We start from the raw sequence: 257441 nt of genomic DNA on the forward strand, positions 1-257441 counted from the left end.
GTTATTGTCATTCCTCCATTATATTAATCAGATATAAATATCATACGTGTTTTGTAGAAATGACAATAAAAGATACAAAAAGATATAACGTCATATTAACGTTCGAATCTCAATCGTTTCTTACTTTCTTGAAGAATTTTCTTGCGTCATAAATGAACATGTATCCTTAAACGATTTCGTAGACAGTTCTTTTTTATCAATATATCAGACAATTCTCTGTTTTTTACACTAGTATTTTATTCTCACTTATATGTAGGAACATATTTATCATTCTATGGTTCGATAGAATTTTGAAATATACTTTGAGAAAAGAGTAGCAAGACAAGCTAGTCTTAAGTTAGACGGTATGTTACTGACGTTAATAATACCGGACGCAAGACAGCATAGCCATGATTAGTCGTGATTCAGTCGACCTTGGTATGTCGATAGATCGAAATTACCGGAGAAGGAATAACAAAGAACACATAAAAATCAAATAAAATATATAAGTAACGTAAAATTAAAGGAAAAACTAGAAAGAAATGGATAACAAAGTTATTTACATTCTATTCGATAAAGAATCAAAATTTGTTAATTCGCTGATTTCTTCTGCAGCAAGAAAAGATAGAATTTTCATTGATAATACGTTATATTATTCTTAAATAACAAAGTTAAATATTTTAACAAATGTAAAAATCGATTCTAACTTTCGTAAGATTGTTATCTTTAGACATATTATCATGCACACGAAAGAATGCAATTAATAGGTATTACTCATCGAAAGAACATTCTACATCGAATGAATTTTTACAACAAAACAATTGTCGTTTCATCAAATATATTATTTTCTTATGGATTCATTTTTTACATAAATCATATCTTTAAATTAAAAAAAAAAAGTAAAGAAAAGAGGAATTATGTTTGAAGATGATTTTTACGCTGGTAATTCGCCATGATGAATTTCTAGCGTTCCAAGCTCATAGTAAGAATTATGAGATCACTCGGCCATTCAGATCGCTCGAATGGATTAGAACGAAAAACTGTTGTGTCGCGGCTGCGGATTCTAACGACACCGTGAAAAATGTGAAGAATGTTGAATGAATCTTTCACGAAGGAAGGTCCGGTGTGCGCGGAATAAATGAATAAAAGCGTTCCTCGACCCGTAGAATCTATCGGTTATACGATTTAACCGATTGATTTTTGTTAGTGCCAGAATCATTCTTAGCCTTCTCTTGTCTCTCCGTTTTCCTTATTCTATTACTTAAATTATTTACCGTTAGTGACACTTAACAATTCTCGTATCATCGTGAAATATATATATATCAAAAGAGAACGAACATTTAATCAAGAGACAACATTTTCCTTGAAAAATAGAAAACTCATTGTTAACGATCGATTATGAATTAATTTTAATTTAAAAACGATAAAATGTGACAAATGATTCATTTTTTGAAGACTATCACATTCGAGGAAAGTTATTAACGAGTTCCAAAGCTGTTTTTAGAAAGGCTCAATGGCTTCTTTTTTTAATTTTTTAGATACTTTAATTAGCCGTTTATCTTGGCTTGTTTTACACACGGAAAACTTTTATCTTTCGTGGCGAGAATTCTTTCGTCGGTACGAAAGCTTTTTTATCAGACATTAAGAAGGAGAAAAAAAATAGAAAAAGAGAAAGACAGAGAGAAAGGGAGAGAGAGAGAGAGAGAGAGAGAGAGAGAGAGAGAGAGAGAGAGAGAGAAACAGGGAAAGAGGAGAGAGAAAGAAAGCTACTCGCTTAATTAGGAGTTATGGTAATCGTTGGGCTTTACCCAACCTCGCGTATACGGATTAATGTGCCATGAGAGTCATAATGTCGTTGCAATTAGACACTCGATAAAACGATAATGGACAAATTAATTTTCGGAGATGGTTAACACGATGATGGGTCGATATCATGTCTTGTATTAAATTATGTACTATTTTTGGTAAAGAAAAAGAATGTTCATAAGGATAAATTTCGTGATTCGTCCTAATATTTTTATGACCTCGAATTCAAGAGTCGATTGATTCCTCATTTCCTTTTCCTCACAGCCTTGCTCCTTTCTATCTTTCATGCAATAATTACAGTGTTTATTGCAAAATTCTAATGCGGTGAAAACGCAAAAGGTATTCTTCGGCATCGAAAAAAGATATCTTGAAATATATTAAACAAATATACGTCATTTACGCATCTTTAAGGTTACGAATTCATTCCTAACACTTGTTTTCAAACATGATGTACGTGTATTTTGAATCTCTTCGGGAAGTCTTTTCTTTTCTTTTTTTTTTCAATCGTGATCAGCATCTCGATAAATAGCGGTAAACCGATCGATCGTAAAACATGATATCTCATGCGAGAGCGAAGACAAGTTACATTTTTGCCACCGTATAAATCTCCTGTCATCCTGTCTTATTTTAACCAAAAGATTCTGTTTCTTTCTTTCTCTTTCTTTTTCTTTTCATCCTGACGACGGACACTGATTACACGTCCTTATACCTGAAGATGTTTAGAGAACGTACGATACCAAAATTTACATATCGTCAAGCATCGTTAGAATGGCAAATTAGCGGCCGGAAAAGGCAGTCCTTTTTTGTTGGACTAAACTTTACTTTAAATCGTTCGACATCTGTTCTCGTATTTTACCTTGATTCAAGAAAAGAATTTTTTCAGAATCGTTTCTTCGCATTGTTGTGAGTAATGAGATCGAAAAAGTTGATGAACAAAAATTGAAAAAAATTATCGGAGTGTAAAAATAATAAAATATTCGAAAAGGAGAAGAAAGTCTTGACGTATAATTTGCGAGAACGAAAGAATTTCAAGAAACATCGCTAATAACATGGTCTTTATCTTCTCAGCTTCTTTGCGTAAAACCCAGGAACGGTGAAACGGAGTAAACGACGAGATTCTTAGAAAAGAGTAACGTTAAAGCAACCCCAAGAGTAACTCGGTAATAAACAAAGGCCATTAAACTTACTCAGGCATAGTTGTATATCTGTAAGTGCGGGAGGTAAATTGTACAGGTGCAGGAAAGTTAAATTTTTGTTTAAACTTGGTAAGGTAGAAGGTTTATTTTTGTCACCCGCTTCGTTAATTACATTTGGTGTAGGTACATTCGCAACGTACGTGCGAGGGAACCTGAATCACAGGAGTCTCGGAATGGCAAAAATCTGAGTTGAGATGAGAGAGAAAGAAAGAGAGAAAGAAAAAGAGAGAAAAGGGAAGAGAATGAGAGAGGAAGGTGGTAAACGTTCGTACGAATGGATGGGAAAAGAAAGGAGAGAGAAAAAATGCAAAGAGATGCAAAGAGGTAGTCCGGCTTATTTACAAGTTCTGCTTGCTTTCAAGAGCTCCCGCCAAAGAAAAATACCGCTTCGAGTTTCTCGATACGAGGTGAATGAGAGAGATAAAGAAAGAATGCGTGCGTTATCAGTTTTCATTTCCATTCGTTACTCATCGGATTCATCATCGGATATGTACTCTCATTGATTGTATAATTATATCGCAAACATTTTGCATTAGACAAAACAAAGTCCGAGAAACTTTTTTATCATTATAATATTTTATAAAGTCGCGAAAGTTGATGCTATCCAGTTCTTGTTTTAGTAGGTAACAAGGAGCACGAAGGTTTGAGGAGTACTAAATAATCTACAGAAAAAGAGGGAAACGAAGAGAGAAAAGAAGAAAAAGAGAAGAAGGTTGATTCTTCCGCATCGAGAGAAAAATCGTAAGGACGTCTGAATCGGTTGTCCCTTGAGAGAAGGAATAATTCATGGATACTTCTCGTGCATTCTTTCGTTTGTTCGAGCATTTCCCTTCGGATAGGACCGAAGGACGTACTTCCGCGCTTTATTCCGCAGCTCGTTAATTCAATCTTCCTTCCTTCCTTCCTTCGTTGCCTCCCCACAAGAATCCACAAGACAGGACAGGGGATTGCCATAATCGTCACTGAACAACAAGGGGGTAAAACGTGCCGTCAGAATTTTTCACCGTCGACATTTATGGTAAGCGCATCTTGAGATACGGTCCATTGTACGATCCTCTTCTACTTTCCTGTCCCTCTCTCACTCTCCCTATGTGTTTATTTTGCGTATATGAAACAAGATCGTAACTAAAGTTAAAAAACTAAAGTAACTAAAACTTAAATGAGTTATCATAACGCTTAAAGCGAGAATAATTAATATTAATTGTGATAATCATAATATAATACTTACCGAGTATAGATGTATAATGTACAAACTCTAGATTCAATTTTATTGCTTAAACATTTTCTATTCTAATTTCGAGATTTCGTTCCACCCGAGAAAGAATTTTTTTGATAAATGTTTCCTCTTTGATACTTATAAGAAATACGTACTCTATAACGATTCTATCCTTCGAGATCGTCGACGATAAAATCACATGAATCCACTTTCTTCCGGTAATTCTCTAGGATTTTCAAACTTCTTCTTTCTTAATATGAGAAGCTTTAGACGTTAAATTGAAGAGTTTACTTTTGATATCGAAATATAATATCATAAACGCCCACCACGTTCAAACTCTCGAGTAAAATCACCTACGTGACGGAAAACGAAGATATTATGTGGAAATCAAAAAATTATAAACTTCGATAAGAATTAATATTGTATTCTCAACGTGAACAAATAAGTTAATGACCGATCGTAATAATAAATATTTAATATAAGAATGAACGACGAAAAAAAATTCTTTATTGGAGTAAATCACCCTTGAAAAAAATAACCTCCGTGAAAATAATACGACCCTGAGGCACACGTAGGAGCAAAAGGAAGTATCGGTATCTAGTAAATAAAATGCTTCCGTTGCACTTCCCTTCGCCTCGTAGCATTTAACCTTAACGCGAACGTGCTGGATATAAAAGGGATAAAAGAAAAGGGAAGAAAGAAGAATAATAAGAATAAAACGAAATAAAAGGATAAAAAATAAAAGTGCAGATACAAAATTCCCACGAGGCGCCTCGTTATATACATCGTGCGAGCGCCGGTTCTTACCGTCGATGATCGTTGATAATGATAATGATAATCATCGTGGTTTCTTTTGCAGTAAAACCAACCCGACGAAAGAAAGCAACGGTTTGATCGTGATCTCTTGTTCGCACGTGACCGCCCACAAGACGATCTCGCGAACTCCTTCATCTATCTATCTTTTTTCCTATCCTTCTTCCACCAACTCAGTTCTTCTTCCTTTTCCTCTTGTTCTCCTCTTCCATGCGTTTCCTCCGCGAAGTTGAACGAACTGTTGTCGCATCGGCCACTGACCGTCGTCCTTTTCGCCGTCCTCCATGAGTCAAACATGGACTTTGGTAATTTGGTTAAAGGAGTTCTCTTCCTGTGATCAATTTGAGACGATTCTTTCAGATTTTCAAAACAGGCTTTTACTTACGTGAAAATTATTCTTGAAATTTACCTGCTTTTAAACGTGATTTTTGCAAAGAAAATAACGTTTTTCAAAAATCGAACATGATTATCTCGTATAAAAAACTTTTATCTTTCGAATGAGCCTTCGATCATTAATATTGAGAAAAAATTGTGACCAGGAGAACTTAAAAAATAACTCCTTTCAACACGTCACATGAATTTCATGCAGGTATGTTTGTATCGTTAACTCAGTTCTTCAATTTACGTACTCCGACAGCACCTGAGGGGTATAACGTACCTATACTAGCATATACACCGATACGATAAATCGAGAAAAGAAATAGAGTTCTTCTAATGTGCTGTTAGTTCATTTTTTCCTGCATTCGTTGATATTAAAATCACGCACATCTTGAACGATATTAAATGAACAACCTTAACGATCATCCGACCTTAACTGTAAAGAAAGAAAAAAAAAAGAAATGCATTGTGTTGAAAAAAAAAGGAGAATGACTTATACGGGGTGTTACTAGTTCATTATAACTTTGTCCTCTCGTCAAGTCTTTAGTTTCCCTTTTCTTTTTCTTCTTTTTATCTCATTAGAGTTGTTTCGTTTTGAAATATTTGGAAATGTATTACAATATCTTGTGACATTTTTCTATTTCATAATGTTAATAATATTTAATAGGGGATACCTTTGAAAGATACCTATAGATTTTCATATGAAAATACGTATCTTGACTGATAAGATAAAAAATCACTTTCAGTTATCTTCCATTTTCTTATTTTGAAATTCATCTTTTTTCTAACTTTATGTGAAATAAAAAATATGAAAAAGACGATGTAAGAGCATTGATGCGGAAAAATAAACAATGCGATAAAAAGAAGGCGATTCGTATTATCGATGAAACTAATGTTAATATCAAGGACACGAATCAAGGAAAAATCCTATCAGTATATGTTACTAACATCCTTTCTCTTTTTTTATAAAAATAAATCCCTTTTTTATAACGGTAATTGCACGCATATAGTTCGCATTCATATAATATGCGTCAAAACCAACGGAAGCATCCAATTAAAAAGGTACTTATTACGAGCTTGGTGAATGTCAATTAATTGATTTTCTTTCTTAAACAAATATACTCAGACTACACATAACTGGTCTAAATATGAAAATAATTGATGGTCTCCATAGTTCTTAAGGGACATAAAATCTTGAAGATCTTACATCATGTTTCTTATTCAATATTTCTTAATTAGATATATCAGTGAGACGTTAATGAGTCCACTTTGTCTTGCCTACTTATTTGTGTTTTATCCTTCCAATCTTTCTAACTATCTCGACGAAGAGAACTTGAAAAGCGACCTTCGATATCTTCGTCGAAACTAACGTATACCTATATTATCGATATCTAAACAATTTTAAGAAATATGAAATAACAAAAAACATTAAATTTATCAGAACTCCGAGAATACATTTTTCTAAATTCTGTATTTCAATATTAATGTATATTTAATAATGTTGAATATAATTACTGTTACCATTCATTTGCACTGCATTATTATTGCATTTAATTGCACTGCATTTATTATTGCATTTAATATTTTTTTTTCTCCTGCATATTTGTAAATACCTATCTTGCAAAGAAACAGAAAGATAACAGAGAACTCTAGTAAATAAGTCCACCGATTTTAACTTATCTAATGTACAAGATTTACCGTTACCCCATAGAGGTCTTTAAAAGAAACGCCAAAGAACGTTGTAAAGATACATAGGTATGCGAAGGCGTTTATTCTAACGTGACAGATAAGGAAGTACATCGAAACGAAGATGGTTCGAAGGTCATCAAATAATATCGACATCTCTTGTAAATGAGCCTCCGAATGGTTCTGGGTAGAATGTTGCACGAAGGAATTAATGAACACCGCTACAAGATATGAATTTCATAATTTCAATTTTATTCATTCTTCAACCACGCGTACGAACCTACTTTTTTCAATCATATGCATTATTAAAACAATGCATGAATTTTAATATCAAACTTTAACTTCTTGTTGAAGTAACTGTTTCATCAGATCATTCTATGATTCATTAATCGGTAGGATAAAGAAAAGAAAAATGTTAATTTAATGTCGAGATAAGATATTAAATTAAATATCGATTAAAAATATCAGTTTTCTATTACCGAAGAAAATTAATCTTACATTCTTGATTATCTTCATCTAGCAAAAAAAAAGTCAAAATAACATCCCTCGGAGAAAAAGGATGCTGTGATCATCAGCAAGGGTGAATTTTATTGAAGTGATGATAACACGACGAAAGAAAGGAAGGAAGAAACAAGTACGAGAAGGAAGGAAGAAAGGAAAGAACCTTCCTTGGATATGATCATGCCAGTGTAATATGTAACAAGCATCGAGCGTGTAACGATCGAGACACGGCTTGTGCCCCCTTCCACCTGAAAGAGGAAGACCAAGCCATGATTCTTCCTCGCGTACGCACACGCACGCGAACGAATGATCGAGTAAACGAGTAAGTTAGCGTCCTCTTCGTCTTCGCCCTCTCTCCATCTTTCTTTCTCTCTCTCCCGTATCCGTGTATACGCTTAACGCACACGGCTAAGCCAATTGGAGAGCCAAGACTTGGCCAAGTCTTTATAAGTAGGAGCCATCCGCGTCCTCAGGACTTACTCCCTCTCGAGGAACGCACCACGATCGGCGACCGATTTTGCAGAATAGTTTCTCAAAAGACGCTGTTGGTATAAGAGTAGTCCTCGACTGTTCCAACAAAGAGAGAGAGGAAAAAAGAAAGAGGGTGGAAGGGAAAGAGTGTTCTTGTCGTTCGTTACTCCTGTTGTTTCTTCTTGGAAACGAAGAAGGAAATTTATTCCGAAGATCGAATAATCTAAAGGAAACCGATAGAGATTACGGAAGATGCGGAAGAAGTTTACGATAGATCGTCGTTGAAGGAGTTAGGATCTATATTCTTTAAGAGTATCTTCCCTTTCAATAAGGTGAGTACTTTCAGTGATTTATCGATCAATTTAGTTGGTTTTCCCAAACGACTTTCCCGGACACCGTGTTGAAGGATTATAGTAAGGGTTGGAGTTAATCGATCGTTAAAATTAATTTATGAATCGTTTACTACACAAACAATCTCATTTTGCACGGAGTAATCGATGAGTTAGTATCATAAATTCAACTATGTTCTCTTTGTTGTTTTCTATCAGTTTTGTTTTGTGTTACGCGAGTCATAAATCTTTCTTCCTCGATCACACGCAGCGCGTTTTATGTGTTTCGATTTTAACGAGAACGTTTCGCAACGGTATCGAATCTTTGATAAATCTATCGAAAGAATTCGAGAACGTCTATCATAAATCTTTTATTAATATTTTTTTTCTTTTACGGCTCTTTCTAGGCCTCGTGAATTTTTTTTTCTTTTTTATTATTTTCTTGAGGATGTTGGATTCTTAAGTTCGACACGAATGCAAATTGCTTTCCCGTAGAGTATTGGAATTCGTTAGTGATTGCATCGACTATCGAACGTTTCGTGACCATTTCCGGCGTAGATTTCCTCTAACGACTTGGCATTTTGAAAACTCTTAAATAACGCGATCGCATAACGCCTGCGAAGCAAGAGGAACATCCATTCTCTGCGGAAGATCGTAACTTGCTCAATGGGAGTTGCATCAATCTTAAATGCACATCCCGTTTTCTCTGTTGGTGAACGTTATGCGTGAATGATTCAAACCGATATGCACGCAACAATCCGTGGAAGCGAGTCTTTGACAATTTTAGATCCAGCATATGAAAGAAAATAAGAAACAAAAAGAAATTTAGTTATCTTCGATGTGTCACTCTTGGTGTCCATTTTGAAACACTCCGAAGTTGAGAAGCAAGATTTCTTTCGTCAAATATATAAGGATGCAAAATTAACATAATTTCGAACGTCCGGGAGCAGTCAATGGATTTAGGAAAACCCACCAACGTATATTGCTGACCGTCTGATTATGATGCAACCAATAATCGAAGTTCGAGGACTCGACATCTATAATTGAATTGGACGATGTTTCATCGATCCTTGCTTTTCATTCATCTCTCGCGTCAATTACGCAATTATGACGTCGGTCCACATTGACGAGGATCCACACGGGTTCGTTTTGGTTTTTTTTTTATCCGTTTCGAATCAATTGTGACTCCTGAACCATGATCGTCATGATCTCTTTTACATGGGAAATTAAAAAAATAGAGGAACGGACGAGTAATGTCAATGACCTATCGATCAGAAAAAAGGGAAAAAAGATTAAAAAGAGGAATGAAACTTAGTCGTCGTTGACCCATTGAGAATTGTTTCCGCAATGATCGCGAAACATAGATCGATGTCATTCGACAAGCTAAAGGATGATCACGTAACCGTTTCACCTCGTTACAAGGCGGGATTACGAATTTGACAAGGTGTCCGTGACTCAAACGTGCCATGCCGAAAAATTCACAGTCCCATCTGTGATTCCTGTCACACTCGTACGGCCGAAAACTGAACGTTATCGAGTCTGTATTTGGATCGAATGCGATTCGAATGCTTTGCTCGAAACCAACCGATCGATCGATCTTGGCATTGAACTACACGAGAGAAACGCCGATTCCACCTATACATATATACATTTATGCCCGTCCTCGACATTGTCTCGTCACGATCATTCTGAGAGCACTTTGTGATCCATAAATGGCAGCGTCCTTAAACCCAGTGGCGTCAACCATATTGTCTTATTTTTCACTTATAATTGAAATTTTGCTAATTTTTAATTTCTACGTGAGATTCGAATTTTTTCAATTTGTGAAACATTTAAATATTTTTTACTTTCGAATAGGCCAATCTTGCATCATTGCGATTATTTCCCCCTTAATATCTTTGTAATAATATTTATTAATAGATAAATCTTAGAAAAGATAATTTGCTAGTAATAAAATTAAGTAAATAATTCTTAGAAGAAATTATTTCTAAGTATTAGACATATGTTCGAAGGACTATCATAACTTCGACGCCACTGTTCAAGTCTTTGCTAAGAAACGAAACAACCAGCAAAACAATGTCATGAGGCGCTGAGATACATTATGTACGAGGACTGGACGCACGTGAAACTTTTTCGGCCCTTTTTAGTCAGCACCTCGTGAGTACTAAGAACAGAACGAACATACCATGAAAAATGTTTACAAACGCGATTCAAAATACTTTTTACGTGCATCTCACGATACTACAATCAGCATGAATTATCTTGTGGTTGACCATGAAGAAGTAATACTTTTCATTTAATCGTGGATTATTATATTTCCTATCTTGGTCATCATTGAAGAAATCATTGTTAAAGGTTCAAAAAATTGAAGAAAAATTGATGCACGAACGCAGGTACAGATATGGTACATACATGAAAACGATCCTTCCGAACGTCCTTCCAACGATAATCGATTCTCGCAAGTATTCGTTTAAAATATGGCCGAATATGGCGCAAACTTTGAAACATCGGTTGGCACGTGCCCAATCTTCGTATTACTAACATTTATCCACCATTCTTGGCTTTCTCATTTTCCACTGAAAATTGTCGACGAGGTCAACGATGAAGGACGAAGAAGAAGAAGGAACAGAGAGATCCTTGAACCCTCACCGGTTGGCGCGGTAAGACCTGTACGGAGACGCGTATGATGAATCTATGGTTAATGCGGCGTAGCATGATTGTAGTGGAAGAGAACCTGAAAACAAAAAGGAAAAAAGGACTTGGAAAAAGGAAAACATCGATTCGTCTGTTGCTGGTGGTTGCGAAGATGGTGGTGAGAGAGTAGAAAGAGAGCTCACGAGGGCAAGCAATTTGCAAGTATCCCTTTAATTGCGATCCGCAAAGAACGTAAATATGCTTGGATGGAACATTGACTCTTCTCCTAAAAAAATGTATGAGCTATAGATAGGATATTCTTCGCAGTGATGCCGAAATAATAATTTTAAAAGTACTAAGACGATAAAATTGTTTCGAACGATCAAAAATTAATCTAATTTATAAAATATTCTCACGAAACTATGTTTTTATAATACTTATCTACTGTGTTACATATTTGACGTTATATTGAGTTAATATTTATTACCCATCAAAATCATCGGATTCAGAATATTTTTAATATCACTTTTCACGAACTTCATTCTTTTAATACCATGACCTAATTTTATCAAATTTAGTCAGATCAAATTTGTCAAATCAAGTCAAATATCGTTTCGAGATTACTTGAATCTTGAAGTCGTTGAACTCTAATTGAGGATATTTCTGGATATTGAATAAAAACAAGAAAAAGAGAATAAGTTTGATCATAAATACGTATATCAGATTCTTTCGACAAGTTAGCTCCAATCTGACGCCTTTGTCAATAAGAGCAAGAGGATTACGTTGAAAAGAGTGGTGGATGAAAACGATGGAGAGGGAGAAGAAACGACCTTGCTACTTTCAACGGCAAGGCTGCGCTTATGGCAGCATACATGCCATCATAACAATCTTAGGTTCACTGCACCGAGTTGCATCGTGTGCGATACGATACCAACCTCATGGATTCGCATCGTCATGTAGCATCAGGTAGTCTTGATAGATCTCAATTAGATTATAAACGCAAACGCAAGTTCGATCCTACATACTTCGCATCCTCGCATACTTTCGCATCCCTATCTTTGATCTATTGCAATTTCGATCAGGCATTCTGTATATATATATATATATATATATATATATATATATATATATATATTGACCTAAAAAAATCGATTTGATTGATCAATTTTTATTTCTTTTTTAACTCTTACACGTTTCACTGCGGCTAACCTCGATCTACGATCCAAGTAAATTTGATCATGTCGATTCAAAGATTTATTATCGAGGATCTACTATCTAACATCAAACTGATCGATACCTTCAAATAGTTATTAACTCAATTTGGATACTAATTTTATAAGATTTTAACGAAATTAAAAAAATTTAATGAAAGATTTTTTTTCAATGCTGACCAATGTAAAAAACAAATTTTTTAAACCGCACTGTTTTAATCGTATGCAATTTTTTTCTTGCGGAATCCTATTGAGAAACTATATAAATAATGCGAATAACGGTGATTTCGAATAATATTTCCATACGATCGTAACGCCGAAACCGGTTTTGGTTGTTTTCGTGATACACAGTTGTCCAAATTCGTAGAATATTTCAACTTTTCACGAAGGCTTTCCCATTTTCTTTCGTGCGGAATATTTTTAAAGCTACAGATCGATGCAATTGTTTATAAATGGAAATTTCCTGAAACATACTCAATCAATCCTTGTATAGATCTTTACCATCGGTACGTGGAGGATTCCAATAATTGCTTGTAATTCGAGGTCGAACCTATCGAACATTAAGACTTTTTTTCTTTCTCTTTTTCTCCTCATCCAAAGTTTGTCACGTTATTTTCTATTTTTTCTTCTAGCTCTAACTAATATCAAAGCTTTCGATGACTGAAATATACGTCTTCTCACCTGCGATTATTGTGAAATCAAAGCGACTCGTATATGGAACTTTCCTTTACAAAAATAATGATTATAAAAATGATCGCACCGTCCTTGACGTTTCGATTTAAAAAATATCTATCTATATATACCGAAAAAGGCATTTAAATTTGTCTCCATTGATGGTGGGTGACATTGGTGGCTTAGAAAACTAAAAAAATTCTGTATCCTGTGAGTAATCGCTTGTAACGATCTTTATCAACGAATTAGAATCTTCGCTTGGTGGAATGAGAATGGACTAAAAGTTAGGACTGCTCCGAAGTGCACGGGGATATCATAATCGTTTCGAATGATGGTAATACCACTTCTTTTTTGCGAGTCAATGACTTGGCTCATAAGAAAGATGATGAAGGATTGTATGACGTTAATTAAATCATTCGAATAATCATGGTCCAGTACATGCCGAATTTCTTTCTCTCCTTCCAGAAGAACGAACTCCTTTTTGGTAGGTTCACGAAAGTAGAAAATCATGGGTTGCGAGCAACCAAGAAGCATGCAATTATTGATAATAATTGTGAGGTAAAACGATGCTTCGAGCACTGTTGCAAATAATGTACGTAGTACCATTTTCGTCCCTTTTGAGAGGAGAAAAAACCAGAAATAAGAATATTACTTCCTAGAGGAGTGCATTTAAAAAAAATTCGAAGCTAAGGTCGTTTGAAATCTTTGCCAGCATTTCTTCCGCATTTATCCTTTATGACTTTCTTTCTTTTCTTAATTCATTCGTATGAGTGAAAATTATACTCAATCGATACGATAATAAACATTAATAAAACAGGAACTAAATAATTAGGTAACAATCATTATTACTTAAAAAAAGGAAATTTTTTCATTTATCTTTCGTATCAGGTATTCTACATGGAATCTTTCCAAAGTGTTCAGAAAAGCGAAGGTTTCTTTGGAAAATCGAAGAATAAGGAACAAAAATAAAGACTCTTTGGTCGGTCGAGTAAATTACATGAGAAGAGTTGAGATGCGAGAAGCATGTCGTCCTTGAGACGTTTCCAGACCACTTCGGGTTCTTTCGATCGCAACGGCAGGTGGTAGACCTGTCTGAATCGGTTTATAAATAAGTCGTGTAATGCTTTCATGACTTGTCATTACTCGTTCACATGATCATGGTCTACAATCCTCATCTCATACTTTGCGTATCCAATTACACCATACTCATAAATTTCGTATGGTCTTATACTTATTATCATTCTGTGTTCACTTAACATAGTATTTAAAAAAAAAAGTACATCAAAAAATTGTTTTGTTTAGCATTGAAATATTAAAGATATCACAAGATACCGTCATGAAATCATGTTATCGAGTAAGCAAATTAGTAACCGTTTCATCGAAATATCGACCCACATTACGAGGAGCCGTGCGATTTGGGTGAAGTATCATCCCACTCTTGAATGAAACATTCTGCGTCGCGAAGACCGCAGACCCGTTGATACACTCTCCGTCTCTTGAATACAAATCGAGATAATCCCAGGCGAATTATGCTCCCGATTCACGGACACGATCTCGTAAATAACCTCAGAGAATTTTCCTACTATGCGGTAACATGCATTGTTCCTTGCAAAGAGAATGCACAATGTCGAAACTAATCTTTTGTTTTGTTTAAATTCAAAAATTCGAAACACATAGTTTTATAAAATAATAATTAAGTAGAGTAATAACGATCTTTGTGATTATAAATGCAACGAAAACGTAGGAATACGAAGGATCTTAAAATAAGATAGCTGTATAGCCGTCGGATCCCTTTTGCGTTCGATCCAGTAGTCACGAATGGTAATTTGCAATCGTCGTTGCAGCTCGTGTCATTGACTCAGAACTAGACAACTTGCTAAACCTGTATTCTTGATCGGTTCCTTTTATGTCAGGAAGACTAAGCATTCCAACAAAAAAAAAGAAAACTAAAAGAATTCTGAATAAAATCATCAATGAAAATGATATAATGACATTGAATACTTCAACGATCATGTTATCAAACCTCGTCTCCTTTCACTAGAGTAATACTTCAAGAAAATGCAATAAATCCGCATTCTTCAGTTATGCTTTTATTCGTTACAATTTTTTTCGATCTTATTTCATAACTTTTCGCTTTGAAGTCACGTGTTATTTTCTTGCATAACATGTTTGCGAAAAGAAAAAGAATTCGCGTTTGAAGTATGTAGAGAGGATTACATAAAAGAAAAAGGAGAAATTCCAATGTTTTCTTTTCGACTCACCTCGAATAGAATCGTCAAACGAAGTAAAAGTAGTCGAGAATTAGCATTGACATTGAACCTCCAAGACGACGGCAATGTCGTTGGAACCTTCGGGTCCTCTCTCTTACTCAAGTATGTTACAGGAAACACCGTTGAATTTGCATTCTCGGATTACATCAGCATGCTCCCACGATCTCTGAGTTCGTTCCTTCATCCCAATCTTAAGATAGAATCACAAGAGAATGAGGTTGCATAGCCTTCTTCCTTTCGAGTCCTTTTAACCGGCTTCTCTTTCACTCTCTTTCTCGTATTGCACGGTCTATCACTCTCGTTCCTCATAGTCTCGATTGATAAATTGATCTTTCTCACGAACGTTTTAGTTAACAATAACATCGATCCAAGTATAAACTTTCTTGAAGTTTCCGACTGATTTTATTTCATTTTATTTTATTTTGTTTTCTTTTGATAACTTAGAAAATCTGAAATTATTTTTTATATAGATAGAATTGTATAATAAAAACATATTAAACATTTTGTTTTTATCGAGCAGTTAAAATATTGTTAGATAGAACGAACATTTCGATAAAAAGAAAAAGGTTAAAGCGAGCGGTTAGATACTCATTTATTCGAAACGTGGTTTACAGATATAGATGCAATTGCTTTCCTGCATACCATAAACGGGAAACAATAATCTCTAAATATTCCATTTATACAGTAGCACCTCGTTCTTCTATTACGTAAGAAAGTATAGTTAAAAAAAGACAAAAAAAAGACATTATAGGAATATTAGAATCCACATATGTACATATAGAATTTAAAACCGGTTTACGAAGTATGATTACCACTTTCCCAATGTCACGGTTACATTGAAACTGAATTCTGTGCCAAATAACAAAGGCAATTTTATGAAAGACTTTTCTCAAGAAACGTTCGTGAAAGTGAAAAAGAATGCAAACGTCAGTGTGAAATTAAAACCGGTTTTAACTCTACGATTACGTTATGTCCGACTTCTATAAAAAATAATTTTTTTTTTATCTAACAATGAAATCTTAATTAAATTAACTGAAGCTTTTAAACTTAAAAAAAAATTGTTATAATATACGGCAATAAGCGTCCTCAGTTAGGTCTTTAATGATTTTCTTCTATACGCAACATTTTTATATTTTCTTTTTTAATATCTGATTTGAAGATAAAACATAAACTTGATACTCGTTTATTATAAAACTAATGTATTATTTTCACTTAAAGGATCACGTCAATTCATATTACACAAGCAATATCGTAGATCATGATGGTTGCAATTCGTTAAAAGAGATGCTGCCAGAACTTCTCTCATCCCTTCTTTGGTATAGTGGACCGTATTTATGGCAGTAGATCGAGTACACTTGGTTGCATCTCCCGCGGCAACTAGCCCCATTGGCGGCGACCTAGGGAGACGGAGAACAAATTGCATCCTACGGATTCGGAACCGCAAACCGATATGTCGTAGTTAATTTCACTTGGATCAAGAATCGACTTAGTGGAAGAAAGAAAAATTACAGGGATTCTCTCTGATCGTTATATTTTTGTTCGGGACACACGAAATTTTATAGCTTTAATTTTGGATCTGTTCAAATAAAAAAGCTCATTTCTATAAAAAAATAATAATCGATTATCAGCCCTTATGAAAATCAAATCATTTAGTTTTATATATGATCAAAGAATATTAAAGACGAAGTTATTTTCATGAGTGGTGATTCAAGAGTTTAGATCGCCGCCAATGACGTTACCCGCCAATGTGGCATGCTACTCCTTTCTCCCGTTGTACCGATGCAGATCGTGGATCAAGAAGGAAATACGGGGGTGGTGGCGAACCATTCCTGTGACTTCCATCTCGATAAACAACAGGAATTGCGGACTCGGAGTCCACGTGCACGATATCGCTGTTGATACTCGCATCAGGATAAAGTTCGTGCTTGCTAAAGGTACTCCTGCCGATCGCAGCAGGAATTTCGGAGAAACGTTCATTAACGATATCGAGAGATCGTTAAGAGCGTGATCGAATCTTGTCGAGATTTGCCTCGAGGCAAAATAATAAAAAGTTTTCTTGTTAACGAATTTGAATTGATGATATTTTGATCAGGCGAAGAACATCTTGCCTGCTAGGTAGATGGTAAGACGAAACTTGATCTTTAGAAGATCATCGAACAATGTCTTTACATTATTCAAACTGGATATCCCCACACGACGTTCGTTTATCTTAAAATTTATGATTTTTATTAAGTGGGAGCGTCCAGAAATCATCACGAAAACGCCCAATAGGTATATGTATATATAACTGTACACGCAGATAATGCCAATGATTTATTCAAATGGTTATTTGACGATCGCGCACGCGGGCCATCGCAGACACTTCAAAATACAAGGCACGAAATCATTCACTGAGATTACCACTTCGAAACTGAATCGTGATTCAGCCGATCAGCACGGTCGATGATATGCGAAAGAATTATTCCGGCAACTTGCAAGGTCACGCGAACCAACAGTTAGAATCCCTCCACTGGTAATGTCTTTCAGCGCAAGAGAGAAGCTTCTTTTTCCTGGAGTTGTGCCAATCGGAACGTAGGAGTAACTGTACATATGCTTATCGTTAGCGTTCTTTATGCGAAATTCTTATTTAAGGAAATCCTTACCTTGTGTTCTAGAAAAAGAGTTGACCAAACGAATGACTCGCATGTCACGTTCGAACCTTTCAGTTTAACAGTACATCGACTGCACAATAACATTTTTCGCATGGTTTTCCATTCGAAAAAAGTAATCAGTTTCTTATTTTTTTTTTTTGTTTTAGATTCGATCTTATTGGAATAATGTGGACGAAACGACAAATTCTGCATATTTTGATAGCCCTGATCTTGACAACATTTGCAAAAGCAGGTGAGATATTAGCCATATCGTTAATATCAATCTTTTTTGAATAGACTTCGATTTTATCTCAAGAAACAATTTATGAATCACCCTACACACATAAATCAATCTTTTAGCATCATTATACCATTATCTTCCTAACATATTATCTCATAGATTTAACGCCCTGTAAAGGAAAAAACACCGGGACCTCTTCTTCATGCATGCAAATTATTTTAAACGAGGCGTTAAAATATTCTCCGAACTTCGATGAATTTAAATTGTAATACGTTTTCGGCTTGAACCTTTAATCAGTGGATCCATATTAAGGGCTTTTATTTTGCTATTATGAAGAAGAAGGCTCGTTCGTTGAGTACCTATGTCCAATTACGGCCCTGGATGGGTTACACGTGAGATGGGTACTGAACGCAAGCGAGCTTGCCTACTATTTTTGCCTTTACTCGTCTCGATCGCCACTGTTGTTGTTGTTACTCTTGCCGTCAAACTGGTTCCATCCGAGATGCACAACCTTGGGTATATAGCGAAGACGCGAAAAATACACTTCGTATCCCGCATGCCTCAGCTACTGGATACAAGAAAGGTGCCAATTTGCCGTGTCGATTCTATGTGATCTATTTCCGCAGAACATAGATTCTGAATTCTTAATAAAACTTCCAAGATAATCATAGTTCTGACTTTTTATTAAATTTGTAATATCAAAAAATGATGATTTTATGTACATATATATAACATGTATTATCTGAAAATTAAAAATGTTATCTAAGTAGCTTTGGATTTCTATAAATAATGGAACTTAGAATAAAAAATTGTTTATATAATTATATATTAAAGATCTCTGAAAAATTAAATTAAATTAGATATAATAGTATAATATATTTTGTTTCAGAACATCATGAGATTTATGAAAATCAATACAGAAAAAGTGATACTCCCTTCACCTGTTCCGAAGAAGGCTATCATCCTGATCCACACGACTGTAGAGTTTTCTATAGATGTGTTGATCAGGGCAATGGTGGTCTTTTAACAACCTTTACGTTCGAATGTGGAATTGGTACAGTATTCTCCAAAGAAAAAGGAAATATATGCATTCATCCATATGATAGTGGACGACCAGAATGTGGTGGATTTGAGAACGAAGTAGATTCTGATATTCAAAATCTCAGTATGGATTCATATCCATCTTATTCTACATCCACAACAACTATAAAAACGATGGTTAGTACAGATATATCTACAACAACCACTACAATGAAGCCTACAACCACAACACAAGATTGGACGACTACGAGAAGACCTGAAAATAGTACTGAATTTTCAACAATTACTCAACCATCAACAACATCTGAATTGAATCAAAATGAGATGATTGGTCTGGGAGGAGTACAATGTACTACTGAAGGATTTTTATCCGATTCACAAGATTGTAGAAAATTTTATAGATGTGTAGACGAAGGTACTGGAATATTACGAAAATATGAGTTTACTTGTGGAGTAGGAACAGTTTGGGATCCAAAAATCGAAGCATGCAATCATGCTTGGGCAGTTACTAGAGATGACTGTCGACAAGGTGAAGAAACTAGCAATACAGACAGCGGACAATGGAATGGCGATATAGGAGATAATGGAGGACAATGGAATGGAGATGTAGGAGATAACGGAGGACAATGGAATGGTGATATAGGAAGCAATGGAGGAAGTTGGAATGGTGGCGGAGGTACATCAGGTACTGCTGGTGCACCTGGTATTCCGGGAAATCCTGGAACATCAGGCACTTCTGGAACACCCGGAACATCAGGTAGTCCTGGAACACCCGGTACATCAGGAACTCCTGGCACAGATGGAACTTCTGGCACCCCTGGTACAGCTGGAACGCCTGGCACTCCTGGAAAACCTGGAACACCCGGAACACCAGGTACTCCTGGAACATCGGGAACATCAAGTATTCCTGGCACAGCAGGAATACCTGACACAGCTGGAACACCTGGCACTTCTGGAATACCTGGAACACCCGGAACATCAGGTACTCCTGGCATAGCTGGAACTCCTGGCACTCCTGGCACTCCTGGAACACCTGGAACAGCCGGAACATCAGGTACTCCTGGCACAGCAGGAATACCGGGCACCCCTGGTATATCTGGAACACCTGGCACTCCTGGAATACCTGGAACACCCGGAACATCAGGTACTCCTGGAACACCGGGAACATCAGGTATTCCTGGTACAGCTGGAACTCCTGGCACTCCTGGAACACCTGGAACACCCGGAACATCGGGTACTCCTGGCACAGCAGGAATACCGGGCACCCCTGGTACATCTGGAACACCTGGCAATCCTGGAATACCTGGAACACCCGGAACATCAGGTACTCCTGGAACACCGGGAACATCAGGTATTCCTGGTACAGCTGGAACTCCTGGCACTCCTGGAACACCTGGAACACCCGGAACATCGGGTACTCCTGGCACAGCAGGAATACCGGGCACCCCTGGTACATCTGGAACACCTGGCAATCCTGGAATACCTGGAACACCCGGAACATCAGGTACTCCCGGCACAGCAGGAATACCGGGTACGCCTGGCACAGTTGGAATACCTGGCTATCCTGGATCACCTGGAACACCCGGAACACCTGGCACTCCTGGAATACCTGGAACACCCGGAACATCAGGTACTCCCAGCACAGCAGGAATACCGGGCATGCCTGGCACAGTTGGAATACCTGGCTATCCTGGATCACCTGGAACACCCGGAACACCTGGCACTCCTGGAATACCTGGAACACCCGGAACATCAGGTACTCCTGGCACAGCAGGAATACCGGGCACCCCTGGTACATCTGGAACACCCGGCACTCCTGGAATACCTGGAACACCCGGAACACCTGGCACTCCTGGAATACCTGGAACACCCGGAACATCAGGTACTCCTGGCACAGCAGGAATACCGGGGACCCCTGGTACATCTGGAACTCCCGGCACTCCTGGAATACCTGGAACACCCGGAACATCAGGTACTCCTGGAACACCCGGAACATCAGGTACTCCTGGTACAGCAGGAATACCGGGCACGCCTGATACAGTTGGAATACCTGGCTATCCTGGATCACCTGGAATGCCGGGAACATCAGGAACTCCTGGAATTCCCGGAATTCCAGGCACTTCTGGAATACCTGCTTCTTCTGGTATACCTAATACTGGTGAAACATCAGATACTTCTGGAATTACTGATATTGCTAGTACTTCAGGGACTACGGATAGCCCTGATTCGCCAAATGTCCCTGTTATATCGGGTACTCCAGGTATATGTAATGCAGAAGGATTCTTCGCCGATCCACAGAATTGTCGTAAATTTTATCGGTGTGTAAGAGATGGCAATAAATTCATAAAATATGACTTTGAATGTGGTGTTGGAACTGCTTGGGATTCCACTATACAAAGTTGTAATCATGAGTACAACATACCAAATTGTACGAGTAATGCTGAAGGGGATTTGACAACGCCTGATTCTTCAATCAATGAAATTGATTCTTCTAGCCCTTCGAATTCAAGTGAACAGTCACAAATAAGCACATCCAGACCTACTCAAGGCACAACACTATTTAGTACTTCTGTGTCATATCTGCCGCCGGAAACAACTACAGCAGGCACGACAATAACATCTTCTAAACCCGAAGAATCGGTAACATCAATAATACCTGATAGACCTAGTACTTCTGAGATATTAGGTCCAACCGGCCCAAACTCTTCCGGAATACCTGAAACATCAGGCACTTCTGGCACTCCTACTAAACCTGGCATAGCAGGAATACCTGGCACTCCTGGAACGCCTGGTACTCCTGGAAGCCCAGGCTCACCTGGAAAACCTGGCACATCAGGCACTCCTAGCACAGCAGAAATAACGGGGACCCCTGGCACAACTGGAACATCTGGCTCTCCTGGAATACCTGGTAAACCTGGAACACCAGGTACTCCTGGTACAGCAGGAATACCTGGCTATCCTGGTTCTCCTGGAATACCGGGCTATCCTGGATCACCTGGTATACCCGGAACATCAGGAACTCCTGGAACATCTGAAATACCTGTTTCTTCTGGTATACCTGGCACTGATGGAACAGGTACTTCTGGAATTAATGATATTGCTAGTACTTCAGGGACTACGGACGGTTCTGATACGCCAAATGTCCCTGTTATATCGGGTACTCCAGGTATATGTAATGCAGAAGGATTCTTCGCCGATCCACAGAACTGTCGTAAATTTTATCGATGTGTAAGAGATAGCAATGAATTCATAAAATATGATTTTGAATGTGGTGTTGGAACTGCTTGGGATTCCACCATACAAAGTTGTAATCATGAGTACAATGTACCAAATTGTAGGAGTAATGTTGAAGGGGATTTGACAACGCCTAATTCTTCAATCAATGAAATTGATTCTTCTAGCCCTTCAATTTCAAGTGAACAGTCACAAATAAGCACATCCAGACCTACTCAAGGCACAACACTATTTAGTACTTCTGTATCATATCTGCCGCCGGAAACAAGTACAGCAGGCACGACAACAACATCTACTAAACCCGAAGAATCGGTAACATCAATAATACCTAGTAGACCCAGTACTTCTGAGATACTAGGTCCAACCGGCCCAAACTCTTCCGGAATACCTGAAACATCAGGCACTCCTGGCACAACTGGAATACCTGGAAGACCAGGCACACCTGGAATACCTGGAAGACCTGGCACACCTGGAATACCTGGAAGACCAAGCACACCTGGAACACCTGGTACTTCTGGAATCTCTGCCACTCCTGGAACGCCTGGTACTCCTGGAACATCTGGTATTTCTGGAACGTCTGGTATTCCTGGAACATCTGGTACTCCTGGAACGCCTGGTACTCCTGGAACGCCTGGTACTCCTGGGACGTCCGGTACTCCCGGAACGCCTGCTACTCCTGGAACACCTGGAACATCTGGTATTCCTGGAACATCTGGTACTCCTGCAACGCCTGGTACTCCTGGAAGGCCTGGTACTCCTGGAACACCTGGTACTCCTGGAACGCCTGGTACTCCTGGAACGCCTGGTACTCCTGGAACGCCTGGTACTCCTGGAACGCCTGGTACTCCTGGAACGCCTGATACTCCTGGAACGCCTGGTACTTCTGGAACGTCTGGTACTCCTGGAACACCTGGAACATCTGGTACTTCTGGAACGCCTGGTACTCTTGGAAGCCCAGGCTCACCTGGAACACCTGGTACTTCTGGAATCGCTGGCATTCCTGGAACGCCTGGTTCTCCTGGTACTCCTGGAACATCTGGTACTTCTGGAACGCCTGGTACTCCTGGAAGCCCAGGCTCACCTGGAACACCTGGTACTTCTGGAATCGCTGGCATTCCTGGAACGTCTGGTTCTCCTGGTACTTCTGGGACATCTGGTACTTCTGGAACGCCTGGTACTCCTGGAAGCCCAGGCTCACCTGGAACAATTGGTACTCCTGGAATCGCTGGCATTCCTGGAACGTCTGGTTCTCCTGGTACTCCAGACACTCCTGGTACACCTGGAATTTCTGGAATACCTAGTTCTCCTGAAACGCCTGGTTCTCCTAGTAGTCCAGAAACATCTAACACTTCTGATACTTCGGGAACTCCTAGTACCTCGGAGACGTCAGATGCGTCTGTTATACCTGGTACTCCAGGTGTATGTTACAAAGAAGGATTCTTCCCTGATCCTCAGAATTGTCATAAATTTTATCGATGTGTAAGAGAAAGCAATGAGTTCATAAAATATGATTTTGAATGTGGTGTAGGAACTGTTTGGGATTCCACTATACAAAGTTGTAATCATGAATACAACGTACCAAATTGTAAGAATAGTGTTATAGATGATTTAACAACCCCTGATTCTTCTATCAATGAAATAAACTCTTCTACTTCTCCAAGTACAATTGGACAGTCACAAATTAGCACAAGTAGGCCAGTTCAAGATACAACACTAATTAGTACTTCTGTGTCATATCTACCCCCGGATATAACTACAGTAAGTACGACTACGACGTCATTAACTACTAGACCGGAAGAATCGGTAACATCAATATCTGTCAGACCTGATGCTTCCGAAACACCACGTCCTACTGGACCAAACTCTCCTGGAATACCTGAAATACCAGGTACTCCTGGCATAGCTGGAATACCTGACACTTCTGGTACAACTGGTATTCCTGGGACAACTGGTACTCCTGCAACGCCTGGTACTCCTGGAAGCCCAGGCTCACCTGGAACACCTGGTACTCCTGGAATCGCTGGCTTTCCTGGAACATCTGGTTCTCCTGGTACTCCTGGCACTCCTGGTACACCTGGAATTTCTGGAATACCTAACTCTCCTGAAACGCCTGGTACTCCTAGTAGTCCAGGTACATCTAATACTTCTGCTATTGCGGGAACCCCTGATATTCCGAACACAACAAATGTTCCTGTTATATCGGCTACTCCAGGTATATGTAGCGAAGAAGGATTTTTCCCTGATCCTCAGAATTGTCATAAATTTTATCGATGTGTAAAAGAAAGTAATGAGTTTATAAAATATGACTTTGAATGTGGTGTAGGAACTGTTTGGGATTCCACAGTACAAAGTTGTAATCATGAGTACAACGTACCAAATTGTAATAGTAGTGTTGAAAGTGATTTAACAACTCCTGATTCTTCTATCAATGAAATAAACACTTCTATTCTTCCAAATTCAAGTGAACAGACACAAGTAAGCACAAGCAGACCTATTCAAGATACAACACTAAGTATATCTGCTTCGTATTTACCACCGAAAACAACTATAACAAGTATGACTACGATGTCGATATCTAGTCGACCAGAAGCAACAGAGACAGCAATAGTACCTGAAACTTCTGGAATGACAGATTCTCCCGAAACTCCTGGAACTTCTGGCACTCTTGGAACATCTGGAACTTCTGAAACAAATACTCCTGGTACCCCTGATACGCCTAGTACTCCTAGTACAACTGGAACTCCTGGCAATCCAAGCTCATCTGGTACTCTTGGTACTTCAGACACTCCTGGCAGCTCTGCTACTTCAGATTCCCCGGTTATATCAGGTGTATGTAATAAAGAAGGATTCTTCTCTGATCCTGATAGTTGTCAGAAATTCTATCGATGTGTAAAAGATGGCAATACATTCATGAAATATGAATTTGAATGTGGCGTTGGTACTGTTTGGGATTCCAGCATTCAAAGTTGTAATCATGGGTACAACGTACCAAATTGTAGAAGTAACGCTGGTATCGATATGACAACACCTGATTCTTCTGTCAATGAAATAGATTTTATTAGTAGTCCGAGTACAAATGGACAGTCTCAAATAAGTTCTAGTAAACCTATGCAAGATACAACATCATCAATCTTTAGTTCTACTACAATATCAACTACTACTAATAATGAGGCACAATCTATGATCCCGACAACAGTTATATCTACATCTTATTTACCACCATCAATTTCTGAAGTTATTACTAGTACACAAATGACTTCGAGTACTAAATCTCCCGAAGTTTCATCACAAGTAACATCAGCCTCATACTTACCTCCTATTAGTACTATGCAATCAAATGACGTTGATCAATCTACAACAGTATCACAACAAATAAATACTACTCCGTCGAGCACTGGACAAGTAGGAATGTCGAATTGTACTACAGAAGGTTTCTTCTCAAACCCTAATGATTGCAAGAAATTTTATCGATGTGTCAGTCATCAATCCGGATATGTAAAATATGAATTCCAATGTGGTCCTGGTACTGCTTGGGACCAAAGTATACAAACATGCAATTATATTGAAGAAGTGAGTTCCTGCATGATAAATAATAACGAAATAGTAGGGGAAGGTTCGACCTCAACTACCAGTTCTAGTGAAATACCTGCAATTATTAATGAGAAACCTGGACAGATTACAATGAAACCCTCTTCAACTTATATACCAACAACTTCTGTCACCAATGAGGGTCAATCTACACCTACTAAATCTGAAAATATGCAGATGCTTGCAGAATCAACTACCGAAAGTTCATCGCCTTCTAAACCGCCATATCCAATTTCATCTTCCCCGTCTGGATCAATAATTACATCTTCTGAATCAAACACAGAATCATCTAATATGGACAAACCGCCCTGCACGACATCTAAAATTAATAATACAATAGTTTGTAATGAAGAAGGATTTTATCCACATCCAATCTATTGTGAAAAATTCTATCGTTGTGTTAACAATGGAAAGGGATTTAATGTCTATCATTTTAATTGCCCACCAAGTACTATATTTGATCCCAGTATAAACGCATGTAATTATCCGGAATCAGTTTATCCAGCGAGAGATTGTACTACATCAACAACAGAGCCAAGTCCATCTAGTAATGATATTACAGCACAACCTACAACAATATCGGAAGCAACGGAAGAATCTTTGTCGACTGAGAGTTCAACAACGCAAATTACTACCGAAATATCTACAGGAACTACAACATCCGTAGTAGAATCTACAACTTCAGGAACCTCAACAGAAATGACATCGATGACATCGGAACAAACAACTTCTGAGGAAATTACATCTATGTCCAGTACTGAATCATTCTCTTCGACAGTGACTGAAGGATTAACAGAATCAACATCAAGTTCCACTGAACAAACCACAGAATTCACAACGAGTTCCACTGAGCAAACCACAGAATTGACAACGAGTTCCACTGAGCAAACGACAGAATCGACAATGAGTTCCACTGAGCAAACGACAGAATCGACAACAAGTTCCACTGAACAAACGACAGAATCGACAACGAGTTCCACTAAACAAACGACAGAATCGACAACGAGTTCCACTGAACAAACGACAGAATCGACAACGAGTTCCACTGAACAAACGACAGAATCGACAACGAGTTCCACTGAACAAACGACAGAATCGACAACGAGTTCCACTGAGCAAACGACAGAATCGACAGAAGAATCGTCTATGAGTTCTATGCAATCGGAAGCATCTCCTAGTGAATCAACAACGGAACAATTTACAACAGAATCTCAACAACAGTCAACAACTGAATCTCAAGAACAATCAACGACTGATATTTCAGAACAATCGACTGCAGTATCTCAACAACAATCTACAACAGAATCTCAACAACAATCTACCACGGAATCTCAAGAATCATCTACTACAGAATCTCAAGAACAATCGACTACAGAATCTCAAGAATCGACTACACAGAAACAAGAGAAATCTACTACCGAATCAAATGAATTGACTTCTACAACCAAAGAACCTTCGATGATGACACCTTGTCCTATTGGAAATTTAACTGATGAACAGATAACTCTTATTTGTCCCACAGGATTCCGCAAACATCCGCGATATTGTAATTTGTTCTACCAATGTACTAATGAAGGTAATATGGAAATCAAGGTTCTCGTTTTAAGTTGTCCCGAAAATACTATTTTTGACGAGCAAAAAATTCAATGTCTTCCTGAAAATGAAACCAGCCAAGGTTGTACGGGTCTTCGTGCCAATGCTAGATTCTACAGAAAGTTGGAAGAAAATTCTATAACACCAGTACGTATTAAGATCACAAGATGAAATAAATTGATTATTTCGTTAATAAATTATTAATATAAAATATTTTTATTTTAGGTAAAAGTCTCGTCGCAGCCTTTATGTCCTGACGTTGGACATTATCCATATCGGCAGGGCTGTAGCAACACATTTTATAAATGCAAACGGGACAGCAGAGATAATCTGCAAGGATATTTCTATAAATGTCCTGCGAATTTCATTTATTGGTCGGTTTCTAGAAGATGTGAACGTGCTACTCGTCTACCTATGTGCACACATTTAGCGTACAGGAAGAATAATTTTTGGGACAGTCGATGGCAATTACCAGTCGAAGACATCAATCTTTCCGCGAGAGCATTGCGTCTCTTCTGAGTCATTAGCTAATGATATACTTCTTTTGTAAATTTTCAAGAACAGTATAAATCCCTCAGGTTACATGCAAAGCTTGTCATCAGGAAATATTATACAAGTCTTGCACGTAGAAGTGAATGAGACGATTAATCGGTTTTTCTCAACATGGCTGCCAAAGATCGTGATATAGACATTCAATAGATCTTCGATAGCCATCTTGAAACGATTTACGTTCATTCCAATTTCTACAACGAAACTGATAATATTTTTTAATTATAATCGGTTTCATTTAGAGTAGTTAGATAAAACAATTACTAATTATCATCGATCATAATTCACATTATCGTGCTGTACAATTTTTGTTGACGACAGTGTCGAATGTTTTTGACGAGAGATCATAAGCGATAATTGGGGTTTTGGTTGCGGGACTTGTATGCAATACATGACTGTATTTAATAGTAGTAAATCATACGTATATTTATTAAGCTAATTATTAGTTTAAATAGTATTGACAGAAGTTCACGGAAAGATTCTCAGGAAATGTCTTCGTTTGAAGAAGAGTGATCCGTACTCTTGAAACGAGAATAACATTTTTGAAGCGACTGAATTTATATATTTGAAATGTAAAAAGAGAGAAAGAGAGAGAACTTCATGAGAAACAAAATCGAACATTTCAATCAATTTTTATATTTACTTTGTACATATCTATTTTCGTATTTCTAACTCAATATATCATTATAACATAGACGCATAGTATATAAATACTTTAGTAAATATTTTAATAAATATGTATACATGATTTTCGCGTGTTTATAAACGATCTCTGCGTGAACGATTATAAATAAAAAAATGAGTTTTTCAATGTAATGTGTATCTTATTTTTCTGAGATATAGTCTCAAGTTTAAGAAAAAAATTTACTACATACAGATATTACAATTTCTTGATTCAAATAAGAAATATCATCTACAATTTTAATTACAGACCTACACCGCTAGATGGTGCAATCACTACACACACATAAAGAAATCACACTTATGTATCACTGCGCCTCCTGACTTTCTAGGTACAAAATTAAAGTCGTAGGCAATCTTTTACATTAAGCTTTGGGATCCTCATATACTGGAGAAACTGTGAAAAAGTGTTCGAAAGCGAAGTTATTATCAGAATTGATTGTAGCTATTGTGCAGTTGGTGACAAAGTTTATATCGAAAAAAAGTAACATCAAAGTTAATTTAGGCAAAGAAAATTAATCTTTGAAAAGTGCACCATGTTTCGTACTACAAATTTCGACAGACTATTGGGTAAATTCCACTTCTTTTGTTCCATTAATACTCACAAAATGTCGGACATCGTTCATTTATAATTATTTTTTTATTATTTAACTATAGATAAAGCCACAAGTCACTTACAACTAGAACCTGACTGGCCTACAATTTTACAAATATCTGATCTTATACGACAAAATGATGTTCAGTGAGTAAATTTTACATATTTAGTATTTTTATAACTTAGAGTTAACCTGTAGGAACTTTAATAATATTTAGTAAATATGTATGTGTATATGCATATGTATCATACATAACATATATATACACATATATAATATATATATTCATCATACATATATAAGAAACCTGGATTAGTCATACATCTAATGATAAGCCAATTGTCTTCTTCTATAGTTTGCTATTAATACAGCCATATTGCATTTGCTTGAAATATCATTATTAAATTAAAAGTATTTAGTATTCTGTTTTATTTACAGACCAAAGCAAGCACTTGCTGCTATAAAAAAGAAATTAACCAATCCTAATCCACATGTAGCTTCATATGCTCTGCTAGTAAGTAAAATTCTTTGAAATATATTTATTGTATCATTTATTGCCTCTTATAAGTTTCTATTAATGTTGTATCATATATTATTGGATAGGTATTAGAATCTTGCGTTAAAAATTGTGGATCACGTATCCAAGATGAAATTGCCACAAAACAATATATGGAACAACTTAAAGAATTAGTAAAATCATCAACTCATGAGCACGTTAGACAGAAAATATTCGAATTAATACAAGCTTGGGCATATGCATTTCGAAATATTCCTAAGTATAGGGCAGTGCAGGTAAGATTTTATTTTATATAGAAATGTTCATGGTATATTGATTGAAAATATCATTTTTATAATGTTTCCAGGATACATTAAATATTATGAAAAGTGAAGGTCATATATTTCCTACTTTACAAGAAAGCGACGCAATGTTCATGGCTGATACTGCTCCTGAGTGGACAAATGGTGATGTTTGTCATCGTTGTCGTATAACATTTACCTTTCTTCAACGAAAACATCATTGCAGAGCCTGTGGTCAAGTATTTTGTGCTCATTGCTCGAGTAAAGTATCTACATTACCTAAAATTGGATTTGAAAAAGAAGTTAGAGTATGTGAAGCATGTTTTGAACAAGTTAATAAGTTAGTACAATTCTTTCTGAATATATAATTTTTGTTATTATATTATTTTTATAATATAATTTATATCTTTAGACCTTCTACTACCCAATCAAAAGAAACTGATTTACCAGCTGAATATTTGAGCAGTTCTTTGGCTCAACAACAACAGGTAAGAAAAAACGAAGAGTATATTACTTACAATTTTAAGTTTAAACTAATACAGATATTCTTTTAGGTTCCTCCTAGAAAAACAGAGGACGAAATTCGTGAAGAAGAAGATCTGCAATTAGCTATAGCTTTAAGTCAAAGTGAAGCAGAGCAAAAAGAGAGAGAAAAGAAACGAGCAACAAATGCTCTGAAATCTAATGCTGTTTCTGTATCTAAAACAACATATTCACCTCCCCCATCTCCTGTAAGTTATCACTGTTATTAACCATCATATTATATTTCATATACATATAAATGTACCATATGTCTATTTTATTGATAATTTTATTTGATATATTCATTTTATAGGGACCAAGTCTGTCGCGAATTCAAGATGAGGAGGAAATTGATCCTGAACTTGCAAAATATTTAAATCGCAGGTATTGGGAGCAGAGACAAACAGCAATAGAAGAGCACAGTGCAAGAACAGATGTAACCAGTCCTTCTGCACCTAATATAAGCAGTCCTATGCCTCAGAAAATTGTCATTGCAAAACAGCAGAATGGAGAAGTTGATATAGAAATGGAAGAGTTTGTCAATGCTTTAAGATCTCAAGTTGAAATATTTGTAAATAGAATGAAAAGCAATTCTTCTAGAGGAAGACCTATTACTTCTGACAGCTCTGTACAAAATTTATTTCTAAATATTACACGCATGCACTCAAGGTACTCTATATAAAAGATATGAATTTTTAAACTTAAAAAATTTACTTTTTCTTATTCATAATTAATGTATAATTTTGTTCGGTAGATTATTAACATATATTCAAGAACAAGATGATAGTAGAGTATATTATGAAGGTCTACAGGATAAATTAACACAAATTAAAGATGCCAGAGCTGCTTTAGATGCTTTACGAGATGAGCATAGAGAGAAATTGCGCAGACAAGCGGAGGAAGCAGAAAGACAACGACAGATGTTAATGGCACAAAAATTAGCAATTATGCGAAAAAAGAAACAGGATTATTTACAGTATCAACGACAATTAGCTTTACAGAAGATTCAAGAACAAGAAAGAGAAATGCAAATGAGACAAGAGCAACAAAAACAACAATATATAATGAGTAAATAGTTTGCTTTATAAAAATTAAAATTATTTGATTGATGTTTTTAATTATATCCTTCAATATATTTTATATTAACTTTATTTTCTTTTATTTAGGTGGTTATCAAAGTATGCCAGGATATATGGGTCATTCACAAGGATCTCCAGTTCGTCAGATGCAGTATCAAGGACCTGGATCAAATTATAATCCTATGTCCCCAACAGATCAGGGTGTTTATATGTATGGACAGCATTCAATGGGGCAATATCCTATACAAGGCTACAATATGCCACCAATGAGTTCTCTACCCCCACATATCATAGGTACAATGACTAATCAAGAATCAACTGCAACTGATTCAGCAGTTCAATCACGGGAAAATGTAGGTAGAGTTGTAATTGCAAATACTGGAATGGTAAGTATATGAACAATAATTTTATGTTCCCAAAATAAATGACAAAGAATTATATAACTTAAAATCTTTTTATTATATTTTTTATTATAGATGCCTCAAGTAACGAATCCTATAACACAACTTCAACAACCGACTGCTCATCAGATAGGTCCTGCTCAACAAGGTACTGCTACTCATATTCCAGTGACACAAGTACCACCAAGCCACATGCCACAAGGACCTCACACTTCACAAATATCGGCTTTACCAAATCAGATAGGTATAGCTCAATCAGTACCATCTACTAATATAGCACCCCCACCACCAAGGCAAATAGTTCCAGCGACACACGGTCCACCTGGACAAGTTGTACTTCCACCACAAATTGGACCACAACCTATTGGTATACCTATTCCACAAGGGGCTCCAGTACAACAGCATGTTTCTGCTATTATTCCATCTCAAAGAACAACTGCTATACAAGTTTCTGCTGCAGGTGGTACTGGGATGGTTCCATCAAGTCAGTCTCTACAAGGTCCTACAGGACCTAACTTAAATATGCAAGGAATGACACAAATTTCTGCTACCCAAGGCCAACCATTTACATTTCCACAAAATTCAGCTCCACCAGCAGCAGAAAATACTCAAGCAAAGGAGGAACCAAAGCCTGAAACAGCAGAATTAATTTCTTTTGACTAAAATAGTCCAGATGGACATGAGGTTATACCATTATTACAGATGCATTTAAGAGAATTTACAGTTTCTTAAAGCTTATTCTAAAATTAGAACATTATTCTAATATCGTTCTTAAATATGTTTATTTACAATATTCAATTTTTGTTTTTAATACCAAATTTAATATAATTTATAAAAAAGTGGTACTATACACGTTGGAAATAGATGTAATACCTGTAGAAAAAGAAAAATTAAATTATGATAATAATGTTAGCAAGTACTAAAATTTCCCACATTATTTTAAAAGTAAATAATATACTATTGCATTTTAAAATAAATATCTAAGAAAGGAAATATATATTGAATAAACAATTTGTCTGTTGTGCAAAAAATAACCTTTCAAGTATTGAAGGGTCTTACAAATATTGAATGCAAAGCATGTTTAACACACAGATAATATTTTATATAGATAATTTAAATTACTTTTATTCTAGATTAAAAAACATATATACATTAAATCATTATAAGAAACATTACTCAATAATTTATATACTAATGAAATAGTGTCCACATTTAAAAACAATAAACATAATATTTGTATAAAGAATAAAACGTATCTACAAAACATGTAATTACGTAACAGAAATATTTATCACGATGTGTTCATTTATTAAAATTTAACGCGGATGTTCTATTTTTTATACAAGTTTCATTTCGTAACTGCAAATGACAAAGTATGTAATTACACAAGAGGCAGTAGTAATTACCTGTAATATCAGTTACCAAATACTGTGAAAAAACATAGAGTTTTAAAAACTTCAAACGACATACAAATAGTTACAGATTAAATTGATTGAGAATTTTGTTTCTATTTCAAAAATGTATATACATTTTTCTTCTTTCATCAGCTTCCTAACAAAAATTTTCCTTTCTCCAAGTTTTAAAAATAATTCTATTCTTATATAATCATACAGTCTCCACTTGACCCTTTCTACGTGGTTTAACTTCTTGATTTTGAGGAGAAGTAAACGATGTTTCTTCGGAACGTTTTCTAATTATAGATGAAGATTCACTATTAGTTGAACTACCAGAATTGCAATTATCTTTCTTCTCTAAACATATGTGAGATGCGCTTGCTCCATTAGACGTCAAAGATGTTTTACGATTACGCATATCCTCAAGAGGTATTTCCTCGCTACGCGGACGTGGCATTTTTGGAGAACTATCTCTAGATCGTAAACCATTTTCATGAATCTTCTCATTAGAGTTATTATCAACACGCTTACAACTAGTTGATGGAAGACCAAGAACAGGTCTAAGGACATGTTCCCTGCGCATTTGTGCAGCGAATCCTGGAACTTTATTTACCGTAAACATTGGTCTTGATTGATCCTTCTGCCTTTGTCCACGTCCAAGAAAACCTAAGATTATTAATATTAAAAATATATATTATATATTCCTAATAAAATTTAATGATCGTATAATGATTTGCTTACGGTCATGTCGCATATTACGTAAAGCATAGTTTGGGGGAGTAGACGAATGGGGTATACTTGTTGGTATATCCAATAATCGAGCGATTTGATTTATCTTTCTTTGCCGTACTTTTATTTTACCTTTGGTTAGCCTATATCATAAAAGAATTTTGTAATACGTTTTGTATCTAGACGCTAAAATGCTAACTATTTTATATATTACCTTTGTTTTGCAGCCATGCACCTAATATGATCATTAAAGATAAATTTAGTTGATAGTAACGGAACTCTGTTGCCTGTGCTATTACTCAGAGGCTTGTATATAGTTAAATTCAAACATCTGGAATCGTCCTTGTCACCTGCTACTTCAATATCCTGTAAAAAGGCTACTACTTTTGCTACACCCCACCCAAGCTTGGCGTCAGGTTCAACTAGAATTAATTGTGTATCATCAACGACCAAAAACCAATGGATTTTTTGTCCATCTTTCCATACAACTGTACATGCTATTATGTCACTGTTATCTGTAACAGTTATCAGAATTAAAACATGTTTTATGAATTACAAAAATATATTTTAACTCTTTACCAATATTAATGCCATATAGATATTTCTCTTTTTTTTTTTTTGTAATTATTACATTAAGCAATCATTTAGTTTATTTTCAGATACTATTATTAAAGATACTAATTTGTTCAGAGAAAGTAAATAACTTTTACTTAGATCAAGTACGTTGGTAACTTGAACACAATTATCTGGACTTGTTAAGGGTAGCTGTGTTTCTTCTTCCATATTAATAGTGAAAGACAATTCCCGAATTAAGAAAAATACTCTAATCGCACGACGTGCTCTTTCCTCCTATATAAATATAATTATTATACAATATAGACATTGAAATTTTTTTTTCTAAATTTCCAATTTAATAGAATACTTACTTCACCACATGGTAATCGTTTACTAAATTCAATACCAGTCATTGGGGTACCCGTAGGAGGTAATAAAATATTACTGTCCATCATCAACCATTCAACATTTAAAGGTCTTTTTTGAATTTCATTATATTCGTCCTCAAACATATCCAAGAATATCTCTTCATTCTAATAAATTTCATAAAAATAATTTCAGTAATTTCATAACTGTAGTAAATCCATGTTTGATCACACACCTTATAAAAGTTCCTCAAAAGTGCTGTGCTTTGTTCTTTTGCTGCTTCAATTGCTGCTAAATGCGAATCTTTTAGAAGACTTTGTCCTTCTGATAAAACTAACTGTGTCAACAATTTGATTGTTAATTCCAGTGTAACAAGCCTTACTTTAGCATCTAAGAATAAAAGAATTTTTATTCAAATACCATAGAATATAGATATCATAGAAATATCATAGAAATATAGATACTTATTTTATTTGATGATTGTATTTGATTGTATAACTTACTTGTTTGACAGCTTAGAGTGATTATATGAATTAGTCTATCTATTAATATATCATTGTACCAATTCTTTGTTTCTGCATTCTGTGAAGGAGATAAAACTAAATCCAATGTTTCACGATTTATACCCTTATAAATAAAATTACTAAATTACTATATGATTTATGATTATTATTCAAAACTTCTATATTTATTTACTCATTACCTGGTTATTGGCTAATGCATAAAGTAAGCACAATCCAAATAATGCAGCATAATCATTTTCTGTACAAAATAAGGAATTCAATATAGTTTCTAAAAATGGTTTATTTGATAATAATTCAAGAGCATTATGTTGTATTTGACTCTGTGTTAATGGACTTTCTAGTGCCAAACGTTCTTTCTCTTCATCAGTTACATTCAAATGCTTTATGTCTTCTAGTTCTTCAGTCGAAATATTCATATCTAATTCCTCAGAGCTCTTAATAGATGTATCACAGGGCAACATATGAGCACGTGATGTGCTAGGTTTACTTAAATCTTGTACTTTTTCACCTATAGTTTCTCCAGTCTCACTTGTAAATTCTACATTATTATCATCTTCATTGAGACTTTCTGATATGGTTAATGATTCACATAAATTTTCTAAGGACTTTTCTAATGTTTCTTTTGGCTGTGAAAATTCGATTAATTTATTTGATGATATATCGCTAAATGTTTCAATCACTTTTCTTACTCCTATTTGAATCATATTCAAATCAGATTTTAGTATCACAGCTGCTAAAGTATATACAAGAGGTCCATGAGAAACAATCAAAAAAACTTGAGAAAGTAAAAATAATGCCACAACCACACTGACATATTTTCTTTCATCCTAACAATTAAAAAATTATTAATATTAAAGATCTATTAATGTTATTGTAAGATATTACAAATGATATAATTTACCTGATTTTGACAAAGATCTTTTTGTTTCATTAAAGAATATACATATAGTGGAACTAGTAATTTATGCAACAGATGTTCTGAGAGTACTTTGTTAAGATCGGGTATATTTAAACAAAGTATATCATTTAAATAATGCAAATGATCCAAGTGTTCTGCCACTAAATCTGATAATCTATTTTGACTTTGATGACTATAACATAATAATATATATATATAATTTTTTTTTATTTTATTTAGTTTATTTATTCGCTGTAGTAATATGAAAATATGAAATGTAATAAAACTTACTCTGCATCATTTCGGACACATGTATCCAATTCTATAATATGATTACCAATAAACCATACAAGATTACTAAAATAAGGTGCTGCTGTGCGATCTCTTATAAATGCCAACATAGACACATCTTCCACACGATATACATTTAAAGTCAAAGTTCTTACTGCTATGCGAACCATACCCTCTGAATGATTGAAAAACTTAATGGCTTCCGTATATAGAGGAAAGTCATTGGTATGCTGATAAAAATATTAAATTACAAAGTATTCTCATATATAAAGCATTATGTTTGTGTAATAAATGTAGTTCAAATTGTGCAAAATAACAAAAGTAAAGTATATACTTCATACACATAAGCATTTGTTTCAAATTTTAACTTATTAAAATGAATTCTTTAAAATAATAATATAAAAATTAGGTACATATGATATTAGATGAGAAATGAAATAAGAAACATAGAGGCTTATTACGTGTACCTCGTTTACCTCATTATAGAAGAAATGGATGGTATGAGTATTTAACTTCAAGCTCAAGGTTTTTAAGAAACTGATGTAATATGCCATTACCTCCTCATCACTGAAGTCAAATTTGTGCACAATAATACTATTTACATGGTTATTACTTAATAGGTAGTCTACAAATATTTTTCAAATATAAGACATGTTATAAAAATAAAATAAACAATTAAAAAAACATAGTTTACATAAAATATGACTTACACAAAGATGTTTCATTACGTATATTTTCAAATAAAATATTGAGCGTCTGAAGTAATTGAACACATACATAGCTTCCACATTTCTGCTTCATAATACGCAAGAAGAATGAAAGCATGTTCTTTTCCAAAAAGAAGCTGTAAACAATGTTTAAAAATTATTATTCATCATATTTTGGTTAAATTCACAAAATATTAGATTAAATAATAAATAATATCACTTACTCAAAGACGCTACTATCGTTTTGGTCACCCCATATTAAAATTTCAGCTATTGAACGAAGAGTTTCTACTAATAAACCTCTATTATTTTCAGAAACTGTTTGATTTTTCGACAGAACATTGTACAGGTACCTAAGCATAACATAATATTTACCATCATAATCAAAAATTGAAATAGACATACATACTTAAGGTGCTCTAAAGAATGTGGATTTTTTGGCTTCCAAAGGCCTCCTCCAAACCAACTACGACTTCGAAACATTTTCATATGTTATGAACTTAATTGGGTATGATTCACAATGTATTCATATTTGATTTTAGTTTAATTTAATTTCTTGTAAGTATTACTTCATGTCGTTTAGATAGGTTAGGTGAGATGTAATGATTTATATGTGTAAAATACGTCTAAATATATGGATTATTTTAAAGAAATGTCACAATACATATTACATTGTTTTAAAGTAAAGGTTATTATCTGTCGAAGAATTTCTTTTTCGCAATATATTTTGATCTAATTACTGATCTCACTTGAAATATCGTCACTTTTCATTATATATTTCAACTCTACACATTGTACAAATTACAACGAAGTGTATTATATACGATAAATTTGTAATATTCTACGCAACACAACACGCAACGCAGTTCTCCATTAAACTACGAACTATGAACTGGCGTGCTGTACGTATGTACATCTTAAGTCAGGTTATCTCCTTAAAGCAATTTATCTCCTTTCGCTCGAAGCGTGTGTGACTTCAGCGACAGGTACGGACAAAATATGAACTACAAATGCGAGTGGAGCACTCTCACCGTCACGACTGTCGTAAGTTTAAATAGTTTATATTCCTCTCACTTAACATAAAGATCAGGTTAATTTGGGTTAGAATAGATAATATTATACTAGTGGACTCACGCTTTTCATTCTCTCACATTTATATCTTTCTTTAATAATGATCGATACGAAAATTACTAAATACTTATATATCATATATTATTTTATATAATACAATATATTTTTTGATATGATACAGTATTTTTTTTCTACTTCTTTTTCTTTTCACTATTTTCATTATTATATTATTATATTATATATCAGTAGTATAATAATAGTAATAACATAATATAAAGAGAATTAATCTTACAGGAGAAATTACTAAAAAAAATAGTGCTGGGAGTTCTCATATATTTTATATACAGAATGGAAACGAATTAATATTTTGATTTTTATAAAAATAATATATAATATATAAGTACATTTTCACTAATTTTTACTTTAGACTAAATAACCAACAAAATCTACATAGAATTCTACTATATCCAATCTATTTATTTGTAGAAGTATTAAAGTGTTAGTACTTAAATGTTTTATTAGAATTAGATTAAAGGGAATTTGAAAATATATTAAAATATGCAGCCACTCGCTCGGAGTTCGATAAATAGTAAGTAATACGATTTTTTTATATTCACTCATTATTATTATTTATATTCATTTCTCTAAATAACATGTCTTGTAATTCGTGTATAATTACGAATCTCTTTTGTAATAATATACTTATATTTGAAAAGTATATGATCATGGCGGGTAAATAGGCAACCAATCAAACCATAGCTTTCTTTGTTGCGCTTTTCACTATGAGGTTATGTACATTTAAATCAATTCGTGTATTATTTATACTATAACGAATGTGTATTTTTAAGTGTATATAATATTTTTTCTTTAAAAGAAAATATTTTTTTGAATCATTTATAATGCGAATATTGGAACTATACAGCGGTATTGGCGGAATGCATTATGCCTTTCGAGGTACATTTAATTTAAATCTTAAATATATATATTAATCCCACCAAAAAGACATTAAAAAATTTTTATTTAAATTTATTATTTGTTAAAAGTCTTCATTATCATGTTATTTTCTAGAAAGTGGAGTGGTTGGAAATATTATTGGTGCAGTGGATATAAATCCTGTTGCCAATAATGTATATAAACATAATTTTCCAGAAGTCTTGCTCATGAACCGCAACATTGAATCTATAAGCGAAGAGGAAATTATAAATCTAAATATAAATATGATACTTATGAGTCCTCCTTGTCAACCATTTACTAGAGTAGGATTGCAAAAGGACAAATTAGATAACAGATCGTGTTCACTGTTTCACCTTTTACAAATTATACCACAAATTTCATCTTTGAAATATATATTATTGGAGAATGTGAAGGGATTCGAAAATTCAGAAACAAGAATAGAATTACTAAAGTGCCTTAAAAATAGCAATTTTAATTATAAAGAATTAATTTTAAGTCCAAATCAATTTGGCATTCCAAATACAAGGCATAGATATTATTTGCTTGCTAAAAAAAAAGGTTTAAAATTTTGTTTCAATGATTCTGTATTAGACCATAGCCTTTCTCAAAGATTAATAACACTTCTTCCACAAAGTAAACATCAGCTACTCATAGAAAAAGATCATGTAGATAATATAGAATGTGGTATTATCTGTTATAAATTAAAACATATTTTAGAAAATTGTGAAGAATCATTATACTTAATTCCTAGAAATATTCTACAGAAACGAGCTACATTGTTAGATATAAGAACAGCAGACAATTGTGGATCTTGTTGTTTTACAAAAGCTTATGGACATTATATTGAAGGTACAGGTTCTGTGTATTGTCCATTTTCAGAAGAAATAGTACAAAAAAAACTTATTGAATCTACCAAATATGAAAAATATTCAGAAGATCAATTACAACTTTTTTTATCTTTGAAGTTGAGATATTTCACACCAAAAGAAGTATCTAGATTAATGTGTTTTCCAGAAGATTTTACATTTCCAAATAGTACAACAACTAAACAAAAATACAGATTATTAGGTAATTCAATTAATGTTGATGTAGTTAGCAAATTAATATTTTTATTATGTACTAAAGAGAATGAGAATATATGAAGTATTTATTTAACTAAAAGTATTTGTGCGTTACAAATTATATAGATTTTACAACATTATTATAATAACTTTATATTCAAAGTTAATAAAAGCATTATAGAATTGTTGATATACATAATGTACCATGAAAAGTACATACATAAGAAATATAAAATTATGTACCATATAAATAATATAAATATTAAGAACTACTTGTAATATTTTTAAAAATTTGATAGACAATTAATTTGATAAATCATTTATTATAACACACAAATTATTTCAATACAGATAGTAAACTAAAGTTTTCTCTATAATAAAAACTTGTGTTTCAATTATTTATTGGTGATCATGATGAATATGATTTTCTATTAATTATTCATTGTACTTAAAAGATAATATATATTTACAAAAACTAATTATGTATACTTATATATATAACTTATATATATTGTTTAATATTGTTTATATGATTTCTAATTCAGATGGAATATGAATTTTCTTTTCTGCAGCAAATTTTTTGAGTGCCTGATATTTGGAATGCCAAGATTCTATTTCTTCTCTCATACGATTATTGTCCTCCTGCATTGCTTCCATATCACGGTATTCCTGAGTTTTTTCTGATTCTAGTTCATCTTTTTGTTCTATGCGTTTTATACGACAACTGGCTGCATAACCTCTGTTTTTTAAAGTTCTTCTTCTCTGTTTCATTCGTACTATCTCTTCTCTAGATAATCCACGCAATTTCAATTGTCTGTTTAAATCTCTGACAGATATTGTAACAAGTTCATCATCACTGATGTCCAAACATGGACCTGGTGAGAGGGGATCCTATGCAAGAAAAGAAAATATAATAAACAAGATAAATAAGTAAGTCAGCTAATAGAGATTACACTAATAAAATAAATTCAATACAAAATAATATAGTAAATTTTACATTCACTTTTTACCTATTTTAGAAAAAATAATATTTTATTAATTTTTATTGTAATTTGTAGATGATATCGCTACAAAATATTATCGCAGACGTGTTTGTTATTCATAATGTTATACTAAGGTACATTTACCAAAATAAACACGATCGGTAATAATGAAAGACATTTGCTCACGTGTGATAGTTGCCGACGTACCATCTTTATAGATCGCTTTCCGTCCATAGCCATTTTTTACGTGAAAATATTCACGTTCCAACGTAAAGCGAACAAAAAATAGAACGTTTTCTCCAACCTTCTGTGGTTTCTCGATCAATTTGCCTAGTCATTCTAGAACGCGAAACGACGACGGTAGCTGCCATGGTAGACATTATCATATATATCATTCTGAAAACATCGAATTTTCTTATGTGATATAATTTATAATATAATTTTATGTACAGCATTAAAATATGCATCATTTTATAGAACGATTTCGTTAAGCATCGTAAAAATACATTCAAAATTGCTTTTTTTACATATTTATATCGGTACAATAATAACATACATTTGATTCATTTGGACACAGCAACGCCATCTGTTAAGATAAAAGTGTACTCGTTAGATAATATCTATGAACTTCGCATTAGTATTTACCACGCATCCCACTGTAATGGTTATTATTTTAGTAAGATGATATTTTTGATCAATTCTTTTTTCTCGCAGAAAGAATTCATAGCAGATATTGGTATTAATATAAATAAGTAATATAAAACTTGTTGCTTAAATAGTTCTTATAGTAAAAATTATCTGGATAAATATATTTCTAAATAGAATAATATTACAAATAAAGAAAGCATACAAGTCATCTTTCTTTTTAAATGTATAAATATATATATATATATATACGCATATACATACATTTAAAATATTAATCGTAAACTCGCGATAAGAGGTTAGGATAAAAGTAGATTAAAGTGGATAAGATTCTAGAAAACACATTTTGCGTTAATAGAGATGTTATCTATACTGCTTCTTTTTCTTTTTTCTTTTTTCTATACATTATATTATTATTATTATCATTTTACTCGACTTAGTTATATTTTAATTAACTTACGAATATTTGGACATCCAAGCTAGATGGCTTCTATCCTAGGGTTTTTTATCTCGTGTAGCAATAAAAAAATAAAAGTATCGGTGTCACAATAATATTGACTAACTTTTTTTCTCCTTTTTAGATCCTCGATAGCAGCCATTATCTTCCCGTAGTAACTCAATAGCCGAGAAAATGGCAAGAAGAGAAGAAAGATGTTATATGGCGAAGATGAGAAGAAAGAGGAAAAGGAGGAGAAGAAGACGATGCTTGAAAGAACGAAGAAAAAGAGAAAGAAGGTAGTATGGTCATAGTCGTTCTTATACTAGTTAACTTCTATTTCCAATCTTATCGTAAGATATATTATCGAGAGAAACAAACTGTTAATACGTTGTTTTATGCGTCTCATTATTCGACGAAATAACTTTAAAATAAGTTCGAAAATATGGAAAGAAAAGAAAAGAAACGAAACGAGAAGCATTTAATCGGACGATATATTCTGAATTTGATTTTTCGCCTGTTTATTTTATTTCTTGAATGTTAACGAATTTGCGTAGAAAAATGTTGTGTCCTTTCGTCCTCTATATAACTTGGAAACAAAATTATTCGTTTTACCTTTTACGTTATTAATATTATATTTTCTGGTAGTCGTTCAGTATATGAGGTTCAAAGGTAGAAATATTCTTTTATCGTGTTTTCTGAAGGAGTTATCGTCGTAGCCCGTAATAACTATTATATTTAGCAAGAAAAAGTAGTCTCGTCGAGGAAGCCAAGAAACGACGACGACGACGATGACGAAGTTCTTAAAACGAGTTATCCGTTCGTCGTTCTTACGACAAGTTGGTTCTTGGATGTGATTAGCCGAAAATGATGTTCTTCTTGGAACGAAATGATCGATAAAGGTAGAGAGAAAGAGAGAGAGAGAGGGAGAGAGAGAGAGAGAGAGAGAGAGAGGGAGAGAGAGAGAGAGAGAGATAAAATCAAGATTATCGTTTTTCTCTTTTCACGGTCGGTTAATATCGAAGAATTCGTTCGAAAATAATTTTTCTTTCTATCAAATAAGTGTATTAATATCGTGCCGTTATCAATTTATGGAAAAACACGTTTCATCGAGCCAAGGAATGTGATATCCGACGTATGATATATGCGTAATTACACATTAGGATACTAAAGGCTATCATTAGAAATATATGAAGCGTATAGCTTGTGAAATTATTCGTAATACGTTATATTATATCGATAGATACTATCAAGCGTCTCGACATAAACACGTCCGTGCTTCGTTAACGAACGAGTCTGTGTATGTACGTATGTAATAGATTTATATATACAATTGAATTATTCGTTTTTAGCATTCAAACTGTTGGCATTTTAACGAGTATATATATTCATACGACCTTCCCGGTTCATCGTTCGAAAATTCGATATAACGAAATTTCATTTTGCAAACTCGTTCGCGTTAACCATTTGGAAATATGAAAGAGGTGTCCGACTTGACACACAACTAGCTTACTCGTTATCCACTGGGAGACATTTCTCACGCATCAGCTATAATTAAACGGAGACTCGTAGGATGTACAGAGTAAATGCCAAAGGTACAATGCATAGAGTTAACTCGTTCGCAATGAACTATCGTATAAACTCGTGGTACATTCTGATTACTTCGTTGAGACGTAGTATGCATCAACGTACATTATATCATCTGTTGAGAGAAAGAGAAAAAGCAAAAAAGTATACCGACTTTGAATGAATTTTTCAGGAAGTTGTATATTTCTTTTCTTTTCTTTTCTTCATCCTTTCGTTCCTTTGCTTCCGTCTTCTACATTTTTATCTATCCTAATTTTTTTAACAAACATTACCATTTTTATTTTAGTCCTTATAATCTTCAAATATTAGTTCGTACAAATAACTTAATAACGTAACGTAATACAATGTATTGTTTTATAAAAGTATTTATCCTTGTTTATTTTTTTTAACATACATATGTATATTGTGCTTACATGGAAAACGTTAGCTTCAGCTACTACGTCTGATCTCTTCTTTTCACTCGTTTCCTTTAATACAACGCTTGCTGCGTTATAAGCATTCCATTCATTCGCTCTCATGTATATTAATGCATTTCTGCCCGTTCGTTTTAGAGGGACTACGTTATAAAGTCGAGGCGTTAATAATAGACACGTCTTGCTCTCCTACTTTTCTCGTTTGTCTTTCATCTTCCTATTCGTGTTTTCCTCCTTTCTTCTTTCCATTTTTTTTCTTATTTTTCCTTCTTTCCGCACACTTCCTATCTTCCCTTTCGCGAAAAAGTCATTTATCATACTACTTTTCTTTACTCGTAGCATGACGATTTAGTTTCTCTAGAATGTACACACACACACACACATACACACAATATCAAGCATTATAGTTATCTATCGAATTTGAGGTCGGTGGCATCGTTCAACGACCAGTCCATTTTCGTCGCATTGCGGAAAGTCTAATGTCCAGGTATTTCTATTGTCACATAATATCATCGTTCTTCAATTTTATTTAACAATTTTACGAATATTATCTTTTGTCTTATGTATATTTTGTTTACTTTTCAAACAATGAATTTTTCATAAAAATGTTTTATTAACGTTACAACGATTAAGTAACAAGGTTTTACGAAACAATTAAATACAGATTTTTTCTCTTTCATGTTTGTTGTACATGAAAAGTCACATAACGTCTTTCTTTTTTTTTCTTCTCTTTACATTATCTTTTCTTTATTTTACTATAATTTTATTTTCCTTATTCGTAAAGATTCAACGATAATATTTTTTTTATTATTTATGACTTTTTATATCTTATTACGTTCGTAAGTTTTATTATCTCGTTAGCGTGGTACGACGAATATAAATCCGTTTCACTTGGCGCACGATCGACATGTCTTTACTACTTCCTACCGACTTGAGTTTTCTCTCAAACGTACCAACGGACTTCATTAATTTCGCTTTGCCAACGAATAGAGTCGTGTATAGAGAATATTTGCTGTATTTATCACGACATTTGACGTCCATCATAACGACCTTGAAGTTTAACATCAAAGACAAAGTAATCGAGTCGCAGAAACTAAACGTTTATTAGTGTCCAAGACAAGAGACGAACGAAGTATCGAACGAAGTTGAATTTTCAAGCGAATTTCTCGTAGAATCTTTCATAATTGTTTACGTCTGAGTATAATTTCACACTTTATCCAATCGGAGTTGTTTTAGATATGTGATCCTTCATAAAATTTTTTATTCGATCAGGCTAAAGTTTCTAAATATAGTTATGTTTTTAAAAGATCCAAGTTCGAAAGATAGATCATAAAGATACGAACAGTCGAATAAAACATGTAAATCGTTTGGCTCAATCATGAGAATGATTTATAGATCAATAAATTTGACGAAAATCAAAAAGTTTTCGTTGTTATCACTTGAATTGATACTTCAACTAATATATTCGTATTTAGATTTATTTTGACGGACATATTGTATTCATAAATTTTGTAGTTAGAGAAATATGAAAGAAAGAAATATGGATGATCGATCGGAAGAGGATCGGACAGCTGTAAGATGGGTGTGGTAAAAGAGGCCGATTGAACCGGCTTATTTCCTGCTGGCTTCTTTCCTAAGCGATCGAACGTGAGTATTATCGCGTTGCAAAAGCCACGCCCTACGATTCATCGAGACCGTTCGTTCGTTTTTTCCAAGGATTCTTCATTTAAACGAGTTAATTGTCAATAGCGCGTTTTGCATATGACAGCTCGCTGCTCGTATTCGAAGGATCCAAACATATGTCGACATCCTCTTTTGAAATCCGCTAGTACTATTTCCAGAGATGCAAGAACTCGTAGAAACGAAAGGTGACTTTCTAAGAAAATCATTTTGAAGGAAATCAGGTCAAGTGACAAAAAAATTAATAATAACTTATCTAACATCAGTTTATTTACGTAATAGATAGATCATACAGATAGATTGTATAATAAAGAATGTAATAATATTTTTTATATTAATTTTCACAAGATTATTATCACCGACAATGAGTTATATCATACTTTCGTCAAGTCAAAAGGTCCAATTCGGAGTAAACAAAAATATCATTTCTAAGATATATGTGTGCATAGATACGTACGTATAGTATTTCCGCTTTTGATAATATAACATTTTGCCCTTGAAAGTTCGGTTCCATGATGAAATCTATTTCCGTTGCAAAGCTGACTTGGATGAATCAGTCAGGCTGTAAAGAGTAGGTATAGATAAGTATATATAGTTTATAGCCTAAGGGTTAAAGAGCGATACTGCAAGATAAAGAGAAGAAGAAGAAGAAGAAGAAGAAGAAGAAGAAGAAGTAGAAGAAGAAGAGAAGAAAGAGGAAAAAGAAGAGCGGTCATCTCTGAGCGATATGACGAGGGGTTGCTTTCGCTTTGAGGGTTGTTTGCGCGGGGTGCGGCGCATTGCTTTCGTCGGTCGTCCTCGGACGTCTTCGGGCGTCGCTCCGACATTACGACGCGTTGCAGCGAACAGTCGGTGGCCGAACGTCGCGACGCGCGTTTCACATGCGAACAACGACGACAAGGACAACGACAACGAAGAGAAGAAAGGACGATAAGAACATTTTCTTTCTTTTTCTTCTTAATTCACCGACTCGACTTCATCTTATTTTTTCCTTTTTTTTTTTTGAAAATTTAGAGCACATCTTGCTTATTCCCTTTTGTGATAATTTGTCTATTTCTTGAAGAAAAGAAAATAAAAGAAATTAAAAAAAGAAGTGATAGAAGAAAGGAAAAAAACATCGGAGTGGTCAACGATCATATTTCTTTGAAGTCCTATTGGAAGATGCAAGACGATCACCGTTATCGATCATTCGGACGATACTGATGGTCTGTATTTCATGTGTTTTTCTCCTCTTCATTTTTTTCCTTTTTTGTATTTCTTTTTTATTTTTTATACTTTTGCTACGAAAGATGAAAAAAAAAAGAAAGGATCCGAGAGAGGACGACGCTAGGCAAAGAAAAAGAGCTCGACGCTAGGCAAGCGAGGATATGCTTCAAAACGAACTTATCCGAGGATCATCGATTGAGGTCTATGTGGATCGATACTCGTCTGACACATAAACCCGAGGCAATACTCCTTTGAGAATTTCGTGGATTTTTCTCGCGATTATCGGTTTTTGTCACCGAGACGGTAGGCGGTGTCTGCTAAATTATCTCTCTCACGATATTTCTAGAAGGTTGACGCTTAAACTATGAAATCTCATGGCTCGTTCGTTAAATTATTTTTCTATTTTTTAATACAAAGTGATTGACATCGTACAACATTCTCATTTCTCTCATTTCTACATAGATGTTTTTGGTGATATAATCGTCCTTCCGTTCGTATATGCTTCAAAAACAGGCTGGCATAGCTTGTAATTCCGAATTTACGGGATTCGAAGAACAAAGCTATAGAAATGTGTAATTGAACGATCTTGCCGTGCGCTTCAGGGATCGTCATTAATTACTGCAGTACTACTACGACCAATAACGGAAGGATTCGTTTTCTCTCTTCGTCTCTATCTCTCTCTCTCCCTCTCTATTTCACTCTCTTTCTTGCTCTCTCTTCCCCCAAAGGACCAGTGTTAAGAATGAAATTCATTTTCTGAATAGGCGTATTATAACCAATTTCATTAATTGAAATATTGAAAGTATTGAAACTTTATACATGTAATATTCCAGAAAAGTTGCCAAGAAAAGAATATCTTTCATAGGATTGTGAAATCGAAAAGAAAGCTTCCCTTCTTTTGTGTAACAAATGTTATATTATTTTTTATAGGGTAATAGACAAAAGTATTTTTCTCGTTTTTCATTCTGACCCTGTCAATACATCGATTTTTTCGATAATTAGTTGATATTTCGATGGTGTGTAGATAAATCGATTCGGCGTGCTTGCTAATTGTCATTTACTATGACCGATTACCGGAAAATATACGAAAGGTAACAATTAGAATCGATAAAAAGACGTTCGATAAAATACAAATAGTCCAACATTTTATCTTCTTCATCATATAATTAGAATAAACGTTTTTTAATTCACGTTAGACTTTTATCGATTACTCGTAATGCGATTCAATTTTCTTTTTTCTTTTTAAATAAAATGTTTTAAAGAACATTAACGCAATATCACTAGATATTATATCTTATGATAGCAAAAGAAAACTTCACCATCAAGAAAATATACGAAATTTCCCGTCGGACCGAAGGACATGAAAAGAAGTAAAGATAAAATGTGAAAAATGAATTCTCCAATTCAAAAGAAGATTCTATATCACGAAGATGGTTTTCCAACAGAAATCATCTCTATTTGTTTCGAGAAAGAAAATTAAGAAGAAGAAAAAGACTTGTTTACCCGTCGCAGTGCTCGAATGTTTTCGATGTTACTTTTTCGCGTCGCCATTTTTGCTGGTTTTCCTGCTGCAGGATGAAAAATTATCAACAAAATTTTTCACGCTATTTATCGGACAATCGTTTATTTCTCGTGCTTTTATTGAATGAAACTCGAAGTTTACCGAAAGATATTTACGTGTGTCCATCTTGTGTACGTGTGTGCAAAATCTCATATCGTAGAAAAGAAAAATGTAAAAATATGGGAAAGGAAAACGATGGTGACGTTGATTCGCGGAAAGAATATCTCATAAAGCTGAACCGACGTGCTTCATCTGCGGTTTATATATAGAAATTTTTGTTGAGTGTTAGTGTGCGTTTATGTACATAGGCATTATCGTATATCGGTAGTGACTTAGCAAACGCTCGAAGACGGCTTGAAAGCATTTTTAGTCTGCTCGGTAATAAATGGACTCAGCGAATCTTACCGATGACGGCTGGAGTACGCACCAATTACATATTCCTCTTAAGAGTGTATTTCAGGAAATTTCTTATCATCGGTTATAAATAATTTTACCAATTTTCGATCACGACAACTGCTTCGAACAAATTCATATAATATTAATATACTCTTCTGAATCATATAATCTTTTTTTTGTTTGATTAGTTTATTATCCATTTTGTGATATTTATAAAAAATATAATAGAGAAATTATATACACACACGTAAACATACAAATAATCATAGAGTATCATATTAATTATTTTACATATTTGTCGTTAGTTAGATATTTGAAATATTTTATATACATTTTCAACGTGATCGTGATTTGATTATATTTATTTCCAATTCTATCGTTGAAATTTGATTCTATCTACAATAATTTTTTTGGTCTCGGTCAAATCGAATTTTGGTCTTTTGTCGCTTGATAATACGAATACGATCTTTGTATTTCTTTTTCTTCTCGTAGAATTCAACAAAGGAAAGGAATCAATATATTCTTTTTTTAAAGACGTTTCCTATCAGAGATCCGATAATGAGGTTGGAGATATTCGTGATCTGGACTCGTGAGTTCGTTCTTTATGATTAAACGCATGCTATGATGTTCGGTTTCCCTTGTGAGGGTTCTTTTCATCCATCTCTCTTCACTTCTTACAAAAAAAGAATGTTAAAAGGGAGAGATCGTATGAATTATGTAAAAGTGATGTAGTGTATACTTGTCATTTGTCTTCAGATAAAAAACATAAGAGAACGGAAATATCTCTTTCTACCCTCATTGCTATTACCCAAAAAGCGTGAATCATAATCAAGACTGAACAAAGACTTTCAAGCTTTCTCTATTTTAAAGAAAAAAGAGAAAAAGCGATGTATTTGGTTTGTCAGTATTTTATAGTTCCCTATAAATCTTCTTCATTTTCTTTTTCTTTTCGAAAGAGAGAATTCAAAGTATTTCCCGAACATATTTCGTTAATGTGCTTTCTAACGAAAGAATGGCCTCTGGAGGTAAACCTTCGGACAATGCTTTATAGTCGGCATCCAACTCGTTTTATCTCGTGATGATTTATAAGAGGATGATTTTTTGTATAACAAAAACGATGAATAGAGTGTCAGAAGACGGTAAGTCATTTGAGAAATTCATTTTAATTTTGTGGTTCATTTGATAAACCACAGAATGAAACTATCATCAGGTAGTTTCTTTGTTTTTCACTTATTGTTGTAGGATTGAATTCGTGATTATATTTTAGTTCCGCTATTTTCTCAGTAATTGTTTCTATTTAACGTTTAGAGTATTTTTAATCTTTCTAAATATTGTACATTAGAAATTATTATATTATTTATAATTTGCAAACTGTCTCTCAAAATTACAATACATTTTATGATATTTCAGTTGATTGAAATTTTAATTATTCGTAATCATTTGAACTCTTTAACATTTTGTCATTGTTTTATTTCTTTTTGAATTTTTTTGTCAGATTAAGATGCGTCGTCCAAATTTTCTTCATTTCTTTTTGAATCTTCTCCTATAATCATCTTCTTCTCTTTTCGAGAAGATTTCAAATGGAGGTCTTCGACTTCTAAATGCATCCATCATTATCGATTATAGTTACCTTAGTCTCGAAATTCGTCGATTTGTTATGGAACGTTTCTCTTCCACTCTAATCGGCTCTCGGTCGCTTCTTGTCGATAATCTGCGAAGAGTCGATTTTATTGGTACGATATCGATCGAATTCGAAGTCGAGACGCGCTAATGGAGTTTCTCAAGATTGCTCTCCATCGGGTTTCTTGTCTACTCTTCTCGATAAGCCAAGGATTCTTCGAATCTTTGAGAATTTTTTGCTTCTTCATCCAAATTTTATATGCCTTGTGAAGGAACCTTTGCTTTTTCAACATAAAAAAACAAAATATAAAGACGAAAATATCAATTCTTACGTTATATTTTTTTTTTCACTTTTATATCGTGCAACATTTTCCTAGAAAATTTTTAAAACTTTGAAGAAATAGTAACGATATTTCAAAGACCCCACGACTCAATCTATTTCAAATTGTGCGTTATCCACGATTCGATCGGAATTTGATTTGGAAACACGAATTTCGAAACCGTGACAAACATCAAGGGAACGATATTCTGTTTGGATCGAAGTCGTGTACCAAACGAGGTTTGTTTGCGGATCGTAGGAATGGCGCGAGAGTTGTTCGTGTCCTTTGCAAACGAGAGAACGATCAGAGAGACAGAAGAGAAGAAAGAAAGAGTGCAATTCTCTGTGATTGCAAGCTTTAACGAATATAAAAGAATGCTCAATTAAATACAATGATTTGTAATACGATTAATACAACGATTAATTAAAATAACCGCAATTATTGAGAGTAGGAGAGAGTAAGAGAAATGAAGTGCATTAAATTGATCTTGTCCCTTTACGCTAACGAATATGAACTCAATTGGACATTCTATAATTAAAATAATTACAATATTTTGAAAATCGAATATCAACATGTATTTTAGGTGCCTCTTTTCTGTTTTGTGTTTTGGTTTCGTGTGTTTATCTCTTTGTTCTTTTTCAAAGAAAATACGAACGAACTTATTAAAGAGCCTGATATTCGAAATATGACAAAAAGGTCGTGCTAGTTAGTATATATCGATACGTTACCTCTCTCGCACATTTTATCTGGTGCTTTCCTATTTTTCATCACTTCCTTCTTCGGTATTCTTTTTCAATGTGGACCATTACCGTGAATTTTCGATACCACAGTTGGAATGTGTCAGCGGAAAAAGCTCCCTGTCGAACAAAGGTATGCGTCTATCCTCCTATCTGGCATTATGCCAGCACTCCGTTTCAAGATTTCGTTTTGTCTTTTCTATGTCTATCTCTTCTTTCTTTCTTTCTCTTCTCCTTTTTCTCTTTCTTTTTTTCTTCTATTGGTAAAACATTGAGCACTCTAAACGACAGATGAAAAAGAAGTGACTCAATTCGATGATTCCATCGTTTTTTAAGATTTTCGTCGATCTCTTTGGTTTTTTTAAATGTTTCATAAATAAAATAAATTCGTTGATTAAGCGTTATAAGGAATGTGATATTCGTCACTCTTACCGAATTATTTTCTCTAAATGGATTTATCGTTATTCTTTCTCTTTCTTTTTTACTCTCAATTTAATTTTAGTGAACGTACGATCGATTATGTTCAATTTTTTTTCTTCGAACCTTCTTGGAAAGGAAGGCACGTCGTTCTTCGTTTCGCTTCATGGCTAGGAAACAAAGTTCATTTTCAATCTGGCTAACGTGTAACGATATAGATAGTATAAATAGGATGTAAGAATTTTAGTAAAGCTCTTCTCGCGGATAAACTTCAACGATGTAATATTATCATTCATAACTCACTTCCTCGACTCGATTTCATTCTTACATACTTTCAAAAATTTCTTTTTCTGTTACGAAAAAATTGTTTCAAATTTATTAAAAACAAGTATAAAGAATCGTTGAATATTCTATTAATTCATCGTTTCGTTTCAAAGAAACACATTGGTAAAATCCCATGGAGTACACTTAAAAATAATTATTTCAATATGACCAACGTAATAAAATGAACACAGAAATCTTCACTTCGAAATAAGGATTTATATCGAATAACACTTCGAAATGAAAAGGGATAAGACCTTATTTTTTTATTTCTCCAAAGACCCATTTTCTTCTTTTTGCTTTTCTCGTATTCAAGACTACACCGTACTAGTTATCCTTATTTTCATTGAAGTAGTAAAAACCCACGTTAAATTTCCATCTTAGATTAATAGTTTTGCAACAAGACTGCGAACGGATACCTATATTGTATCCTCTTAAAAGGGAGGAAAAAGAGAAGATAAAATATTCGATGCTTGAGAGGAGCATCCACTTCAGCACTTTTATGAATTTACTGTAGCTGCTTACATTTTTTAAATCTGTCGTGAATGATTTGTATCGAGGTTAATTTTACAATTAAACAATTAATAATATCTCCGTTTTGTCGTGTTTTAATCATCCTTTTGCGATAGAAGTAAATGAAATGAAATCCTTCTCTTCCATGTTAACAGGAAGGATATCTTGTGCATAAATATTTATTTAGTAAAATAATGCATCCGTTTTAATTAATAAATATAATTAATATACATTCCGTTATAATTTCATTTGTGTAATTTTAAACCTTTCTCAGTAGTCACGAGATATGACTTTACATTTATTAAAACATAGAAAGATAACTTAGTATAACGAACAAAAAGCCGGGCTCAGATATTATTAGTTTGAAGAAACCACCGGGTGTCTCGATGCATATTAACAAGCTCTTGGCCAAGTTTTCTAAGCGAAGGACGCAATATATCATTGTATTTGTCGAATATCTCTTGCTTTGACGTGCGTGCATGCGTGTGTGTACGTATACGAGGAAATAACAGTACGAATGTCGAAGCTCGAATCATTTATCAAGGGACGAATGTCGTCTGTTTATTAGCAGAGTTATGGAACACACTTTTCATTGACAACGTCATGACGCCATAAACTTGTCTGGTCATTCGTCACGTTTATGTCTTCTACGGCTTCGTGTGCGTGCATATTGCGTGCAAATGACGATCTTGTCGTCCTGACGATTCTAAGATTATACCCATTAGATTTCTCTCGGGACTTTCAATAGTACGGACAGTAGTACAAGCATATAATTGCGCCGGCAATAGATAGTCATTCCGTTAATCGTTTATTTTATTTTTATTTGTTTTGCTTTCCTCTTTTTTATTCGCACGAAACGAACTAGAAATCATATTCAAGCGTAGAATACACGATAGAAGCGTATTTTTGTAAAAGATATGTTATTAAATATTTGAAAGGGAAGTAGCTTTAATTGGCCTACGAAGTTAACTAAATTTGATAATAGGCGATAAATAGATGAATTTTCATTTTCTTTTTATTTATCGTTGGATACATAATATATTCTTAAAAAGTTTCGCGCGATGTTATTGGTAGTTTGGATTTAACTTTTCGTAGAATGAAAGCCTTTTGGTGTAAGTTTCAATGGTATGAGCATATTATTTCACCGACCTGGTTCGTTCCACTCCTTTAATTTCATAGATCATTTCAAACCGATCAACAAATATTTTTCAACAGGATCGTTCTTCGTTTACTTTGTATTTTATGCGGACGATGATAGCTTGAATGCCAAAAATTCAATTTCCGCCGCGTCTTCCAAAACTTATATTTTCACTGTCATTTAAGTTCCTCTTTTTACTTTTGAAAATATTTAAGAAAGGAACAAGGTCAGATTTAATACAGACCGATCGATAATTGTGCAAAATTTTAAGCTGAGAGTACATTGGGATCGATTGAATTTCGATAAACGGATATTTTTCGACGATGAGAATAATGACGACGATGATGACGATGATAATACTGTTTATTAAATTATATTAATGGATATAAATTTATGTTGAGAGAGGAGGGAGGAGATAAATTGATCTCGAGATGTTTTTTTTTTATTTGTAACAAGTAGGACCGTGAACTTGTAGTTTATAATTTTATGGAATGTTTACGACATTAACCGTATAAATGTGAATGTAGATTTTATTTATTTAGTACATTTTATTTAAGTACATGTAAATATAATAAGAACGGTAAAAGGCGGTTACGAAGCGATGGATAGAAAACTTAAATTGAAAAATATAAGAAGATCAAGAAAAAGAAATAAAGGAAGAAAAGAAGAGAAAGAGAGGATAAAAGTGGACGATGGGAGAAACTAAGCGGAAAGAGGAAACGAGATACTCGATAGATCTCTATTTTTACAATGGAAAATCGATTTCTTAATGTCCGGTGCAATAAATGCGAAGAACTTTTCGAAAAGGAACTTGGAAATTGAAATTTGAAAATGCGCAGATTGAGTTGCGTTTATACTTAAATGAATGAAATAATAGATATATCATGAAGTGAATTAGATGTATTTATTATTTATAATTTTATAGTAAAAATATCGATTTCATGGTTCAAATTTTCAGGTATGGGGGATGAAATAGAAGGAAAAAAATTTTTAATTCGAAATTCGTGCTAGAAATATTGGAATTTTATTTCGTAGATGATAGAGGGGCGGCAGAATTATTTTTAGATCATATTTATAAATCATACCTACGAGTTTCGTCGATGACGCATTCGATTCATACCCACACGAATGTCATATTATTTCTACCAACATCACTACGTCAGAAAAGTTTTCGATAGACTTTGTCCGTTTCGATAGTTTAGTCGTAAAAAGGTACTTTTAAATAAAATGAAATTTTTTATCGAAAATTTTCGAAGTTTCTTCTATCTAAGGAATAATTTAATCTAATCTTTTGTTGAAATTATCAGATAATTAAATACCGTTAAATTTCTTTTGCAGTACGCTCATTTATGTACCTAAGAATAAATCGATGAACTCTCGTGCAAATCTGATTAGAACTATTATAACACAGATATTGCATGGGAAAATAGATCAACATAGAGAAATAGAGATGACGATATCAAAATGCAGAAGACGCTCTGCATTATCGATTCACGATCCTTTACTATGAACGTTCTCTCACGCTGCGGATTCCGTCAATTTCCACGGTGTCTCGATATGACGATCGATGAAACAGTTGTCCTGAATAGTTTCTATCAGAGTGGTCGGGGGCACAATATGATACCCTACCAAGTACGCGGCATTCCTTGCATGATCATGATCATATGAAATGAATTTAATTATGAAACATAATATTCATATAATACCAAATATTAATTAGAATATAATATTTTAATAAATCTTTTATTTTGATTTCAAATTATTATTATTTCCTATTCGTCCATATAGATTTTTTCTCTATAATTATTACTTTTCCTCTATAATAATGTAATTTCTATATAAGTGCAATTAAGCATCAGGAAATACAAAGACACTGTAATTTCTATAAATCAAGAAAATTTCGTAATATGAAACAGAAATGGTATATGTCAGAACACGCACGATACATATAATATACATATATACATATACATGGATAAGTGCATGCATAGGAACATATGTCGCTTCTATTATGTAAAGACTAAACTTCTGAGTAGATACAGATCATATTAATGTGAATTACATCGCTGAATGTAGTTCACAGAATTGTATGACAGTATTGCGCAACGAATATTTCTGGGTATTTACAATGAAATTAGATCGAAATCTCGAAATTTCACTCCTCGTAATTTCAAGATTTCCATCTAATATCACACATTTTCCTTCAATATCGTGCACGATTTACGTTGACAAAATTTCAGTTGGAATTCTTCGTCCGGAAATTTTTCATTGTCTTTTTTGATGTATAACAGCAAATAGCGGACGAAGAAAATATATTGAATAAAAATCAAATATAAGATTATGCAAAGAATTTTCGATACGCGTATCTATTTCACTTTTCATCGAATATTTATTCTTCGAAAAGAGTTTTTTGTGAGCTTTTGCGCTATCTTATTTTCAATTCTCGATTTTCGAATTGTTTTTGGAGGGCAAGAAGATTAGAAATGTTTATTTTGTCAATTTGACATCCACATGACATTGTTCCAAATAGAATCCACACTTTTATATCGAATTTTAAGAGAAGTTTCATGTTGCGATCTTCTTCGTAATTTAATAAACCGTCCGAGTACAAAAGTACTTCGTGTATAGACGACGCAAATCGCCTACGTACTTTTTTCCTCTCTTCTTGTTCGTAATTTTTCAATTTTGTTTCGGCTGGAAATTCGTTCAATTTAAATTCGAACGGGTCCTTGGAGGATCCTTTAAAAAGATAGGGAATGTTTTTGCGTCCGAATTTGAAAAGGGAACGTTTATTCGGTGAGATATTCCATCAGTCTGTATTAAAAACACACATACGCACGCATATATAAAGAGAGAAAGGAACAATTTTTCTCTTTCGAAAATTCTATTACTTATTTTATTAATAAATACAACTTTTGTTATCGTTGATGTATTCCTTCTTCTCGCGACACTTCACGTTTCCTAGTTTACACTTCATTGCGGTTTTTCATACTAATCGTACTTGTTTGTCCGTGAAATGAATTTTACGAGGACACGAGGTTCGCACATCGAATTTTCCAGAAGGCTGAGCCACGCAAATCCCCGTAAATCAGGCTCTGTTTACATCAGTCGTTCGCTCGCCCTTAATCCTCATCCTCTTCGACCTTCTTTTTTTACCCTCATCTTCCTGTTGCCGGAAAGCGAGGACGAGAGAAAGAGAAGCCGTCAATGTCGACGAATGTTTACCGAACTTCTTCGAGACAATCTCTCTTCATTTCAGTATGTCATGAGGCCTTCATAGTATCTCTTGCATCCCTGTCCTTTTTGGAGTCGTAATTAAGTCAGCAAGGTATAACCATTTTCTATTCCTTTTTCTCATGATAATGGTAATGGCCGCGTGTGTCTGTGTGTATGTTTGTGTGTTCTGACAAGCAAGGAGTGTGTGTGTGTGTGTGTGTGTGTGTGAGAGAGAGAGAGAGAGAGAGAGAGAGAGAGAGAGAAAATATATTTCGAAGAAAGAAAACAACCTTCTTTTTACTGTGGACTTTTATCCTCTGTCTTTTCTTTCACCTAAGTAAAGAAACTTTTTCGCTGATTCTCTTAATGTTTTATTTTTTTTATTATTCCTTTTTATTTTTCTCAGTATAAATATGCTACCTCCATTTCTGGCTCCTTAAATTAAGTTTCCGTCTCGTTTATGTATTTGCACGCTTACTTATATATTTAGTGATCGTGTCCTCGTATTTTTTCTCTCTCTCTCTTTTTCTATGTCTTTTTTTTATCGTATAAATTCCTTGCGACGCGGTTTAAAACGGCACAAACTCTACATTTGGTTTACGATGCACGCGATATTTCTAACACATATCCAAAACGCGATTCGAAGTCCATAAACCTGTTGAGTTGAACATAAATCGAAAATTTATTAACACGTTCCATATGAAAAGTTTTTCTATATCCGAGATACGTCTTTTGAAATTGATTTTGTGGAGGGTTCTGTAATATTTTTATTTTTTGTTTTATGATTGCTCTTTATTAAATCGTAATTAGGATAAGTAGATAACGTAATTTTTCATAAAATATAACATTTGCGAGTTGAGTAATATAACATTTGCGAATTGAAAAATATAACATTTGCGAATTTATTGCAAATTCCTTACAATGTCAAATTAATTGAGATAGATATAATGATGAAAAAACATAATTGAGAAACTTAACTTTGAAGTATTAGAATTTGTCTCAAAGTACATGTTTTAATTTCATTCTGTCTACATTTTTTCATTATCTCGTCCATTATATTTTCGCTTGAAAGAAAATTTTTATTTTAACCGAATTATAATCTAAATAAATGTTTTCAAATCTAATTTTATTTCAAAATATATTTGAAAAATCTTATGTAATATCATCAACGAATTAAACAGAATTTCGAATCTCATCAATTTCGAAAAAATATTAATTAAAATATTCTAATTATACTTTATACATAACTACCTGATTATCCAGAATCAAATTAATTTATGAACAAATTTTCATGAACCAACTTCATTTACTTTCTATCTGTCGATATTTATAAAAGTTGAGTGTCGTTAGAGACATGGTTATCATGTAACTCGTTAAAAATATTTCACAAAAAATATGAATGTGTTCTCATAAATTGTAAAAAGCAGGCATTATAAAAAATCTCTTTTAGGTGATACATGTTCTCTGAAAAGAACGTAATTCCAAGAGCTCAAAGAGTGTCAAGAGTATTTTTTCGTTACGGAGCATAACAAAAGAATTACGCGATAGAATGATTTCTTTGTTGACTTTTTTTTTTTAATTTTTATTTTTTTAATATTTGAATAACAATGGATACATATGTATTTCATAACGGATCGTAACATGCGGTAAGCTCTTTTCTCATCTTCGCAGTTTCTAGATCGTCCCTGATATTTAATATTTTTAATTGATCTACACATACACACACACACTAATGTAATATTGATTTCGAATCAATTGTCGATATAATATCGAAATATGATATTGCAACTTTTCTATTGAATATCTTACATTCTTTTAATAATTTACATAATGTCTTTATGATAACTTAACTTAATTTAATAATACCGCAGTGTTTATTCTTTTTTTTTTTATTATTATTCAGTCGTCACAGAGGGAATATCTTGAAGAAAGTAAAATTTATCTTCAAATGTTGAAAATTAGTCATCTATAAACTTCACGATGCTTCTTACAAATTCATTGTGAAACTTTCTGAAATACAGAGACTGCTTGCTGCTACTTGCTGTATGATTTAAAAGAGTTCTGCAAAAGGATGCAAATTTTTGAATTTTTTGTCGTGAAGGAAGTTAGATGTTCGATCATACATACTACTTTTAATATATACTTCTTTCTTTGTATTTTTATTTTTATTTTAAATATGAATAAAAAATCATTGATATGTACGGTATTCTTTAATAATAAAATAATGTTGATAGTAGTTTTATTATTAATACAATTGTAAATAGAGGTAATTAAAATACCGTTTAGATCATTTGCATGATTATTGAAATTGATCGGTATGTAACTTAAGCGAACATTAAGGAATTTCAAATGTTTTCTGAGTTTGTCACATCGTAACATAAAGGTTTCTTCATCGATAAAAATTCTTGACATTTTTTACAAGCATCTTTCTACAGACTTGTCGAGAACGTTATAAAATAATCGAATTAGAGCGAATAAGTACAAAAAAAATAGCAATATCGGTAAAAGGTAGGAAAAAGATAAATGGGAGCAACCACTAGTGCGGAAACGTATCAAGAAGGAACATTAGGAGATAATTCAATGAAAAATTGTTCACGGAAAGTAAAATAAATGACGAAATTTTTTATTTCTTTTATCGGTTCAGATAATTTCAATTACATCGATGTTATAATGTGCAAATATTTTCTTATGTAATTAAAAATTAAAAACATCGCGAGAATGAAAATACTGACATTGTTAACAGCAAAATTAATGCATTTTTGGAGAATTGATTAATTGAATACACAAATATCTATCGATAGAAAATTAAGTATTTGTACTGCTATTGAGTTAATGTAACGCTTCGTCAAATAGTTGTATGTACATATTCATTGAATGAAAATGCGAAAGTAAGATAGATAGAGAAAAAGAGAGAGGCTAATATGGTCGAACGATTATGCAATAGTGATAATTGTGATAAATGAATTATATTTTACCAGAATATTCGCGGATGATTATGCTTAAGTTTATATATTTTATCTCACGTTGAAAAACTCTGAAAAACTATCTCTGAAAAAGAAAAAAGAAAAATAATAAAAGGATATATATATATAGACAATAAATGAAATTGAAGTAATACGTTTAGGTGAAACGAAAAAGAAATTATTGGACGAATAAAATATTGAAATAACAATATTTTCGGATATCGTTTGCACGATATTTGTAAAATATTAAATATTCTGGTATTGATGGATCTATAGAAAGGAAAAAATTTGGTAGTATGGTAAAAGTTATAATAAATAAAACAATTTATATATATATATATATATATATATATATATATATATATACAGATTGAAAAACAAATATGATATTTACTTTAAATACAAACGCTCTCGGAAAATGCAATAAAAGATAACATTCAAATAATATCCTTTTGAATAAATAAATATATTTATTCATTTATTTATTAATATACTGCTTTTATTTTAACATAAAACATATTTATTACATTTAATATACGTTAACTTTTCATGATGTTCGTTTACACAAGCTAAGCATGTATAACAAAATGAATATTTTTCTATTATTAAAACGTTATTTCTCATCGTATAAATATCATTATAGATGGAGTCCTATTGTGATAAACAAGGTATATAATGGGACATACCTCGAAAGAAAAATTATCTAGGAACGATAATGAGGTATGTCCTTACTTGCTGCATTTGTAGATGCAGGGATGAGCTAAAAAGGATAGATATTATGCGAATAGAGAGAAAGGAAAATAGTAAAAGAGGGTGAAACTTCCGAAACGATTGCAATTCGTTTTCTTCTCTTTTTCCAAACTTCCGTCTCGTACTTGTATTACTGCAAGTGAATAAGAGTGAGATAGTGAAAGGCAGAAAGAGGGATAGAAGGCATATGGAACTTTGCCGCAATTTGTCAGAGTTTCAATGAAGTTTCAATCAGTTGAAGGTAATTTTAGTGTGCCGTTGAATGCTGGATAACGAGAGGGAGAGAGAGAGAGAAAGAGAGAAAGGGAAAGAGAGGGGGAAGAACAGACAGGTATAGAGAGAAAGAGAGGCCACCCATTGCTACTGTGTTTCTGTTTATTGCTCTCTACTACACATAAACACATAGAACATAGAAATGTACGAATATATGAGTGTACGCGGCTTAAAACGTAACGACCGCAGTTTTATCGATCCGGGTTGCTACACGCCACACGGGAAAGAAATATTATTTTCAAGCGATGTATGTACGATAACTCTCACGATACGCCCCCACCGATCGATCGATCTTCTTGTCTGATATTCGATTATCTTTTAGAAAGATTATTGTTTATAATCGTTTATAATAATTTATTTTATTATTGATATTGTAGGAAATAGCGTGGACATATTTTTATAACTGTTTTCTTTTTCTTTTTTATAATTGTTATAACGCGTTAGTTTGAATTAGATTCGAGTTAGGTTCGGTTGAATATATTTTAAATAAAAGAGAAGTAATAATTTTTTTCTTGGTTTCTTTTTATAAAACGACATATTTTCCACAGTCTCTATCAACGAACGTGACGTCCGTTTTCATCGATATGCTACCGTCGAAACGAGATTTCCCTGGCCAATTTTATTTTCGCTTCACGTTCGTTCGCGTTCCTGAAGCGAGTTTTCTAGACAGATTTATGATCTCTTATTCGATCTTGAATCTCGAAAATTAACAGCTCAGTTTCAAGATATCATTATCATTTAATTTGATTAAATTTGACAGGAGATATTTTTTGATTGACACAGTGTATTCGAATTTTCGAAAAAGGAATTGGAGGCACGATGAACGATTGTTTTTTTCGTTCGAAATCAATCGAACGAGTTGTCTACTTGTCCCGTAGAAAGGTTTGATTCGAAGTAAAAAGGGTCACGGCATCGATCATCGTCGACGGCTGGTGGCCAATAGCATTGATCTCGATAATGCATTGTGATTTATTCACGTTCTTTCTCTGTCTCTGCTGTTTTGGAGAAAAAAACAAGTAAATAGAAAAAAATGCAAACATACCGAAAACATCAATATAAAGATGAGCACTATTTTATAAATTTTTCATCAATATTTTCAAAATAAACAAACATTTGTACTGGTAAAAAAGTGAAGAAACTTTTTATTGATATTCTTCTGACAAAATCACTTTGATGTCAATTTTAACAGATATAATCCTTTTATGTATATTTTTCACGAAGATAAGCTTTGCGTGAGATATTTATTTATGTGTGTATATTCAGGAATACACGTGTGTACATATCTTCGTATGTGTTGAGTCATGAGTTCACGATACAATACATAGCATAGTTACTTACAGTCAGACGCTCGGTGACTTGTATTGTTCTGTCATCTTTAGCGACTGTTTATCTTTCTCCAGTACACAATCGTTCGTCATACATCTCGGCGACATGGAGCGACACGAACGTAAGTTACAGAGGTTCTACTTTCCACTCGGTATTTATTAACTTTCTGTTTTCTCTTATCGTTTATCATTACATTTACATTAATTGTATTATAATTTTCCTTAACAATAGGTTTTCTTTATCGACCTTTTTACTTAGGAAAATTGTATTATTCCTAAGAATAATAAACTGTTTTATTTAAAATATTCGCATTTATATGTGTATGGATTTAATTTATCGATGTTATTTTCTTTCGAAAAATGTCTAATATTTCGATCGAATTTCTCTTGATATTGGCTTAGAGCATCAGTCACATACCTATCGGAAGTATGTGCTATCGGCTATGATATTGAATCGAATCTTTCGATCTTTCATTCGTTCACATTGAAACACATTAGCATTTGCAAATGGGTAGATCGTCAATATCGACTGTAAGGTTCCATTTACCTGGATCAATGCGCGTAAACTCGAAATTCCTCGCACGACCTGTTTACACGATGTTAGCTTTATGGTTTGCAGTTAATTGTATATATCTACATATATGTATACTCATGTACACATATAAGAAAGAAGAAAAGAAAGACTAGAGCGGGAAGTTTATAAAGTATTTCGAAAAAGAATTTTTAGAACGGAAAAGATGATGTTTTTTGTTAATAATACCGAAAGCCGGAAACAGAGAACATATAATTTGTTGAAGTGTGTAAAACACCATTGTGTCATTATCGTCAATGAGTATGTGGGTGTGACAGAAAAACAAACGAAACGGGAATTACTCGTACAAGTTTGTCTCTCTCTCTCTCTCTCTCTCTCTCTCTCTCTCTCTCTCTCTCTCTCTCTCTCTCTTTCTTCCTGTCGTAAACAGAGGCTATAATTAAGTAAACAAATATTTGTCTCGATGGTTATGAAAGATTATTAATAAAACTTTCATATAAATATGTTGTGAACGTTGCTATATTTTGTGTGTGCGTATATGTGTGTATTATAACAAATATTATTTTGCGTCAAATTATTTAATTTGTATTTATTTTTTAATACGCATTAAAAAGAATATTTTACCTAAATATAATGATATACGTTATATATATTTGTATAAATACGTAAGATTGTAATACGAGCGTATATATTTACATATAGCTATAGTTTACGATAGATCAGATAATACAAAGTGAACGAACCTACGTGTTCTACTCGATTTACATAATCATTCAAGTGCGGATTATAATTTAATAGAAATTATAGATGTTCAACGAATTTGAAACTGTCCTCTCGAGCAATAATTTACATGTTTAGAAACGCGAACAATGCAACGAATATTTCTATCTCATTATCAGAACCTACTATGTCGTGTATTTGACGTTAACGTTTGAATGCAATATAAATGCACATTGACACATTTTAATCAGATATAATTTTGTCTCTGTCGTCTGTCGGTAGATTTTTAAATGAAAAAAACTTTTTAATGCCTTTTTAGTATAATGAAACATTAACAAGTATAACTGTATCGAATCTACTCAGAGTTTTAACTTTTTATTCTTTATTTTTCACAGCAAATGATATGAAAAGTTTTGGCTTAACGAGAAAAAATTATTTGTTGGCACAGGTGTTGGGAGGATTAGGACGCAGGATGTCGAGCGGCGACAAGGTTCAAACGGGCCTGACCATCGATCGCGCCGCTTTTCTACTTCTAAGAGTTAAAAAGGCTTTCAAGAAGAAGAAGCAACAGCGAAAAGAAAAGAGGTAGATAATCTCCATTGAAATTTCTACGTTCATACTTAAAAGTGTTTTTTCTTCTCTTTTTTTTTTATAAATGATTTCATCTATCATTGATAGTTTCATATAGAAAAGTTAGAAAGAAAAGTTGAAATGAATTTTGAATTTATTTTTGTTTGTCGATCAAGAATTTGAGAAAATATATTCGTGAATGAATTAATCTAAGCAAATAAGTTTTGTAACAAAATAATATAGGATTGCAGGAGATCTTGAAAACTCGTATATTTTCTCTCATTTTCAGTCCGATATATTAATAATTTCTAACTCTTGCTTCGAATATTCATTTAACTTACGAATATATTAGAAATATGCGCGTGCACTCACATATATGTATCCTGCTCTCAAAGAAAATCGACCGGTGGTTCTCTTCTAATTTAAGGGTCATTCGCGACAAGCTTCGTTTAATTAAATAACTTCCTTTCTATAAGCCTTCTATATAGTCGGTTTTGTTATTCCGTTTATTTTTAAAAGTGGAGCAAGTAAAACAGAAAATCTCGGAAAATCGGTTATTTTTGTAAACTTCATTAAAGTGTTTCCTATATTACAATCGATATTTGATTAATGATTTGAAATGGAGTCGAATAAAATTATATCATTAAGTTTATCGATATGAAATAATATATTTTGTGTACTGTTTAGGAAAGTCCTTTGTTCCTTTTTCTTTTCTTTTTGTTTTAAAGAATATAAAGAATAAATATCGTTAATTTAGTTACGGATCGATGATAATTATCCAACGTGGAATGAAAAAGAATTTCTAAGAGAAAAAAAGTTGAAAAGACTGTAGGAAACGGAAGGCGATTTAATTATATCTAACATGGAGACGACGCAAAAATGTGGAATAAGAAGGTCAGACTATTTCATCCTTTTCAACGAAGTTAGTCGGTGCAAATAGAGAAAGCAAAAGATGGAGAAAAAGAAGAAGTAGAAGAAGAATTAGAATTAGAATAGATTGGATGAGCTAATTCGATAGGCCGAATCGCGGCATTAGTTTCGAATCGAATTAACGTTGTCAGCCGCAAAATAATTTTCGATTATAGCCGTTGAGGTTTCCTGTTGCGAAAATTCGATAGTTGGCTTCGCTCGCCCCTGGCGAAATGCCTGAGATGAATCTCGATAACGATAATCCTGGAGAGTTCGTACGTGTGTCGTCCATTTTGAATTCAACTTCGCAAATTGTGCATTGACGAATAGGTCACGTAGCCTTTAACAACTTCAACTTCACTACAAATAATTCTGGTTCGAACATTTTTCTCCTCTTATCTTTTTTCTATTTTACTTTTTTCTCTTATCCCTCGTTTAGTTTTCCCTTCCATTTTTCTTCCTATCCCATTCTTTTTTCTTCTTCTCCTTCTTCTCACCAGACGTAACCTAAATTCGTTTGGATAGCTTCGATCGGAGCAGCCCGTACATTTCATTTTCTTTGAAATCGTCTAATCGGACTCTCTGCGAACTATTACTGCTCGGCAAATATTTATCAGGATCGAACGAATCGTTGAGAATGAACGAATATTTGTGGAAAGATCAAATGATTAAAAATAGCGTTAGAATAACTATTTATTTAGACGGTAAATTTCAAAAATTCAAGCAGCCACTTGTATATTTTTGCCTTACATTCTCCGAAAGTTCTTCAATATTTAATAATATACGTATCAACCTATATTCATTATAATTAATTAATATCTCGGTGCACATATCAGCGTCATCATTAAACCGAAAAAGTTGATAATGTCGAGTACCAGCTTGACTAGTTTTTTTCCTGGGTAATATAATTCATTATACGATATTAAATTTGGAACACTTGTTCTTGTTTAATCCTACTTCTTCGGTTTTCCTGCATGTACAAGTTTACTTATTTATGAAAAACTCGGACCACTTCACCTGTTTTTCACAATTTCTAACTTATCTCATCGGATATAAGTAGTTATACAGATCCAAAAATAATGTTTCGTTAATATTTTTTTTCGGATTTGCGGTACAACAATAGGAAGATATTAATTCTCCTTAGTCCATCAGATTTATATATTTACGATTGTGCGATTCTAACAGATAAAAATGTAACAGAATATTTCGAATTTAATTCCGCGAAATTCAAAATTAGATCTTGATTTTGTAACATAAACTTAATTAAAAAATGATAAACCGCAGTATCACACGATAAAATATATAAAAATATTTTTATATTATTCTATTTTTTAATAAATCATTCGATTCTGAGAATAAATTTATCCGGTCGTAAAACGGTAATAAATTTTTTTATAGGCGACACAATTTTACATAAAAATCTGGAAAGAAAACAATATATCTAATTCAATTTTATTTAAATGAATGTATCTAATGTTTTTGTCTTCCATCTCTATTAGTATAAGAAAGATCATCGTTGTTCTCGTTAATTTTGACAAATAGCCCTACAAATTCATTCTTGAACGAGAAGTTCGTTTCTTTTTTAGAGGAGAATCTAGCATCTTACTTTCTCGTACATGTCCTGTCGCAAAGTTTCTTTCTTCTACTTTGTCCTCGGTCTATACCCTCGTCACGTGAACAGTGACAGAGTATCCTTGCGAGAAATTGCGAAAATGATCGTCTCCTAAGATTACTTTGCTACTTTTTTCTTGTATCGCTGACGTTTAACAGAAAAGTGAAAGAAAGAAAAAAAAAGTAAAAGAAAAATTCTTGCAATGAAGTGACTGAAATACGATCACGTTTTTAAGACGAAACTGATTTTTTTTTCGTTTCTATTTTTTTAGTTATATTCCAAATACTTCCTTTCTTTTTATTTTCTGGAAAAAAAATACGTAACTTCTTGTTCGTAGAAAGGAAGGATATCTTTAGACAAAGATATGGAGTTGGATCGTAATAGAGATGACGAAGCGAGAGAAAGAATGATCTCATATGAAAACGTTTCGTTTCCTATCAAAATTTTGCTTTTAGAAATGTATCCTTTTAGCGGAGAGAGATACAAAAAGAAAAGAAAAGGAGAGAGAGAGAGAGAGAGAGAGAGAGAGAGGAAGAGGGGGAAAAATCCAAGTACCATGGAATGCGCGATAAATTTAATGCGGTATGTCTCGTTTCTGATGGAGCAATACTCGTTACGCTCGTAACAGTTTATTAACGTAAATGACCTACTATAAACTTGAATTCCGTATCGAGTTTCTTCTCTATTCCATTCGTTCTTTTCGAATCAGTAATTTCACTCTCTCTCTCTCTCCTCTCTCTTTCTCTTTCTCTCTCTCTCTTTCTCTCTTTTCCTTTGTCTATCCATCTCTCTCTCTTCATTTCTGTTTCTCCATCGATGTGATTTTTCAAAGAACTTTATTTATCTTTCATTTTATCTTTTCTTTGTTTATAGAATAAACTAGCAATACAATGAAAACCAATAACAAAATATCGTAATTTTTTATTTCTTTTTATCTCTTTTTTTTTATAGGCATATTTTCTTTCAAAAAAGAAATTTGTACGCCAGTAAAATATTTTTTGTTCAACGTTATATTCGATTAATTTTCGATATCGATTCATATTCAAGTAATTTTTTCAGAATTGTATGCATTTTTTTTCTTTTATTTAAATTAAAGGAAAATCGAATACATTTGATGTTATCAAAATAAACGTATTATTTGCTTCTCGGTATTATTGCTTTCTCTTGGAAATTAACCCGAGTAATTATCATTAAATTATCCAGAAACTGTAGTAATCTATAGATACAGTTACAGAAGCATCATAGATGTCGAACAATCGATTCTCTGGAGAATATGTTCTCGTGCCTTCCTCTCTCTCTCTCTCTCTCTCTCTCTCTCTCTCTCTCTCTCTCTCTCTCTCTCTCTCTCTCTATTTCTCCCTACTCGAGTTCTCCCTACTGGAGTTCTTTTAGCTCTGTTAACCCAAATTGTTACGAATTTGCAGATAACTTTGACTAAACTTACTAGTTTCGATTACATGTGGTGAGACACACTTAATTATGAGGCAAGGGGTAAGTTTCTACGGTAAATTTACCGGCGTAACTAGCTACCAGCATACGTTGCAAATTGATCAACTATGTGCCGAAGAAATCAGTAATTATTCCTTCTTTCTTTATATATGTATGTATATGTATGAATATGAATACATACATATTGATACAGAACTTGGTCGTGCATAACAATTTTCAATGAAATAAACGGAGCATTTAATTGTCGAGAAAATAATTCCGAGTCGAGATAAATCGCGAGGACTTCATTGAAAGTTTAATGAATGTCGTTGTCGAGTTTTGGAATATATTGCTTGTTTAATTTCACAAGACAAGAATGACACATATACAGAGTTACATCAGGAAAATTTGTATATAAATAAAAAAACATTTTTTATTGTAATTGGACATATGGAGAAAAGTTTAAAGTATTGTATCATCCTTGCTTTTATAATTGGATCATCGTTAAATGAACTCTAACGTTTTCAACGACATTCCATCAAATTTTATCGTATATTTCTATTTTTCTTCAGATTGTACACATCTACGTTTAATATTCTTTGTGTTTTTTTTTTATCTATCTTAAATCGCGAATGTGTATGTTAGAAACTTCAAAGAAACAAACAATTCAGAGATGAAATGGGCGGATCATACACAGCCGTTTGTTTTTGGATCTTTTGTTATTATTCTTTCTCAAAGATATTTTCGATGCGAGCGAGTATAACCTTGTCAAATGTAAATATAAATAACATTTGTAGAAAAAGTTTCACTATCACCTTATATGTCTTTCGTATCACACATTATACTAGATAAATACAATTTTAGTAGTATAAATTTTTGCGGCTTATTCGTTGCCTCATTTGATTTTTATAATTAAAAATAATTATTCTGCAGATTTTTAAATAAGAAATATTCATAATTTTTTGAGATACTTATAATTCTTTTTTATAAAAAGAAAATTTGTATTACGTTTAATCTAACGATCTTGCTATTATAGGCTTTCCTATTATTAGAGTTTGTCTATTTTCTCGATTATTTTTTCGTAATTTCTATCTTAATTACGTAAATGAGCATTTTCTTTTATAATAGATAGAATAATTTCGTGAAAGATATTCTTATTCTTCGAGGAAAAACTAATCGTTTTAAAATTTGTAAACATTGTAGTATATGTACCAACGTGTTAAGGGTGTTGTGAAGTCAACGAATTTCTCGGAGAAAATGATAGGCAATTAAATGCATAAATACTTAAATAATCCATGGTAAACAATTTTCCGGTCCTTTGATAACGTGACAAGAGATGGATCGAGGACTTTCGAAATATGTGTGTGTGTGTGTGTGTGTGTGTGTGTGTGTGTGTGAGAGAGAGAGAGAGAGAGAGAGAGAGAGAGAGAGAATATGTGTCGGAAGGCATAAATAAAGTGAAAGAAGATATAACTCGCGCGTGGATATAACGTTTTCGATGAATATTCATCGTTGACTTCGTTCCTTTTACAGACTAATAACTTATCTCTCTCTCTCTCTATCTCTCTCTCTCCCCCTACGTTGAATTATATAGCGAAGGTATGTCTCTAAAATCATGAAAATCAAGAGAAGAGAGAGAAAGGGAGGAAGAGAGAGAAAGATTTTCTTAATCGATTCCAGCAGATCTCAGAAGATACGACATTATTTTTATCGAAAATCTGACTATCTGGTTATAAATCGAAAATCAGAATGATTTTTATTTTTTTATTTTTTTTGTAAAACTTTATATGTGTGATCAAATATTTGGATGGTAAAATACTATGCGAAATTAGGTAATGAAATTAAAAATACCGAATAGTATAATATAGCTTTCGTATTATACAGTTAGTTATCATTATTTATTAAGTAATAAATTATATTATTTAATGAGAAATATAGTTTTCTATTTTTATTTCATTTTTATCGAGGAGAATTATTGAAAGGCAATAGGATTAACATTAAATCGAACTAAATTAAGATTAGTGCTTACGTAGCAAGCAAATAATTAATAAAATTGTTTTGATCATTTTCTCTTTTTGTAATTTAACAATCTTAAATTAAGGTACTCACGGACGACAACAATAAACTGGTAGAGAGAAGAAAATCTTGAAGATGATTTGAAATTCTTGAAAATTAAGTGTCTGCGCTTGAATTTAAAATCGCTGACAATGGGTGTGCCTTTTAGTACTTCCTATTCGATCGATTAGCAATTTCACAAGGAAAGAAAGTAATAAAAAAGTAATACGAAATAAACAGAGTGATTGAAAAAATTAAAATAAAAAAATGAGAAAAAAAGAGAAATGTTTGCTTGATTACATGTGTTTTATTTGTAGATGGATTAATTTGATAGTGGAATGAAATGAATAAATAACAAAAAGTAGATTTAAATAGAAATATATTCTTGGATTCCTAGAAATAAAAATGCATTACATCAATGTACTATGCATGCTTGATTTATATTCGTACGTGGAAGTTATTTTTACGAAAGGAACGATATACGGGTTGTTACACTTCCTTGCAAGTAAACCAAGCTTTACGAGTAAGATTGCGCATGCGTTATATCTGCATAAGAGAATGTACGTATACATGTGCTTACACACTATGTAAGCGTACATATTGTATATACGTGTCGAAGAGTGTAGACGGTGAAGCTGGCAGGTACATACATACATATATATATATATACATACACATGTATAAGCTTTCTGCATCTCTGTCACGCTTCGTTGAATACTGTGGATACATCATTCTGGTTAGTACACATATGGTATTCGATGTGTCCACAGGAGCACCTACGTTCCACCCAGAATTTCTGCAATTAACCGGGATTCGTACGCTTAGAGAAAACTAAAGAATAAATAAGGGAGGAAATTCATTTTTATCAAGAACGAAAGATGAAACTTAATTAATTTACAAGACTGAAGTCATATTTGTACAAAATTTCCTACAATAGAATGAACATGGTAATTATCACGAATGTAATTAAAGCCAAGATTATGAAAACTTCAAAAGATTGGTAATTAAGTGAAATAATTATTTCTTTTTTGTATCACTCTAATAAATCAATTCGAATTTTCATGTAAGTGCTTTACAAATAGTCGATAAACGATAATTTAGAATGATAATTATCAGTATATAATTTTAACAAATATACAAAAATCGAACGGATAGGAAAGTTGATTAATTGATTGATATAAAATACGTACGAAAGAATAATATATCTATTTTTACTTCGTTACAGTAGTTCTAATAACAAATCATTATCACATTGGGGTTAGAATACCATTTGGAGACTAAGAAAACTAAAGGTACGGAAAACATACATAAATATTCATCATTGAAACCGAGCAACCTTTCGTTACATTCCACATCGCAGACGTCCGAACTATTTTCTGAAACCATCCCATTCTTATTCTCTCTCTTTCGTACTTCTTTTAAGACCAGCAAGGAAACAAATTTCCATTTAACTTCGAAGACGTGAGTAATGGAATAGTACACGATTACACACGGCAATAAGAACGAAAGAGTCTTCGATATATTATTTTCTATCGATGTTCGATGGAGAAAAGAAAATGGAAAAAAATAAATAACAACTTCAATTAGCGAAATAGGAAGGAGGAAACATTATTTCTTTTTTGTTTTTTCTCGATTAATAATTCAGTATTCGAATATTAATTCCAATAAATCCCTCTATGTTAAATTATTTATTTAAAATTTTATCTTTCGACTTGACTTAACACACACACACATACACACATATATATATGTGCACTTTATTTTTATCAAAAATTGCAGAAGTTCGCAGATAATAAGAAAAGATCCTTCTCGAATACTCAAAATTATTATACATCTGTATATAATGTTAAAGAGTATACAAATACAATATATCGTCTTTTATTATAGTTTGTACTCTTGTATTTTTGTCTCGTATAATCCAATGATATAGGAGATAGCTTTATTTCCTCTTTCTTTTTATGTCTCTAGATATGAGAAAAGTTATTGGTCAGATAAGATCCATGGGATCAAAAACGATATGTGTTGGTGATAATTTATTATATCATGGTATAGATAGCATCGTTACGTTAAACGTTTTACGTTCGACATAATGCTTCCTTGAATATTGCGTTTGTCATCTACGCAGCATCTGCGTTGATTTTACATCTTCGACCGAGATATCGATTTTCCTATTATATAAGCAACCTTACACCATATTCGCTCTCCCGGTAGCAACGACGACTACATTGGATCATTTAGAAATTAATCGAACAAATCCGTCTTTATCTTTAATCATGAAGCGAAGAAAGAATTTATTTATCGTTGGATTACTTTTATAATCATCATGAAATTAAGGTAATGACATGAACAAATGGAAAGAAGAGTCAAGATTTACCAAGCTTGTCTCTTAACGAGCTGAGAAACTTATCGGATATCTTATTAGCGGAAGTTATTCGCTGGTTTATTCGTTCCATAGTCGCAATTAACGAACAAAATGATATTTTCGTAATGTCAAATTTTAATTATTTTTTCTTTTATTTTTTACATCGTGTTCCACGAGAATCAATCATTTTCTAGTTCTTTCTTTCTTTTTTCTTTTTACCATAAAAATGAGGACTTCGCGAATGTTCTCAAGCGTAACGTGTAATTTTCCGGAAAACGTTTCAACAAAAAGTCATATCTTATCGACTTTCGCTTTAAAATTTTTGACACTCAGCGGAAACACCGATAATATCCGTCACAGAACAAGTGAAGACTGACTATAGTATAGTTGGTTACTAATGGCTATAGCTGGATATGCTCCATGTTCTGGTTTTCACGCGATAAGCAATAACTGTCGCTTATGTCATTGTCGACTTTCCCAATATTAACATAGCAAACTATAATTTAACAAACATTTATAATTCAACGAACATCTCCATCTAACCCTGAAACAACTTACAACTCTATACATTTTGAGAAATCACAGTTTACGAGATAGAATAATTTGTTAACGAACTAGCAGAAAGACAACGAACATTCCATCATCGGCTTCTTAACGTAACGTGTTTCGAATTTTAGATTATATTACATTTAAATTGCAATAAATAAATTTATAAATCAATGTTTAACTCTATTTAGATTCTCAATCATTATATAAAATTTGTGATCGATAAATAAATGCAGTAGGAAATTTCGAAAAAGTGATGTAAACGTTATCCTAGATAATGGACAACTTACTCAATTTATTATTCATTTTATATATTGTTTATTTATTTATTTATTTATTTATTTAACAACTCAGATGAGATTTTCGTTCGATTAAAATATTTTTCATATGATATATCTTCTTCCATGGATCCTAGATATAAAATTATGATATCGTATTAAAAATGAATATTTTATATGACATGATACATAACATGGCCATATGATTATATGGCATATAAATACATTAAAGTAGATAAGGAAATAAAAGAAAGAAAGTGACAAAGACGTTGCAAAGAAGTAAAAAAAGAAAAGGGAATATAAAAGAAAAGGATATTCTTTGAAGCGAGTATATTGCTTTCAAAAGATGTCGTAAAAAATATAGCGGAGAGTGGTAGCCTCCACTTGGTGCGAAAATGATTCATAGCACGAGTCTGTAATCCTAGTGAATCACTTTTTTTCAACGTTTTTTACCAAATGCATAGTCACGATCGATCAATACAACGTAACACTGAGTTGAAAAATCGTAGGCGGAAATCATGAGTTACGATAAGATGTATCGCGTAGAGTGAGCTTTTATCTTACTCTTTTTCTTTCATGTTGCTCTTCCTTTTTCCGAAGTTGCATGGAATATAGGCGAGGTCGACATCGACAAATGGTATTGGATGTAGATATATCATACATCGGATGTGTTATACTTTCGCACCAGCCGTGTTGTTCCTATCTCTGTCTACTTCATCAACGTCGTTAAATCGGAGAATTTTGGCTGGTTTAGATCAACGTGTTAATAAATATCGATCATATCGATCGAAAGTAATACATAGATTAACATGATCAAAGGATATTCATTTCGAATTAAATCGGTACGTTTGTAGGATATTAACAAAGTATATAAGGATACTTTTTACGATATTTTTGTATAACTTTTAACAATATTATTGTTAAAAGTATTGCAGAGACATTTATTCGTGAGTGAGATTGTAGAGTAATGCATATCCCCGTAAAATCGAATGATGGTCGAACCTCCAATGGATAGTACTCGGAATCCAAGCGTATTAGACTATGTATTATATGTATATACATACGTACATATATATACATATATATATATATGTATATGTATATGTGTGTGTGTATGTATGAATATGTATATATATATACACGTATATACATACATACATACATACATACATACATACATATACGTATATACGTCGATCGATTGGACGTTTCACGTAGCGAGTTTACGGAGGAACAATTTACGGAATCGTAGCTCTCCTAGATATGTACTTTGCTATGGTGACTTCTCTATTCGCAAGAGTGTCGTTTTATACGATCACGTGATACCATAAAAAAGTACAAAAATTAAAGAAAGAGACGTCTCTATTTGAATTGACCGTCGAGCTTAGACGAAAAAAATGTAATTAGAATGGAAGATTCCTTGAATTATATATCCCATTCTTTTTTCTGACAAAGCATCGTACGCAAATATTAATTAAATTTCATACTGGCTCTCTCAGGACATTTTAATTAAATTCTCCGATCGAACTAGTTATAATACGAATCGATAATGATTTTAATACGAGTATCGCTTGTACGATTCGACGATCTTTCGAGTTTTATGTATCTACGGAGAAATGAACACACGCTTAATGAAGTGGATGCGTGATAAGAGAAAATGAATAGACCTACGGTGCTTGAACGAGCGCGATTTGATTGTCAGCCTAGTGATTTGGTTTCTTTCTTTCTTTCTTGTTATTTATTTTAATCATTCTCCGTGCTTGTACATAGAATTATGTGAGATTTGTAAGAAAACAGAAACTAATTTTAAAAATAATTTCCTTTGAAGAATTCGAAATCTCGATTGACATTGAGATAAGACATTTATATTCATTCATCACTTTTGTTAGTTTTCAACCAATCCTATTACATTATTTATATCCTTTTTGATCGTTTATAAGTAGTTATATAATCTATTTTCAGATATATAATTACTAATTAGAGTTACATAAGCTCGTCTATGAAGAAGACACGTGTAGATACATTACGTGTAGATATTAATTGATGTTCTAAAGTCTTTACTCGACAGAGCATACATGTTAATGGAGTTCTACTTACGACACTATTTTTAATGGCCATATAGTCGTGGGTAGAACTCCATTAACCCTTTGCAATCCAGGACAACTAACTTTGCAGCGTTCTTTGTGATCTTACGAATAAAATAAATTCAAATGCTATCGAATCTATCTCATACATTATATCGTGATCATAAAATCACTTTCGAAAATTTTTGATCGATCAAATTTAATGGATATTTAAGTATAACATTCGTATAATTGAAATATATATTCAAATTGTTAACAGTATTGTGGACGATTTTTTATTATTTATTTTCTTTGAAAACGTAAAAAGTCGTATACTTTTCATGCTTACGTCATATCAAATAATTTTCCAAGTTGACTATTATGGTTCATACTTATGTCATAAGCAGGTGCCGTTGGTGGATTTAAAGAAGTCTTAGCCATAAGTACGTATAACCATGAAATAACGTGTAGCACGCGTGGGCTTTCTATCCTTTGACGTTTTGAAGCTCTTGTAAAGCGAACCTTCGACCGTCGTAAACAGACTGGTAACGGTGAGAATATACAGTGTGGGTGCTTTGATCTGGGGATCATTGTCGTGAGAATAACGTAGCAATGATAATACAGGTGATAAAACATACCTTATGTTAGGAAAAATCGTTCATTCATTTATCTATTTATATATCGTTATTCGGAACATTACTAATGTGATTAAAATTTCTCGAAACATATATATAATACATATTTTTCTTTAGTTTCTCATCTTTCTTCTTATAAGATTAGGATATTAAATGTATGACATATAATTTGATTAGATCAAAATTTAATTGGTTTACTTACACAAGTTGAATTATATAACGTGATTGTTTTGAAATTAGAAAATGAGATAAATTAAATAGAAATGTATACTAAACAGAATGAAAGGAAATTTTCAGAGCAATAAATAAAAACAAAAGAAAAATAATAAAAAGTTTTCAACAAGTAATTTCGGAACTAATCGCGATTCATCTTCCTCTTTCTATTTAAACATTACACTGGAAAATAAGTTGACGCCTACGATAAGATAAAAAAGTATGAAATTTTTGTTCTTAACATGCAATGCCTTGATAATGGTAGGTCGAGAAATCCCCTCTTATTCAACGCTTGTAAACGGTCATTTAAAAATCTTACTTTGAAGTTTTTATCAAAGGAACCTATTCTCTCGTGTCGTTATATTACCGACAAAGAGAATTTTTGTTTCATACTCGGTTTTGAATTTAATGAAAAAGAATTCACTCGACAGTTTATGATTGAACCGGGATTTTAAATATGTGAATTTTTTAAAGAACTTTTCAATCGTCGAAAAGATTTTAATTCCCAGGGAAAGTAAGAGATTTTAACACACACATGCTTTCGGAAAATTATTTTTAAATAAAAATTATTAACTTGTTGTGCTTATTAGTTTAGAACATTTTTCTTTAGACATTTTATTAATAAATATATATATATAATGTTTATTATTAAATATCAATAGGGAGCTCTTTCCCAAAAATAAAATGAACAAAAATAAACATTTTTTATATTAATCTTATTAAGAGACGAAGTCTCATTTTGTTTTATCGTTAAAAAAGATTACTCGCTCAGTTATGCATTATTATTTTATTAAACTTTTTTCTATTGTAATACGTTACAATAGATTTTCTATTTAATTTTTTCAACGTACTGACTACGAATATTGATCATGAAGCGAACAAATAATCTCGATATTTTAACTTTGTTATTATGTTCCTCCCTTATTGTACTAATTTGTTTTACAATCATATTGTGTAGGAACGTATTATATAAATGTTGGACTCAAAAAGAAATGTTTTACATATTGCAATTATTACGAATTAAAATTGAAAATTACCGATGCGGATTTTTTTCTGAATAATCTTGTTTATTCCGAACAAAATTTCATTATATTATATTCGACAAAAATAAAATCTTATAACTCGTATTAAATTGATTCCGTTTCTTTTTTTCTCTTTTTTACAGAATTGATGATTGAATTTTTCAGTGGATTTTATGTGATTCGTTCACTATATATAATTGAATTTGTAAATTATATCGTAGGAACATTTAGAAATTGTATTCTGTTACTTCCTTGTATTTCACCGATAACAACTTTCGAAGACCATTACGATTGGCAGTACCATTTGCCAAAAACTCCTTCCAAATCTCTTGGCCTTTATTTTCACCCTTCGTAGTTATTTTTTTTCTTCTTCTTTTTTTATTAGGGGTTGAAGTAGAGAGTATAGAGTCTCTGAAGGGAGGGAAAAAAATCGTATAGAGGGGTTAACGCAATAAATTGTCTTCGAGACGAAAACTGTGATGGTAGTAGTACGTTGCCACTGGCCAAATAACTTTTCTAACTAGGAATGAAAACTTTTAATTCAAATTCGAAAAATTTATACTCACGTCTCGACGAAATTTATCTTTCGAATTATCAAAGTCGCATACATGAAATCCGTGATAATCACACATATGCTGACTCTCACGTATCTTGATAATAATTAAAATGCGGTGAATGTTTCTTATAATTAACAAATATCTCCGAATTGCATACGAATGATTTTCCTTCGATTTTATATTTCATCAAAATATAATATAATACTGTTTAAAATTTCAACCTATACACATGTATACAGGCAGAATTAATTTTAAACTTTTATGTTGTAGTACTAATTACAAAGGAATAGCTGTTAATATGCAGAGATTCTTGCCGAGTTATTTACGAACATATTACAAGTCAAAGTTTTATCGGTTATTATTATAATGATCATTGTCTTTATACGAAAACTTTTTCAAATAATTGCAATGCGTTTTAATTCGATAAGTTTTCGCAAATTACTCAGTACAAATTTCTGAATGAATTCTTAAAATCTTTCAAAGTTTTCAGACGATCTTGCTTGATAATTAAGATAGATAAAACTTGAATATTATTTTCGACTAATCATGTTTCAAGACAATCCTCCAAGGAAAATATTCAAGTACTCAAATCTCAAAAAATGTATATCTTAGTAATAATGATTCTCATTATCGATTGAGAATCCATTTAAAAACCGAACTTTCCTGCTAATATTCCTTCAGAAAACTTAACGAATTTTGATACTAAGGAAAAAAATAGATATAGTCTTTGTCGAAAGAAATCGAGTGTAACATTTTCGATTAATTTCGTAGGTAGGTTCACAAAAATTAATGGGGTGAACTTCAATCGGCTCGCTTTATTTTTCTTTTTTTTTAATTAATATTCATCAAACAATTTTACAGTAGAGAAAATCTTGATCGTACAGTTTTTTGCTCGCGTGAATTCGCACGTTTGACCTTGACATAGAGAATAACGAAAAAAAAAGAAATGAAGTCAAACAAATCGAAACGCGGAACGTATATATGTACATTCATACATTTACACATACATACATATAAGCATATAACAAGAGTTGAGTTAAAGTCTACCTACGTACGTATGTACGTATACATCTAACGGGTGACCTACTTTTCCGACGTATCGCGTCGCACTTTTACACTGCTTTATTCGCACGAGGGCTCTTCGTCACGTAGGCTTAATGAAACGGTACGGGGCCGGACCACTACCGAACTTTCAATCTATTCGACGAGTCGGATATCTCGCGAACCTCTCGTACTTTCCAATTCCAACTCAAAATTCCTTCTATAGAAATATCAGCCTCTCGCGAAACGTTACGTAACAACGATAAACGAGTTTCTCAAATAAAATCATAACTACGATGTATTTTATTCGACATGTATTTTCTAATCTTGATAATGAGAGAACAAGATTTCCTTTTTTTTTCTTTTTCGTCTAATTTTGTAGTGTATGAAGACTACAAAAATTATTTTAATGCAATGATTTAATTATGTGTTATTATCTTGATGTGAATTCCGGATACGTGAAAGATCATATAAGATTGCACTAGATAATGTTTAATTTCAAATTTAATGGAGTCAACTTTTTTATTTTTCAATATTATTTTTATTTTCTTTTTTAAGTGTAGATATCTATATATGTAGATTGGAGTATTATTAAATATCAATAGTTTGATGAAACAATTTTAAAGATCTTACGAAATATTTGGAAGGAATGGAGATCTTAGGTACGATGAAAAACGAGAAGTTCGATTGATGGCTCCAATTTTCTCAATTCTAATCCAATCGTGTCGAGCATCAAGTGGATAGGAAAATTGCGAAAATTCCTTCTGGCGACGTACGTCTATTTCTTGCGCGTTAGGAGAACGATCAAGACGCAATGGTGCCGAGTATCGTTTCGTCTGGATTGCGTCATTTTTTTTTAAATCTTCCTTCCGTATTGATTATCTTTTATTTCATTGAAATGAAGTGTTAAAAACAAAATTAAATGTAGCGGAAGAGAGAAGTAAAAAAAAAAGAAGAAACAGAAGAAAACTGAACATGGGATGAAGAGGAACTAAATGTCGAGAAACTTCCTCCTTCTTGCATTTCCGGCGAAGAAAATTTTCGATCCTTTTAGCTCCTTTGGATTATCCTGTCACGCGCAAAATATCGTCGATGTGTTAGCTTCGCCATCTTTTCTTGTTGTAGCTTAGTAAATTTCTCACTTTCATACAGTTTCTGCGCAAGCGAGGCATGAAATAGGAAGAAACGTAAAGATTCTTTTACGCCAGATTACAAATGAGTAGGTACTTATCATCATCGTACGTCTACTTATTTTACTATTTTTCATCTAATACTTCTTTCATTAAAACGAAAACAAAAATGCCGTAATTTTTTTCTTTTTTTTTTCTAAAGACACTCGTCTCTTTTCGGCGAATATAGAACGTAACTCGTAAAATGTTTGTCCTTCTTTTTTCTTTCTTTTTTTATTAATATCACAATCATACCTATATATTTTTCTAACAAGTCCTAACAGTCCAGTAGCAATACGAGTACGTGTAATCATTGTTTATTTGAGTTTTTTGGCCTTTCGAAAATCCAAGTTCTTTCATTATCCATCCAATAAAATCGAACGGCTTCGGAATCGTTTTTATTAGGGACTCTTATTGCTGGATTTCCTCGGTCGAGTCGGCAAAGTTTCTCGTCTACAAATGCGCACGAGAGAACACATACGCATATATTCATGTGAGTGAACTCATGCGAGCGAACGTGTTTGCGTTTTCGAGAGACCATTCATTTTCTCAAGCTACTTCCTATCGCCTTCTCTTCCTCCCTTTCTCTACCCTTCCCTTTCAAAAGATTTCAGACTAGAAGGGTCTTTCGATACTAAGCTAGTGAATAAGGTAGGACGATCTTTCTCCCTCTTCGTCTTCTTAAAAGTTTTTCTCACCGTGTTAGGTCAATAAACTCAAGAACGTGCCAACCTTTTTCAATTTTTCCAAGTTTATAGATTAGAAAAGTATAAACGTGTGATTGTTTAAGTCCCATAACAATTCTTTTGTTTAATAAGGAAACTCGAATATAGTGATCGCTAATTGCTTCCACAATGGTTTATTTTTTCAAACGAAATGCTTCTTCATAAATTGTTAGTACTTTATTAATTTTTAGTACTAACTTTGTTTTTATAAATTTTTAGAATCTCTTATCTATGATATTGAAAAGACTTCTGTTTTTTAAATGGATATAAAAACGAGACGATAATTACTCTGATCAATTTGCGATACTTTCGAGTTCCGATCGTAATAATTTCTATAGTTTGTAGTAGTTTAATTTGTATCTTGAAATTGTTGCTTCACTTAATCTTGTTTCATTTTTATTTACGTATATATATATATATATATATATATATATATATATATATATATATATATATATATATGGAAACGTTGGTCGATTGAGATAAAAGAGTAATATTTTGAAAAGGAAAAGGGCAAACGCGAGACATGACGTTACCCATATATATTTTGCATTTCGAACACAAGAATGGAAACGGAAAGAGAGAGAGGAATGAAAAGAGAGGAAGTAAGAAGAACTCTTATCATTTCTGGAATGTCACCAGTATCGTAACATGATGATTGGTTTGATGTGCTGGAAAGCAGTACGTTGAGAGCTGAGTGACCTTTATAATCGATTGCAACTTATCGAAACTTTATGAAGTTCTCTTTGTCTCTCTCTCTCTCTTTCTCTCTCTCTCTCTCCTTTTTATCTTTGTCGTAGAACCTTTTATTCTTCAGAGAAAAGAGTAAAAAAATAAGACGAGAAACATTTGAGATATAGAAGCTTAACTCTCTCACTCTTAATTTTATCTTCTTGTTTTAATAATGTAATTCAAATAATTTCTCTCGTTTGCATCGCGTTCTTTATCGTTAGTGGAACCATGATATTAAGGAATTCCGATCTCTTGATTGTACGAAAGGAATTATTATTCCATCGACCTACATATTTCAGGCTAAAATCACTATACTTTATTTCAAAGAAACGTTTAAAAACGTTAAAAATTGGAGTGACGTTTAATCTGGAGTGAAAGTTCATCAAGAAAAATAATTTGGTCTAATTTAATTTAAAATGATAAGAAATATCGGGTAATCATTTCATTAAAAGATAATTGTATTTACCCAAAAATAACGAAAACAATTTCTCATTGTTTGATCGCTATCAACTTATAATTAAAGAGATCTTTGTCTATGTATAATTGTATTTTATTGTTCTCTAGTTACATCTATCTTTCTCGTGGATGATGGTTTCAATAGATCTATCGAATTAAAACCAAGCACGCTTTCCTCCGGAAAAGTTTCTTTTCTCTCTGTTTCACATACTAACGTTATTGAACTTGTCAATGTGCGATGTGACACGAATAATAATTTGACCTATTGATCATCGTTTCAACTACTATCGTCGAACGAAAACTTTACAGTCTACAACGTATTCACTCCTTGCTTCTTATGTCGTCGAATTTGTACGAAGATGAATTAAATATTTGATGCTTTATTTTTTCTGTTCTTTTCTTTTTGCTAAACGTTCTAAGAAAAGATAATTAGTTTTTTTTTCTTATTTTTATCTCACTTCACTGATTTCTTCGTCGGCGTAAAAGATAATATTCATTGTTTTATTTTAGCATCGTTATGATAACAAACTACTCGAGAATACTCTACTTTAAATCAAAGCTTTTCACCAAAAATGAATCCCTGAACGGCAATCCTTTTTCTCACCGTATGTTTTCGATAGAACCTACGAGAAATTTTCTAAGATCTTGAAAGTGGAAGAAAACAAGGATTGAGGGAGTATCGTCTGTCGGGAGACATTTTATTGTACTACTTTTCTTCGATACAAGAAAAGTGTAAAAGACAGGAAGATAAAGAGAGAGAAAGACAGAGTGAGAGACAAGTATGAAGTTGAGAAAGTGGTGGTAGTGTTAGAAAAAGAGAAGAGGGCTTAAATTCCAACTCGAGGATCGAAAGTTTGACCGCCTTTTAACTCTCTCTGGAAAAGAATCCCTTAACGATGAGTTCGTGAGATAGAGACAAAGAAGGAAATAAAGAGAAGAACAAAAGAAAAAAAAAGGAAAGAAAAATTCTTTCATTTATATTTATATTTTTATTAGAAAATTTATTTATATAACGTTCTCTTATATATCTTTATAATATATCATCCGAAAACGAGAATATAATTTAATGAGATATGTAAATAGTACGAATTGAAGTTATTTCTTGAAATTATTCTTACGAAAAATTCAGAAGAACAGATGATTATTAATTAGCAGACCTGTGAAAAGCCAATGAAACGAATCCATTTTAAATTGTGAAGAGTCTAATTGATCATAATTGGAATTAGCTGTTCACAGAAAGTGCGAACGATAGGAAACAACAGGAAAAGATTGCAACATGCCTTCTATTTCTGTCTGACCTTAATTAACGTAATACATATATTCATGTCAACATTCTACTACCATTGCCACTTTACTACCAGTCGATACTTTGGGCTAATGAGTACGTGGTTTTCAGCATTGATACAAAGTGCCATCTCCTCTGATACAATCCACCTTTCTTCTCTCCTCTCTCTCTCTCTCCCTCCCTCTTTCTCTCTGTCTCTCTCTCTCTCTCTCTCTCTCTCTCTCTCGCTCTCTCTCTCTCATCTATGTACCTTGGATAAAGATTATATCGCATTTATTGTGTCTTTTCGTCATTTTTTTAAGTATATACTTGTTTATCCTTTATCGAGAGCTTATTGCCGAATAAACAAATATGAATGTATTGATTTGTAATTTAAGAGGAAACTATGTCAGCGAATTAGGTTGATATTTCTCGAGAAAATTGCGAAATTTTAATAAAAGAAAAACAAGATAGATAAGAAAGATGAAAGGCGCATAAACAGAATATGGAGGATTATTGATCGAGCTGTGAGAACGAGAGAGAAAGAGAAAAAGAAAGAGAAAGAGATAGAGAGAGATAGAGAGAGAGAGAGAGAGAGAGAGAGAGAGAGAGAGAGAGCTTGCTTGGCGATCTTTCGTTTATCTCTTGATCTCCTCTTTCTTCGATCGCTAAGCCGAAGTCCTCAGGCGCTTATCGGTGGCATTTAGACGAAGGGTCGACGAAGGGTCGACTGATGCCTCTCGTTTTCTCTTTTCTTCTCGCGAACAATTAGCCACGCATGCTTTTTTGTCCTTTTTATCTCAAAGAAAATATAGCCGATAGCGTGACTTCGACAAAAAAATTAATTGATAGAGGTAAATGACAAGAAAAAAGATTTTTACACAGAACAAATTATCGTAACAAAATTTGTTAATTGAATTTAATATGATGCTATCCGTTATTGCAAACAACAATTATTTGGTAAACGTTAATTTTTCGATCATTTCTTTGTTTAAATTAGAAATTTTTCACTTTTTACGAATGAACATATTTTTAAAATAATGTCAAAATCATTTACTGTAAGAAATCGTTATCTTTGTAATATTTTAAGAAAGTTCTTCAGATATAACGGGTTAGTTAGAAATAAAAGTCGTTAACTGCTTTTCGTTCTACGGTAGAATTCGTCGCTTCGCAAGCATGAACAAGATGGAATGGATGTGAGATGTGGGTGAATTGGAGCGGCATCGTTAGTTACAATCGGTAACAAAGCGATTGTTCATAAACGCGATGGCGAAAGCAGTAGTTGGGCGCTCGGTGGAGCTTTCGTGATCACAACGAGAAAAATTAAGGTCGATTAACACAATTTTTAAATGAGTACTGTTCGCATTGAGAGAACGTTTTTAAGAACGAAATCAAAAATAAAAATTCATTTAAAATATGTCTTTTCAGAATAACTATGTATATGTCTTTGCAATTAACTCTTTGACAATTATCAAATTAAAATTACAACTTGATGCTTCTTCTTAAACTTAACATATTTTCATAGAGTTCTTGAAAAATTAAAAAGAAACTGTACATAAGAAAGTTGGTGGTAAGTTAATTAACGAGTTTTTCTTAGAGAAATTTCATAGCTTTACGACATTTTAACTCGTCTTAATTAATGAACGTTTTGTCACTTAGCTTCTCTAATTGCTCCTTGACGTCGAAATGCATTCTCCTGATAGTATGTTCCAATTATTTTTCTTTCTTCTTTTTTATCTTTTTTTCTTTTTTCTTTTTGCGAGAAATAAATTATTATTATATATTTAATTATCCAATCTTAATTATTCATCATTCCTTGAATTTAATAGGGGGAAAGAATGAATGAAAAAAAATGAAAAGAATGAAAAAGAATGAATGAAAAAAATGGGTGGATGACAGATGAAATGAATTATATTTAGTGAGCGAAGGTGAAATGAAAATATATCAAACGTTCTACGCCAATCGCATGTATAATATTCTGGATTAGTTATTATTTGGATTAGTTAATCAATGTTGTAACTGTTTTTATTACTGATTTTTCATAATTGATATTATTATGCATTTCAGCTCTCACGTTACTCTATGATATTTTGTATCGTAAATTTTCGATGACCTTTAAGAAAATAAATAATTCAAATAAGTCCACCTATTAATTTTATTGCAATCAGGATAACAAGTTTAGTTAATATAATTTACGAAGAATTTCATGTCAACTTCCACGAGTCCGTAAATTTGAGGCGTGAGATACAAATCGATAATGTGCAATTTTAATGAGTTTTAACGGTTTAAAAATATATTAAAAAAGAGTTGGTGTCATAATTCTCGATAATAATTATCATCCTTTCGTTATCGCAACAAAATATGTTTTCTATCTTGCGATTATGGACAGATGAATAAGGATTAATTTTTGATCGATCGAACAGAGATACTCACGAGATTATTAAATTAACAAATCATTCATAAAGTGATACCCTTAAAAAAAGTTTCCTAATCTGACATAATCCAAATAAACGTACCATTCGATTAATCGTAAACTCACAAATTAATCGTTTATTTATTTCTTCAAGAATTAATTCTTTTACTTACGAATTAATCATGAATTTTTGACACAACAGTTGGAATATATACGAGGAATAGAAAAACAATTCGATCGATTTTCATAGACGCTTTTAAAAGGCGTAATGTCGTCTGCAAACTTCGAAGACAATACACTCGCATATCCTTTGATTCATTTAGCATAAATAGGAGATACTGCATGACTGCGTGACATACGATCGATTCCTTTCACTCATCTTCCTTTCATTCTTTCTCACTCATTTACTTTCTTTCTCTTTCATTCTCTCTTTCTCCTTTTCCTCTCTTTTTCTTCCTCTCTCTCTCTCTCTCTCTCTCTCTCTCTCTCTCTCTCTCTCTCTCTCTCTCTCTCTCTCTCTCTCTCTCTCTCTCTCTCTCTCTCTCTCTCTCTCTCTCTCTCTCTCTCCCGATATACCTTGGAACCTTTTAATGGAGCTAAAAGCGAGCGGTGAATGTCAAGCGTATGTACACTCGCATAGCGAATCATTCTTCTTCCGTAAGAGGATTGTCCAGACAGGCCGTAGGATTTGTCCGATAAAGAGCGAAAAAGCAGATAAAGGGTTCTGAAATTGGAACAATCTCTATCTTTTTTCTCTTTCTCTCTTTCTTTTTCTCTCTTTCTCTCTCTCTTTCTGTATCTTTCTTTTTCTCTTTCTCTTCTCACCCTCTCTCTCTATTTCTCTCTCTCTCTCTTTCTATTCTTCTCTGTCATTTTTCTCTCCTTTTTGTCTTTCGATCTCGTACTTGACCCTAAAATCATCCCCCGTCCGACCAACCAATCGTTCGAACCGTTTCATCGACTTTATTCGACGCTCGGTATTCAATGCAAGAAGCGTTTAATGAAAGTAGATTGTACCCTTTAAGGAACAATACACCCATTCTTTCCTTTTCCATCTTAGTCGTCTACAATTAATCGTGGTTCATCTTTTGGTGTTGAATTCAAATACGATAAAAAATAACAGGACGCATAATATACATATCTTTCTTTTATTCATTTTACTCATTGTGTGTTATATGTTTTGCATAAATAATATAGATTTGCAGTATAGGTCTAGACTTATTACAAGGTAATAGATAAAATTGTAGATACAATAAAAATTGACGACAATAAGATTAAGAGGTATTTACGAAATATTATGTTAATTGATATACATATATTCAAAATCACATACGAATCTAATCAGTTTCTTTTTGTTTTTCTAATCATAATATAATCATAAGAATAAGCTCGATATTTCTTCATTGTAATCAAATACGTTTAAATTTTTTAAATATTCATCCTAAAACAAATGAATTCAGTGACCCACAATAAGGTGTCATGTCGAGGACACGACTTATTACCTCTTGAACGGTGCATGTCCCGTGCAGCTGCACTCAACGTGATAAATTAGTACGTCGTACTCATCACCTTAACGTACGGTTTGATTTCTAACGAGCGAAACTTCGATACGAAACGTCGGTACTATTAATATCTAGCTATGTATATTAGCTATCGTCGAATATGCGTACCTATATATATGATATAATATTTCTACCTGTTTATATATTGAAAACTTTATCATTTTCATCGATCATTATCAAGAATTGTTATTTATCGTAAGTTATGCTACAAATTTTCAAGAGAAAATGAGTTATAAATTTGAAGATGAAATTTATCTCATTCCATCTAAGAAAATTCATTCTAGTTTTCTATAGGATATAAAGAATTACAAATGTTGATTTTATGTTACGAAAGATAGAATAAATTTCATAGATACATCGGTTAAACTTCTCGCTTTACGCTATATACCGAATTATACATTTTTATCATCGCCCTATGTATTATTTCCTTCATAATTTCGAAAAATATTTCTTCGCGTATCGTTTGTTCATTTAATTGGCATGAAAATAACATAGTTACAAGATGTTTGTTATAATTAACACAAAATTATAGGTAACGGTAAGTAGCCTTAACGATTTTCGTCCTGCCGAAACGAATAAGCTAACAATTTACGCGATACACGATCTAACATTTTGTTACAATATTCTGTCTCCAATCTCGGTTTTCTAACGACTTTTAGACGTTAAGGTTACGCCTGCACAGGCTTCCTACACCCTTAATAAGCTCTAGCCAACCCTTTATGAGGAATCTAACCTCGGATAGGTTGGTTAGGTATGCGTCTTTCGTCTGACAATTAGTAATTTACCTACACGTTATATGTACACGTTATATGTATCTCGAGAATTAAATTCTCTTTCTACATGTAATTTGTGCGTTTCCAATTTTCTCGATAAAAAATTCAATTCTATCTACTTTCTACTTTTCTAGTTTCTTTTTTCTCTCTTTTTTTTCCCGTTTACTTTTTTCTTTTTTAATTGTCAAGTATGCACATTCGTACGATAAAAAGAAAGAATGGGTTACGCGGTAACATTTTCTTGACGAATTGCTTCCATATTTTTTTCAGGAACACGAAATTCTTTTAAACTTTATTTAATTTTCGTTGTACTGGCATTCTCTATTTTTCTCTTCTTTCTTTTCTTTATTCAACATAATGAGAACATCAAGATATTTAAATGTTGCATGCTTTTAATATTTCCAGTAAAACACTCTCTTCGATTAAAGAGACGCTTTACAATAAGCACACAGAGAGAATCGGACAACTCTGGATCGAACGGGAAATTGACTCTCGATTAATTAAATTTTTCGATGAACGTGATTTTATGCTGATGAAAACGTACATACGTATTTTTCTTTCTTTTTTTCTCTTAATGTATAGATCCATCAGTCGTAAATCCTTTAATAACGACTTGAAATACTTAATTAATAATTAATTTTAAACCGATGTAATTTCAAGAAAACTACAGCGCTTTTAATCTTCGTCGAATCATATCTTAATGATGATAATAAAATACTATTGTTCGTGGTTCACAGTTAACACAATATGTCTACGTAGGGTTAATGTTTCTTACCAACTTAAGAGATAAAGAAAACGTAGAAGCTATTTATTTCGTCCAAAGTTTCTTTCGAAATCTTTCCCTTACTTTCGAGTCCCTTCGCCTTTGCCCTTGGTAGAAACGTAACAATATAAGTGACCGAAGAAACAACTCGTGTGGCTAGCTCTTGTGAAATATAGAGGTATCGTGGGTCCTATTCTACCTCGAATTACTTGTTCGAGAATTTAAATTTTCCCCTGGACGATGATACCTTGAAAACTCCTGAAAAAGGAAATTCACGTTTCGTCGCATTTGTCAAAGTTTCTCGAATAAATTTTACTTATACTATTCATATTTCATATTATACTTACGTAACGAATGATCCTTTGTATAATAAATTTTCTTTCTTACTTATAGATATCATTCATCTCAGGTATAATAATTATTTACTATTAATGAATTAGTTAAGAAAGAAAGAAAAGCAATCTCATTTTTTAAATCTTACTATTACCTTCTATAACGTTGCAGCGACGAAACAGAGTAACCGGAAAATCGTCTGGTAGATGAATTTCCGTCGAAAAAATACCATCGAATTGATCCTATCTTTCATGACAATGGCTCGTTTCGTCTGTTTCATAGCTCCTCTTAGGTCGATGGTACGAGCTAGCGGCAAACACTTTTTAACGAAACGGGAGTTCATCCATAGTGCTAGCAAGCGAATTTAGTTGTCTTTTCTCGACTAGAACGACGACGAAGACGACGCTGAGAGACGTTCTCGATTGCTACTGGATGACGTCTTTCAGTTTCCTTTTTCTCTTTGAAAACTTCGTCCAGTACTTTTCTACCACTATGTCAGCTTTTATTTTCCTCTAGAATGGGAAGGAGTTCTCTTTTACCGGATAATTTAGAAAGGCGCGAACTCCATTGTCAGCGTGGCCTTTATCGACTCCTTTTATCTTCGATTTAAAAAGCTTCATTTTAGTATAGGTATCTAAGTATGTGCATATCATTATACGTGCATGTATTTAATGCGAACCACGAAAATTCGTAATTACAAGTAAAATATTCAAGTAGGTATTACACAATCAGCTTATGGTTTAGTAATTTTAGTCAATTATGTATGATAGTCTAAAATATTATGAAAGCAGCCAATAACGAAAATCGACGGACAGGACCAATTTTCTCTTTACCATATTATATAAGTTTGTCATGTATATAAATTAATTAGGATTAAAAAATATGGACCAGAGTAAATATGTAAATATGTGATACGATTCACACGAAATATGTAAATCGTATTTAAACTTTGATCTTCCTGTTCGATTTTAATTTTTTAAATTTTCATCTAGAAATAAATTATATATCATTTCTTTGAATAAATTATTCCTTTTGAATAATTATAAATTAATATTGTAGTATCAGATAATTGGATATATTTCAATTACATCATTATCGATATAATGCAATTTTTTGTAGTTAGATCATTAGAATGGATACTAATTTATTTTCTATTCCAGCGTACCTGCGGCAGAATGCAAGTCAGAGAACAGAGCAGGAAAAGGACAAGGAGGTCGACCAGCTCCTCTTTTACGATCGAGGACTTTACCTGCGATAGTTACACCAGTAAATATACTTCAAGCTCAGATCGATGCTCAATATAACTGTAAGTATCTAATATCGTATAAAGTTTAAATTTATGTCGATACTAAACAGGACGATAAATGATTTAGTATAAAAAAACGAGTGACGATCCAATCGACGAATAACCATTATTATGATACCTATCGTTTTTATTTTTATCAAAAATCACCATGAACCATTAAAGTGCAAGAAAAAAGACAATAGGATTTGAAATCGACTATTAAGCCACTTTAACGTTATTTGCAATATGTATCTGCAGCGATAGTAAAATTCGAATTTAAAGGATTTATTTGAGATCATATTTCACAGGGTTTATCTACACAGTCTCAATTTTTTCCTGTAAAACTAGAATGATACATTCTATAAGTATGTAAATGTTATATAAATGTGAGCCGAAAAGCGTTTTATTAAAAAATCATATATATTTGTTATAAACATACAATATAAAATCATCATTGTTTTCTCGCAAAATCTTGTTAAAAATTATTTATGTAGTATGAACTATTTGAAGGGAACATTTGAGGATTCGTATTTAATTAACATTTTGATTGCAAATTTATAAAACAGGATAAAAAATCCAAAGTGCTAGCAAAGTTTGGCGGGAAATAATTAAGATACTATAGCATTCGTTCGTTCAATTTTAACGAACACGTTCTGTCTATTCGTTCGATTTCAGCATCGACGACGGGTGTATCGATCACGCCACCCACCACGGATAATGCAATCTCTGCAAAACGTGGAAGTACTACACCACACTCTACCAAACTCCTTACTCCAAGGATATCCTTCACAGACGATACGATAGGTAACATCCAATCAGAGTTGCTTTTCAATTCTAAAGTTACATCCTGATTCGTTAGGTTTTGATAGCTTTCATTATGTTTACTCGAAGGAAGAATTACGATCTCTATTCTTGGTAATTCTCTTAACGAAGCAATAAAATTACCATTGATTTATAATTGCTTAACTAATTTCGATCATATGCCCAAATAAAAGGAAATTTCTTTGTCATTCATTATTTTGATTACAGTTTTGTACCAAAACGCGTAATCATTTCGAAGACTTAAAATTCGTATATCTAAATGAAATTTTGATATTTAATTCTGGTCAATTATTAAAACGACGTTTCGTTAATAAATTGGCAATATAATGAGAGTTCTGAAAGCTTTTTACAATATTCCTTGTATTTTTTTTAAACGTTTACTTTTAACATCTATATTCAAACAAATGAACGATTAAATATAACAAAATAACATTTACTTATTTATTATTATAATATTGATTTATTAACTTTCAATTTAGTAATTAAAAATTGATTTATTCAATATTTTGAAATATTGTATAGAGGTAATATTTTTAAAATATCGGGAAATTTAAGTTACTTCGAACAGTATTCCCGATTTTGATCGTTCCTTCCAGAACGTCGTGTTTCTGACACTGGTCCTGGAAGCAGAGAATTCCCGAAGGAACATTCAACAAGGAGCGGTAGATTGAGCACCTCTAGTATTGGTGGTTCGCAACCTTTGACCAGGCTTGCCAGGCTTTTGAATCAAAGACCAAGTTTCACGCCGAGCGATGAAATCCCACGTCGTCTCTCTTGGGAAAGGTATTAAACGACGTACACATGCCTATGTATATACACGCCCATATGTATATGTGAGTAACATATTAGTTCAAAATGTATTCCCGTGTTCTTTAAAATGACGTCATTTTACTCAATATTCTGAAAATGGGATGATATTTCGTGTAAATTTAGAAAAAAAGATAAAATTAGATATTTAATGCGTCATTAGAAAACTTTGACAAAGGTGTCATTAGAACCATTAATATTTAAAAAATCAATATTTCACCGATAATTTAGAGTAATTTGTTCAGTGTTCGTAATTGATTTCATAATTAAGAATTTTCTATTATTTACAGGTTACATAGAATTCGATTATATTCGTGAAATGTCTAAGTTCGATTTTCATAATAGAATTCAATTTTGAACAAGTAGGTATCAATTTTTATTATGAATGTTAGGAAAAATGATAAATTTAAGTTAATAATTTTAAAATGGATAAATATTTTTTTTAGTAATCGAATCTATCATTTCTCTCTCTTTCTCTCTTTCTCTCTCCTTCTTAATGCTTTCGTGCTTGTTTTAACTCGGATATTTTGCAAGTTTCTTGTCCATTGTTAACAAATAAATGTTGATTTAGCGTAAGCTAATGGAGAGAAAGACCATTTTCGCTATGTTATCCAATTTTTTAGATAATTGATACCTTTGGATATGCGTTTTACTGGCATATCTTGACGTCGAGAGCCGTAAGATGATATCTCAAAGAAGAGTTGTCAGTGACACGTGAGCTAATATTTAAAGACTATATCGATTTATTTTTTAAGTAGTCTACTACAACTCGACGATAGAACTCGGATTTATGTTCACTAGAGCTTCGAAACGAATTCGAAATTTCAAAGAAATTCGATTATTCGTTAGTAATTCAGTACGTCGTAGTCATGATCGATTTTTCGATCTATAGTACCTTTCAATGGAGCAACACGTATAGTATAAAATAGACTGCCTTTGACAGGATATTTCAAAAAGGATGAATGGAGTATTGCGCATCGACGAATTCGAAGGTTTTTTGTTAGATCGACCTGAATTTCGATTAAATGAATTATTGTTATACTTGAATTTCTTCGAGCATTTCGACTATTATAACTTTGGAGTAGACCAAATAATAAACAAGAAGTAGTAATTATTTTCTTCAGAAAGTTTGTTTGTTTCCTTGAAAAGTCTATTAACCGGGGACAACGAGTTAACTTGTCACGAATATTTCACGTCCGTTCCGACAAAAAAATAAATAAGTCATTTATTTCGCATTTCAGTAGAAAGACAAAAAGAAATATATATATGTATATCTTAATTTTTCATCTTACGATTTATCCAAAAATCTCTGCATCTTTTCTAAGCATCTTATATTTAATCGAAATAAATTTCATATATCCACGATAACTGATTAAAAATTCTTCTCTGTTAATTTATAAGTTAATAATACTTCAAAAATAAATATTAGTAAAATACGAAAAAAAATATTGAGATGAAAAAATCGCAATGTCGATATTCAACAAAAAAAGAAAAGCAAAGCTGTTCAATTCACGGGGAATATTTTTTCTTTTATAGATTCGAGAAAAAAACAAATTTTTTTATTTTTCTTTTTTTTTATGATACCAACGCCGGTATTAAATTTTATTCCTCTTCCATGGATCAAAGTTCAAACGGATCCTTTTCTCTCTCTCTTTCTCTCTTTCTCTTTTTTCTCTATCTCTCTCTCTGTCTTTCTTTCTTTCTCATCTATTTCTTTCCCGATTTATACTGGTAATCTAATTACCATTGTATTTACGTAATTCCGTTGTTTCACGTGAACGAAATCGATGTAACTAGAGCAGTACTCTCGTCGATTTAATCACGAATTAAACGATATTTTTTACGGTGACAATCCAATGTATTTATGTCGAAATTCGAACAATCGACGCGAAGGTTGTGTATTGGGAGATGTAAAAAGAGTAAGGTGAAATAGGAATGGAGTAACAAACGTGTGTGTTGTGAAGAGAAAGAAAAATACCTCACGTGGAATTTGTCAAGAGTTGGATTGAAAGAGACAAAAAATATTGGAACGATCTGACGCGGAATGTCGTTCGAGTTATTTTTCCTTTTTTCTCTTTTTTCCTTTTTTCTTCTTTTTCTTTTTTAAAGATTCTTCGAACTCGGGAACAAGAGGAGGAAAGCTTTTATTCGAAGCGAAACGATCCGCGAAACACGACGAAGTTCAATTTTCAAAATGGATACGTGAAAATGAATGAGAAACGACAGATTAATAGGAAGATTCAGAACGAAAGAGAATACGGGTGAGATGAAAATTCAATGTTGAACGTACTTCAAAATAATTTTCTTTTAAATTTCCTCTTCTCTTTCTTACGATCGATTCTGTTTATAAAAACATTAAATAAATCCACTAATGAGAGACTTGTTTTTTAGCTATTAATTTTGTAACGGTTGAATCTCTTTGGAACATCAGAACAATTACTTAATGCTTGATTTGCTCAGTCCTATAGAATTCGAGGCAAATAGTATGTGATGTTGATGTTGCTCGTTAGCATTCATTCGACGTGATTTTAGCTCGTTCGATAAAATTGCAGAATAACAAAAAACAGTTAGTTAACGAAGAGGATTTTCTTTAACATCGTCCCACGTTTCCAACTATCGATGTAAACGAACGACTATCGTACATAAAAGTAATACGAATCATTCCATTTAATAATAAAAGTCAAAACATTGAATAGTCTTAGAAAAATAGATAAAGTTTCGAAGCAAATCACATTATAATGAAACCAACGTTAAGGGTTGAACGTTTAGGATAAAGTAATCTTTGATCTCGTTTAATTTGATTAAACATCGTCGGCATAATTATTTCGTAGTGGTTTGACGCGCGAGACGTTTTGCTTTAAGAAAATTATTCAGGAGAGGGATGATAATTAGTAATTTGTTTCTATAATTAAAATTTATTAGTAAGTTTTTTTTTCTGTAATACGATTTGCTTATCTTGCTGATTTGTGAGAGACACAAGAAGATATTATTTCTCTCTCTCTCGGAAAGGAGTTCGATAGATAAGAAAAAGAAAAGAAAAATTGAAGAAGACGAAAACGACGAAGAGGGAAATAAAAGAAAAAGAAAGGAGAAGAAACACGCAAGGTCTTCTAAGACATAAAGAATTCTCTTTCTGTCACGTTTATCAGCTAGGAACAAGGACGATCGTTTTATTTTCGAAAGAAATATAGTGTCACTTCGAAAAGAATTACGTCGAGAGTCAAGTCAACTTAGTTTACTCAAATATACGACTATACTACTTACGATCGTTAACTATTACCTTGTTGAACCTTCTTCTTAAATAATCGTTACCATTTCGTGTGAGAGAAAGAGATAGAAAAAAATAAAGATAAAGAAAAGTTATCTTTCGTGTGATGAATATAAAGAAAATTTTATATTTCTCGGAAGATATATTCGAACGATAGCGAAACGAGTTACGATATTCCTAATCGTTGCTACGTGTCTGACACATTTCGAAATCGTTTGTCTATCTCTCTCATCTATCTTGTTATATAACTCACCAAGATTAGCATAACAGTTCGGTATATTCCACTTATATGCAAATTACTATAGTTTATGACGATACTAGCTTCACTTCAATTTTAAGAAAAAAAGAACGATATAATGTTTTATGTTTTATTTCTCGATTCATATCTTTATTTCTTCTCGTACATGAATCCATAAAGAGAATTTTATTTGTCGATGAAGACTCACTGGCAGCCCTTTAAAATCTTCTTTAAATACATCTCTTCGTAGAATCAATACGATTTTGTAAACGAATCATTTCCACGTTTTCCAGCGTTCTTATTAAAAGAGTTCTTCATATTTTCTCTTCTTTTCTTCTCCTTTTTTTTTATCTATTAACTTTTGTAATATAATTTAAATAGTACTCTCTCAATTAATAGAAAGAATTATATAAATGGACAGATATTTGCACGTTTAAAATAAATTAATCTAATCAGTAATATTATTTTATGAATATTTCAAAAAATCCGAAAGTCCAACTTGAATAAAATTCTTCTTATGTTCATGCATACGTTCATTTCAAAATGTAGAAATTCATATTACTGATAAATTTATTAATAGCGAATAGAAATACTGAAATTAAATGAGAAATATCCTAATATACCATAGCTATATCTTAACTTTAAACATAGTGATAGTTGTAAAACCTGTTGTACATCGTCAATTCGTTTCTAAAATATGATTTATCAAATATTTCGAAGATTAATATAATAATTTCTATATAACGATTTTCATCACAGATGATTTTCATAACAAAGAGTACCTTTCCTGTATCTTGGTAAACTCTCATGGGAGATCATAGAAAAAAAAGAAAAATAAGGTGTAAAGGTCGGTGATATACATGTCTGAAATATCTTCCATCCAGTCATCTAATATCTTCATTATTTGTATCTCTACACCGTCAGCAGTATTAAATTCTTTCGAAGCAGGGTTTAAGGCTCGAACCTACATATACCTATGTGTAAATATATATATATATATATATATATATATATATATATATATATATATAGCTTATAAATCGCAAAAAATATGACTATCATCTAAAATGGAAGGGAACAAAAAAGAGTAGAGTCTTCTAACAGAGACAATTTATTTCTCGAAAAATAGCAAGAAATGACGTGTATTCGAAAGCTATTTACTCGGAGACCTGTTATTTGTCTTTTTCGGCAACTGACGAAATATTTGCTCTTCGATCTTGTCTGGTTAAATCGACGTAGATATTTCTTCCTCCGGTTTTCTTAAGAATAAGGGTTGCTCTAATGACTTTTTTTCATAGGAGGAAATATTTTACGAGACTATTTACGATGTCTACAAGCTGTCTACGTTCAATGATTCATTAAAATCGATTTTGTATGTACCTATATACATACGTGATTATTCATAAAGGAAAATAGAAAAATCTTGTATAACAGAATTTGATTAATGCATAATTTTAACTTGTAAATTGCCTTTCGATCCAGTGTTTTAAAGAAAAGAAAAAAAAAAGAGAAGGAGGATATTAATTGTACTTCATTTTAATACTGTATTTAGCTTAAAGTATTTAAAATCAAATTCAATGTCCTTTGGAATCACATGTAAATGTATGAGAAAGGAAAAAGTTAAATTAATATCAAAGTTTAAATATAAGTAATTAGTTGGAGAGTTCAAACGGGAACAGAATTCATCTTCATAAGTTTAAAGAAACAAAACATGGAGAAAAGAAAAAAAAAGAAAAAAGAAAAAGGATGAGAGAGAGAAGATTCTTGGTCCGATAGGTCAATCAAAAAAAATGAGAGTAACAATTCCTTATTTTGATTCGTTTCGATCGACACAGACGAGACTGCAGTACGACGGGTTCGTGCCTGCCTAGAAGCAGTTCCATCGACAGTGTCGCTGAATGGGGCTTGACAGGGGGAGTTGGGACCGTCAGTAGCAGTAATGGAATTGGTGGTGCCAGTAACTATGGACTTTTTGTTGAACAACCACCCCCGAGAAGAAGTCCAAGTCCGTTGTTGAGTACCAGAAGTGACAGACTCAGTTTGGTATCACCAAATATCGGTAGACGAGTTAAAGGTCATCGGGCTGTCGTAGGTGAGTTCTCAAAATTTAAATCAATTTTTTTATATTTCATATTATTTATCGACTCTCGACAATTTTAATAACAAAATCATATTGAAATTAATCATCGCTATTGATATCGTATCGAATATTAATATGACATTAATTTCGAAGATAAATATCAATCGTAATCGTTTTGTGAAAATTTGAAACCGATTTAATGAATAGATATTCAAAATGCGATTTGTGCGTGTGTGTGTGTGTGTGTGTGTGTGCGTAATATATTCACTCAAAGGTTTATAATAGCGATCAAAGTAATGTCGATTTTCATAAATGCATTTCAACAATAATCGACGGGAATAAATGTAATTGATTTAATTGATTTGAAAATCAATACGATTTGGTATACGATCCTTTATTAATACTTTAAAACGCATCATTTTTTGTATCCACAGGTATCATGTTATGACTATAATGTAACATCGTTATAATGTTTAAACGTGCGATTATTTAGATCGACTTAATCTCAATTTTGAATGCTCGTAATTTATCGGTGACCTTTTTATTCTCATAGGAAATTATTGATTACACCTACATGTTTTCACGATTATTTTCATGATAAAGGAATAATTAATAAGCAACTACGACCTACACTTTATCTTATTATTTTCACATAGTATTAAAGTAGTTTCGTATCTCAATTAGCTCGAAATTGAAGATTCGATTATAAGAGTTTTATTGCCTACGCAATTTAGAACAATCTTGTTCAATCAGATGATCATTAGAAGATACTACCTACGTTTTACTAAATTAAAAAATATATTTACATATGTCATAGACGCGTTGATCTATCAAATTTGTTTCGGAAGTGAATCGAGAATAAATTAATATATATATTGACACATGGAATATATGGAAACTCTATCTTTAATAAAAAGATGAGTCTTGTTTTCGTGACTGATGATTGCTAGTACGTCACGATACGATTAACAAAAACGTCTATATATCTACGTCTATCTATGTGTACTTGGGGTATATATTTGAGAATATCTGATGAAAACACGTGTCGAAGTTTCCAGAGCAATTAATGCGATGATATCAAGAGGAACGTATTTTGTGGGATTTGAAATAAGATCTTCGCTCACGAGTTCGACGTTGTTCGAAGTCGTTTTCCCATTTTAATGGCTTCCACCGTCCACCGCCATCCATCTTTATCCATGAGCGTGACGGGCGAACGAACGAGAAACAGTGTAATTTAAAACGAGACGATAATTCTCTGCCTAAGTAATCTTAATCCGACTTCTTGTTTCATAATTCAAAAGTCTTATAGTACCTGTATTTGATAAAATGTTAAAGACATCGTTCATTTCATTATCAGGAATTATTTATCGTTATCGATTTATTTCTTTTCTTTTCGTTATTTAATATTTCTCAAATAAAAGAAAAATCTTTGTTAATTCATAATAAATAATTTTAATTAAAGTAAATATTAAATTAAAGAAACTGTATCCTCTCTAAATAAGCGACGTCACTTTTACTATTCATATAAAACATTCTCTTCAATAATCAATTGCCATGTTTCATTTAATGAAAAACAAAAAAGAAAAATAATTATTAATCGCTTTCCATAACAATTTCGAAGAAAAGAGATTACAATTATATTTATATACCATTCGGTCCATTATTTTTATTTTAATTCTTTCTATCGAGTCATTCTCAATCGCGTAATTTACAACGAGAGCATTTAAAATTCAAATTTTTCAAAGATGTTCTCCGGAATGTAAAAAAGAACAGAGAGAGAGAGAGAGAGAGAGAGAGAGAGAGAGAGAGAGAAAGAGAAAAATGGCACGTCGACGAGGAGCGTTCCACAATTAACGCTTTTCGTCCAATGGGAATATCGCATTAGTTTAAAGTTAAATTGTGAGAGAGACGATTGTCATCACAATTCTCCGTTCTTCACAATGACCGACCTCATTTGCGTATTATTTCAACAAACTAAACAATGTTGAATTTGAGAACGCATCGGCAAAGAGCATCCTCTCTATCTCTTAACATTGTCAATTTATTATGACCAGATTGAATTATGCTTGTTATAATAGTGCAGTAATGATTACGCTTAAACCGTGACACCATGTATTACGCATTTCGTAGCTTTCTATTGATTTACATTTTACATCAAACCTAAAATTCTCCTTGGATTCGTTTGAATTAAAACTTGTAACGAAATATTATTGGGTATAAGTTCATCAATTTCCTCGTTTTAAGATAAAATCATAGTATCCCCAGCGAATGAGATGGGAAGTAGAAAATGGGAAAAATTCGTAAAAGCTGTGAATAACTTTCGAAGCTTTTGTTTTGCGAAAGAGCAAAAGGGAAATTTAAAGTAGGTATCTATAAGTAGATCGACTGGAAGAGTGGTTAACGCAAAAAGTTATCCAATACGATACTTGGTTACGCACAGTGTAAAAAAAGATGGAAACGTGATATATCGTAGAGTTTTATTCGACATAGATATCGTTTCTAAAATCCCAAAGATTGGAACAAATTTTTACGAAGTGTGTTTAACTTTCATATTTATATTTCCTCGAGAAAATGACACGTCGAATTCTTTTTCACGAAAAACTTTTTCCCTGCGAATCGCTCATATAAATCAGTTTTTTTTTCTTTTTCTCTTTTTTCCTTACTTTCAGGATGAGAAGAAAAAATTTTTCTTTGGAATATCACATAAAATGTTCTCTCTGAACGCAAACTTTTGATTTGGTACTTTATTTTCTCTATCTCTCTTCTCTTTTTTCCTTCTCATTTTATCAAGGAAAGAACGAAGAGGAAAAAAACGAGAATCTTAAATTCGATCTTGTCTTCCTATCATCCGTCTCCTTTTTCCCCTACGGCGTTCCCATACTATGAAGTACCGAAGATCGTGGAATTTCAAATGTAACTTCAAGCTTGGTGCGATAAAAAAGCATGCGCATGCACTTTTATCCCTCTGCTTTTGTTGAATCATCCCCTATCGTTGTTTATTCTCTATCGCGCTTCCGCAAATAAGAAACAGAATCGAAATACGCGTGAAATGTTATTATAAATAGAGGATCTCATTGTTTCCTGCGTTGTTCCCTGGATGAAGAAATGTTTTAAAAATAAATTTATCAATAATGTATTTACAAAATATTTTTATATTCGACGAATTTTTAGAATCGTAGAATCATAGATATAGTAATAATTGATGATCTGATTAATGTGTGATACAACGAATGGTTTCTTTTCTTTTCTTTTCTCTTTCTTTTTTCTTCTTGCTTTTTCTCTTTAGAAAAAAACATGACAAACATAAAAGAAAATAGATGCGTTTATCCTTCGGTTAATCCTATTTTTTTCCAACCCAATACATTTCTATTTGAATTTCAAGTGAGTTTATAAAATAAATTTGAATTTATTCGATAAGCGTCAAGAAAATAATGTCACCGCCATTCGTGAGAAGAACTTGATACATCACTGTACGTTGAAACGAAGTCGACCAATAAACGTTAAGCTTTAGAACGATCTTAAGACGAGTCGACCTGAAACCGGTCGCCCCCACCAAACGTCTTAAAGAGCAACGCACCGCGAAGGAAGAAAGGTACGAGTCGCGTTCGTCGTTGTCGTCGTAGTTGTCGTCGTCGTCGTCGTTGTAGGTGAATTTCTTGACACTTCGGAGTAGCCCATTCACGTGGACATCGACTAAAGATCGTGTGTAAAAAGTGACACGAGTTTCAAGATCTTTTCATCTTTTCCTTTGCAATCCAGTTCACGATTAACGATTCTGTTCTTGTACCAAGTCAAAGTTGATTCACGATTCCAGAGATATCATAAAAGAGAGAAGAAGAAGAAGAAGAGGAAGAAGAAGAGGAAGAAGAGGAAGAACAAGGAGAAGAAGAAGAGAAAGAAAAGAAAGAAAAAGAGAAGGAGAAGTGGAAGGTGGTCCACACAATTTCATCGAGATTTATCGTCAGGAATTTAAAAAAAAAAAAATTACAAATTACAAAAAAAGAAAAGAAAAGAAAAGAAAAGAAAAGAAAAGAAAAGAAAATATTTTCTTCCGAAAGAGAATATAAAGTATTTACTCGTAACATTGAAGAAAAGCAAAAGTGTGAAATACTTTATAATCGATCTGAGAAGTTTCTATTCAACAATTTCTTTGATCTTAATAATTCGTGAAATAAAAAGAACGTTCGAAGAAGCGTTTTGAAAGTAGCAACTCTTCTTGTTGAAAGGAAAAGCGTGTGAAGAAGGTTAGCCTCTCCTAGTTAGGAGTCACTCGACCTTGAAGTCAAACATCAAGCTCTTTCTCGTCACGTTCAAACGAAGTGAAATCTTCCTGGCAAAGAGGTTCATGTGCCTGATCATCGTCCAGTTCATCATCGTCGTCATCGTTGTCTGGTTTGTCTTTTCGTGCGTGACTCGCTTATCAAGCGTGCTAACGATGCAGTGAAAGTGAGGTGAAATCCTAAAGTGAATTTTCCCGTGTGCCTCTTCGTCGCGCTTCGATGACTATTTCAATAAAACATTGCAAAGTCTCGAGGAGATCGTCAGTGATGCAAGATGTTGAAACGTTACTTTGATCAACGTGATCTCAATGGATTCTGATGGATTTCGAAATAACCAAGTGGTGGAAGCTCTCGTCAGATTATCGGAGTCCATGCTGGAAATGCCTTGACGAGAGCTAACGACCGTTTCAATATCATTATTATAGTAAGTTTTATATTGCGGACAATAATCATTTTCTTTCTTTTTTCTTTTTTATATATTTTCTTTTCTTCTTTATACAACGAAGGAAGTCAAAGTAGCTTCTCGAATTATCTATGCTCTTTCGTTCGTATATCGACAACGCAAGAATAATCAAAATTTAAATGAATAAAAAATTGTACGAGACTAATATTTTATTTTGGAGTAAATAATATTTTTCGATCAATTAATCGGGTTGATGAAATATCTTTAGATGAATGGAAAAGAAAGTTTCAAGAACACATCTTTATTTATGAAAATATATTAAGGTAGATTTTCATTCAATCGATTCTTATAACAGAGTCTTAATATTATGGTACACAATAATTCTCTTAAGAGAGCTAAAATGCAGGTCATATAAGAATTTACCTGTTGGGTCTATAGTCTATTGTGTGTGTTATTCCGCACGTTGTTTACCTTCTTCCTCGACATCGAGGAGCCCGGTCACGCTCTTGACCACAGCGTAAGTTTCACGGTTCATGAGTATGACGACGAAGAAGAGAAAAGAAAAGGAAACTTACGGTAGATGGAAGTCGTTAATTATTCGACTCTTCGATAAGAGTAGGAAACTCATTTCCTTTCTCTTCTTTTCTTCGTTATTATTATTTTTCTTTTTTTATTCTAAAAATTATATAGATATATTTTCAGATTTCTATTATGTTTGAGTCATTATTTAAAATTACTATCTTTCTTATAATTCATTTTTCGATTTTATCAAAGTCTCGTAAAAATTATTATCGTAAGTCGAACGATCATTTGTATAAACCATAAGCAAGGTTTTTATTTTTGATATAGAAACTAAATAGGAAATTAGATTGTTCGTTGTCTATTATTGAAATATGTCGATGACTCTATCTCGATGTTCCAAAATGATTAGAGAAACAAAGAAAAAGAAGAAAGATAAATACAGGGGAACGGACAAAGAAATTTTATAAAATTGTTAGCGAACGAAAGAAGAGAATCGTTTATAGAGGAACTCGCGAGAAAAGGAGATATGGCAAGGAGAGGAAGCTGCAACGCGAATGTATCGAAAATCTTGGTGCCTCGCATAAACCGGTTCCTTGCATTTGGCGCAAACGAGACTACGGACTCGCGGAGTTGTTGGCGGCAAAGTTTTAAGAAAGAGAAGAACGTTATACCTTTTCTTATTCGATCACGTATCTCTTATCAAAAATATTTTCTTATTGGAATTTTTACGAAGAAAATTTAATTGTTTAAAAAAGAAATCAACAAATATTTATATAAATTCGAGCAACGCGTAAACAGTTACGTTAAATTTTTCCGGTTTCTTTTCTTTTCCTTTTTCTTTTTTTTACAATGAAATTTTTTTCGTCTTCTTCTCACTGCATTATTCTTTCTAAGCTTAGAAAAGCGTAATCAAATTTTCAAGAGTATCATAGGATGATAAGTACTTCGTTCACAAGCGAAACTATAATTAAAAATCATCCTACTTCCTTAGCTAAACGTCGTTCAAACTCTTGGGTATTAATAAAGCCTTTATCTCTCTCTTTCTCTTTTCTCTCTTATATCCTCGTTACTTTAACGATACCTTAAATTTGTCTTTACTTCTTTTCCATCTATATTAATTCACCGAGTTATCCAGAAATGATTTTCAAATGGCATGTCTTTATTCTTCTTTGAAGATATTATCGATAAAACACGCGAAAGAGGTAGTATAAATTTGTAAATGACAATGAAAAGATTCCTTTCATCTTTACAAAAGGGATATAACACGATCCAATATTATTCATAAATGTATTTTGGTATGATTTTTTTTATTAATATCCCTTAGCTCGTATCACATGCTCGAATGAGATTTACGAGAGGAAGAGAGAGACAGAGACAGACAAAAAGAGAGAAAGATAAAGAGAGAGATAGAAAGATACAGCCCTAATATTTAGAAGCTCGTCGAGTGGTAAAGGAGATCGGGCTTGGTGACAGAGATAAAATATTCACGCGTCAATAGAGATCCGCACGTTGCTTCGCATAATCGTCTGTCTCTTCCGCTCTTTTCAAATTCTGCATCACATTTCTGGCGTAGCGAACCCGTCAGGAACATTCCGTTACTAAGGTTCCTTCTCTCTTTCTTTCTCTCTCTCTCTTTTTCCTTTCCTCCCTTCTTCTTTTACTCTTCCACTACCTTTCTTCCTGCCAAGGTCTATGAGAAAACAGTCCGGAAAAGGGCGGCACCTGCGATATAGGAGCTCCTATATAACGGGTGTCTTACTACTTACGAACAACTCTTTTTAATCTTTCCTAAACTTTAAACCTTTATCTGTCGAAAATGTTGAAAATCTTTTCTATCTTTTGTTCTTGGAAACGACACTTATGAAACGACGCTATGTGAAAGTTAGATATAAGCTAGAAAAGTTTTTTTCCGAAGATGCCATTTTGAAAACTTTAAAGACACAGTATATATCGTAAACTGAATAGCAGGTGCAAACCGTATAAAAGATGGTAAAACTTATTTATAGATTCTTTTTTTTTTCTTTTTTATTTTTTTGTATATAAAACGGACATAACCAACGCTCATCTCGAAATGCGATCGAACAGGGACGAGGCTTCTTTTCTACAAATAATAATATTATATATTTGTTTGATGTTTTAACTATAATCTTATTAGATTAACGGTATTAAAATAAATCATTAGACTGCAATTTCTAATTTAATATCGATCCTTTTAACGATCTCTTAGAAAAACTCCAAGAATTTTGTTTCCTTTTTTGTTTTTTTCTGCTACTGTATTAATTATTCCGTTATTTTTTATAATGAACGAATGAACTCGTCTAATGATAAATAAAAGAAAAAGATCATAATGGCAAAATGGATGAATCATTTTTTTAGCTTTGTGTTTCGAGTTTCTCCAAGTGTCTCTTTCTTTTCCTTTTTCTTTTTATTTTCTTTCTTATTCTTGTCAACTGACACTCTTCTAGGGGAGAGTAAGAATAATACGGCCCTGAGCTCGACGAAATTCGAACTCACCTGCCCCGATGTCATGCCCATGTAGTAGGTGCCCCATAGTATACCTCGCATCTGTTGCAACAAGCCTTCCGTTCAGTCGTTGTCTTTCCCTTCGATCGTAAGGGTCTGTTTTTGAGGCAGACAAATTTCTCCGTCATTTTTCTAAACTAATTCTTTCGGTATATATATCAAATTTTTCCAAAGTAAAATCGCTTTACTCTTAACCGATTCTTTTAGTATAACCGTATAATAAATTCAAACAATTTCTTTATACTACAAACTTGTGTGGAATTTACATGTTTTGAGAAAGTTTGTTATCGATAGATAGTATACTTGAAAACAGTATTTGTTAGAGAATTTTTTTTATATAGTTCCATGTTTTATATATATATAGTGAAAGTGTAGTGTAATTTCTACAAGTTTCGAAGTAATTAGGAAGGAAATTATCATAGATGAATCTACGTTTCTTTCATCGAACGAGGTAAATGTGATTTTATCTATTCTCTATAATTACACGTATATTAAATTTGTAAAAAAATTTTCTTAAGTATATCTAACAGAAGTTTATTTGGTAAATAAAAAAAAATATATATATTTCCATTTATAATTCCGTTCATACTTTATCCCGATTAAAAGTTATAAGCTTTATCGATTTTATCGATGATCCTACTCTCTGTGATATCGTCTACCTCCATTTTTTAACAGAGTCTTTCCAATTCGTCCTTCCCCGATACTCTTGATTCTCGAAATATCGAATTTTTTTCTTCATAAAACGTATAGCAGTACAATATCTTCTTTTTGGTATTCTATCTCAATTGTCTAGCTGTCAAGCTACCTTTGCATGAGATAACTCGTTTATTTCGTAGATTTCGCTTCGGATTCGCAGTTGTTGCATTTGACACCTCGTGTTTCCACCAACGTCGTCTTCGATATTCGACATTAACGATCACACATATATGTTTCGTATTCAACGAGAGAAAGAACGTTTTTATTATCGATATCTAAATAATAATTTTCTCGTTAATAATCCATATGAAAGTAATACGAATGATACTTCATTAAATTAAAATTAAATTCATTTTGAAATTTACACTTCGAACGAAGCGTGTGATCTAATTTGTATGAGAAGTCAACAGTAAATATCTACTAAAGTGTGCTGGGATTTTAACGAAGCTTCGAAAATTGGATTTATGTAGTTTTTTTTTTACAAAATAAGAATAAAAGCTCGACGGTGTGAAAAAGAAAAAAAGAGAATAACGTGGAAAAGTATAGTCGAACTGCGAGGCTAGGTAAAAGTAACGTAGTTTCGCGTATATCTCTATCTGCGAGTAAAAAATGTAATTATATCTTTTTACTGTCTTTCCTTTTCTTGTCTCTGCCTTTTTTATCCTCCTTCCGCTAGCGTTTCTCTCAATACTTGAGAATTTCTCAGATAAATCCTCTTAAAGTCTTGATTTTTTTTTTATTCAATCTATATACATACTAGATATTTAGATATACGTATATCGTATTTATGTATGCAAAATATGTATGAAGAGGGAAAAAGAGGAAAATTTTTTGAGACGGATTTACATATGTACGTATTTTATATCTCTGACTTAAGTGAAGAAATTTTAATATAAGAAATTCCAACAAAATCAAACAGCTTTACGTAAAAACTATGATGTTAATCAAAAAAAAGAAGTGGGATAAGGAAAAAGGATGTAATTATTATGCTTGATAATTAAGAAATGATAAAAATGACTAGAATTTCTAATAAAATTTTTCAGCTCTTTAAAATCTTTTCAAAATTTGAAACAAGACGAACCTATCTTTTCTTCGTTTTTCTCAAGCAATTTAATAAGATTCCCGAGTGGAGAAGAAGACGTTGTTACCTTTGTCAAGGATAGAAATTTAAGTATTAAGTAGAAGACTCCTGCAGTGATGCGAAGAAGCATTTATTAGAACTTACAATTAGATATCCTATCCGACTATCTCGCCACACTGAAATGCCTTCGAAACTTAAAAGGTTAAAGTTTGTGGACCTTCGATACCCATTAAAGTTATTGGAAAAGTCGGTGTCCTTTGGGTTCCATTAGACTATTAATCAGGCCATTACATTGTTCTTATATCGGATACGATGTAAGACTGTAAAAAGAATTTTAATTGCGAACGATAATTCTTTTGTAAATAACAACGAACGAAATGATTTCGATAAAAATTTATTAAGAAAATATTCGTACTAAGAGAGAGACATAAGATTTTAAGTAAATTTTATTTTAAGTAGATAAATTTTTGAAAGTACATACCTTTGAAAAATGATATTATTTTGTATTTACAGATAATGAGTATAACTCGAGAAACAATTAAAATTGAAGATTATTCGATCTAAAAATTACGCGACATATAACGCAACACTAAATTCTTCCAAAAAATTTGTCTTTATAAAATTCCAATTTTCTTCGACCTTATATCGTCTCCGCTTAAATCGTCAATGGGAAACAGACTCAATGTTTATCATGCATCCGTCACATATTGCGAATATGTGACGTTTTCTCTATCGTTACTACTTTTGTCTTACATGCAATATTTTCCATTTAATATCACATATATCTATATGTGTATGTAAAAACATACATGTATATATATATAAATTTTGTCGACCTAGAACAATACGTTTCCAAACAATGAACGAACTTTCAACCAAAAAATACATATAAAAACGAATAGAAAAAAAAAACCGATGGAACGAATAAAAAATAGCTATTTCACTTCATCGTACGAATTAGATAAAATTCGTGAACGAACGTTTTCAGCGCAGTATTTTTCAATCGTAAATTCATCTTCGTTTCATTTTAATTTTAAATATAAAGAAATAAATAAATAATAATACTATATTATACTATAATAAAATTTGTTTCGAAGAAAAGAATAATCATGATTATTTCAACCGTATTAATAATCGATAATTCATGGATGAATAGGATCAAATAAATTGATCTTTTGCTTGGAAATTTCAATATAATTTATTAAAATTATGCATTAATTTAACTAGAATAAAAACTATAATCTCGAAAGAAAGAATTATTATTCGTTGAAAAATGAGCGGCATTAGAAATACGATTTCATGAAATAGATCTTTGGCATTAAACTTTATATTAGTAATAGATATGTGAAAGAAAAATGGAATATATGTTCCATATTTCTTAGCTTCCTGAACAGCTTTCTGTTGGTCATAAAATATTTGCAGTTTCCATAACAGAAATTGAGTAAATCGTTGATGTAATGTGCAATTTAAATATTATAAGAAATGTCGAAAAAATTATTTATTTATATTATTACATTAACATTATACGCCAATTTAACTATTAGCAATAATTGACGTTGCTATTAAAACTTACCTTATCTATTTCCAGTTTTCAAAATTATTCTTTCATAATTTATCTTAAATACTCCATTTTACATTTCATCTGCAATGACACAGTTTTGAAGCGAGGCAAATTGTCACTTTGTCATGTCTCATAACTCCTATCTTTGTTTCTCTCGGGAAACTTCTATAGAAGGTAGTTCAGACTAAACGGTCGACGATGTATCCTCCAGTTTCTAGTGTATACATTATTATTCAATATCAGGCATCCCGCGATAATACAAGTGAAACACGCAGTGCTTAACTTCGGAAACTGAAGATGTCAGGAAGACAATCTATATCCTATCTTCTACCCATTTCTTTTCTAATAATTATTAATGTTAATAATTATTAAGTTAAATTTGTTTACTTATATAATAACTGAAGTGATATCCCAACAATAATAGTTTTAATAGATGCAATATCTTATTCGTTATTTATTTTTTTTTTATTGTTTTATTCGAACAACGTTAATTTCTAATTAGAAGCATTTAATTGGAAGGTTTCGTCTTGTCGTCAAATTACATTTGTAAGATAATTTTCAGTTTCCGATCTGGAAATATTATTTCAATGTAATCGTTCGTAACAATAAAATTTTATTCCGCACAGCTTTTCTAATTGTTACGTTTTTCTTGTCTTTTGTGAGAATGAAGCCACATGTTTTATACGTGTGTATCGCTGGAAGATTAGTAATTACATTCTCAAAGAACAATAAGAAAATTTCACTCAAAGTAGACACTTGAATTAGTTTTTGACCTCTTTTTGTTTCATTTATATTTTAGCTTGGAAAAATTACATTAATTTTTCCCAACAAAAATTTTTTGCCTCTTTCTTTTAAATTATTGTCGTTTGAACAGTGCGTAAAAGTATATCATAATTAAAAACAAAAATAGACCTATTACAAATATCGAATATCATGAGACTATTACAAAAAAGAAACGGCAAATGAAATAGAAGAGATCGATCTGCTTTTGTTGAAAAGCAACATTGAGAATCATCAACAAAAAATCTTGACTTGTTTTGGCATGCGTTTGAATCACACCGGAAGTGGCCCCTTTGAAAAAAGTTACATACCTGCAAGGGAGAAAACGATTCGGAATTACAATGAAAATACACTTTAACGCAACAAGTGTTTACGAGTTACAAGATAAAAATTAATTTTTTAATTAATAAGAAGACATTAATGTCTTACGAAATAGTATATCTATAAAAAAACAAAAAAGAAAAATCGAAATTAAGCAAAGAGTCCAGTTGCAATTGAAAATTTCGACAGTGTTACATTACTATTAATAAAAATGAATCATAATTTGATACAATTAACAAAAAAAAAAGAAGGAGAGAAAAGAAAAGAAAAGAAAAGAAAAGAAAAGAAAAACGAACAAAATAAAATGTAATACTTCCATAAAAAAAAAAATATTAAAGACGAAGCTCGAATAATTTGATGAAAATATCGATGTTATCTTAAAACTGCATTAAAAGTCAGGATTGAAACGAAGTGGGGTCCCCCATGTGCAAACTTTTGGCGCGCGTGGAACGCACGTGGTCCATGGCGGAGATCACGAGGGGGCGTCTGATTGGTAGGGAGCCGGCAGCTGTTCGCTTGGCTTCAAACGTCGAGGGAAGGAGAGGTCGAGAATGCGGGAAAGAGAGAAAGAGAAAGATAGATAGTAGGTAAAAGAGAGAGAGGGGATCTGTGTTCGACTTCATGCGTGCCCACAGACGACGCCACAACGTTCGCGCGAGTCAGTTCGACGACGTACATTCGCAGACGTTCATTGTTCACTCTCGAAAATAATCAGAAAAGGCTCTGACTTTCTCTGTACTATTGAATATTTCGTTGCGATAATCTAGTAATAAACAAAAGAAAAAAAAAGCAGAAAGAAAAAGGAAAGAGAAGAGCGTGAGAATTGTGAAAAAAATACGTGAGGAAATTGAGTTGCGAAGAATTTTTCAAAGGTCTCGAAGGATTTTAACGGACTTTCATCGTTCGAAACGACGAGAATGGATGAAGGTTTTCAAAAGCGAAGACGGAAGGTGGAAAAGGTCGACGAGTTCTTGGCGAGTTCAGAAAGAAAAGAATATTACGAAGAGAACGTGAGAGTGACAAGTTAAGGTTCGAACGAAGGTGACGCTCTTGCGTCCTGCGAGTCCTGTGACTCCTTCCATCTGACTTAGTCGGTAAAGTCGTTTCCTTTGAATTCCGCGCGTGCCACCAACGGAAGTGTGAGATTCTACTTGAATTTGAATAAATTCACGAATGATTTCTCATTTTATTGCGATAACAAAAACTTGAATATTTTCTGTGATAGAAGAATAAGGTAAACATTTTTCTTTGCTCTTCCAATTTCTTTCGTGTTACTTTAATGTAATCCTTTAACAAAGCGAACATGCTGCGTTGTTGTCCTATCTTTTATAACAAATATAAAGAATCAAACGTTTCCTATATGAACGTTGTACGTACTTGAGTATAAAACAGAGATAAAACGAGCGAATATTCTTTAATCGACTTCTTCTTCTCTCGAGACAAGTCCATTGTGAATTCGAAGGAACAAGAAGTTGGACCCTCTCGGCAACGCGTTTTCAAAGGGGGAGAACAGCTGAGAATCTAAAGGCACATTCATACCAAACTATTTTTTTACGATTTCTTCCGAAACATGGAATAGTTTGTCTTTTACTTTTATTTCATCGTCGAAGTTTTTGAATATTTTTTCTTTATTTTCTTATTTTTCATTTCTGCATTTTTTTTCTTTTTTTTTTTATAAAAACAAGATATAAAATAATAAGCGGAAGAGAAGTAGCGAAATTATAATAGATCGCAATGGCCGGCTAGACGTGTACTCTAAAATTCACGCTTTCGCGTTATGAGAAAATTGAATTAGCTGTTGGAAAGTTAATGAAATACGTTGACACTACCACAATCACAATTCCAGAGAGTTTGTTCTTTTTTTGTATTCATTTTTTGGTTCTGTTTTTGCGCGATACAGAAATGATCGATAATTATAGCGTGATATTGTTTTCGAAAGATATATATATATCTTGATATATATATATTTGATAGATATATCCTTTTTTCACGTTGTCTCTAATTTCGTAAATGGAATTTTGTTAACGTACGAAAGTTCGTTAATAAAAAAGTTATCCTATCGATTTATAGAGACCTTGTGAGTCAGATTATAAAAACGATTTACGACAGTTAAGTCATGTTTTTTGACCTATGAAGTACATCGTTTTTAACTCGACACGTTAGTACTTTTAAACTTTCAAACTTCTAAAGTTTAAATCCTAAATGTTACGAATCTTTAAAGAAATATATACTTCACATAATGCAATATATCGTGCTTTATGAACTCGTTAAATTTTGTCTCCCTTTTTGTCGTTCATCTTTTTTATTTTATTCAAATGAATAACAGAATGATGATTTTACTTCGCTCGTTTTTTTTCGAACTTTTCTCCATTTTCCTTGAATACATTTTCAAAGAAATATCACATGAATTTTTTGATTCTTAAGATTTACTCGTTTTCTCTTGGCCTTTACGCAAAAGACATCTTTCTTTAACTTTAAATTGTGTTTAGTGTCAAATTACAAGGCAACTACGAAAGATTATCCTTTTCCTTACATATTGCATGTTCAGCTTTCACACGTGCTACTGCTTTAAGAAAGAAAGAGAGAGAAAGAGAGAAAGAAAATGCTAGCAAGGTCAACCGTATATGTGAAAACGACCTAGCTTGTTAAAAAGTTACTCTCTTATCCGACAAAATACACTTTTAATTCATGACTTGTAGTTACGCTTAAACGGAGACAAGTTTTGTTGTCCGTGAAAGTTCTCATTTCCTGGGACTAAATTAAAATACATGCATGGCATGAAGATATTTAATTCATCGTTATTCTCTTTCATTTATTTGAATACGCTCTGTGATCACGTGTAAATTAAAGAGAAAAGAAAAAAAAGAAAAAATATTAGTTAAAACTCGTCTAACTCGTCTTTGTTGATTTTGACGTCGTTCAAATACGTATATATATATATAAAAAAAAAAAGAAAAAACGATACACGAGCATAAAATTAAAAATCAAACAGAACCTTTGAAATAATAATCTTTCTTCTCTTTTTCCTCTATTCTGGGAAAACACGAAGAATCAAAACATTCTGTCATGGACTTTAATGGCTGGTTTCGCTGTGGTATTCGAACGGCCAGTGAACGGACGCATGAACGTCCTTGAGAGGTTAACCTCGATGCACAGTCGATTGCATAACTTGAAACGAATCGAGCATGGAACAATTTTCGTCTCCTTCTTTTCAATTTTCTCGCGAAAGTCTAAAAGTCCTCGAGATATTCGCCTCTTCTACTCGTTCCCCTAAAGAAAAATAAGTAATTGATAGTAACTGATAATAAATAAAAATGCTTGCAAAGTATATATAATTTAGGATTGTCGAACAAGCTTTATTTGAGTAATAATAATCATCTCGTTGGAAATGTGCCTAGAATAAAACGTCTTTTCTTTTTCTCTCGCATATTTGCTTAGTATTCTTTTTTTTCTCTTCTTTTTTTTATTTTTATGATTAACATAATGAGGTTCGTTTGGTAAGTTTGCTCTTTCTTGTCTCGACGTCCTATATTTCTCGACAAATTGCCCGAGCAGATTGGTATGGACCGACTTTAACTAATTGTAAGCCACAGTTATAGGCTTTACCCGTATCTCCGTTCTGTCCCAGAGAATACGAACGCAACACATGGTGGTTAGAAATACGTACATATATATATCGAACGAAGCTAGCTACGCGATACATCATTCGAATGACTTTTTCACGCCATATGGTCGATTAAATCGTTAAATTGCAAACGCATGTTAGCAGAAAGAACAACGAAAGAATATTAAAAATTCCTATTGGTATTAAACCGACTAACGATTAATGTTATCAAGAACACGATTAAACATTCCTACGTCAAAGGTATTTATTTTGACTTATGTGGGTATGTGTGTCTACATAAAAAGATATACAATATACGAGAAAGATATCGAATCGTTGTGAAATAAAAAAAGTACCTATAGCTAATAATACTAATAGGAAGGTAGAAACTTTATCGATAAATCGAACTTACCAATCGACTGCACCTACACGTATTCCAAGAACTTGTTTTTAATAAAACCTCTTTTTCAATCTGGGACAAGTGCATTATTACTATCGACGAAATTGCGAAAAGTTTTTTTTCCTACGTGAAAAATCTTAATTATTATTCTTTCGAGATCGATATAAAAAGAAACAAGGCATGAGAAACAAGATTCGAGAAATAAGACGCGATATACTTGTTAGCATTTAATGAAAGAATGTTGAATTTATTTCATCGACTTTGAATTAATCGTTATTAACAATCATTCGATTAGTTCATTCGATATTTCTAATCGATCTAAACGAACTAATCTATAATTTCATAATGAAATCTGTCATTGGCAGAAATGATTTGTACTATTAAAGATGTCTCATCATTGGTCATGACGTTAGATATCAAAAAAGTATGACAATTATCACCGGAAAGGAAAGAGATAATTCTTTATCGTAACGGAACTCGTTGATAATAAGGCTAATGATCTTTTGGATTTAAAGAGAGAAAGAAAGAAAGAGAGAGAGAGAGAGATTTGTTAGGATGTATTAACTATTTTTTTGTCTCTATTCTCTTTCTATTCTCTCTCTCTCTCTCTTTGTTTTTTCCAAACGACAAATCGTTTACAAGTCAGTCCTTAAATATGAATGAAAAAAGAAATAGAAAGCAAAAAGTATTCTTTGAAATTACGAATAAAGTAGAGTCTGACCTAGGAGGAAAGTTTCAAGGTACACACGAGAGAAATGAAGCCGCGTTATTAACTACAATATCTCCGTGGGATTAACAATTGTCCAACTTTCGGTATAATGTGAGAAAGAGAAAATAAGAGTGTTGTGTGTCAGATAGTGGTATGTGGGCAAAAGGAAAAGAGGAAACAGTCGAGATTGATTGGCACGATGCAAGTCAAAGCAAGAGAGGGAACAATGCTTGCTCTTATCCTTTCCCTTTTGTTTCTTACATCTTTTTTTCCTCTTCTCTTTCTACCTTCCTCCATTGTTCGATGGACCAGGTGCTCTCTTTTAATCTAGATTTCCATCGTACCCTCTGATGGAACTAAAAGAAAAGATTCGATCGAGGCAATGTTAGTTTCGCGAATGATAAAGAAAACAGTAAAAGAGAGAAAGAGAGATTCTACATAGTGTTGACAAGAAAAAAAAAAGATTTTTCTTTCGTTATTCTCTCAGGGAATCCAAAGTCTAATCGATTTACTTGGCCAGACTCTGATTACCCTGTTATCCTCCTGGCAGACCATAATTCTCTCGTTAACTTCTAATGAGCCCCAATCTGTATCGCGAGAGAGACCGTTCGTTCCATCCCTTCCAATCGATTTGAGCATGCTCGAGCGATTGCGCTTTAACCGCTATGCTCGTTTACCCCTTGTTCAAGGATTCCGGTTGGAGGTTCTTGAAAAAATGTTTTTGGACTCCTTTTCATAAATCAACAAAAATTCTCTTCCTCTTCTCCCGTCTATTCATACAAAATACATGTCGACTTAACTCGCAACGGAGTTTTGCATATATACGATATATTTGAAATCATTTATTCTTCTTCTTTTTTAAACGAACTAGATTTTATATCAAATCTTAATATCGGTAAATAGATCCTAGAAAAGTTTATAAAATCGAATACAACGGACGAATAAAATGGTCTTGAATATAATCCTTCGATATAAATAAGTATATATTAGAAATAATAGTAGTTTTGTGTAAATCTCCGTTTCGAGGATATCGGCTTTGACGCAAATCGTTTAGCATCTTCGTGAGACTAAAGTCAATAAGAATAACTCGAAAAATAACATTCGATCTGAGAAGTCCTTTTACAATCACTAGAGAAAAGAACATTCGTATATGGAGAATACGCAAATTTATTGATGATGCACGTGTTTTGTATTCTTTCCGAGACATTAAACGGCTAAAAGCACTACGTCCAATCTCTCACGAGTTCGTTGTCGTGTGTGATACAGAAAGAAAGAAAAAGAAAGAGAGAGAGAGACAGAGAAAGAGAGAGAATGTTGCTATGGAGAACATGCGACGGTTACAAAGCGAGGAACTTGGCCCATTTTATGGTAATTTCGCGAGATCATAGAGAGAGAAAGCAAGAAAGTTAGAGAAAGAGAGAAATGAAAGATCCCTGGTAGACGTTAGAAAGGCGATACACTATCGTCGTAGATCCTAACAACCAACGGACGTAAGTAATAAATTTTATTGAGCTGATAAATTGTCGCTCGCTTCGAGGAGGAAGAGGCGACGTTCAGTCCACTTCGTTTTAATGGCCAATTGTCGGGACACAACGGAGAATTGCTCAAGTGCGTGTCCTAAGTAAATAATAAAATCGTTTTAGAGGATGGCAGGGACCCGTGCCGAGAACGAGAGATAAAGAGAGAAAGAAAAAGAAAGAGAAAGAGAGAAAGAAAGAGAGAGAGAGATAAGAAATCATCTGGTTGCTCTACCAGACGACAATTCTCTGTAGAAAACGTCGTTGTGCAAATGATATTTGGGCGGGCCACGAACAACCCTCTCATTGTTAGACTTGTTTCTCTCTTTCTCTTTCTCTCTCTCTCTTTCTCTGTCTCTTGCTCTTTTTCTCTCTCTTTTTTTCTTTCTTTCTCTCTTATCTTGTAACTCATATAACCGTTACTCTGCTTCGACATATCTTGAGAATGCTTTAAAATTTAACATCGACGGATTTCCTGGTAAGAATAGTCTAGCGATACTGTAATCCACGATAACACATTTCGTTTGGTAATAGCGTGACTTATTGTTATATAGCCCACAGTACTATTGTAAGTCACGCTCTTATTTTCAAATTACTGCTATTTCGACGGTGCACTTGACCCAGATCGAAAGTCCTTCGGTTTCCTAGCTTAAAGTTTTATCAGCACGATCTCTCGAAAGTATATTTTCTCCAATAGCAATATAAACGCTTTAATAAAAAGTGATATGTTAGCTCGATATTCATTCGTATTATCGATTGAGAAAATCATTTTATTATCGTTATTAAACCTAAACGGGAAAAGAAAAGATTACTCAAAAATATTATTCCAACGAGTTATCAAAGGTTTAAAATAAAAAAAAAAGAGATCAAAAAAGAAAAGTGAAAAGGGAAAAGCAAGATATTCCGGCTGCTTTCCGCAAAATTAATTTTTTTTTCATAAAAAGAAATTTAATTTTTTAAAGGGAACTTACGTGACCATGGAAAATAAAAAGAACAAGATCTTTCATGGCATGCGATACCGTGTACTTACGTAGTCCAGAAATGAAATTGTTTCGAAAAACAGGTAGTTAAAGGCAATTCCTCGCGAAAGATTCACTTTTGACTTTCGCGGAAAACACATTCTTCGTGTTCTCCGAGATAAAAAGCATCGCGTTATCTTGGTTTTAAAACGATAGAACTTTTTACGAGAGTCTACTCTCGTTTTTCTTTTTTTCCAGCTATATCAAGCCAAAGAATATTGTCCTGCATTCGTCGTTTTCTCAAACAAAAGAATCACCAAAGAAAAAAATAAGAAAAAACAAAAAAACAATTGGAATCATTTTATATTTAAGAAAAATAAAAATATCACTTTTCTTTTGTATTATATCGATCCTTGAAAAAAATAAAAAAGAAAAGAATAATCGATATTTCTATAGAAGGGAAAAATTCCAGATGAAATTTCGAAAGGCTGCGTCAACGTCCAGTCCAAAAATGGAATTATTATCGAGACGATCGACAACGAACGACGGCAGAATGTCGACGTTGAAAAGATCGAGATCGTTTCGTGCTTCGGTAAAACTGATATCGAAAATCCGAAATCGTGCGGCTTTCAGGCTTGCCTCGGGCTTCGAAATTTCGCCTGTGTCCTCGAAGGATCAATGTAAAACGACACGTGTATCCTCGAAGGATTTCGAAAAAGCGAAACAGCAACAGGAATTGCCTAGGACGTTTGTGAATTCGATGAAGAACGAAAAGAAGTCGAACGATAAGAGAAATGAGAGGATAAAGGACAAGGACATATCTCAGGAAGATCGTCGAACGTCGTCAGAAACAAATTCGTCGATCGACGCAGTCGAGTCTCGCGAGATTACGAAGGATTTTGAGAAGAAGCTTTCTCTCGACGATAGAATAAGCATGAAGAACCAAAAAGATCTTGAAAGATCCTTGGAGGGTAGAATAGAGGACGAAACTAAGTCACCGAAAGTCATACGTATTTTTCGTCGAAAAATGATAACCGACGAAAGTTCGAAAAAGAGAAACGATCAAGAAGTGAAGGCTAAGGGAAAGCTAGAAAAAGACGAACACGTTTACGAGAATCCTACGTTTTCTCTAGACAGTTCCCTTGATTCGAGTTTTGCTTCTATTGAAATCAACGTGAAAAATGAGGAGCATATAACACGTGAGGAACGAAATGAATGTGTAGTCGAAAAAACTAATTTCGAAGAGCAAAGACTCTTGAAATCGTTACTTTCTAACAAATCTGATCTCAAGTACGTTAGAAGTTTCAGCATGAGAGAAGATAGAAGCTTCGGAAGAGATAAAAGTCCAGGATATGAAAGGAACGATCGACCAAGGACGAATTTTTATTCCGAGACCGAAATCGATGCCTCATCAAGATCGAAAGAGAAATATAATCGTGATCTTCGATCGTGTATTGAAAATACGGATAGTGTTTGCCCTACCAAATCCTGCAGAAACAGGACCGTAGATAATTTAACTAACTTTTGGACGAATGCTCGTGGTGGAAGCTTTCGTAGCAAAATGTGCGCCAGTAAAAAGAAACTAGGAAAGGAATCAAAGGATCTAGAATCGATCGGACAGGATCGAGTTCTCGTCACGACCACTTCCGGATCAAGTACGCTAGACCGCAGGAAAGCTTTTCATTAGTAGCGATCTCTTGCCACCGGTTAATTGCTTTCTCGCGTAGAATCGATTTCCACAAGACAATATGAACACTCGAAACCCTTTGTTCTTTACGAAGATCTTCCGAAACAAGTCGAACGTATTTATAAGAAATACTACGGATCAATGAAAACTCGTTCTTGTTAATTATTTTTCTTTTGGTATCTTTCTTTCTTCCCTTTTGTTAAAAAAAAAAAAAAAACGGATGTGAAAATATTTTCATTCGTATTTCTCTCGTTCAAAATTATTATTATTTTCTAGAGTATATTGATCTTATACATATATAGATAGATTCAGAGTTAATAGAAATTTTGTTTGTTCATCTCTTCGGGATTTGAAACTTTTTAATATTATTTTCTTACTTTCTTGTTTGTTTATTCTGTCTTAAGTTCCATTTATATATCTTTTTTATTTATATATTTTTGTTCTTTTCTTTTTTCTTTATTTTTATTTACATAGAACTGCAATCGCTACAAGGTATGGAGTTCCTGGAAGGTTTTGGAAAAAAGAAGCAACAGCCACAACAGCATTCGAACAATCTGTCGTCGATACATATTAATCCTCTCTTGGCACAATCCCTCAACATACATTTGCATGGTATATTCTTTATAATTTTTTACATTAAAACGCGTACGGCTGACTTTTCTCATTAGCATAATGTTGGTTATTAAGTCTGATATAAGCGTGTATGCGTATCTCGAATATACGTTTATGAATTATACTATTTCATTTCATCATTTTTAATGACCTAGCTTATAACATTTTTTTTATTTCATTTGCAGCTCTTTTCGCAGCCGTCGAACATGGTCATTTGGACAAAGCTAGAACAATTTTGGAATCGACCGACGTGGACGTAAACAGGTCAGAAAATTTATACAATCTTCATTTTAACTTTGACTTCGTTTATTCGACATAAAAGATAAATTAATCATCCAATGTATATTATAATATTATCAACCAACGTGCTTATGGTCACATATAATGCAAAATATTATAAGCACAAAAAGAAAAATATATTTATAAACGGATTTAAAAAAAATTGTTTTTGTCGTATGTGAGAACTTAACACCATCGCATATATAAGATTTAAATACAAAGATATTCCGACACAGTATTTGTCGTACCGGAAGTTAATATATAACGTATGGGGACAAACTTTCGAAGCAACGACGATGAGAATAGAAAACCGATACATTATTTGTCAAGGATACGTTGTTTCACTCAATCTGCGAGTTTCTCAAAAGTTGTTTTCCGTTGGTTGGAATATTTTTGAGGAAAGAGAGAGAGAGAGAAAGAGAGAAAGAGAGTGAGAGAGAGAGAGAGAGAGAAAATAAATTGATGTATAAAAGAGAAGATTTTTAACTGAATGTTGTTAGAAACTTCTCCGTCTTCGATATCGAAAGAGATTCCAACTTGAACATCGTTCGATCGTGCAAATAATTTCAACTTTTTTTAACTGTCCATACCATCTGGAATACGTAAGAAAATTTTATAAAAATATAAGAAAACAAACAAAAATCTAAAGGTTTCGTTCGATATCTTTTTTTTTTTTTAGATGTAGGTTAATAGTTTAATAATATATTCGATAAACCAAACCAGTTTTAATCGAAAGTTATTAATGAAAATATAATTACTTCATGTGACTTGACTTCCTCGAGAAATGCAAATTTTGGTCTAATTTTGTATAAGGTCAGTACGTGTCCTGAGTCACGAGTTGATTGCCTGAGCACTGTGACAGTCGTTTTTTCCTGCTCTCCATCCCATTTTTTCATCGAAATTGGCAAATGGAACGTCGTAAAAGCTTTCCTCGACTCTATAAACCTATCATAGTAGAAAGCATTCTAATTCGAGATTCGAAGATCTTGGCTATTTTCTGCCAAAGCAATCGTTTCGCTCTCTCGCACCTGAATGTAACTTGCTTTCGTTGAATTCTCTCTACGACATAGACAAAGAACGATAATAGCTTCTGTCTATGTAAATGCGTATGCGTATGTGTTTGGTAAACGGATTATCGTTTGCACCGAATCGACTTCAACATGTTCATGTGAGAACAAGCGAGTAAGTAAGCTCGCTTCCAACGGATGCTACGGATATCCCATAGAACAGTTACATTGTACTTGATCAAACGATCAAAAGATCTAATTCCTGTCATTGGAAAACGATACGAACAGCGAACGTATCGTTATCGATCTCATCAGTTTACGTGTCTACGTAAAGTATACGAACGTTCTATAGTAATATTTGTATTGATCTTGGAAGGTTCAACTGGAATGATCATGTTTCTTCTAAATTATGCCTATTATATATAAAATGTCATAGAATTGTAAATTTTTTAGAAAATTTATATAATTATGTGAATCTCTAAATTGACGGTGAAATGTAGATTTTTAAATCATTTTGATTATTATTATTATTTTTTTTTTTGCTTTCATTATAAAAAACAAAACAAAAGGGAATAATATTATATTCTATAAGAAAATAAATTAGAAGGAAGTGTCAGAGAAGATGTATAATGATTTTCGTTTTCAAAGGAGCTCATATTCTTCTTTCATTTTCTTTAACTTTCTTTCTTTTCTATTTCCAGCGTAAACAGCGACGGTTTATCGCCATTGGACGTCGCAGTACTCAGCAACAACAGACCACTGGCGAAGATGTTGGTCACGTTCGGTGCTCAGGAAGGCAACCAATGTAAGTAGAACCGAAATCAATCGGAACGTCATTTTCCATGTGGTTGCTGCCTCGAGACGAGTTCACATTGTTCATCGACGCGTATAACGTATCCGTTCGAGGAATTTTCTGTAATACATCATTATTCTAAGGTCGATCAAGAAACGACGATGCAGGGATTCATAAGTCAATTTTAAAATGCATGGTATTCAGATGGCAGGTAATTTGCGGATTGGAGAAAAGAAAAGAAAAATGGGAAAAAGAGATCGTGAAAAAAATAGAAAGAAAAATTAAAAAGATATGTCGATGGAGCTGACAAAGTTACCACTGTGTTTCTAGTTTTTGTTTGGCAAATTTGAAGGGTTTTAACAGAGAAAAATGGGATAGCAATAGGATAGCAAAACACGAAACGGTTTTTCAATTAGGATTTCGTGGCTGGCAATAAAAACGGTTACGAGAGATATTGCGTTCCAGCGACGACGACAACGAGAAGGAAAAAAAAAAGGGAGAGAGAAAGAGAAAGAGAGGAAAATTAAACGAGAGTAAAAAGAAGTGCATGAAACGTTTGAATTCGAATTTTACACTATAACCGGAAACACTTCTCTCGTTGTTATTAACGATCTTTGCTTTAATACTTTCTACGCACTTCTATCCTTTTTCATTTTCTCTTTGTCAGTCTATCTATCCCTTTCTCTCTCTCTCTCTCTCTCTCTCTCTCTCTCTCTTTTTCTCTTTCTCTCTCGATTTCTTTTTCGATATCAATATCGATTTCAATATATGTGTATGAAAACCTTCATAGATATAGTATTGGTGAGCTTGCAAACCGATATCAAAGATAATCATTCGATCCAAATTCAAAGTACGACATATGGATTCGATACAATCGTACTCTATTGTTTAATTAAACATTAAAATGTGGTGCTAAATGAATGATTGTAATTTTATTATCAGAAAATAAGTAAAAACTATCTTAGAAAATAGAAATAATGATGATCATTGCATTCGAAAAAGTATTTCGAGATTTTTATAGGAACTCGATGAATTTAAGTTTTTATTTAATAATGATTTACAAAAGAATATTATTTTTTTCCGTTTTATATTGGGCATTATCACTGGACTAAAGTAATTATCACAAATTTTTATAACCGGGCGATATTTCTGATTTAAAAATCGATGTAAAGTGGATAACTACGTATCGTTAAACGAGAGACGAGAGACTTTTTCATGAAATTGCGTGAGAAAGGTAACGAGACAAGGAGATGTACGATTTTAAACGAGAAGAAAGTCAATCTCTTCTGATGAATGGTCGTCCAAGGGGGAAGGTCTACGTACTGTAAATTAAATTGGCAACGTGATCTTCATTTATCCGTAGCTATTCTTACTTTTTGTAATTTATTTTATTTTTCCGACATGCTTTAAATCTTTTTTTAGTTTCAACAATAATTTCTTATTCTCTTTAATATAATATGAGAAGCTGTGAGACGTGTGTATATATATACGTACATGTTTTTATTATTATTTATTTTAAATTCTTAATTAATTCTCAAATGTTCATCGAACGGTTAATGTAATAGTTTTATGTGTAAATTATTTTATAGTAAAAATCTAAAAAAAAAAAAGAAAAAAGAGCTTTCAACACTTTTATATTCCTAGGTAACAGAGTGTAACATTGGAGAAGTGTATCTTTAACACGAGAAGTGTAACAACATTGAACCATTTTCAATCGATTCGATTCTGAGGCAAGATAACGTCCATGAAATTGGCAATAATCAGCTTCGTCGCTTCATTGATCCTAAATAAAGCGATCCGCGCATCGTGGCCGCGTCGTTGTTGTAATTAGAAGCTCCGTCGGTATAGTAAGCTGCAGTTGCAACATCACGGCGTATATCTATATCGAGATAATTTATACATAACTATATTATGAAATTGAACGAGCAATATTATATTGTTCATTTTTCATTTTTCAATATTGTTATATTCAAGTATCCGTTCGTTAAAAATCGTTAAAAATTTATGATCCTTTTATAGTAAGGTAATCGAAACGAGTAGAATTATTGATCTCCAATTTAAAAGGACAGAAATGATCAATAAACGAATTGTTATTTTTTCTTTTGTTCTTAACTTTACCGTCGCAGTCATAAAAGTATGAAATTGTTACTACCGCAATTTTATCGTCCCAGTACAACGGGCAAGTCTTTTCTTTTCCTTTTTTTTTTTCTTTATTTTTATTGCCATACCATTGGATAGATTAACGTGATAGAATTGTGCACTCTCAGAACGTTATTAGTCGATATGCTTGATGGAATTGCTCGTTCGTTGAGATCGAGCGCGTTATATTTCCTGGATTTTTATTGCTCACCTATGTTCATATCTGACATACGTGCGTATATAGTGACGTATAGATATATAGATTGCAGCTGTGATAAGCTTCTGTGAAATTTACATTTAAAACGTATTCATGCTTACCCACGAAATGTCATCGCTTGATTGAACGCAACTAATTATCATTTGCATATCATTTCATCTTTAAAATTGCCTTTGTACAAAAAGGAAAAACATAAAATAAAAATAAAAAAGAAAAGGTATTCGTTTAAATTTCGAACAGCAAAGAATATTGACAATATATTTATAACATTAAAATATTTTGATGAACAATCACAAATTACATGTAATTCAAAACATTAACAATAAACCGAACAGAACAATGTAGAATTATAGTAACATTAAAATTCATTTAACGAGTTTATTTTTGAAATTCTCTCCGTGCATTACAAATCGAAGGAGAGAAACTCTCTTAAAATTATCCGTATGATTTCATGAGAAAATGACGAATGATCAGCGAATGTAACTTCTTACAATAATATTTTTTTTTAATAGTAACAATAATGATGATAATGATAATAATAATAATAATTATTATTTTAATAAGAAAGGATATTTTAAATCTGGGACGCTTAATCGCCCATTTAGTGTTCCATCTTGGACTAATATTGCGAAAGCTGTAATAATAACGTCCCCATCCTCTGGGTGTTCTTATATGGTTAATTCCATTATTATCATGATGAAGTATCATGAATAATAAGTATTTAAAGAAATTTTGGCTTAGCGATATAATTGAATAATGCATTATCGATAAACGTTTTATAAGCTTTGTAAATTAATATTTTCGTGATCTTCGTAAGTAAAGAAATACATGTTCCAGAGAATGATCATTACTTTTTATTATTCATTTTCGAAACGATTTGCTATCAAAAGAGATACAGTTAAATATAATAGAAACGAGAGTGAAGAGAAAGTTATGTATATGGCTATACTAGATATTATCTCTTTTCTTTTTGTTTTTTTTTATTTGATTTCAAGCATAAGATCTCTCTATAATTAGATATGTTGTATTAATTGGTATGATAATTAAAACTTTTACAGAATAATTAATAGAATGGTTCGAAAAAAGTCACGATATAACATACGATTAAATATAGCATACAATTAAAAATTTTTCTCGAGTTTTTATGCATATCTTTAAATATTATAATCAAAAGAACTTTCGAAGATAATTATTGATTATGAGATTATATTTAAAAATTTTTATGGAACTTCCAAAATTACTCTTTATGCATTTTGATAGTGAACAAATATAACAACGTGACCGTAATAAGCGAGAAGCGATAAATGGACCTTGTGATTCTATTACTGTTAGTGTGTGTCCTTGAATATTACGATCCCCACCTAAATCGCTTGCCATATACCTGCTCATTATTTCCGTATTGCTCTCACGTGTGCCAGATTCTTCGTGATAACAGAATGACGCATTAAATTCACCGTCGCTCGTCTTCGGGGAATTTGTAGTTCGCATAATATCTGTCCCGTGATTCATGCTGGCATCAAAATCTCTGATTAACGTTAAATGCTCTCCTTTTAAATGTGATATTTTTTATATTTTCGTTTTACAATCATTACAAAAATAACAATTAAATACTCAATGTGTGATAGCTTGTGTTAATTATTATACCTCATCCTCATTTCCATATAATGCACAACAAAATATCTCTTATGAAAATTACCTATACCATAAATAAAGAGGTGTCGCATGAGTGAGAGAAGGAGAGAGGGAAGGAGAAAGAGAATGAGAGGAAAAGAGAGAGAGAGAGAGAGAAAGAGAGAGAGATATGATCTCTTACATACCATTTGTAGTAACACTATCTTTATTTGCAGTCAAGTCACCAGAGTCCTTGGGCAGTCATTTGGCGTCGTTACTGTCGGAAGCGGAACACCGAGTCCAAGAACTCGGTGGCAGTACTTCCGGCAGCGGTGGTAGTACTCTTTTGGAACCTCCGAGCAGCCACAGAGCCAGTTTCTCGACACAGCATAATAATCTTACGGGATGCGGAGGCAGCACCGAAGACAAACAACTGGCCCTCTGGGAAAGGAGAGCTCGAGCACTGAGAAAAATGTTGTTAGGTTTCGATCAAGCAAGTAGGTACCTTTTTATTAAATTTTGTATTTACCAATGGCTTTATTGGATGTATATAAATTTCCTTAAGAAGCTATAATTATTGTTTTACGATTTAAAAGTTTTTTAAAAGTGAATAATATAATAATGCAAACATTTGATTTATTCGTCATAACAGGACCACCAGACATGCCTTTCATGGTCACAGTCGATGTTACCGGAACAACCTCCGTGACAGTCAGATTTCAAGAACCAGATTCACACGACTCTCCAATTTGTACGAAATTCAAAGTTCAGTGGAGTCTCAAGGAGGATTTTTCTACTATATGTGGGGAGAGAGAGGTTCTGGATATGAAACAAAGAGAATGTCGTATCGATGGACTGATTCAAGGACAAAAATATTATTTCCGTGCGGCTGCGGGAAATTTAAAAGGCTACAGCAGATTTAGGAATTCGGTTCCTGCTCATGTCACTCCTAGTAGTAAGTTTTATCGCATTTATCAGTTCGTAAGAGTTTAAGAAAGTATTGATATATGTGAATTTATGTTTATAAAGGTTGGAGAGACGTTGACGGCAGGGTACCAAGATTTGCCGGACGTTTAGAGCAATTGAACACTCTCTTTACCGATATAAGACGTCCGGAATATACGCACGAGACACCAGCAGTTCAAAGACGCAATCACAAAAAGAAAACGACGATAAAGCAACTCTTTACCGCAACAAGCAAGTTTCAGAAGAATCTGCGGCGTGGCGTGTTTCTTGCTTGTTTGCTTTATCATGAGGATAAGGTTCTCGTCACCAATGAAGACTTTTTACCTGTGATCGAGGTCGATGAAACCTATCCTAGTTCTATTTATAACGATTTTCACTGGCTGATGAAAGTTGCATGTACGTGGGACGACGTAAAGACTCTCCGACAAGATATGGAGAAAAGTCACAGCAGTTCGACGAATCACTTTAGGATAAAACTGCTCCAGGCTGCTGCACAAATGCAGGTTGGTTTATATTAGAAAGTTTTTCATTCGTTTTCTTGGATCAACGAGTTCGTTGGATAAAAGAATTTCATCAATCTATTTGATGCAACTGTCTCTTTAGGCTGCATTGTGTATACAAGATCTTGGCCAGTTATACCATAAACCGATCAGAGATATTCAAGGAACCCTTGTATTTGCGACCGTGAACTACGTTAAATCGCCAAAACTCGTATCAGTCTTAAATAGTAGATGGCTTCCTTTGAGTAAAGTCACTAAAAAAATTATAACTCACGAAGATAGCAACGTAGCGGATATTTTGATGGCCAGTATACAAGAACAAATGACATATCATCAAGTCAGTAGCATCAAATTATCAAGGGGTTTATATCTTGGTTATTTGAAAATGCAAAGTAGCGTGGATCTTATACAACTGGTTGTACCGGCAAAGTCACCTAACGTCTTGCCACATTGTAAAATACGTGACAACCCTCATGTATCCGCGTAAGTAATCAATAAAATTGATTGTTGCAAATATATATGTATTTAACGAGTAATCTAATTGAACATACTGTATTTTTATCAGGGAGGAATGGGATTATCTGAAAAGGATAACTCGCATTTATGCCTCCGACAATTCTGTCAAAGATTCAGAGGAAAAAGAGAATGTAACGAACGAATGTCAGGGTACAGAACAACAGAAATTATTCGTTGATTTGGTCTCCGCGACATCACGTCGTCTCTTTAATTATATGGAAATTAATCCAGAGGATTCTTTAATACATCGACTTTATGATGCTGAAGTTATCGATCTCACGCACGATGTGTCATTTCTTATTACCGTACCTCCTGCAGAAACAGCGTGTTGTGTACCCGGAACCAGAGAAATTCTTTTACAACGAGGGGATTTACTTTCCTTGCCCATTCAAGTATTCGAAATGGTTCACTTAAATACATACCAAAAGGATGTGATCAATCGATATTCAAGGCTAAGCTGTATATTGGAATTGGACACCGCACAAGCTCAGCATAATCATAGAGAAGCTTTTAGCTCTTTAGAATTAAGCGTGGCGAAAGATAAACTTGCGAGGTTACAAGATCTACAATCTCAGGTAAACACAGTATGGAAGGGTGCTAGATGGCTTATCGACGTCATCACTTTTGCAAGAGACCGTGGATCTGGTCAACAAAGCGTAAGTTTTCTAACTACATTGAATAACGAATATCGAAGAATTTTGGAGAAATATAATTGTAATATTCTTTCGATTTATACTTAGGGTACATCACAAACTGTTGGTATATCTATGAAACATCTATTAGGTCTAGACAGAAATAAGAGTAATAGCAATAGTTTAAAAAGAAGTCTTCTTCAGTTACCACCTCGGGATCATAAACTCGTCAAATCGAGTCCAGGACGTGGAAGTTGGCCAGGTCCGAATGTTACAAATTCCTCTTCCAATTTGCTTACAACCGAATTTAGCAAAAGCGAGCAACAATTACCTAGTGGTCAATATGTACGGAAGGGCAGTAACATTTCAACAAATTCAGAATCTCAGAAATCGTCCGTACCTATAAGTAGTGCTGGTAATTTGAGCAATACCAAGAACGTTAGCACCAACAATCATTTAGTACCCATGCAGAATGTACGACTTCCACCTTCGAAATCTGAGGACACCCTTTTACTTACCAAGTACAAACACAGTCCTAGAAATCGTTCGGCCACCATCACTTCTGCGTCGGCAAGTACCAGTCCATTACTTAATATAAAACCGATTATTTACGGTGGATCGCTTTTAAGCGTATCAACGGCTATGACCAACACCAACACGAGTCTCCTCAGTGTTAGCAACACAAATTCCGACAGTCTTCATTCTCTAAGTAGCGACGAATATTCAACTCCAAATTCGAGTGTATGCTTAAAACCAGGACATATGAAAGTCAAAACGACAAAATCAACGGCTAGTATAGCAACTATGGCTACTTCAGTAGGGGATAATCAATCGGAAGAAGAAAAGGATGAAGCAACGATGATGCCAGCACCTCTCCCTGGCATTCTTCAGGTAACAAAATACGATATTTCATTTCCACGTGGGTATTAAGTAAGAGAGCTTATAGTTAAGTAGAAAATAGTTATATAGACACTGTTTCATTAAAGGTAGTAATAAAATAATTATTGTTAGTTTAGAGTAAAGTAATCGTTTGGATGTTGCACAGGGAAAATACAATAATTATCTAAATTTAGATTTTAAAAGCTTCATATAGGATACTATGCTTAATTGAAACTTCAAATGAAAGCTTCTCTATTCGATATGCAACAGTGCATCTAAATATTGTTTTTCCTTATAGGGGACACAAGTCTAACCTGATTATAGTTAAAAACAGCTCACTTGGTCTTCTAGTGCAAACCAATGTAGCAGATACATAAGTAAGCCGCTACATCGCTAAATTTAATTACATTGTGCTGTTTTGCTTTCGAAAGATTATTTGGTGTATTAATACGTATTTAAACACGTATAGCATGGGACATCCTACTGTTTGTTGCTTTATCATCTCAAGATAGATGCAAAATTCTAGCGTAATATAGCTCACATTATATTACAGCTTTTTCACTCGAAAATGTAATTCAGCGCTTATGTAATTGCTTCTTGTTTTTGTCCAAGAATATTAATACGTTATTGCAGCAAATTATAAAATTATAAAAAATTTCCGTTTCGAAATGATGCTTTTTTAATTCTGCAGACACATATGTAAAGAATACAATCCTTTTTAGGAATTTCTATAGTAAAATGAATATTGATTATTATACAGTGATAACAAACTGTTTTACATATGAAGATTGTGCCAATACTTTGCATATTGCTTTTATAACAAAAGCTATGTTCAGTCAATGTAAATGAAGTAAAATATTCAACGACTCACATTACAGAATCGTGTATAATGTTGAAAGTAACGCTGCAAGAAAAATGCATATTTATATAACTTATAAAATTATTTTTTACTTCGTTTATTTGAAAAAAAAATATTTTCATCATTACAGGTTTACGCGGCCTATGAAACTGGTTTGGCCTCTGGTACCAGTTTAAAATTACATGTAACACCACGAACCACAGCAAGAGAAGTTGTAGATCTTGTTGTCAAGCAATTAAATATGGCTGTAGTGTTAAAGGGTCAAGATGGGCCTATCTACACAGTCGATGAATTACCAAATTTTTGCTTAGTTGCTGTAATTGGTGCGAGGGAACGTTGTTTAAGAGATGATTTTAAACCCCTTCAACTGCAAAATCCGTGGAAGAAGGGGCGTTTGTATGTTAGACAAAAACAAGATGTTCTCGCTGCTCTCGAACACAGTAGCAAGCATACAGCCTATTTATAGCAAAAATATGATAAAACATCTTAAAATTATAATATGTGATTTTTAGTTCTCAAAATATAACATAGTGATAACTATTAATACGTTTGAGAATGTAAAGTCACATTGCGTATCGAATGAAATTCATCATACGATCTATAAATCGAAAATTTCATTTTATAGGACTTGGTGTTTTTAAGAATTGCTCTTAATATTAAAGATATAATTTATTACACGTATAAAAGAATCGGGAGAAATTGATTTCCTCTTTTCATATAAAGTCAACTAGCTTTAGTTAGATTATAAAGTGATATTTGACGTGAAAGAGCGTCGTAGGTATTCTATAATCTACGTAATATAAAACGTTTCTCGTCGTAAGTAATTGCACTAGATGATCGGTGAACTCGAATAATTTTCTGTATCTAGAACTGTACATTCCAAGTTTTAATGCGATCTGTAATATTCCTCGTTAGTTAGTTAGTTTGTAAAAAAAGTTAATACTCAAGATATATTATACATTATTATATTTTAGGTATCGATCTCAATGTTTTGTCCGATATGCGCGTCATTAGCAGTGTGTCAAATGTTTCAGAGATATCGTCGTTCCTAAACTCAATAACTTTTGTGTCCATATAAATAAATAATCTATGTAACTTTGATAACTTTCAACTTAACGTTTGTAAAAATTAATTAAACATAGCATAAAAAAAAATAGTTACGATGCTTAACTGCATTTTTAATAGCTATTTATTAATGATATATCAAACCTGAAATATAACATATATTAAGAGTATTAATTTCTTTTAAATATGCTTTATAATATTTTTTTATTTAAAGGCTTTTAAAATGATAATACGAAAAGTTCCTAAAGTTCCCTAATATTATCAGACAGAAATTAAATTATTATTGTATTGAATTCGTTGCTAGGAACGATAGAATTATCTCTGCGAGGAAGTAAAATCGACATCGGTGCTCATTTAAAAGATGATTTGATTTTATAGAAGATGACAAAGATTGAATGAAAGTTGTTTGCAATTGGTAGTGCGTTTGTGACAAAGAGGCTTATAGACTGTGCTGTAGTATAGAAACAAATATTATTATTTTTATTTCGAATGCTATTACATGGGAAGAGAGATAAAGCGTGCGTCAGTGAACATAAGTATGAAACTTCATTTTTTTGTGTTTGGGATATATTTGATTTTATAACAAATTATGCGCGAAGTTCTTACTCTATTGCTGTTAATCATCAGAATTTCTTGACGAAATTAAACAAGAGATTCATTCTAATAATAAAATTGAGAAATGCGCCATATCGTCAGTGCATTTTTCAATCAATATTTAAAATACGATTATGAAATTTCAATAACTAATAAAATCTTAATATATTGTGTCAACACATTGTATCAATATCAGAGATGGGAATTCTTATGTATCCTAATTATAAACAGCAACTATTTTAAATTGCATTCCAAGTACGTAGCACAGTATAATTATTTTTAATCGCCTATAGCAAAATTTAAATTATATCTTCACAATTATATTTTTACGTAATAAAATTTATATGTATATCTTATATTTTTGATGCTACATATAAGTTCTCCCAGTTCTGATTCATAAACCGTTTAAAGTAATACTCTGATAACACAATATGACTGCACAATATTTAAGAAATTAGAAAAATTTTTGCATAACTTCTTATATAATATAATAATCAAGATCCAAGAAATGTTTTGTAAACGTAATATGATTTTTAATTTCATTTTATGGCACAGAATTGCTTACCCTTTTAAGATTGTAATGCATATACATACGCAATTATATTTCAAAAAGAAATATTAAATATTAAATATTTATAAGATCCGTCCTTCGCTTACTGCACATTATATTTACTTAAAAAGTATCGTTCAGAATGAATAAATATTTCATATTTATTGTGCAGTATATATTGTGCACAGAGGGGCCATTATGTTTAACAAAAATATACGATGCACATATTTTTTTATTGAAAAAATTGAGATTGTTACTATCGTATAGCTTAAGAATGCTTTACAAAGATGAAACAGCGAGTAATTGAGACAGGATGATGCAAAATTTTATTAGCTCTGAATGTTTATTGATGTTAAATGTAAAATAAGTATTAATTAGATAGATGTTATTATACAAAGGAGAGGAAAGAGTGAAAGGAAAGATAAAAACGAGTAAGCGACAAAGGAAAGAAAGAGAGGAAAACCAAAAAAATATGTTATGTCCAAATAAATTATAGGAACAAAGGTTTTCCTTTATTATAAGGAAATAGGATCATAAGGAAATAGAGAACAACTAAGGATATTAGACTTTGTAAATAAATTAGAGTATAGAACGACGATGACGATAGGAGATGCAAACTAACGAGATTATTTTATCTGAAAGCGTATATTTATCATGATGTATCTATATAATTGCGCCTACTAAAAAAGCGAAGATGAAAGGTACACATAAAATAGTAATCGGAAAATACGAAGATCGCCGTTCCCCTCGCACCAAGAAAAATGAAAAAAGGAAAAAAAAATACCCACAAAATCATAAGATTAAAGAAAGTTGAAGAAGCGCGTATACAAATAATTGTGGTGAAATATTAAGAAAATAACAAATTCGATGTTTGTATAGGAAAGGAATTTTTCGTTCGGTGGTAACTAAATTTTTCTTTTACCCCTTTTTTCTTTCTTTTTTCTCATTTCCCTTCATTCGTATTCCAGTCTCGACAAAATCCTGTATAAGAAGGAAAAGTGCATATAAGAAAAGGGAAGAAAAAAACAAAAAAAGAAACAAAAAAAAGAATAAAATGTACCATTGTATTTGAGTCATATCGTCTTTCACGCGGTCACGTCGGTACTTTTCTCTTTTATTTTTCTTTTATTATAATCTTCTCTCACCACCCAGTAATTTTCCCCGACACAAGCAGAACCTGCCCGCCCTGTTGGCTAAACGAGAAACGAACCCGGACTTCCCACGACCGAGAGTCCTGCTGACCTACTTCAAACCTTGTTTCTCGTCTCATCTCGTCTCTCGTACCACCTACTCCTTATTTATTCCCGACTCAGAGCGTAATTATGCGCTCTTTTTCTTATCTTGGATTTGCCGAGAAAAGGGGCAATCGTCGCGGATTTAACGGTAAGAATTTCTTCGAATTCTTACGTTTCTTTTCTTCTTCTTCTTCTTCTTCTTCTTCTACTTCTTCTACTTCTTTTTCTTCTTCTTCTTTTTCTTCTTATTCTTATTCTTCATCAAAAAAAAAAGAAAGAAAGAAAGAAAAATATGAGCTCTATTAGTAGAATCTTTGTAACGTATACAAGAAATTATTTTTAATTCGTACTATTGACATTTCAAAGATCGATCGCGACGACATTTTGTTTGGGAATGTGGCGCAATTACAAAAAATATATCATAAAAGATTAGATATAAACGCGTAAAGCCACGGTATTGTTGCGATTGTCGAAGTAAAAAAGAAAATTTCAAAACTTTTTAAAAAGAAATATTTGAAATAATCTTGATGAAAATGAATTGCTCAAAGCATGAGTTACGAGTTAGTTTGTTGTTCTTGTTTTCTCGTGTCATTGATACATCTCGTGTTTAAAAAGGAAAAGAAAAAAGAAAAAATCAGAAGTAAAAGGCGATCGTTTAAAAGCGATCATTGATCATCGTCATGATCGCTTTATGCGTAAGTCTGTTGACCGCTACGCGCCTTAGGTTAAAAATGCAAGGGCGTAGAAACGTAGAATCGTGAAAATAAATCCCTTTTCATAACTCCTTACTCTTTTTTTATGATTTTTCTAATACAAGATTATCGATCATTTCTTTTCACCTGATATTGCCTGTAACATCAAAGGTATTTCATAAACCTTTCTTTTAAATAAACAAATGAATTAATAAAAAATAATTGTTTAAGTAGGAGATCACAATTTGTCTTTAGAAGAATTACTAAATTTTATTGTTTTCTTTCACACGTTCCCACATTTTTTGCCATGTGTTAAGTCACGATATTACGCCATTGCGGAAGACCAACATCAATTCGGTTTTTGCACGTGCATATACAGTTAATACTCATTGTCACGACGGCTCGGTCGTTGGAGCGAACGCGATTGGTCGACCGCACGCCGGATTCGCCCTCGGCTGACCCCGTTGTTGACTGACCCACTGTCGATACTGATAGCGCAACACTATGCGGTCAGCACGAAGTCAGTCCACTTTGGCATTTAATTGGATACGCTTGAGAGAAGAAAAGTGGGTTCTTTTATATACATACGTATATATGTACGCATACGCATATACACACGTATATACATAGACACATATATATATATTTTTTGAGCACGACAAGACTGTCCTTTGTGCTATATCACGTAAGACAATTTCTTACGGACCCTTCACACGAGAACAATGGCGCGCATATACGATTTGGACTTGTCTCCGCATAGAGAGGCTTATCGTAGACCCTATTGTTTGCTTTCGACGAATAGAACCAAATTTAAAACACACGTTGAACTCGTTTTCAAGGAATATTTTTCAAGTATCAAAGGAAATATAATTCTATCCGCATAAACGAAAATCTGTATGTGAATTTATGTTATAAAGTCTTGTCCTTTCTTAACAGTCGACAATGATGTAGACTTTAATGTATGAACGCCCGTCGTAATATGGATTACATGACGCGTGTTACAATATGTCGACATCGTCATTCGAGTCATTTATCTAGACCTCAACATGGATCTAAAACTACGATCGCCGATATTTTCTGAATTAATGACTCGTGAAATATCGGAAGGAACACGTATGTGAATATTCATTAAGCGTTATATCCTAGAAGAGAAAAGCTTATGAGATCGTCGCGTCACGATTCAAAGAGAAATTTTAAAAGAACAATCGATCAATTTATCAACGTTATACGTCATAAATTCTTTTTGATGATTATCAAAACTTATGTATCTACTTTCTATTATGGTATTAAGTTCGTTGAAAAAGATAATACATAATAATTAACGATTCCGATCAATTCTGATCTATGTTATAAATATACACTTCACATCCAATAAACTTACATTGAAAAATTAATTGTTACTCTTTTTCTTACCGTGGAAATTGATCTATGAATAATTACATATTATTATATAAATAAATATATATATAACGACATATATTTTCTTTAACAATCAGGTTGTAAAAAATATTTATCTATAATCGATGTAAGTACTTATTCGAGTATCATTTCCATATCAAAGAAAGCTCGTATATATGTTCCAGTTATGAATAGTCGACGCGCGCTTCGGAAGAATCATTCGATTCGGATGATTTGATACGGATTAATCGCCTTGGGAAATATACCAGAAGTCGAGCGAGTAGAGTATTGAAGGAGGAAGAGGATTCAGGTCGAGTCGTGTCGCTTACGCGCGACGAAGAAGAAAAGCGTACATACGACCATACATACAACGAGTTCGCGATCACCCGTAACCGTCACTAGTAGACTCCATTTTACACGGATCTCCCTCCCCTCTTTTCTCATTCTCTATCTTTCTTTCTTGTTCGCGCAGGCGCATTGCGAAAGAATTATGCAGGGCGCAAGGTCCGGCCACTCGCCGGTCGAATTTTTACCGATCGAAGGTTAGCTTTCGCAGTTCCCTCTCTCTCTCTCTTTCTCTCCCTCTCCCTGTTTCTCTCTTTTTCTTTCTTTCTTTCTCTTTCTGTCTTTCTCCTTTTCTCTTTCTCTGTCACCATCCATAAATGATAGACGGAAAGATTCAAACGGATTGAGTGAGTCAGAGTTATAAACCAATCCGTAAGACAGACTCCGCATCTTCTATTATTCTCCTGATATCGTTTCTCGACAATGAGGATTTATAATTTGCGAAAATATATTAGAGGTTGAGTATAAATGTATGTAAAATATATAAACTTTTTAATTATATTATATTATTGTCTTTCTTTAAGTTCTATTATTAATTTTTTCCTCCTCGAATGATAATTTCGAAATTCAACTTCATTCTTCGTTTTCTAAAATCATTTGTAACAATTATTTAGGTTGTGATTTGAATAATTTTGAATTAGATATTGCAAATAAATTAATTGAATAAGTAGATAGAAGAGTTAATTGTGAATAAACGAAAATGTATTATGCGAATTGTAAAGTATTCATTAGAACGATTGCATTAGATTATTCATACATTAGAAATTTCTTCGCTATACAATTGGAATAATACTGCCTCCCCTCTTGTCGCAAAGTCGATGCCGTTGACGACGACGAGGACGAGGACGATGACGATGAAGGAAGGAAAAAGAGGAAGAAAAGAGAAACGAGCCAGCTCGGTGAAGCCTTACCAAGCGAGTATTTGGAAGGCCGAGGATCAGTTCGTTCGGCGCGCACCGCGGACGCGGATCACGTTGCGTTGTCGCCATTTGTAAACTCCCGCCGTTTCTTCGCACTTATGCTTCGATCGCCATAGAATACGCGAATACTCGCAAGAAGGTAATACTCCGTTAGAAAACGAAATCATCCTTTTTCGCAAAGCGCTCGATTTCGAATCGTATTTCAAACGAAGTACGTGCGTTCAAGTTGACGAGGGAAGTTCGAATTTTATTTTTAAAATATTACGAAGTTCGATATTAATACGAATTATTCGAATATAGGAAGAATCCAACGAATAAAACGAAATAACGGTAAGGAAGTGCCTCGATTATTCCGTTCTATATTATTCTTTGGATACTTCATTACTTCATAATTAATTTATTTATTTATTCTTTCTTACTCTTGAACAAACAATTTTAAAATATGTTTGGTGTAGACTGTCGTTTTGTAGTGTGCATAAAACAAAAAGATAAGAAATCGTTTAATGCGACTTTACGAACCGTACAAAGTTAGAATTATATTTCCGGTTAAATTTGTTTAAGCTTGTTTAGAGAATTCGTGATTAAGCGTAATATTCACCGCGTGGATATCATGAAATACGATATTAGCTAATTTCTAGGCTACGCTCTATGAAGATTCCTTTACGAGAGATACAATTACGGATAAGGAGTCGATAAAGCTTGTACGACCTGGTTCGACGTATCTGGACTTAATAGCTCATTGTTACTACCGACAAATCACGCTGTTCCAATCGTATTACCATAGCTCTTGAATAATAGTTTCGAACTATGCGAAATATAATTTGTATGATTTATCATCGAAAAGAGGAAAAAGCCAAAATGGTGGCGAATGAAAATTATATTCGTAACTCTATAATTTGTCTTATTATATCGCGTAATAATTAGAGACAATTAGTGGTATGAGAGACTCAGAGAATAATATACTAGAAGATCTTCATCTACCTTTCTATTGTGTCAGCATAAACGTCGAATGTGCCTTTCACGATGCAACGAAATAAGAAAGAAAATTTGTCATTAAAAGGAAAAGAAGAAAATAACGAAACGAAAGCTTCTTAACCGGCATTCCCCTTTCCTAACAAACGATTTTCTTCTTTCTTATAGATAAGTACTTGTGAAATTTAAAGTCATTATTCGACCTAAGGAAATATCTAGAAGGCTCCATCTTTTTTTTCTTTCTCTTTTTCTTTTTCTTTTTCCGGTAAGGTCGTTGCTAGGAAAGCTTGCCTTATGCCGTCATTACGATAATTAACCTAAATTTTCCCGGATTTATGGTGAACGGCGTGGATGTCAGAACTCTGTTTCGTAGCTATAACCAAAGGCTAACGTTCCTTCAACCGTGAAGAAATAACAAAAGGCAAGGAAATTAGTTGAATTCAATGAAATCAAACTGGGGTATTGATATTTCCTTTTTTATTTAAAATCAAATCGTTGGATTGAATTCTAGAAAGAAAAATCGTTTCTATTATATCGAAATATACAATATAAGTAAATTCGAAATGAGCGTAAGAAATCGTCAGATCGAATGGAAAAGCAATTAGCGTATTCTGCTTGCACGAGATAGAGAAAGCGATAGAAAGACAAAGAGAGAGAGAGAGAGAGAGGTCATATTCTGCGATCGACGGTAATTACTCTCAATTAATTACGCCGGTGGTGCGATAATATCGATCGATTAACTCGTCAGGCTTCATTAGACGTCGGTGAAACGACGATAAGTTAAGATCGTTTAAAATGTTCTGCCTCTTGCATTATCCACGTTCATCATGTAAGCTACCACGTAGAACGGGTTGCAGCATTTCAGACGCAGACGGTTCTATAATAACTACAGCAATATCAGTTTATCTCGTAGCTAAAGATAAACGTGTTTAAATATTGCAAATATTACAAAGATTCCAATGATAAAATATCATAATATTTCAAATTCAATTTTTCATATTTCAATGACTTTATTAAATAATTCATAAAATTTCATACTTTGCAGTCGTGATTCACGGAAAAATAAAGAGAAGAATAATTTTGGAACGTGACAGGATAGAGAGTAACTATGTCGGAAGGTTGCACGAGCTGCAGAGGAGCGAATTATGGCGGTGGTACTTTGCAGTTAGGTGCCACTTCCGGTGGTACAAGCGGAAGTCCGCCATCGACGACGTCTGCATCAAATTATGCGGCAACAAGAAGAGTTCAAGTACGTGCAAAGGTCCTTTACGGTTCGGGAAAGGCAATCGCGAGCTTGCAAGCTCGGGAAAAAGCAGCGAGACATTGACATTGAGGTTGGTATATTAAATTTTTTTGTTCCTACTTCTTCGATTCCCAACGTTCTTTTTACATAACGACATAGTCATAACAAGATAGCCATTTTCTCATCATCCGTCCGTAAAAAGTTGTTAAATATTTAGGTCAATGTATCGAAGTTGTCGAGAGAAACACGTCATCGTAAAAATGTCTTTCCGTTAATCACAATCATTTGTATATCCTCGGAACCTCCTTCTTCTCTTTCACCTGTTGTCACTCGCAATAGCTTATTCGAAAAATTGGCCAATAAAAAAACATCAAGTTCGATAGGAACTCCGTCATTTAATACTTATCTTCACCTCATTTCATCTTACTTGTTTGCTCTCTCTTTCTCTTTCTCTCTCTCTCTCTCTCTCTCTCTCTCTCTCTGTCTCTCTCTCTCTCTCTCTCTCTCTCTCTCTCTCTCTCTCTCTCTCTCTCTCTCTCTCTCTTTCTCTCTCTTTCCCATATATTATCGTAAAAGACTTGAAAGGAGAAGCCATGCGAACGGAAACATATAAAACATTGCCTTGTTCTCTTCGTCCGGATAAACGAAAAGATGGATCGACATCGATCGATGGGATCGCGTGTTGCCTTATTGGCTAACAGTAAAAATCTTTGAGGCGAAAAAAAAAGAAGAGGAGAAAAAAGGAATATGAGAGAGAGAGAGAAAAAAAGGAAAAATAATAAAAAAAAAAAAGAAGAAGAAGAAGAAAAAGATGAAACGGACGGGGCGTAACAAAAAGCGCAAAAGTTTGCCGGAGGCGTAGGACACTTCGGATTTCTTCGAGAATAAGACCGGTCGACCAGCTTCGACGACAGTTAGTATATGTTCAAACCGTCCTCGTGAAGGTCGACATCAACGACGGACAACAACGACTAATCGTTCTGCGTGGATTTTCTTTTTCCTTTTTTCTTCTTATTATTCCGCTTTTTCTTCTTCTTTTTCTTCTTTTCCTTCTTCTTCTTCCTCTTCCTACTTTTACTTCCTTCTCTTTCCACTCGAAAAAATCTTCTTATCGAGCTTGACAATCCATTTTTCCTACGAAGAGAAAATCGTTATCGTCTCGGGGGAGGATGCACCAACGGAATTGAATTTGCAATCGAGACGTTCCTTGACATTGCATCTTGACGATGCATCTCAGAATTGTGTGAGTTTACGCGACGGCGCTTATACTATTCTTTTTTTTCTCATCGTATACATTTCTTGATTCCAATAAATCATCATCATCGTCATCATCATTATTATTAATATTATTATTATTGTTATTGTTATTATTATTATTATTATTATTATTAGTTTTTAAGAATTTCATAAATGTAAGTAAGCGAAACACGCCTTATTAATATAGATTTGTTAATATATATTTTCGTTCCTTTAATTTAATATTTTTGAATTAAAAGTTAGCACAAATAGTTCCTCTTTAATTTCTATTATCGCTAGATACATCGAGGTTCCTCTCGATTCGATACGAAGGCCAATATACATTAATATCTTTTTTCGATATCGCCTGTGGCGTTTTCTACAATTGGCGATCCCGTTACGCTTCTCATTCCCAACAAATGATCATTTCACCTAACTCGTAACTTCGTTACGTTACTATTCACTTAAAAATGTATTTTCTCTTATTCCCTTTCCTTAATGAAAATTAAAGTAATTGTCTTATCTCTTGTTTTATTATTTTTTCAGCTTTGTTTTCGTTACTTTCTTCTGGTCTGTACGATCTCAACCGGAAGAAAATTCTTCTATTATTTACTCTACAATAAACGAAACAAGGAAAATATTGAAGAATGTAGAATCAAACTATCCTACAAGACAACCCATTTTAATAGAACGAAGCAACGTTATAGAAAATCAAACTAATTTCAAAGGAAACATTAGTAATAGAGAGGAAACAAGTAAATACGGAACGAAAGATTTTGAAATCATTGAAAAATATGTTTCGAAGAACGGCAGTAATCCTTCAACGAATAACACCAAGACTTTCGTATTCGAGAGTCGTGATAATCAAGGAAATCGGGGACCTCATGAAAAGGATATTCGTGAAGCTGTTGATTTTGGATTGCGAGCGATGCATGATCTTTACAACGTTAAAGAACCAAAATTATATTCAATGGGTAAGTAATTAACTATTTATTTTGTATGAATGAGAAACATGACCGTGATAAACGATATAATAGAAAATGAAAAATGAAAGACCATAAAAGTTTTCTTTTTAAATCGCAGGACTCTATCTTGGAGCTGATAATCCAGCAAAGTATGTGGCAGCTTTCAATGATCAAACCGAAGAAGCTAGGATGCTCGCTAAATTCAGTTATGCGGTCCTCGAAGGCGCAACTATGTTTGTCAAAAAGTATCTGTTTCTTCCTCATCTTACTTTCTTTATAATTCTGTGAATAATTTTTATTTATTCGTCGTTTATTTTAGATTTCCCGATATGTCAAGAGAATTTCCTCTTTCTCGCAACGGTCAAGCAACGAGATTGCAACGACAATGTCCGAGAAGAGGAACTCCTCGATGTCCACCAGCTAGTTTAAGATATAGAACTTCGGACGGAAGTTGTAATAATCTTAAGAATCCTTGGTGGGGATCAGCAATGTCAACTATGCAAAGGTTTTAGACATTATCTTCTCTGTCACGAATATTCACAATCTTGAGATTTTGAAATATATTTAAATATTCCTGTCGGCCAGATTCTTACCACCGAGTTATGATGATGGTATACAAAGCATTAGAAGATCAAAAGATGGTAATCCATTGCCAAGTCCACGTGTAATTTCCGACGTGTTACACGAGGACAGGGATATACAATTGGCATCTATTACACACATGTTGATGCAATGGGGTCAATTTGTGGATCACGATTTAGCAGGTATGTATATGATCCGTCGAACAGAATTATCATATCTTCAATATTTTCTATATTTTTATCTGTGTTATTAATATCTTGTATCTTCGTAGCAACTGGACAAAGCAGAGGCTTCAATGGATCGGTACCTCAGTGTTGTTTAAATTCAGGTCTTGGGTTTCAACCCTTCGAATTTACGGCAAGTTCAAAATATTTATGAAATAAATTATTTTATTTGAAAAATACGATATAATTCGTTTTTTGCCGTACTATTTTAGCACCCGGAATGTTTGCCAATAGCGGTAGACCCTCAGGATAGTTTCTTTGCTCGTTTTGGTGTGAAATGTCTCGAGTTTCTTAGAAGTGGATCAGCACCCAGAGAAGACTGCCAATTTGGCGCTCGTGAACAATTATCTCAAGTTACAAGTTATTTAGATGCATCCACGGTATACAGCAGCAATGCTTTTCAAAGTGACAATCTCAGACTCTTTAGAAACGGTACAATTAAAGTTTTAATCAGACGCTAAACTCTATGATCTTTTCGACGTTCAATGATCATAATTACCTAAACAATTTTCAGGTTTATTGCAATACGGCAAAATCCAATCCCAAAGACCTTTACTACCCAAACAAGATTCGGATCTTTGCAAACGAGGTTCTTTATCAACGAATTGCTTCAGAGCAGGCGATGGTCGTTTGAGCGAACAACCGGCTCTGACGTCCATCCATATTGTATTCTTAAGATTGCACAATAGATTAGCGACGAAACTCGTCGCACTGAATCCTCATTGGAGCGACGAAAGAATATTCCAAGAAACTCGTAAGATTATCGGGGCGATTGTGCAGCATATTACTTATCGCGAATTCTTACCGATCATACTAGGTAAATATTAAATAAAACACAGTAATTTCTTTATATAAAGATATTTCTTTTGATACTTTATTGGATTTTTCCAGGGAACGAGGTAATGAAGGTATTTGATCTCGAAGTCTTAATAAAGGGCTATTACGATGGTTACGATTCTTCTATTAATCCTACTATAGCAAACTCGTTCTCTACTGCCGCTTATCGTTTCGGACATTCATTGGTTCAGCATAGTTTCCTACGGTTCGACGGAAATCATCGACCTTTCTTTAATAGTAATTCTATGATTTAATTTGTTATCCATTATTAGAATCTTCTCCAATTGATTTATTTCCTTACTTTCGTTGACATTATTTTTGTTTTTTCATCAGACGTCTCAATCCACGATGAATTTAGAAATCCAGAAAATTTGGAGACAGCAGGTTCGGTAGACCGTCTTCTTTTAGGATTAGTAAATCAGCCGTCACAGAAAAGAGATGAATTTGTAACGAGTGAATTGACACGTCATTTATTCCAAACGCCAGGTTTCCCTTTTGGGATGGATCTGGCATCTCTCAATATCCAAAGAGGACGAGATCATGGTATACCACCGTACGTTGATTGGCGAGGACCATGCGGCTTGTCTCCTGTCAAAAGTTTTGCCGATCTTGAGAAAATTATGTCACCTAATGCTATGATAAAATTTCGAACTTTATACTCTCACGTAGAAGATATTGATTTATATTCTGCTGGACTGGCAGAAAATTCGGTTCGAGGTGGTTTAGTGGGACCAACATTTGCTTGCATAATCGCGCAGCAATTTAGTAACCTTAGACGTGGTGATCGATTTTGGTACGAAAATGAAAAAGAGGAAAGTGGCTTTACTTCTAGGCAACTTCAACAAATCAGACGTATCACATTTTCGCAAGTTCTTTGCCTTACAATAGATACCATCAAATCCATTCAACCATTCGTCTTTCTAGTGGCCGATACATTCAGAAATCAACGTGTAGATTGCGATGATGAAGTAATGACACAGTTCAGCCTTGAACCTTGGACCGAACAACCACCGGAACAAAGAAGTGGATCGGGTAATATAAAATTATCAGATCGAAAGAGAACTGATCGAGTTCGTAGTACAACCAGCAAGTCTGTTACGAGTCTGAGACAAGAAGCGACCAAAGAAAATGTTAAAATCAACACGAAAGAACAAACGAAGACTTTACCTCAAAGAACAAAACCTTTTAAGGCTAATATCAATCAGCATAATAGAATCATCGTGAAAAAACCTTTGGGTCCATCCGACAACGTTACCATAGTCGTCCAGAATAATGCAGTGAATTCGCCCGTCTTCGTTAACGATGCAATTTATGGTTCGTACATTCAAATACAAACGACCACTCAAAGTCACAAGGATGTTCCGAGACCGGAATATTTCAATTATCAAACTAATGGACAATATAATCCATTATCGTATGATCAAGGATCATTTAATATTCCTATTCACAGACCTCCTTCAAAACCAATACCGACTGTAATTCCTGACAGATCTGGAAGTTCACAAAACAGGAAACCATACATACCATATTCTTACGACGATCCTAACAATCCAAATCCTCTGAATTATGGTTACAGACCAAATTATACACCCGAGGATATCATTTATGATAACTTTTCTCCTACAAGTCCAAGACCAACTTTATACACCTACTACATGCACACCCAACAATTTAAAACTACGCAAAGACCCATCCATCAGGACGAAGGTCATTCGAGTTATTACAATCCTTCTTACAATAAACTATCTACGGTGCAACATTATCAAGAAGCAAGTCCATCTCCCTGGATAAAAACTAAACCACAGTTCGAATCGAGCTATCAGTCTTATGCACAGAGACTAAGTTCAGATGGTATTACAAATCCACATTCGCAGTACAATGGGAATATGAACAACAGACCGGAGTACTGGCCTCATCAAGCATCAAGTGCCATAAAAGATGAGAATATACATTCAGGACAGATCTATTACAATCATGATCAAGATAAATCTAGTAGCAAACCTTCTAACAAAGACGAATCAGAAACTTGGAAATATTCGACTAATGTTGAGGAAGATGACGGATTTGCAACTTCTTTGAGCAGACCTTACAATAATCCTCAAGAAACAAATATTCATACGAATAGACCAATAAATAGACCACATAACGAAAATGATCCTGACATTTATAATGAGAAACCATTCGATACATCCTACCCTATTATGCTGAACAAACCAAATGACCAAAATGGCTCAGGAAATCTACCGAATGTGCAGGTTTATCAAGAAGAAACCATAAAAAATCCAATCCTAAGTAATCCCAGCGAATGGACCGATATTCCATCTTATCAGCAAAGACCGACCAAAAGACCCGATTCTACTATACTATATGAAGAACCTTCGTATCAGAAAAGTCCAATTAAAACGCCTACGATCGTTCAAAGCAATCTTAGTTGGACGAAAGTTCCATCATACCAAGCGGATTTATCAAAAGAGACTAGCTATCAGCAAAGACCGACCGTAAAACCAAATAGATCAACTAGCTATTCATTTTATCAAACAAATCCGTTGAACGATCCAACGAACAAACCTATCGAAAACACCGAAGATATCTCTTACCAAAGAAAACCAATTCCACTTGTTCCTATACAAGAGTTGACAAAAATTCCAAACAATAGTAAAAGTTCACGGCCGACAAAAATACAAAGTGTTACCATTGTCACCGAAAGTATCGAGACAGTTCGACATTCTGGAACTACCGGTTATAGACCAGAAAATAAAATCAATAAAGAAATTCCAAGACCATTGGAACTTCGACAAAACGAAGGAAAACCTGGACAGTACTATTACGATAAAAACGTTTTGCATCGTTACCCCGAGAAAATGGAAGATGATATCTCTAAACATGATCACCGTCTTGTGAAGGACGATGTTATTTACAATGGGACGAAAGAAATTCTGACAGAAAACAAAACCATTGTCGCATTGAATTTCACCGATGTATTTACGAAAGCTCACGTGATTCAAAATGACGACGATAAATTTATAACGACTCCTACGATCGTGATCAATGATCCTGCTAAGAGTTATATCGAGGACGATCTCGACGGAGCTTTTTCCGAAAACGTCGAAAGTGTCACAATTTTGAACGGTTTACAAAGGTATTTATATTTCTTATAGTATTAATATATTTTATATTTGTGTCTTAATTGAACGATTTATATGGACGATCCTTTTGCAGAACAAATTACTGGCTAAATTCCGAAGAAAATCCAGAATTGTCGTCCATTTTGGAAATGCCTAACGTTACATCCGACGAAAGCATAAGCGTCAAAGAATTGCCTAAGCCTTTAATTAAAACCAGTAAATCCGCCTCTTAATTTACGTTTCTTGGTAGTTTAGAAAGCTATTATTTTGTTCTTCTTTTTTTCTATTTTATTATTATCGTTAACCGTCATACCTTCTCACGCTATTTATTATCAAGTTCATTCTTTATTTTCATTAAGTTTGTATTTATTTTCGTAGACGTACATAGTTCCATAGAGATAATAATAGCGTCCGCTTACTTTTCATTAAGAAAACTTTACTTTCTCGATTATTCGTATTAAATTTAAAATGTTGACGAGGCTTACGATGTATACCATTAAGAGACTCATAGGAAAATAAAATAATTACGTTAAGTAACGACGACTATAGCATACGAATGACATATGGTATGCTAACACGCATTTCGACGGTAACACGGAATGTAGCCTAGTTTTATCCCGCTTTTAAACTCAGCCGTCTATGTCTGGAGCGTCTCTCGACTATTTTCAGATGCAGTTTCCAACTCGCTGCATTTCGTCTGTCTTCTCGAATTCCACTAAAAATTCATCGTTCAAATCCCACGTATATAAGTACTTACATATAACGTCCTAATTTTTAATTTCCTCTTTCCACCTTGTTTCTTTTTTCGTTCGCCGTTATACGACTTTCGCCTTATGTTTGCGAACTTCGTATGTTTATTTAAATTTCGATAACATGTTTCACGATCGATGAACTATCGACGTTTTGAGATAATAAGCAAACAAAAGTGTTCTGCATGTCATTGTTAAGGCCGTTATAATATTTTTAGATAAAGGTATTTTTTCTCATGTAATTTTTTTTTTTTTAACATTCCCCTTTAATATAGAACGAATATTTAAAAGGAATGATCAATCAAAAAATAAAATTAATTACACGAAGGAATAGTACAAATAGAAGAAATAAACTCATATTTGAGTAAGCCAGGTGGATTACAATCGTTAGGTAGGAAAGAGAAAAGATTGTGGTAATCTCTTGCGAATGGGAATCGAGTTCGTCGCTCGAACGGTTTACTTCTGACGAAGGCGAAAGAAAAAAGAGACAATGGCGTACGAAGAATCGAAATGTACTTTCGGATACCGCGACCCGGATTCAGAGTTCCCGATGTGTCACGCATCGACTGAATTCGGAAATCGAGGAGAACGTGCCCTGAAAGTTATTTGAGCCAGCGAAATTTTGGCATTTATTGTTTTCTCAAAATGATTTCTTGTCTTTTAAAAAAAGTAATCAAGAAAGAGACAGAAAAAAACGACGTTTTGTATTACGTATACATACTATTTTTATAAACAATTATTCGAGTATCGAAGTAGGATCAATTTTGATAGATTTTATATTAGAAGAGAAGCTTATCGATCGAAATTCGATTGATGAATTTATTTCAGAAGTCGCAAAACTGCTTTTCTCTCTTAATTATGCAGTATTGCTTTTAATGAAAAAGGATCTCTCCTCCACGCTCGATTTAATGAGTCCGCGAGGCAGATTCCTTTGTGAAAGCTTACACGTTCGAGCGTAAAGAAATGTACATGAAAGAAACACTCGAGTCGGTGTCTATAGATCGGAAATTAATTACTTTTAACGTTTCGTTGAAAATGGGTTATAATCCTATCGCAATGGTATTAATTCGAGCAAAAATGATTAGCACGTATTCCCGTTTCGTTTCTTTTCATTTTATTTCATTTCGTTTCGTTTCGTTTCGTTTCTTTGATTCAAGATATTCCTTTGTATAATATTCAAGCATCCGTTTGTTAGAGAATGAAGTACAGATGAATTCTTTAAACAATAAAGAAATTGAGTGACGTATTCATTTTAAAACGGCAACCGAGTTTACAGTCTTCTTCTTCGTTCTCACACTAATTTACGTGGGACTACGATGACGGTAATGCTTAACAGACATGCTTTCCCTTTCCACGGTGTGTTGCGTCTTTATTATGTGAGAAATACGTAATGCAGCATCACGATGGTCTATCATTGAGATAATTGGAGTATAATAGCGACTAACGCCAAGTATATATAAAGAAAAGAATGTAATATCTTTCGGTAGAAGATACGTAATATATTAATTATTTAAAATTTTTTCATACTTACAAGATCCTGTGAAAAATAAACAAACAAAAAAATATTAAAAAAACATTTCAAATTCAAGATACATGTTTATACACGCAATATGACAATATGTATAATGATACTATCGAATTACTTAGAATTATATGTTTCTTCCTAGTTTTTAATAAAATTGATAATATAACATTAATCAAATTATTATATTCGATGTTTCATTAATCACTTCGTGAATTCTATAAATATGATAGCTAGCGTACAAATTTCGATCGGTTAGTAAGGAAGGAAACAACGTAACTAGATGGCGCACGTTGGAACGCGAACGAACGAGCGGAACAATGGAACCGAAGCGTGGCAAATGTAATGGAAGGAGAGGGGAGAGCGTTCCGTGTTTCGGCGTTCCGCCGGTCGGCGCGAAGCGAGCGTCGAGCAGTCGGTAGCGACGCGTCCCGGGCGCAAGTCGCTTCATCAGCGATGGTTTTCGGTGGTTTTCGCGACTGTGGCCTTCGGGCGAACGCTCGCGATGCTTCTTTTCATCCCTCGTTTCGCGTTGCCATTGGCACAATCGTCATCCTTATTCTTATAACTTCACAGCCGTCTTTCTCACAGGAAAGTCTGGCCAATCGTATGAGAGTGATCAGCGAGGATCTCGATCGGCAGTTGAATGATATCATGGCCTCGCAAGCCGTCAATTATACCACCGTCAACACTACAGGACTACCCTACAACGCCACCACCAAGTTCAATCCCAAAGGAATGGGACAGCTCTACAACGTCACCAACATGTTCATCGACTTTATTCAGAGTAAACAGGCATATCCGGAAGGTGAATCGAATTATAATTATATACATATCTATCTATCTCTTTCTCTGTCTTTCCCTTAGTCTGCTTTCGTCCCTCTCTTTCTTTCTCTTTTTGTGTCTCGTCCTTTCCCCTTCCACTCATCCCTTTCTCTCTCTCTCTCTTTCTCTTTCTCTCTCTCTCTCTCTCTCTTTCTCTTTCGCGCGCACGCACGACACGTACATCGTCAGACGAGCAACACTATCTTCGCACGCGCATCGTCTCCCTATTCATTTTCTACTCTGTCTCCTTCCGTTCACGCGAAAAATATAGAACCTTCTCCTCGTTGAAGCTTATATGCGTCTTGTAAATTCAGAAAGAGTAGATGAACATATAGGGACTCCTAGAAGAGCACGGTTACGCCCTGCGCCGCCAGGGCCGCGGGAAAATGGCCGGCAGCTTGTTGGTAAACAGATCGCTGTCAAGCGACCTTCCGTAGTTCGATAAAAATGAAATAGTCTTTGTCTCGTACTGTGTTTTTATATAAAACTAATATTCATTCTCAAAGATATTCATCATTTCCAACGAGAAAATCGATCGATACGTTTTTCAAGGAATTTTTATCCACTGTACGAATTCGTAATTTTTCTCTTAACTATATTATTAATAAAATAGATAACTTCGCTGTTGTATGAATTGAATTCTCCTCATTTTTTCGACTAATGGTTCTCTTTGTTCTGAGTTACGTTTCATTTACACACACATACACGTTCAAAGTAAACAAATTTTCATTCGATCGTTATAAATACGACGATTCCATTTACGTAAATTTTGTTTACAATTCACATTCGTAAAGGAAATTTGTATATGAATATATTATTATTACTACGATTATAATTATTTATTATTTATTATTATTAATATTAATTATAAGTATTATTGTTAATATCATTATTATTATATCATGTCGATGAAGAAAAAAATTATTTAGAGGCAATATCCAATACGCCATATTTAGATATCTCGAGTATACATTCGACCTAGCAACACGTTTGTATATACAGGTTGAGTAATCGGATAACGAATCATTGCAACGACGAGGAAAGAACGATTGGAATGATAATAAATAGGAATGTATCGACTTTCGATTGATCTCATATATGAGAGTACTAAAAACAAACGTTTTCCTCAATAAATATATATATCTTTTTTAAAAATTATGTAGCATTTTAAACAAAAAATGCAAAAAAAGAAAGTGTCAGCTCTTTTATCGTTGGTATTTCCTCTCTTTCTTTCACGTAACTAACCTTTACTCCAATCGGGACACAGGATCCAGAAAGTTAATGCTCGATCCAGTTTCAAAAGAACCAGATATCCGTCAACTGCTTTACGTGAAATCGTATCGTTCGTCGATCTCTCACGACAAACATTCACATTCTTGACGTAATAAATTTTTGCAGACAGATAAATTTCTTAATAATTACATTACGTTTCTTATATTATACAATCGAAATACGTAATATCATCGTACGGGGATTTTAAATTCGAAGTAATTTTGTATCGAATCGATAAATAATCATTCACATATGATAAAAATTTTATCTCGACTTTTCAAGCACCTTACTTTCACGCATTGGTATCCGACAGATTTGCTTTCTTTCTCTCTCTCTCTCTCTCTCTCCCTCTCTCTCTTTCTCTCTTTCTCTCTGCATCTTTTCTCTTTCTTCTTCTGGATAGTCAAGCCGTTAGCTCTCTTTTTTTTTCGTCTGCAGCGTCGAGACAAGTGCATCAGCCTTATGGGACTCTTCGAAGGGAGAGAAAGAAAGAAAGAGAGAACCGGTCGAATGTATATACATATACATATATATATATACACACACACACACACACATATATACATATACATACATTACTTTTTTGCGCGATTCATCCAGCGGGAATCATGTGACCACAACTATATTTGCAAGACTTTTAAATTTCTCTCTCCTTTCTTTCTTTCTTTCTCTCCCTTTCTTTTTTCCTTTGCTTTCCTTTACTCTTTATTTGAATTTTATTTTAAAAGTTCGTTGTGATAACTGAACACGATGCTCTCTTAGTCGGATCAACGACCCGTACGCGTGGTAGAAGCATGAGTGTGAAAAAGAAAGAGAGAATATCATGTCTCTCTCTCTTGTATCGTTCACGTCTAGCAGGAAGTTGATAGTGGACGACATAGTGTGTTCGTCATCATCCAGTAGAGATGTTCAAGAGTATCTGTTTCTCTCTTTCTCTCTCTTTCTTTCTTTCTTTCTATTTTTCTCTCATAGAGACACACTATTTTCCTGGCAATACGAATCGACTTTTCTGCTCGTCAATGAATTTATTTTCGAATAACGTCTGCGCGCAAATATCAATCGGGTTCGAAATCAACGACTCGGCTCACGTCCATCGGGACTTTCTCCCGTAGAAATGGAGCACGAGTTGGATTATTCGAGCGTTTCGATGAATGCACGCCCGATCTCTCGTCCTTTGATGGCTACTCCAGTAAAACTGTGTTTCTCTCTTTACAATATAATTTTAATTTCAGTTCTGAAGCTATAAAAATCATCCTCGAATGAAATTAAAAAATATATATATGTATGGATGTATAAAAATTCTCTGAATACTTTTTTATTTTATTTTTTTAATATACCTACATTTATTGAATAATCAAGAGCTACGTATAATGTATTTGATATAAAATAAAAAAAAAATCAAATTACCATATCACGAAAAGTAAATTAATTTTACGTGAAACGATCGAAAAACAAAACATGAACAAATGTTGTAAAGGATTTGTAAAATGAAATGTATTTCTTTACGAAAGCATAATTTAATTTAGATAATCGTGATATGTTTGCACGTACGTCACTACGATCTTCCCGGAAATGCGATAAATTATAGTAGGGACAGTTAGGTTTCTCTCGAAACATGAATAGGATAGCACTTGAATCCGGTCGTGAAACTGATAATGAAGAAAGTTCAAAGATAACTATCCATGTAGTTATTCCTGTTTGTGTTAATCGTATATCGTCTTGTCGTGTAACTTAAGTGAGAACTATGTATATTCGTTTATATTACTTATGAATGAAATTCTCAATTACTTTAATAAAGATGACAACACTTTTTAATAAATTCATTCAAAGAATAGAATTTCTTTTCTTTCTTTTTCTTTCTTTTTTTTTGTTTCAATTGAATAATCGTTTAAATTTTATAGAAAGTATATTTTAAAAAATATCGACGATTTCTTCTATTATATATTATCGCGACTTCCAGTTATTGTTTTGTACTTAGACATAAAAATATCTGTAAATAAATAAGTACAACGATATATCGTGATTAGATATGCACTGATAAACGTTACTTTTTTCTCTTGTTCTTTAGAACACACGACGCGTAACGGCATCACTAACGGTATGGATCATTCTTAATCAGTTGACGCATCTTCTATCGTCCGATACTTCTGTTCCGTTTGATCGCGAAAACGTAATATAATGCAAAATGTCTTCTCAAACGACGTCATTGCAGGTTTCGAATTGCAACGATTCGCATATAGAATGTTAATTAAAGATTAATGGCAAATATTCCATTAACTCGTTGGTTTCTCTCGTTTGCGAACGTGCCGATGGTTAAAAATGAATATCAATTATGGATTATAAATGATTTTTCATATCTTTTAATTACTAATTGTATAATCTGTATTTAATCGTGAAATAATTTACGGAATTGTTGGACCGATTATACTCTGATATTTTATAAAATTTAATCCACTGTATATAAAGAGAAAAGTCTGTTTCTTTTAAAATATATCAAAACAAAACTGTAAAAATTATATAAAAGAGAATTATTACAAAGATTAACTTATACGCAGAACTGTGCCGATAATAAAATAACAAAGAGCGACTGAGTAAAAATTCTTATTAATCTTTAATCGTCTATAATCGAGGAAAGTAGAAATCGATAATTCGTATTGCCAATATTGCCAATGTCTAGTTGGATCGCCGATAGTAACGATATTAACTTAAGGCCAGCGAAGCTAGTTCGATTTACGTGGATTGACGAAAAATTTATTATCTCGTCCTGTCATTCACTGCCACTGGCAAACGTTTCCGACATGTGGCTACGAGTGAATCTGCCTGAATATCCTAGCTTTTCCTGTTGCGGCAGCTCGATTCGATTTTATTACCATTATCTACCGGAAAAGGGTGCTTTGTAGTCTCTCTCTCCCTCTCTATTTCTCTCTCTCTCTTTCTATCTATCTTTCTATCTCACTCACATACACACTCCCTTAACTCACTTTTTTTCACAGACATTCGATCGTCGATGAATAATGCTTACTACCTGTAGATATGTACAACTCGTCGTTCACTCGATCGATTTTCGACTCTCGCACAAAAGACGTAGTAAATTCAGCCTTCTCTATTCTCTGACTACGTCTGTCTGTCCGTCTGTCTGTCTCCTTCTCTCTCTTTCTCTTTATTCTACGAAGATACGAAGAAGATAGAAAGGATGAGAAAAAGATAAAAGCTACCTCGAGTGTTCTCGTACAATCGTTCGTCCTTTTCGCAGGAATCACGCGCATTCTCCATCCGTGCCGAACGGATTTATCTCCGTTCTTTGTCCTCTCTGAGCGCGTTCACCTTAATTAGCGCCGATCGATCGTCACAGGAATAGCTATACACGTCGATCCTAACTCCTAGTTATTTGATTAATCTGATTGAATGCGATCTTTCGATTCAATGTTGATAGAATACGCTCGATTGATGATCATAGAATTTTATTTGAATTTTCAAGACGTACTTTTTCGTTTTCGTAATCATGTTTATGATTATAAGACGTGAGAGAAGCTCAAAACTATGTCAAGGAAACGTAAGATTGAAAAGATATTCTTTCATTACAAAGCATCTTTCTTTATTTCCACTAGATAAAATTTGTTGCGTTTATCCGACATTTTCTCTTATAATATTTTTTACTGCGTTTATTAAGAATTACAGAATTCCCTTTATAAAATTCATCGTACGTGTTGAATATCTTCGAAATTCATGAGAAATGCGTTTGATAAAAGGAGATACGTGACGCAGTGTAAAAGAAAGAATTGATTAAAGAGAAGTAACTAGAGACAAAGAGATTCTTATTTATTGGCACGAAATGATCGGCTTTTCTCTCGTTCTTCGTTGAATCTTCGATAAAAAAAACTGATAAAGAAAAGAATAAAGTGAGAAAGAGAGAGGAGGAGGAGGGGAAAAGAAGCGATCTCCGCTTATCTCTTGCAATGTCGTTAAACTCACTAGCTGCTACTCGATAAATGGAAAGGAAATAGCTGTTCGATGTATATAAAACGAAAGGTGATAAGTAGTAGTATTATTACTATATGATAGTAGTAATATTACTATATTGCTATACGATTGTACTACTGTTTACTGTTATTATTTCTCTTTCCTATTCTTTCAAAGAAATAAGAATTGTAACAAAGATATGATAACGAAAGAAACTATAGTTTTATTATCAAGAACTCGCTATTTATCTATCTATATCTATTTATCCATATATGTATAAAGTTATAGTTTTCTTGTTATATTTTACGAGTTATTGATAATAAAATTGTTTCCAAATCCGAAAATCGAACAAAATCGAAAGTTTATCGATTCTGAATGAATATTTACGATTAACGAGTTTATCACTTTATTTAAGCAGGAACCGCAGAGTATTTTTTCTGTTTCTTTTTCTTCTCGTCGAATCAATCGCACATATACATATGGCGACTCGTCATCGCATGTATATCGTACATATGGCGTGAGTGAGAGTCCACAATTGCATACTTTACTTTTCTTTTCTTCTCTCCTCCCCCTCTCTCTCGGTCTCGTTTCCACCCTCACTCAATTATATAGGGGATCGTATGCGTGAACTTTGCAAAGAAAGTCTCCACGATCGAACGAGAATGTTCGTTGTAAATTAGAAATCGGAATCGTATTGCACTGGTTATGCAAAACCATTCTTGAATTATTTTCTTCGCAATTTAGTTGGTTCAATGTTCTTCCTGGATATTGTTAGTATCAGTAAAATAAAGAAATTTTCTTTGTGAACATTTAAACTCGCTGGACAGTTAGATTATTCTTCAAGGTAAAGATTTAATCACTTGCGAATTGATATATAACGATGTGTGTTTATATACGAAGTAGTAGGAAAAGAGATTAGGATGTGGTCAGAATCAAGGTTATTAAGTTAAAAAATAGAAAAACTTTGATATGTAACAAGCTTATGCATTGTATTATTTTATTCGCTCTATGTAATACTACATAGAATTATAATGAAAAACGTTATGAAATGAATAATAACGAAAAATGATCAAAAAAAAAGAAAACGTACAGAAATATATTTTTATTGTTTCAGACCAATTCTGTAAGATGATACCAATCAATTGTATAACTCATGTACTGATTTATGATCAGTAAACTAAGAGCACATGTTGGAACGTAAATTTCATTTGATAGAAATCCACAAAATTAACTCTAGATAAAAGCATATGTACGAAAAGATACAGATAAAAATTTTTTTTATGATATCTCGCGATCCAATGTTCTATATTGATACGACGTAATTTTATCTTTTAATATGATCGTGACGCGGATGGTAAATATACACGATATGAATCAGTCTAAATATCTTCGCAATTCTTTTGTGCACTATGATTAATCAAAAAACAGGAAAAATCCAAAAGAACGTTTTGTATTTCCTCGTTCGCAAGTACTTATATGTATTTAAAATCTAAATCACTTTATCGCAAATGAAATAAAATTTTTTAATAGTTGTACGTGTTAACGATGAGATTAAGCAAATAAAAAATTTCCTATGTTGGAACTTTTCTTAAAAGTTATAGAATGATAGTAGGTTTAGAAAATTTTGAATAAATCGAAAACCTAATAGAACGGCGATAATTCTCGATACGATGACAATGAGCGTTGATAAACAAAAAATAATGACGATTCTTTCTACTTTCTTTTTTTTTATATTTTTATAAATTCTTATTTTACGTTTATCATTGATCCCTATTTGTACTTTGAAAGATATTCATAATTGAAAGAAAAAGAAGAGGGAAAAAATAGCCTACTCGTCTTAAAAAAAAAAAGTGAGGTGCCTCGTGATCTCAATTCTAATACGAGTTACTCTTGTTGTCCTCGAGACGATACTTCCTTTATCTCTTCTCTTCCTTTCCTCCCTTCGTCTCTCTCTCTCTCTCTCCCTCCCTCTCTCTCTCTCTGTCTCTGTCTCTTTCTCTTTCTTTCTCTCTCTTCGTCGCTCTTTCTAGAGCATCGAGCCGATTAACCACGTCCGATCGATTCGTGCTGATTTCGGTGTTCTACTTATGCGTTTAATTAAAATTTGCTCGGGGTCATGTTCGACATTCTACTTTGAAAATACGTCGATTATAATTCTCTTGTTGCGCCTTCGATTCGAATTTTCATATCTTAAAAAAATGCAGAGATCGACGATTTTAACGGTTTCAAGTACTTATTATCATTTGATATAGAGATATAGATATATTGGAAATAAATAAATTATATTCAATTATTTAGTTCATTTTTGCTGATTTAATACAGTTTTCGAATTATAATTAACCGGAGATTAAAATAGTTATCTGCCGACATGTTAAATAACATTTCTAAATATTATTATTATTAACATTTCTAACAATAAATCGGTTTATACATCAATGGTTGTTACTCACATTATTTTGGATATGCGATAAAGTTATATTAGTTGTGAAATTATTCGTCATACGGAGTACGAATAATTGCGTTATTGTTCGCGTGAAATTTTCTGAATGACGCATGCGAAGAGAACGAATAGACAAAAAAAAATTCCTTTGGCGAACGTAACGAAGTAATATCGCGATAACAAAGAGAGACGTTAATGAGGCAGACGTTCTCGTTTCGAAAACCTTGTCCAGAATTTCAGAACAAAAAATGAGGAAAGAGAAGGGAAAACGACTTTTTCGAAGGGACTCATGACATTTCACGTCCATCCAAATTTGATTTTCCCGAACTATGCAGCGGACGGAAATACGTACCGAATTTCCATGTAAATTGTCCACGAATTATGCGGATCTAGATCGATATATGTATATATTTGCATACATCCTATATATAATATATATATATGCACACAAACACACACACACACACACATATACATAAAATTTGAATAGAACATACAAAAATTTTAGCCGCTCATATATACGTACATATAAATATATAAATATTTTTCGAGCTATTTTTTCCTTTTTCTTTTTTTTTCTTTTTTTCTTTTCTTTTGCTAACGTTCTTTTTCTCATATACCCTTATAGATTTTACTCATAGACCTTCCTCATAGACCTTCTTACTTTGCAGTTTCCTTTTTACTCGATCTTTCGCATTTACTCACGTCGAAGTGGACGAACACGAACGAGCAAAGTTCGCTGGCGCGGCAAACACTTTGAATTTCCAAGTGTCGTCATCGTCGAACGGGACTTACCAACGCGACGACGAGTCTTTCTACGGTCCAGCGAGTTTTAACGGCGTTAACAAAGACTGAAGCTTTATTCCCGACGTCGATGAGATATCCTCGTGGTTGTCCGAGCGCGAGACGACGTCAACCATTACTATTATTCTGCTCACCGAAAGCGAATAGCGCGAATCGAATGAATTATTCATTCTCTCCTTTGGCTGCTTTTTTCATTAAGAACATTACGTATATATCGGTTTCACATTTGTTTTATCGTGAAAATTATATTTTTACGTGTTTTACTTTTCTAAAATTCATATCGTATAAAATTTTCTCTCTTTCTCTTATATTCTCATTCTTTCTTTTTTCTGTACTTTTTTCTACATTCACTTATCCATTCATTCGTTTATCTCTTTCGGCCAAGCCACGATCGCAATTTAGATACATACGATTCTTAATTAAGATCCTAATCGGACTTGATAGAAAGATAGCCAATTGGGCGGAGACTTTAGTGAATACTTCTCTCTGTAATCTCGCTCGCTTCTCGCGCCCACGAGATTCCGCAATCGACGAAGGAAACATCTTTTTTCTCTCTGTTTCTCTCTCTCTTATCGGTCATCTAATTCCATATATTTTTGCGAACTCTATCTTTTGATCCTTTTCTATGCTGATATAAAAAAATGTTTTATCTCTTATCTGTAGATCTACAGGTTTTTGATTTTTGATCAGCGTGAATGTATGAAGTTTATTTCGGTTCAAAATTAAATAGATACCTTTGTATAAATCAATAAATTATAAAAAGAAGAATTAATATATCCAATACTTTCTGGATAAGAGTGATAAACGAATGATTTATTTATTCTTTTATCATGAGAAAAGTTAAATCTTCATGACACGTTTCATAAAAAAATCATACTTTTACGATAAATATCAGAAAATTAAAATTAATAGCTCATTGATCATCCAGTATCTCGTGTTAACATGAAAAGCTCGCGAAATTCGATTAGATTGTGACGTGGAAGAAATATGCCACCCGGTGTGTAAAGCTCGTCATAAGATACCCAGAGCACCGTTTAAACGCGAATGCTCGCGAAGCTGGGACACGTTTTCGCTTTATGATGCTTAATCGTCGCTTAAGCAGCGCATTGAACTTCCAGTTTCCAAGTACGTATGTGTATCTCAAGACAAGGATATCGTGTGCGCGTGCGCATTTACAATACATATGTATATAACATGTCGAAGTGGTTTCGTGCATCGTGTGCATTGGCACGTACGGTACACGAACGTGCGTGTACTTAAACATTTGTATGTGTTTGTACGTAACTACACGAGAAAAACGGGACTCGCTTTCAGGATGAGAGCAGTCAAAGGTCTGGCATACTTGGTATCTCGTTTGGTTTCGTGATAACGTGGAACCTCGTGTATCTCCTTGTGTTAACATTACGATTAAAAAATTATAACGAGTCCTATGTTTAAACTTAATTAAACTGGAACTTGTGCGTTTCTTGTGTTGATTTATAATGTTGAGAATAGGATTCTAAAGAAATTGCTTACTTGTTTGAGTTCGAAATAGTTGAAAATTGTATTTAAGCGAATATCTTGGAGGTAAATGCGATAGAGCGTAGCATAGAGGTTTGTCCGGTGCATTTCATTTTTCTTTTTTTTTTTTTTTGTTTTATTTACAAGACGTACAATTAATCTTCCACTTCTTTCTATGCTTCTCGACAGCGCACTCAATGAGGATTGCAAAAGGATCACAAGTTTTACGAAGTTTTCTTTACGACTCAACGCGAGAAGTGACTTCGTGATTGCTTCTTCGGTAGAACCCGATCTTCCACCGAGGAAGAATGTCGTACAAGGCGAGTTCTCGTAAAAACTAGTACCTGTTCTCGTAGGCATCTCAGGAACCGGATTTTCATTGGCACACCCTATATAAGGACACGTTTACGCACAATTATACGAGAAACGTTCTCCTTTCAAAATATGTATGTATATCTGTCCCATCGAATGAATTTTCTATATCGCCATCTTGCAAAAGCGTATAGAACAATGTCCACAAAAGAATATTGACATATGCAATATCAAAGGATAGATACAAATATTCTAGTTATTGAGAGCACTGCATTTTGAGAGCTGAAAATGCAGTACATCGTGTTTGACAAAAAATTATGAAAGGACCGTAAAAACGGAAATATATATCTATATGCCGAATTTTGGTCAACTTTTTGATGAATTTGTTTGACATTCTAGCAATGTTTGATCCAGCTATACTCTCGTATCCGATATTACACATTTTTCAAGTATAACTATGCGAACGATGTTTCCGAGAGGAATTTCAATTAAATTTTTACACCGCGTCCATTGTTCACCAAACCCAATAGCGATGCAGTTAATATACATTTTTCTAGTTAAATATTTTTCTGTTACTGTTAATAGTATAAAAAACGAAAAAAAAAAGAACATTTAATATTTATACACGAAACTCTGATATTCACACTTTCTTTAAAAATCATCAACGCAAAAGAAAGAGCATGAAGATTGGCATATCGGACGCCATTTTTTATTCAATTAATTTCTTTCGCGGAAGAACTTATAATTTGATTTTTCTATCTCTCACTTTCTTTCTTTCTCATTTTCTCTCTTTCTGTTTGTTCCTTTTTTTCCTTTTTTTTTTTTAAGCAAAATAATACATTCTGCCTATTCATATTCAGTTTTTATTTCCAGTTTTATTTGTTTCTTTTCCCTTTTTTGAAAATACCCATCACGTACTTTTCTCTGTAATTCCGTAACTATAGAAATTCTCTCAACCATGAACTTCTTTCAATTTGATTCGAAACCATCTTTTGTAAAGCGAACTGCATTTAACTCGCTCAAAAATGCGTTCCTTTTGTGCCACAACTCTTGGATAAATTACCGTGAAAATTCTTCGATAAAAAAGGAAGGCTTCTCCAGCAAAAGAAATATTCTTTATAAAATGGAACCTTTTGCCAAAGTGTTTATACACACAAGTAGATATATGCATATGGTTAATTCAATAAAACGAAATTTTTCTTTTCCACTACGGAAACAACTTTTCTTCTGCTCTCGTAGAAAAATTCTAAGTGATAAAAAAAATTTGTACTATTTTCATGAAATTCCTTTAATTTTAGATAAATTTTTTCCAGGGATATAAATAAAATTTATTTAATCTTTGGTTCTAGTACTAATTGTTAAAAAAGTTTAATTATGTATAAATTACTTTCGTATTTTTTTCAAATTTATAGCACAAGTTCGCTTCGTTCCTCCATATTTTTCATTAATTGCCTTTTTTCCGTCTCTACTTTATCTCTTATACACCCACGAAAAATATCTCATATAAGAGCAAGAGGAAAGGTAAAGAATAACGAAAGAAGGGAATTAAAACGCTCGTAAGTTCGGAGAATGAAACTTCCACTCTTCCACAAAATGATAGTTCAACAATTAAAAAAAAAAGAAACTGTAAAAAATAAGCAATCCCGGCGATATACCATAAAAAAATTTTAATTAGATTTTTACATTCGATAATAAAACCAGAATAATTAAATGTAGATACAGGTGTATATACACGCGCACACACACATACACACATGTACATTCACAAATTCGTAAATGGAAACGATGTCTCTAGAACAAAAATTTACAGAACGTATCGTCGATGTTCGTTGTACTACATCGCTCTAATTATATCGTTCACTTACGATCGTCATCGACCGTATAAACGATGAAAGTCTCGTAAATAATAAACTTCGAAATAACTTGCTTGCAATACATGATCTCAATTTAAATGGAGCTCATCGAGGATGGATTCAGATCATTAAACAACCGAAGTAAAATTATATTCGAAGGAAATTCAATTTCCAGATAAAAAGTTATCATTATTTCCTTTCTTTTCACTTCTATTTCGATCGTAGCGAAAATCACATTTAGAAACGTACTAAAATCGCCTAATTTATTATTTTTTTGTTGCAATAAAAAGAAAAGCGAAAAGAACATGAGAAATATAAAACGAAATGTTCTCTCGACGCCATTCTCAATTCCTTTTCGTCTTTCCTCGTCAAAAGCGTAGGTACGGATCGAAATTTCTCGTCGATTTATTGTCAACTTTATTGGCTCGTAAAGTATGCCATCGAGGAACGTTCGCTCGAGGAGATGATTTTTGCGAGAAAAGAGAATAAGAGATACAAGAGGTGAATCGGGTAAGGTAGTTTCTCAGGAATCACGGTGGTTGCTTAAACTCTAGAATTTCGTTCTGTGACAGATTGCTGATAATATCGACCATCTAGGCTATATAGATATGTGCTATATAGATCTGAACATAAAAGTATATAAGAACATTTTTAACAGAGATAGGAAGAGGTAAGTAAAGATAGTCGCAATAAATTACTCGGTTAAGCGGCGACGATATACGATGACGTTTGAAAACTAGAGAGGGTCGTCCTGAAAAGCAAGAAGAAGTTTGCTCGATGAGTCCTCGGCTTTCCTGGGCCAGGTCAAACGAACGAAGCGTTATAGAGAAATACGAGTGAATAGTAAGAGGGGGAGTGGAAAGGGGTGCATACGAAGTTTGGAGGGGTCGCGACGTTTGGTTCTACGCAAACCATACGTACGTACATCTAGTAAGTGTGTTCTTCTCTTTCATCTAACCCTCCTAACGGCCTTTGACGATCCACGGATAAGACAAATATTTGCTCTGCTGGATAAATAGTTGATGACTACGAGTACGTATGTATGTATATTTGTATAGACGCACTCAGCTAAAGCTCGAAACATTTTGATTAATAGCGGTTGAAAAATTTCTTTCTTCTTTATCAACCACCTTTTGTTTTCTCCTCTTCTTTTCGCATGAACGCCGATAGCTTGAAAAATTGGAGGTATTGAGATAGATAGGCTTAACAGTGATCCTTCTTTACTCTCTCTCTCTCTCTCTCTCCTCGCTCTTACTGATCTCTCTCTTTTCTCTTTCTCGAAGAGATTAAGCTTTCAAGGATTATCGGTAAAATGGCTTACCCTCTTCGTCGAAGAGGCCGAGATGATTCGACCTTTTTTTTTAAATATTTCATAAAGTAAAATGAATTTTTTCCTTTCCATCTTGTAATCTTCTCTTTCGAAAATCGTAGTAAAACTTCTGTAAACTCTGACGAACGTTACTGGCTGCATGTGACGGCTTCCCGTAGGTCTTTCGTATGCTGTACGTGCTCACGCGACGACAGGAAATAAAGGGTACACCCTTTGCATGCTCGTACGCGTCGTAGCATGAAGATAAGCGAGAGAGACACCTCGAGATCCATTATGGGGCTGACACAACAAGAATTCACCAAAGAAGAAAATAAAAGAATGTCTGAATCTCTGTAATGAACATCGGAATATTCAGAATCTACATACATATCCGAATTCTTTAGTTTGTGCGATAAGATAGAGATATTTTTTGTTGAAATAAGCTATGACAGGCTGTAAAACTCATTCTCAAACTTATTAGTAGAAATACCCACAGGTTGATTCATCGTTTGTCTAAACATTATTTGTTTTTTCGACGAAATTCTATCAATAGAGATGTACATCTAATCTTTGTGAAGGAACTAAGATTACTGTTTTACGAGCTAACGTTACGTATAGAAATCACCGTATTTGGAGCACTCTGTACTGCGTGATCACGTGACTACGAATCGATCCTCAGCGGACAATTTCGGTGATAGTAGTCGATGAAACACTTACACATATCCTCTATATCGCTACTGATAGAGCAACATTCGTTGACTTTTTATCGGAAATAAGTCAATAATTCATTTTCCATTTCCGTCCTATCTCCGAGTATATGTATATCTATCTATACACACATACACCTATACACGTACATCTATATGGTCAGAAATCGAGGATTGAAAATCGTCAGACATTTTCTTCGTTTCATAGCTTCAAGCGAATCACGTTCTATTCGTCGCACTTACGCTTGTCAGTTCCAATTAAACGCCGTGGCTAATCCCGCATACCGATCGAACGAACGAACGTATCATCATCGTCGTTGTAGTTCCATAAATACAATGCATGTTGAAATCAATGTTATTCGAGAACATAACAGTTGGCCATAGAAGTATTCGATAACACTTTATGAAATAGATCGACTTTTTTTAGATTGATAGATTGAACAAAGTGTTCCGAATAAATATAGAATATTGTTGTTAAGATATAAATAATTAAATAGATATATTCGAATTAGTCCAACGGAGAAGTAGACAAAGAAATAAGAATTTTGTGTCGTAAGAAGCCCCTTCGTAACATCGTCCAATCTTTCGACGCACAAGTTGTAACGGTGTGTAGGTTAGGTCAGGTCAGTTCTTAACACGGCAATTAAGGCTACAGAATAGTATAATGCATATTTATGCACCAGCCGTGCGAACGTTCCGATGAACGTTCTACACACCTGCCACCACCTTTCTCTCTCTCTCTCTTTCTCTCTCTTGTTTTCTTTATTTGTTTTTGCACAAAGATTCCCTTTAAGATCTCCCTTTAGCATGCGAAGAATTTTAAGCATCGTGCTTCCGGCGCATTTGTACTGTTAATTTAAAGAACGACTTCTAAAAAGAAAACATTAATCTGATAACTGATGAATCTGATAACATCGAACTTGAAAACATTCGAATAAGAAATTTCGCTAAATGGGAAAGAGACATGAAAAATCAACGAGAGTTCATCGATTTAGGATACTGTCACTTTTAGGGAAAGTTTAAGACGTTGGAAAGTCTGTTCGAACGTAAAAGTATCGAGGGTGGTTAAGCTGGATGGAAAGACGATACGAAAGAAGCAAAAGCAAACGAAGCAGACGAAAGAAGGAAGTTCGAGAAGGAAAGACCAGATTGTAGAGAGTGACACGCTACATGCTATAGCTGAGGATTAGTAGAGTTTGATGTGTTCGCGGACAGTTTCGTCGGCGTTGCTGCAGCAACGATAACACCATTTTAACGAGCGCAAACTCTTCGTGTAGGTGTGCATTCACGTCTTTGTGTGTTCTTACTGCAGGTACAGTAACCGGTCTAAACCATCGTCCGTTGGCACTCTGCCCTTGGCTAAGGGAAGCACAGAGATCGAGTAAAAGCGAGGAGAATGAGTTAGGACTGTCGAAGGGGTTGGTGGGAAGGGGTGAGCTGGAGAAGGAAAACGTAATCGTAGCCATGCGACCAGGATCTGGTTTTCTTCAGAAACCTTCTAGCCGAAATTCTTTTGTTTCCTACCCTTACAAGAATATCCATACATACGTACGTACGTACGTACGTACGTATATATATATACATATATACATATATATATATATCGAGCTGTTCTTCTTTTCTTATATCATCTTCCATTCTTCCTGACATTCTTCTTTCCTTGACGGGAACTTCATATTGAGATACGTTCAATATGGGAAATGTATGGAAAAGCGTGTCATAGAATTCTTTCCCCATTTCTTCTTCTTCCTAAGATCAAACACTCTTTTCCTTCCACATCTACAATGATTATATTTGTTATAGGATCGATTTTTCGAAAATGTGAATTTATTGTCAGAATATAATAGCAAACTCTGTTATAAGTCGGCATGAAAATAATAGGAAAATTGGATCTTAAATTTTGTTCTTTTTCTTTCAATAAGTGATCTTAATGAATCTTGTACACATATTGCCAATTATCTATCTTTTTGGTTGATTTAAACGATATTCTAATCTCAGTTCATATCATTATTCCATCAATTTTGAATCAGATCAGAAACGAAGATAGAGAAACAGAAAGAGAGAGAGAGAGAGAACTTCGATAGAACGGCAAGTTTCTCCTCTTGGACTCGTGCCAACCACCGAAAAGAAACTCAGGAAGAGTCAATTAATGCTAAAGTACCAATTAGACCAGTCAACGTTCTCTTTCTTTACTCTTCTTTCTTCTTTCTCTTCTTCTTCTTCGTCAACGTGCGAAAGATGGCCGTCGTTACAACTGAACGCAACTTAACTAAACACCTTAAATGCCCTCATCGAACTTTTACCGTACCTTCAATATTTTTCACAGTTTAGCTGACACAATCTATTTTTAAAGCATTCCCCTATGATAACAATAGTGCATATTTCAAATATCATCGAGCATTATGTCTCAAATAAAAAATGTACTATATGTAAAGATATTATCCATTACAGCGACGTATTTTTATTACCTTTGGAAATGTAAAGAAAAAAAATTTTATTTTTTACTCGTTTTGGAGATTATAAAATATTGTATATCGTTAAATAATACTCAAACGAAAGTTAAGTGTGAAGAAATCGATTTGATTTTATTTATAAAATAATCGGTATGTAGCGAGATCCATATTGAATTTATCAGAAAATTCACGTGTGAAAGTAATATTTGATAAACCTCGTAGAAGATATTTCGAATAAAATGAAAACGAGCAACCGTAAAAGAGAGCGAGAAAGAGAGAGAAAAAGATCATAGTAGCATTCGTGCTTCTGCATAAAGCAACGAAACTAGGCACACGTGTTACCAACTGGTTTTCAAGTGCTGACCACATGTAACGACCTTCCCTCTTTCTCACCCACTTCTTTCTTCTTTTTATTTCATTTTGCTTCTCTCTTTCTCTTTTCTCCCGTCTCTACTACTTTTATTCCGACACACAGAGTCAATTCCTAGACTTTGCTACCTCTCTCGTTAGACGTTCTTTTGTGTGCCCTTCGTATACAGTATTTCCGGACCACAAGCGTTTTAATGGCGTGAAACCGTTCGGTACGTTTAAGAAAATGTATTACAGAATTTCAAAAAGTTTAATGAACATCATTCCAATTTCTATTGAAACGTTACTTATTACCAACCGTAATAATTAACGTTTTCATCCTTTGCCAAGAAAATCGCGATATTTCGGTATAATCTCTCATCGTATGGAGCATCGAAAGAATGGAATGATACGCTGCTGTACTATTCCCCAACTCGCACTTCCTTTCTTCTCATTCATTCATTTCCCAGCTTTTTAATCCGGCATTAGAAGGAACTCCATGATATTGAACCAAGTCATTGATTTCTCGAGAGTGCCGTTAGTCTTCTGATTCATTCGGTATCGTTCTCGAATCACGAATGATTTCATCATGGCGAAAGATGGATATCGCTTATGTAAGAGAAAAACTTTATAAGAGAGATGCCAATCAAATAGAAGTGAACGTGAGATTTCATTCAACCTTGACGAATACATCATATCTCCTACAAAAAGAGAGAGAAAGAGAGAGAGAAAAGAAAAAAAAAAAACAAGGAAAATGAATTTGATGTAAAATCGTTAGAAATATTTCCTTCATTTTTCCCTCTATATAAATATAACTCCATATAAATATTTTCGTTGACTCGTCACGTAAATTAACGCTACAATTACTTGGTGTAACGCGGATAATCATCACGTAGGAAGCGGTAATGACTTTCTAAGAGGCTATGTATGTAAGCACGAAGGACAAACGGTGACGGGGAACTGAAGTACGACGATGACGATATTATGGCCAACGAGAATGACCTCGCACGGTGATTTTTCCACGGCCAATTCCTTGTTCCGTGCTACGGAGAAAGTTGAATTCCATTCGGATTTAATACAAAGCAATGATTTAGGGATTACGCAAAACCAAATACGTAGTATCGTGGCAATAAATTTTTCTTGTCTAATAGTAAGTAAAATATTGCAATTCTCGTTGTAATTTCTACCGTTGATTACGACGAATAAAAAGATTACGATCGTTTACGAAATTTTTAAAATATCTAATCAGAAATATGATTAGAAAATATCGATACAATAAATGATTACTGATCGGCATCGAAATTGTTGAAAAAATGATTATAACACGTGATAGATCGAACGTAAGGTATTATTATTATCAGAGAAGGAAAAGAGAATGATATTTGATCGTTTTCGAACCAGAAGATCAAGTCACGTATTTCGAGCAGCATACTTCCGTTATATCCACTGTCCAAGATGAGAAAGAAGACACAAGTATCTTATGATAGCTCCAAAGAGTTCAGGTTTTAGCTTCCGACGTTGTACATGAGATACGAGCTAAGAAGAAAAATAAAAGGAGGACTCTATCGTACGCGTCCCTGGAAGCCAGGAGAATGCAGGGAAGTGCTACAAGTATCGCGTATATTCGCACAAGCACGATAAATCTAGACGATAAGGTTACTTACATATCGTTTTACACTTTACGAATACCTTTAAAGTAACGTTCTATCATAAGCTGCTTTTACTTGAATTACTTATACCACAGTCGTTGAGCACTTTACGACGAATTTCAAATTTGTCTGTCATCAAAGATATCATTGCTTCAAACACTTTTACGATCTTTATCGTAGAAATAATTTATTTATTTTATATATAATCAATTATACAAAATACACACATGCAGGTGAATATCTACATACGTAAACATTTGTAGAAAAAATTTTTCTTATGTAAATTACGAGTAACAGATCGTCATACAATTAACTCGTTACATTAGCACTATCATTTGTTGACTTTGCTAGAAGCTCATATCTCTCCTGTTCTCTTCTTTTGTGCTCCCAAACTCAATGTTTCTTCATGACGAAGAAGAAGAGAGGAAAAGAAAGACTAAAGAAAGAGGTGAAAGAATGCAGGAGGACGAACGGAGTCAGGCTGTTCTGTGTTTTTTAACTTGGAAAAAGCGCGAAGTACTTTGTTCTCGAAAATAATGAGATGTGTGACTGTAAGGGAGTAAGAGAGATAGAAAAATGAAAAAGACGAAGTAGCATCAGCGTAAGAAGGACAAATGATAAAGAGAAAGAGAGAGAGAGAGAAAGAATGAAAGGGACAGTTAAAGGGATTTCCAGACCATCGAATATTCTCTAGCAAGACGAGCGAGCTTTCTCTACTTTTCTTTGCATATGAATGAATACAACTTTAAAAATCGATACTTTTAGAACTCGTTTCATATACATAACTATAATTTAAGACGCAATTTGTTCTTTGATAGAGTACGGTCATAAAGAATACATTTATAATGTGTTACATAAATATTGAATATTGAAGTTTGTATTGATATTCTCATTTAATATAAAACAGCATAGAATTTTAATCAATATAGTTCATTTATAATTTGAGAGAAAGAAGATTAAATACATTCTAATTGATCAAAAAGTAATAATGCTTTTTCGGATATAATTGATTTGGTGCATAAGCGGTAATTAAAATTTATGAAAATTTTTGCGTAAATGTTAGTTCTTTTAATTTAGAATCCTTATTAAACGTTAACAGTTTCATAACCGATTAATAAAATTTCTTTCCCTTTCTCCCTCTCTTTCTTTCGAAATAATTTAAAAATAAAATAATAAGACAGCTGAATAAAGCGAACTGACATCCAATCAAAATTTGTCGATGTATCAATATTTGCCGTCTTGAAAGGCTAATGGATTTCTTCATTAATATAATAATAGCGAAAGCTATCGTACGGATGAAAAATTCCGATAATAGGGTAAAATGCTTCCGAGAACAGATTTTAAATCCTATCGACGATCGCTTTCTAACCTTTAGCCTTACAAAATCGATTATTATTATTATTATTATCTAGCTTGTTTTCGAGTTCGTGCTTTCCATTCTAGAGTTACGATCTTAATAATGGTTCTCATTGATTTTCTGATATGAAAATATCAAATCCTTTTTCGATTATTCTATTTTTTATATTCTCTCGTAGAAGTTAACTCTCTTATTATTTTTATTATGTCTTACTAAAGATAAAATATATATTAATAGTAATAACGATAATAATATTAATAACACTAGTAACACAGAATTGAAGAAAAGAAAGGAAAAGTAAATCAATAAAATGAAAATAAGATAAAGACAGAGAGAGAGAGAGAGAGAGAGAAGAGAAAAGAATTTAGGAGGAACGTCAGAGAGGACATGAAATGACGTTAGATGTGGCCGTGGAAGTGGTTAAAAGACCGCGACCTAAACCCACGGTTGGGAACATTAGCATAACCGTCGAGGTCAATGACTTTCAAGAAATCGATCGAGAGCTCTCGCACGAAGACGACGACGACGACGACGATGGTGGAGACCCTCGTTGCATACTTGCAACAACTAATCGCCAGAATATTCTGATGGTACTGGGTTATGATTTAGAAGCATCAACACCAACCAAAGGGTCAGATTTTCTACTTGTTTCTGGTTTCAAGATTTCTCTACAAACACGGAGCATGTCAAACTACATTGTTGGCAATTTCTAATATTTAAAGACATTTCAGTTTGCACTACCTTCTACCTGAGATTGCGGCTTTTCTACTCTCGCTTTTGAATTTTCCAAAAGTTCACCACGCCAGAAACGACTTAAAGATTAACCAAAATAGAAATGATTTATTTCCTGCTCTACTCGCAACAACGTCAACGTAAATAATGTTTCCTTCCTGGTAGTTTCTTATAATCCTATTTCATAAATATAAGAACGAGCAAACTGTAATGGAAAGCCAAGCATATGATAAATCACTTGGTAAAAAGAATAACAGTAATTTGTGATGTTTCTTTTTTGCAATCATTATCTATCAAGGTAAAAACTAATAATTAATTCTTTATCGTTAATCGTAATAAATATTTAAGTAAGTATAAACCCGTGCGTTTATTTATTAAGTTCAATAGCGAATAATAATGAAGTTTAAAAAGAACATGTTCAATGAGGATGATCTATTTCGTTTTACGGGAAAAGAGAGAGAGAGAGTCCATTATCTTCCTGAGTCGTTTTTCACAAAATGGGTTAGATTTATCGTGCTGTCCTATCGAATTGCGATGTCCTAGTTTCTCGAAAATCATGACGGAGCGAGGTTAAATTTTCTCTCTAGCCACTCCTTCGCTATTTAAACGGAACAAGGAAAACTTAATCGTGGGATTAATCAACGAATAAAACGAGTTTATAGGAACGATCGATTTATTCGTCATATTTACACAAATTAATCTTTCTAAAAAAAGATTTCTTTCGTTTCGATCAACGTTTATTTTCCTTTTTTCTTTCTTTTTTCTTTTTTTTTCTTTTTTATCTACATGCTAGCTATCATAGATTTAGGATATAAAAGATAAGAGGCACGTGCGCATGATAAAAGTGTAAAGAGTAACATTGGTTATTCTCTAAAGCAAGGACTTCCCTTGTATTACTTGAAAATTCAGTTGCTCATTTATTACTAACATCAAAATCATGATTTTCTACATGAAAAGCCAATTTACAGAGATACTGCTATCTACCTACACTTCCGCCCTCGCATCTCTCTCTCTCTCTCTCTCTCTCTCTTTCTCTTTCGGGATGTACCTCACAATGAGTATTTTCCTGCATGCAGTGCTCTCCCCTATTTTATTTATAAATACATACATATATATACATACATATATATATACCAACACCAACAAGTAATAGTCATTGCCATGTCGAACTATACGTATACCTACTCTCTGTTCCTTCTCGTTGACTATTAACGTTCACTATCGCTAACTAGCAATGCCCTCGAAACATGGCTCTCCGTACCACGCTTCGTGGTACTTGATTGACAGTGGCCTCCGCTTTGAATCGAGTAACTCTTCTGACAGTGCTCGTATTCACGTTCACCGTTCAAAAGGAGCACGTTTCGTGGTTCGACGATTAAGCCAATTGCAAAAACTACAATCGATCTAAAGTCTGCACGAAAATGTCGAGCGTTTCGTGCACGAAGTCGGCACGATACTACTTACTTACGTTGTTCGAAGAGAAAAAGAAAACAATGGTTCATTGAGAAAGCGATCGATATAAATTATAGATGTAAACTGTGATAATCACGAATGATTATTGATTGATTGATTAACATGTTATCGATCGATTAATAATCGGTATTACTGTATCTGACATCCTTGTCTATTATATCAATATTTTCTGAATTATTGAAAAAAAATTTTTAATGAATTCGAGTTCAATCCCTCTGTGTCCCGGCCTTTGCAATGAATGAGCAACCGTTGACCTATTTTCCTGAATTAGTGCTGCCAGGATATAAATTTCCCGACTTCGTCTCAGTTGTTTTCCAACCCTTCTACATTTCGGTATTCTCTCTCTATCTCGCTCTCTTTCTCTTTCTCTTGCTCTTTCTCTATTTCCCTCTCTCCCAACCGTGGCCCACATTAGGAACGTGTCCTCGTTTCCTTATCCTCTCGACGTGGAAAAAGACAGAGTATCTGATGCCAGATGGAAAATGTGCTTTGATGACACATATACCCCTTTCTTATTCTCTAATCCACCACATTTCCGCGTTCTCTTTAAAACACTCCTAAAATATCTTACGAAGTACTTGACAATTTTTTATTTAAAATATTGAAACACTTTAATTGAATGATTTTTTGAATACTTTATTTGAACTTTCCGAAACAATTTCGAGTTTGTTTATCCGCAAAGATTCTTGTTAAATAATAATATATGCTGCAAATAATAATATAAGTGTCTGTATCGTAGGAATGATTACCGTAATATCCAACACCCCAGTCCTCGTGGATCCTTGGCACCAGTGGAAGATAATAGTGGCCCATTATGGTGGTTTAGCCGGTCTCGCTTTGATTGGAGTCCTCCTCGCAGCCATTCTTCCTTGCATCGGTCTTTTTTTTTGGTGCTGCAGATGCGCTGGACAATGTGGAGGCAGAATTCAGCCGTTCGATAAAAAGCACGATCATTGTAGAAAAATTATGCTCAGTATCATCCTCATCGGAGTAGCCACTATTATTCTGTAAGTTCTCGTTCGTTATTTTGTTGTATCTCATCTTTTATTTTGTTACTTCCTTATTTTTTAAAAGAAGCAATTGTTTTATTTTTCTTTTCTTTTCCTTTTTCGATATAGATACTTGTAACCTAAAGATCTTTCGTTTCACGAATTTACAGATTCGGCGTTGTTTGCGCATTCGTAACAAACGAGTACATGGAAATTGGTACTGCGGAGCTTCCTAATAATGTTAAAACTAATTTAAAGGATGTTATGCTTTATTTGGCTACCACCAAGCGTGAAATTAACACCGTTCTAAAAACTAATTACGGTGAACTCGAAATCACATTAAACAATATTTTGCAAGCAAGCGGCAGAATAGTCACCGAGCAATTAGCCGAGTATTCTCACGCGGTTTCCTTGACGAATTTGAACGACATCGTGATCGGTTTAGAATCGATCAGGGAGGAATTACGTTCTATGAATAGGATAACGCAGGAATTGAGATTGAACGCTACTCAATTAGACATCGGTACGTATTCATTTTACTCTTATTTTTTTCCAAATCCTTGATCTCGAGTAAGCTAAGATATAATTTCTATCTTCTTCTTTTGTCTTCTGTTTTTCTTTTCGCTCGTTTTTTTTTTTGTTCTCCTTTCATTCTTGCAGTTGTGCGCGGTGTCAAGAACAATCTGCTTTATACGCTTCGCGATTGTACGAGCCACAACTGTAAACAGATCTTGCACGACTACAAGGTGAACCAAATGTCGGTCCAAATAGAGTTCGACAAGGTACGTATCTTCTTTTTTACACGACGCTTTTAATGAGCTTTTAACGAGCTTCTAATTCATTTTCTGATAAACGTTCTTTCGCTTTTACATGCAGTACATGGACCGATACTTCCCAAAGGTATGACTCGATAGCACAAATCACGAACATTCTTTTATACTTCTTTCATTTTCTTCCTTTAGTTAGTTATAATTGAATTAGATAATATGGAAAATATAAGAGATCTTAGATGTACCGAAAGTAATAGGCTCGTTATGAGATTCTCTTTCGTTCGCTTTACTTTCTACGCTGCTTGTAACGATCAATGATTTAGAAAAAAGAAAGCAAGAAACAAACAAAAAATAAAAGAAAACACGAGAGTAAAAGAATTTTCGTCGAGTAAGTAATAAAAATCGATCTTTTCAAACGCACATATAGATAGTTTCTGTCTTTACAAATTGATTCATTCCAATTATTCTTTCATAAATTGAAAATTTGTAAAGAAGGAATTGTCTGTATATCATGACATTATTTTGTAAACTTATGTAATACGCTTCTTTTGAGTACCTACAGTCTTTCTACCAAAGTAATTATCGATAATATTCGATTACGAATATACGCTGCAATTACTGTCTGTGCGCATCGTAGGCCAATGGAAGTGATAATCATGTCCTTTTATGACTTAATATAGTTAAAGTGAGTGGCATACTTGAGACGAAACACTTAAGTATCTCCGTTATTATTAAACGCAGGACAGCTATTTAACTTATTAAAAATAATCAATTGAATGAATGTTGGATATTAAATAATGAATTGGATAGTTGATATTCTTTTTCCTTTTTTCCAATATGATATAAAAATATCTTTTTACGTTTAAAATTAAAAAAGAAGTTGAGAGAAAAAATGAAATCAACGATAAAATTATAAAATATTTATGTCTGTAAACTGAAACCCTTACAAATATATATATATATATATACATATAATATATACCTTTAATTACATTTTTAATTCTGTTTTAATATGATCATTCAAGTAAGTGAATATTTGTGTTACAAGAATCATTAATAATCTTGTGAAATTAAATATCAGTAACTTTTTGTTATTGCTACGTCTTACATGAAGATATATAAATGTTCTCTTTCGAGTGTCCCACCACATTATAAAAGTAAAGTAAAGAATTAATATACGGACATATATATAAATATATTATATACATATCTATTATATCGTCTAGCCATTGGTGTACGAGAACGATACTGTATAAATTTGTTTGATTCCATGCCCGCCACAATAGCTTCACTCTGTAAGTCGTAAGCAAAAGCATGTAGCTTTTCCCTATTTTTCTCTCGTGTATGTTGTCTAGCATTATTAACGAACTTCTTCTTATTAATTATTTTTATATACTTTGATTATATAGAACAAAAAAAGAGAAAAAGAAAAAGCAGGAAAAAACGTTTATTCTTTTATTGCTTTTATGAAAGACGAAGAAGGCACTGCAAGTCTGTTGATCAATATTTATCATGTGTCTCATTTTCTTTATCTCCTCTATCTACATTGACGATATTAATTTATCTTTAATTTCTCTCTCTCTCTCTCTCTCTCTCTCTCTCTCTCTCTCTCCCTCTCTCCCTCTCTCTCTAACTTTAACGTAAGTCATGTCATAGATGTAGAATACAATCATTTTTATTTTATCACTTTATTGTCTTGTGAATTCCTTCGATTCTACATTTATATAAACATATATATATATATATATATATATATATATATATATATATGCATATATATATGAAGAGTGACAGTTATCTATAACGTAAATTATAATATCGATCATACTTGAAATTAACATACTTGAATTAATGAAAAAAAAATATTTCAAACAATATTTTTTTCTTAAATGAAGGTAATTTATCTCGTGACGTTAACTGTCCCACCAAGTATATGATATATGGATGCAGTATCGTTGTCATTATCATCATTTTCATCATCATCATTTCACGTACTGTTATACAGCGGTTAATATGAATAAGCATAAAGAGTACCTACATCATTCAAGTAATCCAGATGTAAAGTATAAAATAAAAATTAAATACAGGGCTCACAGATGAAATACAAGAGAAGTGTATGGTCAGAAGATCGAATTAAATCTAATTATGCAATTCATTGCGATTACTGTATACCGTGATTTTTATTAAATAATAGATCGATCTTTCTAGATAATTAAATTAAAAACGATAAATCCCGTTCAAATCGCGTTAGATGACCGAACGAGTAACAGTACGTTATAATATATACATTCAAGAATTCGATCTACGTTTTCATCTATCAATCATCATCATGGATCTATTCGCGAAGGTGTTCGTTATAGAAAAAGATTGAAAAATTCATTGACTCATCGAATGAGATCATAAGAGCATGAATATCGGTCTTAGAATTTTGTAGCATATTCATATATAAATTCGATGTGTCGCACGTTTTCATCTTGCAAGAGAAGCCCGATCTCACATGAATCTTTTGACCTCACGATCTCTCTCTCTCTCTCTCTCTCTCTCTCTCTCTCTCTCTCTCTTTCTTTCTTTCTTCCTTTCTTTCTCTTTCTCTTTCTCCCTCTTTTCTTAGCGATGCTGAGAACCCGGTGGTTCATCATCACAATCATTCGAATATCATTTACAGCTACCGGACCTTACATCCGCTCTACATAACATTACCATATTGATGGAGAGTAATATTGTGTCGGAAGTGAGTCAGGGTAGAGAATCCTTCCTAAAGATACAGAAGGACATACAGCATGCAGTGAATCAAACGATTCCTGTAGTTAGCGCGAGTATTAGAAGAGCAGGCGATTATCTAGCAAGCATAGCGAACAATATGACGAGTTTAATTGACAGAATAAGCAATGACATCGAAAAGGTTTATTTCCAACATTTAGAAGAAGCACATAACTACGTCGTTTACTATTCACAATATAGGTAATTATCAACTAATTAAATTAAATTAACATGAGGAAACAATTATTGGGAACAATTGTTACGTCTACTTTTTAGACGGTATCTTGGCTTTGCGATTTCGACTATTCTTCTTGCCATTTTAATATGCGTGACATTTGGTCTCTTCTGTGGAATTTGCGGTAAACGACCGGATGGATACGGTGATGATTGTTGTAATAAAGGATCCGGTTCACGATTGCTTATGACGTAAGTTTCATACTAAATTATCATTATCCATACGTTTTGAATATTGAATATTTACAACACAAGAAAACGTATACGTTTTATTTATAGGGCCGTATCGATGATCTTTCTTTTTACCAGTGTTTTAATGGTAATCACAGTAGTACATATGATAACAGGAGTTCTAGCGCAACGGAGCATTTGTGAGCCATTAAAAAATCCGAAAGACAATAGAATGTTCAAATTAGTGGACAAGATTGTGCAGATCCGAAAGATACTGCATCCTAAGAATCCTAACTTTGATATCAACATGAGTTACATAATCACGTAAATATTAGTTGCGCAATAGTTTGTAGAAAAAAGAAATCGTTCTATACATTAAAAATAATCTAAAATCTGTCGAATCTTATTTTAGGAAATGTCACGCTAACGAGACTCTGTACAACGTACTGAAACTTAACAATTTGTTCGACATCGGTACTTTACGCAATTATGCTGGACGCATAGACATCAATGATACGATTCAACAGCTGCGCCGTAAGATAAATCTTTCACCAGGTGTGGTGATTCTGAAGGAGAGCGCCAGATCGAAACTCAACGATCTGGCGCAAAGTGGTCTGAGCGATATCAAGTTTTATCAGTATGCCGAACTTCTTGCCGACAATATCACGAATATTAATTTGGAACATCTGGCGTCGAAATTGAGAGACGTGTCTACAAAATTGTCACCCGGTCAAGAGGATATCAGGGATAGCCTTCTAAAAAATGCTCATGATTTGGAGCATTACCACAGAGACCTCGTGGTACCCATGGCGACGTTAAGTGAGAAACTTAGCGAAAACGCGTTGGCTCTTCAAGAAAGTATCAAATTTAATCATAGCTCGATGGCCGAGGCTATTCACAATTTAGTAGACGAAGTTACGAAAGCTCAACAATTTTTAAACAAGGACGGACCAGAATACGTTCAATATGTAAGTTTTAAATAACTTTATTATTCTCGACTTTACGATCTTTCACACTTATCTACACATATAATTTTCCTTTCCATAGCTTGCTACGAAATTTGGTAATGCTTTTCTTCATCAAGTCGACGACTTTCTCGAACATGTAATTGACAGTGCTCGCAACAAAGTTGGAAGATGTCAACCAGTGTCTAATGCTTACAACGCAACTCTTGTAGCCGGCTGCAATAAGATTTTAGATCCATTTGTAAGTAAATTTGACTACATTCCTCTGATCACGTTCGTATCACATATTATCGCATTTAAAATATTCTAAGATACACACGCATCTTTTATTTTTATAGAATGGTTTTTGGGCAAGCGTTGGCTGGTGCTTGATTCTCTTCTTACCAACGATAGTACTTTGCGTAAAATTGAGTAATCTGTATCAGAAGTCTGATCCATACCCAGGACCTCTTGTCGAAGCGTAAGTTTTTTATCGATTATTCTATAGATTAAGATGAAATATATAACGTATCTTTTCTACCCATTTTTGAAACCATTTTTTGAGTATCGTTAAAACGCATGATAACCTGTCCAACGTTTAAGTGTTTCCTTCGTTGTAATTACATTTTTTAATACAGTTTTTAATAAGTAAGATATTAATGCATAATTTACATTTAGTCTTTTGTTTTTCTTCGATTTATATCATTAACTTTTTGTTCTCTTTAAGTAACATGAGAAAAGATTAAAGTATTATACATAAGTATTGTCACAAGACACTTTTTAATCTGTTCGATTTATTTTTCACTAAAAATTGATTCATCGGATATCTTCGGCATAAAAATTCTAAATCCTTTATTTTCGTTCTTGTAGTGACTCAAGCTTTTATAAATCATAGCATGTACATACACATACTCGCGCTTAGTATCTTTTTTCTTTCCATAGTCGGCATGAATACCTTATACCTTTTATAAATTATCTTTGTAACTGCATCAATTACAAAAGGGATCGAAAATGTGCGACGAACATTGCCGTATCATTTCATTTGATTCCTATATTTTTTGTTAATTTTCTATAAATGTGCGTGCAACGTATTAACATTTTACTTGTTTAAAGAAAATTTATGGAGTCCGAAAAAGTAACGATGCCAATTTATTACGTATGATCGTTCTTGTATCAAGTATACATCGCATTAGCTGATATTAAGTTTAAAGTAGCTTTCTAATGTGTGGAATGGTTGTTGGAATCTAACTGCTAACACGCTCCGTTCCAGTGAATATTTGTATGACGCGTACGCAGACAGGGATAACATACCCCTCGCTCAGTAAGTATAAAACAACTGAACAATCAAAGTGTTCGCATGTCGAGAATGATAATCGTAGCATGTTTCAAGTCGTATATATTTTTATTTAGTTTTTCACCCAAAATGTTGAACATTTTTTTTCTATTTTTCTTTTATTTTCTTTTATTTTATTTCTTCACCGATCGAACATATATACACTTCCCTGTTTTCGTACAAGTATGGTATTATCGTATATTTCTCCAAATGAATATTTTTATTTCTTAGCGTCGCTCACTAATTTGTTTTATTATTTGCATGAAAAATAAAGAAAAAAAAATAAATCACGCAAACCATATTTTTATTAAACATTGTATTCACTATGTAACTTTTCTAAATGTTCAAAAAACTTTCTTTAGATTCTGCTTTTAAACGCATTTAACTCATACATCGTGCAATAATGTCAGATAATTTCCGTTAAAAGCTTTGTCACTGAGAGATGGTTTACCCCGTTTAACGTCGACAATGGCTTCTGGCATCTTGTGTACGTATTGTAAAATGCAACGCAGACGCTAGTTCTATCGTACGTCAGTGAAAATTGTTGGACCGAAATACATATATGTGTATATATATATATATATATATATATATATATATATATATATATATTTCACAACGTAATATGGAAACTGCTTAGAACAGATACACGCACACATATGCAAACACACGGATACGCATCTGTCTAATTCGCATGACGAAGTGCCTCACGCAGTCTTTCACTTGCTCTCATTTATTTTTCTCTATCATCGTTGAACGAAATATTAACAGATTCATCCTTTGATTGCAGCGTACACGATAAGAAGCACGTCTCCCATGGCAGACATCATCCCGCGGCTTATGTTGAAAGCTACGATGGTCCAGCAGTTGGATACAGCGATCGTGAAAGGATCACAGACGCTCATCAGAGTACATCGCATCACGATTCTAGATACTCCGATTTAGCGCCGAAGTAAGTAATCAAAAATCGTGCAAGTAACGTTTTCACCTCATCTTAAAATTTTAAACAAAAGAAAAAAAGAACAAACGGCGTCGTTCTTCTCGAGCTTTAAAACGTTCGGTAGTTTTCTTTTCTTCTTCTTTTATATATACATAACATTAACCACTTTTTATCTCGATATTTTATTCTAATCCGACATCCCTTAACAATTATCAGTAAGAATCTAACATTTGTCATTTCTAAATAAAGTTTTAACATCTTCGGATAAAAAAGAAAAGATAAGAAAAATGTCGATCGAGCGTATCTTCTTCTTCCTCTTTCTTCGTTTTTTCCATCAGTCACATATGATTTATTTTTACAGTTTCACCTTATCGTGGCGTAACCACGAACATATCGCCCCTACTAAAAGCGAACCTCACAATAAAGTCTTTAGTGTATCGCTAGAGTCGCAGTAAGTTTTCTATGAGCCAAAAAAACAAAACAAAAGGAGCGAGCAAGTTATTTGAAACATAAAAAGAGAAACAAAAATGCAGCTTTCTGTGATAACTTAAATGCCGCACTTTATTTATCTCGAGCATACTTATTTACTTCCTTGATCTTTTCTTTCTTTCTTTCTTTCTTTCTTTCTTTCTTTCTTTCTTTCTTTCTTTCTTTCTTTCTTTCTTTCTTTCTTTCTTTCTTTCTTTCTTTCTTTCGCTTTTCATTTCTTCTTCTTTTTTTTTTTAACTGTCATAAAGTACTTACACTTGGGGATACCTTATACGAAAGTCGAAGAAGCGTACGAGATAAGATACGTCTTTTCAATCTTAATTTGTATCATATACATATTATATACGTGCTGGGTTCCCACTCATCGAGTTAGTCCCTTTTTTTATTTAAACGCTCTGGACGCCCTCGTTTAATAATAAAATAATCTTCGAACTCTGTGCTTAAATTTATCAATGTCAGCGACACATATCCCATCACGCAACCACATTGGTCACGCTTTTTCTCCCGGTTATTTACAGGTGAGTGGGAACCTTGCGGGGGGGGCAACTACTCGCGTCTCTTGATACGCCTCTGCACGTAAGTCGCAAGACTATTGTTAACAAATGTTTCTCCACCATTTTCATTTCTTCGTCTTCGTTCCTTTCATTTTCTACCCTTTCTTCATATCTCACCCTTCTACTTTTTCTTCTACTTCTTCTTCTTCTTCCTCTTCTTCTTCATCTTCTTCTACTTCTTCTTCTTCTTCTTCTACTTCTTCTTCTTCTTCTTCTTCTTCTTCTTCTTCTTCTTCTTCTTTTCTTCTTTTTATTCTTTAAGTACAATCATACTTTGGTTTTAACCATTATACGTACATAGTACATACATACATACGTATCTGTCTATATATATGATATTATCACGATAGCTTTGCCAAGGTCAGGCTTCTTGCGGAAAAGAAAAAGGGCTTCGCGTGCGTTTCCAAGAAGATTCCGAAGATCAAGAATCAAGACGATGCTTTTTTATTTATTCTTGATACATGTCGTCCATTTTACGCAATATCATGTGCTGTTAAAAAAAAAAAAATACGCGCATATCTATCATTCTTTGATTGCATCATTTTTGGCCGTGTTATTTTGCGAAAAAGAAAGAACGCGAAAGCATGTTTATTATCTATATACAATCTGTATACGTGCGGTACGCGTATATACACGTATTAAATAAAAGAGGATAGCCCACATAAAGTGTTACAAAATATTTTTACCATAAATGTTGAAGCTGTCGACATTGAATATTTTTTTCTTTTTTTTTTCATTTATATATATATATATATATATATATATATAAACTAATACCGAAGAGAAAACTGATTATTTAATCAACAAAAAGAATTAAATAAGGATGACCTCCTTCATTAATTATTAAACTGCATACTTTTAATCTTTCGTAAGAAAGATCAAAGTAAATAAGAGTCGACAGTAATTTCGTGATCTTGTTTCAATGATGCAAAGATTTGTGACGCAAATTTTACGTGGGATATCAATCCCGCGATCGGCTCAATGATATATTTCATTTTGCTTGGATAGCTGCTATATCGATCGTTTGTTTGCTAAGGCATCTTTATAATATTTGCGAAGGGTTAATATATTCGATAAATGTTTGATGAATTACTCATTACGTTTACTTTGTTAATTGTGAATGCAAATGCGATCTCTTTTCGCGTGTGACGTTACGAGCCACGCGACGAACGTAAAATATTTGCGATCGTGGCGTATAGAGGCCTTCGTTATATTTTTATCATGCAATTATTATTTTAGAAATTGGGACTTTCCAAATGGTGGACCACCAAGATATCAACCTACTGCTGCTGCTCCTCCCTTAAGTACAGAATATGAACGTCCACCTCCTTATTACTATCCTGGGCCAGGGTGTGTCTCTCTTTTATCATAAAAGCTAATTAAACTTCATAGTTACGAATAGATGAGAAATGATGAAACGTACGAAATTGATTTTCAGGGATAGAAATTAGGACACAAGTGCCGTGGCATGCACGAAGGCAGCGTTGAACAGTGTAGCAACTCATAGCCTTACGCGCAGTTACAAAAGGTCATTGAAGAAAAAGAAGAAAAAGAAAAAGAATAACCAGTCCGCTTGCAAGCGAGACTACGTTTGATCATCGTTGTTCTTAGGTGTGCCACGGATCGGCCAAACGCGAGAATATTATTATTATTATTATTATTATTATTATTATTATTATTATTATTATTATTATTATTATTATTATCATTATTATTACTACTACTATTACTATTATTATTATGATTATGATGATAATAATGATGATGTGATCATTATTATTATTATTATTATTATTATTATTATTATTATTATTATGCTTATGAGTATGATTATGATTATGATTATGATTATGATTATGATTACTATTTTTTATTATTATTATTCTTATTATTATTATTATATTATTAAAGACCAGTTTGAAGATAAAAGGAAAAAAACAGACTGAGATAGAATAATGATATTCTTCGACGATTTTCTTCTTCCTCCAAAAGGATAATCGAGAGATTAAATCGATTAATGATCTAGCGCATTGCGATCATTACCTACGGAAGAAGTCGTCTTAGATTACGGAATGATTTTATGATCGAAGACTAACCGAACGATGTATATGACGTATCCTTTAAATCGAGAGGGCAAAGAAATGGCACCAAACTGGTGGCGTTGAAGATTCAAATTGTTGCGAATCGCGGGACGATCGATTATCGCACGACTGATCGTTTAACGATTTACGATCCAGCGTATGCTCGTTAAGTCGAAGGTGGATACATTGAAGATCAGAGTTTCTTGCTTAATATATACATATATATATACATATATAATATATATACACATACATATATACACTACATATATACATGTTTAACAATCTGTGTTCATATTGTGCTTCTTCGAGTACATTTTATATGAAAGTCGTCTTCGTGGAATGCACTACATTTGTTTAAGATCTCTAAAAAAAAAAAGAAAAACAAATTTAAAGATTTAATGAAATCCTAAACAAATAAATCCTATGACCTATACTTTTGCATTTAGTTCCTATTACAGGATTGAAATCACAATATAGCAGTATTAATGAATTTCATTTTCTTAAATTTCGCTTAAACTCATTTTCATTATGTAAGAGAATCATATTTTTAATTAATATAAGTGTCATTTTCAAATACTCACACGTAAGAATATGCAGTATGTATATGCATTTACGCTAATTCTTCTATACGATATCATTCATGAAAGTATTCTTCATATATGAAAGCATGAAACACTGTATCTTGATATATCTGCTTTCTCTGTTATTAAAAAAAAAAAAGCAAAAAGGTAGAAATTAGTAGCTTTTATGCGTATCTCCTTTCAATTTGTCTTCGGTTCAAAATTAGTTTAGTCTAATATCTAAACATGTGTATGATATACTATAAAAGAATTAATGTCTTAGTTTAATTTATCTATACAAGTTCATGCTGCCGATTTGACGCTTCGTTTCTAAACAATTTTTCAAGGAATCATGCGACATCCAAAGATGTGATGATTTACAATTTTAAACATTTAACATCAAACGACGCCATATATAAATGCCAAACAACGTTCTTGTACGATCTGTATAAATTCGAAAGCACGTTGCGTATCTTCGAGTTGTATGAATAATAATATTGGACCCTATTTTATAATCATTAAATAAATAATAGAGATTGATTTTCTATTTCCATGTACAAATACGAACGAATAATATAGTTTTGCATTTGATACACGGAATAGAAAATTATTTTCTAAAGAACGGGGTCAAAACTATAACGATCGTGCATACACGATTGTTTAAATAGTCGTTTTCTTACTATTACTTTATTATGTAATTTATCAGTATAAGAATTCATTTTTACGTTGCATAGATCGTTTGCTTGGTCGAATCTACGCTACGTATAAATGCTTTGATGTATAAATGCAGCATCCATCATCCTTTCGAGTACAGAAATTTTTCAGAAAAAAGAAAAAAATTCTCGATATGCCAGTATGATAAAAGAGACATACCGTAACGTAATAATCAAATACTTATTCATCGCGTTATAAGCTGCTAAAACAGCTAACTTGTCGTTCATCTATGATTAATGTTATTAAGAAGAATTAATGTTAACACGTATATAACTGTCATTAAATAATTACTTATTCTACAATTGACCTAACTTGGGAAGATGCAGTAGTAAAAGAACTTACATTGATTACATAAATTAATAAGTAATAATCGTTGTTAATACAATTAGTTTTTTCGTACAAATGAAATCAATTCTGGCGGCTGTTCTTCGATATAAAAACAATTAATGAAGTAGAAAGTTTCTCTTAATACTACATATGTATGTGTTTCTTAAAACTAACTGTATTCTGAAGGGATGCTCACAAGGATATTGCATAATATTTGTCGCTGTAATGATCTGACAGTTACTCTCTTATATGTACAGAATTTTGAAAATTAATTAATACGGTAGATAACGCCGCCCATGCTACAACATCGAGCCTTATTGGCTGGTAGCAAATTGCCAAAAAGATACTTTCATCATAATGTATATGAACGTACTAAAGTGGGAGCACAAAATTCGTAGGATCTTTTCGAAACTATGTGTGAGAGAATGTGTGAAAGTGATAGCGAGGATGGAAAGAAAGCGTAATACATGAATGACTTTAAATGAACACTGCATATACTTTCTGCTTTATTACTACTATATTTACACCTTTAGCATAATCAATTTCAACTTGACCTTAGAGCGTCAACGTTTGATGAAACGGATACCGGGTGTATGTATCGTGCAATTGAAAAACGGTGATCTTTCTTAAATCATGGAGTGTAACAATTAAATACTAATATGGACTATTAAAGTTATTTCACTTGACGGACTGTACTGAAGACTCAAATGTAGATAAACACAGTTAGAGAATGAGTGCCGAGAAATAAGATGTATTTCAGAGAACAATCGATATCATACAAAATGAAATTTGCATTAACATGCTAGTATGTATATCGTTAATCATTTTGGTGCTATTTTTATATGTAACTATGTAGAAATAATTGGTACTAGGCACTCCTTCTCTATGTTTGTACTAGTACTGGCTAAGTAATAATGCATTTTACAAATAAAATGGAAAATATCTTTTAGTATTATCAATCAAATGATTAAGTTTAATTTTACTAATAAAAGTACTTGTTATTTTCATTTTTTCTTTTTTAACAAAATATTACGAAAAACTTATAAATTAAAATTTATTTCATTTTTTATGTTATGAACATTAAAACTTTTTTTTTTTTTTTTTTTTTTTTTTTTTTTAGTTTCATTATAGCATCTATTCAGTGGAAATATTTTTGAAAAAGTGTGTATGATTCAAGTTACTTTATAGCATATAAATATGTTTTAAAATTTTTCAAATTTATGCTACAGGACGTCGACTAATCGTACATGAAAGTAGAAGAGAAACAGTACGTCATAAATTATGGCGTTTTTAAAATACTTGGATTTTGTTTGTTAAAGGTTATTATTATTATTATTATATCGTAATTATTATACAAATGAGTGTATCACGGTTTAAATATATCTATTTTATATTAAAGCAGCAACCACAAGCAGTGTTGTTTCATAAGAGAATAACATTTTTCGAACATTCGCATTGGTCCCGTTATTGTTTTGCCAATTAACGATATTTTCGTAGAATATAAAAGAGATTACTTATTAATATATTATAGCACAATGAAATAAGGAACAAGGCTATTAATGGACGGAATTGATTATTAAATTATTATACATCACAGCATTAACAATTAATCCTGTTATCTTTACCCCATTTACGCATAACACGAATAATTTGTTCCACTTGTGAATTAGATGTATTTCTGAGTAAAAGAATTACTTCAGGAAGTAAATCTCTGTAAAAACACAATATGATTAATTCCAAATCAATTTATCTATTTATTAATCTATGTTAGTTTATATGCTATCTATATATAAAACATACGTTGGTTGTTTCTCTGCAACAATATATTGAAATGTACCACAACAAGCTCCACGTTTACCTTCCCAATGTTCTGGACTAGGATCCATTCGTTCTAACATATCAAATGCTTTAGCAGCATACCAAAATTCACCTACTTTATAACAAGTATTTGCAATCATTTGCAATAAATTAAATGATTCTGTTGATGTATCCATTTTTAAATATAACTCCCATGCAAGTTCTGCTTTTTTATTCATAATATCTAAAAAGATTGGATTCATTTATTAAATATAGTACTTATTTTTTAAATAATATAAGCCTGTGCTCTATATTCATATCAAACTTACAAGAATAAGCCAAAAGACTGATGTAAATATAATCATTTTTGTATTTTTCATTATGTATCATCAAGAAAGCTTCTTCTGCCTCTTTAAAATAACCTGCTGCAGATTGTGCTTGTGCATAATTAAAATTAAAATTATCTTCATTAGAAAAATAAGTTTTAATTGAGTTTAAATAAACCAGAACTTCTTCAAATTGTCGGTAAAGAAAAAAACAAGATGCCATACACTGTCTACCAGGTATGGTATCACATTCTGATGCAGAAGAACCCACCAGTTGAAAATATTGTTGAGCAGTTTTTATATTATCACGCTAAAAATATTTATTACTTTACTCTTTAAATCTTAGAATCTATATTATAACTACCTATCTAGTCTAAAAAATCTAATAACTTACAGAACCAATTTCCTGACCCATTACTGCATTTACTATGCCTTTTAATATATATTCTTGTGGAACAGCAGGTTCAAGATCTTTAATAAGTTCATACGCTTCCTTTATATCATCTTGCTTTAAATAATATATTACCAAATTAAGTCGAGCTTCTGGTATAACATCTACTAAATTTGGTAGAATTTGTAAAGCTCCTTCCCCGTTTCGAAATACCTATAATATTGATTACATTACTAAAGACAAAATCATTTTGTATTATAGCATTTTTCTTTCTATTTATTAGTTAAGAAAATTGTACATACAACAGTGTTATGACGAATAAGATCATGTCCAAAACTGAAAGAGCTTGATATCTTTCCTATGAGCTGCTTCATTTCAGCTTGTGCAGCATTTCCATTATACAAACGAAAATGATTACAAGCTTTCAAATTGATTGCAATTGCACTATCTGGAAATTTTTGTAAGTATACTTGTAGAACTTCTTGTGCAACATCATAATAATCTAACTTGTAGTAGCACAGAGCTACATATACATTTAAAGCTACATAATCTCTGAAAAAAATCATATTCCCTTTAAAAAAGTATTCTTAAAATTAGTATTATTATAAAATTATCAAATAGTTTGATGAAAAATAATTGTTATAAACAAATATAGGTGTATGACAGGAAAAGTATTGGATTAAATACTAAGGGTGCAAATAGGATGGGAGATGGATACCTGCAATTTTTTAATTGTGTAATAAAATATACTTCTGAATCAGTTTCGTGCATAAAACTGTTTTCTTTTCTTTCATCCACTTTGCTAAATGCATATGAAATCAATTAGTAACTACAAAACTGAATAGTCAAGATACCTATATTGTCAATATAAAGATACTTATATTGTCAAAATATTAATTTAAATTTTCTCTTATTTAATTAACTCTTTTCTGATATAATAAATAAATACTTAACCTGTTATCAAGCAATATCCGTTTATAAACATCAATGGCCTCCTGATAATGTGCTCTAAGATAGTGTATGGATGCCAAACTAAGTTGATCTTCTAAAACATCGTGTAACATCTGATGATACTCTAGCAACTTTGCTTCATTACCCATTTTGTGTGCTAAATGAAATAAAAGTCTTGTCTTCAATTTACTATCAGGTGCTTCTTCCAATAATTTTTGTGCTTCCGGATACATGCCAAGATAAAAATAACAACATGCTAAGTTTGTAATTAGATCTACTAGAACATTTTCTTTTTTTTTCAGATTTTCATAAATAGTGAGAGCTCGCTTGTAGTCTCCAAGATGAAAGGCACAATAACCCATCCATAATTCTGATTCCAAATTACTACCAGAAGTACTTTGGAATTCCAAAAGAGTTAAAGCACCTATGTAATCACGTTTTTCTAAAAATTCTTCTAACTTTGGTATGTTAGTACGTGATGCAGATAATCTTGATCCCTCTGATGAAGCTGGTTTGGCTCTTGACAAAATCTGTAATTCAAAATGAATGTAATGAATATGTATAGGTAAAAGTATTTTTGCAAAGAATTCATATTTAATCGTATATATCTAATATACAAAGAAAAATTTAGATACCATGTTTGAATGTCATCATAGACAGGTGTACGCTTATTGATTATTTCTGGATCGCATGACGTTTCAGTTACTGCTTTGAAATATTAAAAAAAAAAAAATGCGAAATATACATCTCTTAGTGCGTTTTATAATTAATACTTAAAAACATTAATAATAACAAGCATGTTTAAAACTTTCAATCGATTTAATCGTGATGAAATCGATAACATTTCGAATACTGCTTTTAAATTATACGCAAAAGTTTCAACCAATCAATGTCTGTATATATTTATATTGATTATAGTAGCAGTGCCATCTAGGTAGAGAGAGAACTAAATATTGTGTAAGCTACGTACGGTCATTATTTGTTTATATTTCTATGTTGCGAGATGTTAGAAGGAGTAAAACACGTGCTGCTAGTTCTTTCCGGAAAGGGAGGCGTAGGTAAATCTACTATTAGTACACAACTGGCCCTTGCACTTAAAGAGTCTGGATTTAAAGTGAGTTATCAAAATTTAATATATCAGTGCAATAGGTTAGGAAGAGTAAATATTAAAATGTTATTAGGTTGGCTTGTTGGATGTAGATCTTTGTGGTCCTAGTGTACCATATTTATTAAACTTAGAGGGTAAAGACGTGCACCAATCATCTGATGGGTAAGTCAAAGATTTGTTATTAATTATTTTTTATACCAATTTTAGTTGAGTAAAAAAAGTCATGCGTCAAGTTAACAATTTTATATATTACATCTTTGTAGCTGGGTACCAGTATTTGCTGACACAGAGCAGAGATTATCTGTGATGTCAATTGGTTTTTTATTAAAAAATCAAAATGACAGTGTGATCTGGCGTGGTCCTAAAAAAACAGCTATGATTAAGCAATTTTTAACAGATGTAGTATGGCAAAATTTAGATTATTTAATTATTGATACACCACCTGGTACTTCAGATGAACATATCACAGTGATGGAAAACTTAAAGTAAAGCAATTATCTTTATGATTTTCATAGTATCTTTCTATATATACTAAGATATCATCAGAAACTTTTATATATTATATATACAAATTTCATATTAGTAAATTCCATTTCTTATCACACATTTCAGAAATGTTAAATGTGATGGTGCAATTTTAATTACAACTCCACAAGCAGTTGCAGTTGATGATGTTTTGAGAGAAGTTACATTTTGTAGAAAAACTGGGATTCCTATAATTGGTATTGTGGAAAATATGAGTGGTTTTGTTTGTCCATCTTGTGAAGTAAGACTTCCAATAAAAAATGATTTAAAAGCTTAATTTGTTATGGTAGTAAATATTTTCTTAATTCTTTTTTATTTTCTTTCTTTTTTAGGAATGTACAAATATATTTTCATCAGGTGGAGGAACAGTCCTTTCAGAAATGGTAAAGGTACCATTTTTAGTTAAGATACCTATAGATCCTCAAGTTGGTAGATTAGCAGATAAAGCTCAAAGTGTCTTAATTACTCTTCCCAATAGTCAAGTTGCACAAGTATTTCGAAAATTAGTTGAAGAACTTACTAAAAGTAAGGAAGCTTGAAACTATAAAATTGTAAGATATAAAATAAATAAAAATCCTATATATTTTATAATAAAAACTAAATATTTTACATAACACAATTAAATGTGTATGTATCTATACAATATAATTTCAATTAATCTCGTATAAGTAATAAAATATAATCTTTAGGATTAATCAGAAATCATACACACATTTTGTTACGATTTTGTATATAAAATAATTTTTGTTTAATAATTTCTCTATTAATATAAGTATATTAATTGTACTATTTTAAATTTATATACAAATATTTTTATGTATAAATATAGTAAAAACATTTTTCTTTTATATATATTTATATATATATATTAATTCCATATTACTTATCTTAATAATCTTTTCTTATAAGCTACCCAAAGCTGTTGTTTGTACTCTAATATAGCACCTAATCGATCCGTTGCTTGAATAATTCCTCTACCAACAACTGCTATATCCGCGCCCGAATTAACAACTGATTCAGGTGTGTTATATTGTTGACCCAAGTTATCACAATTGTTGTGTAACTTAACACCAGGTGTTAACTGAAGCATTCCTAAGTTTGGAATAATATCTGATTGACATACCAGACCAATTACCATATCAGATTTTTCAGAAATTGACACTGCCCTTTGTACATAATCTCCAGTAGTTAAAGCATTTTTTGCAGACATTTCAGCAACCAAAAAAATACCACGTGGTTCAGTAACACCATTTAAGGCACTTTGCAAACCATCTATAATAGCAGGTCCAGCAATTGGATGTACTGTGATTATATCAGCCCACTCTGCTATTTTGTACATTCCGTTTTTATATTGCAATAAGACTGTATTACCAATGTCTGCAAATTTTCTGTCTTCCATAATCAGAAATTCGTGTTGTTTCGCTAATTCCTTTAGACGTTTTAAAAAATCAAAAGAAAAATCTTCTATAATATCTATATGTATTTTTAAAATCACAATATGTGGTCCAGCAAGTTCCACTAATTCTAAAATAGAGTTTATTTTTGTCAAATCAGCTGCCAAACACAAAGTGGATTGTTTTGCTTCCATTAATTGAAACAATTTAGAAGCCACTGCATTCTTGGTTTGATTTGCACGTATGCTAAATGGTGTTTTCAATCTTTCATTCACTATATTTTCTGGAATGGATATACAATTTTATTATTTTAAATAGGAATAATTATAAATATAAAAAAAAAATAAAAAAATAATTACCTGGCAAAGAAAGAATTGGTGCTTGACACGATTTTAAATAAGTTGCTACATCTTTTACAATTTCTGGTGTAACTTTACCATGATCTAACAAATAATTCAATAATAGAGTTACATCATAAAGACTTCGCATTTTGATTCCTTTATTTTCTAGGTTTTTCCTTCCACCCTGTTCCCTATCAATTACCACCAAAACTTCAGTTACAATTAAGCCTTCCTCTTTTAAAGCATATACAGTTTCTAAAACGCTACTTCCACTTGTAACTACATCCTCAATTATTATGCAGTGATTGCCTGGTTTAAAGTTACCCTCTATGAGCTTTTTTGTACCATAATTCTTAGCTTCTTTTCTTTTAATCAACATTGGCATATTGTATTCTGCTGAAATTAAAGTAGCTAATGGAAGAGCAGTATAAGGTACCCCACAAAGTTGAATTGTATCAGTTTCAGTCTTCGTTAGTTGCCAAAGAGCTTTTGCTAATCTAGACTATAAAAAGAAAAAGTTATATTATTGTTTTCAATTAAATCAAAATATGTATTTTGCTTATTTTTCCAATGTTACCATTATTTGAGGGTATGCTATCATAATACGTAAATCAAAATATATAGGTGTCTTCAAACCAACTTTGGTTATAAATTCTCCAAACTTTATAGCTCCAATATCATATAAGGCTACTGCTAACTCTTTTAATTGGTCTTGCATTTTTTTTTTTTTTATTTGCTGCTATAAAATATAAAGAAATTAAACTAATACCTAATACATAATTACAATGATTATTAATTATGCGACACATGTCTCACCTGTTGCACCTTCAAATAAAACACAATCTACTGACTTCCAAAAACAAAGTAAATTAATAAAATAATATACAATAATTTATTATATTTATTTATTTTAATTATTAATAAAATTTAATTGGGTTTTCATAAAATATTATTTATTTAGCGTTTCTACTTTTCTGTACGTCCGTTTGTAGTGTATGCTCTGAAGGCCACGTGTTACGAAAAGTGAATATTCTAATCGTTTTTATAATCCCTTTTTATAATCCGTTTTTATACTTTTATTTAATAGGATATATATATATATCTTGTTAAAAATATATTATATATTAATATATTTAATATTATATATATATATATATATATATATATATATATATATATAACAAAAATATAACGAAAAAATAATGAATATATAATAATAATAATAAATTTCTAATCTTACTCTGGAAACTTTTCGGTAATACGATTTCTTTATTTCCCGCACTTATAATTAATTTTTCATAATTAGTTTAACCATGCATCAACGAACTCATGTATCAACGAATAACGTCCGAATACTTTGTTCAAACAGTTTAAAACCAAAATTAATCCTAGAAAGTTTTAAAGAAATAAAATTGGATAAGAAGTTAGCCAACAACCAATCAAAAATCTACAATTCGATTAGAAAATATTAATTTGAAAGTATTTTATTTATTTCAAATCTTTTCCATTCTTATTTTGAAACTCATAAACGTAAAATAAAAATTCTTTTTTTTTTCATATAGTTATTTGTTATTATTTTAAGTAATATCTCTAGTTTAATCACTAGAGATATTAGAGATTATTTTTAGTGATTTTTATTCTCTTGTTTTATTAATCACTGCGGAGTTGTATTCTTTGATACATTGGCGCGTGTTTTCATTTTTTGTATGCGCGAATTTATATTCATTGTAAATTTAAAATATTATTAAATTTGTGCTTTGATATTTAAAAAAATAATTAGGGTAAACAGCCAGAACAATATTAAATTCACTTTATTATAAAAGTTGTTAATTAATAGATGTAATTTTTTAGAATGTAAGTACATTGATAAATGACATGATAAAATAGTAAACAATTGACTATATGCATTGGTTAGTTTCGTCAGAATTGACAACTTCAGGTGTTCGTTCTAATAAAATGGAATATTTTAATAAATGTTTTTACTCGTCATTGATATTTATAAATCAGATAATACATTATATTTTAGTAATATTTTAACAAGTGTGAATGTTTATTACTATTTCATACCTACAATATTATATATTCTTTACTATCGGATATACGACTGTGTTACTGTTTTCTTTGTGGCGTGATAATTTTTGCATCAACAATAGATATTGTGATTATATTATTAAACTATGTACTGTACGTAGTAAAGTTTATAATTAAATATAAAATATAACAAATAATTTGACTGATAAATACAATAAAATATCACAAATGGATAATGAACATCTTAAGAATCATAACCTTACAAATGGGACTGGCTTTCATGCTGTGTATATACCTTATGAGAACAATGAATTATTAGACAATAATACAAAAAGTAATTACAAAAGTGATATATATATGTATTTTTTAACGTATTATACCATAAAAGTTAGTTCTATTGTATTTATATATTTTAGATAATCTTCATATATATACAAACAAAATTGATGCTTTGAAAGTAATAAAGGAACATAAAACAGGACGTCTGAAAACGTTTAAGACTTATACTGATGCTGAAGAATATGCAACAACTGGACATGAACAAATATATAACTGTCCTAATAATTCTTTTAATGTAGGAGTCCCTGTGATTGAAGAAAAATCAAGTAATTTTAAAGGTCCTAAGACTCAAGATCTTATATGTTTTAAAAAACTGATAGAAAGTGGAGATTTAGATGCAGTAAAAGATACAATTTGGGGAAATCCTAGATATTTAATTAGCAGTGGAGATACACCTGCTATTTTACAAGTACATAATTATTTCGGCTTTATAGAAGTATCTAATTACTATATTCAAACTGCTATATACTATAAATGTCATTTGTTCTTATAGGAAGGTTGTCGATATAATGCATTGCATATAGCAGCAAAAGCTGGTTGGGCAGATATATGTGAATTAATATTAAACACTGTAGGAGATACAGAATTCATGCAATTATTTTATGGTGAAGAAGGAAATAAAAGCTATGTGGACCGTGCTGATGTTATGTTAGATTTATATTTAAATACACCTGACAAAGGATTAAATGAGACACCCTTACACTTTGCAGTTAAATTTGGTTTCCGAGATGTAGTTAAGGTCTTTGTTTCTTATTCACAATGTATTAAAACTTTGACTAATAAGTTTGGCCAAGCACCTATTGATGTAAGTATTAAATAAGTCTTACTGTTATATTATTTTTTTGCAACATCTTAATACTCTGCAATTAATTTAGATGATATGTAAAAGAAAGTGTCAAGGAAATGAATTGCTAATAAAAGAAATACATATGCTATTAGAGGAACAGTATTATGTTCCTGTATTGAGAGCTGATGATAAAACAATGCAGCCAACCATTGGTGAACCATTTTCTCCAACAAGTCCTTTGGTATATGTGCTATTATCAATATCTTATTCAAAATTGTTTTAAATTATTTTACAATTTTTAAACATTATTTTTCAGAATTTTAATAATGATCCTATTAGTCCACGTGTTAAAGTACGTGCATTTGCTGGACCTATGACAAAGTCACAAGCAGTAGAATTTAGAAAAAAATGGAAAACACCACCACGTCGTTGTATTACTCCTATTAAGAAAGATATTCAAGAAATTAATATTTTAAATTCTTCCAATGAAAATTTGACTTTAAGACTTCAGGATACAGAAAAGGGACTTGAACGAATTGGACGGTTGTATAAGTGTTTTATAAGCTTACCTTATAAACAATGTATCATAATTATAATGAATTATTTCAAAACTTCTTTTATAGAAATCTTGCTGAAGAATACCAAGTATCTTGGAAAGAATATTGGCATTTCTTGAATGATTTTGCTGATTTTCACTGTGTTGATGGTTTAGCAAAATTAGAGAAATATTTGGAACAAAGATTTATTAAACAGTCATATTACTGTGATAAGGTATATATAAATATTGAATTATGTATATATATATCACATGTGTATACATGATGTTATTTTTTCTTTTATAGAAAACAACAAAAACAGATTTAAAACCGGAATTCGTTGATGAACTTGATAAACTATGTCTCAAATTACAATCGATTTCGTTATTCAATAAATCCGATGAAAATGATAACGATGGAAGTAAGTTAATTATTTTTTATATATAAATATTAAGAAATTAATTAAAAAATAGTAATATAATAAATTTTTCAAATACTTACTAATAATATATTTATATTCAGATATAATGAACCTATCAGGAATCATAAATTTATCCGACGATTCCGACGAAAATAAACTTAAAATAGAAAATAATGGTAATGATCGATGTAATTTGTAAAATATAAGTATTGTGCGTGTATATGTTTATTTATTCATCACGATTAATTATTCATGATTTATAGATGAGTTTTTTACTCCACCATCTACTCCACCATTGATACATTCTGATTCAGAAGATGATATGTATGCTGCAGAAGAAGGCTGTACACTGTTTATTGAAGAGTTAGTAATATCAGAAACAATTTTTGAAGATTTGCTATAATCTAATTTATAATTACATACAGTTATTAATCTGTTAGAAATGATGAATTAATATACATCACATTTTTTAGTGACATACCAACAAGGATAGATTATGCTGTATACAATGCTGTTTCGCCTTCTGTCGATCCTGATACATACCCAAACATTTATCGTTGGCGACATGAAATGCAACTCATTATGAAACGTGATAGGCACAGGTTTGAAATTTTATGTTTGCTAAAATTTTAAAGTAACATCAGACAATAATAACATTGTTTTTATATTGATTTTTCAATTTTTAGTTTCAACGTAGCAAATACGATTAGAAGGAAATTGTTGATGAGTCCATAATATATTCACAAACAAAATAAAGTATCAAAAGAGCTTATGATAATTCTTATTTTAAACGCACAATACGTTTGTAAAAGTTAAAGACTGTAAACAGAATGGAAAAAAATTAGCAAGATTTGCAATTGGATATTAAGTGATAAATCACATACACATACGTGTGTGTGTAATTTTTTTTAATGTGATATTAAAAGTCGACTTGCTGTTTGTCACCATTTTTTTTGCAGTTTAAGATGTTAATCTCTCGAAACGTTTTATCAAAGATAATGTATATTTAAGATAAAGCTATATTTTATACGTATTTTATATTGTGTATATACTATTAATATTGAAGAAAGAACATTAATAATAATAATTAGTAAAATGTCTAAGCTTTTTAATTTTTTGAAACTTCTGACTATTTCCATTTAAAAGTGATAATTTAAGGTGGCATATATAATGTGATTTTCTCCATGTATCTACATGCTATTGATAAGAAGACAATAATAAAATTTAAATTATGATAACTTAAGATAATGTCAATATTACCATTACTAAACAATTTTTAAAGCAGAAAGGACATATTACTTTTTATATTGTTAATAAAATTACATATTGATGTATAATATTCATGATTATAGATTATATATTTTACAAAATATTGAAACTTAACATATTAGATTATAATTATTATTAATCATCGATATTATTTAAGTATCGAGACAAAAGTTTTATTTTGAAATATAATTATCACAATGAATTTTAAACTAGAGCAAATATTAATTTCGGAATAAATCGCATAACTTCGCGTAAATAAAATATGTTTATTTAATCTCATTTTCAAAGAATTATCAAGAAATGTGATGTTGAATTTTTTTACTTATAATAATTATTATTACAAGTAAAGAATTAAATTTTATAAAAGCCAAAGCAATTTATTTGCAGCAATATTAATAGCGATGTATCTATACTTATCTTCTTACATTCACGAAAAACTATATAAACAATTTTTAGCTGCGAATAATAATCTTGGAAGATCTTTTCATTCGCTCTGTTCTTGACAATCGACTCATTTTTATGTATTTATTATTTTTTTTTTTTAAGATAAATTGCCACGAACATACATCATTTATATATTATTACAATAAGTGGCTTCTTATCTAAAGAAACACCAAGATGTATTGCTGCTTATGTGGATTTAATTTCCAGGGGACATTTGAATCATAGATTGTTTTAATTCAAATGTGGAATCTTTTTTCCATACCTTCTTCATACAGTGCTCAACAGCCTTAATAGAACAAAATAAAGTCAAATGAATAGTAATATTTATTAAAAGATTTACTTATTTTGTGTGTATATATATATATATATATATATATATATATATATATGTATAAAAGAAAAGAAATTCACACAAACCTTGCATTTGACGGCATTTTCGTAATTCAGACACCAATAACTCTGGCCCCATATACATTGTTTGTCTACCAAATAGGATTGTCTGATACGTGCAGGTGTTAACATCATAGCGAGATAATCATTCTCCGAGCACAATGCAATTTTACTACATATCTTTTTAACGTCGCCATGCGATTTAATTATATTTATTATACTTTGTTCGTATATTTCCATCATCATAACGCACTAAAATATAAAATATAAAACGCTTATGCATAATTGTATTATTCCCATATGCGCGGTGATCTATTATATTAATTTAATTTACTTTATTTTGTTTATTTGCTGGCATATACTTGCAAATCTTCGATACGACTTCTTCGATATCACTATCTACATTAGGATTATCCAAAAGTTTATCGAGTGTCGATATAACTAGTTGGCATAAAGCGCATTCCTCCATAGATTCTATTAAGATTGTAAACAAATATATTATATATATATATATACATACATACATATATATATATATATATATATATATATATATATATATATATATAAAATCAAGCTTATTAAGATATCATCAGAACAAAAAAACATAAACACGCATACCTCTTATCCTTCTCGTATCAATCGTACAAAAACCGATCATCGTACAAACTTCTTTCGGCGTAACATCCTCCGAAAGAATTTGTATTACAGCATCGGCATATTGGCTAACGAATTTATTACATTCCTTAGAAATTGTCTTTGGAAGATGATTGCAAATACCATAAACGATATGTTCGATTTCATCTCTAGTTTTTTTCTTGCTCATTGCTTTATCAACATATTGCATCACAAATTCGCACATAACGCAAGACGAGCTATCATTTAATTTATTTTGAATATTCGGTTGTAATGGCAAAAAGTCAGGTATCTCATTAGTCACTAAATTATAGAAAAAAGAAAATATTATGTACATTATATATTTGTCTAATTATTATTAATTATTAATTAGACTTACTTATTTCACCATCTTTATTAGTTAAGAAAAAGTTTCTTGGTCCTGGATTTTCTTCTGGATTACATAACTTGATATAAACACAAATTTCTTTTGGTGTAAGATCAGCAAGTAACATTTCTATTAATTCCTTACTATACTCTTTCACAAAGTCTGCACATTGATCAATCAAAGTGTTTGGCAAATGATTGCATAATTTATCAAGCTCATCTTTTATTTTAACCTGAACATAACATAAAAAAACATGTAAAAAACAAAATCTAAACAAATGATTTGATTTAATGATTTAATTCAATTACTTCTGTTTTGTTGTCTTTAATAGCATCATAGATTTGTGTTAAAGCAAGTAAACATAATGGGCAACTTGGTTTATCATGTGTTTCGATTATATAACCTTTAGGAGCTTTATTCCAAACTTCTATCAGTTCTTCTGATGGGCATACATGTATCATTGGACATACCTAAATAAAATCTTGCGATATAATGCAATGTTCTTTCTTTGTTAAAAAATTACATAAACATTTAATACCGTTAAATAAATTATATATTCACCTGAGATGGATCGATTTCTTGAGCTAAAAGAGCTACAACTGCATCTCCATAAGTGTCAATAAATTGTCCACATTCATTTTCTATACTGTTTGGTAATTTCTTACACATTTTTCCAATGATTTGTTTTACTTTTTCCTTGAAAACAAATCCAAATAATAATTAACTATTATAATTAAATTATATTATAAAGCTATTATTAAAATTCTGTCATAAAGCTTAATTAAATGATTGATACCTCGTTAGTAGGGTCCGTAATAGCGATTTGTATATAATGCAGCACATATTCACATAATGCACATCCTTCTTTGCTTTCAGCACCTGTTTGTGATATTTTTGGACCATTGAAAGAAATACCATATTTTTCTATTGGTAATTGCATTTCTTCTACTTCTGTGTTATTATTTTTCGTATCAATTTTCTTATTTAAAATACGTACACCAATTTCTGCAGCTTTTGTCGGAATCAGAGGTGCAATTGGACCCTGTATAGTGAAGTAAAGTAAAAATATAGTTAACGTAATGATTATATTTGCTAATTTTAAACTATGCTTTAGATAACTATTACATACAGTTATTCTTTTCCCTGGGCTAGGGCAAATTCCAGACATTTGACATACAACATTGCCATTTAACTTTGTTGTGAGATATGTGTATATTTCTGGGTAATATTCATCAACAATTGCCTTGCACTATATAAATACATGATAAAATTTTGTAATTATCTTAAAAAATTAAATAGAAAAATTAGTTAATAAAGACAGAATATATACCTCAGTAGCAAAAGATTTTGTTTGCTTACAAAGACCTTGAAGCACTAAATGAAATTCAGCTTCTGTGGTGTTTGCTACTAACAAATCTTTTAAGTGACCTACAAGCTGTTCGCATAATTTGCATGGAAGATCATCATCAACTTCAACCATACCAACACTGGAAAGTGGCCTTATTTCTACATTCATAGGCTGTAATTTAATGTATGTGATAAATTTAATGTGCGCGCGTATGTGTATATATATTTTATTATTATATAATATTTATTACATATACCTTTACAGTTCCATCTTCATGTTTGTGGAACTTATCACTACACTGGCCAGACAAATGACAAATATTCTGTGGATTGAAGTTGTCTTGAAGATGAGAGTAAATTGTATCAAAGTATGTTAAGATTATGGATGAACAGGCATCTGAAAATGAGCTAAAATCTCCACAAATAACGAGCATCTGTTGCAACATTGTATCCTTTGACATATCTTTTAAATTATATTCCATGTGTGTCGCAATTGTAAAACATTTGGAACATTCATCAGGTTCAAGTTCATCTTTCTCCAATGAAATAGATTTTATTTTCTTGTTCTAAAAATATAATTTCATGAAAAATAATATACTCACATTTTAACAAGAATATTTTATTATATCGAAAACAAAAAACTTGGCTCACTCCTTATTTATGCTAGACTCTTCTATCTATGTTTAGCAATATCTAATCTTATAATATTCACAAACATTTAAGAGTCATATCATATATATGTACTTATATATGTCAATAGGTTATTTTTTCAAAGCTATAAATATAAATAAGCTTACATTATAAAAAAAAAAGAATGATAATCTTACCTCTGACGTTTGTTCTTGAAAGTTATTCAGTAACATATCAATATGTGCTGAATTACAAAGACCTGCTACTGAACATACTACAGATGGGTTCATTTGAGAAGCCAAAGTTTCCACAAGTTCAGGAATGAATTGATCGACAAGTTTTATGCATTCTTCTACTATTGGATTAATATGGATTAACTTGCAGCTGCCTTCAAAGACTGCTTTCAAATCTTGTTGAGTCTGATTACTTTCCAGTTGGTCTCTTGCCTGTTGCACCATATCTTTACATACTCCACAAACTGTATCATTATCTTCTGGAACTTCCATATTCTCCCAAACCTTTTTAATACAGTGATGAGTAGCATGGCAATGTGCAGAAGTTCTATTATTTAAAAAAGAAAGAATTCGATTATTTTATGATAAAGTATTGATATAGGTAATATTCTAAATATAGATAAATTTATTAATAGATGAACATATAAATCTCTAAAGAAACTTTCTTAAAATAACAAACAACATATTTATTCTAAATACCATTGAAACAAAGCTCAACAAACCTTTTTTTCTATAGTATAGTATTTATAGATAATACTTATTTTTATATTTGATTAAACATATATATTACTAAACGTACGTTATATTATGACACCAATAAGATGGACCCCATGTACATTCTTCAGCTCCCAAAAGATAAGGCGTACTTTCTGCTGTAATAATTGTTTTAGCTGTGGATACTACAAAACAAAGATAAAACAAATAATCTTTATACATACTTGTAACTTTATAATATTCAAGCAGTTACAAATTCTACATATTCAAAGTATGATTAATGCTTTCAGAAGCACATTATTAATGCTTGAGTCATCTTCCTTGTCTGCTCAATAAATGTTCCTTTCTTCTAAGTAATAAAAATTCAAGATCCGCGACTAATTTTTTAAGGGTCATTATCATGACTACTCTTCTAAATGTAATCGTGTACAGTTTAATTTAAATGTTAAGTATAATAAAATAAAACAAGAATAGAACAAAGAATTACAAAATGTTCTTGTCATCTACTTGACATTATGATATAAACAATCGATATGGAAGTGGTAAGATAACTACGTCGCGAAAGAACAAAGGACGATACTTACCAGCTAAAATCGCGCAAAGCGCGATTAACGTCTCCTTCATTTTATACCACTACACGTTTATAGACACTTGATTACTTCCAAAGACTTTGTCTAAAATCCGAATAACTGTGGCTTTTTATTTAACGTAAATACGTTGAAAATTAATTGATATCACGAACAAGTGACGTACAACTTTAGCAGTTGCGCTGTTGTGACGACGATACGAAGCTTCTACCGATTCTTAACGAATCATCTATCGCAAGAAGAAGGCGCTGTGTGCACCATCAAAAACAATTATTTTGTTGAATGTATGTATGTATATATGTGCGTATTGTCTCATGTTAAGATAACGCATATATATATTAGACAGTAAAAAAGAATGATGACGATGTAAATGTCAGTCCATAATATAAAATGTAATATAAGCCGCGTCATTGATTCATCTTAATTTTGTCGTTTATAAAATCAATATTCGTCGACAATATTACTGTTTTCGTATGAAAAATGAATAGTTACGTTTTTTTAAATCAATGTTCCAAAGATTGAAATTTATTATTCTTTGTGAGTAATTGATATTTGGAAATAAAAAGTGGAGTCATCTGTTGTAAGACGATTGTACTTTGGACAAATGCAGTTACTTCCAATCGATTCTAATATCATCAGTTTACCTGTAGATTTACTAATTTAATGATAATATAAACATAAACTGTAGCCAACTTCAGCACTTTCATTGGCGGATTCGAACATTCTGTTGCTTGCTATTATTGTGTATCAAAGTGTGTGCCTATTTAATTAAAAATTACATATTTATAATATAAATGTATTATTTGTACTTTTATATACAAATGATTTTACAAGATTTTATGTAATGTAAAATTGTTTGATGAGATTGTAGACAAAAGTATGTCTAATAATCTGAATTCATATTTTGATTTGAATATATTTGATGATGATAATTGGTCTAGTAATACATTAATAGAAGCAAATGTAGGAGTATCACCTGAATCTGTAAATCCTATTACTTCTATGCTTTCATTAGATGATACATTGTTAACAAACATTGAAGATAAAGTTTGTGATGAAATTCAAGATCTAAACTCCACTGAAGATGAAGAAACAGAAAGTGCTTTTAAAACACAGTCAACTTCTAATTTGTTACAAATATGTAGAAAACAGCCATTTGAACAAGAAATTAAGACGATGAAAACAACTGATTTAATTAAATCTTTAGATAAATCTTTGGAAGATGAGAATTTATGGAAACAAAGCAGTTTATTGGACATGACATTTAATGAATTTTATAATGTTGATGATAAAATAGATGATACAAGTTCAAGTGATATATTTGATATTGATACTTCTAAGGAAGAAACTAAGTTAGGTATATACATTTATTTAAATAATCTAATTATATAAATATATAATTTAACCTTAGTAAAGGTTAAACAAACAGTGAAACAAATTTATATAATAGTATAGAATATATATAATCAATTTTAAATATTTCAGAGGATAAGAAATCAATTATTGATGATATTAATATAACAAAAAAAATATGCTTTGGTAATGAAAAATCTATGAAAGAAACCATAAAATTTCATAAAAAAACTGATAATGTTCATTCTTTTTATGGACTTCCGGTTGCAGTAAAACAATTAATTCATAAGATAAAAGGCTTTAATACATTATATAGTAAGTATAATAAAATAAATAAATATTTATTTTATTTTTACCATTATATACTTTTGTAAGGTTGGCAGGATGAATGTTTGCAATTAGATGCTGTAAAAAACAGGAAAAATTTAATTTATGCTCTTCCAACTAGTGGAGGTAAAACTTTAGTAGCAGAAATTTTAATGCTTAAAGAAATTGTATGCAATAGAAAAAATGTAATTTTCATTCTTCCATTTGTTGCAATAGTACAAGAAAAGGTATATAATCTTATATATTAAAAAAAATTTAATTTCATGAACATTTTTCATTAAAAAATATATTTACAATTTTATAATATATAGATCCAAGCAATGACACCATTTGCTATAGAATTAGGTTTTCTGGTGGAAGAATATGCTGCTGCAAAAGGTCATTATCCACCTAGAAAACGACGTAAAAAGAATACTATTTATATATGTACAATAGAGAAAGCATTAGGATTGATTAATAGTCTAATAGAATTAAAAAGACTGAATGAAGTAAGTGAAATGTGCTAGTAATGTAAATTTATATAATAAATTTATAAATAAAAAGTTTGTATAATCTTCATTTTAATTGCAGATAGGCCTTTTGATAGTTGATGAATTACATTTACTTGGTGAAAGTAGTGGTCGAGGTGCTACATTGGAAGGTCTTCTTACAAAAATTATGTATATTAATGGTTAAATCAATTACTTCTATTTTACAATAATGTTTCTGTAAAATTTTTTTTTATATGCTTTGATTTATGACTTTTTAGAAGATATACACATAGTTGGAATGAGTGCAACTATAGGAAATTTAGAAGAGGTAGCCCAGTTTTTAAATGCAGAGTTATATACTGGAAACTTTCGACCTATTAAAATAGAGGAGTATGTAAAATGTCAAGATAATATGTGGTTAATTGATATACATAAGGAAGAATTATTAACAGATATGAAAAAGATAGATTATCCTGTAAGTTTTTGATAATAAAAATAATTTTATCTATTTTTTTTCACTATGTATTATTTTCAATGTTTATATTATCATTATATTTGTTTTTTGAAGTATTCAAAAAAAGCTATTGTGATAGATCCAGATAAAATTGGTGGTTTAGTTATGGATATTGTACCAAAGGATTCATGTCTTATATTTTGTTCTAATCGGAAAAATTGTGAAAATATTGCTTTACTTATGACCAAAGTATTATTCAGGTATATTATATATCAATTAAATAAGATGTGTAATATGTTGAAGTATAAGTAATTTATATGAAGTTATATTTTATTTTAGGTCCTTGGAAAAGCATAAAAAGGCAGAAAAAGAAAAATTGTTAAATGCACTTATAAAAGAAGAAGGTTTATGTCCAATTCTGAAACAAACAATAAAATTTGGTGTAGCTTATCATCATTCTGGTCTTACATCTGAAGAACGGAGATTATTAGAGGATGCTTTTAGAGAACAAGTTCTTTGTGTAATATGTTGTACATCAACTTTAGCAGCAGGTATAAATTTACCAGCAAGAAGAGTAAGTAGTTTAAATTAAAAAAGATATCTAAACAATAATTGTATTTTTTTAATTCATTTTAATATGAATTGAAAGGTCATATTGAGAAGTCCATATGTTGGTAATCAATTTTTAAGTATTAGTAAATATAAACAAATGATAGGAAGAGCTGGTCGTGCTGGGTTAGGGAATATTGGAGAAAGTATACTTATTTGTAGGAATCATGAACTTCCACAGGTAGTATATTGTAATTATATATTGTATCTTATATATTTAATAGAGGTATATTCTGTATCATACAGGTCAAGGAACTTTTAATGTCAAAAATGGATGATTCATTAAGCACTTTACATATAGAAAAAGATAGAGGAATAAATAATCTTATACTAAGTGCTATATTATTATCTATTGCAACAACTCGATTTGAATTATATGCTTTAATTGCAAAGAGTTTACTTAGTGTTCAACAAAAACGTCTGAATGTTAATATTAAACAAATTATGGACGAAACAATACGTGTTCTATTTAAAAATGGTGTTTTAAAAATTCATAGAATGGATAAATGTAATGTTATTAAATCCATAAGTATTACTATTCCATCTCAAGAAACCATATGTATAGAAGAGTCTGAAGTGGCAAATAAAAAGCAAATAATAGCCCTCACATCTAAAACTAAATTAGAGCTTTGTGATTTAGGACGTGCTGCTATAAAAGGTGCAATTTATAAAATATTTGTTATTTATTTTTAGTCATTATTTGTTGTCAATTTTATGATACTGATTTTAAAGATTTTTTATTTAATATTGGATAAAATTATATTGAAGCTGGTATAGATTTGCAATCTGCATATGAATTATATGAAGATCTAAAAATAGCACAAAAACATTTAATTTTAACTGATTATCTTCATCTTCTATATTTGATGACTCCTTATAATATGATAAATCAAATACAACCAATAGGATCTGTGTATTATGATGCAGTAAGTAAATAAGATAGTTTATTGTATACAACATTATAAATGTTTATTTTTTCTAAATGAAAAATAAAATTTTGTTTGTAGATAATAAGATTATCAGAAGTTCAAATGGAAATTGTAAGACTTATAGGAATAAACGAATCTGTAATAAGTAAATTACATTGTGGAATAATATCAAACGTATGATAATTTAATTATATAAAAGTACAATTATATTTTATTTTTTACTATAAAATAATATTTTAATAATTATATTTTGAAACACAGAATGTAAATCTTAAAGTACTTCAGAGATTTTATGTGACTTTAATGATTTATGAATTATGGAATCATCATACAATTCATTCTGTAGCTGAAAAATATCAAGTAAACAAAGGAATTATACAAAATTTATTGAACACAGTATCGTCTTTTTCTTTTTCTGTTGTTAGATTTTGTCAGGTAAATTTTTAATTAACTTCATTATACGTTTAATTAAATAAATATGATAATTCTTAATTTTGTTTATAGGAGTTTGATGAATTTTGGGCATTTCGAGATTTATTAAATACTTTTAGTAAAAAGTTGTCTTATTGTTGTCCTTCAGAATTGGAAATATTGTTGGAACTTCCAACAGTGAAAATGGTATGTTGTTTCAATTATTGTTAATTATCAAAATTAGAACTTGTTTTCATTCATTTTAATAGGGTAGAGCATATCAATTATACAATGCTGGGTACAGAACTTTGCAATCTATAGCTAAGGCAAACCCATATGAAATGCAAGAAAAAATACAGTATCTTACGAAACGAACTGCCATACAAATTATTACTGCTGCTAACGTAAGTTTATAATTAAATAATATCTTGCATATTGTATAACCAACTGTTTGTTGTAACATTTAATCTATTTTGCTCTACAGCTTCTAGTTTTAGAAAGAGTAGAAAATTTAAAAGACGAAGTGGAAAACATTTTGGAAGATATAGATCTGAGTAATATAAAAATATTTTAAAGTGCATTCTATAAATTAAAAATTATGTATGTTTATACAAATTATTAAGATCATATTTTTTTCTATTTTTGTTAAATATAATATGTATATATGTAAATTGTTATTACAACGAATTATTCTATAGTTATAATAATTTTTTACATATGCTCATTGTGCCAAGACGAATAATTTTATATATTTTTACATAATTTACATGTTATATTAATTTATAAATTGTGTCGTATAGAACAATGTGCTGTAAGATAAGTACTTTGTTTAAGCCGGCACGTACATTAATCATCCATATCAAGTTAAATGTTTTACTTCAAGAAAAGTAAACATTGAGCAATATTAGTTTATGGAACAAGTTTTTGTTACTTGCTAGTATTTTGACTTTTTTAAAAATATTTGTGTTATAAAAAAATAAATAAAAGGGAGACTTTTTAATTGTTTTCTTAAAAAAAAAATATTTACATATTATTATACTTCATTTATTCATCTCTTTTTGTATAAACACGACTTTAAAGTAATCGTTGGCAGTTTATTTCTATTAGTAGTAATATCTTTTACTTTTTTAAAATCCAAAAAGTAAAATAAATTTTGAGATAAATCTTTCCATGTATTCACAAAACCATAATCATTTAAAAGTTTAATAAAGTTTTCTATATGCTCAAATCGACTTTCGATTTCAGCAATTTTCAAAATACCACTGAAATAGAAATAACACATAATATGTAATTGTATTATATAAGTTATAATATTTTATTAATGTTACTTACTCCTTTTTAAGAACTCTATTTGCTTCTAATATATAATCACCAAGATTTGTTCCCATTAAAGATAAACAGAACACAACAATGTGTACACTGTTTGTTAAGAGTGGTGTATGGGACATGTCACATGCTTCTACTCTTTCATTTACAGAAATTAAATCGAATGAATGTGTTTTTTGTTGAATCGATGCTGCAAGCATTGCTTCTCCGCATCCAAAATCAGCTATTATATAATCATTAGGCCTGTAATTAAATATATTTTAATATATTTTTGATGTAAATAAAATTCATATTCTCTTTTTCTCTCTTTATTGATGATAATCTTATAGATAAAATAAAAAAATAAACTGACATATTTTTAATAGATGCTATTATCACATCTAAAGGATTTAAGGGCCACTGAGCAACCTGCTGTTTATATCCATCATGATAGGCTATAAAAGAATCAGGATCTTCTTTAAAATACTTTTTAGATTGTATACTAGTATTATTATACAAAGTTTCATTCAAATATCTAAATCTTGATGCTTTTAATTTCATCATCATTCTTTCCCTTAATGGTAATATTTCCTTAATTTTTTTTTGCTTTACTTCAGATTTTTCTTTCGTAGCCAGCATTTCTCTTAAAAGTTGAACATTTTTAGGATATTTTTTAGCTTTACTATTGTTTTTATCATTAAATGATTTTGTTTTATCAATAGAAATAAAGTTATCATCTTTTGTATGTTTAACTCTTTTCTCTGTAATTTTCTTTAGCTTCAGAATTTTGTTCATAGAATCATCATTTTTTTTCTTTATTGTACTTTTTGCATTTAATTGTTTTGTCTGACTGTGTTGAGACATTGATCTATTTTTAACACTTTCTTTATTCTGTTTATCCTTGCCATTAGCTTGTTCCAATTTTATTTTATTCCTTCTCATTTTCTTTTTTTTAGATTTATTACTGTTTATTGCTTCATTTTTTATTTTTGTCAATTGTTTTATGTTATTAGAGCTAATGCCATTTGTATTCTTTATATGATCGGGTATGTCATTATTTTTTTTTAAATTGTTGATTTCGTTTGTCTTAGTTTTCTTTTTAATAGTCGTTAAATTAGTTTTATACATCATAGTTTTCTTTCTCTTTTCTTTCTGCAATAAAATGTATTGACGGTAATATTTTTAAGTAATAAACAATTTGTTTTAAATGTTATAATGAAATTATAACCTCTAGGTTATAACTTCTACATATCTTACCAGAGCAGCAGCTTTCTTCTGCTTTTTATTAGTCTTACTCATATTTAATAGTTATTTAAATTGTCAATAAAAGTGTACGATTGATCAAAACTACTTTATTAAACACAAAATAACTATTTGTGTACAAATGTCATTCATAAATAGAACAAGTTCACGTGTTACACTATCAGTTGAAAATCAGTACTACCAACTTCATCGTTTTTCGAACGATTGGAAATAAAATAACTAATAAAAATATCGTTTTATATATATTATTAACAATGTTCACTTAATTGATAATACATGTTTATAGAAACTCGAAACATTTGATCGAAATTAAATAAAAATATTTAGATAGTATAATAGCTATTTTAAAGATAGGAGGAATTGTATTGAGAGGAATTTATAGAAATTTTCCAGTTTCAAAACTTAATTTAAAGTATCAATAGTATGTACTTTCTATATTATATTAACTATACATATATATATAAAGTTAAGGTAGTTACCAATAGTTATTTATTACTTAACTGTAAAACATCCGACTGTAAAAGTTTTTAAAGTTAAAATGGTATTGGTACATGTGTGTTAAATAAAACGAAACATATTGAATTATTATATACGTAAACATTAAGTATATAGTATCTATGAGGTACGTATCTATTTAGTATCGATTTTGATAGAGAAAACATCTCTTATATTTCTTAATTGATTCATTATTTTATAGTTGTAAAATTATGAATAATGAAAAGAAATTGTTCTTAAGATGTCAATATATTCCGCTGATTCTTTGGAGAACATAAATCGTAATATAAAGATTGATAATACTTCAGACGGAAATAATATTGTAATTAACCTCAAGCAAAAAGAGACAAAATTACAAAATCGTCCTTCTTTTTATTTAAAACATGTTTCATCGCTATCAGCTTCTATAAATAGTAAGAATTATCTTCTTTTTCTTATTTTTGATGAAACATTAGTTTTCGCTTTAATAGTAAAAAGAATTCCAATTTAATGCTTTGCATTTTTACGTACGTTAATATGCATAAAAAGGTTTAAGCTTTGTTCAAGCTTGAACGATATCATGTTCTTGTCGTTAAAATCAATTGAAAAAGAAGAGAAGGTAGGTATGTAATAAGTGACGTCGTTGATAAAGCAAAAGGAAGTTTTTTGATTGAACAAAAGGAAAGATTTTTTTTTTTTTTTTTATTAAGAAAAGACAAGGAAAGGGAAAAGAAAAGGAAAAAAATATTTTCAGACGGTGAAGGATCTAATGAAACCGTGCAGAACTGTATTCGCGACAGGAAACCGAACACTCTTGGCAGTAGGAATGCGATAATTGCGAGAGGAGAACTTGCGAAAGCGTCTCGACGGCTAGAATTCTCGACGACGACGACGACGACGACTACGACGACTACGACTACGACGACGACGACGACGATGAAAAAGAAAGAAATAGAAGAGGCAGAAGTGAAAAGGGAGAAGCACGAGTGCGCAAATCGTGGCGAAGGAAGAAAGAAGAACGCGAATGGAAGGGAAAAGAAAAAGGAGGATGAACGTTTCTCACGAAAACCTGTAGAAAGGGTTTTCCTCAAAAAGATTGTACCTTCTCCTACGAAATGCAGTTTTCATGTCGACGAGGAAGCTACCACCGAGATGACCGTGAAAGTTGACAGAAAGTTAGCCAACGTGATCCCAACGTCAAATGCGCAGACCTTTAAAAAGCCAGAAGTATCTTACCTGGAAGCGTATCGCCGTAGATTGAGTTAGTTTTTTTAGTTTATAGTTTAATAAGAAATACTTAAGAATATTTTCGTTACGTTGAATAATTATATTTTCAATTTTATTTTGTTTTATTTATATATATATATTTTCGTGGTATACGATAGGACTTAGATAAAGCAGTTAAATTTACCGTAACATATAGAATTATATTCGGTCCTTTTCATTTGAATTTACCACGAGCTATTCTGGCACACGCCTTTTCTACATAATAAAATTCTGATTTAGTTGTTTTCCCAGAGAGAATCCACTTACATTTATTTTAGCTCCGTAACGGTTATAGTTTGTTCGTTCCCTTTACGAACGTAAAGTCTTGGCCTCGTACAGAAAGCTCCAACGGAACAAGTGGGAAGGGATAAAGAAACCGTTTTGTCGGAAAAAGTGTATTCTTTGTTCTTGATTAGACGTCGTCTTTCTTGATCGTAAAGTTTGTAAAAAGGGCTGAAGGAAAGGGAAAGGGGAAGAGAGAGAGAGAGAGAGAGAGAGAGAGAGAGAAGAAAGAGGGTAATCTCGTCGCTTCGAAATAGATCCCATCCTCTTTTTCTTTCCTGTTGTAATCTCTTCTTAATATTATGAGCACGCGGATACGTACACGATAATATTTCATGAAGAGAAATGGCGCCATTAAGTATGGAGGTAGGAGTACTTTGGAGGCTCGATATAGTCCAAAGGCATTGAGTTAGGCGTGCGGAACTAATTCGGATGAGACAAATGTCCGTAAGTTTTAAGTAAACGCGTGGCCAAAATCGCATCGAGACGAGATTTTGAAGAATGGAGGGTTCTCTATCGGATTTTCACTGGAAATATGTAAAAGGATATGTTGAAGGATGTTTCAATCGATTATTTCTTATATTCATATTCGTTTATCCTGGGGAATGTCAGATTTCATTTTTTATACACGATTTCGTACCCTTGTAATCTTTCAAACATTTTAAGCGTTACACATGTCGATCTAAAAACGACGAGGAGGACAGGTAGAACGAAGTCTCTCAGTGTTTTTCTCGATTTCAGGTCTGCCGCGTTACAGACACACTATTCGATCTCCGGAGGGATTGAGCCTGTCGATTTACGGAGACAGCGAGGAACTCGATATGGAGGAAGGAGGAGGTGGCCGTATCTCCTTTTCTGGCTTCTCAAGGGACGATCAAAGCGAACTCAGTTTCTACCAGCGTCTCATCGAGCGTTCCGCGACGCGATTGCCTCGAACTACCAGATCCTGCGAGACCGTGCGTTCTCTTCGCATCTCCACGGATTCAGCAAAGAGTTCGGATAATTTTCCTAGAATAGAAACGCCTTTCAAAAGCAGTGTCTCCGAAAGCAGATTGGCCGAAAAGCCTACTTATAAACCGTATACTATCGAGGATTATCGAAGTTTACCTATACCAAAGCCCGATCGCTCTCTTGGACCCGACAAGGAAGAAATATTGGCTAAGGTATCTTTATTGTTTTCCTCGAATCTTCTTTTCATTTTGTATTTATCTTGCACGTATATGATAAGTAAATAAGTAAAATCTCGTACTTTTTTACATAGATATATTTATATTCATATCTGTGTGTGTGCGTGTGAATGTAAAGGATATATTTCCGTTACTAGATTAGAATTTTACCTAACTGTACTTCATTTTCGAAAGGGTCTTACAATTAGTTAATCGAGAATATTAACGTTCCTCTAAATATCCGAAATAGTTTGCGGTGTTGAGATTGGGATAGTACGATAGTTCGACTCAACGATGTTCTCCTAAACCAAGCGAATAGATATATCTTCTCGTTCGGCTACTCACGTTGAAGGGTAATCAGGCCGAGTTAGAAGCATTCGGTGCTTCAACGGATGGGTCTCATAGTTCCGTTTCATTGCTTCCTCCTTGAAAGTTAAGCTGCCAACAAGTTCGAACGTAGCTAAGAAAGCAGAGTCGAAGAAACTTTGCTGTTTCGTCGACCCGTCACAGTTTACAATTTCACGGAAGACGTAAAGCGAGTTAGGTTGTCGCACGGCTCCGTAAGTTCAATCTAATAAAGATGCGGCTGTTTCCTACCACCTGTCTTACTATAGTCTTCTCTCTTCCTCTCTCCCTCTCTCTTTCTCTGTCATTTTCTCTCTTTCTCCTGCGTACTACTTTCTTCTCAAAAGTCCAAGTGGAGTAGTAGAATATAGTATACTCGCGGAATTGAATCCTGACGTTTCCGGGGTTCGCTCAAGAAGAAGTCGTCGCTCGAATATAGAGAAGAAGAAGAAGAAGAAGTCGTCTACGTAAATTCGTTTTGAACCATGTCTTCGAAATAGAGATTGTTATCGTAGATAGTTCTCTAGGATCGCAAAGATAGCTACTATGTCTTAGTTTTGTCTAGTTTCTTTCATTTTTTTCCATTGCATCATTTCGATCAAGTTTAAGAATGCATATATTTTCAATCTTAGAGAGATGATTGACATGCATTATTGGTATTATTTATTTGTCAAAGAAATATAACGTAGAGAGGAAATATATTTATCCAAAAACAAATATTCAACAAGAATACTCTTATCGTCTTCTCATAATAGAAGATATTGTAAATGTTATGGACCCTTTGAAAAGAATGCTCCTAGCGCGTAGAACGTTTCGTAAATTTTTCAGATTCAAAGGCACGAAGCGAGGCGAAAGTAGGTTTACTGAAACTCGTATCTCGGATTTTCTTACTTCCAGCTACGTCTATAGTTATAGTACTTTCTTTTGTATGTCAGTGTGCGATTTTAGGATACATGGCAAGAGAGAAAAGGAAATAGCGTTAGCTAGGATTCTGAACTAGGACTGTGAAAACAATTTTAGCGGATTGGAAATTAAGATTTCATAGTCCCTTGCCAAATACGAGTACAATGTTGCATTCAACATGTCGGAAATCCTTTCTTTATCTTTCTCTCTTTAACTATTTTTGAAAAATTTTTAGCTATCTACTCAAAAATTCTTTATATTTCACTTGTGACGTAAATAATTATTTACTCGTATTACTCTTTACTCGTATGAAACTTTAAGAATGTATAACGAAACTTTTACACATTGAAATGTTTTATAAAGTGCAATAAAATATAATTTTATGATCTTTTTTTGTGGCACTGTGAGATATCCATTTGCTCATCATATAAAGTAAAGAAAAACTTTTTTACAGAAATCGGTTTAAATACTAAACTAAGTTTTTAACATTTATATAACTTTAAACATATGTAAAACATTTTAATGTCCTAAATATATTATATAATAGTTTATTGTAGTCTAATAAGTCGAACGATGAATAATAAATTTCTGGAATGTGGAGTTTAATTTCCAAATCCTTCGTAATTTTGCATTTTGAGGACTAATTATGATTATATAGTAGATGATAAATTGGAACGTAATATAATCCAAATATTACATTCAAATTTTACATCATTATTTTACTATTATGCAGTAATACGGTACTTGCTATGCTTGTTATTCATTTTAATACACGTTTTATCGAGCTTGTCCGCGAATTAATATACCGACCAGTCCATATAATGGAACAACGTGTTTGTTCTATATCAGCCAGTAGTATAGCTAGTTCTGAATAACATAAGAGTAGATGATAAAGGAGAGGAGGGAACAATTGTAAAAGAGAAAAAGAGAGAAGAAAGAGTTATCAGACATTACGCAACATTGAAGTTTGCTTCGAAAGAACAGAATCTTTTATATGCATCGTTTTTCATAAGCGCGTGTTTGTAATACTTGTAAGCTTATTATTATGTAGGATTACCTAATAAAAAAAATACTAAGGGAAGAAAGAAGAAAAGGAAAGAAAAAATAGATAAGTTTACCGATCTAGAAGCATAAATTCATTTTCGGTGGATATGCACGTCCGTCGAGAATAGACTAAATAATAGACTAAAATGACTTTAGATGGGATATAACTGGGCTGATGCTAGGTTTAATTGTACTCATTTTAGAGATAGAAAGCATACATATATATACGACACACACACACACGCACACACACACACACACACAGAGAGAGAGAGAGAGAGAGAGAGAGAGAGAGAGAGAAAGAGAGAAAGGTATTATGAATATTACACATTCAGTGTATTTCTGCTTCTCTTGGTGTTTAATTATGCTGACGTGTATTAGTTACGCGTAGATTGTAGATAGTAGATTGTAGATTGTAGATTGTAGAAAGAGAGAGAGAGAGAGAGAGAGAGAAATGAAGAATAAATATGGAGGTTCAGTGGGAAAAAGGAAAGAAAGATCACGAAGTGAAGGGGTTAAAGTGTAGCAAGGCTGGTTCATTCGACCGTCGGTTCATTTAACTTTTAGGAACGACCTCGCGTACTACGTTCGACATACTCTGGCAAACCTTTTCTCAACTAGATAACCTACACATACATTCTCTCTCTCTCTCTCTGTTTCTCTCTCTCTCTCTCTCTCTCTCGTTCTCTCTATCTATATATCCTTTTTCCATTCTTCCTTTCTCTTTTACACTTTCTACATATCCTCTCGTTCTCTCGTTTCCTTCGCATTTCTCTCGTTCGACGGGACATTTGCATAATCTACTTTGTGTCGGATTCAAGCCGGTAAGCACCTTCGGGTACCTTGACGATTTTCTGTGTAGTCGAATCGATCGACCCTCGGCACTCCTTTAAAACCCTTTAAGCTCTATGCTCTCGTATAAGGGAGGATCGTTCCCTTTCTCTTGGGAATATTTAAATTCTTTCGCAACGATGCTATCACCGATGATCACCATATAAATTGGTATCAGAAGTTTCTTCCTCGAGAAACTTTCGAAACAAATAGTTGTTAAAGTCTCGACGAATTTTCGAAACTACAATAGAAAATAATTACTGCTTTTTTGAATATATATAAATACATACATACATATAGAAATATATCGTTCGTTTTCTTTTCTAACGATTTAGAAAAATAGACTTATTTAAAAAGTTTTTACGAACAGATATATTTTATTTATGAATCATCGATCATTTATGTATCATCAAACAAGATGTTGGTATAAGTATCTATGTAATGTACCGACATCGTAGAGAGCTCTTGAGTTTATTCAGTTGAACGAATACTTTAGCGTTGGAAGAAGAGCTAAATATCTTTGCGAGTAAGATATGGCTCTTGAGCAATAGCAGCAACAGCAATAGCATCTGTAGTCGAGTGCAGATATACTTACATGAACATATACTTTGGAATACAGTATATGTATATATATTTTTCTGTATGTATGTTTGTGCATGTACACACAAATATATGTATATGGTAGAGAAACACATAGGTAGTACCAACGACGTAGATTACCCCTCCGTGAAACTTTCGTAAAAAGTAAATAAAGCCTTTGGATGGCTTTGGAAAGATGGGTTAGGTAAGGGAGGCAAAAGAAAGACAGAGATAGATCCACCCCATGTGTTTAGTTTGAAAGTTTGGTCTGAGCGTTGGGTAGCTTTAGGGCTTGTTTGTTGTTGCAGAGAGAGTGGCTGATGCGGCGGAGGTCATACGGGGACTCGGTTAGTGAACGCAACCGCCAGCATATACTTCACACAGCACAAAGATTCAAGGTACGAATGCATCGATATGAAAAAATCTACTAGTAACTACGACGAGTTTGTACTTTTCCATTGGAATGTTCAGAACTTCGTATGTATCTTTTTATCCATGCATATATGGTATATAGGATAATTGAGATTAGAGTAATTGAGATTCGATTTCGCAAACTTTTTTCTTTTACTTTTTTTAAAATTATTTCTTCAATTCATCTATTGAAATTGACGATATTATAATGATTACTCGTAGCAACAATAGCGTCTGATTTAAAAGGTATGTCAGCGTGTATTCACTTATATGTATTTTCGTTTTGAGAAAAAGAAACGATAAGTGACATCAAAAGGACGTATTGATTTATGTCAAATTAGCTGGATAATCGATAAAGTTAATGATCAAGTGCTTTAACATTTTTCTTTTTCGACATTTCGCAATTTCAACTTGCTGAGTGACTTTTTTTCTTCAAGCGTGGCTTGTAATTAGCAGGAAGGTGTAACGATCCAACGTAACCGGCACTCGCATCGAATGTTCACTGGAGTCAAAGTAGAGAGAAAGAGTAGGTGTCCGATGAAGGAAACAAGTAAAAAAGAAATTAAAAAAAGATATAACAAACGTAACGGATGTTGTAGCTGAGCTAGGCACGAACAGATAAATTGACACGAACGTCGTTCAGTTATGTTGTGGTCGATATTTAATTGCCAATTAGTGAATGCAAAGAGGCACAGTGAACGAAGACTGGTTCACTTTACACGTAATATAAACGATAGCTGAGTCTTGGTATGATGTTGTACACAAAATTTATTAACAAAATTAATTACGCACCTTAATAATTATTTCACGTTAACAACGTCAAACATCTTTCGCGTAAAAAATTTCTTATTTAATATTATCGATTATGAAAGAGGCTTGTATTAATAAGATTTTTACATTTCATTCATTATTTTTTAAATGAAAAATTTTGTTGTTGACAAATTTTTTATTTCATAAAGCGATACTACATGAGAATTCTAACGAGCCGTGTCGCCAATTGATTAATAGAATATTAATTTAACACTCGTGTGTTTCGCGTTTGTCATTAGCTAGGGGAAATAATTATCTTTACGGTGTAAAATTTTGTCAATTTGCTCGGTGATACGTTTATGAAGGATTTTAATGATTTCGGGAAGTAGATGCTGTACATGGCAATTAGATATATAAAATGTTCAATGGATATGAGAGAAACGTAATCATGAAAGTGAAAAGTTACAAATTCCGTAGATTTTTAGACTAGTGTTTTATAGTATAATTTCCATGAATTTTCCTGTTTCGAAAACTATTAACCTCTGATTAAATTTTCTTGAATATATCATGAATCAAAAGTATTTAAAACAATTATTTAATTATCACAACTTATAGTTTAATTCAATGATTCCCAAAGAGAGGTACGTGATAAAACTTTTGGGATTATACCATGAGAGCTCAAGCAGAACTTAAAAAAAAAGAGAAAAGAAGTTAGAAAGTTGTTCAATAGGATCCCCTCGATACCTTTCTGAAGTATGGATCAAATCTTTTGGGACACCTTGTTTTAATATGTATATATACATATACATATACGTCTTTTACTTTATTCACATTGTTATATTATAACTATAGTTTTATCTATCCAAGGAGTACGCCAGTTACACACACACATTTCCGTGAATTTCAAATAATTGAGAATCTCTAATCTAACCTTTTAACTATAATTGCTATCATAATTGGTATAATAGAACGCCACATGTAGAAATGAGTCGATTCCTAGAAGATCATTTATTAGAGTAAACCAAGCACAATTAATTCTAGCGTAAGCTTTGTTCGACAAAGGACAAGAAAGCATCATTCTGAAACGTTAAATTCACGTGAAAGACGTCGCTGCATCAGTATATAATTCGAAATTGGTATAGATGGTATTGGTTTAAGCAATGCCACTCGAACGTGAATCCAATTATAAGCACAAAGCGAACGACGCGAGCCACAGGAACCGCGAGCAATGAGCAGCAAGGTTCGAGAGCAGAAGTGCCAAGGGTTGCTCGCTTCTAGTACAGGACCTGGCCGAGCTTTACATATGTAGCTAAATTCATGAATAGGTAGGATCTATGCTTGTAGTAACGCAGGACACTGAAATTTGATTTTACGCATCTTTGACCTTTCGAAAGCTACTGTTCACAGTACTAGACGCATCCTTTCAGTTTAACTATATATCTATATCTATACAGATTTCTCCTATATTACATATACATATATGCGTTATATAGAGAGTTCGCATCATCGATACGATTTCTACAATGGATTGGGATGCATCACGTATCTAGCGTGAAATCGATTTCATACTTCGACCTTTCCTCTTCTTTTCCAAGATTTACAAAGGGAAAGACAAAGATAAGACGATTCGTAGCCGATGATCGAACGATCTTCACACAAAGTTGTTACCGTTCGATCGTATCTTATCGAAGGATACGGCTAAAGGGGATAAAGAAATTCGACTTTAAAGAATCGTTTCGATTTTCTTCTAGGAAGGATCTTCTATAGTTCTCCTCCTATTCTTCTTTTCTCGATACCGCGAAACACTGATTTTCTTTGTGTTCACAGTCGCGACGCATCGCGCCTCGAAAATGTTTTCTACCTTCTTTGAACCATCGGAACACCGATCCGAAGGTAAGTCGAGCGTTTTTTTCTGCTTCTCCCTTTTCTCCCTTTGGATTTGCACGGCTTTGCTCGATCTTCTGTACGAAATCTCATTGTGAAATTACCCGCTTGAATTCGTGATACTATAGAATGTTAAGGCCAAAGGAAAAACGTGAAATTTATGGAGATCCTTCTTTTTTTACTTTTTCTAGACCCATACGAATTCATCGATTACGGAAAAGAAGGTAAATGGACGGAGTGATAGCGTCGAGAGGAAAAATCATTCAAATCGTCCCGCTAAATTTGTGATATCAAAAAAGAGTACGACGAATTCATCCAGAAAGATCAAGAAACAAGGAAAATCGACGAATTGTTGCGTCCCTCTAAATTCTTCGAACCATTTCGAGGATTCTTATCTGGATTCTCTGCGACAACGACATTTACATGAGAAAGAACTGGTAGATAAATTAATAAAACAAGCAATTAGTTCCTGAACATCTAAAAGTAAGATAATTCATTATTTATTTACTTGAAACTAAAATATGTATCATCCTGCTATCGTGTCGTTAAATACGTCACCGAATTATTTCATTACTATTTTCCTTTTTTTTTTATTCTCTGTTACAGTACAGCGATTCGTTTAAATTAATTAAAATATATGAATGGCTATATTTCATTAACTAACACTACAGCTGTTCTTTTGATTTCGTTATAATGTATATATCATTTTTCCAGGACCCATTTATAAGTGTTATACTTTAGCTTTTCGCAGCGTATACTTATTACCGCGAAAAGTTGAAAGAAAAATGTAGCCAGTGAATCTCGTTCGTATTGCGATAGTTAGCCCGGGCTATGATGAAAGTGTTACTTTTTATTTTTTTATATTTATACGTAGACATCTTTGCTCTATCGTATTATGCTATTATATATGGTCAGTACGTTTCCCTAGAAAGTAAAACAGAGAAAAGACATAGAAACATGATTCCGGTTACTTCGTTATAAACGTTCCTTTCGCATATAAACTGTCGTAGTACCCGTGAGATTAGTCGAACCATGAAATATTTAAACTTAATTCCATCGATATAAATTATTCGAGGAACGTTATCTTGGGAGTTCCTCCGTCGGTTTCATTGTTATATCCGAATAGGAGCTTGGTTTTCCTCGCGAAGGGAGTTTGAAGGAGAAGAAGAGTTAAAGGAGAGAAGGGGTAGAATTTGTAGGTAGATATGTGTACTTGTACACGAGAGACTCGTACTTGTACACTGTTTATACGGACGACAGTGAAGCGTACGGTACGTTGGGGAAATGCGTATACTACTGACTTTGCCTCTACAAGATTCAGAAATTATTCAATGTTTTTGACTTCACCGAGATCGCAGAAGCGAGTGAACGTGCGCCGATGATTTTAAACGATGGACGATCTAGAGACATGGGAAATAAAAACGGATTGGATTACTACATGTAAGTAAGTACTATCGTAAGGATCTTCATTTATTCTCAAATGTTAAATATTTTTTATTCAAAAATGTACTACTTCCTTGAATTATTCGAAAACAAAAAAACAATTTTATTTAGATTCAAGATGTTTCAAGATTTCGAGCAATTGATGTTCAATCGATCATATTATACGGTTTAATCTATATTTTCTGCGAATTCTAATGGAAAAAAAAAAATCTAAAACAGCTTTCATACGAAATTAGATTTCTCTCCCTTTCTCGTTCTCTTTTTTTCTTATCATTATATTTTACCCACTCTGTTGTTTTTTGTCTCTTTCATTGCATCGTAACCCCTATGTAAATGTTGTTTTTAGTGTACTCATGAATATGTAAGTGCGTGGGATTAGACTACGCTTTAAAAAATAATTTGCTAGTTACCGGAGCAAGTGTCTTGAAGAAAGTTATATTCATGCCGCGATATAACTCGTTAAAGTATCCTATCTTTATTTTTTAATCCACCTACTCCTACGTGGCGCTTAAACGGTTTCCGCTTGGTCGTTTCTTCTTTCTTTCCTTTTACAACGAAAATGCGCTCATGGCCTTTTCCCAGTGAAATGATGTTATATCGTGAAAGTTTTAGTCGATAGAAAATATATTCGTGAAGTACTACGTAAAATCTTCTTTCTCGTTTTTCCTTTTCTTCTTTTATTTTAGATATTACTATAGGTGTATATTAGACTAAAATCTGTTATTTAAGTTAGTCAATAACATCTCGATTCTTTTTTATATAACACCAAGAAAAATAGTAGAGAGGTCACAACGAATCATTTCCAATTATTTCTTTTCGCGATTGTCGCCCTAGTTTTCAGAACGACATTTAAAAGTCCATCTGATAGATGCTGAAAAAATCACTTCAGTATGTGTAGTCGAGTCTTCCACGCGTACACATATATACATAGATATTTAGATATATTAATACATTGCCTACAGAACGAGAAGAGCTTTACGAGCACACAGATATATACCTACATATTCACAATTCACTTGCTAAGGGAGAAAGTGAGAAAGAGGGTGAGAGGAGGGAGAGAGAAAGAGAGAAAAGTCGGAATCGATCCACAGGTTGCGCGCGCTTTCTAAGTTCACAGAAGCGCTATCAGTGGAGCGATTTGGAAGCTCATGCTGAACACGTAATTTCCACCTAGTGCGTGTAAATAAACTTGCGTTCTTCTTATTATCTGCCGTTGCTTTCAATGCGATCGATTAGACATTGTTGTTGTCGTCGTTACGACGCGAGTGCGATACAAGCGTAGAATAAGTGTAAGAGCTGGAAAGGACAAGGACCTAGTATACATAGCAACGAACTCGTGAAGGTTCCAGGCCAAGGACGAGTCGAACGGAGTTTAGAGGAAGGCTGCTAGGGGTTTCTCGTTGGATGAGAAAGGCTAATGCTAGTGGCTTTGGTGAATGTACGCGGATTGAGGCCAACGGGGGTTGGCAGAGACTGATTTCGTCAACGGGCTACCACTAGAAGGGGTGGTTTGCCTTGCGTGTCAATACACATCAATGATTCAGGTGAGCCCCTTTTGCCTTGATCAAACTGGCTTTCTAATTCTTCTTCTTTTTCTATTTTCTCTCATTTATCTTCTTCATTCTTTTTCACCTTCTTTTAGTTTTCTACAAAATCTATCGATTTTTAAGTCGTCTCTTCGTTTTTTTCTTCGTAAACTTCTCTTCCACGTACCTTAATTTCGATCGTCGCTAACGTAGCACGTTGTCTGAACAAAACGAGATGTCGCTACTGATGATTCACGGCGCCTTACCACCCCTTTTCTTATCATGTGGGGAGCGCGCGCGCCTTTCGTCTTTCATGGCCTTGAATCTTTCCAAGCAATTCTCGCACGCGAGTACTTACGAACGACACGAAGTGAATCTTGGGGGAAATAAAGAATTGGTCTCGAAAGCGATTAGAAACTTTTAGCTTTAATGAAATTACTTGCTTTTTTCTGTTCTCTCTCTCTCTCTTTTTTTTTTTATTGAAATCGAATTCATTATTTCTAAATTACTATTCGTTGCAGAGACTTTCCCAGTTATGCACGCGACATTATCATAACTATTATAATTACAATTGAGCATACATAAAATAGATCGTGAAGTTGATTCTGGAATCGGCACGGGATAGGCGTTAACCATGGTGTGGCCTGGCATTGCGAAAGTTTCATGCGATATGTACATTTGATAAAATCCTTCTAGGCACGTCGCGTGACTATTTGGACTAGTCAATTCGTGATTCAAAGTAAAAATATGCTACGGCGCTAACGAGAGTCGATTTAAAGTCGTTGACTTCGTTACGTTTGCGAAACTGCGCCAGTTCAGAAACGCATTTAAATTTCAAACAAACCACGACCAATACGAAATACGAAAGTTACTTTGACTTTTCGATACAGCGATCCGTTGATTCGGTAAGCTTTATAAGCTTTTCAAATGTTTAGGAGTTAACGACTAGATTGGGTAGACTGAATGGTAGGGAAAATGTAAAAGTACTAGTTTTAATGAGATATCGAATGAATCGTTTGAAAACGGCGATCGAATCAGATCTTTTTTTTTCGATCATAATCACGTAGAAATCTGTTTCGATCTATCGGGAGTATTCGGGTAAATATAATACTTTCGATGTTATACGTAGCGTTTTCGTAGTTTTTGACTGACTTGAACATTAATGAAAAAAAATTTAACAAACGCGCATCTCTGCATCCACCATTTTTACTAAAATGTATGGCTGAGCTTGAACAAAGCTCGTGTAACGTTTTTATACGTTTTTATGGAAGCGAATTTGTAATAGCTTTTGCCTTTTCTGTCGGTCGACATGTGCAGTAAATACTGGACACTGATGTAGCGTAGTACACATATCTAACTTAACTTGCAGAAAATATACAACCAGGTTAAATGATCAATGTTAACTCTTAGTCGGTTCGTGGCGGATCTTATGTAAATAGATAATGGATCTCCAGCACTTGGTCGGGTTATTGGACTGTTACCGTTAGTTGCAATTGCCGAAGGGCAGTTCATTACCCGCCGGACTCTGCTTCGATGAGAGCTGTGTCGAACTCTAGCCATTCATGCCTTTGAAGTGGTAGTCGCCTCGAGGGCGTTCGCTATGGAACAATGAGAATTATCTCTTCTCCTACCTCTTCTTCTTTCTCTCCCTTTCTCCATCTCTCTCTCTCGTCTTCCCTCTCTTTTTCTTTCTCCCTCTCTCCCTCTCTCTGTCTCACTCTCTCCAATACGCCTTTCGTTTCTCGTTTCTCTCTAGGCACATATGTATGTAGTACATGCATGCAAGCGTAAGAGCGTGCGATATCGTTGCTTGGCGTTGCTGATTGGCTCGCTTCGGGCGAGGTATTAATCATCCTGAAATTGGTATGTGAAAGCTATCTTAACGAACTGACGGATGAGAAAGGTTTAAACTACATTTCCATATCGTTTGTCTTTTACATTGAGTGTCACGAGTAACGACGTTTCCATAATCGATATTTTCTTCCTTTCGTTTTTTTTTTTAGTTGATAATACTACGTGTTTTCCTTCGTGAAAACCTCATATTTTCTATTCTTTGAAATTTGAAGTTTCATTTGAAGAAACTAGTTGTTTTATTTGATAATCAAAGCGAATTCTCAATAAGACGAGAAATAATAGCTTGTTAGTTATCATACGAGTAATTGTACATTAGTTTGAAATAGTCTCAAATCATTTCGTGGCTACGATATCTTGGCTAATGATTCTCTATCAAGATGATTGTAGACTATGTTATAATTGCTTACATCGCGCGTATAGAGAGTATTACAGTTACGCGTGGTATACGCATTATTACTAGAATATCGATTATCAGATAGTCGTGCGTCTATATCTCTTCCTCCATTAATTACTGATAATAATTCCATATATCGATACTATGCATTAATTAGTATATGTATAAATATATATATATATATATATATATATATATATATATCAATCATTACAACAAAAGTTATCTTTCGGATGCTTGCGTTTGCTATAATTATATATAGTTATGTTATAGGTATATAATTTCGTAGATATTCATTGATGAACAATATCATGACTAAATGTATATGAACATGTTATTTTACCACTCTATATATACATACGTGTATAATATCAAATGAAAGTACACGGAAGAAATTTTTATCGTATCTTATATTTTTAAGAAACTTATTCAACACTATACATAGAATTATAAAACTCGCTCGCGTTCTGATTTTTCTACGAGTTCGCGGAAAGATAAACAGCGTGTTAATTAAACGTAATGGAAGGCACACGTAGCTAAAGTTCCTTGACACGATTTACACATTCAGAAATGAGAGAAGGGAAAGACCTCGCACGTCTAGTTTTTTTTTACGTCTTCTTTCGTCATCTTTCCCTTTTTTTCGTATCTTTCCTTAGCTACTTCTATTAGTGGCAAATTATAGAATCGCAGTTTGCTTAATTATCTCGGTCGTTATGTAAATAAAATACGTGCACCACGAGTAAAATTGAAGATGTGCTAATTATCGCGCAAAGATGTAAAGGAAACACAAGGAACACAAGGAACTCAAGCAAAGATGGAAGATGAGTAGTAAGAAGTGAGTCCCTTAATTGCAGTGGTTCCCTACTCGACGAAAGTGTACTCTCTCGTTTTTCTTTTCACATAACGGTTTATCTGTATGCCGCGTTTTCCAAGGAGAAATAGCTTCTTTTTTAAAGCGACGTCATCGAAAGCCCTCTCTAATTAATGCTTTTAACAGATTGGTTTCAAGATGGAGACGGATAGGCACCCATGGATAGAAAAAGGAAAGTAAACAGAAACTTGGATGGCTTTGCCATCTTCCGAGAATATTTCCTTTTTAGATATGTTCTTTGTGTGCTTTTATTCTCTGCTCTAAACAGTGGATCGTTGCAGAGTAAACTTACTAACGAACTGAACCGAATTGATCGAAAACAAAGGAAGGGTTCGGAACGCTTAAAATCTTCGACCTATAGATAATCGTGAGCCAAGCTATTTTCTAAAAGTCCGATAATACGCGCGTTTGATTGTATCTCTTGTTCTTTAGAAGACGAAGGATAAGGTAGGCGTATTCGTTTATTATCACGATCCGCATCTCTTTTCAATGGGCTTTTTATATAGCGTATCCGTCTGGATAGTTTAAGAGTTTCGAAAGAGTAAAGGGGAAAGAGCAAAAAAGGAAGTACAGAAAAGGAGATAGATAGTACGAAGGAGAAAGAAAATAGAAGATAGAAGATAGATAGAAGAAGAAGAAGAAGGACAAGGGAAAAGGAGTGTGCGAAGATTCGAACGAAAGAGACTTTCAAAGAATTTCCAATTCTCAGCTTTTCAACGTCGTCGTCTTCGACGCTTTCGTCGATGTGAGAGAGGTTATCGTAATGAACGGTATTCAGTTTAGTCTGAGGTAAGTTAGGAGCAAGTCTAGTCAGTCAGTCAGTCAGCCAACCAACCAACCAACCAACCAACCAACCAACCAACCAACCAGCCAACCAACCAACCAACCAACCAACCAGCTAGCGAACCAGGGAACGTCGGTGTAGGCATCCAGACACTGATTGTGAGATAGAAGTAAAATGGAACGGTAGCAGAATTGAAAGGCGGAATTTACCCTCTTTCCGTGCTTCCAATCTTCGCGGTCATCCTCTCTCTTTCTCGTCCATTACACAACCCGTTCGTTCTTCGTTCGTTTATATCGATCGAGTAGACGAAAAATTCGTAGGAAGATCCAATGGATACATGAGGTATTTACGTTGCCTTTTATAGACGGATTCTCATTCGCAAGAGAACTGTACTCACCTAAATGCACCTCGTACTAACTAACCAACCAACCATCGTTCTCTCTCTCTTTCTCTTTCCCTTTCTATTTCCATCTTTTTTCTCTCTTTTTCTTTATCTATCGTACCGTTTTCATCCATCCTTTTTTTTTCATCGGATGCTTCGAACGTGAACGATTCGAAGCAAATCTCATTCTTTTTTTTATTATTAATATTATTGTTTTTTCTTTTTTATAAAAAAACTGATCGATCTCGGAAAAAATACTCGTTCGTTCACCATACAAAATATTTCGATTATTTGTAGAGGATAGGTGAGTGTTTGGGGGAAGGGAATGCTCGGGCCTTTGTTTCTCTAACGAAGTTATAAAAGTAATTCCGCTCCGATAGATGAAAGTCATGGAATTCCATTAATTAAGACGATAAAGAATCGTTCAACCGAAAAGCAATAAGCGTTCAATCTGTCAGAAAGATCAACGTACCATATATCTATATACGTATATGTTTTGATGTAAAATTAAAGAACGTTGAATTGAAAATCGATGTTCGTTAAGCTAGGAACAAGTCGAGAAAAAAAATCAAAATTCGAAGCTTCGTATTTAAATATGACAACTCTTGGTTGCAATACCTCTATAAGAGGATCAAAAGTAAATAGATATTAAATATCATCGAGAAAGATCGTACATTTGGATGGCCATGTTCAACAGGTGCATTTTCGAAAATAAATTTCGTTACCTGTTTCGACCATTTTCTCGATGTCTCGAACAACGTGCGTGGAAGAGACAAGTCAATCGGGACGCGAGTCCTTGTACTTCCTATCTTGTACGAGATAGGCTGCGGTTTCGAGGCTTGGATGTGCAACGAAAGCCCGAGAATACACAATTTGATAATGGGTTAACTGTGTAACGTTCGCCCGTTTACCGTGGAACGTAGGAACTAGTTCGAATCGGTGATAACACTGTGCTCGCATAATCAATCACGCTGTTCTCCCGTCTTTCTCTCTCTCCCTGTCTCCCTTTCTCTCCTTCTCTCTTTCTCTTGCATTCAATTGAACTACGATGTAACACCAAGAACGGAACAGTGTCGGTAGTAGCAGGAGCAACAATAACAGCGATAATCATACGCGTTTAGAAGTAGCTATACCGACTGATCGGAAGAGGTAAGAGGTACTTGTTCATTCTCTAGTTGGCAGTGGGCTGCTAGTGGAGGTACATGTAATGGTAGAGGTCATCAGTACTGGTGTTTCGTCCGTTGGCACTTGACGCGTTTGATGCGCTTATGCCTGGCTCATTGGTGGCTTTCCTATGTCCTACGACAGAATTAGGCCGTGTTTCTCACTCTCCTTGCCAATTACATCAACGAGACGCATTTGATTCCAGGATTATTCGCGTTCATTGCCTCATTTGTGCGTGGAAATACATGAGTTACGAAAGCGATATGCCAGTATCTACGTGTCATTCTTTTAAAAGTGTAATAAGATCAATTGGAACATTGTTTGCAGCGTGGCTAAGAGTCACTTTTCATTTATTTAGCTTTGCCCACTTACGTTCGAGGACTCTTCAAGTCGTTGTCTTTTTTTTTTGAGTACTTTCGAATAATTTCTATAGTTGTTTTCATAATAGATACAGTTGTAATCTGTGAGGATATATGTTAAGAGTTAATGAATTATATTATTCACCAGTTGAATTATAAAGAAATAATTAGGCAAATATTTCGATACAAAATAAGAAACAATAGTCGTTGGAATTCATACATGATCGAGTCTCAGTAAAGAGTTTTAGAATGAAAATTATACTTTATTATACAATTGAGAAAATTGTATTATATAGTTGTAAGCTAAACACATGTCGCTGTATCTTTCTTTTTCTTTTAATTTTAGTCTTTGTTCCTTTTCACTTTTCGCAAACTCACGACAAGTTAATAAATCTGTGCACACCTGACGAGAAATACACGTCCTTTCCGGGCCTCTGTTGGATTCTCTGAGGACGAGAAGGTTTTTATTCCGTGTGACACTTTGTTTCAACGTCTCGCATTTTATACTCCTTCGCATGGTTGCACGCAAAGTCGAGTCGTTGCAAAAATCTCTGCAACGGACGTGCGAACATCTTTTAGCCCCCTTTTTATTTTGCAAATTTAGCAAGTAGAAATTTCTTCGTTTAGAAAGTAGAGCCAATCTTATATATATATATATATGTCATGTTTTATAACATAACATTAATAAACATTGTATATTTTATATAGTACTTTTCTAATGAGAGAAAAAAATATTTAAGATATTTTTAATTTCATATTCATCTAACCAACTAACTTATATGTAACGCAATCACTAACACATTCAGTAATTAGTTTTGGGATTGTTTTTACCTGTGTATAATATAATATACCAATGGATGGCACAAAAGTGTTTTTATATATAAAATTATTAAAACTATTTTTTAACCTTATAAGGCGTGTGCTTTTAAAACAGAATTTTACATACACGCAAATATTTATTCTTTAAAATGCATATATGTATTAGTTCTCCTTGTATTCTGAACGATCTTTAAACATTTTTTTCTTTACTTTTGAGAGCTTTACCATGAATATTCCTGGTTGTGGTCTTAATTGCACGCAGTAGGACTTCTCTTTATGCGATTGGTATGTCTACCGAAATGACCCTAAAGGGCGATGCCAAGTCCATTGTCCTAAGCCGTGCAGTGCGGTTCATCTAACGCGTTACTGCAGAGAGACCTCGTTCGGTGCGGCAGCTTGATTTTAACAGGTCCAGGAAGTCATATGGTCCATTATCGTTTCGAGCACTATATCCAAGTGAAATTTTGTCGGCTGTCCCATTGGACTTCCATGGAGCACTTCGGTGAATACCATACAATACCTACAATCTGTTTCTTCCGTTTAGCACTATAATTGCGTCGTTATTACGAGTACCATGAATCATCATGAATAGAAACACGAATGTACGTATGTACATTTATCTCTTCGTACGATTTTGAAATAATCATTGTTCATGGACGTTTGATAGTCGATGTCTCAATTGAATTTATTTTTGTTCAACCGAATTGACTCGAGTATGTTTTATAATGTTTTATCGTTATTAAATCAAACAGTTGAAAATGAAAATTCTTTTTTACTTGTTTGCGAATAATGTATTTCTTAGTTTGAAAAGATACATTAAATCAACCGTCTTCAAAATATTGTAACTGTATCGTAAGCCTATTTTGAGATAAAATGAAAACTATTCAATGTTCTCATTCGCATGTTGGTTGTGGTTGTTAAAGTAGAGACGTTCAAGTCTTTTTCATCTTTATCATCCGTTTCTTGATACATTCTAGCCTAGGGATATCTAATAGAATGCAAAGGTAGATAGAAAAGCGGAAAACGATTTATCTCTTGGGTTTTGTTCCGAGATAACTTTAGGTTGTTGGTATGCTGGTACGAATAATGCGTCTGGGAAAGGCATCCTATAAACTTATTATTGATATCTAAGCGGTAGATGAGTTTTTATTTCAGTGTTTCTATGTAACTTAAATCGGTTGCTTACATACTGTGTTTATACTTACATCCTAACGATATAACACGTTGTTCCCGTGAGTGCATTAAGCAATTGAACAAAGTTTGAGACTCGTAATGCTTTTTGTATCTTCCCTTCCAACCGACAAGAAACTTGTTGCCGAGTAATTAGGACCATAAAATGATTTGGAAGGTGCGATTAAGAAGTTTCTTTGTTTAACTTTTGTCGTCTAATACATAAAAACTCAGCCTTAAAACTTAAAATTATAAGAATGATTATAATGAAACATATAGAAATCGAAATGTAGACATTTAAAATCTTTAGATACAATCGTATTCGATATTTTTGATTGTAGTTGCGATGTCAACCATGGAACCTCAGTTTAACCAGCGTGATCGTTTTGGCACTGTCCAATATGCTGCTGACCTTCTTACTACTACAATCGGAAACTTGCACGCAGAATTCGATAGGTCGAGAACTCGAGATAAATGCCGCCACGGACTGGAATCTCGGTACCCTTCTCAAGGAGCAACAGGAAGAGTGTGCGACGCGGGATTATCGACATACGACAGTTGACAGGCTAAACCTCGACGTGAGACTAGGCAGATGGGATGCCCGTAGGCTTTTCAAAACGTTCGATTCGATCTTCGTCGGGTCTAGATTTTCTGAGCTTTCGCAGACGTATCGAGTTTGTCTTGCCACGCAGAGTTCCATCGAGAAGTTGTACTCGATTGTTGAAGTGGCTCATCAATGGACCGGTTCAATGTCTGTTGCTTTGTACGCCGCGGGCGACGAGGAGTTCGAAGTTCTACAAAAATATTTGCTTTATCTTAAAAAGTGTTACGAACCTGTACGCGAAAGGATATCCTTTTCCTTGGCCGTGCCAAGGGTCAAACCACTCAAGAAGCAACCCCGTACCTTTGCCCTGCCCGACATCGTTGATTGTGCCAAACCGGAAGCTACCCTTAACGAACTCATGTCTGGTATTTCCGTCGAGCAAACGAACTGGAGAACGCGAAACGTTTATCCTCAGAATCACTTACGGAATCTAGCTAGGAAAAATTGCCAATCCGATTACGTTTTCTTAACGGACGTCGACATCGTACCAAGCCTCAATCTCACTAGTGCTTTAGACGACTTCCTTAGGAATGAGAACTGTGACAAGTGCGCCTACGTCATACCCACGTACGAGCTGGACTCGCGCGTCAGATTTCCATCGAATAAATCAGACTTGGTCAGACTGGCGAGAAAAGGTCTCGCTAGACCCTTTCATCAAAAGGTTTTCATCCACAATCAATTTGCCACGAACTTTACGAGGCAAGTATTTTGTATTTTATTAAGATCGTTAAAGAGTCACTTCATAATTATTCTTTATTTATGGTCTTTTTAATGGATCACATTCATTAATTTCGAAATCGTATTGTAATTGAAGGTATTTTATTAATCGAAATGATAGATTCGTATCTCTTTCGATTATCCGATTATTTCCGTAAAATTTATTCGTAATTGAAAATCGATTGTAAGGATACAACTAATTGGTGGCTTATTCTATCCCCGCCCTTGTATTTATTTATATCCAACGAAAGGTCTCTCGATCTCATTTGATTGTAAGACGTCGACGAGTGAGATACATCATTGTAAACACAAGTCGGTTGATTTTAGTATGAGAACAGGACGGCGGATAACAGAGTTTACTATTGATTCATTATTATCTTGATTATCATAATTTTATGTAATATTATATTTTGGGAACGGTATGTTCAAAATAATTTTATTTTTCATTGTATTGAAAGAGGTGAAGTTTTTCAATAAAAAATATAAGCACGATGAATGTCGGTTATTTAAACATTTATTATTTTTGCCAACAACTGCGCGTTGTGCATGCAGTAAACTCTCGGGGAAAAAAAAATTGGAAAAAATTACAGTATATTCTCGAACTTTTCTCTCCCAGCACACGCTTTATAAATATATGAGCACTGTATAAACAAAAACGTAGTGATCGATTGAATGTAGCACGTAACATACCTCTGGCGGAATATACCTAGTTATATGTACAGACATTATAGGTATTTTTTGCATATTCGAATGTTAATATTTCAAAAAATTTTTGTATCTATATTTATTCGAGACTAAAGGTTATAAAATATTTGGTATTCAATGACAATAGAAACTTTACCACAAAAAGGGTCGATTTCGGTTGAAATGATCCATATGTGAAATCTTTCATTTTATTTATACGATCCTGCTGGCGAGATCAGTGTTATCAAAATAATAAACAAAACGTTGTTACAAAATTTATATTAAACCACTTCATTTTATTTGGTCGTTCTCGCAGATGGGTGTTCGACGTATCACCAACTCACAAGAATTACGAGAACATAAGAAACGGCAAGATTTACGTGAGTCACGAAGTGACAAATTTCGAATTCCTTTACGAACCGTTCTACGTGGCAAAGGATACTGCGCCAGCTCACGACGAAAGATTCATGGGATATGGATATACGAGAAATACTCAGGTATTCTACTTTGTCTCAAATGGATATACATTTCTACTTTCTTTTAAGAAAAAATTGATCGAATAAGTAGATGCACGATTCTCTTCCACTATGTACAATGAAAAGCGAATAACAACATTTGGAGAAGGGATATTCCTTTCATTTCTTTTTTATTTTCTTTCCCCAGCTCTGTTATTATATAGCTTTGTTCTTATCCTATAACAAGCTCCATGATTGCGTGACTGTAATGTTAGTATTGCATTGAAAATACGATTTTAACATGCGATCACATTTATGAACAAAGACAAATATACTATATTTACCAAGTAACCATGGTTCACAATTTATTTTTATTATTTTTTAACGATTCTTAATAATCGTGGACATTGATACGATGGAATTGTACATAAGACAGATACATAGAATGGTTACACAAAACATGTGATAAAGGAAATTAGAAAAAACAACTATTTCAACATAGGCTATTATCGTTTATTACGGGGAATATATTTTAATTCGAAGGAACTTAATTGAAATACTGAAATCCTTATTGGTTTTATCTTTTTTCAGTTTATCGGATTTACTTAGAGTCGATAGAGATAGCAATTGAACGTACGATAAAGTTGGTACACGTGAATTGTATTACGAGAAAACTCGCGCACTCACGTTCCTATGTACGATTACGAGCTGCTTTAGAGCTGGCGAGAGCAGGGGTGAGCTGTGAAATCGGCAATGGAACGAGGGTGGAGACAAACGCGCACACGATGGTAGTTTGGGGGATGCAGCAAACTCGAACGAGCGAACCTCTCGCGCACTAGGGACATTAATTGAATTACGTATTATCATTCCCGTCGTTATCGGACGATGGAGGCTCATTTTGCAGAACAAGCATTATTCAATTTAAACTTGATACATCTCTCGTCGTACAGTCGAACGTACGCATTCGAGAGGAAAGCACGTTACCCTGTCGTTTTGGCATACGCGTGCTGTTGTAAATTGGCATTCACGAATGTATTGCCGTGCTTAATCCACAGATTAGCTTTATTTCTGTGTCCGTAACATCGTATTGGAATGTGTAAGTGTATGCACATACGAAGCGACGGGAATGGTTTTATGATAATAACGTGTCACTCGTGAAATTTTTTTCAAAAAAAAAAAAAGAAAGAAGAAGGAAAGGAAATATTGAGATAATGCATTGGAATATTTAAATAAGATGCATAAATTGTTCGATGAAAATTAGGAATAATAATGAATGATATTGCTTGATTAACGAACTTAATACCTAGGAAATTTTTTTATTATTTTTCGAGGACGAGTACATTTTTTATTACAATCTGAATTATTTACGAACGAATCAGCCGTTTTGCATTTTGAGATATTACTTAAATATTCGGGATATTCTCCAACTTTCAACATCTGCGAGGTATTTCATTTGGATCGGAGGTGGAAGCTTAAAGCCTGGTGCGATTTGTAACCACTCCTGAATCCTCCTATTCGGTGAGAAAATATAGATAGAGGAGAGTATCCATCCCGGGAAATTCTTTCCTCATCCATGTTGCGCACAGTACAAGCACGAGAGGAATCTGCTCTTATTAGCGAAGTAACGCCGAGCATTGCATTCGATGCACGTATACGCGTGCAACCATCGTTCGCGTTCTCTTATCGTTTTCCATTGTTTCTCTGCTTGCACGAAAAAGGAAAAGAGAGAAGAATCTCGTGACTAAATCGATCACATATATTGTATTGTTTTTTTTTTTATGAACTAATATCACAAGCTTTCACATAAAGGAATTATATAATTCAAAATAAATTAATCAATATTTTAAATTGCTAAAGAGGAAAAGAGAGAGAGAGAGAGAGAGAGAGAGAGAGAGAGAGAGAAGTATGTGACCTGAATTTTATAGAATTCTACTTTACAAAAATCTAATTTTCACAATCGATTGTATTACGAATATAATAAATATGAAAATGACGTTCTACAGATTGAAAAGCTTACTCTATTTGTACATTATTATTGCGAGAAAGAGAGAGAAAGACAAAGAGACAGAAAGAGAGAGAGAGAGAAAGAGAGAGAGAGAACTACGTTGGAAGAACAAATTTTGTCACAACCTAGAGATAACAAAATTTCGTCGTGCAACGAAAATCCTTGTGCGAGACTTTACAGTTTCGTATTTCGTGTAAAACGAAGTACCTTTTAACTCGTTGCTGCAATAAAACGAGCATAAATCTACACACGGCCATGCTCTACCCTCTTTCGTCGGTGTACCGATAAGTCTAGCGTAGAAGAGTAGAGTGTATGTACATACTTACATACAAAGAGTGTTTTCGTACACAGGGAAACGTGTGAGTTAGGAGACATTGTAACACTTCCAATCGGATAGTACCTTTCCTTTTCTACATACATTGGTATTCGTGTCTTTCCTTCGTGGTTCGTTCGCACAACATCTACTCCCTACGGAGAAATGAGAATTGGTATCGTTCGCGTTTCCAAAGTCTTTTATTTCCTTTTTCCTTTCCAAGTTTCTCGGTGTCTAGTTGAACGATTTATCTAGCGCAAATTTTTCGTACTATTTTTCAATTTCTTTCGAGTTCATAGATATTTTTATTTTTTCCTTATTTTCTATATTCTATTATTTGTAATATGTTCTCACGTTGAAATCATATAATCAGTTATACTTTATTCATCATTTTCTTAATTCGTATAAAACGTCGATGGTTTTATGCTTCCGTGAGATTGATTTTATTTATTATATCTGAATTTGAACATCTTCGAAGCTTATAACGTTTGTTGAACGAAATTAGAATTGTATTCGTTGATTTAAATATTCAATTTTGTCAGCGACTATAATTCGTAATTTATCAAAGAACGAGAAGGAATTTGAACAACGTCGAGTGTAGTATTGATTATTATTAATGTTTTAATCATTATAATTGTATCGAGAATTGTTATAAATAGAATTTTTGAGTGAATTAATTGGATTTACGCATTTGATGGTACCTGATTGGAGGATACCAAAAATAATAAACCGTGTAATCATGTAAAACGTATCTACATACATCGTATATCGTATACGATACAGAGAAATTGATTTAGAGTGATCGCCGATATACATTTTCTACGGAATTAAATTAAATGTCTGACGGAAGGAACGTAGATCAATGAACCGTGTGGATAACCAACGCGATTCGTTATCTTCCCTCGTTTCGTTCTAGCATGATTCGTCAATTAATCGGGGTGATACAGTAGCACGTAATAACGATTCATTCGATTTAAGGCCGGCGTCGTGTCCTACCGCAATACGGCAGCGTTACTACTACGAAATAGAGAGAGAGAGAGAGAGAGAGAGAGAGAGAGAGAGAGAGAGAGAGAGAGAGAGAGAGGGGGAGGGCGATAGAAATAGATAGATAGATACAAAGAGAGAGAGAGAGAGAGAAAGACCTTTTCGTGTATGCGAAGCAACTGAAATCGAATTGAACGTGATAGTGTGCTCGTTTTGAAGCTTCATCGCCGTCAGTCACTCCCGCTGATTGAGCGATTAACGCTGGCACGAATCGCAGATCGAAGAAGAACGGATTTTGGAAATGAATGATCGACGATGAATCCGATCACCATTGTTTCCTGCCAATTGCTACGTGACGTTTTTTTTTCTTTTTCTTTTCCTTCATTTTTCTTTTTCAGCGATATCACGTATAAATCTAAAAAAAAAAAATCTAATTTTTATTGGAAAAATTGTGTCCGCAGATATCGATAGGAAAGACAGGAGATAATAATTTTCATCTCCGACTTGTTTCCTCGTTCGTAATGAGATTCATCGACGAGTTCATCACGAGGACAAAGGATAATACTAAAAAAAGTATTTCGATCGGATTAGAAAGAATCGATAATACGAATATCATTAATTTTGCAGTTAATTCCTACGTAGAAAATTAATTGGCGAGACCGATGACGAGGATGAAAATAATCGGTTGGAATTTAAATACCTCGTACGCTAATACGAGTGCATTTTTTTCATAATAAGGATCGTTCGAATTAAACCATGATGATTTTTCCTCTTTTCCTCTTTTTCTTCTTTCAACATTCTATAAAGTTTTTTCTCTCAACGCTTTCGCATCGTGGACTTCTTCCGTTCTCGTCATTTTAGCGACACCCTCGAACGTTCGTTCCCTTGCACGTTCCTAAGCTACCCTTAATGCTCGGAATGTAAGATAAGTGGTAACGGCGTACGGCCGGAGACGCCTTATTCGCTTGGATTTACACCGACGTGCGATCGCATAAAACTCAATTATCAGATTTACCACGCTAGTTTATCCATCTCGCTGTCTCTCTCTCTCTTTCTCTCTTTGAGATTCATTACGACGTTACTGTCCTAAAAGAAAAAATTATTTTTCCTTATTTACTTAATTCGTAATGTACGCATCGCGTATGCAAGGTCACGTAGAGATAGGCCATTGGATTGAAATAATTCCAACGCATACATCCTTGGGAATTATATCATTATCTTTCTATTCTTATTCAAAGGATCAAATTTTATTCGTCGGTTTTAATTCTATCTTAATAATTCTATCTAACAATAAACAGTATTCTTGACACATGGCAAGTAAATGAAAGTTGATATTTCAGATCGTTTCAGTAGATATATATATTTTGGAATAAAAAGTTGTAGTTGAGTTAGATGGGTTAGGTCAATCGAGGTATTTCGATCGATCGAAAAAGAAGACGGATGCGTCATCAAGACTAGGAAGACCACGTCGAATCTTCTTTCGAGTCGAGAGCTTAGAACGGTCTTTCTTAAGGAGAGAGAAGAATGACAGTGCGGTTGAAAGATAGGACAACGTCGAGCAAAGTTTCGCGCTCGTGTGACGGATGAATCGCTTCTTCTTCTTCTTCTTCTTGTTTTTCCTCTTTTTCTTCTATCTTCTATGTTTTCTTGCCTCGATCGAATTTAATAATAGGACCGGCTGCGAATAGTAGGTGGAAGATAGAAGGAGAGGAAAATCGAAGGAAGGGAATAGCCAGCTGTGCTAGCCTGGCGTGCCATGGCCGTGATGGTCGGTGACCTTAATAGTGCCACTGCTAGCAGGGTTGATGTCGATCGTGCTGGTACTGCTGGTGGCGCTGTTGTTGCTGTTGCTAGCACTCTCTCTCCGATGCCGAAGCGTGAAATTAACCCGAACACATTTCCCTCAGGTACACGCGACGTAAACCACACTCTCCACATTGTCCAATTCCATTTACGTGCGCTTTGCAACTACGAAGGAACCTTTTGACCATATTTGTACTACACTGGCTGATATGTAGGTATATATTAATGTATTTCTGTTCTAAGTGTTTGCATTTCCTGCGAGACCTTATGCAAAGATGAGATGGTAGGTATCTACGCATGCTTCATCGATCGAATACATGTTTTATTTTTTTTTTAGCTTTTTTTCCTTTTTTTTTCTCTGTTTTTAGATTGTATAGTATATTTTAAGCTTTTAGCAGAAAACACGTAAGTACGATATAATATGAATATACATTATGATTTATGACTTTATTGAATTTTTATCATAAATTTGAATTTATGAAAGTAGTTTGGGTTAGAAGGACACTTTTATCGTACTTTGTTGTTGTTCGATTCTTCATGTTGAAGACCTATAGATTGGTATATATCTATATATCTGAAGTACGATCGTTATAACAGCATCTGTAGAAATTACGAAAATTTACATAAATGCAAGAGCCAGAGGATTGTTCAAGTAGACGGTGGTTGGATCGCGGACATGCAGCGTGAAGCCGACTCGAGAAGTTCTGTCGGTTATCTAATAGAATTCCGAATGTTCAAAGCTTCGTCGTTATATTATTATACCGAAGGAAGGTCGAGCGTGTTCGGAAACTTCGTGAAAGTCAACCAGACACATGCATATCGTGTATCTTTCTCGATAACCACTTAGGGAAGAATTGCCGAAATCGTATCGTTTAAGATATTTTATTTTATATTTCCTGTATACATTTTTACGAAGGATCATATTGGAAAATGTAGTTTAATATTTTATGCTAATAGTTTAAGATACTATGCTATTATATGTTTAACCTTTTTCTAATAATGAATTAACTCGTTATGAATCTTTTTACAACTATTACACTTTTAATTAGCAAAAAAAAAGAAAAATTTTCGTCTACTCTCATTTATTTTCTTGAAAAGAATCATTGATTTCTACACTTCAAAATTTTGGATAGCTTCGTTTCGGATATAGAAAAGTACGTTTGTAGATTCGAAATTTTAGTAGGTTTGTTTATGGAAATCGATTGATCGTCATTCGTGACCTATTAATAGCTCATAGTGTTGGTATAGAGATAGTTAACTTCCGTGGACCAATTAACGTAGGTAATCATATGTAATATTTACTTGAAAACATATGCAATCAAACCTATCGAAATGTTTGCATATTGTCATCGATTAGTGATTACCGTTGCTCTATTGACAAATTCAAAAGGACGATTATCTAGAAATCGTATATTCTTCTCGAGTTCGATAATATCGATAATACAAACAGAAGTTAAAACGATTTTATTTCGAATATACAGAGTATTTTAAATGTTTTCCTTGAACATTTATATAACCTAGCTTTTAATTAGAATAGAAGAGATAATAGTAGGTCAGAATTTTCAATATCAAACATTCAACGAACATATTCGAAAACTCGGATATGTATTTACTTACACATTGCGTTATAAAAATGAGCGCACACATCTCTGTCTAGTCAGAGCGATTTAATCGAGCGTCAAGACGAATATAGGAAGCAGGTACGCGTATGTAAATTGCTTAATCAACGCGCAGCAGTTGGAGTTGTTAGGTACAATTGTTTTGGCAGCGTTACCCTTCCCAACATTGGAAATTATACGTTGTGCATCGTCGTGTGTCTCTACGAGACAAGTAGAGCGTCTCTAGGCTGTCGCACGTGTGTCATCTTGTCGTTACGTATAATTATTCACGGTTACGCTTCGAAGATGGAGAACAGCGAGATTAGATCCCGTCCATCAATCCCGTCTGCTTTCGTATCTATGCTACGACGCGGAACCAGTAAACGAACGAAGAAGCATATTAACTCAGAATATTCCCACGTTCTCTCGCTAGCATTTGCGTTAATTAATTAAGAAGTCAAAATTACTTACCTTCGATATTATACTCGCATCCTCGACGATCATGGTCGACGAGAGCGTTCGAGGGTGTGACAGATAAACATATTTCACAGAATTTCCGTAATATCAGTTAGCTCTATCGCAATTCATTATGTTAATCATCTTTCGTCGCGTGTCCGTAGATATAATGTCTCTATTCAAGGTAATACGAGATTTGAAATCGAATAACGAAAGTAATTCTTGGAAAAATCTTGTAAACTTTTAATCTAATTAATTCATATTCGATGATTGTTAACTGCTAGATGAATAAATGTTATCTTTATTTTTTGTTCGATTGGAAATGAGATCGATTCGATTAGAAATTATCGGTGGATAATGATAGAAAGAAAATAAAAGAATTTAAAGAGATTTAATTCGAGTTAAGCAATTTAAATTTGATTCTTTTATATATTACAAGAAATTTGATACTACGTAACATAATCGTCTTACGGATTTATGGTATCATACACGGACGTTATTGTTACATACGGTTATCCAGGAAAACACGTTCAACGTGGAGAAGCAAAAGGTTGGATCCTCTCTGTCATGTCCGTCCAAGCTGTCTTGGTTGGTAAACCGAGGCCGAGATTACAACATTGTCTCTCTTCGTTTTTAATGACGCGCATCCTTCCATGAGAAACATACAGTTCCCGCATGTTTGTTTAATTTTGTCGTCTTTGGGACGTGTACGAAATTTAATACGTTCTGGGAAATAGAATACTTACGCGTTCTTATCATGTAGCTTGGACACGTAAGTAGATTGAGGAGAATAAGACGGAAAAATAAAATGAATAGGATTTAATCAATTCAATATTAAGTAAATTACTTTTAAGACAGATCGTAAAATTTATTTAGATGTTCTCGTTATTTATTATTGAATTATGAAACAGATCGAACAAACGAAAGATTCATTGACTCGAAGTACATACATATTTCGAAATTGAAAGTTGTGACGAAGGGATCGTAAAGGACTTGGATACTAGTTTGTTACGTCCCTTTTCCCTCTTCCTCTCGTTTTTCCTCGCTTCGTTCACCATGTATTTGGCGAGGACATGGATATTTTCGTGTTATCGTATCTTCACAGAGGAGAAACCAATTCTCCGACATTTTTCGTAGGAAACGTTTCTCATATTAGATCCGCCGTGCGACGATTTTATCCTCTTCACCGAGTTTCTTTCCTTTACTTACTTCGTACGATATGCATACGCGTGTATACATGATATATGCTTGTATTTTCTATGAAAACTATTTTTAAGAATCTAAGATATTAAAAACCAATTTATTTTCGAGGCGTCTCTTGAAATTATTAGTTTGGAAAGAATTTTTAACTTTCAACGAAATTACGATATTATTATCTTCTCTCTTTTTTTTTTTTATTAATAGGATATACAGAAGAAAAAAGAAAACGAAAAGATCGATGGATTAAAGATGAATTTTATCTCTCTGTTTCAGGTTTATGAGATGTTTGTGGCTGGCTATCAATTTAAAGTACTCTCGCCTGTATTTACTGTACATTGGGGCCTGCAGACGAGAAAAAGTAGACCTTCCTGGCGTGAACGACAAAACAACGCTAATAGAAAATATTTTGACATGTTTAAGACAGAAGTTTTTGCTCGTTATTTGCGAGATCCCTTAAATATGATGAAAGAAACAGAATGACGGAAACATCATCGGGAAATCCGTTAAATTCGTTACTATTTACCGTCCTTTTGAACGACGTAGTTTAATACAAACAAACTTGAGAATTCAGTTTTGTTGGCTTAAAAAAAACTCTTTCATATCTGTACTATTTACATTTATATGTTTACACATACACGCGGGCGCGCGTACACATAGACAATATTTTGAGAAATTCATTATTGCTTGACCTTCTTTTATTTATTGCGAACATCGTGAATCATTTCTCGACGTACCGTTGAGATGGAAACATCTTAAATAAAGTAGACCGTCGGAAGATTTCGAAGATTAAGAAGTATTACAAATTAGTCTTATTTTAAGCGTTTAAATATCATCGTTAAGAAATTATTTATCGCGAGTTTCAAGTTATAAAAGAGCGTTCAAGAAGCTTTATCGATCGCGAGAGATAGAACGAAAAGCAGTTTTGAATAGATCAATGAAACGTTAATAATTTCTATAATTAGAAGATGGTATTTAACGTATTTTCCAGTTCATCGATTCGTCCTTAAGTGGCCAATCGCCGTATCTTGGCTCTTGTTACTTCCACTCACGATTTTCCAACATCGTCAGAGACTGCCACGCGGGATCACGGAATAAATATCTTTCTTCTAAGTTTCGTAGCACGTACTCGTGCACAAGGAGGAGAATGAGTCGGGAGCTAAGTGAACGTACCTCGTTAGCTGTCTAGCTTCTAGAGGGTAGACGGCGTATAAATTCAGAAATCGATACGTTGAAAACGATCTCTCTCTTTCTCTCTCTCTCTGTCTCTTTCTCGCTCTTTCTCTTTGCTCTTTTTAAACATCGTCGAAAGAGCAACGGAAGATAAGTTTATAATTAAGGGTTGATAATTTACATCGTTCCGTGCACGATTCCGTCGTATAAACAAAATTTTAATGAATTTCGTAACATCGATAAGCGTGTGTTTCATTTATATGGCCACCTTGATAACTTAACTCTGTTAATCTTAAACAATTAAAGTTCTAAGTTTGACGATCTTATGTTGTTATATATGTATGTTTTATACATACATACATACATACATACATACATACATACATACATACATACATACATACATACATACATACATATATATATATATATATATATATATATATATATATGCCTATATACGAAGAATGTGCTAACGGATGAAAAAACGAAAGTTAATTTATAATATTTTAACGGCCTGAATTTTCGTGCCGAAGTGAAATTGAATTTTTTTCTTTTGGTGGAAGATAACAAATTAACGCCATTAAAATAATGATTAAACAATTATCTTTGCTTTCTAAAATAAAACGTAGAGCTGCCAATTGTACGACCGTTCTTTTTCGTTAAATCATCGTGAAATTCTTACGGTTGATGGAGACCTTTTGATATTACTATTAAAGAAATTTCTTTTCTTTTTATTATTTTCTTATTAGAATCACCATCGCCATTAGATAATTAATTGTTTCTCACGTTTCATTCTCGAATGATCGATGAATCCATCATTATTATCGGATCATGTACGTAAAGTCACAGCCTTGAAATGCAAGGCACTTTTAAAATGTAAAATTTAAATTTACGTACAAGAGATGTTATAAGAGGGTATACAGATAAACAAGAAAAATATAATAAAGAATTGTGACGTATACGAAGAGAGATTTATAATGATTTTAATAATTTTCTTTCTTTTCAGCTTCATCCAATTATACTATATAATTTAATTAATAATTTAATTAAAATTTAACAGCGATAACCTTATTATTTAATTGAATAAATTATAATATCAACAATGATATTTTCCTTTATAAGTAATAAATGGAACTGTTTAATAATATAATGGAATGTTGAAATTCCTGATCGAACCACTTTTATGGCTTATGTACATACGTCTTAGTTTAACAATGTATATTTACAAGTATCCTATCTCGTAATGGAAAGCTCAAGGAGGGTATGAGATTTGTCATCCTACTTTATCGTTGTTATCGTTTCTTGTCGATGTAACGCATCGACGAGATGGATTAAGCGTTACATTGATTGCGATGTGAAAGCACGTCTCCCTGCAAGAAAATTATGAAGAGGTTGATATTGGCAGAAGTAAAGTGTCATGTAAAGTATATATGTATCTATTAAAAAAGGACAAAATTTTTTTGTAAATTATATTTCGTATTTTATATAAATTATTTCCCTTTTATGAATAATTTACCCGCATTATGTAGAATATTTCGTTAATTTATTTTGATTTCAATGAACAATCGTAAGATATAAATCGTTTATCAAAAAACGTCCTTGTAGATTTTCCGTAAAAGGACAAGTTATAAACATTTGGTAATGTGTTTGTTTAGATTTGTTCTTCAAATACAAATCGATAAATTCTTCGAATGCTAGTGTCATTTTGGAAAGACGTCATTACATTTCGAACATTAGAAGAAAGACGCGTAGTCGCGTATACACGCGCGGAGCTTGTCGGTAGAAAGTACAGTGTACGAAGTTAGTTTGACGATAACTAGCAAAGTTATATGCGGCGGTTGTAAGCCTCCGGTCGAAACTTTGTAATCACCCTGTACATTGGTCGTGGAAGAAGCGTTTTTCGTCGTGGAAGAACGCAAAGTTCGTTCAAGCATGAAGTTCTTTAACTATCCTCGAGAAGTTTTTCAAAGACATTTAACAAGAAGCATTTAATATCGTTATTCGTTAACTGCCGTTTGTTGTAAAGGCTGTGAGTATTATTATCGATGAAAAATTGTTTAATATTTATAACGGTTTACCGAATATTTACAATAAATAACATGTATCTTTGGTATTATAAATTATTATTGATAATCCAATATTTATACATATACATATATATATATAAATATATATATATGTATATATGTATATGTATACACAAATGTGTATGTAAATATGTTCGACATTATTAATTGTAATATCAATACTTCTAATAGTTTTTTCATGAAAATAAATATTATTATGTCTATAATTTCGATAATAAGATATTTTGTCGCGAAGCATTAAGAGATAAAATGAATCTTATCTCGATAATTATTTCGTTCGAATCTCGCTTGCAAAATATATTATCCGATTATCAAGTAGAATATTAATATCGATAAACTTCTTATCTGTTAACTTCGCCTGAAATATCGCAACGATAAGAAATAATCAAGAGGATTATATGATTCGCAGAAATGAATCAACTTCGAGACGATAAATTGGTATTTACGTTGCGTTTCTTCAAACTATATTATTTCTGATCTTCTTGATATTCGGAATATCGAGATAATAACTTGCACATTTTGATGCATTATCTCTGAAATTCCTTTTTACAGAAATGTCGTTGAGTCAGCAGGATTCTACTTGTTAGAAGAAAAAAGCTTATCGACATTTTAAACAAAAACGTCACTTATATATCAACCTGCCAGTTTCAAATTCGATTAACGAAGAAGGAAAAATATGATGTGGCGTTCTCGACAGAAAGTTTTATTTCGCTAGTTATCCAATCCATTCTTTTTCTCTCTCTCTTTCTACCCTTATATTAGATAGACAATCACTTTACGTTAGTAGAAACGTTATTCGACGAGAACAAAATAAAAAGGTCACTGGCTAGTCAATTTCATTTATTTACCTTTTTTTTTTCTTTTTTCTTTCACAAATAAAATATAATTTCAATTTAGATTTGCATGTATTTGCATCTAAGGTTCGTCCCGTAATTTGTTAAATGGGCTCGCTTGAGCTTTCTGACTCGACACACACACACACACATATCGTTTCAGAATGGTTTAATTTCCTCGGTTACACGTCGAAAACTATCCACGTAGTTTCTAGTCGAGCTCGAAGGCACACAAGGGCTGAAAGAGAAAGGTTAAAGGAGTTGCTGGATGAGGCTGGAAAGGAGAAAGAGATAGATAGATATCTAGATAGATAGATAGATAGATAGATAGATAGAGAGAGAGAGAGAGAGAGAGAGAGAGAGAGAGAGAGAGAGAAGAGGTGGAAGATAGGTAATAGATCGTGTGTAGAGTCGAGCTACTGGATGGAATAGATAGCATCATAGAAAGCATGGTTAGATGCTGTACTACTACTACTACCTCGATACCTGACTAAATTATTAGATTCAAGGTCGTAACTCCGCTTTTTCTTTTCCTTTTTTTATTTTTTTTATCTTCATTCGACCGAACTGGCTCATTAAATTTCTTACCCCTTCCTCTCATCTTTTCGTCTTCCAATTCTTTCTTTCTTTTCTCTCTCTCTCTCTCTTTTTTGTATCTTGCTTTTATCGTGTTCAAATTTTTCTATCAGAGCTTGAAAGCGTCTATTGAAAAGATTTACGAAAAAAGATTACATCGAGCGAAAGTGAGAGCAACGTGAAAGAGAAAAAATGTTAAAACCTGATACGGTAAATAAGACTTTATGCGAGGTGAGAGTAATTTTGGAAAATTGACTCGTTCTTTTTTGGAAAGCAATCTGCATTACGTTTCACAGACCAAGAGTTTTTTAATCATGTCGGTCCGTATTCAAGTTCATATATGTTACATACATAAAGCACTATTGTATATTCATTCATTCATTAAATTTTAAAAGGACGTAATAAAGAAATATGATATTTTTCATTATTCGATGAGTCAATCGTAATTCCTTTTATACTTAGAGCTTTCTAGTCTGGTTAACGATGAATTGAGGGTTGGCAAGCACAGTAGCTGATGCCCTATTTCGCATCGCCTAATACGAAGACTAGACTAATCCTGTCTAATCTTGAATAATCTGAATTAATCTCGTGCAATCTAACGACAGCTTTCTCAACATCCACGGGACATCCACTGTAATAGATTTGCTTTCAATTAGAATCAGTATTTCGCTGATAGTGTTCTCTTCCTTCTCGACTGGATATCGCGAAACTTTGTCTTTTCATATCCCTTACAGATTTCTCCGTCAATCTCTAAAATAATTCTGTCTTAAGTTATTCATTTCGTAATGTCATATTTAAGACTCTCATTAATTCATTTTATAATTACCTACATCGATTTATTAAGCAGCTTCATTGATCTATCATTGAATTATTCGAAATGAATAGATGAGCTAGGAACGTCAAACTCGAATAATCATTTTGATTTACATTTGTTAAACTTTGTTAAAATAATATTGGAAAAAGAATTAAAGTAGAAAAGAGTAAAGTAATCTAATTTATAGGGGACTTCGAACTATTAGACAAATGTATGGAGGTCTCGCAAAGGTCATTACTCGGTAATACTATCATAACGTTGTCCTTCGCCCTCTGGATTTCAATCGTTAAACCTCTAGAGAAGATGTGGTAGTAATGACGAACTCGTAGTATAATACTACGTTCTGTCATTCGAAGTTGATTCAATAGTGGTTCACTTTAGCTAGGCTATCATATTAGATCAAATCGTATCTTTTTCGACGTAATACGGGTATGCTTATATTCATGAATAACATTTAAATATGTATAACGAAAGATGTTAATTTTAAAGTAAAATTTAGATCTTGAAATTAGAAATAATCTATGATTAGTCTTCTAATGAAAATATTATAACATAGGTATATTTTGAATACGAACGAGTTAAATCTTTTTGACCATTTAACATTTCTAATACACCGAACAAAAGATTAGGGCAATAATAATATTTTTCTACGAAAAACGTTAGACAATTTGACAAAGAATATCTCGACGAAGGAAAAATATCTTACTGTTATAAGCTGTATTGATCTTTCCAAGAGACGAAAGAATTTCCCATTGGATATTTCTTACGAGAACATCGAGATTCTTTTCGTCTCGACGATTCCTTGGAAGGTATACATCCACCAGTCCATTTCCGCTTCGTGTAGGATCAGTGGATACTCAAAAGCCGTTTTTCCAACATTTAGCAAAACGTTAAGTCTTTGCACCTCGAGAGACCTCCAAAACCATACTACGAAAGGGGATTGTAGGACTGCTTTTAAGCTATTTCCACATTCATGCCCTTATCCTTTGGGAAGGGGAAATTTCAAGAAATCCAGGACGAGCCTCCTTTTCCTTAGATTTCAAGTATCAAATATTTACCAAAGCACAGAGACTATACTTCACCATACGATCCTCCTAGAGATTACACAACGATGCGGGTAATCAAAAGTTTCTCTTCGTCTCGGTAAGGGAAACGAGTGGGCTTTGAAAAGGGGGTTGAATAGAAGGAGGTTGAGGGGTTAGGTGAACCCAAGGCAAGGACTGTCAGAGTCTCGACTTGCAGGCCTCGCAAAGGCGTCCAAGTACAAGGAGAATCGTTTTGTAATTGATAGGAGTGTTTGTTCGCGTTTGTAAATACCATTCCATTAGTGCGCCACCGAACACGAACTACTGCACGAACTTTGGCTACGCGTGCCAAAGTTTTGGAGTTCTAGCGAACCAACGTCGACGTGACTACGATCACTTTCAGAAGAACGACCGGGAGAAGGATGAGAAGCACTAGAAATCATTCCTTCTGTAGCTTCCATAGACCCTTTCAAACTACGAACAAATAATATTCATACATATCTAGTAAGATGGCTTCTCGTAACATTATACTTTGCGGTATGTGGTGTGTCTTTATCGGTTAAGGATCGTTAATTATAAGAGTCAAGAAGTGGATGCGAAAAATTCTGATATCCGTTGTTTTACTTTTTATTTATTTATCACCGGGTTATCTCTCCTCTTCTTGTCTTAGTTGAAGTATTATCGTTTTTATTTGTAATACAAAATCGATTTAAAGTAAATAAAAATCTTATTTCGATTGTGTAAATTAAGATCGGTTAAATAATCGTATAGGGTTAATTTCATTATCCTTGAGCTTTTGCTATAACGCAATATTGTTCTCTTTAAAAGATAATGGAACGTTCTGGGGAATACATTTATTATCGAATGGAAAAAGGAAACTGTTTTATTTGTTTATTGATTTTACCAATTTTTGTGAGAAAGGAAATAACTTTCAATATGATTTTCTGGTAGGGTCAAATCATTGTTCTCAATGATGAAGATTACAACGAATCAGACGATGCAATTTGACAATTTATGTGCTCGTATTCTGGAAGACGTTTCATCGTTTAGTAGTTACGGTTTAGAGACATTTTGAGGAGGGACGGTACGGAAATATGGTCGGTTACGATCGCAATGAACTTCTTAACCGGCTTTCCTACGGACGAATGTTAGAAGGAAAATGTGATTGAACAGGGATTTCTGATCACTTAGCTTAATGATTCGAATAAACATATTCTGAGGATTGGAACAGAATATATTTAAACGAATTAATTTACACCGTGTATCCCTTTAAACTATTATAGAATAATTTCTTTTTCTTTCGACAATAACCTCCACTTATCCTGAATTATTCTATAGTAGCGGAAGATAATCGATTGTAGACGAGTTAGATGAGAAAAAATTTAAGATTGATCTCGTTGGGATGGGGATGATAGAAGTGAAGATTCGATTGCGAGATATTAGTGTGTTGCTTTAGATACAAAAAATGTATTAACAGATAAGCGGGTAAAGTAGTCATAAACAAGAGGAACACATTTTCGTTGACGTTCTTTCTACTCACGTATAAGACGTTGACTCTCATAGAACCCAAAATATGTGCAATTTTATTCACGCAATTTCGGACGAGCTCGACCGAGAAACGTTGCCGTCACTATAACGTTGTCGCTCTCTCTCTTTCTTTCCCTTCTCCACTCTCTTTATACATCTTTCTCCCTCTCTCTTTCTTCTTTCCTTTTCCTTACCTACTCTCTTTATATCTCTATCTCTATCTCTCTTTTCCTGTCTCTCTCGTCTTCAAATTTTACGATCGCTCGTAGCTTCGCGAAAGAGTCGGCTTCACTCGCCACATTCCTTGTAGATATGTATGTGGTGGTTTTTCGCGAGTAGGGGCAACGAAACTTTTAGGTGAACATTTCACCAAGACGGAGATGAGAAGGAAATACCGTGCCATTCTTAGCCGATCTCGACAGATCCTTTTCGTTCTCGTCTCTTCGCGAACGGAGGAAAATGTTTCTCCTTTTCGTCGACTATTAAGTCGACTCTCGTAAGAACAATGAAAGTTACAACGAACTCGTAAAAATGGAAAATAACAAGGAAATCGAATGATTTTGTATCTATTGTCATCCCTCGATTTATTCATTTCTTTTTCTAATGATTTTCACAGATCGATATTAGATGATACGTAATGAATAGAACGATTTTGATAGTTCATTGTAAAATGAAAGAATAACAGTTAGTGTAATGCTGTGAGAAACACAATGTAACACACAATATAAGTTGCACAACGAAATTCCTCAATTGAAACTTAAAAAAATTTATTAAATGAGTAAGCACAGTTATTATTCAAAGTACATTCAACAAATTATTAAGTTATTATTAAGTTCCACTTAACAAAGGATTTAATTGTTATTTAATAAAGTTTGCTGCAGGTATAAAAGAAACTGTAACGTCGAGTTTTAAAAAGTTCTAAGGTCTTTATGTCTACGATATTTCACTGAACAATCTCATAGTAACTTGAATATTGTTTTTCCTATCTTTCTTTTCTTTTTTGTCAGCGTTTGTAGAGCAACTAAACAAACACTCATCAATGCACGTGTATACGCATACCGACGATACGATTTATCGTTGATGCCAAAACTGTCTTACATTTGTTTAAAGATTTTTGCCGACAAACGATATTTCCATACATATATACACGATATATATGCAAATATAGTATTTTACAAAAAAATTGTGTCGAAAAGGGAATAAAAAATAAAGCTGAATTGAATGTAAATGCATTGAATATGCGCGTAGAATTAAATCGCTTGCGATTTCTTTCCATCGGTTCACACGAAATTTAAAGGTTTGAAATTCGAACAGAGAGATAGAGATAGAAAGAGATAGAAAGAGAGAGAGAGAGAGAGAGAGAGAGAGAGAGAGAGAGAGAGAAAGAGAGAAGAGAGAATTGGTAGAAAGATAAGTGTGCGACCGAGAAAAGAGTCGAAGCGTGGAAGGTCGATGGAGGATAGGATGGAGAATGGAAGAAGCGAGTAGAGGTAAGTAAATAGAAATTTGTTCTTTCGTTCTATCGTGTCCGGCTTTCTTGCTCGGTGGCAGGACTGTTAGACAGTAGGGGATTGCCTCTCTGCGTCACAATGTAAATCGTGTGGGATACGCGGAGGCTAGCTGAATTTACCAAATCGAAAGACTATCTTGTGGCTACCGTCTAACCTGAATACTGACTTGTAACTTTCTTTTCTACCTTTTTTCCTATTACGAAATAGACGTGACGGGATAGTAATTGTTTTCGATACGAATCGTCCTCGTGGAAAATTGAGAAATCGATACGAAAAACGTAAGATCTCTGAATGCAATATATATTCATCCGATTCTCTGTTTGTCTTTCATTCAATTTAGAATCTGAGTAATGTTTTACGAAATTTACGATCATTAAACAATGAAGTATTCAAATACGTACTTTGTGTATGAGTCGAATATATATGTATGACATTCAAATTTTGAAAATTCATGAAAATTGTTTCATACGAGATAGACTTATTCGTTTCTACGGAAAATGAAAGGAAAGTAAGGGCAAGTGTATATTTTGATTTAGCAATTATAAAGTAAGCACACGTTCGTTACCGAAATGTTAAGGAAACCTAAATGACAAGTCAACAAACAAAGAAGGAAAACGGTTCTATACTATGAGCATACTCGAAAGAGCAAATTGTACGAGTAGTACGGGGGTTATACACATTTCAGTGGAGGCTCGTCGCAGGAAAGCGACGCCAATTTCGCCAGAGGCCATGTCCTGACCACGTAACGAGGATTGCAATATTTGCACTGGCAATGAGTAATTAAAATGCAAATTGCGCGTCGTCGGTAAATATGTTCGTACGAGTCGTGCCAAATGCAGGCGCGATCATGGGGATTATCTCTCTAACGAGACTCGATAATGTTCACGCATGCGAGTGTCATGCGTCGTTTCTCGTCACGAAACTTTCTCCACTGGCCCGTAAAAATAAGTGGAGAAACATACGATCCTGAGAAGGTTGTAACAGAGAGAAAAATAATTCAAGAACGAATCGTTTCACTATTCACGATTATTTTAAAATGATCAAAGAAGAGTCAATCGATGAAAAAAAAAGATCAAACGAAAAGAAAATTTATGAGGTATGTGTTCGATCAAAGTTAATGTGAACAATGTAAGTGCTATAGAATTTATACTCTAAAATAGACTTTTTGAGTGGCGTATGATTTGAGAACAGTACCAGAGGGGTTGGTCGAAAAGCTCCGTAGGAAGTGAAAACATCATGACAGAGATTTACGTTCCAGTCAGTAGTTTCTATTCACTTTAGCGGACGTTTTCGTCGAGTGCCGCTGATGTGGCTATTTTAACCCTCCAGAGAGAATAGTATATGAGAATTCTTGCATTTTTGATTTATTACGAATATCGTAAGATCAATTTTCTACCGTACTCAAAGTTATCTAAATGGTTGAAAATCTTTTCTATTATTATTATAACTGTAGTTCATGTATGATAACGTATTAAATGATTAATAGAAAGAAAATGAATAAGATTTTATGATATTATTAATTAGCAGCTAATTTTATATTTCCTCTTTTTAATTTTTTATCGATCTTTTTACTCAGAGAAAATACTAGCAGTCAATTTTATATTTCCTTTTTTAATTTTTTTTCTCGACCTTTTCCTTAAGAGAAAATACTAAGAAAGAACCTGTTATATGATCTTCAACCATTGGCACAACTCTCGGTATTACTTGGCATGGTAATTATGTACTATAGTTTTGATTACTCTGAAAGTCGAAGATAGATAACTGTGTAGGATACATTTGCCGGTACGACATAGGAAGCGCGTCTAAGTAAACCTCTTTCTCTCTAACTCGCTCTTTGCTCCGTTCTACACTCTTCTCTTTTCTTGGTCTTGATGTCTCTGTGATGATTTATGTTAGAACACCTTTAGGTGGCAACGCTAACGTCTGTAAACTCACCTAAAAGTTTATTCTCCTACGTATCTCTTATTTGATAACATCAGAGAAAAGCTAGACTTAAAGAAATTTCTTTGATATTATAATCTTAGGCTTACGATTTCATTCACACGATTTCATTCACACAAGCGACTACAGCCAAATAAACACAAATTCTTCGTTCATTTAATTTTTCTTTTCCATTATATTTCTTGTCTACTTGTTAGTTTGACTATAACATCTTTCTTATACGGGAATAATTATAGAGATAAAAATTAATTAAACATCTATTTCACTGACGTGACAATCTTTCTAGCTCTTTCTCTTTTTCTTTCTATCTCTTTTTTTGGCAAATCTATGTTAAAATTCATTTGAATAGTAACTAATTAGAAAACGGGAAGTGGTAAGTTCGAAGTGTTAGCTTATCGTACAAAAGCCAGAGCTAGCTTGCGAGTCGAATGGAAAGATAGGGATGAGGGTTCGTAGGTACCGACCATCCGGTTTTGGAGGGTTAGCCTCGACCAAGCGGTCATCTCCCAAAGGCCTTGTACTAGGAAATGGAGTGAGATTATATAGGTCGTGCGCCATAAGTCTAACAGCGGAATATCCGGTTAGTATTGATAATGCATATTGCCATACCCTCTTTACATTTATGTCCTGGGACCAGTGACCCTTCCTTCGCTATTCTTTATAACTTGCTATTGATCGAAATTCTCATGATTTGGGAATTCGTTCGTTTCGAATACATTCGTTTCGAATAGGTATGTCTCGTACAAACATTTAAAACCTTTTTCTATCGAATTTATGAAAAAGATTTTTATTTCTTTCAGAATCGAATGTAGTGTTATATTATAACATTTTAATAGAATAATTTTGAGGATAGATATATGTAGGTAAATAATTGTGCCGAATAATGGTCAAGTATATAAAATCTAAAGAAAAATATCGAGGATGTACGTAGGTGGCAATATTAATTATCACGTTACAGTGAGCAACGAGGTTTGTACGAAGTACAGAAAAGTATAGGTCAATTTTACAAACATGATTAAAAATTGAAGTTGAGTTTGCTCGCACTAACGATCAATCAAAGATGGGAATTTTGTAGTTTAAACGTCGTTTAAATTTTCAACTCCTCTCAGCGAAGCGATCCGACTTAATTGGCTTAAATTCTACCGCGAACGTTCCGCATGTTCCAGAATAACGCACAGCCTGGTATTATATATATATATTTTTTTTTTTATTTCGAACTTTCCTCTTTCGCTTATTTAAATGCTTCAACGATCTCATACTTGATCTCTTACTAATATCGTACATGAATTTTATTTTAATTTTATTTTATAGCGATTTATTTCGAACGATTAAAGAAAATTTTCACAAATTATTACTAGATTGAAATTATTTTTATATTAATGTCTATGATCATGCATTTTCTTATATTCGAAACATCGAATGGAAAATCACAGAGAAACTTGAGCATGAGGGATTTACTTCTCTCATCCCTGTTGAATCATGCAATTAAACGGTACCTACGAGCTAATTTAAGGTTTATGTTTATTCCATCGTAGTAATTCCAGCGGTCAACCGCGTTGCGAGCAAAGTTAATTCCATGTCCATTTGCATCGAGGGTAAGAATTTCATTCACCTAGGTTCTTCCCTTACGTCCCTTCAACCAAACCTTCTCCAACGCGCCTTTTACGCTATCGGCAAACGATGTCGACGTCGCGTGAGGAATTCCGTATTAAAAGTTTACCTCCACGTTGGCACGCTTACGGGAAAGGGCTCGGAATTCCGCTACACGAGCACGGCCACTAGACATTCTCGTAGTTACCCACGTTGGCCTGAGTCATGAGAGGAAAAAGAGTGAAAGAGAGAGAAAGAGTGGGAGGGAGGGAGAGAGAGAGAGAGAGAGAGAGAGAGAAAGCAGGAGAAAGAGCCTTGTTGTCACCGTAATATACATCGGACCTTTGCCTTCCATCTACTCTACTGAAAATCGAGAGAAAAGATCCTTTGTCATCCTCCGTTCTGGTAGGTGAACTATACTTCTTTTTTTTCTTTTTTTTTCCTTCTCTTGTCCTCGTTTTTTTTTAAACGTTTCACTCGCGTTATTTTACACATTCTCGCTGAACTTTAGCTTTCTCTCTTTCTTTACTATGCTTGTCACGTACCTGGGTAACTACTGCACGAAATAATAGTCCATTTTAGATTCCTATTTTCTTTGCCGTTCGTTTCTTGTATTCGGAAGGAGGAAATGTTTTTTGTGAGATACATAGAATGTACAAAAGAGAATCGGAATGTTATTTTTTTCTTAGACAATGAGAGAGAGAGAGAGAGAGAGAGAGAGAGAGAGAGAGAGAGAGAGATCTTTTAGAGGGATCAAGATAGACTTTGATAATATTTAACCGATGGGCAGATCGTATTCTATATTTTTTGTCATCTCTGTTGTTGATTGCACTTATTTTTTCTTTATTTTCTTTCCTACTTTTCTTTTTTTCATTCTCATTAAACTTCACAATCGTTCATTCGAGAAAAAAGTTTTAGAAAGAGTCTCTGAATATTTCTATGATTCACTTTATATACCCTGAAATTTTTAATATGTTTTTAAGTATATAAAGCAACGGGAGAATCGATTGACAGAGGAGAAACGCATGGAAGAAAATACTTTACTAGGTGAGGCGCGTCCGTCGCGCGGAAAATTTGGGGTGAAATGGGGGTGGTAGAATCTAGTAGTTTACGGTTGGCGTGCAATGCTGGCACGAGAAAGCGAGAACGAGAGCGAGCAAGAGAAAGGGAGAAGGAGAGAGAAAGAGAGGGAGAGAGAGAGATAAAGATAGAGATAGAGATAGAGATAGAGATAGAGAGAAATGGGCGAAAACTTGGAGGAAAACAATGACGGGATAAAAGACCGTAACGTATACACGTTACATAGAGCCTCCAGCAGTCGTTCTTCGTCTCTACCCCCGTATAAAAATTTTCCGCCAGCTCGAGTATCCGGCCATCGTATAACGCATACGAGATGGTTATACCGGTAAAAGTATAACACCGAGATGTAACTCGAATATAGTCCGAGTACGTAACGTAATGGTGAATGTTTTAGGTATAGGGTTACGGACGTTGATGTGTTCGATGTGGAAGCAAACATTGACTTGCTGTGAGAATATACGTAAATAAGGCTCGCAAAATCGAGGCGACAGCCTCGCTATATTTTTCCCGAGACTCGGGTAGACGTATTTATCGTTCTTTTCATTCCTTTGATCTCACTTCTCTTATCCTCCTTTCTTTTTTTTTCTCCTTCCTACTCTCGAAGCTTCATCGTTCTTTTCCGTTGGCATACGGGAAAGGTAAACTTCGTATAAGGGAAAACAAATACGTGATCCGAACGAGAGGCTCACTATCGTAATAAACGGCATATCGAGTGGTTTACTCAGGGACGATAATTGACATTCGTCGAGAAAACGAATTCTAGTACTACTATACTTCGTTGTACCGAGGATCTATCAAGAACGGTGATAACATTATATTTAATTGTTGACACTGTTTCTTTACTTTCTCTTTATTTTCTTCTTTTCCTTTTTCCTTTTTCCTTTTCATTTCGATATATTAATAATTCGAAAATATATCGTTGTCCTATTAAAGATAATAGGAAATGATTATTAAGGTTTTCTGTCTCCATGGATATAATTTTATGATATATATCCATGAAATGAGCTTCGACGATAATTATAAACCACGAACGATCGATAATTAAATTCCATTAGCTCGTGTCGGTTTTCATATTGTTTCTGGGCTTCAATATCTATCGAATATATTTGACCAGTAAGAGCAATTCTTTGTTGAAGAATTTCTTTTTTTCTGTAATATATAAATGTGTAATAGTGATAGTGTAGTTTACTGAATTTATTTTGAAAAACCAATAACAAACTTGCGATGTGTCGTGATCCAACGTGTGTTTGTTTGTAATTCGTTATTCAAGTTCGTCAAAGATTGACACGGAGAGAATTTCGATCGACTTTCACGATGCGTCAATGAAATCTACGAAGTCCATCGTTGGTTAACTTCGTTTGGACGAGACTTTATATTTTCGCGAATGAGTGCGAGCGCCGAGTGGCATCATATATCCAGTAACGCACCAGGAAAAGCACGACAGGATGAAATGGAATCCTATCCCGTGGACTCGTCACGCCCGACAGGTACGAAACGATCGGATTTTGGAAAGAGCGATGAGGGATGGAGGGAGCAAAGGCTCTGGAATTATTTGCACGTCGCGCCGCTGGAAACCTTTGACAAGATTTGCACGAACGTATGTGTCGATCGTGAAATCATGGATTGCGCTCTTGGTTATTCTCGTTTTCAGTATTTGAATCTCTATTTCTGCCCTCTTTTTTGAAATATTTTTAACGATCTCTCTTTTTCTTTCTCTCTCTTTCTCTCATTTTAGTTGAGATGTTAATAATGAGAGTAAATATCATTGTATATATTATTTTAATGATGCTATATCCGGTGGTATATATTATTACAAATTTTTAGTCACTCTTGCAATTTTTTCTTTTTCTTTTTTCTTTTTCTTTTCAAGCGTAATATTAAAGTATATATATATATATATATATATATATATATATATATATACTATCATATATATATAAATATATATATATATGCAGTCATATATAATCTAAATATTTCTCGTAAAGTATTTGAAAATGTGTTGGACGAAACCATCCGGTGGTTTCTTCGTTTTCATAAAATATCGGAATAAGAATTTTTTGTGATTTTTTCGCATAACGTACGGGTAAAACCGACTGACGTTACGCGGCATATGCTACGTCGTTTTAATACCGCACTTATGATTTATGTATTAAGATACATATTCCATCGGTAGCCAAAGGTTCTTTTTCCGCATTAATGCTGACGTTGATTTTAGAATTGAAGTGTTTCTGGTATTCTCGATATCGTAATTCTCTCAATATCGAACAAATTCTGATATTACGTGTTCCGAAGGTGCATTGAAAATAACCGGAGAAATTCGTCAAGTTAAGTTTTACTTACCCATATAACTTAACGTAATACGTATTATTTTTTGTGAAAATTTTCCCCTTCATCACTTTATTTTAACGTTATATTTTTATATTCGTCGACGATTTTCATTTTCTTTTTTCTTTTTTTCTTTCTTTTCTGTTTTTTTTCTATTTTACATAAAAAAGCATACGGAAAGCGGTAACGAGCGGACGAATTTGAAATTTTCGTTCGCGTCCATCCGCTGTAACAGAAATCGATGGGTGATACGAATAGAGTTCGATGCGATAACAGCAACTAAACCACGCGAACAACGCGAGGTCATAAAGGAACGTTCTAACGATGAAAGCTTTTAAAATAGGTTCTGATAGGCAGAGGTTCACGAATACAAAACGGGTCTTCGATAAAAGCCATAATCTT

At 33.1% G+C, this 257441-nt stretch overlaps 16 protein-coding genes and 3 long non-coding RNA genes across 46 annotated transcripts in view; 12 read left to right on the plus strand and 7 right to left on the minus strand.

Moving 5' to 3' along the window:
* LOC127065530 (uncharacterized) overlaps positions 1-277 on the minus strand; it is a 5190-nt gene extending 4913 nt beyond the window's left edge. Inside the window, exon 1 of the long non-coding RNA XR_007782117.1 lies at positions 125-277. This is a non-coding gene — a long non-coding RNA (uncharacterized LOC127065530). The remainder of the gene's footprint in view (positions 1-124) is intronic.
* LOC127065529 (uncharacterized) overlaps positions 1-4840 on the plus strand; it is an 8028-nt gene extending 3188 nt beyond the window's left edge. Inside the window, exons 2-3 of the long non-coding RNA XR_007782116.1 lie at positions 2854-3388; positions 3602-4840. This is a non-coding gene — a long non-coding RNA (uncharacterized LOC127065529). The remainder of the gene's footprint in view (positions 1-2853; positions 3389-3601) is intronic.
* A 3236-nt stretch (positions 4841-8076) lies between these two features.
* On the plus strand, positions 8077-28788 carry LOC127065974 (mucin-19-like). 2 transcript variants are annotated; one of them, XM_050999074.1, is made up of 5 exons: positions 8077-8378; positions 17960-18045; positions 18923-20128; positions 20831-27636; positions 27715-28788. In XM_050999074.1, exons 2-5 carry the CDS (start codon positions 17979-17981, stop codon positions 28006-28008), a joined length of 8373 nt encoding a protein of 2790 aa, XP_050855031.1. In that variant the 5' UTR covers positions 8077-8378; positions 17960-17978; the 3' UTR covers positions 28009-28788. The 2 variants fall into 2 exon arrangements, with proteins under 2 accessions (XP_050855031.1, XP_050855030.1); XM_050999073.1 differs by having other exon boundaries at positions 18923-27636.
* A 267-nt stretch (positions 28789-29055) lies between these two features.
* On the plus strand, positions 29056-33638 carry LOC127065976 (hepatocyte growth factor-regulated tyrosine kinase substrate). The gene is made up of 11 exons (XM_050999080.1): positions 29056-29289; positions 29377-29461; positions 29754-29829; positions 29919-30107; positions 30179-30453; positions 30526-30601; positions 30668-30844; positions 30949-31304; positions 31390-31703; positions 31802-32100; positions 32191-33638. The coding sequence occupies exons 1-11, from the start codon at positions 29256-29258 to the stop codon at positions 32776-32778; spliced, it is 2469 nt and encodes an 822-aa protein (XP_050855037.1). The 5' UTR covers positions 29056-29255; the 3' UTR covers positions 32779-33638.
* On the minus strand, positions 33604-38527 carry LOC127065975 (protein CLEC16A homolog). Of its 4 annotated transcripts, XM_050999079.1 has the most exons (15): positions 37989-38527; positions 37804-37932; positions 37583-37716; positions 37340-37497; positions 36873-37102; positions 36585-36774; positions 35863-36510; positions 35663-35786; positions 35395-35549; positions 35165-35326; positions 34949-35087; positions 34453-34753; positions 34251-34381; positions 34123-34175; positions 33840-33982 (listed from the first exon to the last, which is right to left on the minus strand). In XM_050999079.1, the coding sequence occupies exons 1-15, from the start codon at positions 38066-38068 to the stop codon at positions 33977-33979; spliced, it is 2640 nt and encodes an 879-aa protein (XP_050855036.1). In that variant the 5' UTR covers positions 38069-38527; the 3' UTR covers positions 33840-33976. The 4 variants fall into 4 exon arrangements, with proteins under 4 accessions (XP_050855035.1, XP_050855033.1, XP_050855032.1 ...); XM_050999078.1 differs by having other exon boundaries at positions 33604-34175; positions 35663-35741; XM_050999076.1 differs by having other exon boundaries at positions 33604-34175; positions 37349-37497; positions 37989-38526.
* A 904-nt stretch (positions 38528-39431) lies between these two features.
* On the plus strand, positions 39432-40882 carry LOC127065743 (tRNA (cytosine(38)-C(5))-methyltransferase). The gene is made up of 2 exons (XM_050998535.1): positions 39432-39604; positions 39719-40882. Exons 1-2 carry the CDS (start codon positions 39550-39552, stop codon positions 40744-40746), a joined length of 1083 nt encoding a protein of 360 aa, XP_050854492.1. The 5' UTR covers positions 39432-39549; the 3' UTR covers positions 40747-40882.
* A 123-nt stretch (positions 40883-41005) lies between these two features.
* Positions 41006-42123, minus strand: LOC127065746 (transcription factor MafG). 2 transcript variants are annotated; one of them, XM_050998539.1, is made up of 2 exons: positions 41856-42123; positions 41006-41556 (listed from the first exon to the last, which is right to left on the minus strand). In XM_050998539.1, the coding sequence occupies exons 1-2, from the start codon at positions 41886-41888 to the stop codon at positions 41191-41193; spliced, it is 399 nt and encodes a 132-aa protein (XP_050854496.1). In that variant the 5' UTR covers positions 41889-42123; the 3' UTR covers positions 41006-41190. The 2 variants fall into 2 exon arrangements, with proteins under 2 accessions (XP_050854496.1, XP_050854495.1); XM_050998538.1 differs by having other exon boundaries at positions 41835-42117.
* LOC127065732 (uncharacterized) lies at positions 41455-134140 on the plus strand. Of its 8 annotated transcripts, none has more exons than XM_050998511.1 (17): positions 41455-41595; positions 42875-43028; positions 64866-65002; positions 91059-91204; positions 91859-91987; positions 92602-92788; positions 98154-98410; positions 119916-120053; positions 120239-120317; positions 122041-122144; positions 126336-126596; positions 126752-127054; positions 127129-127568; positions 127669-128048; positions 128131-128737; positions 128822-129604; positions 130582-134140. In XM_050998511.1, exons 2-17 carry the CDS (start codon positions 42945-42947, stop codon positions 130915-130917), a joined length of 4371 nt encoding a protein of 1456 aa, XP_050854468.1. In that variant the 5' UTR covers positions 41455-41595; positions 42875-42944; the 3' UTR covers positions 130918-134140. The 8 variants fall into 8 exon arrangements, 7 of the variants coding, with proteins under 7 accessions (XP_050854468.1, XP_050854474.1, XP_050854469.1 ...); XM_050998512.1 differs by lacking the exon at positions 41455-41595 and adding an exon at positions 42308-42324; XM_050998515.1 differs by lacking the exon at positions 41455-41595 and adding an exon at positions 42369-42384.
* Positions 134141-136039: 1899 nt separating this feature from the next.
* On the plus strand, positions 136040-139398 carry LOC127065747 (uncharacterized). The gene is made up of 3 exons (XR_007782180.1): positions 136040-136800; positions 137146-137389; positions 139268-139398. It is a non-coding gene; the product is annotated as an uncharacterized LOC127065747 (long non-coding RNA).
* A 1239-nt stretch (positions 139399-140637) lies between these two features.
* On the plus strand, positions 140638-148983 carry LOC127065731 (uncharacterized). Of its 2 annotated transcripts, XM_050998509.1 has the most exons (12): positions 140638-140708; positions 141248-141675; positions 141785-141911; positions 141986-142171; positions 142252-142430; positions 142520-142605; positions 142685-142904; positions 142987-143289; positions 143364-143546; positions 143643-143693; positions 143796-146448; positions 146529-148983. In XM_050998509.1, the coding sequence occupies exons 1-12, from the start codon at positions 140692-140694 to the stop codon at positions 146665-146667; spliced, it is 4572 nt and encodes a 1523-aa protein (XP_050854466.1). In that variant the 5' UTR covers positions 140638-140691; the 3' UTR covers positions 146668-148983. The 2 variants fall into 2 exon arrangements, with proteins under 2 accessions (XP_050854466.1, XP_050854464.1); XM_050998507.1 differs by having other exon boundaries at positions 143643-146448.
* Positions 148984-149103: 120 nt separating this feature from the next.
* On the plus strand, positions 149104-185054 carry LOC127065733 (prominin-like protein). 5 transcript variants are annotated; one of them, XR_007782173.1, is made up of 16 exons: positions 149104-149513; positions 172439-172706; positions 172859-173211; positions 173349-173470; positions 173565-173588; positions 176124-176419; positions 176495-176644; positions 176732-176947; positions 177036-177591; positions 177671-177829; positions 177927-178048; positions 178838-178888; positions 179691-179852; positions 180848-180905; positions 182123-182233; positions 182322-185054. XR_007782173.1 is itself a non-coding variant. In XM_050998518.1 (16 exons), exons 1-16 carry the CDS (start codon positions 149162-149164, stop codon positions 182332-182334), a joined length of 3045 nt encoding a protein of 1014 aa, XP_050854475.1. In that variant the 5' UTR covers positions 149104-149161; the 3' UTR covers positions 182335-185054. The 5 variants fall into 5 exon arrangements, 4 of the variants coding, with proteins under 4 accessions (XP_050854475.1, XP_050854478.1, XP_050854477.1 ...); XM_050998518.1 differs by lacking the exon at positions 180848-180905 and adding an exon at positions 180202-180291; XM_050998521.1 differs by lacking the exon at positions 180848-180905.
* Positions 185055-185872: 818 nt separating this feature from the next.
* Positions 185873-188883, minus strand: LOC127065738 (intraflagellar transport protein 56). Of its 2 annotated transcripts, XM_050998526.1 has the most exons (8): positions 188669-188883; positions 188037-188563; positions 187801-187884; positions 187385-187634; positions 187086-187295; positions 186695-187001; positions 186369-186609; positions 185873-186279 (listed from the first exon to the last, which is right to left on the minus strand). In XM_050998526.1, the coding sequence occupies exons 1-8, from the start codon at positions 188669-188671 to the stop codon at positions 186168-186170; spliced, it is 1734 nt and encodes a 577-aa protein (XP_050854483.1). In that variant the 5' UTR covers positions 188672-188883; the 3' UTR covers positions 185873-186167. The 2 variants fall into 2 exon arrangements, with proteins under 2 accessions (XP_050854483.1, XP_050854484.1); XM_050998527.1 differs by lacking the exon at positions 187801-187884.
* Positions 188884-188959: 76 nt separating this feature from the next.
* On the plus strand, positions 188960-190514 carry LOC127065745 (cytosolic Fe-S cluster assembly factor NUBP2 homolog). The gene is made up of 5 exons (XM_050998537.1): positions 188960-189147; positions 189215-189303; positions 189405-189626; positions 189754-189907; positions 189999-190514. The coding sequence occupies exons 1-5, from the start codon at positions 189037-189039 to the stop codon at positions 190203-190205; spliced, it is 783 nt and encodes a 260-aa protein (XP_050854494.1). The 5' UTR covers positions 188960-189036; the 3' UTR covers positions 190206-190514.
* Positions 190380-192776, minus strand: LOC127065741 (uridine 5'-monophosphate synthase). 3 transcript variants are annotated; one of them, XM_050998531.1, is made up of 5 exons: positions 192642-192776; positions 192218-192251; positions 191979-192137; positions 191420-191903; positions 190380-191343 (listed from the first exon to the last, which is right to left on the minus strand). In XM_050998531.1, exons 3-5 carry the CDS (start codon positions 192117-192119, stop codon positions 190550-190552), a joined length of 1419 nt encoding a protein of 472 aa, XP_050854488.1. In that variant the 5' UTR covers positions 192120-192137; positions 192218-192251; positions 192642-192776; the 3' UTR covers positions 190380-190549. The 3 variants fall into 3 exon arrangements, with proteins under 3 accessions (XP_050854488.1, XP_050854486.1, XP_050854487.1); XM_050998529.1 differs by having other exon boundaries at positions 191979-192140; XM_050998530.1 differs by lacking the exon at positions 192642-192776 and having other exon boundaries at positions 192218-192565.
* Positions 192777-193179: 403 nt separating this feature from the next.
* Positions 193180-196283, plus strand: LOC127065737 (ankyrin repeat and LEM domain-containing protein 2 homolog). The gene is made up of 11 exons (XM_050998525.1): positions 193180-193766; positions 193849-194180; positions 194265-194576; positions 194647-194799; positions 194875-195101; positions 195182-195329; positions 195401-195515; positions 195617-195691; positions 195779-195878; positions 195989-196117; positions 196202-196283. The coding sequence occupies exons 1-11, from the start codon at positions 193661-193663 to the stop codon at positions 196248-196250; spliced, it is 1746 nt and encodes a 581-aa protein (XP_050854482.1). The 5' UTR covers positions 193180-193660; the 3' UTR covers positions 196251-196283.
* A 1012-nt stretch (positions 196284-197295) lies between these two features.
* Positions 197296-202100, minus strand: LOC127065736 (prosaposin). The gene is made up of 14 exons (XM_050998524.1): positions 201911-202100; positions 201412-201511; positions 200796-201159; positions 200226-200534; positions 199952-200140; positions 199751-199870; positions 199418-199663; positions 199183-199317; positions 198930-199091; positions 198634-198853; positions 198240-198557; positions 197953-198092; positions 197646-197870; positions 197296-197514 (listed from the first exon to the last, which is right to left on the minus strand). The coding sequence occupies exons 1-14, from the start codon at positions 201948-201950 to the stop codon at positions 197425-197427; spliced, it is 2658 nt and encodes an 885-aa protein (XP_050854481.1). The 5' UTR covers positions 201951-202100; the 3' UTR covers positions 197296-197424.
* A 184-nt stretch (positions 202101-202284) lies between these two features.
* Positions 202285-208093, plus strand: LOC127065735 (helicase POLQ-like). Its single transcript, XM_050998523.1, has 16 exons — positions 202285-203270; positions 203399-203581; positions 203642-203820; positions 203905-204081; positions 204164-204263; positions 204342-204538; positions 204632-204777; positions 204857-205091; positions 205167-205307; positions 205373-205784; positions 205895-206052; positions 206134-206229; positions 206317-206490; positions 206560-206673; positions 206736-206870; positions 206951-208093. The coding sequence occupies exons 1-16, from the start codon at positions 202793-202795 to the stop codon at positions 207038-207040; spliced, it is 3015 nt and encodes a 1004-aa protein (XP_050854480.1). The 5' UTR covers positions 202285-202792; the 3' UTR covers positions 207041-208093.
* Positions 203905-209192, minus strand: LOC127065742 (uncharacterized). Of its 2 annotated transcripts, none has more exons than XM_050998534.1 (4): positions 209029-209192; positions 208145-208923; positions 207799-208035; positions 203905-203983 (listed from the first exon to the last, which is right to left on the minus strand). In XM_050998534.1, the coding sequence occupies exons 1-4, from the start codon at positions 209068-209070 to the stop codon at positions 203935-203937; spliced, it is 1107 nt and encodes a 368-aa protein (XP_050854491.1). In that variant the 5' UTR covers positions 209071-209192; the 3' UTR covers positions 203905-203934. The 2 variants fall into 2 exon arrangements, with proteins under 2 accessions (XP_050854491.1, XP_050854490.1); XM_050998533.1 differs by lacking the exon at positions 203905-203983 and adding an exon at positions 207495-207728.
* A 332-nt stretch (positions 209193-209524) lies between these two features.
* Positions 209525-243195, plus strand: LOC127065739 (beta-1,4-glucuronyltransferase 1). Of its 7 annotated transcripts, none has more exons than XR_007782175.1 (9): positions 209525-209656; positions 209732-209942; positions 210263-210769; positions 211798-212219; positions 216233-216322; positions 218913-218978; positions 219161-220409; positions 221755-221956; positions 240828-240974. XR_007782175.1 is itself a non-coding variant. In XM_050998528.1 (4 exons), exons 1-4 carry the CDS (start codon positions 221948-221950, stop codon positions 241032-241034), a joined length of 1359 nt encoding a protein of 452 aa, XP_050854485.1. In that variant the 5' UTR covers positions 221536-221947; the 3' UTR covers positions 241035-243195. The 7 variants fall into 7 exon arrangements, 1 of the variants encoding a protein (XP_050854485.1); XR_007782178.1 differs by lacking the exon at positions 209525-209656 and having other exon boundaries at positions 209666-209942; positions 219161-220240; positions 220321-220409; XR_007782176.1 differs by lacking the exon at positions 209525-209656 and having other exon boundaries at positions 209666-209942; positions 219161-219452; positions 219576-220409.
* Positions 243196-257441: the final 14246 nt, after the last annotated feature.

This window comes from Vespula vulgaris, chromosome 8, assembly GCF_905475345.1.
Source record: "Vespula vulgaris chromosome 8, iyVesVulg1.1, whole genome shotgun sequence".
NCBI classification, from domain to species: domain Eukaryota; kingdom Metazoa; phylum Arthropoda; class Insecta; order Hymenoptera; family Vespidae; genus Vespula; species Vespula vulgaris.

What these genes read in the sequence shown, in the direction of transcription:
- LOC127065745 (XM_050998537.1), top strand. Translation starts at nt 189,037, where the DNA reads ATGTTAGAAGGAGTAAAACACGTGCTGCTAGTTCTTTCCGGAAAGGGA. An exon ending in GTGCACCAATCATCTGATGG is followed by an intron (nt 189,304 to 189,404) that starts GTAAGTCAAAGA and finishes ACATCTTTGTAG; the next exon opens with CTGGGTACCAGTATTTGCTG. An exon ending in ACAGTGATGGAAAACTTAAA is followed by an intron (nt 189,627 to 189,753) that starts GTAAAGCAATTA and finishes CACACATTTCAG; the next exon opens with AAATGTTAAATGTGATGGTG.
- LOC127065975 (XM_050999075.1), bottom strand. Translation starts at nt 38,068, where the DNA reads ATGAAAATGTTTCGAAGTCGTAGTTGGTTTGGAGGAGGCCTTTGGAAG. An exon ending in TGTGTCCGAAATGATGCAGA is followed by an intron (nt 36,775 to 36,872) that starts GTAAGTTTTATT and finishes ATTATGTTATAG; the next exon opens with TCATCAAAGTCAAAATAGAT. An exon ending in AAGATCTTTGTCAAAATCAG is followed by an intron (nt 36,511 to 36,584) that starts GTAAATTATATC and finishes TTTAATTGTTAG; the next exon opens with GATGAAAGAAAATATGTCAG.
- LOC127065742 (XM_050998533.1), bottom strand. Translation starts at nt 209,070, where the DNA reads ATGAGTAAGACTAATAAAAAGCAGAAGAAAGCTGCTGCTCTG. An exon ending in ATAGCATCTATTAAAAATAT is followed by an intron (nt 208,036 to 208,144) that starts GTCAGTTTATTT and finishes ATTTAATTACAG; the next exon opens with GCCTAATGATTATATAATAG. An exon ending in AATAGAGTTCTTAAAAAGGA is followed by an intron (nt 207,729 to 207,798) that starts GTAAGTAACATT and finishes TTTCTATTTCAG; the next exon opens with TGGTATTTTGAAAATTGCTG.
- LOC127065743 (XM_050998535.1), top strand. Translation starts at nt 39,550, where the DNA reads ATGCGAATATTGGAACTATACAGCGGTATTGGCGGAATGCATTATGCC. An exon ending in AATGCATTATGCCTTTCGAG is followed by an intron (nt 39,605 to 39,718) that starts GTACATTTAATT and finishes GTTATTTTCTAG; the next exon opens with AAAGTGGAGTGGTTGGAAAT.
- LOC127065974 (XM_050999073.1), top strand. Translation starts at nt 17,979, where the DNA reads ATGTGGACGAAACGACAAATTCTGCATATTTTGATAGCCCTGATCTTG. An exon ending in GACAACATTTGCAAAAGCAG is followed by an intron (nt 18,046 to 18,922) that starts GTGAGATATTAG and finishes ATTTTGTTTCAG; the next exon opens with AACATCATGAGATTTATGAA. An exon ending in AAGAAAATTCTATAACACCA is followed by an intron (nt 27,637 to 27,714) that starts GTACGTATTAAG and finishes TTTTTATTTTAG; the next exon opens with GTAAAAGTCTCGTCGCAGCC.
- LOC127065976 (XM_050999080.1), top strand. Translation starts at nt 29,256, where the DNA reads ATGTTTCGTACTACAAATTTCGACAGACTATTGG. An exon ending in ATTCACCTCCCCCATCTCCT is followed by an intron (nt 30,845 to 30,948) that starts GTAAGTTATCAC and finishes TTCATTTTATAG; the next exon opens with GGACCAAGTCTGTCGCGAAT. An exon ending in AAAACAACAATATATAATGA is followed by an intron (nt 31,704 to 31,801) that starts GTAAATAGTTTG and finishes TCTTTTATTTAG; the next exon opens with GTGGTTATCAAAGTATGCCA.
- LOC127065735 (XM_050998523.1), top strand. Translation starts at nt 202,793, where the DNA reads ATGTCTAATAATCTGAATTCATATTTTGATTTGAATATATTTGATGAT. An exon ending in TAAGGAAGAAACTAAGTTAG is followed by an intron (nt 203,271 to 203,398) that starts GTATATACATTT and finishes TAAATATTTCAG; the next exon opens with AGGATAAGAAATCAATTATT. An exon ending in GGAATCATGAACTTCCACAG is followed by an intron (nt 205,308 to 205,372) that starts GTAGTATATTGT and finishes TGTATCATACAG; the next exon opens with GTCAAGGAACTTTTAATGTC.
- LOC127065738 (XM_050998526.1), bottom strand. An exon ending in ACACAATTAAAAAATTGCAG is followed by an intron (nt 187,635 to 187,800) that starts GTATCCATCTCC and finishes GATTTTTTTCAG; the next exon opens with AGATTATGTAGCTTTAAATG. An exon ending in TTATTCGTCATAACACTGTT is followed by an intron (nt 187,296 to 187,384) that starts GTATGTACAATT and finishes TCAATATTATAG; the next exon opens with GTATTTCGAAACGGGGAAGG.
- LOC127065731 (XM_050998507.1), top strand. An exon ending in TGTGGATCACGATTTAGCAG is followed by an intron (nt 142,431 to 142,519) that starts GTATGTATATGA and finishes GTATCTTCGTAG; the next exon opens with CAACTGGACAAAGCAGAGGC. An exon ending in TCTCAGACTCTTTAGAAACG is followed by an intron (nt 142,905 to 142,986) that starts GTACAATTAAAG and finishes AACAATTTTCAG; the next exon opens with GTTTATTGCAATACGGCAAA.
- LOC127065737 (XM_050998525.1), top strand. Translation starts at nt 193,661, where the DNA reads ATGGATAATGAACATCTTAAGAATCATAACCTTACAAATGGGACTGGC. An exon ending in ATTAGACAATAATACAAAAA is followed by an intron (nt 193,767 to 193,848) that starts GTAATTACAAAA and finishes TATATATTTTAG; the next exon opens with ATAATCTTCATATATATACA. An exon ending in AGTCATATTACTGTGATAAG is followed by an intron (nt 195,330 to 195,400) that starts GTATATATAAAT and finishes TTTCTTTTATAG; the next exon opens with AAAACAACAAAAACAGATTT.
- LOC127065746 (XM_050998538.1), bottom strand. Translation starts at nt 41,888, where the DNA reads ATGGCTATGGACGGAAAGCGATCTATAAAGATGGTACGTCGGCAACTA. An exon ending in TACGTCGGCAACTATCACAC is followed by an intron (nt 41,557 to 41,834) that starts GTGAGCAAATGT and finishes TTTCTTGCATAG; the next exon opens with GATCCCCTCTCACCAGGTCC.
- LOC127065736 (XM_050998524.1), bottom strand. Translation starts at nt 201,950, where the DNA reads ATGAAGGAGACGTTAATCGCGCTTTGCGCGATTTTAGCTG. An exon ending in TTCAAGAACAAACGTCAGAG is followed by an intron (nt 200,535 to 200,795) that starts GTAAGATTATCA and finishes TTATATTTTTAG; the next exon opens with AACAAGAAAATAAAATCTAT. An exon ending in AAGAAATCGATCCATCTCAG is followed by an intron (nt 199,092 to 199,182) that starts GTGAATATATAA and finishes GATTTTATTTAG; the next exon opens with GTATGTCCAATGATACATGT.
- LOC127065741 (XM_050998531.1), bottom strand. Translation starts at nt 192,119, where the DNA reads ATGCAAGACCAATTAAAAGAGTTAGCAGTAGCCTTATATGATATTGGA. An exon ending in TAGCATACCCTCAAATAATG is followed by an intron (nt 191,904 to 191,978) that starts GTAACATTGGAA and finishes TTCTTTTTATAG; the next exon opens with TCTAGATTAGCAAAAGCTCT. An exon ending in ACCAATTCTTTCTTTGCCAG is followed by an intron (nt 191,344 to 191,419) that starts GTAATTATTTTT and finishes TATCCATTCCAG; the next exon opens with AAAATATAGTGAATGAAAGA.
- LOC127065739 (XM_050998528.1), top strand. An exon ending in TTTGCCACGAACTTTACGAG is followed by an intron (nt 231,039 to 232,056) that starts GCAAGTATTTTG and finishes TCGTTCTCGCAG; the next exon opens with ATGGGTGTTCGACGTATCAC. An exon ending in GATATACGAGAAATACTCAG is followed by an intron (nt 232,238 to 240,827) that starts GTATTCTACTTT and finishes TCTCTGTTTCAG; the next exon opens with GTTTATGAGATGTTTGTGGC.
- LOC127065733 (XM_050998518.1), top strand. Translation starts at nt 149,162, where the DNA reads ATGGTTTTCGGTGGTTTTCGCGACTGTGGCCTTCGGGCGAACGCTCGC. An exon ending in GTTTACTATTCACAATATAG is followed by an intron (nt 176,420 to 176,494) that starts GTAATTATCAAC and finishes TCTACTTTTTAG; the next exon opens with ACGGTATCTTGGCTTTGCGA. An exon ending in GGTTCACGATTGCTTATGAC is followed by an intron (nt 176,645 to 176,731) that starts GTAAGTTTCATA and finishes TTTTATTTATAG; the next exon opens with GGCCGTATCGATGATCTTTC.
- LOC127065732 (XM_050998510.1), top strand. Translation starts at nt 118,227, where the DNA reads ATGAAATTTCGAAAGGCTGCGTCAACGTCCAGTCCAAAAATGGAATTA. An exon ending in GTTAGGTTTCGATCAAGCAA is followed by an intron (nt 126,597 to 126,751) that starts GTAGGTACCTTT and finishes TCGTCATAACAG; the next exon opens with GACCACCAGACATGCCTTTC. An exon ending in TGCTCATGTCACTCCTAGTA is followed by an intron (nt 127,055 to 127,128) that starts GTAAGTTTTATC and finishes ATGTTTATAAAG; the next exon opens with GTTGGAGAGACGTTGACGGC.